This window comes from Suncus etruscus, chromosome 3, assembly GCF_024139225.1.
Source record: "Suncus etruscus isolate mSunEtr1 chromosome 3, mSunEtr1.pri.cur, whole genome shotgun sequence".
NCBI classification, from domain to species: domain Eukaryota; kingdom Metazoa; phylum Chordata; class Mammalia; order Eulipotyphla; family Soricidae; genus Suncus; species Suncus etruscus.
The window spans coordinates 21,232,200-21,520,557 of record NC_064850.1 but is presented as its reverse complement, the minus strand read 5'-3'; the positions used below and the strand labels follow the sequence as shown (position 1 = coordinate 21,520,557).

At 42.9% G+C, this 288,358-nt stretch overlaps 5 protein-coding genes, 3 non-coding genes and 1 pseudogene across 9 annotated transcripts; 6 read left to right on the top strand and 3 right to left on the bottom strand.

The window, feature by feature from the left end:
- The first annotated feature begins 81,645 nt into the window (after window positions 1-81,645).
- LOC126005142 (small nucleolar RNA SNORA51) lies at window positions 81,646-81,783 on the top strand. The gene has a single exon (XR_007494316.1). It is a non-coding gene; the product is annotated as a small nucleolar RNA SNORA51 (small nucleolar RNA).
- Window positions 81,784-149,505: 67,722 nt separating this feature from the next.
- AHSA1 (activator of HSP90 ATPase activity 1) lies at window positions 149,506-159,262 on the bottom strand. The gene is made up of 9 exons (XM_049770549.1): window positions 159,052-159,262; window positions 156,790-156,980; window positions 154,907-154,989; window positions 154,388-154,505; window positions 152,931-153,019; window positions 151,640-151,771; window positions 151,167-151,268; window positions 150,009-150,060; window positions 149,506-149,906 (listed from the first exon to the last, which is right to left on the bottom strand). Exons 1-9 carry the CDS (start codon window positions 159,129-159,131, stop codon window positions 149,734-149,736), a joined length of 1,020 nt encoding a protein of 339 aa, XP_049626506.1. The 5' UTR covers window positions 159,132-159,262; the 3' UTR covers window positions 149,506-149,733.
- Window positions 159,263-159,784: 522 nt separating this feature from the next.
- VIPAS39 (VPS33B interacting protein, apical-basolateral polarity regulator, spe-39 homolog) lies at window positions 159,785-198,552 on the top strand. Of its 2 annotated transcripts, XR_007493836.1 has the most exons (22): window positions 159,785-159,905; window positions 161,219-161,273; window positions 170,670-170,762; window positions 171,730-171,832; window positions 174,914-175,060; window positions 176,545-176,583; window positions 176,904-176,968; window positions 178,245-178,301; window positions 182,226-182,318; window positions 182,768-182,801; window positions 183,710-183,812; window positions 186,445-186,472; window positions 190,669-190,742; window positions 191,274-191,349; window positions 191,766-191,900; window positions 193,012-193,053; window positions 193,379-193,468; window positions 194,456-194,542; window positions 195,479-195,568; window positions 195,984-196,088; window positions 197,562-197,644; window positions 197,807-197,821. XR_007493836.1 is itself a non-coding variant. In XM_049770401.1 (21 exons), the coding sequence occupies exons 3-21, from the start codon at window positions 170,670-170,672 to the stop codon at window positions 197,580-197,582; spliced, it is 1,482 nt and encodes a 493-aa protein (XP_049626358.1). In that variant the 5' UTR covers window positions 159,785-159,905; window positions 161,219-161,273; the 3' UTR covers window positions 197,583-198,552. The 2 variants fall into 2 exon arrangements, 1 of the variants encoding a protein (XP_049626358.1); XM_049770401.1 differs by having other exon boundaries at window positions 197,562-198,552.
- Window positions 188,138-188,244, top strand: LOC126004752 (U6 spliceosomal RNA). Its single transcript, XR_007494011.1, has one exon. It is a non-coding gene; the product is annotated as a U6 spliceosomal RNA (small nuclear RNA).
- An 8,203-nt stretch (window positions 198,553-206,755) lies between the features above and the next one.
- NOXRED1 (NADP dependent oxidoreductase domain containing 1) lies at window positions 206,756-221,741 on the top strand. Its single transcript, XM_049770712.1, has 6 exons — window positions 206,756-206,910; window positions 210,234-210,439; window positions 216,408-216,588; window positions 217,362-217,513; window positions 218,076-218,298; window positions 221,567-221,741. Exons 1-6 carry the CDS (start codon window positions 206,756-206,758, stop codon window positions 221,739-221,741), a joined length of 1,092 nt encoding a protein of 363 aa, XP_049626669.1.
- On the bottom strand, window positions 212,270-212,402 carry LOC126005200 (small nucleolar RNA SNORA51). The gene has a single exon (XR_007494371.1). It is a non-coding gene; the product is annotated as a small nucleolar RNA SNORA51 (small nucleolar RNA).
- Window positions 221,742-242,141: 20,400 nt separating the features above from the next.
- On the bottom strand, window positions 242,142-261,427 carry SAMD15 (sterile alpha motif domain containing 15). Its single transcript, XM_049770710.1, has 4 exons — window positions 261,418-261,427; window positions 247,804-247,994; window positions 244,670-247,687; window positions 242,142-242,324 (listed from the first exon to the last, which is right to left on the bottom strand). Exons 1-4 carry the CDS (start codon window positions 261,425-261,427, stop codon window positions 242,142-242,144), a joined length of 3,402 nt encoding a protein of 1,133 aa, XP_049626667.1.
- Window positions 261,428-262,148: 721 nt separating this feature from the next.
- On the top strand, window positions 262,149-272,711 carry LOC126004247 (selenide, water dikinase 2-like; annotated as a pseudogene).
- Window positions 272,712-273,532: 821 nt separating this feature from the next.
- On the top strand, window positions 273,533-285,696 carry TMED8 (transmembrane p24 trafficking protein family member 8). Its single transcript, XM_049770527.1, has 5 exons — window positions 273,533-273,610; window positions 278,716-278,845; window positions 281,984-282,110; window positions 282,302-282,604; window positions 284,329-285,696. Exons 2-5 carry the CDS (start codon window positions 278,723-278,725, stop codon window positions 284,544-284,546), a joined length of 771 nt encoding a protein of 256 aa, XP_049626484.1. The 5' UTR covers window positions 273,533-273,610; window positions 278,716-278,722; the 3' UTR covers window positions 284,547-285,696.
- Window positions 285,697-288,358: the final 2,662 nt, after the last annotated feature.

The window sequence follows — 288,358 nt, the reverse complement described above, 5'->3', positions numbered from 1 at the left end:
TGTGGTGTGAATGTTCCCCTAGTGCCTGACTCAGGCTACCATGTGAATCCAAATCTGCTCAGAGCTGTGCTGAGTGGATTCACATGGGACCCAGATGTGCCTTGGGCTAGAACACAGCTTTGCCTACAGGAGGCCTCAGGTTCCATCCTAGCACCAAGAACAGATATCTCAAAGCACATTCCCAATTCTCACAGAACCTCCCTGCCTCATCTCTGTAGCCTCCTACAACTGTACTCCTGCCAGCTTAGGGGTTATGTAGTTCTGGGACCATATGGGATGCTGAGGATCAGGTCACATGTCTCCATTCTCAGACCCCAATGAATCAGATGTCAATCCTATACTCTTTCTGTGCTGAAGCTCAGGATCCTCCAATAAAAAGCATTCCTTCACTTTTTGTCTGATCTTGTCTTTGAAGAATTGGATTAGGTAAGGCGTTTGGCTTGCATGCTGAAGGATAGTGGTCTGAATCCCAACATCGCATATGGTGCCCTGAGCCTGCCAGGAGCTACTTCTGGGTGTAGAGCCAGGAGTAACCCCTGAGCACTGCCGGATGTGACCCCAAAACAAAAAAAATTGGATTGGGATTGCATAGAATCTTTAGGATAATTTAAGTAGGATGATCATTTTGACATTGATTCTTCAAATCTATGAACATGGAATATTTTTCCATTTCCTAAGATCTTCTATGTTTTAAGTTATTTGTCATTTTCATGATAAAATTATTTCACCTCTTTTGTTAAGTGGATTCTTAGTACTCAATATCTTTATACTATTTTGAATTGAAACTAATCATTTTCTTTCCTAGAAAGAACAATCATTATTTGCATATAAAAATATGATGGCTTGTTGTTTGTTGATTTGTAGCTGAATATTTTCAGGTTTTTAGTGGAATCTTTAGTGTCTTCTATGTATATTGTAATGTCATTTATAAATAGTGATCAGTTGTCTTATTATCTAACTTGGGTTTATTCTTTTGTTCATTCATTTCTTTCTTTCTTTCTTTCTTTCTTTCTTTCTTTCTTTCTTTCTTTCTTTCTTTCTTTCTTTCTTTCTTTCTTACTATCTTCTTTCTAATATTTTAGGTCAAAGATTTAGGAAATTAAAGAAAGCACAAATCCTGGGATTTAGCTAAATGGACTGGAGCATGAGCTCTGTATTCTAAAGTTTATGTTGGCTTCCCCACCATATGGGCTCATGCACCTGATGAGGGAATGCATGAGCACCACCTGTTTTGTGCTCATCCCCCATCCTGACCATGAACATAAATAGAAAGAAAATGGATTTTGGGTCTGAAGTGATAACCAATTGTAGGGTACATTCCTAGCTTATTTGACACTCTGAGTTTGATTCAGGTACTCAGTAGCCCTGGAACAGTATTGGGTGTACCTCAGGTGGTACCTATCAATAAAATAGTAAAACAAAAGAAATGACTCTAGATCGATGTGAGATAGGAAATGGTATTTGAAATAACAGGTCAGGTGTGTAGGCTCATGGCCCCTGTGTAGGAGGTCTCTGAACTTGCTTGCTTATGGTGAAGGGGGAACAGGACTAGGAAAGTCCATTAAACCAGCCAGCATTGCATCCATCTAGTCCATGTGGATCACTGCATTGGTGTCACTAAAGATCCATTTGATCCCCCAAAACAGGAACCATATATAGCCCTGCATCCAGCACCACCACCTGTGTCCTCTGAACCCTACAATGGCCAGGATGCTCATTTCAACCTTCAAATAACCCCAGATTTATTTTTTTACTGTTAGGGTTCAGGGTCAAATAACAACACCAAACAATTAAAATAAAACAAAAGAAAAAAAAGGGCTGGCAGGATAATGCAGCGGTAGGGCCTTTGCCTTGCATAAGGAAGATCCAGGACGAACCTAGATCAATCCCCAGTGTCCCATATGGTCCCCTGAGCCAGGAGCAATTTCTGAGCTCATATCCAGGAGTAGCCCTGAGTGTCACCGGGTATGGCTCCAAAACCTAATAAATAAATAAATAAATAAATCTTTATTCTGTCTACAAATTGACTAATTAGGGCTGCCTCGCACAGGAGGAGACCACCCAGGGCAGTAACCAACTAGGTTATATAAGGCTAGAAGCAGAAAGTCTTGACCTTTAAGTTGATTGGCTGTTGTATAGGGTGTTTCATCATGTCCTTTTATGGGTAGATGTCTAGCCATATTATGGTTTATATGGTTTACAGCAACTTAGAAATTTGTGTCATTATTGTTGGTATAGAAACTTAGCTCTTAAATGCAAACTTAGCCTTGCTAGCCTTAAATGGAAACTTAATATTGGTTCGACAAAATTAAGGCACTCTACTTTAGGTTTCACATTTCCTCCTCTTCTCTTGGACTAGAATCAAATCTTTGACTCTCCTTGAGCTCTTCTGTCTCCATCCCTACCTATTGGCACATACTGGGACCTTAGCACAATCATCTTAACTGCACGTATGTGAGCCTGAATAAAACTGTGGAGCATAATCAGAAACCCCAAATAAATTGTGTATATCAACATTTTGGAGATGGATCCCCAAGGAGACAGTTTGACCTGCAAACTCTAAGAGTTTCTAAGAGTCCAAGTACTGTATTTTCCGGCATATAAAACGACTTTTGACACAAAAAAAAAAGTCAACAGAAAATCGGGGTCGTCTTATACACCGAATATATCCCGAAAAATGTTTCAATATGCTGCTAAATGAAAATTGTTTGAGTATTGCCACAAAACGAATTTTCCAATTCGATCCTGCACCAATCACTGCAAGGCTGCTCGGTCCTCCTCTCTAACTCAGCCAATCCACGCAGGCTTTTTATGCATACAAATTAGACAATGTTCTGGACCCGAATCTACACTGTCAAAAGTCTGCTCAGATTGGCCAGAGTCAGAGAGGAAGTCTATTCCAGTATAACCTCTGAACCTTTGCTTGTTGTGATTGGCTCACTGTGGTACATACAGTTGCAGCACAGAAATGTTCTGTCTTATACAGTGAATATAGGCCTAAATTTATGTTTTAACTGTAAAATTAGGGGGTCGTCTTATACGCCAGGAAATACAGTATAGTCCACAAGCCAAGGGGTGGTGTTTATTCTAGCCAGTCATCCTTTGGTCATCACCATCAACAGGAGCTTCTAGGTAATCTGCATTCTGCCCTGGTTCTGAGAGCTAAGTCTGCAGGCATTCCTCCTTGGTGTCTTTCTTGTCTGAAAATGAAGACTGTATGCCATATGAAGCCCTACTCAGATGTATTGCTGGAAGAATCAGAGCCTCAGATTTTGCTTGTGAAACTAGGTGAGATGCATGACAGTTCAAAATCTTCTGGACATGCCTTCTGACTACTGTTCTTCTAAAACTTGATGGTCCCTGGTCTTGGGGGTGTTCTGCTAGCCCCCTGAGACACAGAGTAAAGAGGATAGAAATTGGGTTGGAATATGAGTTGGAAGTGCCCCATCTCAGGGAGCTGCGCAGGGTTCAAACAACTCTGGATCCCTGAGAGCCCTACTTAGAAGGATTGGGGGCAACCTGATGCTGATTATATCTGGACAGGGTAAACCCCAGGACAGATCAGGGCCCTGTAGATGGTAAATTGGGAGACTCTGCCACATGTTCCCTCTTCAGGTTAGAGAAGGTCCAGCACAGACCCAGGCAGGACACTGAAGCACTGGACAGGTGCTGAGCCCATATGAGCAGTAACTGAGACTGAGATGAGGCTCCCACTTGCCTCACAAGTACAGTTCCTCCCAGGCCTGCTGCTGCTCATGCTGATACTGGTAGCTGTCTGCAGGGTCCCTTCAGAGGCCCTAGAGTGCCAGGATCCAGCCCAAGAGCACCTCGAAGCAGGCAGAAGTTGTAGAACATGGGGCTGGAGATTGGGATACACTTGGATGGCAGAAATGAAGAAGCTTTCTCAGGGTTGGTAAATCTGCATTAACAACCTGAGGGACTGTGCCTGTGATTTGTGGCCATCAACGCTGCCTCACTGGAATAAACACATCCTAGAGTCCATATGGCAGGTGCACACTCTGGCATCAGTCAGGGACAAGGAGAAATGCTTCTTTGCTGAATGACATCAAGACTTACATGGGTTCACCCAATGACATTCTGATGTTTCCTCTTTTAAAATTTTTTTTATTTTTGATCACACCCGGTGATGTTGTGTGGTAACTTCTGTCTCTGCACTCAGGAATTGTAGTAATAATCAAATTAATATGAGTCCTTGATGATGCTGGATGATGGTGAGATGAAGGGTGAGTCTTTTCTCTGCCTGGCCGGCACCTGCACCTTCTTTGGCCTGGAGGGTCTCAGCGTTCAGAGTAGTGGCGAGGAAATGATCCACAGCCGTCAGATTTCAGGAGATGTGAAGCTTTATTATTATAAGCCCTAACCACCATGTGTATATCTTACATGGCTTCTAAGCTAACCTTTTAAGCAGCCTCCCAAGTGGCCTGCATTTAATCCTGACTCTGCTCTCTCCATGCTGCCTACTTATTCTGAGGCTTCTTCCTAACTCCCTTGCTGAATCTCTTCCTCCTTTTTACACCCCTCAGGCAACCCCTCTGTTACCTTTCACAGACCCCTTCCAGACATGGGCTGGTCTGACCAACTTTTAGCTTTGGGTAGGAGTAACAAGGAATCACTTCTGGTGGTGCTTACGGTATTATGGAAGCCTCATGCTCCAAGAGACACAGGTTTGAAAGCAAATGCTGACACAGGAAATAATCCACACATGCATAAGGGAGTAAAACAGGTTTAAGAATTCCCAAGGAGTAACAGGATTGGTGGCGCAAGTGGTAGGGCTTTTGTCTTGCACGCACTCGCCTAGGATAGAGCATGGTTTGATCTCCTGCATCCCATATGGTTCGCCAAGCCAGGAGCGATTTCTGAGTGTATATCCAGGAGTAACCCCTGAGCGTCACTGGGTGTGGCCCAAAAACAAACAAGCAAACAAAAGAATTCCCCAGGAAAGGTTATTGTCATCAGGGTTCTCACTGTCAGGAGATGTTGTTTTAGCACACACCCTATGTTGAAGTCAGGATGACATGAGGTGTCTCCTGATTTTATCTCACCATTATGTGGCAAAGTAGAGAAATCTGCCTTCAAGCACATCATGGCTGATTTACAATCTGTAGTCAGGTTAGCATGTTAGCCCACCCCAGGGCAACTATGTGTCAAGGAAATTCCAGGGTCCATCCTAGTAGAAGCCAGTAGCCAGGAGCAGCCTTATAGTTCCAGAAAGATCTGGGTTATAAGTTACCAGGGCACAGCCCAGTGCAACGTCCAGCCACTTTCTTCGCCACCATGAGGGAATAGGTTCTGAGCATCTCCTGCTGTAAACTCTCTGAAAGCCCTGGGAGGTCCTTCTTGCCAAGGTTGGATCCCAGACTCCCATTCTCCCCTCCATGAGGAGGATCTTAGCAGTCTCCTTCACTCAAGCTGGGTAATCCTGGTGTATGGCCGAGTCCTGGTTTAGGTGAAGAAAATCATCCTGGATTTAAAGATGAAACTCAAGGTTCAGGGGCAATCAGTTGATGCCCAAGTGACTAAAATCTAAGTCAAGTCACTATGGAAAATGTTCAGGGTAGAAGGCTCCCTATAACAAGAAATTTATGAGTTTTCAGGCCAGAGAGATAGCACAGTGGTAGGGCATTTGCCTTGCACACAGCCGATCCAGGACAGATGATAGTTCAAATCCCGGCACCCCATATAATCCACTGAGCCTGCCAGTGCAAAGCCATTAGAAACCCAGGAGCACCGCCTGGTGTGACCCTAAAACAAAACAAAAAGTTAAATAAAAATGTCCTAATGAATGATAACTCCTCCTTTAATGTGCCCATGCAAAAAGAATGGTGGACAGGATACTATTGGAGCCTAAGGGGAAAATCCTAACAACCTAACAATTCCTATAACCTAGTTCTATCAAAAGCACAATGAGCCAGAGATAGTAAATCTGTAGGGCATTTGCCTTGAATTCCACCAAACCAGGACTAACTGAGGTTGAATTCCTGGCATCCCATTGGTTCCCCAAGTCTGCCAAAAGTGATTTCTGAGTGCAGAGCCAGGAGTAAACCCTGAGCGTTGCCAGGTGTGACCCAAACAACAAAACAAAACATACAAACAAAAGAAGCACAAAACTCTAAAGATATTATCTAAACTATCTTCATTTTTGTTTGTTTTGTTTTTGTTTGTTTGTTTGGGGCCACACCCATGAACACTCCGGGGTTACTCTTGGCTATGAGCTCAGAAGTTGCTCCTGGCTTGTGGGGGCCATATGGGATGTCGGGTAATTGAACCACGGCCTGTCCTAGGCTAACGCTTGTAAGGCAGATGCCTTACCTCTAGCGCCACCTCTCTGGCCCCAATCTAAACTATCTTCTAAGATTTCTTACTAGCAAATCTAAAGAAAAGAAGGAAAGTTATTTTTAAAAAAGCACAAACTACAAGGTTATTATCCATACTATCTTCTAAGAATTTCTTCTAGAGAATCTAAAAAAGGGGGGGGGGAGTTATAACTACATAATGAAAAATACTATAAAGAATATACAGATTGAAGAAATAAAATTAATTATTCCTTTTACTCTAGGCTTCACAGTACCAGGTCATAGGCTAGATAAGATCATCTATATTAATTTTTTCCTAGAGTGTAAAACATGTAATAGTGATCCCCACTGCCAAATCCTGTTATTGCCCTGTTCCAGATGACAGTTGCTGGTTAGAGTAAGGGCTCACAGGGTTGGGGTATGTAATATGCACATACAACTCTGGTTCCATTACTGGGAGAGGACAGAACCCCAACACATCTGAGAGCCACTGTAGCCTAATAGGTATAGATCTCTTAGCACATACTCTTGCATGACCAAAAATAAGAAAAGAAAAGAAAACCAGTGGCACTGAGGGAGAATGAGAATTAAAAACTGAAATAACTGACTTAATCTAGAGGTTATTATATCTCTCAAGGCCAGTGGGACAGCATCACAGCCTAGAGGTAGTGATTGAGTGGAGGACTAATGGATGGATGATGAATGAAAGTAGCGTTAAAGTTAGATACGGCGAAACATGTTAAAATTTGGCAAAGCCCAGAAAGTGACTCAGTGTTTTTTGTAGTGCCTACCTTGCCACTTCAGACCTTGAATCCAAACCCCAGGACCTTCCACATGAGCATAGCATGGCCCTAGTACTGGAGCTGTCTGGACCCCAGATGCTATAATAAAGTATTTGACTTTATAGGACCCCAGCAAGAATTACAGAAGAAGGTACAGGAGGATCAGAAAAGAACATGAGACTCTCTCAAGTACCTGCGGTCACCACAACCAGATGGACACTCCAATCATTTTAAGAGCAGCAGCAAAAAGAAAGGAAAATTGAGGCAAGTTGATGAAAAACAAAGTATTCGGTTGGATGTTGATGCTTTTCCTGCCTCCTCCCAAACAGTCCCAAAGAAAACTAAAAATCCCAACTGCTGGAGTGACCTAAGTTTAGTCCAGACAGAGCTGTAGGAGTAGCTCTAGCTGTAGGAATTTGTTTTAAATCAATTGAAGTTCCAATTTTTAACTGGGAGCCTACCAAGCTCTGCTTAGGAGACTTGGGGGCTCCCTGGTGATTCTCAGCCTGTCAGGACAGCAGTTCAGTTTGGGGGCTGAGGACATCGTGTGCCAGAGATACACAGGCCATCCCAGGGGTGCTGGGACATGCAGGGTTGAACCAGAGATGCTCAGGGTGGTGTAGGAAATGAAACACTGTACTCTCTTTGAACTACACACACACACACACACACACACACACACACACACACACACACACACCACATGTTTTTTATTTAGCTTTCTGGCTCTCTGCATGTTACTACTTGGACACTTTCACAATAAGTGTCAGTTTGTCAATAAGTATATCAAGGCTGATCCTGTCATGGACACACAGAACATTCAGGGAACCCCAGAGGCCCAGTTGACATGTGCTTTAATTTTTAGGCAGCCCTTTAAGAGCTTTATATGGATCTGAGAGCTCATACAGTAGGTCAGGTGCTTGCAGTGACTGAGACTTTATATTGTCTCCCAGCATGATTAAGCACTACCAGGGGTTACTTGGTCACTACTGAAGACAGAGCCAAGAGTAAGACCTGAGAACTGACAGGTGTGCCTCTTCGCCCTATTCCTCCACAGAAATAAAATGAAATTAAACAACATGACATTAAGTCTCTAAGGGAATACCTTGAAATCTTATTGACCAAACAGCACATACAGATTTTGGGGCATCCCAGCCTTTGGGGTACATAGGTCAACAGATTTACATGGAGAGTTAAGAGTACCTAGTTCTGTTAGGAGCTATAGGATAGAGCTATAAATAACCCTGCATATTCTGATGCTTCCACATTCTGTCCCCAAGAGCCAGACTGCAAGTTTTTAGGGGGATATTGAAAAGTTTCTTCTGGGCCAGCCTCTGATTAAGGTGACTCATGTATGTTTAATAGGAAGTCTTTTGAAGTGTTGGGGATAAAACCCAGGAACTCATGCATTCAAGACAATATTCATACCACTGACCCACAACTCCAGCCCCAAGAAGAGAACATTTTCAATAAAAACTGTTGACATAGGAAAGTTTACTAATTTAACTATTTTTGTTTGTTTGTTTGTTTGTTTTTGTGTTTGGGTCACACCCAGCTGTGCTCAGGGGTTACTCTTGGCTCCACGCTCAGAAATCGCTCCAGGCAGGTTCAGGTGACCATATGGGATGCCAGGATTTAAACTTTCTGCATGAAAGGCAAACATCTTACCTCCATGCTATCAATCTGGCCCCCACTAATTTAACTTTTTACTTATTACTCATCACATTGTGAGCAGAAGCAAATACTGACACACACAGAATTGTACATATTCACACACACACAAACACTAAAGATATTTTAGGAGATGGAGTGTAAGAACATTCCATGGTATCAGCTCCTCAGTGTGACACAGAGTCAGATGTACCATTGCAAAACCACACATCTGGACTGTCAGGGAAAGTGGCCTCTACTCTGTTTCCTCTTCCTTTGCCATGGAATGGAGCCTCAGACCTGATCCCCTATTCAGTCTGCTCTCTGAACCAAGTCCTCTATATCTCATGGTGACATTAGCTTATGTCCCAGCTAGGCTCCCAGCACTTCTGGGATCTGCAGTCTCTGTCCTGAAGCCTACTGGCTCTAGGAAACCCTGGATGGGCCAAGGTGGGTGCCATTCTAAAGCCCTCAACTCCCTGGCTGACTTTCCCAGGACCCCAACCCACCTGCCAGGTCACTGAATTCTATTTTTGACTTTATATAAGCCACTAAATTCTTATCTCAAATGAAGGTTGTAGGCAGTGACCTTCTGCCAGCCATGTACGACCCCACTCAAAAGCATTGGTGGAAGAATAAGAGACTCATATTTTGTTTGTGTAGGTAGGTGATACCAAGTGATACCAAGTGACAGTTCAAGATATCCTGGACATGCCTTCTGACTGCTTTTCTTCTAAAACTTGATACTCCCTAGTCTTGGGGTGTTCTGCTAACCCCCCTCAAGACATTGAGTAAAGAGAACTAAAATTGGATTATTATCTTTCCTGTCATCTCCACCAGTATCAGAGAAGTTTGGAGGTATGGGGGAGTTGCTCCTAGGCCATATTCCCTCAGATATCTTCCTGGAGATACAGGAAATATTGGCCAGGATCTGCAAGCCCTGGGAGTCCCTGTCCCAGGAGTGGTGTCAGGTCATGTGGGCGAGTGAGAGGAATCAGAGGAAAGGCCACTTTTTCTGACCAGTAATTCTCAGTGGGATGGACTGTGCCAGCTCTGGGGCAGGAGTTGGAAATCCCAATCTTAGGGATCTTCACAGGGTCCAGACAACTCCTGATCCCTCAGACCCCTACCTGGAAGAATTGGGGCAGCCTAATACTAATCATGTCTGGACAAGGCAAACCCTGGGACAGGGCAGGGCCCTATAGGTGGTGTGTTGGGAAATCCTACCAACATGACCCCTCTCCAGATTAGAGAAGGCCCAGCACAGACTCAGGCAGGACACTGAAGCACTGAAGTAATGCTGAGCCCCTATGAGCAGTGACTGAGACTGAGATGGGGCTCCCACTTGCCCCACAAATGCAGGTTGTCCAAGGCCTTCTGCTGGTCATGTTAATGGTGTTTGCTATTTGCAGGGTCCCTTCAATGAAGGTTTCAATGAAGCCTCAGAGCTCCAGGGTCCAATCCAAGAGCACCTAGAAGCTTGTAGAAGTTGCAGGGCATGGGGCTGAAGATTGGGATACACTTGGATGGCAGTGATGAAAAGCTTTCTCAGGTTTGGGAAATCTGCATGAACAACCAGAGGGATTGGGGCTGTGATTTGTGGCAGTCAATGCTGCCTCACTTGACTGAACACTTCCTACAGTTTATGTGCCAGGTTCACACTCTGCTGTCAGTCAGCGGCAAGGAGATACTGCCTCTTTGCTGAATGACATACTTACATGGGCTCACCCAGTAACAGCCTGGTGTTTTCTCTTTTTAAATTTTTTTTTATCACACCCAGTGATGTTGAGTGATCACTCATGTCTCTGCACTCAGAAATCACTTCTAGTATTGCTCAGGGTATTATGGAAACCTCATGCTCCAAGACCAGGACATTGGAGAGACACGGATTTGAAAGCAAAGACTGACACCGGAAACAAACCACACATGACGTACACACACTTTTAATAATCCACACACTTTTCCCCAGGAAAGTTTTACCTCAATCATAGTTTTCACTGTCAGGTATCAGTAACTGGAAATGTTGGTGTTATTACATATACTATGTGTAACTCGGGATGACATGAGGTGTCTCCTGATTTTATCTCACCATTATGTGGCAAAGTAGAGAAATCTGCCTTCAAACACGTTATGGCTGATTTTCATTCTGTAGTCATGTTAGTATGTTAGTCCACCCTAGGGCAAGTATGTGTCAAGGAAATTCCAGGGTTCATCCTAGTAGAAGCCAATAGCCAGGAGCATCCTTATAGTTCCAGAAAGCTCTGGGTTATGAGTCACCAGGGCACAGCCCAGTGAAGCATCCAGCCATCTCCTTCACCACTATGTGGAGCATGTTCTGAACATCTCCTGCTGTAAACTCTCTGAAAGCCATGGGAAATCATTCTTGCCAAGGCTGGGTTCCTGACTCCCATCTTACCCTCCCTGGGGAGGATCTAAGCAGTTACTTTTCATTCAAACTGGGTAATCCTGGTAGATGGCAGATTCCTGGTTTAGGTGTAGAAGACAGTGCCATATCCAAAGATGAAAAACAAGGTTCAGGGGTGATCAGCGATGTACAAGTGACTAAAACTTAAGTCAAGTCACTATGAAAAATGTTCAGGATAGAAGGCTTCACCGAGCTGAAGGGGAAAAACCTCATCCTCCATCCCTCCATCAGTCAACCTCTTCAGGGGCTGACTTGCAACATCCTGTAACCAAAAATTTCCGAGTTTTCATTTCTAACGAATGATAACTACTCTTAGTATCTAATATTTTTCAATTTTAATGTGCCCATGCTAAAAGAATAGTGCCACAGAATACTATTGAAGCCTAAAGGGAAAATAATAATAACCAAACAATTCCTATAACCTAGTTCTGTCAAAAGGACAAGGGGCTAGAGATTGCATAGCGGTAGGGCATTTACCTTGCACGTGGATGACCCAGGACTGACTGACGATGTTCAACTCCTTGCATCCCATATGGTCCCCTGAGCCTATCAGGAGTGATTTCTGAGTACAGTGCCAGGAGCAACCACTGAGCGCTGCCCAAAAATCACCCAACAAACAAACAAACAATAAATGGAAAACAATCCTAGGGTATTAGCTATATTATCTTCTAAGAATTCCTACTAGAAAATCTAAAAAAAGGGGAAAGTAATAACAAAAGCACAAAACCCCAAGGTTATTATCCATATTGTCTTCTAATAATTCCTACTAGAAAATCTAAAAGAATGGGAGAACTTTATAACTACATAATTAAATATACTCTAAAGAATAAACAGATTGAAAAATAAAACTAAGAACTATACAAAGGAGATATACACATCCTCTATAAATCTTTTTGAAGTAGTCAGAGGAAAGGATAAATTTTGACTTACATTTTCAGATGGCAATGTAGTCTTGTGAAGGGCGGAAAAATAGCTCACAGCAGTTACAGGTGAGGAAATGTCCTAGAGCCGAGAATCTCTCAAAAGTCAAAACCATTTGCAAGCAACGGTCTATGGTGAAGGGAAGTGGTAAAAAAAAAAAAAGTGATCTCTGAGACCATATCAGCAATAGAGGTATGCCTGCCTTCTTCTCTGAGGATGACTTGCAGTCAATGATTCAAGTGACTCCAATAGCAACAACAACCAGATTGATGACCCAGAGCAGGAGGCCTTCATGCAGGAAGAAACAGTGGAGAAGATCAAGAGCAACTCCACACCAATGGTGCTGCTCAAGCTCCATGCTCTATGCAGAGGGCAGTACACAGCATGTCTAATGAGACTAAATTTATTGATACTTCAAACTTATGCTGGCATTGCTCCATAAGCATCGAAGTAGCTACTGCAGCAGTGGTGGTGTCATCTTCTTCCAGAACCAGACCACACCACCCTAGGATGGAGAACAAATACCAAGTAAGATATAACTCAATAATTCAACACCAAATCACACACTGGGGTAGAAAATGAGTACTGATTAGGGTAAGGCCCTAATCAGTTATTCCAAGAGGTCCCTACTTCTCTAAACCCACCCAAGTTGCTACTTTGCCCCCAGAGGACCTGGTTCTTTTCTGCACACAGTCTCCTCTTAGATGCCTTGCTGACTTTGTGCCCACCTCCTCCAGATGCAGACAGATGTAACAAGTGACTGAGCTGTGACTCCTCCATCACCCAGTGTGTGAATGAGAAGTGACATGGCCTGCCCAGCTGCTCCTGCATGTATCCCAATGAGGCCCTGAGAAGTGTTGTGAGCTTATTTGACAAGCACCTGAGTGGAATATCTGGCTGGAAGGATGCCCGTGGCAAAAAGAAAGTCCTGAACATGTACCACCCCTTTGCACACTGGTGTGTCTATGCATTATGTTGTTTGAAGATACAAAGTTGGGTGCCCATCTCTGCTACTATGATTCCTACAAGCACCTGCAGACCTGGGGTAAGGGTGCCACGTCCCCCTAAATTGTCAACCCTGAGTTATTCTCTTATCTGCACTTTACACTAGATCTATTTCCCTGTATCTTCTGTATAGGGGACTGGGCTGGATTTGCTACCAGAGGGTGCTGTTCCCCCACTCCCTAAAATGGCCTGTCCTGTCCTCAATGTCCCTCCTAGGAGAGGTACCTGGCATAATTGCAGTGAATACTAATGTGAAGAGTTCTTCGTTCAACTCCCATGTCCCTCTTGGTCTGGATGGACTTTGACTAATCTCCCTGCTTTCTGCCTGTGAACTTCACATTGTCTTGCACCCACAGTGTCCATGTGGAATTGAATAGAGGGGTAAGCAGGCACAAAGTGCGGAAGAACAAATGCTCAGTCTCCTGGCAATATGTTGGTTCTCAGTTCTCCTACTTGATGAAATGTTCTGTGTCTTTCCAAACCCATGTCCCTCCCTCACTGTCCCCTTTCTCAGACCCCCACCTCAGATCTATGAAGTGTCATGTTCTCTAGAAGATTGGTTGAGGTTTGATTCCCACCAATCTCCCAGACTGAAAAGGCAGTTCCCATTCCCCTGTCCGATTAGGATAGGGGGAAGAGTTCCAGTTGTAGAGATCCCCAGGAAATAATTCACACAGTGAAAAGGTACAAGAATAGGTTTAGAAAATCCAGTGCTCAAGCAAAGAATTCAAACCACAAAAGCTTTCTGCTCCTAAGATGGAGTTCAGCTCAGTGGAAGAAGACAGAAGAATGAGCCCCTGCCTTCCTCAGACCCCTTCTTTTATTTAAAAGAATCAGGTCTTACACTAGGGTGTAGCAGAATACCAAGTAAGGAATAATCCAATATATTATCACCAGGTCACACCCTAGGGTAGAGTACAATTATTGATTAGGGTAGGATCAGTAACCCAACACCTAAGACCCCAATGGGTTGCTCTGAAGTTCAGTATCTTCCTTATAAAATTCATTTCTTCACATTCTGTCTAATACGTCTCCAGACTAGGAGCAGAGGCTGCGAGAGCTCTGCTTGGTGTGCAAACCCTAGTCCTAGTGCTGTGCTGTCTCAGTCAGCTGGGCAAGAGAGTTCAGAAGAACTCAACAGTCACAAATAACTGGGGTGGAGGTGGGGGTACAGTTGGGCCAGAGAAGGGACTCCTATGATAATGATATTTGGAAATGATCACTCTGGAAAAGAATTGGGTGATTAAAGGAGATAAAGTGATAAGCATGATACCTCTCCAGTAAAATTATTGCAAACCACATGTCTATAAGGAAGAGAGAAATAGAAGCAAAATGTCTGCCACTTAGGCAAGTGGGATAGGAGTTCAGGAGAGAAACTGGGAACATTGGGAACAGGAAATGTGCACAAGTGAAGGAATTGTACTCTATCTGACTGAGATGCAATAATGAACAATGTTGTAATTGAGAAGAGAACCTGCATTTTGAACAACCTTGTAAACTACAGTGTTGAAATTAAGAACTTTTAAGAATTAAAAAAAGCAGACTCATTAGGGGGCTTTGGGGTGGGGGAATAGAAGGAAGCAATGCTGCCAGAGGCTCCCATCAGCTCTTTGGACTCTAGGAAGCAGCGTTTGCCCCCTGGAAGCAGTGATGCCCAGTTTTGAGACTCCTAGAAGTTATCAGAGGAGCAGCCACAGACTACATGGTGGACCAGGGTGGGCATCAACCTAATGCCATTTACTGCCTCCCTGACTTTGCCAGGGCCACCACCCACCTGCTGGATCACTGAATTCTATTTTCAACAGCTTAAACCAGGTCACTGGGATACTACCGTTGTAGCCTCAGGGTCTCAATCCTTTTCTCAAATGAAGATTGTAGGCACTGACCTACTGCTGCTATGTGAAGACACATTCACATCTTGCTGGAGGTATTTGCTCATGAAACTAGGTGACAATCTGTGACAGCTCAAGATCTTCTGGATACACTTTCTTTTATCTTATTTGGGGGTGGCACACATGGCAGAACTCAGGGGTACTCCTGCCTCTGTGCTGAGAAATCACTCCTGATTTGGTGGACCAAATGGGATATCAGGTATTAAACCCAGGTTCATCCTGAATCAGCCACATACAAAGCAAATGCCTAGCACTGTGCCATCTCTCCAGCCCCTGGATATACACTTTTTGACTGTTGTGCTTCTAAAACTTGATGCTCCTTGGAATTGGGGTCTTCTTTAACCCCCTGAAACACTGAATAAAAAGAACAGATTGGGTTATTACCTCTCCTGTCATCTCCACAAGCATCAGGGAAGCTTGGAGATTTGGGAGAGTTGCTTCTAGGCCATATCCCTCAGAAATCTGCCTGGAAACACAGGAAAAATTGGCCAGGATTTGCAGACCCCGGAGAAGCCTCTTACCTGGAGTGGCTTAATGTCACTTGGAGAGGGAAGAGGAAACAGAGGAGAGGCCACTTTCTCTGACCAGATATTTGCACTGGGGTAGACTGTGCCAGCAATTGGCCTGAGGCAGAAGTTACCAATCTCCAGGAGTGAATAGGGTCCAGATAACTCCTGACCCCTGAAAGCATTACTTGGAACAATGGGGACAGCCTGATGCTAATCAGGCATGAGCAGGCCAGATTCTGAAACAGGGTTGGGCCCTGTGATTGTCAAGTTGGATGGCCCTGCCCACGTGCCCCTTCTTCAGGGAATAAAAGGCCCAGCACAGACCCAAGGAGGCCATGGAGCACTGAAGAGGATCCTAACATCTAAAATGAGGTTCCCATTTGTCCCACAAGCATGGCTCCACTCAGGCCTGCTGCTGCTCACACTGATGCTGGTCGCTGTCTGTGGGACCCAGATGGAGAAGAACCAGAGTTCTGAGGCTCATCCCAGAACTCCCACACAGGAGACGCAGGTAAGCTGTGGAGACGCAGGTAAACTGGGCACTGGATTGTCCTAGGAGCTATTGCTGAGTTGTTCACTGTGTCTGAGGCTTTTCTAGGGTTCAGAGTGGATGTTGAGAGTCTGTTACAGCTGCTGGAGGCCAGGAGAGGGAAGGAAATAGAATCGGGAAGGACAGAGGAAAAGTAAGATGTCTTTGGGTTTCACTTGAAGAATGTTGAGGTGATTGGAGTAGAAGGACACAGCCAGCCAGCTTCTGGCAGATAGAATCACCCCATCAGAGACAGGGACTGGGGCCACAGAGGCCAGGAGAGGGAACAAAATAGAATGGTGGAGGGCAGAGAGAGAGTGTGTATTTGGACATTTCAGGTATGTGTGTGGTATAGCTAACAACTCAATTTCGCAGATCCTGGGTTTGAACTTCAGCATTTGAATATACCCCAAATAGATAGAATCAATAGAATCAATAAAATGTTATCCAAAGATGTGGAATTTGACACCTTTAGTCTTTCTGTCCATCATCCTATTTCCACCAAATTATGTTCAATATATTTTAATGCTTGAAACAACTCAAAGTGGTATTGGATATTCACTTTGGGAGCATAGGCTACAGTTCAGAGAAGAATTACAATCTTGCATTTAGAGGCCTCTGGTTTGGTCCTATCACTGTAATGGGACCAAGTGTCCTTGCACAGCATTTCATGTTACTGTTTCTGTCCCCATGGAGACAGGGAGCCTCTAGGCTGGGCTGGTGACACACCAACATTTTTTCTCACTTCATAGCTATTAATGACCCAAAAGCAGAGGAGCTACTAATGACTCAAAAGCAGAGGAACTCCAGGGCTACTGAAAAATGGAAAACAAGCTTTTCTTAACTGAGTGGATCTTCCCCAAGACAAGTTGAAGCTGTTCTGAATCTCCCAGTCAAATGTAGATCCCCAATAGATGTCCAAATCTTCAGGAATTTTTGAGGCAGTCCCCCACCTCAACTAGTAATCTTATGTGTCTTGGGGAACTAAGATGAGTGTCAAAAGAATGATTTGGTTGGGAGAATAAGAGTGCCTCCTGCTACCTTCTGAGGTTCCACCTGAAGAGCCTGCTGTCAGTCTATTTCACTGTCCTTCTGTCATCTGTCTATGCAGGGAGACACAGAGGTTGGAAAGCAGCAAAGACCAAATCATGGAGACATATTCAACATTAAGAACTCTGGTGAGAACCTTCTTCATTAAACTCTAGGTTGACATACTTGAAATCCCTGAGGGGATTTTGAGTGGGACAAGGTTGATAGTCATAGGCAGCAAAGGGACAGGGGGGCTGGCTTGTTGATATGCCTTGATTCTTCAGTAAAATCACATGCAGAGTGCTCTCCCTCTGCATTGGAACCCATCACCAGCCTGATGGGTGAAGTCTGATGTGAGTGTGGAACACAGGGGCTATTAAAGCATCTGTTCCTGCCACAGTCTTGATGGAGTCTCAGAGTTCAGAGGGCATCATGAGGTCAGCTTCTCCCTTCCTAACTAATAGCCATTGTGTCCATGTCCCTTGGTCTTGCTGTATCCCAGGAGTTGCTGACCATTTCTCAGTATAACCTACTCACCTCCAGATGATGTGACAGATTCACACCTCAGGAATCAGTGGTCTGGGCATGGAACCTCTTCAGCAGTTCATTTCTTATGGGGGATACACAGGAGCAATGAATCTAGTCCCACTCAGGGCCCCAATGGTCAGGGCAAAAGTGAAGCAGTCTATGTTCTCTGGGGGAATCAAAGCACATTTTTTAGGGGATAACAAATAGTCCCAGGGCCCTGAGAGACAGACTGAGGCAGAGAGAGGTCTAGTTCGAAGTCAGAATGGCCAGCGTAGACAATAATACAGCCAGATTCCTGACCCTAATATCCATGCCACTACCTAAGGCTCCCAGATACCCCATGTAGCCCCTAGATGAGCCACATCGCACATAAGGGCCATGAGGGCCTGCTCAGCCCTGGACAAGCTTTATCCACTCCAGGGCTATGGTTGAAGGGATCTAGGATATGGTTTATTCTTATCTGCAAACTGCTCCTCTCTTGGTGGATTTCTCCCCCTCTAAACTTTGTCACATCAGAGCCTTGACCTTCCTTGTACATGCTGTTCTCCTGACCACTGCTCCCACCTCTTACAGAGATGGACCTTTGTAACATGTGGCTGAACTACAACTATAACTTCTACACAGAGTATTCAAAATTGCTGCAGAACGAACTGCCCAGCTGCCCCTGTAATATAATTATTAATCCCCTGTACAAGGTTGTGGGCCTGTTCGACCATCACCTGGGCCGCAATTTCTACTGGCGGGAAATTAAGAATACTGAAGAAGATAAGAAAGTCTACTACCCTTCTGCTGGCTGGTGCATGCATTCCCTGAAAGAAAAGACCGATTACTACGTGGCTTCCCAGCTCTGCTGCTATGATTCTCATGGGCGCCTGATCACCCGGGGCAAGAGAGCTGGGTTCCCCCAAATCATCAGTCCTGACATCTCTCCTGAGCTGCACTTGTTAGTGGACTATGTCCCCTGGAACTTTTGTAAGGGAAATTGGAGCATCTTCCACTCTCTTCTGCCCCCCAACAATGGCCTATCCTGCCCTCAGCGTCCCTCCAAAAACAAATATGAAGCCCAGTTGTTGGAGCTCTCAACAAACTAGTATGGGCACTTTGAGGGTCTGATTTGTTAGGGAATCTCCTGGCTCAATCCTCATAACCCGTCCTGGTCTGAATGAGTTCTGATGGTTTCCTGTGCTCTCTGCCTTGAACCTCACACAATCCTGCCATAGGTTTTCTTTTAATATCTGGGAGATGTCTGGAGGATGTGCAGGGTGAGGCCCCAGGTTCCACCTAGCAGCAAGAACAGCTATCTCAAAGCACATTCCCAGTTCTCCTAGAACCTCTCTGCCTCATCTCTTTATATTCCTATAACTGTTTTCCTGCCTCTTTAGGGGCTGTGGAGTTTGGGAACCATATGGGATATTGGGGATTGGGTTACCATATCTCCATTCTCAGACCCTGTTGAGTCAGATGTCAACCCTCTACAGCTTGCTGTGCTAAAGCTCAGGATCCTCCAATAAAAAGCATTTCTTCACCTTTTGTCTGATGGAGTCTTTGAATAATATCCCTAGAACTGTATTAGAATTGCATAGAATCTTTGGGATACTTTAGGTATGATGATCATTTTGACATTGGTTCTTCACACCTATAAATATGGAATATTTTTCCATTTCCTAAGGTCCTCTGTGTAATTTGTATGTTTTTAAGTAATTTGTATGTTTCATGGTAAAGTTATTTCACCTCTTTTGTTAAGTGGATTCTTAGTGCTCACTGTTTTTCATACTATTTGAAATAGAAGCTAATCTTTTTCTTTCCTAGAAAGAACAATCATTTGCATATAGGATTATGACAGATTTGTTTGCTGATTTTGTAGCTGGATACTTTTAGTTTTTTAGTGGAATCTTTAGTGCCTTCTATGTATATTGTAATGTCATTTATAAATAATGATCAATTGGCTTCTTTCTAATTTGGGCTTATTTGTTTATTTGATTTCTTTCTTTCTGTCTGTCTTCTTTCTAGTATTTTAGGTCAAAGATTTGAGAAATTAAAGAAAGCACAAATCCTGAAATTTAGATACATAGGCTGGAGCCTGAGCTCTTTATTCTGGAGTTCATGTTGGCTTTCCCACCATATGGGCTCATGTACTTGATGAGTGGATCCCTGAGTACCACCTGTTTTATGCTCATCCCCATTCTGGCCATAAACATAAATAGAAAGAAAAAAATTTTGGATCTGAAGTGATAACCAATTGTAGGGTACATGTCTAGCTTATTTGACACTCTGAGGTTCATTCGGGCTCTCAGTAGCCTTGGAACGGTGTTGGGTGTAGCTTAGGTTGTGCCTATCAATAAAATAGTGAGAGAAAAAAGAAATGATTCTAGAGAGAGGAGAGATAGGAAATGGTATTTGGAGCAACTGGGCAAGTGTGTAGGCTCATGGCGCCTGTGTAAGAGGAAGTCACCAAACTTTTTTGTGGAGAACGGGGAATCAGGACTAAAAAAGTCCAGACAGCCCTACATCCATCTGGTCTATGTGGGTCACGGCATTGGTGTCACTAAAGATTCGTTGATCGCCCAAACCAGGAACCAAATATAGCCCTGCATCCAGCACCAATACCACCTGTGTCCTCTGAACTCTACAATGGCCAGGATGTTCAACCCTACACATCACCCCAGATTTATCTTGTACTGTTAGGGTCTAAAGTAGAATAACAACACCAAGCAATTGAAATAAAACAAAGAAAACCTTTATTTTGTCTACCAATAAGCTCAAACAGACTGATTAGGGCAGCCTCCCACAGGAGATGACCACCCAGGGCGATCACAAATGAGGTTATATAAGGCTAGTAGCAGAAAGTTTTGACATTTAAGTTGATTGGCTGTTGTATAGGGTGTTTCATCATGTCCTTTTATGGCTAGATGTCTAGGGTCGTATATTGTGGTTTACAGCAGCCTAGAGGTCTGTATTATTATTGTTGAGATAGAATCAGCCTTAAATGGAAACTTGCCTTGTTAGCCTTAAATGGAAATTTAACATAGGTTTGACAAAATAAAGTCCCTCTTTTCTAAGCTTTACATTACCTCCTCTTCTCTTGGAATTGAGTCAAATCTTTGACTCTCTTTGAAGTCCTCTCTCCATCCCAACACATTGGCACATACTGGGTCCTTAGCACAATCATCTTAACTGCACATATGTGAGCCTGAATAAAACTGGTGAGGAGATCTTGTGGAGCATAATCAGAAACCCCAATAAATTGAGTACAACAAAATTTTGGAGATGGTGGCAAGTTTGACCCACAAACTCTCCATCCACAGTTTTGCTAAGAGTCCCACTACAGTCAGTCCACAAGCAAAGGGTCTTACCCTAATCAGTAATTCAATACCAAATCACACCCTGAGATAGAAAATGAATACTGATTAGGGTAAGATCTAGTTAATCCAATAGGTCCCTTGCTGCAAGCTGCTTCTGTCCTACAGCACCAGTGGGATCCACTTCAGTGAGAGGGGTTGCACAGGTGGCAAATATGAAATAATGAAACTACACACAGAGTATATGGGTTCAACACATCTGGTAGGAGTGCGACAAGTTTGATCTCTAAACAGGGGGCTTTATATGGGGCAAAGCCAGTCATAGGTATAGAGAAGAACGTTTACAATCACAAAGCAAAGTTTAACAGTAAAATACTTAAGCTCTGGGCATGAGCCATAAGGATTCTGAGTTACAAAGGAGAAGGTTATAACTCAAGGCAGCATTTGCAAGCTTACTTCAAATGCAAAATCAGGGATTATTAGGAAGTAGAGAACATCTAGGAACATGGTCTTTGCTGAGCTGGGCTCTATTGTTCTAAGTAAAGGAAGGAGCCAAATCCCCTAAGGTCTGACTCCCTTTTTCTGAGAAGAATCAATAGCCCAGGATCTGTATTCTGGCTAGGTCCTTGATTACCAGAAATTGAAGTTGCAAGGACATATTTGAAAAAGAGAAAAAATTTTGTCTTTGCTTTTAGGTGCTAACTACTATCCAGAAAAAGGATTCTCTTAGTAATACTTGGTGCTGGAATTTCTGAGCCAAATTATTTGATTGAGGCCATAATTTTGCCTGTGATTTTACAAAGGAGAGATATCCAAATAATGACAGAAAATGTAATACCAAGCATGGATTTATCTCTTAGAGAATTCTTCAACTATCCACACAGGGGATCCTCAACTATCCACGAAGGGGACAAGACATCCACAGTGGGCCTTTTGAGGAACCCTGTGGGGGATTATATATATCACTTCTCCACACCAGGAAAATCTGGGAATACATCTGGTGTGTCTCCTGAGCTCCCCTAAGTTTATGTATGCTGTGGCAGTCCCTATTTCTCTAAGCCCACACAAGCTGCTGCTTTGCCCCAGGGGCCTGGTTCTTCTCTGCACACAGTCTCCTCTTACATGCCTTCCTGATTGATGCCCCCACCTCCTGCAGATGCAGACAGATGTAACAGGTGGCTGAGCTGTGACTTCTCCATCACTCAGTATGTAAATGAGAAGTTACATGTCCTGCCCAGCTGCTACTGCAAATATCCCAGTGAGGCCAAGAGCACTGCCATTACTCTGCTTGACAAGCACCTGGGTGGAACATTTAGGTGGAAAGATGCCAGTGGCAAGGAGGAACTCCTGAACATGTACAACCCCTCTGCACACTGGTGCTTGTGCACTGCGTTGCTTGAAGATAAAAAGGTGGGTGCCCAGTTCTGCTGCTATAATTCCCACAAGCACCTTCTGGCTTGGGTCAAGGGGAGCTGGTCACCCACAATCGTCGATTCTGTGTTCTCCCCTGACCTGTCTTTACATTGGATCTGTTTCCCCGAATGTTCTGTAGAGGGTACTTGATCCACTACCAGAGGGTGCCCCCCCCAACAGTGGCCTGTCCTGCTCTCAGTGTCCCTCCAGGGATAGGTACCTGGATAACTACAGTAAAAAATAATACGAAGAGTTCTTTGTACAGCTCCAATACCCTTTCTGGTCTGGGTAGACTCTGGCTAACCCCTCTGCTTTCTGCCTATGAACCAAACATAGCTCTACACCCACAGGGTGAGGAAGAACAAATGCTCAGTGAACTGGAATATATCTGTGAGTTCTCCTATCTGATGGAATGTTCTGTGTCTTCCCAAACCTGTGTCCATCCCTCACTGTCCCTTCTCTCAGATGCCTGCGCCCCACCCCGCCCAGCCCTAGACCCCAGTGGGCTGCTCTGAAGCTCAAGATCTTTCTTATAAAGTTCATTCCTTCACCTTCTGTCTGACAGAAAATGTCTTCGAACTGGGAGCAGAGGCTGCAGGAGCTCTGTTTGGTGTGCAAACCCCAGTCCTAGAGCTGTGCTGGTAACTGTCTCAGTCAGTTGGGCAGAGGAGTTCAGAAGAACTCAACAGCCACAAATAGCGGGGGGGGGGGTCAGTTGGGGCAGAGAAAGGACCCCTATGACAATGATAGTTGGAAGTGATCACTTTGGACAAGAACTGGGTGATGCAGCTGCCATAGAAGTGCCCAAATCTTAGGGAGTGCTTGAGGTCCAGATAACTCCTGAACCCTCAGCGCCCTACTTGGATGAATGGGGACAGCCTGATGCTAATCGGGCTTGGACATATTCAGGTATGTGTGTGGTATAGCTCACAACTTCCTTTTGCAGGTTCTGGGTTTGAGCTCCAGCATTGAGCATACCCAGATCAAGAAAGTATTCCATTGTTCTTATAACATAACTTATTCTTTTATTTATTTATTTATTTATTTTTGGTTTTGGGGTAACACCCTACGGCACTCAGTGGTTACTCCTGGCACTGTGCTCAGAAATTGCCCCTGGCAAGCACAGGGTACCATGTGGGATGCCAGAATTCAAACCATCGTCCATCCTGCATCGGTTGTGTGCAAGGCAAATACCCTACAGATGTGCTATCTCTCTGGCCCCTAAATACCATAACTTCTTTATCCATTCATCTCTCATTAGACTTTTGGGTTGTTTTTATATGCTGGGTATTATACTCATGCTACAATGAACATGATTATGTACCATCAGTTTGAATCAATGTTTTTCTGTTTGGGGACCAGATGCCTAGAAGTTGAAACACCATTACTTTTTGGATATTTCCATACTGCTTTACTCTTTTAGCACCTGAATAAGACAGCAATCCAACCAAGAGTGAATGTGTATTCCTTTTCTTTTCTTTTTTTTTTTTTTTTTTTTTTTTTGGTTTTTCGGGCCACACCCGTTTGATGCTCAGGGGTTATTCCTGGCTAAGCGCTCAGAAATTGCCCCTGGCTTGAGGGGGACCATATGGGACGCCGGGGGATCGAACCGTGGTCCTTTCCTTGGCTAGCGCTTGCAAGGCAGACACCTTGCCTCTAGCGCCACCTCGCCGACCCCTGAATGTGTATTCCTTTTCACCATATCATCACCAACTGTTTGTTTCTTCTCTTTTTTTTTTTTTTTTTTTTTTTTTGGTTTTTGGGCCACCCCGGCATTGCTCAGGGGTTACTCCTGGCTGTCTGCTCAGAAATAGCTCCTGGCAGGCACGGGAGACCATATGGGACACTGGGATTCGAACCAACCACCTTTGGTCCTGGATCGGCTGCTTGCAAGGCAAACGCCACTATTTCTTCTCATTTTGATGTATGACATCCCCACCAGTGAGTAGCGTGAAAAGATTTACCATTGTCATTAGGGCTTGTAGTTCCCTGAGAATTATGAGGAATACTTCTCTTATTCTTATATTTTTACTGGCTAGTATGTCCTTTTAGTGTTAGCCTATTTTGTTCTTCTCTTCCCAATTTTTAAATTTTATTTATTTATTTATTTTTATATTTATTTAAACACATAATTGAAAAGGTTTTATAATGCATTTGGGTTATTTGATTGCACAGTTGTGAAGTTGTTCAAGGTTGAGTTTCAGTCAGATAGTGTACAACAGCTTTCTCCATGCACATTTTCTGCGAACAATGTTCCCAGTTTTCCTTTCATCCTCCCTCTTGCTGTCTCTCATTCCTACCTTTTGCAGACATTTTCTCTCTTTCTCCCCCACCCTCTCTCCTTCTTTTCCCTTTTTTTCCTCCTAGGCACTGTGGTTTGCAATACAGTGTATTGTTATTGAAGAAGTATCACACATACACTTTATACCCTGTCAATTCCAGTTCTTGTTTAGAGCGGTCATTTCCAACTATCATTGGCATAGTGTTCCATATCTGTCCTAACTATAATCCCCCACTATTTGTGGTAAGACACTATTTGAAAAGGGGTTATCAGTTTTTATCACTTTCTTTTCTAGCTTGTTATTTGAGTACAAAACTGAAGCAATTTTTTGCAATATTTTTGCAGATATTTATTTAAGACCTGCAACTTTGTTAAAGTGATTATTCCCCTCTAGAGGTTTACAATGGGATCTTTAGTGTCTTGTCTGCAAATAGCTTTGCCATCTACAAATAGTGGTAAGTAAGCCTTTTTCTTATTTCAATTTGGATAATTTTTAATGTTTATTAAAACACTGATTTACAATGTTATTTACAGTCTAGTGTTTCAGGAAGTTAATGTTTCAACATCAATCCCCCCACCAGTATGGACTTTCTCTCCACCAATATACTAGTATCCCTAGTATCTCTACCTGCCCCCTTTGTAGGCACAATACAGATTATTTCATATTATTACTTGGTCCAAAAAACCTAGAGTAATGGCAAATGCAATGACCAGAAAAATGAATCAATAAACATGGTTTGTGATTATTTATTGCTTTATAACATTAGCCTATATACATTTAAAAATTAAAATCATTTAATACAATGGCTACTCTCATTTACATAATTTTTCAGGTCTGATATCTAAAATATATATTGCATTATCTTTTATATTATAATTCATTCCCATTTAAAATAATTTTGTCCTCTTGGTTATTTAATTAAACTATTTTTAAAATTCTATAAGACTGTATTTTAGAAAATTTTGAAAAATGTATATAGGTCTTTAAAAAATACATGTTTTGTCTTAAGATAGAATATATTTTGGGCTAGAGTGATAACACAGCATATACAGTGTATGCCTTGCATGTAGTCAGCCTAGGGTCGATCTCTGGCATCCCATATTCCATATTCCAATTGTCCATGAGGAGTGATGCCTGAATGCAGAGCCAGAAGTAATCCCTTAGCAGCACAGGTGTGGCTCAAAATTAAAAGTAAAAGAAAAGAAATGCTGAAAAGACTAATAAGGCCTAACACATTCAATAAATTGAGATGTTAATTCATAATTGAAAATATATAAAATCACTTAGTGATCTAGGTGTAAAATACCTTCCTTAATTGAGTAGAGGGGCAACCATAAACAGCATGAGTAAATACCATACTCAGTTTCAAGTGCTCAGATGTTTGTCTTGTCTTTAAAGAAACACTTCTAACAATTCTTGTAAAACAAATTTCAAGGTTATGAATGCCTTAATCTTGTACCTATCCCTAAAAAGTTGTATCATTTCTTCAAATATGAATGAAATCTAATTAGATGAGTGTTCTTGGTGAGGTATAGAGTATTCTTCGAATTATTTTATGTTATTAGTTCTGTGCTTGTCATCCCACCTAGATCTTCCAGGTGGGGGCGATTGAGTGAGAAATAAAAGAGCTTATGGGGGAGGCTATTGAGGCTTTTTTTTTGCCAGAGCTGATGGCTGGGTCGGATGACTGATTGAGCTGTCGTCAGACTGTCAAACCTTTGCCAAACCTTTTGTCCCCTAACTTCTTTGTCTGGAGTGAATTATTTGTGGCGGATTTGTTGCCGGGGTCTCCTCCAGGAGGAGGATGGAAGAATGAGGTTTAATCTTTCTCTCTAGGAGTTACTTTTGGACTTGCAGACCACCAGCAAGGGGTTCGGCCTCCCCCCACAGTGAGGTATTCATTTTATTAGAATTTGGTTCTATATTTGTCCATTTTCTTCTGGCTCATATAGATCTGCTTTAAGATTTGTACCTATTAAGGAAATACATCTAAAGAAATAAACAAAGGAAATATACATATTTCCTTTAAGTCATTTGAAATAGTCTGGAGGGGAGGATAAAATTCAGAGCAGTTTCAATCTGCAACGTGGTCTTGTGTAGTCTGAAAGACAGCAGAAGTCGGATCAGGTAAGTCCTCTGGCTGAGGGTCTCTCAAAAGCTGAATTCAGTAGCAAGCAACAGTCCACAGGAAGGGAGGTGAGAAAAATGAGGCCTCAGAGTGAAGCAGCAGCAGCTGTTGTGGCAGCTTCTTCCCGGGCCAAGGCTGGGTGTGCTGGGAGGTTGGGGAGCTTGGCTGGCAGCTGGTAGGGGCAGAGATTCCGGTTCCTGAAGAGTTAAGAACTGAGGGTGAAGGTTAAATAGGAAGAAACAACAGATCAGTAGTGAGAGGGTTAGAGGATAAAAAAGGAATTAGAAAGTGGCAAGTTGGGGAAGGGCAAAAGAATGGGTTATATATAACATGGACTACATAGAACAAAAACAGGCATTATGTATAATGCAGATTAGAAAGACATAGAGGTGTCCAACACACACACACACACACACACACACACACACACACACACACACACACACACACACACTCTGAAGATCGATCCATAGGTTGCAGTTGAAGAAGTGACCCAGGTGAAATGGGTCAGACGAATGTTGCACTAGTAAAGAGGGGTGTTATTTACATGATTAAAAACCCAACTACAATCACATTTGTAATCAAGGTGTTTAAATAAAGATATTATTTTTAAAAAAGTATGAGGCCAGCAAATCAGGGGAAAGGCTTTCTACTTTCTAAGTTTTTCAGTTTCATCACCATCATTGGTGAAGAAAGGTTTCTGGAGTTATATTGTGCATGGAACATTTTTAAAACAACCATAATGTTCAAGTCTAGAATACTAAACAATATGGTAATGAGTACCATAAGAGCAGTCTACCCCATGAAGTATCATCAACCTGGTCTTAAGCATCCAGGTTCCTTTCCCAAAATCAAATGAAAAAATATGGCCATTGTAATATAATAGTAAAAGGCTTAAGTTGAAAAAATATTGCAAAAATATAATCAATGAATGAGCACAGTAGCAAGAATCTATGGCATTCAGTTGCCTATTCCAATGGCAGAATATCTATGGATATAAACATTAGATCACATTAGCAAGAATAATATTGGGTCTGGTTTCTCTGGGACACTTCAGATTTCTTGAATTCTGGTGCCTGTATTCCTCAAATCTAGAAAGTTGCTCTCTATAGTGTCTTCAATGTTGTTTTTTCATCAAATTTGCTTTCCTGATCTTCAGAAACTTTTCTATTGCTCCTCTTAAGTTCATTCCATAGTTCTCTGATACGCTGTTCATTTATTTTCAGATTATTTTTCACTTTCTATTGTTTTCTAGATACCTATTTTATCTCATTTTGGAGTGACATGACTTTTTTTCTCAGGTACTGTTAGTTTGTTGTTAAAAGCTTCTGTCATGTGTTTCATAACACCTAACATGATCTTTATGTCAGCTTATGACCTCATATCCATTAGCATCAGAGAGTTGTGGTCATGCCATGCTTCTCTAAAACCTTCCTGCTGCCACAAGATATATTGCAGGCCTTGGAGGTTCCCAGGAGTGAACTCAGTCTCCTGGAGAAAGAATAGGAACCAGGACAACCAGGCATAACCATTGATCAGAAATTCTCTTGGGGCTGGATTTGACAGCTCTGGGACTGAAGCAATGTAGCCATGGACTAGGGCTTTGCTCCTAGGCCAGACTGTTCCTGAATGCTGAAAGCCCCTGGGGAAAGCGGGACTATCCTCATGCTACTTAGGCCTGGGCAATGCAATAATGGTGCAATAATTAGTGTTGGGATGGGAATCTACTATAGGCAGCAAACTGGGTGACACCACCCACACTCCCTCTCCCCAGAGTAGAAAAGGCCCAGCAGAGACCCACACAGGCCAGTGACACTAGAGGTGCCAAGGCCCTGAAAGCAGTGACTGAGATGGGGCTCCCACTTGTCCCACGAGTACAGCTTCTCCTAGGCCTGTTGTTTATGCTGATGCTGGTTGCTCTCTGGGGGATCACTATGACAATGTAAAAGAGTCCTAAAGAACTGGCCAAGGAATCTACAACAAATGTAGAGGTGAGCTGTGGTGCATGAATAGAGACTGAGTTATACCCTACCTTGAGTTGAGGGCAGTGGGTTATGACTTTCTAGATTGAGATTAAGGGCATAAACCCTGGCATATTTTCTTTTTCATTGTGGACAGCCTCCCTCTCTTATACTATGTCAGACACTAAATGAACGTTTCTGGGAAGCCTATGTGCTTAGTAGAGACATTCACTACTTTCCTGACTGGCATCCTGCTCTGGATGGGTTGAGCTTAGAGAAATCTTGGTGCAGCCTCTGAAATCAAATGAAAGAAAAGACCCTGTGGGGATCCATGGAGACAGGGTCAGGTGGGAGCCAGTAGGTGCTCCAGTTGGATGGGGGAAAATTTATCAGAGAATTTTATATGATCTCATAATTAGAAATGTTAGAGGGTCACTGGTGTATATGAAAATATTTCCATAAGATTATTCTTTGCCTGTTGTCCCACCTTGACCTTCCAGGTGGGGTCCTGTGGAGAGCAGAATAAATAGTTTGGGAGCAAGGTGTTCAGGGTCTTTTGCCAGAGTTGGCTGGCTGGCTCTAGATGTGTTCTGGAGCTAGCAGCAGGCTGACAAAGGACTCTCTTTGCCCAACCTTTTACCCCTTAACCCTCCTGTCTGTGTGGATTATTTGCTGCGGATAAATATTACCAAGATCTCCCCCCAAAAGGGGACAAGAGGATGGGAATCAATTTCTCATTCTGGGAGCTTTTTGCGAAACTCAATCAACAAAGGAGTAAACGGGACCCAACATATGGGGTAGCAGGTCACTAACTGCTGGTAACTCTGGTGGTTACCTGTGAACTACTTAGAGGAGCAGGGGAGCATGAAGTATGGGGAGGGGCATGGGAAAGGAGGAAGTTCATGGCTCCTGGGCCCTGTGAACATCTTCCCCAGGGAGATAACTGCCTTATTGGGTGTTTCTGAAGGAGAAGAGCCCTCAGGAGAGAACAAAAGAAATGGATTGTACCAGAGGAAGGAAGGGCATAGAGCCTAGCACTAGCAGGGTGGGTAGAAATGGACACAGTGTAGAGTCTACCTGACCATTTTCTACTCTCCAAATGTAGGATCTCTTCCCAGACTCATCACCCCTGCTGTGAGCCTTCCCAGTTGAAGGGACAGTTGCTGGCAAAGGGCCTCACCACCTCAGGGGAAGCTTAATGGAAAGTTATACCCTGACCCCCAGGAAGCATGTCCAGGAGAATCCTGTTCTCTATTATTTCTGCACTTGAGCTTCATTTCAATTATGCTGAGATTTGGCCATTTCCCAATGTGGGTCTGTATCCTGGGGGCCTGAGTGATCCCCTCTTCCAATGCAGCATCAGCTTCTCATGCCTGAAGTATGGCGACACTCACCTTGTCACTCCAGGGGACATATACCCCACTATGCTGCAGAATGTATAGGACCCTTGTAGGTGGGATCTTGGCTTCTCTGGAGGAGGAACCAGAGGTTCCACCAGGAGGGACTAGAACTGTTCTCCTCCCTTTCTGGTTGCAGATACAGAGAGGCTGTGAGTGAGGCTGGACTTGAGCATGCAACTCTTAAGCTCTTGGCTACTATGTCTGGAGAATCCAAACAGCAGAACTGCCCAAAGCAATCTCAACTCATGTGAACAGAGCTGGGATTCATCGCAAGGTGTCATGTGCAAGGCAGGAGCTCTGCCATGCGTCTCACCTCCTCTGACCTATACCCTAGGCTCTGTAGAATGAGTGTTTGAGGTGAAGCTTTATTTTTTGCTTCTGCTTGGTCCTGAGTTGCCTGGTGTTACCTCAAGCTTAAAAATGACCAGTCCCAAACATCACACAGTATGGTACTAGCAAGAAAAAAAAATGAACAAAAGACTTTGCATCATTCTTTATACAAGTAAATGTATAAGCGAATGTGTATGTATGTGTAACCATACATGACTGTGTATAAAATAGTAGTGATAGAGCTCACACCTTGCATGGCAGGGGATTGAAATTTAGGGCCTAGAACCTAACATAAATCTTAGAATTTTTTATTTAATCAACACTGTATCTGTGTATATGACATTTGAAACTTTCATTTTCTTCTTGTATTATGCTCTCTTCACCCAAATTAGGGGTGTTCCCTTTGTCAGTTTATAATAGCTGACATTGATAGTTGCATTGATGTTTAATATTGGTGTGTGGACTTTTACTCAGAAAAAAAGGCTTGCTTGCATTCTAATGCCAAGGCTTTGTCGCTTCACTGCAAGCATTCAAATCCTGTGCACAGCAATTCATGTTCCGATTTCTGTCCCCATGTGGACAGGAAATCTTTGGACTTTACTGGTGACACACTGGGGCTTTTGCTTCTCACTTTTGACCTACATTGAGGAAACTGGGAAGCCACAGCTACTATTAACCCCCAAGGCTGAGTAACCCCAGGCCAGGAGACCCAGATGCAATAAACTTATATTCACCTGGCTGATGTCCTAGAGCCAAGTTGAATCTGTCTTGTCTCCTCAAGTCTGACTGAAGCTCTGTGTTTTGGTTGATACATAAGAGCGTCAAGATAATGAGATAGAAAAGGAGATTCAGGCTCTCTAAACTCATGGGCCCTGACCTCTACACAGAGCCTGCTGTCAGTCTATGTCACTCTCCATCTACCATCTGTCCTGAGCAGGGGAACGTGGAAACTAAAGATGACAAGCCGGAGGGAAATGCCACTCATGACTCAACCCCAGTCAGTCCTAGAAGCCTGGATAGCGGCATTGAAAGTACGTGCCACAAGCAAGGTGAAGACTGTGCCGAGACGACTGGGATGAGCAGCAGAGAGCAGCAATTTCCCATCACCTATAAAAAATCTGGTAAGCCCCATCTGTTATACCCCCTGTATGTTATGTGCTAGAGTATCCTGATGGAAATGGGTGTGGGACATGGCAGAGAGCCAAGGACAGCAGGCAGCCAGGAGCATGAGCATGAACACACAGATTTATCATGGAGTTACCTGCAAAATGCTCTCCCTGCACCCCATTTTAGATCCTGTCAATGGCCCGGATGAGTGGTGACATGTGTTTGAACCACTTAACACCCTGGCTTCATAGCTTGATACTTCCCAAAGAAGGTCTTGATAAGATAGAGCCATAATGGGGTCCCCTTGTCTGAACCTATACTGCACACTCTGTTTTCATGTCACTTGATCTCTCTTGGCCCCAGGAAGGTTCTGGGAGTGTCCAACAATGGGTCAGACACACATGGCAGGAATCAGACACCCAGGCAGGAGATACTTAGAGCAAGCCTGACATTCCCTCCTGCAACTCAACTCTTAAAGGAGAAACACATAGGCACAGTGTGGCCAGTCACCCAAGACCCCAAAAATCTGGGAGAAAGCTAAGGAGCCTGTGTGCTATGGAGTACATTTTGCATGAGCCCCATGGACCAGAGAGACACTGTGAGACATAGAGAGGCTGAGTTCAGAGCCAGAGTGGCCAGTGTGGACAATACTGAAGCACTTCTCAGACATCAACTCAGAGTCCTGACTCTGCACGTCACATCACTACCCAGATCTTTAGGATCCCCCTATGAAGCCCTTAAAGGACCTGCTCTGTACATAGGGGCCTTCAGGGTCTGCTCAGCCCTGGGCCAGCTGCATCCTCCCCAGGGCTCTTGTTCAGGGCTCCTGGAGGTGATGTTCACCCTAATCTGTCAACTGATTCTTCTAGGTGGATTCCCACCAATGAATGCCAGCCAAGCTGCAGCTTGAACCTTGTAGGTCCTGAGCCTTCCCTGCACACATTATTCTACTGCCCACCAGCCTGACCTCTGCCTCGATCTGTCTCCCTTGCAGATCCCTACAGATGTGAAAGGTGGTTAGATTCCAGCCAGCATTTATTCATCCGGTACCTGAAAGTGACTTTGCATAAACTTCCTAGCTGCCCGTGCTCATATCCTGAGGAGGCCCTGAGTGGAGTTGCCACCTTGTTTGACCAGCGCTTGAACAATACGTTCAATTGGGCAAATGCCATCGATGTGGATAAGTACGTACTCGCCTACCACCCCTCTGCCAGTGTGTGCCTGCGCTCCCTGAATGGAAAGAACATAAACATCCTGGGTGCCCAGCTTTGCTGCTATGACTGCTGCCACCGCCTGCTGACCTGGGGCAAGGGAGCCGGGTCCCCCAAATTCATCAGCCCCTATGTGTCCCCTAATCTGCATTTCTCATTGAGTCATTACCCCTGGGCCATCTGTAAGGGGAACTGGAGCCGCTTCCATAGTATGCTGCCCCCTGACAATGGACTTTCCTGCACTGAGCGTCCCTCCAAAAATACTTACGAAGCTCAGTTGCTGGAGCTCTCTGGGAACTAAAGTGGGGTTCTCAGGCTGTTGTATTGGGGAATCTCTTACTTGAAGCTACTTCCCACCTTGTTCTGGTGGAACCGTCTGGCCTCTATGCTCTTTTACTTTGAACCCACCATGCAAACTAGCACTCAATACCATGTGAGGTTGAAGAGAGAGGAGAATATAAGGTGGGGGACATGGTAAAGGGTGAGGAAAAAAAATCTTAGTCATCATGGCCTGGAGAACTAGGGAGATGTTTTGGGATCCTTCCTGTGTCCTTATTGGAGGTACTGTTCTAGTTCTGGGTGTACCCAGAAACCAAAGGAAAAGAAAAGAAAAAAGAAAAGAAAAGAAAGGAAAGGAAAGGGGAAGGGGAAGGGGAAGGGGAAGGGGAAGGGGAAGGGGAAGGGGAAGGGGAAGGGGAAGGGGAAAGGGAAGGGAAGGGAAGGGAAGGGAAGGGAAGGGAAGGGAAGGGAAGGGAAGGGAAGGGAAGGGAAGGGAAGGGAAGGGAAGGGAAGGGAAGGGAAGGGAAGGGAAGGGAAGGGAAGGGAAGGGAAGGGAAGGGAAGGGAAGGGAAGGAAAGGAAAGGAAAGGAAAGGAAAGGAAAGGAAAGGAAAGGAAAGGAAAGGAAAGAAACATGATGGAACAAAGAGAAAAGGTCTTCGCTAAGTTGAGCTTCTGGATTGAGATCTTGAGTTATCTGAAGCCTGTCTCTATCCCTCCATGTTGCCAACTGCCATGGCATACATAAACCTTTAGGGGAGTTCAGTCCACCAGATGTATCCGCAGATTTTCCTGGAGGAGCGAACTGAAATAACCCCTACAGGGTTCCTCAAAAGGCCCGAGGTGGACGCCCTTTTTCCCCCTGCGTGAATGGTTGAGGAATTTCCGAAGAGATGCTTGGCATTACATTTTCAGTCATTTGGCTATCTCTTTTTTTGTAAATCTCAGGCAAAATTTTGGCCTCTATCAAATAATTTGACTTAGAAATTCCAGCACCAAAGATTACAAGAGAACCCCTTTCTTGGATAATATTTAGAACTTATAAGTTAAAACAATGTTTTTTCTCTTTTATGTTCTTGCAGATGAAGTTTCTGGTAATCAAGGGCCATTTGACGTTGATTGTTAAAAACTACCCTGAGTGTTACCTTTCCTTTTGCAATTAACTTTGCCTTGTTGTGGTAATTATCATCCTTTACACCTGTGACTGGCTAACCCCTATAAAAACCTCTGTTTGGAAAATAAACTCCTTGCACTCCTGCCAGAAGATGTGTTGACCCCACATACTCTGTGTGTGTTTGGTTATTATATTTTCGACATTATCCCGTTTGGCCGTCGTGCTCCCACTTTCTTTTCATGAAGGACTCCATCCCTCTAGAATTGCTGAGATGCAGGACGCCTGCAGCAGCAAACCTCCTCTGCTCCTTCTTGCTGAATCCTCTCTGAAACCCCCTCTCAATCCTTGAATTCCCTTTACACTCCTGGGGCAATCCTTTTGTTACCTACCAAAGACCCCTCCCCAAATAGTCATGTCTCACCATCAGGTAAGGTTAGGCAGGAAGATGGGGGTGGGATGACATCTCCCCTTTTTGAAAAATTAACGAGAAAAGGTAATAAGCTTTTCTTGACTTCTACCAGCCAAAGGTGGAAAGCTTAATATTCCCATAGCAACAAAGTTTAAAGTGTAAAATTAACATAGCAATCTTTTTCATAAAAATAACTTTCTGCAAAATATACCTGTAATTTAAAATTTTCTTAATACTTATTTACCAAGCACTTTCCTGGAACATCCTTGTTCTTATTCTTCTTAATGCTATTTAACCAAGCATTTTTTCCTGGAACTTTCTTGTTCCTATTAACCTTTCCCTAAACAAAATTACAAGAACATTTATACAAAAAATACATTTTGAAAACAGGCTACTACATTAAAATACACAGTAAAACATTATGCAATTGGAAACATTAATTTTGGAAAACTGTAAAGCACATTTAAATCAGTAAGAAAATGACTTAGTTCAAGGGATACACCTAAAACAAAGTAGATGCAGGTGGTTTTAAATCAAATTTATCAGTTGGGCTTCGCTGTTTTCTATCTCCTTTTTAAATTTTCATGCCACTATAAATTATCCAAATGTGACTACACTGTGGACTTTCCCAATTTATCCCATCACCTAACACCAATTCTCCAGACTCTGGGCTTCTCCCAGGGTGCTCACCACGTGGCTTTACTTCCATGGAATCCCAGGTTCCCCTGCAGGCGGGTCTGGGCTGGGAGCCAAGAGCACTGTTCTACTCGCCTGGTCCAGAGGGCGGTCCCAGTAGGAGCTGCACAAGCCCACCGCCCTGGCCTGCTTTCAAGTTTCTTCCACTACTTGCCTGCTGGGGTGCTCAGACACACATCTCAGCCGCTGCTTGTTGCCTGCTGACTCCGCCTCTCACCTCTCTGGTCCTCCTCAGGAGGGAGGAAGCAGTCTGGTTTTTCTCACTGAGAAAGTGATTCGCTGCCTGCTGCTGCTTCTCTGTCCCTCTGGGCAGTATTTGGAAGCGTAACTTTGTGCTAAGGCAGCCTTGCGTCTAGGTGTTCAAAGCAATTAAGGTCATCTGAGCTGAAAGTCCAAAATTCCCAAAGTCAAAATTCAAATCTAGGCTGAAGGTGATTATCAGAAATCAGTTCGCCCTCATTAAAGTCCTTTTCTCATCCTTTTCCAATCAGGGCTCTCCATCAATTTCTGAGGAGGCTGAGGTTCTTGGAAAAAGGCTTTTTTGCAGAAAAATCGCAGTCCTTGGCCTCGAATGGGGATGGTCCAAGTTTTCACCTTTCTTCCTTCACAGGCTTATCTTCCTCTGGAAGGGGTCTTTGCCATGTTTAGAAAGGCTGCTATGCGGCCTGAAGTTTTGGGCTCACTCCAGCCAAATAGAGCCAAAATTAAACACAAGAACAAGAATCTCACCATCATTGAAGTCATCTCGGTCCAGGGTTCAAATTCATATTGGGCACCAGTTGTAGAATGAGATTAATTATGGAGTCCTGGATGGGGCTGGATGATGGTGTGATGGATGGATGGCCTTTCTCTGCCAGCCTGGGCAACACGCCCTCAATCCCTTCCTTCCAGTCTTAGGGTGGCAGTGAGGAAAAGACTCACACCAATCAGGTTTCAGGAGACATCAACTTTATTAAGGCCCTGGCCAACATGTGTGGCCTATGATCTTAAACCTCTTTAAACATGCTCTCTTCAGCTGCCCAGCATCTCATCTTGTCTCTATCCCTCCATGTTGCCAACTTCTTGCTGAATCCTCTCTGAATCCCCCTCCCAATTCTAGAATCTTCTTTACACCCCTGGGGCAATCCTTTTGTTACCTACAAAAGATCCCTCCCAGAAATGGGCAGGTCTTATCATCAGGTAAGGTTATGCAGGAAGATTAGGGTGGGGTGACACTTACCTTGCCTGCCACTATCTCATGGTTTGAGTGAAAACAGGTTAAGCACATGAAGATCCACTAGAATGTGATTTCAGAGGCACAGTTAGTGTGAGATTTAGGGACAGGTTGGGAGACTTGTCAACTTGAATGAATGAATATCACATTAGATTTCAAATGACATCACATGAAAGATGCAGAAATAAGACAAAGATCTCCAAAGTGGCAAAACACAGCTTGTAACTCCACACATGTCCTGATAAGTACTAAGACAGAGTTGTACCCCTGATCACCACAACAACTGCATAAGCAAGAAGTGGAGGATTCACATGAAGTGACAGGATGTTAAAAAAAAAAAGAGAGAGTGAGAGACAAGGTATTAACTTGGACAAAAATACTTGTATGAGGATCTCTGCAATCAATCAGCAATAACATAAACTGCTGCACTGATTTGGCCTTAGTCTAGTCTAGTCTAGTCAGGTAATCAACTCCAGGTTCTTATACAAGAGTTTGAGGTTTTAGGGGCCCGGTGGTGGCACTAGAGGTAAGGTGCCTGCCTTGCCTGCGCTAGCCTTGGATGGATTGCCGTTCGATCCCCCGGCGTCCCATATGGTCCCCCAAGCCAGGAGCGACTTCTGAGCGCATAGGCAGGAGTAACCCCTGAGCATCACCGAGTGTGGCCCAAAAATCAAAATAATAATAATAATAATAATAATAATAATAATAAAAGAGTTTGAGGTTTTACCAGGCATCAAACACCTTAATAGGCACAGTTATATAAATATGCTGTGAATTGACACCTCCACATCTTTTGAGGTGGTAGTCTCTGAAACCCAGATTCACACAAAGGCAAGTGTTCTCCAGCTGAACCCCAGTTTGTGACACTTTTTAAAAAATGAAATCAAACTTATAGATATCAACCTAACAGAATCCAAAAAAGATGGATCGTCAGTGGGGATGTGAGGATATGGACATACCCCTTTAGTGCTCAGGGATGATTCCTGGTTTTTCACTCAGTTGTCACTCAGTTGATACTCTGGGGAACATAGAGAGAGAGCTGGAGATTGAACCTGAGTTGGCCAGGTACAAGGCAAGAGCCTAAATAGGGTACTATCCCTCCAGCCTCTGAGATATATGCATTCCCTTTCTAAAAATTAAGAAAATAGTTCCTTACAGATAAGAGTGATATATCTGGGTCCCTCCACAATTTCCAGTATGATGATATCACTCTTCTCTCTGGTCTTAATCCTACTTACTAATGATCAACTCTTTTCCCTATCCTGTTCTGTTTGCCCCAACTATACAATTACCTGGTCTGACATCTTGTATTCGGCCTCTCTCTGACTATACCCCAGCACTTGCCTCATCCCAGCTATCCACAGTCTCTGGCATGGCCACCTCCATGAGACTCCTATTCTCAGTATATTGGGACTTCCAGCAATGCCTGACTCTGACAGCTGTTTGGGCAAACAAGCCCTAACTGATCCTGCATTTCTTCTGAGATATGGTGAGAAAAGGAGAGTGGGTGAGAAAAAGAGAGGAGGAATAGAGGGAGGAGTAAGAGAATATAGGGAAGTCATTTTCATCCCCCCTCCTTTTTAAGATTGACCAAAATTTTATATAGATTTCAGGTGTACAAATTTATAAACCACTAACAGTATATACGTAATGTTCAAACCCTAAGTACTGTTCTCATCTCCTACCATAAGATTGACATTTGACTATCTATGTACACATCCCTGTCTCTTATTAGCCATTTGTTAATTTTGTAGTCAAAGTGGGTTTTTTTCTTTTATTCAATTCCTTTCTACTCTCTTTATAACTCTTTTTCTCTCTTTTTCAATTTCTCGTTTCCTTCCTTTATTTCATCCTTCCTCTCTTGTGTCCTTCTTTCCTTGTTTCCTTTCTTTTTTCTTTCTTCCTTTATTTTTTACTCCCTAAGTATTTTAATTCACATGCTTTTAATAATGTTAAGTTACATTTTGAGGTATACTATTACCATTCCTCACCACAACTAACGTGTCCAAGTCACCCACAATTGTCTTGTTACTTGAGGTCCACCTCATCATTACACCTATACACTCTCCCCTTACCTGGCATTTTTTAATTCTAAACTCATGGCCAAGAATGTATTGTCACTTGGTGCTGAATATTCCCTAGATTAATTTCTCTATTCACCACAGATGACTAGGAGACTCTAGTATTTGTCCTTTGCTTGACTGATCTCACATTACATGATCCCCTTAACAGCTAACATGTTTTCATCTGCTCTTGGAGCTGAGATTAATTCCATTCTGTAATTTCTTTATCTACTCAACTATAGTTTGGATCATTTCCATGTTCTATTGATGTAATGGCTGTTGGACTTAGACAAACCCCTTGGATACCCCCAGTTGGCAGTTTGACTTGGACATGCCCCTTGGATATCCCCACTATAATGATAGTTGAACTTGGACATGCCCCCTGAAATGCCCATTGGACACCCTCCCTTGTTATGCTGAATATAAAAGAAAAAATTTGGACCATTGGGGTGGGGATAGTGAACTCCTGTGAAGATAGTGATCTGAGCAGTGCCTGCTGGTTCATGAGGGGGCTGGAGATAAAGCATCGGTGAGATGCTGCCAGCTTTGTATCTAACCCTCTATCTCTCTGTACTGAACCTGGGACTATGTGCCTCCCCTGGACACCTATGGACAATGTATTTCCATCTCTCTCAGTCTCTCTGTCTCTTTCTCTCTCTGTGTGTCTCTCTGTCTTCTTTCTGTATCTGTTTCTCTGTCTCTGTCTCTGTCTCTCTGTCTCTGTCTCTCTCTGTCTCTGTCTCTCTCTGTCTCTGTCTCTCTCTGTCTCTCTGTCTCTCTCTGTCTCTCTCTCTCTGAAACCCACAGGCAGTGGCAGCAGGCTTCAAGCTCCCTCTCTCTCTCTATTGCCTCATTCTCTCTCAGTCCCAGGTGGGAGACTACAAATTGGCATCCCTGGGTTGGCATGAGGCTCCACCCAGCATCTGGGCTCCAAGGGCCCCTGCAAGGCTTATAGCACCTGGCCCTTGCAGCCCAAGGGCCCTTGCAGATGAGCAAGGCAAGCAAGCAGGCAGACTTGAAGTTTATTGAAGTAACTTGCAGAAGCCTGGCAACCTCTTAGATAGCTGTAGGTAATCTGAGGAATACTGCAATAATTCTACACTATGTCCCATCAGTTTTTAGCACTGGGATTGAACGCAGGTTTGCATATATTTGTCAATGAAAAACTTTGTGTTTGGATGTAGCTGTAAGTGGAATTGCTTGGTCATATGAGTCCACTATTCAGTTCTTTGATTTCAAGCAATTTCTACACCATTTTCTATAGAAACTGAACCTGATAGTTCCCACCACATATCTACAAACATGGATTGTTTTTATTCTCTTTAGTATAGTCCACTCAAAATAGTATAAGATGATATTGCATTGGTCATTTCAATTTACTTGATTAAACAAAATGGAACCCAAAGTATATTTCCCCACAAAACTGCTAATTCTCCTTTTTTCCATATAGCTTTTCTTGTATGGAAATACTCTAAATGTCATCGATACCAAATGGTTGATTCTTAAAAGAGGGACTTTTGCCAATCTCCCTCCCTTCCTCCCTCCCTTCGTTCCTCCCTCCCTTCCTCCCTTCCTTCCTTCCATCCTTCCTTCCTTCCTTCCATCCATCCTTCCTTCTTTCCTTCCTTCCTTCCTTCCTTCCTTCCTTCCTTCCTTCCTTCCTTCCTTCCTTCCTTCCTTCCTTCCTTCCTTCCTTCCTTCCTTCCTTCCTTCCTTCCTTCCTTCCTTTCTTCTTTCCTTCCTACATACTTTAAATGGTGTAATTATTTGAAAACATCATTTTGATTTATATAGTGACCACACCTCATCCCCACCCAAGTGCCTTAGACCCTTCACCAATATCCTTATTTTACTTCCAATCCAACTCATTATTCCCTCACCACATTAATGCTCATGCCCCATATAATCTGTTTTGAAATTCATAGCTAAGCATTTGGTATGATTTGATGCTGACTAATCCTTCTTTTCTTTCCCTATAATTTGAGATAAGTGATCTTATCTGCTATTTGTCCTCATCTGAATTATCTTATTTAACATCAGACCCTCCATCTCCTTACAAATTGCAGAAAGTTTTCTGGCTTGATTATATCTTTCAGCTGCCTGGTATTCTGTTTTCCATGGTTTGTATAGCATAACTTCTTTATCCATTCATCTGTCATTTGACTTTTGGGTTGTTTTCATATACTGGGTATTTTACTCATGCTACAATGAACATGATTATGTACCATCAGTTTGAATCTATATTTTTCTGTTGGAGACCAGATGCCTAGAAGTTGAAACTATGGGTCATATGGAAAATACACCATTACTTTTTGGATATTTCCATACTACTTTACTCTTATAGTACCTGTATAAGACAGCAATCCAACCAAAAGTGAATGTGTATTCCTTTTCACCACATCATCATCAACTGGTTGTTTCTTCTCATTTTGATATACAACATCTTTACCAGTGAGTAGTGTGAGAAGATTTCCCAGGCTTGTAGTTCCCTGAGAATTCTGAGGAACATTTCTCTTATTCTTATATTCTTAGTGGCTAATATGTCATTTTGGAGTTAGTCTATTTTGTTTTTTCTTCCCAATTTTTTAATTTAATTTATTTATTTTTATATTTATTTAGACACTATAATTTACAAGGTTTTATAATACAGTTGGTTTTTTCATTGCACAATTCCAACGTTGTTCATGATTGAGTTTCAGTCATATAGGATATCAACAGCCTTTACCAGTGCACATTTCCTGCTACTTATGTCCTCAGTTTCCTTCTTGCCCTCCCTCTTCCTGACCTTCATTCCTGCCGCTTGCAGACATTTTTGTCTCTCTCTCTCTCTATTTCTCTCTCTCTTCCATTTTTTAGTATTAAGCACTGTGGTTTGCAATATTGTTACTGAAGGAGTATATGCATATCACTTTATACTCTTACAATGCCAGTTCTTGTCCAGAGTGGTCATTTCCAACTAGCATTGGCATAGTGTTCCGTATCTGTCCTAACTATAATCCCCCACTATTTGTGGTAAGGCACTATTTGAAAAGGGGTTATTGGTTTTTATCACTTTCTTTTCTAGCTTGTTATTTGAGTAAAAACTGAAGTTATTTTTTGTAATAGCTTCTCAGATTTTTATTTAAGACCTGCAACTTTGCTAGTGATTATTCCCCCCAAAAGGTTTACAATGGAATCTTTTGTGTCTTGTCTGCAAATAGCTTTGCCATCTACAAATATGGTAAGTTAGCCTTTTCCTTTTCAATATGAATAATTTTTAATGTTTATTAAAACACTATGATTTACAATGTTATTTATAGTCTAGTGTTTCAGGATATTAATTAATATTAATATTTAATTAATGATTAATATTAATATTTCAACATCAATCCTGCCAACAGTGTGGACTTTCCCTTCACCAATATACTAGTGTCTCTAGTATCTCTCCCACTTTTACCTGCCCCCTTTGTAGGCACAATACAAATTATTTTATATTACTTGGTCCAAAAGCCTGGAGTAATGGCAAATGAAATTAGCATAAAAAATGAATCAATAAACAATAATTTGTGATCATTTGTTGCTTTGTAATATTAAACTATGTGAATTTAGGAATTAAAATCATTTAATATAATGGCTACTCTCATTTACATAATTTTCCAAATCTGATATCTAAATTATTGTATTACCTTTTTATTTTTTTTTTTGTTTGTTTTCTTTTGGGCCACACCCGTTTGATGCTCAGGGGTTACTCCTGGCTAAGGGCTCAAAAATTGCTCCTGGCTTGGGGGACCATATGGGACACCAGGGGATCGAACCGCGGTCCTTCCTTGACTAGCGCTTGCAAGGCAGACACCTTACCTCTAGCGCCACCTCACTGGCCCCTGTATTACCTTTTATATTATAGTTGGTTCCCATTCAAAAATAATCTTGTGCTCTTGGTTATTAATTAAACTATTTTTAAAATTCTTTAAGACTATGTTTTAGAAATGTTTAATAAAAAAACTTAGATAGGTCTTTAAAAAATACATTTGTCTTAAGATAGAACATATTTGGGCTAGAGTGATAACACAGCTGGTACAGTGCATGCCTTCTATGTGGCCAGCCTAGGTTCGATTGCTGGCATCCCATATCCCATATCCCAGTTGCTCACAAGGATTAATGCCTGAATGCAGAGCAAGAAGTAACCCCTGAGCACCACAGGTGTGGCCCAAAACAAAACAAAACAAAAAAGAAAAAAAGAAAGAAATACTGAGGAAACAAATGGGGCCTAGCACATTCAATAATTGAGATGTTAATTTATGATAGAAAATGTATAAAATCGCTTAGCAAGCAAGTACTGAGATATTTGTCTTGTCTTTTAAAGAAGCACTTTAAAAAATTCTTGTAAAACAAGTTTCAAGGTTATGAATGCCTTAATCTTGTGCCTGTCATTGAAGAGTTGTATCATTTCTTCAAATATGAATGAAAATCTAGATAGATGAGTGTTCTTGGTGAGGTGTTCATTTCATTGGAATTTGGTTTTATATTTGTCCATTTTCTTTTGGTTCATATAGATCAGCTTTAAGACTTATGAGACTTTCTTTATATATAAGTTGATTTATGAATCTTGCTGCTTTCAAAATTCTGTTTCTAGCTTCGAAATTTTTAACTTTGAGTATGACTTGTTTTGGAATTTTCCTAATTGGGTCTATTTTCATTTTAATTTAAAAAACATTGTTATGGGGCTAGAGAGATAGCATGGAGGTAAGGCATTTGCCTTGCATGCAGAAGGACAGTGATTCAAATCCCGGCATCCCATATGGTCCCTTGAGCCTGCCAGGAGCAATTTCTGAGTGTAGAACCAGGAGTAATCCCTAAACACTGCCGGTGTTTTGGGTGTGACCCAAAAACAAAAACAAACAAACAAACAAAAAAGTCATTGTTACAAGGGTTTTCATAATAGAGCTAGGGTTATTTTCCATAGATAAAGTTGTTCATGATTGAGTTACAGTCATACAATGTATAGCAAAGTTCACAAGTGCATATTGCCCACCACCAAACGTCAACAGTTTTTCTCTCACACTTCCTGATGCACTCTTCCCTGTCTCCCTCTACAGCATACAATTTTCTTCTCTTTCTCTTTATTTATCTTGGGTCTATTTTCCTTTTTTATTTTATTAAAACCATTGTGATATACAAAGTCCTTCACAGTTATATTTCAGGCATACAGTGATCTTGAATTATGGCTATTCCCACCACCAGTGTTGACCTCTCTCCACCAAAGTTTCCAGCATGCATTCTATTCCAACACCCTTAGCCCACTGGCCTGCCATGTAACAGGCCCATTTTAAGTTAAAATTGTTACAGTTTGGGTCTATTGATTCTATTATTGTTGACTTTAGCTTGGGTATTTGGTCTGTTCTTTATTATCTCCACCAATGCATCTGAGACCATTTGGCCTCTGGTACTCATCCTCCTCTTCTTTATTTTCGATTATATAAAAAAAAATGCAGGAATATGAGATAAAACAAAATAATTCATGTTGTTTGTTTGTATAGGTATAGCAAAGATTGGGAAAATTAGAAAGGAATAAACCTTGGCTTGAAAAATTGGGCGTCCCTACCCATTAAGCATCCTTTAATAAAACCAACTACAGGCTCCAGGCATACTAATAGTCTAAGCCCAAGGTCTTCCTTTATGGTCCCAGGTAAAGTTCTCAATCACAGTTGTTGTAGTCAGGCTTCTGTAGTTATTTTTTTTGTTGGGGGCAGCCACATTGGTGGCACTTGGGGGTTACTCCTGGCTCTGCATTCAGAAATCACTTCTGGCAGGCCAGCATTAGGGAATAAGCATTTACAGGTAGAAGTTTGATTCCTGATGCTGGTGCAAAAAACCATGCTGGTTCCAAGGATAGAATCCAAGGTTCAAGGTTAGACAGTTAATGTCCTATCAACTGAGGCTTAAGTCAAGTCACTATGATAAATGTTCATTGTGAAAGGCACCCCTGCACTATAAAATTTATAAATTCCTATCCCTGTTTGGTAAAAACTTCTTTCTATATGTAAGATTTACTCCATTTTTTTTGGTCTGTTTGTTGGGGCCCACACCTGGTGATGCTAAGAGGTTATTCCTGGCTATGTGCTCAGAATAGTGCATTTCCTCATTTTGAAATTTTTTTAAGTTCTTAATTACAAAGCTATTTGTGATTGAGTTTCAGGAACACAATGTTTCAGAACCAATCATTTTATCAATTTCCACTTCCCTCCACCAGTGCTCACTGTTTCACTCCCACCCAATCATCCGCCTCCGAGAGGGACATTTTTATTTTATAGCTTTTTAAAAATCATCTATTTGGTTAAGCGCAATGATTACAAGCATGTTTGTAGTTGGGTTTCAGTCATAAACATTAATACCCCCCTTCACTAGTACAACATTCCTGCCACCTAAATACCTCCCACCTCTCTCCTCCCCTACCCCCTACCTATATTCAAGACAGACATTCTATTTCTCTCATTCATTACTATTTTCATGATAGCTTTTAGTGTACTTACTTCTCTAACTGCACTCACCTCTCTTTGTGGTAAGCTTCATATAGTGAGCCAGTCTTTCCATCCCTCATCTCTATTATCTCTGAGTATTATTACAAAACTTTATTATTTTTCTTAATTTTTAATTTTTCTTAAATCCCATAGATGCATGAGACTATTCTGTGTTTATCTCTTTCCCTCTGACTTATTTAACTCAGCATAATTATTTCCATGTCCATCCATGTATAGGAAAATTTCATGATTTCATTTTCCTGATGGCTGCATAGTATTCCATTGTGTATATGTACCACAGAAGCTTTTCAGTTTAATATAGTTCCATTTGTTTGTTTCTGCTTCCACTTGTTTGGATAGTGATATTTTCTCTGTTAAGATGCCTTTAGTCATGGAGTGTTTTACCTACATGTTCTTTTATATGCCTTATGGTTGTGGGGCTGATATCAAGGTCTTTAATCCATTTGAATTTTACCTTTGTGCATGGTCTTAGATATAAGTCCAAATTTGTTTTTTGCATGTGGCTAATCAGTTGTCCCAACACCACATTTTCTTTCAACACCACATTTTAATAAGCCTATGCAAAAAGAAATAATGCCACATAATACTACTGGTGCATATGGGGTAAAAAAAAACTAAACAATCCCTATAGCCTGGGTCTAACCTGTACTTAGACCTCAAGAGAAACTTATCTACTAGAATTTCCTACTAAGCAAATCCAAATAAAATGTAGGATAGCTACATCTACATAAGGAAATACACACTAAAATTATACCTGTTAATAAAATACATCTGGGGCCAGAGAGATAGCATGGATGGAAGGCATTTGTCTTGCATGCAGAAGGATGGTGGTTCGAATCCTGGCATCCCATATGGTCCCCCGAGCCTGCCAAGAGCAATTCCTGAGCATGAAGCTAAGAGTAACCCCTGAGCACTGCCGGGTGTGACCCAAAAACCAAAAAAAGAATAAATACATCTAACAAAAATAAACAAAGAAAATATATATATCCCCTTAAGTCATTTGAAATAGTCTGGAGTGAGGCAGTGGTGGTGCAAGCAGTAGGGCGTTTGTCTTGCATGTTCTGACCTAGGCATTCTCCCTAGCTTGGGGGGGGGTGCTGGGAGGCTTGGCAGGCCTCCAGCCACACCCCTATTTTCCCCTGGACTCTAGACCTGGCCAGAATGCTACCTAGGGTGGCCTGCTGTGGGTTTCAGGTGGACTCTATTTGGGGTTCTCAGGCTTCCCCCCTCCCTACTTTAGGGGAGAGGAGCAGAGGGAGGGGCTGGGCAGATAGCTGTCTTCCAGTGCCTTGATCCTGGAGGCCAGCTCTTCCCAGGTATGGGGTTAGGGGACACCCTATGCCGGAGGCATTCTCCCTAGCTTGGAGGGTGCTGGGAGGCTTGGCAGGCCTCCAGCCATTCCCCTATCCCCCCCCCCTACTCCAGGCCTTCCCTGGTTGCTGGCCCAGGTGGACTCTATGTGGTCCTCAGGCTTTGCCCCTTTCTCTCCCGATACTAAGGTGGGGACACATGAGTGGATAGCGGGCCAGTGCAGCACTGGTGTATGTCGGGACATTACATCATGACATTCACTGCTATTTTTTTTCTCATTGGTCTCCATTTCAAAAACTGTGCGGGGGCTATCGCCCCCATGCATACCATATATATTTAAAATAAAAATGGGAGGATGGACTCTCAGGTTGGGAAGAGACCAGTTTGGGTGGGGGGACCATATATTTTCAAAATAAAAATGAGAGGATGGACTCTCAGGCTGGGAAGAGGCCAGTATTCTTTACCTACTTGTTTACTCTCAGCGGCCTCTTGGCCTCTTCCTTCTTTCATTGTGTAACTGTGGTTGCTACCATACTAGGTTTCTGATTAGTTCCCATAAATGGTGACAATTGAGTCCACTGTCTTAAGTTAGATTGTTTATTTTCCCCACTTTTTATCTTTTCTCCTCTTTGTGAACTGTTCAATAAGATATTTTGGTGAAAGAGTCCCTCTCTATCTTTCCTTCCCTTTGTTATTTGTTAAATAAGGAAGTTTGTAGAAGTGTCCCTCCATTTAATGTTTATATAAGAACCAAGTCAATTGGATTGTTGGACTTGTTCTAGCATCCCCATAGGCACCAATCTCATCATGTGATACTGTTCTTCCTTTGCATAGGCACATTAAAATGGGAAATTATATATAAACACATTCTTATCTTATAGAGATGGGAACACACAAATTTTCTTAAACGGTGACAATTGTGTCCACTGTCTTAAGTTAGATTGTTTATTTTCCGCACTTTTTATATTTTTTTCACATTGTGAGCTGTTCAATAAAGAATTTTGGTGAAAGAGTCCCTCAGTTTAATGCTTATGTTTGAACCAGGTCACGGGGATTGTTGGACTTGTTCTTGTGGCCCCCTTATGCGCTGATAATGCCAGGTGGTATTATTCCTTGTTTGCATGGGCACATTAAAATGGAAAATACTATACATACAAATAAGTTCTTATCTAATAGAAATAGGAACACACAAATCTTGTGGTGCAATGGAACCTTACACCCTGAACATTGACATGATGACCTGGCACAGGCCTCAGAGGTTTGGGCATTTTCCAGTCACCCCTGAACCAGGGAAGTCATCTATGAAACATCCAAAGTTGTCTATGACATCACCTGGAAGCAATCCTCTACCAGGGAAGACCCTACTGCTGCTCTGACATTGATTTACTCAAAAGCGTCTTCCCTTAACACTGAGAAGATTTAAACAACAACAATGACCTGCATACTGGACAGGGCTTTCTGCATTGCCCTTTAATTGTGAGTTGAAATTAGATGCCACTCCGCACCATCCTGACTTCAATGTAGAATATACAGATTCCAGGACCTTCAATACAGAAACATGATACCAACAACAGAGACTGTGAAAAATATAACTGTATGGCACTACAGACACTGACCTGGAATTGACAAACTAGTTTGCCTGGAGCCTAGAAATGGTCTTATGTCAGGAAACTTCAGGGGTAGGGTCTCCTTGTACTTAGGCCAAAGTTTTTCCTTTCCATGACCCCCATTGCTGCGGACTGTTTTATCCTGATGGGATAAAAGTGCCTAAGCATTTGGCGCCTCACATTGGGCGCCAAATGCTGCGGACCCTTTATCCTAATGGAATAAAAAGTCCCTAAGCATGACCTTAGTGAGTTCATTTTCCCACTGAGAGTCAAGCGGGAGCACGAAGAGGCAAATATGAAATATGAATTTATGAAATATGAAATGAATGAGACCACACAGAATGCATGGGGACTTGCGTCTAGAAAGACGAAGACAAATTTATTTTTTGAGCTGGGTAAATTTTAAGGGTTGAGCTCTGGAATGTGGTGTGTAATTTTGGAGATCAAAGAAGGTGGGAGATGGTCAGGGAAACAGACTGAAAGACCATGGCAAAAATCTGCATATTAAAGAACCAATACTGAAGTTGAAAGGGCAGTTTCTGTTGTGGGTTAGCTTTGTTTTGGGTAAGCAGGAGAAAACAGGTAATTTTCAGGGAAGTGGGAAGAGAGAGAAATGTTTTAGAGTTTTGGGGAAAACTGAAAATTGCTTTACTATGAGCTAAGTTTTGGAAAAAAAACATGATCTTGGCACCAAGGTAGCAGAGATCACAGAGAGCTGGTCAGTGGGAGATTTTTGGCGGGATTTGTACTGTTTTAGATTTGTACTTTGTTAGAATTACTGAGGCTTGATTTCTAATAATGGTCAAAAATAAAGAGAGAGATAGTTACAGCCACGTTTTAGAATTATAGTCAAACAATCCACGCAAAGAGTCAACTGATTTGACTGCTCTAAGCGGGCCTTTTTGGCAAATAATTCTTTTTCAGGAGTGCAACACTTTTCTGATGTGTGCCCTTCCTGAGTGGGGTGTAACACCCCATACTTTGGTGGACCCATGCAAACAATAATTTCCACTCTAACATTGTTTTTACAGTGCTCTAAACCTTTAAGAAACCACTAGTAAAAATATCTGGAACTGCAAAATAAAAATGGTTTGCATTACTGTTAACATATATGCTTTTTAGTTACACTAGCATTCTGGGGGATAAAGGAGGGAGATAAGGGATATGTGCTTGGGAACAGGGATGAAGGGAGGACAACACTGGTGGTGGAAAGGCCCTCATTTATTGTCACTGTGTACCTTAAATATCACTGTGTAAGATTTGTAATTCACTTTGGCCACAATAAAAAATAAATAAAGAAAGAACTTAAAGAACCTAAAAAATCAAGTAGTGAAGCATATATTCTAATAGATATTACTAATAATGTATAGAAAAATCATTTCCATAAAGTGTTAACATAAGCAAGGCAGATTAATTGTCATAAAACATGTCTGTGTAATTATTATTAATTGCTCATTACCACTGTAAAATTCACTTGAACTTAGATGTAAATATTGACATATTCTTCTGTGAATTGGTGCACATTTGAAAATCTCATTGGCAGCTTCCTGTTATGAAAATAAACAAGTTTTCACAAAAAAAAAGAAAGAAAAGAAAGCAATCATAATGTTCATGTCTAGAATACTAAACAATGAGCAACACAAGAGGAGTCTACCCCATGAAGTATCATCAACCTGGTCTTGAATATCTAAGTTCCTTTCCTAAAATCAAAATGAAAATATGGCCATTGTAACATAATAGTAAACAAGCTTGAATTGAAAAAATACTGTAAAAACATAATCAATGAATGAGCACTGTAGCAGGAGTCTATGGTATGCAGTTGCCTATTCTAATGGCATGTTATCTATGAGTATAAACATTAGATCACATTAGCAATAATAATATTAGGTCTGTTTTTTCTGGGACACTTCAGATCTCTTGAATTCTTGTGCCTTTATTTCTCAAGTTTAGAAAGTTACTTTCTATGCAGGGGTCTCAAACTCAATTTACCTGGGGGCCGCAGGAGGCAAAGTCGGGGTGATCCTTGAGTGCAAAGTCAGTAGTAAGCCTTGAACATTGGGAGGTGTGACCAAACAACTAAAACAAAACAAAACAAAACAAAATTCCTCTAGGGAAGGGCCACAAAATATTGTATGGAGGGCCATTTGCGGCCCGTGGGCCAAGAGTTTGAGACCCTGCTCTATAGTGTCTTCAATGTTGTTTTTCCATCAAATTTGCTTTCCTGCTCCTCAGGAACTCAGTGACTCTTCTATTTCTCCTCTTGAGTTCATTCCATAGCTTTCTGGTATGCTGTTCATTTATTTTCAGACTATTTTCCACCTTCTATTATTTTTTAGATACTCCTTGATTTTTTTCTCAGCTACTGTTAGTCTGTTGTTCAGAGCTTCTGTCATGTGTTTCATATCACCTAACATAATCTTTATGTCTGTCATTCCATAGCTTTCTGGTATGCTGTTCATTTATTTTCAGACTATTTTCCACCTTCTATTATTTTATAGATACTCCTTGATTTTTTCTCAGCTACTGTTAGTCTGTTGTTCAGAGCTTCTGTCATGTGTTTCATAACACCTAACATAATCTTTTTGTCTGTGTATGACCTCATATCAACTAGCATCAAGGAGCTGTGGTCATGTGATGCTCCTCTGAAACCTTCCTGGTGCCTCAAGATATATTGCAGGCCTTGGAGGTCCATGTCCCAAGAGTGACCTCAGGTCCCCTGGAGAGGGAATAGGATCTAGGACAAAGGCATATCCCTTGATCAGGAATTCTCTTGGGGCTGGATGTGATAGCTCTGGGTCTGAAGCAATGTAACCAGGGACTAGGGTCCAGGGCTTTGCACCTAGGCCAGACTACTCTTGAATGCTGAGAGCCCATGGAAAATGTGGGACTATCCTCCTGCTACTTAGGCCTGGGCAGTGCAATTATTGGTGTTGGGATGAAGACCAACTATAGGCAACAAACTGGGTGGCACCACACACACTCTCTCCCCAGTGTAGAATAGGTCCAGCAGAGACCCACATAGGCCAGTGAGCACTAGAGGTGCCAAGACCCTGAGAAGAGTAACCAAGATGTGTCTCCCACTTATCCCACTTATCCCACGAATGCTGCTTCCTCTGGGCCCGCTACTGCTCATACTGATGCCAGTCACTGTCCACGGGATCCCTATGGAGATGCACCAGGGTCCTGGACACCTAAGAAATCACCAATGAATGTAGAGGTGAGCCATGGGACATAAATAGAGAATGAGTTGCATGAATATCTGTCCTGAGTTGGCAATGGCAATGGCAGGTGTACAACTTCTTTTTTTTTTTTTTTTTTTTTTTTTGGTTTTTGGGCCACACCCAGTAACGCTCGGGGGTTACTCCTGGCTATGTGCTCAGAAGTTGCTCCTGGCTTGGGGGACCATATGGGACACCGGGGGATCGAACCGCGGTCCGTCCAAGGTTAGCGCAGGCAAGGCAGGCACCTTACCTTTAGCGCCACCGCCCGGCCCCAGGTGTACAACTTCTTAGATTGAGGTTAAGGGCAGTGATGCCCTGACATATCTTCATATTCATTATGGACAGCCTGTTGCTCCTATGATATGCTGTACTGGACCATGAATTTTGACAGGGTGCAGGGCAGCCTTGGGACATGGTGTAGAGTCTACCTGACCATTTTCTCTTCTCCTAATGTTGGGGTCTCTTCATTGTCCTGTGCTGTGTGCCATCCCAGTTGGAGGAACTGGCACAGGGTCTCACCCCTCAGGTGGACAATTTCTTAGGCAGTGGTATCTTAACCCTCGAAACATATCCAGGAAAATCCTGCTCTCTGCCATTCTTACACATGAGCTCTACCCTCCAGGGTGCAGTGATCAGGGCTTATTCCTACTTAGGTCTGTATTCCAGGAGAATTGTGTAATCACCTTAGGGGTGACACTGCTATGCTGCAAACTATATGGAAATCCTGTTTATGGGGTTCAGATTCCTCTGGAGGAGAAACCAGAGATTCCTTCAGGAGGGACCATTGCTGTGATCCTCCTTTCATGATGACATGGAGGATCTGTGAATGAGAATGGACTTCAACATGCAGCTCTAAAGCTTTTGGCTGCTATGCCCAGGGATCTCAAACTGCAGAGCTGCCAGAACCAAGAGCTGGGATTCAATTTAAGGTCTCATGTGCAAGGCAGGAGCTCTTCCTTAAACCATATCTCTCCCAAGTCCTCACTCTGAGATGTGCTCAGTAGCAGAACTATAGCCTACTTGTGCCTGATCTTGAGTGTTGCCTGGTATGACCTCAAGCTCATGACCAGCCCCAAAGCACCACCCACTGTGACCCTAACTAACAAAGTGGACAAAAGACTTTGCCTCGTGTTTTATACTGGTGTGTATATGAATGTTTGTAGTTATGACTTTTAATGACTGTATAAAATCTGTGACAGAGCTCACATCTAATACTTGGTATTTGAAGTTTGGAGCCTAGAACCTAATCTAGCCTCCTAGAATCTCTTATTTAATCTCAATATAATCTGAGGGTGTTGCATTTGTAACTTTCATTTACTTTTTCTATTATGCTTTTTCCCACATATTGAGAGTGTTAGTTTATTAGTTCATAGTACCTTGGGGTTGCATTGGTAATGAATATTGGGATATGTTTTTTAGCTTAGAGAGTAAGACTTCCTTACATTTGAGGACCAAGAGTATGTCCCTAGAGCAGACTGGATATAACTCTGGTATCATATATGCTTTAAACAACAACAAAAATAAATAACTTACAGGGAAAAAGAAACACGAAAGAGTGTGGTATTAAGGTAAGCTATGAAATAGTGTCTGCTCCAAAATACTTGGTTCAGAGCCAGCAGACAGGCTCAGAGCTCCTGTGCAGGGGTAGGTTCACTGAACCTGCTTAGAGATTATGAGAAAGGCCTGACATCAGGGTAGGGAGTTCATGTCCACTTCTGGTCAATAGATCTGTCAGTGCTCTAGTTTCAGAGCATCTTTCTTGTGCCCAACCATGACCCCACATCAACACCACCTGTCAGTAACTTAGTCCCACAATCATGAAGTTGCTTTGGTCCTTCCCCACCCCATCTACTCATCATCTTTCTACCTAATAATTTAAGGTACAGGTAAGGTATGGGGAGGCAAGATATGTCACCTTGACTTTTTTCTAAAGTAAAATATTCAACAGTGCTCCCCTTCCAGATCCTGGGACTGCCATGCTGAGGGATTGGGGAGTGATCGATCAGAAGACTGGAATGTGGGAATGCTAGGTTCTATCACTGGTAGAGAAAAGTTTCCAAACACATCCAGAGCATTGAGCCCTTAGGTACAGATCCCTGAAAACATGTCTTTATATGGTTCCAAAACAGAGAATATAGAAAAGGCATTGGGGAAGAGTAAGAACAAGAGAGGATAGTACTATCCAGGTAAGGACTGAACAGGCTGGACTGTATTCAACTCAGTGCTCCAACACAGCCTTGCCTGGGAGAGGTCCCAGCACCAAGAATGATGATCTCAAAGCATGTTCCCAGCTCTCCCAGAATATTTTTGCCTCCTTCCACTCCTGTGTCCCTGCCTGCTAAGGGGCTACAGGATTCTGGTCCCCATAGTCTCTTTTCTCAGACCTCTATAAGTTGGGCATCAGCCTTAGTTCCCAGCAGGTTGTACTGAAGCTCAGGATCTTCCCAGTAAAGCCCATTCCTTAACTTTCTATCTGATGGAGTCTCTGGGTTCAGGACAGAGAGTTCAGGAGCTCAACTTGGTGCACAAACCAAGTTCCCAGGGCTATACTGATGGCCACCCCAATCTGCTGGGCATAAGACTCAAAGTGGGCTCAGTAACAGCCCTGAAACTCATTAGTGTTCTGAGGAGCAGAAGGAGCCACTGTTGTCCAGATATCCTCATACTAGCTCTGGGTGTAGCTCTGCACATTCATATGTATTAAATTACAACAAAAATAGAAAGATAAAAGGTTTGGGAACTGCTTTTTCCCTCAGGAAGCAGACCTGTTTGTTGTCCTAGTAGAATCTGGCTTAAGGAATAGGATAGAGAGATTCCAGTGTTTATTTTCCCAGCAAATGGCTAATTCCTGCTTTTTCTTTTCTTTTTTAATAAAAAAATTTTAGTCACACTTGGCAATGCTCAGGACTTACTTCTAGACCTGCACTCAGGTATTACTCCTGGCAGTGCTTGAGGAAACATATGAGATGCCAGTCATATGAAAACCCAGGTCAGCTGCATATAAGGCAAGTGCCCTATCTGCTATGCAACTCTCTAGCCCTAATTCCTCTTTGTTCTAATGGGATATTATTTGACATGAAAACAAGTTAAACTTAATGTTTATCAAATGGTTATATTTCAACCAAACTTTCTTTAACAAATTTCATATTTAAACTTTAACCTAAGTTACATTTTTTTATCATTTTATGTCACAGGTTATAAGAAACTAAAAAATATGGGTAGATCCTATTGAGAAGGCTCGGAGGTCTGGAATGCTAGAGGCCTGGGTCAAACACTGCATAAGACTCAAATACTACTGGGAATGACCCCTGAGAATTGGACTACTATTCACCCCCTGAATCCCATCAGGTCAAGCTCCAAAATTAAAAAAGATTATAAAAGAAAAGATTACAGGGGCAAGGGAAATAGGTCAAGTGGTATAGGTCATGGCTGTAATGCTCAGGACTGTGAGGAATCCCTGTAACATGAGGGCACTTCTAGCATAACCCTAAAGATCCCTATCATTTTAAAAAATGTTCTGAATGAGATCAGCTATGAACTCATGTTTGTTCAAAATATACAAGGTTTAGGGGCTGGAGAGATAGCATGCCTTGCATGCAGAAGAATGATGAATCAAATCCCGGCATCCCAGATGGTCTCCTGAGCCTGCCAGGAGTGATTTCTGAGCATAGAGCCAGGAGTAACCCCTGAGTGCTCCGGATGTGACCCAAAACAAAACAAAAATAAAAACAAACAAAAATATAAATGAGGTTTAGAAACCAGAGAGAAGTTTAGAGATAACACATTCCCTGACTTTAAATTTTATTCAAAACTTATAATAACCTATACTGTGTGGTGCTGAAATAAAGGCAGATTCTTAGACCAACGAGACAAAATTAAGATCTGGAGATAAACAGGTTCTAAAAACAGTTTATCTGTGACAAAGGAGACAAGTGCATGAAGTGGATCAAGAATGCTTCTTTAAATGGTTCTGAGAAAACCCAATAGTCACCTGCAACAGAGTGAAACTGGATCTATATTTCACACCCTATACAAAAGTTAATTCAAAGTGGATTAAAGATAGAGACATCAGACAAGGATCCATCATGAATATTGAGGAATACAATCAGAAATTTTCAGGTACTAGACCTCAGAAAGGTCTTCAATGATTTGGCTCTATTAGCAAAGATAACAAAAACAAAAATAAACCAATGATATATCATCAAATTACAAAGTTTTTACCCAGCTAAAGTAACTTACTTGTAAAAGACACCCTACAGTATGGAAGAAACTATTTGCACAAATGCATCAGAAAAAAGGCTCATAGCTATCCAATAGTATAGAGCCAGGAGTAAGCCCAGAACACAGCAAGGTGTAGCCCCAAACAAACATAAACAATTAAAAAATAAAACACCCTGATGTTTTCACTATTGTAGTTATGTTACCTAAAATGGAACTAAAAGGAAAGTAAATCAACAGTTTTGAGGTATCAGGAAGAGAATTAAAAGAGGATGGAGTATAAATATGCATATGGGTACCCTGGATTTGATCCCATTGGTACATGGTCTCTTCCATTGGGAGAAATTCCTGAACACAGCCTGAAACAGGTCCTTAAGCAGGAAAAGGGGCAAGAAAACAATGAAAAATTTTAAAAGCAATAGAAAAAAACAGACTTCCAGTGAGTTTGGGGCAGGCTGAGAACACAATAGGACCTGGCAGGCTCCACCATCAGCAGGTTATTTCAGCAGCCCAGGTAAGGGAGAAGGTCAGAGTAGAGATTGGGACAGACTGGGAGACTGGTAGACATGAATGAGTAAATTAATGTAATGTAACTCAGACTGTCAGTTACATCTGGTAAAATATGCTAAATTTGACTTTTCAGTGTGTCTTGCAAGGAAAAGGCTGAGAATTTATTTACTGTTGTCCTCATGCTTCCATACTCAAGGTCTCACCCACAAAAGACAAATACTCCATAGCTGGGCCCCATTTCCAGACCCAGTAATTGACACTTTCCTCAACATAAAGTTAATATGACATAGTTCAGCCTAATATTTCTGAAGAAAAATAGTGTACTGCCAACAAGCAACACCAAAATAGTGTACTGCCAACACCAGAGAACAGAAGGGCCAATAATGACATAACCATAGAATGTCCTGGGGATATGCTAGTCTTGCTTTGTAAGCTTGATTACCTGGGTCTGTACTTCACATATGTTCATGTCTTTGAAGTGGTCTCTTCCTTGCTTTGCAGATGATATGCCAGAATGTGTACTGTACTTTTCTGCCACCTGCCTCCATGTGCCCCCTCTCCCATATGATAGTTTTTAAAACAGAGCTCTTATTTGTTTTTTGTTTTTTTGTTCTTTCTGGGCCCAGTATTTCCAGCACAAGCTCTTCTGGGTCCACCTGCATGATTGAAACTGATTTCTTCTGTTTTTCAGTGCATGCAGCTTGGTTTTTCATTTATTCACAGTGAGAATCTCCGTAACAATATGGGCCTTCAACATAGACTTTTGTGAATGGGAAAACACACATAATTGTACATGTACTTCTACAGATGTCAAACACAGTCTAAAATATGCTCCATCCTGTAGGTTTCCTAATGGTTTGCAAAGGCAAACCCATCCCAGAGGCCATTCCAGTTGGCACCATTACGCAGTATCCCATCTATGCCAATAAAGGTCATAGGAGTGGACTTTCAGAACTGTCCAGTCTATGAACCTTTCACTCTGACCAACTCTCTACAAATCTCAAGATTACTCCCTGATCATTTCCTGACATATTCCCAGTGTTAAGAGGAAATGAGCAGGAAGAGGAGGGACTAAACTCCATAGACTCTAGAAGACTTTCTGACTTTATTTGCGTATGTATTAACATATGCATTCTACATACCTTATTTGCATAGTTCTATGAAGTAATCTTTCAAACCTTCCTTTAGTAGGCTGTGTGAAATCTGATTGGTCCTTATACAAAACCCCCCTATAGGATATAACCAATCAGATAGCGGAAACAACTAAGGGTGAAAGATACATAACAAATACAAAGCAAGGAGACTGAATAGAAAGAGCTGATCCTGGAATTGGGACGAAAAGAGAGCAGTGTGGTGTGGGGAAGAGAGCAGCAGCTGTGACCAGGGAGTTGAACACAGAGAGCAGAACACTGAGGAAAAGAAGGATAGCAATCAGAACTGCTGTCTAGGATATAGAATTGTCTATTTTTGTAGTTGCTGCAGTTTTACAGATGCAACTACACCATTTGTTAACTGAAGAGCTGTTAAATAAACTGCAACCCAGAAGACCTGTGGCAATAAGTGTACTAACTGTGGCCATGTCTGAAGGGTCAGCCCCATCCCACCCCATCCCCCTTCCCTTAGTCAGGTTTAGCCCAAGGCCTTCTAGCCTACCTCAAAAAACCTCACTGCTCCAATGGGCTCTATGGCAATACCTGCAAGGGGAAAGTGCCTATGTGCATATACTGAGCCATGGAACAGGGGACTGACCTTTAGTGCACTCCTTGTTATGTCCCACCCTGAGCCAAACAACCCCAGAATCGTTCACACTACATTCTGACCATTTTTGGGAACTCATGAGAGTATGCTCCAAAACATTACTCAAAAACACAGTGTTCCAGTACACTGACTAAGAAGAATAAAACAGCACCAGGCTGTCTTGTGACCCAACCCTTCTCCCTCCCCTGCTCTTTCACATGAGAGGGCTTTTTGGACACAGAATCATATAAATGAACAGGCTTTCTGTAATAAAGCTGAGCTTTAATGTTGAACTGCTCCTGGAGATTGCTCATGTCTCCGTGCCCCATGCTCCACTCTTCACCCCACATGGCCATTCACCTACCACTGCTGGATGACTATATTAATCTTTCATGTCATTCACAGGATCTCAGAGCTGGTCACTATCTGCATCTCCTACCCTTGGTCACTGAGTTTATATTTACAGATGCCTCACCACAAGCCACTGAGATGGTGTCAGTCAAATGAGGAACCCTGGAAGAATTATATGCTGGATGGATGTTGTTTTTTCTATCTGAAACTGGATGACACCCATGACAGGACACGTAGGGCGCATCTTTATTGTGCTTCCTATTGTCCTGCTGTCCTGCTAGAATTGGATGTTCACATCTAAGTACAAACTCACTCCTGGTTTGGGTATGCTCTGGAGCCTCCAAGACACTTAGGGCAGAGAACAAATTGGGTCAGTCTGTGTCCTCTTGTGTCTGCCAGCACTGGGAAAGCTGGGGGAGTTTGGGGGGAGTCCTGTCCACCCAGAAATCTTCCTGGAGCCACAGGAAACATTGGCCATGATCTGCAGGCCCTGGGATCCCATGTCCTAGGAGAGGTCTCGAGTTGCCTTGGGAAGAAAAAGGAACCAGGACAAAGGCTACATCCTGACCAGACCCTGAGGGGGGCTGGACTGTGGCAGCTCTGGGGCTCAAGGCAAAGCTGACCACTAGGCCCTGGTTGGACCTGAGGACTGAGAGCCTCTGAGAAGGGGAAGGCTGTCCTAGAGCTGCTTAGGCCTAGGCAGGGCAGTCCCTGGCTGCAAGCTGTGTGGACCCACCCACAAGCCCCTTCTCCAGGGAAGAGAAGGCCCACCATAGACCCAGGTAGGCCATTAAACACAGATAGACACTGAGCCCCTGCAAACAGTGACTGAGATGAGGGTCCCACAAGTGTAGCTCCTTCTGGGCCTGCTGATGCAGGTCGATATCTTCAGGGCCCCTGAGGAGATGGTACAAAATCCTGAGGCCCAGCCCAGGACCACCTGATAGGAGGCACAGATGAGCTGTGAGTGCTGAGTGAACACTGGTTTGTGCTAGGACCTACTGCTGAGTTGAGTGCTGTAACAGGGAGAAGGTTTCCTGGTGCTCAGAGGGGAATGCTGAGTTTGTGGGAGCTGCTAAGATGTACCTTTGATCTGAATGGATGGAGCCTGGAGTGGGAGTCACGCCCTCGTTCCCTGAGATGCCTCTGGGTTGCACATAAGCTGAAAAGAATGCTGGGGCGACTGGAAAGGAAAAGCAGATCCAGCCTCTACTAGTAGCTAGAATCATCCTGGATTGAGTCACCCGACAGGACAGCTCCAAAGACTCAAAGGGAGATTCATCTGGTTAGGAGAAGCTAATTTTCATCATGGCTCCCCAAGTCTTGGGGTTCCTCAGTCAGGGACCACTAGTATATGTACTCGCCTCCGCTTCTGCCCTTTAATGGGAGAGATCTCCGGCCAGCAGCTTTCTCTCAACCAGAACAGAAGGTAGAAGGCGAATACAAATAATTCGCAAGTGTTAAGCTCTTTTGTGAACACCTAGAAAATTAAGCCGTAGAAGTTAATAAAAAGCTCAAGCTGAATTCCTGTCAAGAGATTTATTGAGGGAGCAAGCAGAGTTTTTATGCCCTGCTTCAGTGGGAGGAGCAAAAACATAGGATTGAAACTTAAACCAATCAGATTTGTACAGGTACAACGATTTTAACCAATGGGAGCAGACACATTTTGATGGCGGGAAGGATAAGGAGAAACCTGGCAGGATGGGGGGAGGGGAAGCAAATCCTTAACAGATCTTACAGTTTAAACCTTACAAAAACCTATCTATAATTGCGTGTATGAGAGCAGTTACAAAAATAGGTTCCATGGAAAGATTTAAGGAATCTAGTTAAGCCAGATTCTCTGTGGTGAGCTAAATTTATTTGCAGGGTTCTTTTGGCTCAGGGCTATGCAAACTTATGGCTTGAATCAGGCAGCGGTGAAAAATCCATTGAATATGTGGGTGTACGGTCGCCCACATCTCCCCCTGTTTAGTATACAATATGGAAGGGACAGACGTGCCTCGGTGGACTGGCCACACTGGGTGAAGAGGTGTGGGGCTTCCAGTCACCGCATCTGCTACCCTTGAGTCAGTCGTTTCCAAAGCTTGGCAAGGCGCGAGCGCACAGATTGAGGTCTATGCGCCAGCTCCTCGATAACTTCAAACTTAAGTGGCGGAGAGTTGGCAGGAGGGGAGATGTCAGGCGTCAGCTGGTCTTCTGAGGTGCATAGTTGTTGGTATAAAACTTTTGAGTTCTTTCTGGTTGCTTCATCCACTTGATTCTTCACGAAGGTGGTGAGTTTGCGAAAAGCCCAAGGACCAAAAGAAACTAGCAACATGAAGCCAATGAAGGGTCCCAAAAAAGCTGGGAGCACTGTTGTTATCCATGGAGTGGTAGAAAACCAATTTTTGTACCAGCTCTCACTCTGCTCTAAATCTTTTTGTCTATTTACTAAATCATCCTCTATACGTTGAATGCTATTTCTAACTAAACCTGTTTCATCCTTAAAAACACAACATTCTTCTTTAAGGGCTGCACAGACTCCCCCTTTCTTCAAAAAAAAGAAACCAAATTAAAACACGGTGGTTTTGCTGCACTATTTTTGCTAGGGATTTAACAGTGTGCTCTAAGTATTGTAAACTTAGTTTAAGTTTGTAAACATTTTTAACAACAGTTATACTTAAGGCATTAACAGATTTTAGAGTAGGAATTAATGAATAAATTATTGTGCCAGCACCAATAATACCCAGGCCCATTAATAAGGCAAGGGTAAGAGCAGTAACTGGTTTTTTACTGCAGAGGGAGAGAGACACAGAGTTATATTTAAGGGGTAATAAATTAGTTTTAGGTTTAACAGTTAATTTAGGCATTAAAACAACTAAAACACAGTAGTTCTTGGACTGAAAAAACAAATGTGAAACAATGTGGGGAGATAAACCAGTGAAGAAAAAACATTGAATTGGGGGCAATTATGAACTGAAAGGAGAAATCAACGACAAGAATTTGATTACAATTTTCAATAGGGGGAATCATATTGGGTACCAAGGGGCAAGGTTCAAGTTTCACCACTAGTTTTAAAGTTAAGCCATGTTGAAGCTTCATACCGCATCGCAGAAGTTTGTTGTCGTTGGTGAAGTAAGGCAGTTCAAGGCAGCAATTTAGGCTGGTGAGGTGGGTGAATAGCAGGTACCGAAGGCGTTTGGGCAGAGGCGTTGATCATGACAAGGATGAGCTGAGAAGAGCAGGGGGGTCCGGAAGGCCGCGTGGGCTGGAAGGGTGGGGAAGCAGGCAGAGTTCTGAAGAGCTCAGGGCATGGGAGAGGTTGAGCTGACATAGCCAGTGTGTTCTGGGGAATGGGTGAATGGGCCAGGTTGTGGCAAAAATTGATTGGGGGTGGCTTACTTTTCCTCAGCACCCATGGCGAGGGCACAAAGGGCTACTTCCAGGATGGGTCAGGGGATGAGTGGGAGGGGGTTGGCTATGTATCCAGCACCATAAAAGGGGAAGGGAAGGAACCAGAGGTGTTGTCATCGTCTTGCAAGGGAGAGTCAAGTAGAGCAAACAAATTAATGAAGCCTTGGTGTGAAGGGGGTGGTTGGAGGCAGCCAGGCAGAGTACCAAATTCAGCATTGTCATAGGTGGAGTCAGTTAGAAACAGGTTCGCAGGAATGGCAGCTAGCAAGAGCGGTGGCAGGCTCTTTTGAAGTGAATGAGGGCAGGACTGCGGGAAGCTGCAGGAAGTATGTCTATAAGAAAACAGCTTGGCAGGAGGCAAAATGGTTACTTGGGGGCATTTTTTTGTCAATAAAATTTTTATGAATTTAATTTTTTCATATAAAAATGACATTACACAAATTATTTAGAATACCATGGGAATGTTATTTGACCTTTGTTAGACTTCAGCATTCAAAAAAGTGTTATAATTAACAATAGCCAATTTTTCAAAAACTTTAAACTGAACCTAAATGATTTTTCTTAAACTTATTAGTTATCATTTTAAAGCTAGATGCTTCTTTTTCTAGCCACATTTGGCCTTATTCTATTGGCCTTAACTATACATAGCAGAAAGTTGGGTGATTGTAAAGTCCAAAAATTCTCCAGGAAAAAATTATTCCTGATGGCCATTTGAGAAATTTGGGATTTACCATTTCCTACTTTTTCTGCCATGCTGATAGGACAAAGCTAGCTTAGCACAGGATTTTTAGCAGGATTTCACAGTTAGTTAGATGACTAGACTAAGCCAGGTTAAAAAAAAATTAATTGAAATTTTAAAAATGGATAAGGCTTTAAAAATTGTATTTATCATGAAATGCAAAAATAACAAATAAACAGACAGAACAAACAACACGAAACACAACATTGTGGCCACTTTCATTCATAACACACACATGAACAGACAAGAGGATTCATTCAAAACTTGCATTAGAAAAATTAACAAGCGCTTTTAAATATTTAGCCGGCATGTTTGTAAAAAAAAATGTTAACGTAGCTGGAGTGGAACTGCTGAAAATAAATTTTAAGGTTTAGCTTTAACACAAAACATTTTTAAAACAATTTTAATTTGAAGTTGAAAACATGAAGGAAAATGTTAGCAGTTAAAAATTTTGTTAAGTGAAATGGTTAGGGGAGCACTGTAGAAGAAGTTTCCACTTTGAAGTATGATATTATTTGCTGAAAATGAACAGATTTGTTATAAATTGGTTTTACAGTAGAATAGTAAGACAGCTGTAATAAAGTGTTAAAATTTTTATGATTAAACACAAGAGTATGAACTATGATTATTAAAGGTATAAAAAACTGACTTTAAAAAACAACTGTTTTTACTTTGAAGACTTTAAGTGAATAATTTGTAAAAAATATTAGATACCAAATTAACAAAATGTTTAGACATTATAAAATATAGTTAAAGACATTTGATGCATTTACACACCTAGAGCTTAAGACCAAAATTATTTTTAATACTTGTTAATTTGCTTATAAAATTTAGTTACTTTTATGATACTAATTAACAATATTATTTTAAAAAGGGCTAACCACAACATGAACAGAGACAACTTAAGATTAAACTTGGAAAATGCAAAATTATTTGTACTTACCTTTGAGTTTAAAATTAAGTTTGAAATTAAGAAAAGGGACAAAGCTACTTAAGGTTTAAGTTTATGAACAATAATTTATGAACAAATTTATTTAACTAGTTATTATATTGTTTTTGTTATTGAAATGGCTTTTATGCCACTGTTTGAACTGCCTACCCACTTTCAAGGTTCAGATTATTTGGTTTAAGTTTTTCAAATGGCAATGCTATACTCCTATATTTATTATGCATTTAAAAGAGCTTAGGTTTAGCTCAGAGTGTTTTGGAATGTTTACACATATTGTTAAGGAAAGCTGACCAACTTCTTTTGCTTACTTGTATTATTTTAGTTTTTTTTTTTTTTTTTATGTTTTGCATTTTAGCTACACAGAAACTTACAGTTTTAAAAACAGGTACAAAGTATGCCACATATACGTCACCTTTGCGTAGGTTAAAGAACTTATTATGACATTTTGTAACACATTTAAGACTTTTTAATTTTACCAACTGTGGCCTTTATATTTAGAAAAACATTTCAACTTAGGCATCCCAACTCAGGAAAAAGGAACATTTGTAACAGAGAGACAACCATAAAAACCTGAGGGGAGGTATACTAAGGGTTGGGGGTTTTTCGCCCTGCTCGCTGAATTTTGCTGAAGCGGCCGCATGGCCAGGAGGGCAGGGGGGGTGGGGTAGCAAAAGTTTGTTGCCACGTGTGGAACCGGGTTTAAGCTGGGATTTGGAAAATGGGCGCTGTCCCTTTAAGGTGAAGCCAGCTATGAGCTCAGAGATTAGAATCTGTGCTTGCTTGCCGGAAGAAAGGATTTTACAGCGGAGAAAAAGTTAACTTTGCAAGAGACAAAGAGTTCAGCTTTAAGCGCTGTGTAGACAATATTGCGTGATTCAGCGGGGGAGACAGCGCCGCCCCCCAATAGATTTTAAGCAGGAGAGCATGTAAGGGGCTCAGGGTTATACGGCTTTAAACAGCTTTCTGAGGCTTTTTCAATTAAAGGCTTTGTTTTGTAGCAATTGCCGGCTAAGGAGGGGAGTAAAAACTTTGGCGGAGCAAGGACGGAGCTGAGGCAGGCTATGGCAGGGTACGAGAAACGCCAGGAAGATTTTTAAAGGCAGCTTTTTGTTTTGCAGCGACAGAAAAGCTGGAGGCAAGGTTAGGGAATTGGCTGACTGTTAGCGGCAGAAGTGAAGATGAAGGATCAGAGGAGGAAGGAAACAGAGATGAGAGGGAGCCCAGAACACTAGATTTTTGGCAAACATTATGATCAAAACATTAAGAAATTACAAATACGTTTTTTGGTAACTTCTATATGTCTGCGTTTCAATTATAGGTGACCCTGAAGTTCTGCATTAGAGGCCAGAAGTGAGAGGGGAAAGAAACAATGAATAGAAACAGGGATAGATTCATTGAAGTAGCACTGAATCCAAGGACTTTAAGGCATAGCCTCTGTCTATTTATAAACCTATGTGCCCTGAAAGAATAGAAAGAGCTGGAGTGGGGGGGGGCTGATGCTTCTCTCTGATTTTCTGGGCCCCACCCTCTGCACCCAACATGTTGCCAGCCTCTATCTGTCCATCTGCTATCTGTATGTGCAGGGAAATATCTCAGCTGAGAAGGACAAGCAGCCAGAGGTAAAGGGCAGGCATAACTCCACCCCAGTCACCCCTTGGAAGTCAGCCCACAGGAAACCCTCAGTTCCATTTTCCCTCATTTCCAGGTGGTGGTCCCTGTCACAGGGTACAAGAAGGAGGTTCTCTCAATAGCAGAGAACAGTGACCCTGATCAGGTGGAACACAAACAAGAGACAAAAAAGTCAAGGAGTAGCCTCAGATGAGTAGTAAGGAGTACCAGGAACCAGAATTCCATTTCCCGTTAATCAGGGATACCCATTCCTTTCATTTGGCTGCAGTGCTCAAGCCTGTCTCTGCACATAGATGAAAGAAACTGCCTCGCTTCCCAGTTTCCAGGAACTGCAGTGAATCATGCAGACCCCCAAATTGGTGACCAGGCCTGTCTCCCCAAGATACGGCTGTCCTGGACCAGACTGACCACAGCCTGGGGAGGACTCCTTTAATCCTGATGGCCACAGGTGGTCATTCTGACTTGGGGGTGGTGTCTTCTCTTCAAGACATTCCTCAGCTGTGCTGCCTTCTGATGGACACCACAGCTCAGCAGTCAGACAGACAGATGGACACACTGGCACATATAATAGCATCAGACAGTGAGACTAGGCAGGCTGCAGGCAGGGCAGGGCTAAGGGTTTCTGGCCCTTTTCTCATATTTCATGTCTCTGAGTGCCAGCTTGAGGCATTTGGCCCACTGGGAGGGGCATAGCCCAGTGGGTGGCAGGTTTCAGAGCAGCTGTTGGGCCCCGTTTACCCCTTGATTGGTTATCGGTGTATCCTCAAAGAGCTCCCAGAGTGAAAATTGATTCCCATTCCTCTATCCCCTTGTGGGAGGAGATCTTGGTAATATTTATCCGCAACAAATAATCCACACAGACAGGAGGGTAAAGGGCTATTAAGATCGGATGCAGAGTCCTTTATAAGCCTACTACCAGCTCCCCCCAAAACACCTGGAGCCAGCCAGTAAACTCTACCGAAAGATCCGGACGGAGCACCTCTCTCCCAAACTATTTATTAGGCTCTCAACAGCGCCCTCACCTGGAAGGTAAAGGTGGGACAAGTGGCAGAGATGATAATCTTATGGAAATGCTGTCATATATAACAATTCCCCCCTTTTTAGTAAAGAAACAATAATAATGTACAAAAGTAAATAATATTTTCTATAATTATAAAAGGAACGACTAAGCAATAAGAAAAGAGCGGCTGTTTGCATAAGCGCATCACAGGGAAAAGTAAAGAAAAATTTCTAACCTAAACACAGGGTGTCCAAAACCAGAAACGTATCAAGGAATCAACTAAGCTCCAGAGATGATAGATCTACGACCTACAAGATGAAGAATTCCAAATAGGTTCTTCCTTGGAAGATCAAGTGGAGTATTCGAAATTCAATGATCAAGGATCTAGTAGGCGATGGGGAGCTCCCGGGACAATGGAAAAGCCCAATTGTAATCGGAAGACAGAGATCCTTCGAAGAGATGCTAGAAAGGCTGTGTAGCAGGTTGGATGAAGCACATTTTCCATTCATATCCAGGTTGACCAGAAAGCCCATATTTGGGGCAGTGAATTAGGCCCCTACTTTGAAGGAGGGGGCACACTCACCCTGCTCTGTGGGGAGGGGGCAACTGATTATTAGGTATCTGAACTTAATCCAAGTTCTTAGTCCAGGCAGAATCCCATAGGGGATCTGAAATTGATGTACCAAGTGTGGCCGATTATTTATAGATGGGAGTTTAAGTCACAAACCAAAACAAAATGCTTAAGGCTGAGAACCTCCCAGTGCAAATAAACAACTGAGGTTCCCTCCAAAATAAATAGAACCTCCTTTCGAACCTACTATTTTTTTCTAAGATGCGCCCACGCAAAAAACCGTGAGAACAGACAAAAATATCATTTAGGAAATTATTGGCAACAATACCCAACCCACTAACCTAAAGTCAAGAAAGCAAAACCCTAATGTAACACAGCATCAATTCCTAAAATTAAAAATTAAAATGGGAAGAAGATTAATTGTGTGTGGCCTATAATCTTAAACCTACTTAAGCTTGCTCTCTTCAGTTTTTCCTACTTCCTCCTCCATCTTTCTTGCTGAATCTTCCTCCACCTCTCCTCCAAAATCCTCCAAATCTCTCCCCTGCCCCTGAGGCAAAACCTTTTGTTACCCACCAAAGACACCTCCCAGAAATGGGCAGGTCTTATTAGCAGATTAGGTTACAGAAAGAATGGGGGATGGGAGTAAGCAAGCATCTACACTTGGGGTGACACGTAATGGCTCTCTTAGGTGTCCTGTGCCTGTGGTGAGGGGTTGGCAATTCTCTGGGGAAATCCTGATTATTGTGGGAATCCTGCTATGATCCCCACTTCCCACTCCCCACTCTCCCTCTCCCCCCACCCCCCAGGTTTAACTCATGCTGCCAGGTGAATCCAGGTCTGCTCAGGGTTGGGCTGTGTGAACTCTCATGGAGTCCAGATGTGCCCAGGACTAGAGCATAGCCTTGCCTGCAGAAAGCCCAGGTTCCATCTAGTCACCAAGAATAAATGATCTCAAAGAACATTGCTGGCTCTCCTAGAAACTTCTTGCCTCATCTCTGTGTTCTCCCACACCTGTGTCCCTCCCTGCTAAGAAGCTACATTGAACAGATCCATCCCACTGTTCCTGTTTTCGGACTCCACCCCCCCCCACACACACACACAAATTGTAAATCAGCCCTAACTCTCAGCAGGCTGCATGAAGCTTAAGATCCTCCCAATAAAGCTCATTCCTTCATCTTCTGTCTGATGATGAAGTCACTCTGGGCCCAGGGCAGATGGTGTGGAAGCTCTGCTTGGTGCCTAAATCCCATTCCCAGGGTTATGCCTCAATCAGCTGAGCAAGAGTGATCAGACAGACTCAGTAGTTGCACTAACAGATGCAGGAAGTGATGTCTGAACACTTTGCCAGGTATATCCCTTGAGAACAGCAGGTGTGAATAAAAAAAATGTATAGATACATTTTTTTTTTTTTTTAGTTTTTGGGCCACATCCGTTTGACACTCAGGGGTTACTCCTGGCTATGCTCTCAGAAATCGCTCCTGGCTTGGGGGGACCATATGGGACGCCGGGGGATCGAACCACTGTCCATCCTACGCTAGTGCTTGCAGGGCAGACACCTTACCTCTAGCACCACCTCTCCGGCCCCTAGATACATTTTTAAATGGCAGAATAATTGAGCAATGGCTGGGGAGATCACACAAGTATTAGATCACTTGGCCAGTATGTTTGAGGTCTACTTAATTATACCTAGGCCACTGTGGCCCCTGAGCACTGCTGAGGGTATTGCTGTCAGCTGGGGAATAAAAGACGAAAGGGGAAAAGGTGAAGCTATGAACTGCTGTTTGCTCCCACTCTCCCCAGATTCCTAACCATCAGGCCGGTGTGCAGGCTCAGGGAACCTGGTGCAGGAGTCATTAAAATGTGTCAAGGAAGATGGTTATTAGCAGGAACAATAACACCAGCTGGCCCTGCCCTCTTCTGGTCCAAGCGGGTCATTGCACCACTTTACTACACATCCTTCCTGTCCCCAATCCAGGAGCCCCTTTTCTTCAAAAAGAAGAAGCAGAGAAGCATCCTTAAGATTTACAACCGATTTATCACAAGCAACCCTTCAGGTCCTAAGATAATGCTGGGATATAATAGAAAAAAAACTCAATTAAATGAACGCTTGCCACAAATACTTCATCTGGCCAGACACTTTCATTCAGGTTTGAAGATTTCACAGATAAACAACAGCTCAAGAACTTTAAGACTCAAAGCTAACATAAAAAGAGGAATTGAGGGCCAGAGATATAGCACGGCGGTAGGGCATTTGCCTTGCCTGCAGCTGATTTAGGACAAACAGTGGTTCGAATCCTGGCATCCCATATGGTCCCCTGAGCCTGCCAGGGGTGATTTCTGAGTGCAGAACTAGGAGTAACCCCTGAGCACCGCCAGGTGTGACCCAAAAAACAAAAAAAAAAAAAAAGAAGAAGAAGAATTGAAAGGTCTAGTTTAAGGTAAGGTAGATCCAACAAATACACCAAACTCCTACAGAAAGATGCACAAAATCTCATGACAATAATTTCTCTCAATGCCCATCTACTAAATGCACCAGTTAAGAAACAGAGTGACAAAATAGATCGAAAAATTGAATGCAACATTTTGCTGCCTGCAAGAAAACATTTGAATATTCTGAGATTCAAATTCAAAGATTGGAGGAGAGTTCTGCAAGCAAACAACTCTCTTAAAAAGGCTAAAGTGAGGGGGGCCGAAGCAGTGGCACAAGCAGTAAGACATTTTCCTTGCCAGCGCTAGCCTCAGACAGAGTGTGGTTCGATCCCCCGACGTCCCATATGGTCCCCCAAGCCAGGAGCGATTTCTGAGCCCATAGACAGGAGTAACCCCTGAGCATCAACAGGTGTGCCCTCCCCAAAAAAAAGGCCAGCTAAAGTGGCCATACTAATATCAGATGACATATACTTTAGGCTTAAAAAGGCTATAAGAGATAGCGAGGATCATTTCTTAATAATCAAGATATGTGCCCATCAAGAAACAATTATGCTCCTAAACATATATGTACCCAATGAGGGGCAAGAAAAAGTTCTTAAAATAACTGCTAAAAGACCTAAAAAAGGGGGGGGGGGGCAGAGAGATAGCATGAAGGTAAGACATTTGCCTTTCATGCAGAAGGTCATTGGTTCAAATCCAGACATCCCAAATGGTGCCTGCCAGGAGCGATTTCTGAGCATAGAGCCAGGAGTAACGCCTGAGCATTGCTGGGTGTGAACCAAAAACAAAACAAAACAAAACAAAACAAAACAAAAAAGAGACCTAAAAAAAGATATCAATAGCAACACAATAGTAGTGGGAGAATTCAACATGGTGTCTCTTGATAAATCAACAGGCTAAAACTCAACAAAGAAATAGTGTCCTTAAAGGAAGATATGAAAGAGAATGACTTAGTTGACATCTTCACAAAGCTGAATACAAATTCTTTTGGGGGGGAGGGGTCACACCCAGCAGCACTCAGGGGCTACTCCTAGCTCTGTGCTCAGAAATCACCCCTGGCAGGCACGGGGGACATATGGGAAGACAGGAATCAAACTACCATCTCCTGGGATGGCCACATGCAAGGCAAACACTCTACTACTATGCTATCTCTCTGGCCCCTGAATAAACATTTTTATCCAATGCACATGAGAATTCTCAAGATAGACCAGATGCTGGGCCATAAAACATGCTTCCATAAAATCAAGAGACTGAAAATTGTATGGACTATCCTCTCCAACCATGGCGCACTGGAAATAAAGTGAATTAGAAACAGAGAAATAAATGTATGCGTGCAGCTGACCCAGGACAGATGGTGATTTGAATCCTGGCACCTCCTATAGTCCCCCAAGCCTTCCAGGAGTGATTTCTGAACAAAGAGCCATGAGTAACCCCTGAACCCTGCTGGGCATGCCCCCCCAAAATGAAAATTAAAAATAAAATAAAATAAAATAGAGGTTAAAAGCTGAAAAATATTAAATATAGCAATAAAATTTAACAAAAAGAAAGAAAAAAGAAACTGCTATTTACACTCAGACATAGTCACAAGGAGCCAGCTGTTGCCTTCTTAATGGCTGAGCATGTGGAAAGACATGAAAAAGTTGAGCATAACTGACAGACTGGCAGAGAGATGTAGCTCTTCAGGAAAATAAGGATGCAGTGCAAAAGGAGCTGATGTTGACTAAGAAAACAGATTCCTTCTGTGGTAGAAGAAATACAGGTGAATCTAAACTTTCTAAGTGTGACTGACTACACTGGTGTTGGGGAAAGGGTTCGAAAGTTGCTGTATCAACTTCTTTCATGAACTGAATGTTGGACTAATCACATGGTTCGAGATTTTTGAAAATGTATTTTATAAGAAGTAACTGAAATAGAAATGTAAACAATTTCTAAGACACATAACCCTAGTTTATATTTTATTAATAATAATCAAGGCAATTAATTAGCAATGAAAGAAATGTTAAAACTCAATAAAAAGAAAGCTTTTTCCGGTTTATAAATAATAAAAGAATATATCAAAGAACAGACTATTTTTTAAAACCTATTTAGATAAAATGGAAACTATGCATTATTAGCATAAATTTTAGATTCATTTCTAAAATTATTCTAAACATATAATTATATTATGGAAACCAGCAGAATAAGGGCCAGATAGGAAAAGAGTTCAGGCATTTGCTTTACATCTTGCGATCTGGGTCCAATTCCCTAAGTGTGGTAGTTGGTCTCCTTTGCTTCACCAGAGGGCACTCCTGAGTACAAAGCTAGGAATAGTCCCTTCACAATGCAGTGTGGCCCAACACCTTCCTCCAAGAACACCACTACATTAAAAGAGAAGCAAGTATAATAAATACTATCTAAATGAAGATAACATGCATCTCCATAATCCTAGTCTCATCATTTGACCCCCAACTCCTCTATGGGCTAATTAAACACTACATATTGCACTATTAATAAATATTAATATTTCCTAGAATTTTTTTTAGAAGCTTATCAATGGTATTCTGAGACACACTCTTCCTTGATTCTCTTCTTTGCTTCAGTGTAATGCTTTTGTAATTTGTCCATGTTATATCTCTCAGTATATTTGCCTTTTTATAGCTGAGTTGAATTTCATTATAGGAATATGCTCATGGGTCCCCTGGAGGAACTCAAGGAAATATACAATGCAAGGTTTGAACCCAGGACTCTGAATATTCCAAGCATGCACTCAGCCATTTCAGCTCTTTCCCTGGCCCCAATATATGCTTTTTTTTTTTTTGTCTCTATTTAATTTGGTTTTAATTTATTTTGTACTTCTGGCTCTTATGTTGACTGAAAGTTGATTTAACTTGATTGCAAAGTTAAGATGATTGACTTTTGTGCATGTCTATTTGTATGTATATATGTGTTTGTGTGTGTGAGTGAGTGAGTTTAACTCTTTTTACAATCTGCTCTAGATTGTTCTTCAAAATTTTACAGAATTTGAGGGGGTGGAAAAAATTTTACAGAATTTTTATTTTACAAATTTGCCTTAATTTTAATTTTATAAAATTTTACTAATAACAAAATTTATTCTGTTTTAGTCATTTAAAAATATTTTCTAGGGACCAGAGAGGTGACGCTAGAGGTAAGGTGTCTGTCTTGCAAGCACTAGCCAAGGAAGGACCAGGGTTCGATTCCCCGGCGTCCTATATGGTCCCTCCAAATAAGGGGCAATTTCTGAGCGCTTAGCCAGGAATAACCCCTGAGCAGCAAACGGGTATGAATATGTTTTTTAATTGTGAGTAATTTGAAAGTGAAAGTATGGGGCCGGAGAGATAGTATGGAGGTAAGGCATTTGCCTTTCAATGCAAAAGGTCATCGGTTCGAATCTCAGCGTCCCATATGATCCTCCGAGCCTGCCAGGAGCGATTTCTGAGTGCAGAGCCAGGAGTAAACCCTGAGCAATGCCAGATGTGGCCCAAAAACCAAAAAAAAAAAAAAAAAGTATGAAAAAATAGTGCCAGACAGAGTTGTGCTATAAAATAGTGATTATCCAGGATTCAGGCTTGGAGATCCCTGTGCAAGGGGAGATCATTGAATCTGCTCAGGGATGATGAGGGAACACTGGTCTCAGAACAAGGAAGGATTATGACACTAGATAACCCTATTCCGTTGCATTCATATAGATCAGTGCCTTAGCTTCACTAGTTTCCTTTCTCCCAAGGCTACAAGTCATCCATGTTTATGTACCACTGTCCTTAATGTAGCCCAAGATTCAAGTAGACTTGCTCATCTCTCCCAAAAAACCCTCCAGTTTATTTCAGAAGGTATCCCTGGTCCCCTCTATGCAAGTTTGCCTGATTACACTGCTTCTTCCTAAGATGTAAGGCAGTCAACAGTGCACATTCCTGGCAGATCTTGTGACCTTCCTATCTTAGATGACATAACTGACAAGACATGGACATTGCTGTGCAGGCGGAAACTGCGGGTTCTATCACTGGTAGAGTACAGACCCCAAATTGTCAGTGAGAAAACCTAGAGCAATCATCTGGGAGGACTATAGCCAGAATGAGCAAGAGGAAAAGAAAGAGAAACAACTCCTGGCAACTAGCTTGTGAGCACCAGACCCAGAGTTGAACCCCTGAGAATTTCAGCAACAGCACAGAGGGGAAGAAGGAGAACTGTTGAAAAGTGAAGTATTAGGTTGTATGAAACATGTTTGTAGACCCTCCCTCCTAACCACCTAAGTAAAACAACAACCAAACCAAATGACAGGGTGGCCTTGCATTTAGTCTAGGTAAAGTAGGGACTAGAGTCCTAAAAACCTGTTTTTGCTTTTGTTTTTTGTTTTTTGAGGGGAAAGTGAGTTTTATTTTAATTCATAAAATCTTCACTTTTTCCTTTACATTCCCACCATCAAAGCCGCCCCTTCCCAACTCTTGCCTGTATTTTTTGTTTGTTAGTTTGTTTTGTTTTTGGGTCACACCCAACAGCGCTCAGGGGTTACTCCTGGCCCTAAACCCCTGGCAGGCACGGGGACTTGAACCACTGTCCTTCTGCCTGGAAGGCAGATGCCTTACCTCCAAGCCATCTCTCTGGCCCTGCTTTTGCCTGTATTTGAGACAGCCATTCTACTTCTCTCACTCATTAAGATTGTCATGATAGTTGTTAGTGCAGTTATTTCCCTAACTGCACCATTACTCTTTGTGGTGAGCTTCATATTGTAAGCCATCTTTGCGGCCCTCATCTCTATATTCTCTGGGGATTATTACAATAATGTCCTTAATTTTTCTTAAAACCTATAGATGAGTGTCTATCTCTGTAAGTGTCTGTGTCTATCTCTCTCCCTCTGACTTATTTCATTCAGCATAATAGATTCCATGTACATCCACATATAGGAAAATTTTATTACTTCATCTCTCCTTTTGGTTGAATAATATTCCACTGTGTATATGTACCACAGTGTCTTTAGCCATTCATCTGTTGAAGGGCATCTTGGTTGTTTCCAGTTTCTGGCTATTGTAAATAGTGCTGCAATGAATATAGGTGCAAGGAAGCAAATTTTGTATTGTATTTTAGTGTCCGCCTAGGGTATATCCCTAGGAGTGGGGTATATCCCTAGGAGTGGTATAGCTGGATCCTATAAGAGCTCAATTTCCAGTTTTCTGAGGAATCTCCATATTGTTTTCCATAAAGACTGGATGAAACAGCATTCCCACCAGCAGTGAATGAGATTTCCTTTCTCACCACATCCCTGCCAGCACTGATTGTTTTTGTTCTTTGTGATGTGTACCAATCTCCAGGGTGCGAGATAGTATCTCATTGTTGTTTTAAAATCTTCACTTTTATAATTTCTCTTTCTAACTCTCTACCTTGAAGTCTTTAACAATGGGTTTCTACTGCTCAATAAGAAAAGCAAGGCTGATCCATTAGCACACATGAAGCACATGGGAAACCTACAGGCCACATATGCTTTCAGGATAAGTAGCCACTTCACAACTTTAGGTCTCACAGCAGGAATGCCTCAAAGTTGGCCCAACCACACAACACAGACACATTTGGACACCTCCCTGGTCTTTTGTGTACACAGGTCAATAGCTCTACATGCAGGGTTCAGGGTGCCTAGTGCTGTTAGGGAATGTATGGTAGGAGAGCCAACAATGTTATGAACAACCTTGCACAACCTACTGCCTCCAGAGTCTGTCTCCAAGAGCCAGACCCCAGGTCTTTAGGAGAATGTTGGAGGATTTTTCATGGGCTACCTTCTGAAATGGGTTGACCCATGGCAGGTATTGACACCCCTTTCTTCTTTTGTAGTGCCGGGGATGAAGCCATGGAATGACCCCAGGTGAACAGTGTTAGTATTTAGAGGCTTTCATAATATTTCTCTTTGGTATATGTTTTCCTGCCTGCTTTCCCACCTATGACCTTTCAGGTAGAGGGCACTGTTTAGATCAGAATATACAGGAGTTAAACTGGGGGGGATGGGATTCTTTTATATCTGGCTAGCAAGCTCTTGAGTTTTGGAGCAGCTATGACTGGAAAAAGAATTTGTAAAAGGATTACCTTCTTGCTTCCTTTTACCCTCCTGTCTGTATGAATTAATTACCTTGGATCTATACAGCCAGAACAGCTTTCCCTGTCCTGGGTGGACAGGGAATGGGGAAGTGCCTCCCCTTCCTGGGAGCTCTGTGCGAATCAAACCTCAACCAATCTACAAACAGAACTGACACGAGGTCTCTGTATAGGATTAAGGATTAAGAAGTAAACGGAGAGAAAGCATGAATTAAGGGGGCTCAAGTCTCCACAATACTCCATGTTTATTGGCTTTAACCAATCATCATCAGCAAAACAAGGGCAGACATTTACAGACTATCTGAAGTAATCTAATCAGGTTAAACTTTTGCATAACAAAGGATCTCTGAAAAACTCATGGGGCAAAAGTCTCTAAATTAGGTTTATATCTAAGGATATTTCCTCTGGGAAAAGAAGCAGAGATGAAGCCATTACAGGTCCCATGAAGACAGCTTTCTCCCATCCCTGACTGAGTTAGATTTCCAGATTTAAAGGTCCCATGAGCCACTTCACCAGTCCCTCTCCTTAGACTATGGGAACTCTTTGTTCCCAATTGAATCTCTCTCAACCAAAGCAAAAATCATACCACTGACCCACAATCTCAACCATAATAATAGAACCTTATCGATTCGTATCACTCATCATATCTCTGAACAAGAACACAACATACACACACACATGACTCCAGATGACCAGCCCAGGGTCCAAGAATTCTCCATGCTGTCAGCTCCTCAGTACATCACAGAGACCGAAGCCATACCCAGAGGCCACTGCCGGCAGCAACACTGCAACCCATGTCCAGGTTGTGCTGCTGGCCTTTGGGTGGGGCTCAGACCTGTATCCCCCGAAATTGTTCCCTCTTCTCTGTCCTTCACATCTCAAATTGGCCTTTGTCCATATCCTGGCCAGAATCCCAGCCCATCCGGAATCTGCAGCCCTTGCCCTGAATTCCAGTGGCCCTGGGGCTCCTTTATGGCCCAGTAGTGGGCACCATGCTAACACCTTCCACTGCCCATACTGTCCTTTCCAGGACCCCCACCCCCTGCCAAGTCACTGAGCTCTAACAATCTCTGACCCTTAGAGAGTTAATGCACTTACAGGAGCCCTCAAACTTTTAAAATAGGGCTGGTTCACTGTCCCTAAGACTATAAGAAGTCCAGACTATAGTTTAAAAAAAAAATCAATGGAGCCGAAGTGATAGTACAGCAGTAGGGTGTTTGCCTTGCAAATGGCCAACCCTGGACGAACCGAGGTTTGATTCCTGGCATCCCATATGGTCCCTGAGCCTGAGAGGAGCAATTTCAAAGTGCAGAGCCAGGAGTAACCCCTGAGCACCTCTGGGTGTGATCCAAAAACCAAATAAAATAAAATAAAACAAAACTGAACAAGTATCTATGAACATATCTTATTTTGAAGTTAAAAAATGGGGGGGGGGGAACAAATGCAATATTTAAAATGAAGAACAAGTAAATGATAACTATGGGCCAGCTTTTAGCAGGCTGTAGTTTGAGGACTGAGAGAAGGACTAAGAGAAGACTAAGAGAGAGAAGTTTAGAGACAGAGTGAAGGAGGGCAGTCGGTGAGTGCTGCACACATCCCACACAGGTGCACTGTGGACTTGGGATGAGTCAGTTGCTTAACAGGACAACAGGAGCAAAAGCACCTCATGGGCTGGATAAATGTCCTTGGCAAGCCACATATGGCCTGTGAGCCATAGTTTGAGGACCTCTGCCTTAGAGTCTGAATCTTTACCCCACACTAAAAGTCATGTGGTGTTGACCAGTACACACTATGAAAAACCCTGATCAAGATTTTGCTGAAGGAGGCCCCATTATTCCCCACTAAATGGGTGACACATCTGTCCTTCTGGGGACAGTCTCCAACAAATGTCCTGCTGTCCTGCTGAAGTTGAATGCTCACATCTAAGTAAAAACTCATTCCAGGTTTAGAGGTGCTTTGAAGCCCCTGAGAAGTTGAGTGCAGAAAATAAATTGAGTCAGTCTGTATCCTCTCTCTCCTCCCCAGCATCTGGGAAGATGGAAGAGTGTTGGGGAGTCGCCCCATAGGCCATTTTTAGAAACCTTCCTGGAGACAGAGGAACATTGGCCACAATCTGTAGGCCCTGGGGGTCCCGTTCCTAGGAGTGGCTTTTGATCACCTGGATAGGGAAAAGGAACCTGGGTAGAGGCCACCTTCCTTGACCAGGAATTTCCTCAGGGGTGGACTGTGACAGCTCTGGTGCCTGTGGTAGATACTGCAGGCCCCAGGACTACCCAGAATGGTCTTGAGTGAGAGCCTCCAGGGAGACTGGGGGGTCTTTCTGATGCTGGTCAGGCCTGAACAGAGCAGTCCTTGGGCAGAGTGGGGAGGAGCAAGTGAGCAGAAAGCTGAGTAGTTCCACCCACATGCCTTACTTCCAAGGAATAAAAGGCCCAGCACAGATTCAGGCAGGCCAGTGAGCACTGGAGAAGTGCCGAGCAGTAACTGAGATGAGGTTCCCATTTGCCTCAAGAGTATGGCTCCTCCTGGGACTGCTACTCCTCACGCTGATGCAGGTTGCTGTCTACGGGATCATCCCTATGGAGATGCACCAGAGTCCTGGAGACCAGTCCAGGACTTCCCAACAGAAGGCCCAGGTGAGCTTGGAGTGCCAGCTGGGCACTGGATTGTGTTACACGCTACTGCTGAGTTGAGCTCTGTGGCAGGGAGAGGTTTTCCTAGGGTTCCAATTGGGTTGCTAAGTCTGTGGGTACTGCCAGACTGTGCCCAGGTTTGAGTGGATGGGGCTTGGAAGGAAAGTCGAAGCACCCCAAAATGCCTTTGGGTTGGCCCCCCAAGTCCTGCCAGGAGTTATTCCTGAGTGCAGAAAGCCCTGTGCACCACCAGGTATGTCCCACAAACAAACAAACAAAAAAATAAAGAATGAGGTGGTTAGTATAGAAAGAGGGGACTCTGCACTTTCTGGGTGCCCTCTACTCTATAAAAAGCCTGCGTCAACCTAGATAGATCATTGTCCTTTTGCCATCTGTCCCATGCAGGAGAATGTGCAGGCAGGAGAGGACCAGCAGCTGGAAAGGATGATCAGGTATGGCTCAACCCCAGTTACCCCCAGCAGTCTGTCTGCTGAGCAGACCTTCAAGCCCTTCTTCCTTATGTTTCCCACTATAAGCGATGAAGAGTCCATAGATGACGTCATTGACAGTAGTCCCTGGAACAACACGCACAAGGAAGAGGGTGCAGAGGAGAAGTCTCGAGTATATCGTGCGATAGAAGAGAAAATATTATACCCTGGAGTCAAAACTTACACACCTGGTAAGCACCCTGTTCTCAGCATCCAAGACATGACTGAGGTCATAGTGGAAATGTGGGTGACCCAAAGGGAAAGAGTCAGGGACAGGTCCTCACACCTTTACACAGAAGATACTTGCAAAGTGTTGTCCTCTCCACATCTCCACATTGGACCCTGGCAGTGGTTTTGCTGAGGACTGTACCTGAGTCCCAAATCCAGTGACTTTTCCTAGAGGAGATTTCCTTTAAGGCCTTGAGGGGTCTCTACACTTGGAGATCCTAAAGGGCATGCTTCCTTCCCTATTCAACATCTTCTAGTTCTGTCACTTGCTTTTGTCTCTCACTCCCTCCACCCCCAATGATCTTGCAGGTCTCACCTGCAGTTGACGAGACAGATACACCTCTTGAATCAGCCAGCTAGGCAGAGGATCCCCAAGTCAGGCCCAACATCAGCCCTCTAGTTACTCATTTCTTAGGAGGGGGTATACATGAGCAACAAACCCAGCCACAACCAGGGCCCCAAAAGTCAAGGAGAAAATGATGGAGCCCATGTGCTGTAGGGAAGTCATATCACACTTTCCAATAGGTTGGGAGAAGCCCTGGAAGCCCAGAGAAAAGGGTGAGACTGAGAGAGGCTCCAAGTCCCTTTCCCCACAGTTCCTAAAGGACCCAATTCAGTACATAGGGGCCTCCAGGACCAGCTCAGCCCTGGGCCAGCTCTATCTTCTCCAAAGTTGTGGTTCAGCTGTCCCTGGGTGTGGTTAACCCTTATCTGTCAGCTGCTCTTTGCTAGATGGGTCCCTCCCACTCTAAACCAAGCTGCAGCTTTGCCCCATGCAGGCCTTCCCTGCCAACACTGTCCTCCTGCCCGCTGGGCTGACCATTGTCTCTACCTCCTGCAGTGATGAACCTATGTCAAAAATGGTTTAGCTGCAACTATCAAGGCTTCACCAAGATCGTGAAATCGCTGCAGGAGAACCTGCCCAGCTGCCCCTGCACTTACATATCTGTGGCCCGGGTAAGGGCTGTGAGCGTGTTCGACCAGGGCCTGGGCCGCACATTCTACTGGAAGAGCAACAAGAATAGAAAAGAAGACACGAGCGACTACCATCCCTCTGCTGGCCGGTGCCTGCGTTCCTTGCGGGAGGAGAACAGCACCTCCGTGGCCTCCCAGCTCTGCTGCTATAGTTCCAATGGGCGCCTGTTCACCCGGGGCAAGTGGGCTGGGTTCCCCCAACTCATCAGTCCTGACTTCTCTCCTCAGCTGCACTTCAAAGTGGACCGTGAGGCCTGGAACTTTTGTGAGAAAGACTGGAGCCTCTTTCACTTTATTTTTCCCCCCAACAATGGCCTGTCCTGCCCTCAACATCCCTCCGATGCCAGATACGAAGCCCAGTTGCGGGAGGTCTCAAAGAACTAATGTGAAAAGCTGGAAGAGGAGTCTGGAAAACGTTTGTCTAGGTCCTTCCCAACCCCACCTGATCTGGATGGCGCCCATCTAGCCCCCTGGGCTCTCTGCATGTAAACCCACACACAGCCCTGCATTTTTGGTGTCCGTTTGAAGTTGGGAGAGGGGTGGGAGGGTTGCAAGGTGAGGAAATTAGCTGTGTCCCCAAGGCTTGGGAAACTTGGGAGATGTCTGCAGTTTCTCCCTCTCCTGGCTGTGAGGGGAATTGTCCCAACTCTGGCCCTGAAAATGGGGTGCTCAAGCACATGGCCAGAACAGGCTATCCCTTACTTTGTAGTTCTTAAGAGCTGCAGTGAATCATACAGACTCCTAACTTCAGGCAGTGAGACCATGCAGGCTGGAGGGAGGGCAAGGCTCGGGGTTTCCAGTCCCTTCCTTATCCCCCACATCCCTGAGCTCCAACTTGAGGCATATGGTCAACTGAAAGGGGCACTGCCTATTGTGGGTATAAAATAAAAATAAATAAAACAAAAAGTCTAAGAGTGGTTTTTCTTTTTTTTTTTTTTTTTTTGGTTTTTGGTTTTTGGGCCACACCCGGCGGTACTCAGGGGTTGCTCCTGGCTGTCTTCTCAGAAATAGCTCCTGGCAGGCACGGGGGGACCATATGGGACACCGGGATTCGAACCAACCACCTTTGGTCCTGGATCGGCTGCTTGCAAGGCAAACGCCGCTGAGCTATCTCTCCGGGCCCAAGAGTGGTTTTTCTAACCCGTTTTTCTAACCCCTTAGATGGAAGGGTCTCTCATGAAGCAAGGTAGCAGCAGAGAAATAATATACCAAGCAATCTGCTTTTTACTTCAAGGTCTCTCTCTGCCATGTGTTATTTCTCACAAAGCCAGATCTGCTCTCTTTATAATCCAGAACCAAATCCACCAAATTCAGCAGGCAGGTGAAGCTTGAGAGAAAACAAAAGTACTCTCCAGGGACTTATACATATCAAAGGAAGAGGTTTCTGGGAAGAGGAAGTTAGGGGAACACCTTTGTTTGGGGGTTGGTATCTGGGGATTATTTTATAGTGGGGACTCTGCTGTAATGTAAATGCTCCCTCAGGATCTGATTCATGATGCCTCAGGTCTAGATCTTCTCAGGGCTGGACAGTGTGGACTCACTTGGGCCTGGATGTACCTAGCGCTAGAGCACAGCCTTGCTTGTAGGAGACCCCAGGTTCTACCCTGGCACCAAAGCCAAAAAAATCTCTTGGAGTCACAGAGATAGTAAGGGAAGGTCAACCTAGATTCCATCCCAGCTCTGGGTATTATCCCTGATCAAAGAGCTAAGAATAAGTCATGAGCACTGCCAGTGTGGCAAAAAAAAAAAAAAAAAAAAAGCACATGATTCCTAAATGCTTGTTGTTCCAAACCCTCCATGCACCATTCCTATTTGCTCCCACACTCATGTCCCTGCCTGCTAAGGGACTGAAGAATTCAATTCCTTACTGTCCCATTCACATAAGTTGGGCATCAGCCATAGCCCTCAAGGGCTGCACTGAAGCTCATGATCCTACCAATAAAGCTTATTCCTCTACCTTCTGTGTGATGGAGGCTCTGGACTCAGGGTAGAATGTTTGGGAGCTCCAGAGGTGCCTAAACCTAGGGATGTGCTGATGACCACCCCAGTCAGCTAGACTGGAGGGATTAGATGGGGCCTGGTAACTGCACTGACACTGTCAACAGCTCCCTACATATCAGGGAGAGACCTCTGAGCACCTTGCCATATGCAGCCCCTGGGCACTGCAAGTGTGATGACATCCATGGGGATCGCTCAAGTCACAGAACACATGTCTAGCATGTTCAATGCTCTGGATTTGATCCTGCACTACTGGTTGTAGCTCAATTAACTCTTATTATTATGTGAACAAATAAATAGTTCTAGAGAGAGTCAGCTATGAAATGAGGTTTGTTCCAAATCGACATGAATTCAGAGCCACCAATCATAGGCTCAAACTGACGGGATCCATTGTGGGAGATCACTGAGCCTGATAAAGAGGATGGGAAAGTAGAAAGCCTGTCTAGAGTATAGGCCTGTGTGGGGTGGGGAGGAAAGAAACTTGGGATATTGGTCATAGGAATGTTGCACTGGTGAAGGTTTTTTTAGTATATATAAAAACATCAAAAAAAAAAAAAAAAAAAAGAAAAGATAAGGCCTCCCAATGCTTACCACAGGCTGTGTTCTTTACACTGACTGTATAGAAAGAGGAGGTACAGTAAATACACCTCACATAAACCTCAACCCAGGCCCGGCCCTTTGCCTGGTCTGTGTTGTGAATTGGGGGACAAAAAAAGAGGATGGGGAAAAACTGGTACTTAGACCACCCTGCCCCCTTCTGGTTTGTATGGGTCACTGCATTGTATTAGGGGATTCTCCAGGAACCAACCAGCCTCATCTATTTTCAGCTTAGTATCCTAGATGCAGGATTCTTTTGCTCAATTTCTGTCCAATCTACTTAATGTCATACAGAGCCCTGGACTAATCAATACAGGTCTTCTTCCTGGTGTCTAATAAAACAAAGATACCACCCTTATAGACTCTGTTTCCTCTTTGAGTCAGATTACAGGATGAGGGTCATAGAGAAAGCTCAAAAGTTTGTTGACTTGGTTTGCTTGAGGGAACTCCTGAATCTATTCCTGGCACTGCATATTTCCCTAAACATTGCAGTGATTAGCCCTGGAGCTAAGAGCAGCTCTCAAGGCCCCTAAGCACCTAGACTGGTGTAGCCCAAAGCAAGAGAACAAATCACCAAATGACACAAAGCAACAGGAACAAAGAGCTGGAATGTGTTTATTTGTGTGACTTGTGCATCCATGAAATTGATTTGAAAAAGAAAAGAAAAATAGCACCAGGGCATCAGGGAGGATGAGGAAAGGGGAAGCACAAGAAGATCTACCAGGATGCTACTACAGATGTCCTGTGCAGGGTACAGAGGAGACGGGTAGGGATAGACTGGGGGGACAGGCAGTCATGGATTAAAGAACATAGCTTCAGGGCCCGGAGAGATAGCACAGCGGCTATTGCCTTGCAAGTAGCCGATCCAGGACCAAAGGTGGTTGGTTCGAATCCCGGTGTCCCATATGGTCCCCCGTGCTTGCCAGGAGCTATTTCTGAGCAGACAGCCAGGAGTAACCCCTGAACACCGCCGGGTGTGGCCCAAAAACCAAAAAAACAAAAACCAAAAAAAAAAAAAAAAGAACATAGCTTCAGATTCCACAAGATCTAGTAAAATGCGCGGAAGTATAACAGCTCCCTGGAAATGGCAAGAGCATCTGAAAAAAATAGAAAACTTCTCACAAGTCCCTATAAGCACCCATGATTATTTCAACTACATCTATAGCCTCTTCTAAATAAACACCAACAGTGTCAGGCATGAGATGACTTTGTTTTTTTTTAGCCTTGTCAAAGCCTTAAGTGGTAGGAGGTACTCAATCCAGGTTCTTTTTTTTTAATTAAATTTTTATTTTGATCATAGTGGCTTACATATTATTGACAATAATATTTTAGGTACATATTTACATAAAATCAGGGGGGATTTCCATCACCAATTTGTCCTCCCTACACCTCCGTTTTTGTCCTACCTCCCATATGCTCTTCCCTCACCCCCAGGGCTGCCAGAATATGTTGTCCCCTCTGTATCTAGCCTACTACTTAGTAGTCTTGCACCTGTTTGGTCCTGGTGCCTCCCTTATTTCCCCCTCTAACTGGGGGGCAGGACTAGCTAGTTCAAGTTACGTGGTTTTGTTTGAAGAAGAGAAAAGTAGTAAACTGGGGTAAAAGTCTAATACGCAGAAAATAAGCGGAATTCTTCTAGAGGCTCTCATCATCAGTTTGAGAGACGAAGGAGAAAAAGGTGAAACACTCCACCAGTACAAAAAGAAGTGTCAAATATCCAGTGAGGACTCCAACAGTAACGCTAAGCACCACCACCACCACAACAACAACAAAAAACAAAAAACAAAACAAAAAAAAAGCCACGGTCTTGAGATAAGGAACATAGCAGAGCACATAAAGAAAGATAGGAAAAGAAAAGTAAAGAAAAAAAGTGTAAATGGGGGCAACAGCTTCAATAACCACACCAAAACAAAGAAATCAACCAAAAATAGATAGGTAAATAAAAATAATAATGATAATAAATGAAGATAAAAAATAATATATAAAAAGATAAACAATATTTTGTGTTTTGTTTTGTTCCCTCCTGTCCTGGCACAGTAAATATTGGGGTCATTCGAAAAGGAATTCACTTGGCCTAAGAGATATGGAGTTTCTCTGCCCTTGGAGTATATTGTCACAGGATCAACTATAGACTCTGTTCAGGATCCTTTACTCTCCCGGTTCTTAATGAGAATTTGAAGATTACCTGGAATCAGGCATCTGGATATATGAGCTCATATAAAGATGTCAAGAATTAAGCCCAAAATATACCTTTTTTATTTTGGTGATTAGAGGATGAAATTCAGGGCCACATACAAGCAAAGCAAGTGCTCTCTAGCTGAACCACCTTCCCACTTATAATAATTGATAGTTTTGACCAAAATAAAGTCAATTTAAGATAGCTCATTCTAATACAAATCCTCAAGATTAATTCATTTTTAAATTTTTAATAGAAGTAATATTGATTATAATTTTTTCATCATTATGCAAGATATGATTTATTTTCCAACTTATTTAGACACATTAATACTGAAACATCTTTACAATATCATATTTGTTATGTATAATAATATTCAATGTTCATAGATATTACATAAACACAATTTTATATTCTGGTTTTATTATAATATCCACAGATTTAGGACTATCCACAATTTAGGAATTAGAAATTGAATATTAGTTTTATACTGTCTATCTGCTTCTTTAGTAGAATCTACAATGTTGGTTATATAATCTCTTTTGCAATTATGTTATTTTGTTTGGAACCAAAATCCTGTATTTAATTTCATAGATTAGTTTTTTATAGATATATTTTTATTTTTATTGTGGCCAAAGTGAATTACAAATCTTACACAGTGATATTTAAGGTACACAGTGACAATAAATGAGGGCCTTTCCACCACCGGTGTTGTCCTCCCTTCAACCCTATTCCCAAGCATATATCCCCCAGAATGCTAGTATTAAAAGCATATATGTTAACAGTAATGTAAACTATTTTTTTTGCAGTTCCAGATATTTTTACTAGTGGTTTCTTAAAGGTTTAGAGTCAAAAGAGCACTGTAAAAACAATGTTAGAGTGGCAATTATCGCTTGCATGGGCCCACCAAAGTATGGGGTCATGGAAAGGAAAAACTTTGGCCTAAGTACAAGGAGACCCTACCCCTGAAGTTTCCTGACATAAAACCATTTCTAGGCTCCAGGCAAACTAGCTTGTCCAATCCAGGTCATTGTCTGTAGTGCCCACACAGTTATATTTTTCACAGTCTCTGTTGTTGGTCTCATGTTTCTGTATTGAAGGTCCTGGAATCTGTATATCCTGCATTGAAGTCAGGATGGTGCGGAGTGGCGTTTAATTTCAACTCATAATTAAAGGGCAATGCAGAAAGCCCTGACCAGTATGCAGGTCGTTGTTGTTGTTTAAATCTTCTCAGTGTTAAGGGAAGACTCTTTTGAGTAAATCGATGTCAGAGCAGCAGTAGGATCTTCCCTGGTAGAGAATTGCTTCCAGGTGATGTCATAGACAACTTTGGATGTTTCATAGATGGCTTCCCTGGTTCAGGGGTGACTGGAAAATGCCCAAACCTCTGAGGCCTGTGCCAAGTCATCATGTCAATGTTCAGGGTATAAGGTTCCATTGCACCACAAGATTTTGTGTTCCTATCTCTTAGATAAGAACTTATTTGTATGTATAGTATTTTTCATTTTAATGTGCCCATGCAAACAAGGAATAATGCCACCTGGCGTTATCAGTGCATAAGGGGGCCACAAGAACAAGTCCAACAATCCCTGTGACCTGGTTCAAACATAAGCATTAAACTGAGGGACTCTTTCACCAAAATTCCTTATTGAACAGTTCACAAAGAGAAAAAAAGATAAAAAGTGGGGAAAATAAACAATCTAACTTAAGACAGTGGACACAATTGTCACCGTTTAAGAAAATTTGTGTGTTCCCATCTCTATAAGATAAGAACGTGTTTATATATAATTTCCCACTTTAATGTGCCTATGCAAAGGAAGAACAGTATCACATGGCGAGATTGGTGCCTATGGGGATGCTAGAACAAGTCCAACAATCCAATTGACTTGGTTCTTATATAAATATTAAATTGAGGGACACTTCTACAAACTTCCTTATTTAACAAATAACAAAGGGAAGGAAATCTAGAGAGGGACTCTTTTACCAAAATACCTTATTGAACAGTTCACAAAGAGGAGAAAAGATAAAAAGTGGGGAAAATAAACAATCTAATTTAAGACAGTGTACTCAATTGTCACTGTTTATGGGAACTAATCAGAAACCTAGTATGGTAGCAACCACAGTTACACAATGAAAGAAGGAAGAGGCCAAGAGGCCGCTGAGAGTAAACAAGTAGGTAAAGAGTACTGGCCTCTTCCCAACCTGAGAGTCCATCCTCCCATTTCTATTTTAAATATATATGGTATGCGTGGGGGTGATAGCCCCGCACGGTTTTTGAAATGGAGACCAATGAGAAAAAAAATACCAGTGAATGTCACGACGTAATGTCCCTACATACACCAGTGCTGCATCGACTCGCTATCCACCCCATGTGCCCCCCCCTCCTTAGTGTCGGGAGAGAAAGGGGGAAAGCCTGAGGACCACAATAGAGTACACCTGGGCCGGCAACCAGGGAAGGCCTGGAGTAGGGGAGGAAATAGGGGAACGGCTTTAGGCCTGCCAAGCCTCCCAGCACCCCCCAAGCTAGGGAGAATACCTCCGACATGGGATGTCCCCTTACCCCATACCTGGGAAGAGCTGGCCTCCAAAATCAAGGCACCGGAAGCCAACTATCTGCCCAGCCCCTCCCACTGCTCTCCCCCCTAGAGTAGGGAGGGAAAAGCCTGGGGACCCCTAATAGAGTGCATGCCACCCTAGGTGGCACTCAGGCAAGGCCTAGAGTCCAGGGGAAAATAGGGGAACGGCTGGAGACCTGCCAAGCCTCCCAGCACCCCCCAGCTAGGGATAATGCCTTCAGCATGGGGTGTCCCCTAACCCCATACCTGGAAAGAGCTGGACTCAGGATCCTGGATTATAAATTTTATAGAGAGGAGAACAATCTCAGTCTAATCTCTCAGTACCTTCCAAGGGGTATAAGTACAAAGGCTCATCTACAGAATATCAAGAACACTAAGAAACCAATGGGGGAAAGTTGTAAAAGCCCACTAAGCTCAATGAGTGAAAATAATATCACCTAAGATTATACTGAAAATCCTCAGACAATATCTTTAATAACATTATGATAATGTTCAACAAGTTCAAAGATACTAGAGCACAGCAAAATGCAAAAAATAAAATGAGTCAAAATGAAAAAACTACTATAATCAGAAATGACAGAAATGAACATGATGGGTATTATTAAAAAATCAATAGAAAGAGGGGAAATCAATAGAAGCTCCAAATAGCAGAATAACAGAAACTGAGCAAAATATCTGGGTGCTCCAAGATGAAGAGGAAATCATTAGAAATTAGGAGAAAGGGAGCCAAAATAATAGCACAGTGGTAAAGCATTTGCCTTGCATGCAATTGAACCTAGATGGACCTGGGTTCGATCCCTGGTGTTCCATATGGTCCCCCAAATCAGGAGTGATTTCTGAGTGCATAGCCAGGAGTAACCCCTGAGTTTCATAGGATGTGGTCCAAAAAACAAATACAAGAGCCACCCACCATGTGGGTGGGAGAAACTATTCACCTAATACCCATCAGATAAAGGGCTAATCTCCAAAATATACAAGGCACTGACAGAACTTTACAAAAAAAAATCTAATCCCATCAAAAAATGGGGAGAAGAAATGAACACTTTGATAAATTAGAAATACAATTGGCCAGGAACAGAGAGATAGCATGGAGGTAAGGCATTTGCCTTTCATGCAGAAGGTCGATGGTTCAAATCCCAGCATCCCATATGGCCCCCCGAGCCTGCCAGGAGCAATTTCTGAGCGTAGAGCCAGGAATAACCCCTGAGCGCTGCTTGGTGTGACCCCCCCCCAAAAAAAAAGAAAAAAAATACAAATGGCCAAAAGGCACATGAAAAAATGCTCCACATTACTAACCATTAAGGAGATACAAATCAAAACAACTATGAAGTACCACCTCAAACCACAGAGATTGGCACACATCACAGAGAATAAGAACAAGCAGTGTTGGTGGGGATGCAGAGAAAAAGGAACTCTTATTCACTGCTGGTGGGAATGCAGTCTAGTTCAACCTTTATGGAAAGCGATATGGAGATTCCTCCAAAAAATGGAAACTGAGCTCCCATACGATCCAGCTATACCACTCCTAGGAATATACCTTAGGAACACAAAATTACAATACAAAAATCTCTTCCTTACACCCATATTTATTGTAGCACTACTTACCATAGCAAGACTCTGGAAACAACCAAGATGCCCTTCAACAGATGAATGGCTAAAGAAACTGTAGTACATATACAGAATGGAATATTATGCAGCCATCAGGAGAGATGAAATCATGAAATTTTTCTATACATGGATGTACATGGAATCAATTATGCTGAGTGAAATAAGTCAGAGAAAGAAAGAAAGATGCAGAATGGTCTCACTGATTTTTGGATTTTAAGAAAAATGAAAGACATTCTTGCAATAATTTTCAGAGACAAAAGAGAGGAGGAGGGTTGGAAGTTACAGCCCACTTCATGAACCTCACCACAAAGAGTAATGAGTTTAGTTAGAGAAATAACTACATTGCGAACTATCCTAACAATGAGAATGTATGAGGGAAATGGAAAGCCTGTCTAGAGTACAGGTGGGGGTGGGGTGGGGAGGAGGAATATTTGGGACATTGGTGGTGGGAATGTTGCACTGGTGATGGGGGGTGTCCTCCTATATGACTGAAACACAACTGCAATCATGTTTGTAACCAAGGTGTTTAAATAAAAAATATTAGTTGAAAAAATAAATAAAAAACCTGAAGTATTATCTATTATTATATAGATCCATGTTTTGGCTAATTTAACTATTCAATAATCACAAAAAAGATAAAAACAAGCAAACAAGCAAAACACATAAGGTGGAAAATAGTCTAAAAAGAAATGAACAGCATAGCAGTGAACTATGTGCTGAGTTCAAGAGGAACAACATAAGAATAAATGAAGTCCCTGAAGATCAGAAAGGCAAATATTCGCCATTGGCAAAGGAAAAAGCATTTAAAAAAATCATCAATAAGAATTACCCCAGAGTTGAGATACAAGAGACCTGAATACAGATTCAACTAGGAAAATTCTAAGACATGTTGTGCTCAAAAAGGCAAAATCTATAGATAGAGACAGAATGCTGAAAGCATCAGGATCATAAAAGAAATGACATACAAAGGAAAAGTCATAAAATCTAGCAAATGAAACTCTGCATGCAAGCCAGAAAAATATATGAGAGTCTATAGTACAAAAACTCAATGAAGTGAACACCTAAGGGCCAGAGTAATAGTACAGTGGATAGGGTTGTTGCCTTACATATGTCCAACTCAGATTTGATCACTGGCATTCTGTGTGGTCCCCTGAGTCTTCCAGGAGCGAAGAGCCAGGAGTAACCCCTGAGCACTGCTGAATGTGGCCCGAAACAAAACAAGAAGAAGAAGAAGAAAGAAGAAGAAGAAGAAGAGAAGAAGAAGAAGAAGAAGAAGAAGAAGAAGAAGAAGAAGAAGAAGAAGAAGAAGAAGAAGAAGAAGAAGAAGAAGAAGAAGAAGAAGAAGAAGAAGAAAGTAGAAGGAGGAGGAGGAGAAGAAGAAGAAGAAGAAGAAGAAGAAGAAGAAGAAGAAGAAGAAGAAGAAGAAGAAGAAGAAGAAGAAGAAGAAGAAAAAGAAGAAGAAGAAAAGAAAAAGAAGGAGAAGAAGAAGAAAAAGAAGAAGAAGAAGATGAAGAAGAAGAAGAAAAGAAAAGAAAAGAAAAGAAAAGAAGAGAAAGAAAAGAAAAGAAAAGAAATGAACTCTTAACCAAGAATGTTCTATTTAGATAACCATAGAGATGTGAAGGAATTACGTAAAGTTTCGTGAGTAGGTTACAACTTAGAGAATTCAGAGCCTTGAAACTAGTTTTGCAAGATGCATTGCAAAACTTAAAGGACAAAACAAACTTCCCAACATTTAACATTAAGTATGGCATTAAACAATAGTGCATATGGTGGCCATCAACTAGATTAGAAAGATATATTTACTCCTAGTTTTTATGCACTTTCATACACTATTAGATTTTATACACTTTCAATAATAAACTAATGTCTCATTTATATTAGTTAAATCACTTAGCAATCAATCATCACAAATTGACTTTTATTGATTCATTTTCTGTTCATTGCGTTTGCCTTTACTTCAAGTTTGTTGGAGCACATAATATGAAATAAATTTGTTATATGCCTGCCAAGGGGGAAAGCTGGAGGGAAGAAGGAACATGAAGGTTTTGAGGACAGCAGTGGTAGAATTGGCATTAGAACATTGTATGCCTAAAATAACTATTTTATGTACAACTTTATAAAATCACAGTGGCTTTATAAAATTAAATTAAAGCTTTATATAAATTTCAAGTGTACAACATGGAAAATTAACAACTATAAACCCATTATATTCACCACAAACATCGAGTTTCTATTAGTTGTCATCAATTGAAAACTTTTGATTTTAAATTGATTTAGCAAACTTTTTCTCCCTTCCATTCAGGTAATCTCTGTTTTACTCTTGTAGTTCAGAGTTAGTTCTGCTTTTGTTTTGTTTATTCATTGTTGCCTGCCTTTCTGTCATTCTTTTGTTTTGTTTTGTTTTTGTTTTGTTTTTTGGGCCACACCCGTTTGATGCTCAGGGGTTACTCCTGGCTACGCCCTCAGAAATTGCCCCTGACTTGAGGAGACCATATGGGACGCCAGGGGATGGAACCATGGTCCTTTCCTTGGCTAGTGCTTGCACGGCAGACACCTTACCTCTAGCGCCACCTCGCTGGCCCCCTTTCTGTCATTCTTTCTCTCTTTCATTATTATAATTTAGGTCACATCTTTTCTTTTTTTTTTTTTACTTTTTACTTTTTTCTTTATTTAAGCCCCATGATTACATACATGATTGTAGTTGGGTTTCAGTCATAAAAAGAACACTCCCCCCTTCACCAGAGCAACCTTCCCACCATCATTCCCACCATCCCACATTTCCCTCCTTCCCCAACCCCTGCCTGTATTCCAGGCAAGCATTCTACTTCTCTCACTCATTAACATTGTCATGATAGTGTGGTCATCTATCTAACTAAACTTACCATTCTATGTGGTGAGCTTCACATCGAGAACCAGTCCTTCCAGCCCTCATCTTTGTTATCTCTGGGCATGATTGCAATAATGTCTTTTGTTTTTCTTAAGACCCATAGATGAGTGAAAACTATTCTGTGTCTGACTTTTTTCACTCAGCATAATAGATTCCATGTGCATCCATGTATAGGAAAATTTCATGACTTCAACTCTCCTGATGGCTGTAAAATATTCCACTGTGTATATGTACCACAATTTCTTTAGCCATTCATCTGCTGAAGAGCATCTTGGTTGTTTCCAGAGTCTGACAATTGTAAATAGTGCTACAATGAATATTGGTGTGAGGAAGGCATTTTTGTACGTGTTTTTGTGTTCCTAAGGTATATTCCTAGGAGTGGTATAATGAATCATATGGAAGCTCTATTTCCAGTCTTTTGAGGACTCTCCATTTAGTTTTCCATGAAGCTGGATGAGATGGCATTCCCACCAGCAATGAATGAGAATTCTTTTCTCTCCACACCCCCGCCAACACTTACTCTTCTTATTCTTTGTGATGTGTGCCAGTCTCTAAGGTGTGAGACGGTACCACATTGTTGTTTTGGTTTGCATCTCCCTGATGATTAGTGATGAGGACCATTTTTTCATGTGCCTTTGGCCATTTCTATTTCTTTTTTGAGGAAGTGTTTGTTCATTTCTTCTCTTCATTGTTTTGATGGGGTTAGATTTTTTCTTGTAAAGTTCTGTCAGCACCTTGTATATCTTCAGTATTAGCCCCTTATCTGATAGATATTGGGTGAATAGTTTCTCCTATTCTGTGGGTAGGTTTTGTATACTAGGCACTATTTCCTTTGAGGTGCAGAAGCTTCTCAGCTTAATATATAATCCCGGGGCTGGAGAGATAGCATGGAGGTAAGGCGTTTGCCTTTCATGCAAGAGGTCATCGGTTCGAATCCCAGCGTCCCATATGGTCCCCCGTGCCTGCCAGGAGCAATTTCTGAGCATGGAGCCAGGAGTAACCCCTGAGCACTGCCGGGTGTCACCCAAAAACCACAAAAAAAAAAAAATATATATATATATATATAATCCCATCTGTTTATCTCTGCTTCCACTTGTTTGGAGAGTTCTGTTTCCTCCTTGAAGATTCTTTTAGTCTCAATGTCATGGAATGTTTTATTTCCGTAGGTCACATATTTTCAATAAATTAATGCTTATGGTTTTGATATGTACAGTGACTACTGTAGTCACCACTGTCTAAGTTCCAAAGGCCATTCTCAAATGTCCAATAAAATTTTCACCGCATCTAATCATTCTCCCAATCTACTTCCTGTCTTATCTGTTATGGTAAATTCTAAAATCTAGAGCCAAATGTTTGTTGTCATTTGATACTATCTATTTCTTTGTTTTCTCTGTGTAATCTCACATATGAGTGAGTCAGTCCATACTCTGACTTAACACCCTCCAGTGTATTACTGCTTGCAATAAACTGCTGTGATGTATTCCATCATATATCATAAATACTTTCTCCATTTGTTTTACATTGGACATTTGAATTGTTTCTATATTCTGGCTATTGTACTAAATACTTCAGTGAATATAAGTGTGTACATATCTTTTTTAATTAATAGTTTTGACTTGGGAGTACATGTCAATAAATAAATTTCTGGGTCATTCAGAATCTTTATGCATATTACTTTTGAAAAATCTTCATATTGTTTTCCATAGAGACTTAACCAGACAATATTTCCTCCTATAATGAATAAACATTCATTTATCACCAAATTCTCACTAACACTGGTTATAGGAAGTATTTAAATTTTTTATTAAAATTTATTTTATTTTTCTCTTTAGTTATCATAGTTAACAACTGTATCAAACTCCTTACTCTATAGCTGCAGAGTACTACAGTCATTATATTACCAACATTTCAAGGTTCCTACCTTGAAATCAAGGTCACTATTTTTTTATAATTTATTTAAGCACAATGGCTACAAACATGTTCATAATTGGGTTTCAGCCATAAAATGCACACCACACCCCCCTTCACCAGTGCAACTTCCCCATCACCATTGTTTATATCATCATGGTGACTGTTAGTGTAGTTATTTCTCTATCTGCACTTTCCGTTCTTTGTAATAAGCTTGTTATCATGGGCTGGTCCTTCCAGGTCTCATCTCTATTGTCTCTAGGAGTTGTTATTATTACATGTTCTTTTATTCTTCTTAAATCCAACATATGAGTAAGACTATTCTGTGCTTATCTCTCTCCCTTTGACTTATTTTACTCAACATAATAGTCTCTAAATCCATTCATAAATAAGCAAATTTCATGATTTCATTTCTTCTAACAGCTGTATAAAATATCATTGTATAGATATACTACAGTTTCTTTAGCCACTCATCTGTTATTAGGTATCTGGGTTGTTTTCAGATTCTGGTTATCGTAAATAGTACTGCTGTGAACATAGGAGTGCAGAGGGCATTATTGTATTGTGTTTTTGTGGTCCTAGGATATATCCCTAAGAGAAGAGTACTACTGATGGATCATATGGAAGTACGATGTCTAGTTTTTTTTAAAGAATATCCATATTGTTTTTCTTTTTTTTCTTTTTTTCTTTTTGTTTGTTTTTTTGGAGGTGGGGTCACTCCCGGCAGTGCTCAGGGGTCATTCCTGGCTCTATGCCCAGAAATCGCTCCTGGCAGGCACGGGAGACTACATGGGATGCTGGGATTCGAACCAATGACCTTCTGCATGAAAGGCAAATGCCTTACCTCCATGCTATCTCTCCAGCCCCATGAATATCCACATTGTTTTTAAAAAAGGCTGTCAAGTAGCTACAAGAAACAAATCCCAGCCAGGACAGCCTTAATACGGCAGGGTCACCAACAAGTCCCAGCTCCAATATGATATCCTGACAACGAGGAAAATGGGAACAACTTGACCTAAGAGCAGGTTACCCTACCTTACCAGCTAACAATAAGACAAAATCAGAAGACTTGTCACTCTTTGGTAGATCCAAAAGCCAAGATCGCGATTTACAGATGACTGGCTGCTAGAACCATGACCAGACAGTATACACCGTGAGACCAATAAAAAAGCCCTAGTCTAGGGTTTGAACTACGACCTGCACAACAACCATGAACCCCACTTCCAAAGATCTAGCAGAGACAATTGTAATGGAATCTGGCTTCTGGAAGCACAAAGAAAGATGCTATCCTAAGTGCCATCCTAGGTACAGTGCAAAGACCAAGACCACCAACCACAGAAGATGGATTAAAATGACACTGAGGGAACAGAACTCCTGAACCACAAAGACTGACGTCATCAAAAGTCCCAACCCTGAATCTGTGCAGATACTGAGATCTCTAGACACAGAGGTCTGATTGTACCACCCAGAACAGAACAGAAGTCTCCCAAACACGACAAAAGACCACCGGGAGAGTAAATGATCCTGAACAGAGTCTATAGTTGATCCCATGACAATATACTCCAAGGACGGAGAAACCCATAACTCTTAGGCCAAGTGAATTCCTTTTCGAATGACCCCAATATTTACTGTGCCAGGGCAGGAGGGGAAAAAAAAAGCACAAAACATTGTTTACTTTTTATATATTATTTTTTACCTTCATTTATTATTATTATTATTATTATTTTTACTTACCTAACTATTTTTGGTCGATTTCTCTGTTTGGGTGTGGTTATTGAAGCTGTTGTCCCCAGATGTACCTATTTTTTTCTTTTTTTTTCTTTTCTTTTCTTTTCTTTTCTTTATGGGCTATGTCATGTTTCTTATCTCAAGACCATGGCGGTTTTTTGTTTGTTTGTTTTTGTTTTTTGTTTTTTGTTTTTTTGTGCTTGTGTGGTGCTTACCATTATTGTTGGAGTCCTCACTGGATATTGGACACTTTTTTTTTTGTACTGATGGAATGTTTCATTTTCTTTTTTCTCCTTCATCCCTCAAATCGACGATAAGAGCCTCTAGAAGGACTCTGCCCACTTTCGGAGTATTAGACTTTTACCCCAGTTTACTACTTTTCTCTTCTTCAAACCAAAACAAGCAAATTTAACTAGCTAGGCCTGCCTCCCAGTTAGAGGGGGAAATTAGGGAGGCACCTAGACCAATCAGATGCAAGACTACTATGTAGTAGGATAGGTACATAGGGGACCACATATTCTAGCAGCCCTGGGGGTGAGGGAAGAGGATACGGGAGATAGGACAAAAACGGAGGTATAGGGAGGACAATTTGGTGATGGGAATCCCCTCTGATGTTATGTAAATATTTAACTAAAATATTATTGTCCACAACATGTAAACCACTATGATCAAAATAAAAATTATATTTAAAAAAAAAGCTAAATATAACATTTTCTCAAAGGCACTTCTGCATTTATAAAATATAATTTAGAGTAATTAGGAAGTTTATATTTTTTTCATTTAACTAATAACATTTTTCTTCTGAAGTCTATTTGTTTGTATGTGATAATTAAGCAAATGGTGAGAATTGGTAAAAACTGAAGGCAACTAATACATGGGAAAACTGAAATGGTTGAGTTATTAAGAAGTTAAACTTACAAAGAAAAATTTCAAGAAGACAATATAGCCAAAAATTAGAGAAGATAGTAGAATGATATAAGCATGCCTTTGGATTATATAGAAAATAGAACTAAATATCAAGTCTTTGGCTTAGCTAGGCAAAGAAAAGCAACTAGTGAAAAATCTAGATATGATTATTGTTAATACATAATATAATTTTCATTAGTAAACAGTGTATAGATGGGGCTTCAAGTTTAAACGATTATATTCCAACAATACTGAGAGAGCACTTGCTTAGTTGTGGGAAAAGAGAAGTCTTCATTTAGAGATGGCATTTCCAAAGTCAAAATGGGCTTATCAATAAAACCAGAGCAGTTTTCTTCTTAGAAGCCTGCGTGGAAATCATTTGATTTAAGTTTTTGAAGAGTTGTCTTGGTCAGGTAGCTTATAAATAAATCTACTTCCTAAATCTTAAATCTTATAAATAAACCAGTGAACTAATACATATCGCTTGTTTACAAAGAAATTTAATTTTTAGTTTCTTATTTCCAAAATTTCTTAAAAGTTCTTCTGAGATGTTCCTTATGAAACGTGTCCAGCAAAAGTCTTTTGTAATAATGAGTTGAGCATGTTGTATTTCCCCCATCTTACACAGCTGTGTTTTGCAAAACTAATATTCTTAATTAAATTTGTATATCCTTGTACATTTTCCTGCTTTATCAGTAAGATTACTTGTGAAGGGGTGATCTCTGTGTGTTCTATCTTATTTCCTCCTCCTTTTTTCATATCCAGTTGTCTTCATATCTTAATATACTTGATCTGAAGAACATGTCTTTTGGTCAATTGTACTTGACACACATGCCAGCAGAGATGCTTGGCCATACTGATACAAAGTCAGTTTAATAAACTTCCTGATAGAAAAAAAAAAAAGGCTGTCAAGGTTACTTTTTCTTTCTTTTTTTTTTTTTTTTTTTTTTTTTTTGGTTTTTGGGCCACACCCGTTTGATGCTCAGGGGTTACTCCTGGCTATGTGCTCAGAAATCGCCCCTGGCTTGGGGGGACCATATGGGACGCCGGGGGATCGAACCGCGGTCCTTCCTTGGCTAGCGCTTGCAAGGCAGACACCTTACCTCCAGCGCCACCTACCCAGCCCCCAAGGTTACTTTTTCTATACCAATACCTTCATTCCCAGTTCCATCTATCATATCTCACAATATGTTTTCATTGGGTTTGTTTAATTACTTTCTTTCTTTCTTTCTTTCTTTCTTTCTTTCTTTCTTTCTTTCTTTCTTTCTTTCTTTCTCTTTCTTCCTTCTTTCTTTCTTTCTTTCTTTCTCTTTCTTCCTTCTTTCTTTCTTTCTTTCTTTCTTCCTTCTTTCTTTCTTTCTTCTTTCTTTCATCTTTCTTTCATTTTTCCTTCTTTCTTTTGTTTTTCTTTCTTTTCTTCCTTTCTTCCTTCTTTCCGACCTGCATTTTTTTCCTTTATTCTTTACCTCTCCTCCCTCATTTTTCTTTCTTACAAATAAGTTAGATATCTGGTAACTGTCTTTCTTCTTTCTGACTCATTTCACTCAATATGTTACCTTCCATTTTCATCTGGTTTGCAGAAAACTAAAAATTTTCTTCTTTTCTTACAGCTGAACAGTATTCCAATTTTTTTATTTCAATTTGTTGTGAGCCTTTGAATTGTTTTCATATTTTAGCTACTACACATAGATATGCGTATGTGATTTTGATTAATGTTTTGTTGTTGTTGATAGATTTCTAGAAATGAAATTACAGATTATATGAAAGTTCCTATTCATTATGTGTTGAGGAGTCTCCCAAGTGTTTTCCAGAAGCTTGCTACAGTGGAGAGAGAGGGGTTAGGATAGGGAAGAGACCACTATGTCAATGATAGTAGATTATGGCCAATCTTAACAAGAACTGAAAACTGAACAGAGGTAAAGTGATATGTGTAATATCCCTCCAGTAACAATATTACAAATCACAGTTAGCTAAAAACAGGATTGCAAACCATAGAAGGAAAAAAGAAAAAGTGCTTGTCCTAGAGACAAGGTGGGGGACATGAGGAAAACTGAGGCCATTGGTGGAGAGAAGGGATCACTATTAAAGGGATTGGTGCTCAAACATTGTATGCCTGAAATTCAATCATAAATAACTTTTTTATTCACTATGGTTAAAAATATAAAACTTTAAGAATAAATTTAAAAAACTTTTCCTGAGAGGCTGAACCATGTGACCAACATGTTGACCACAATCTCACTAACAGTGACTGTTTTTTGTTTTGTTTTTTCACCACATCACTTCTGGAACTAAATGTTTCTGATCTTTGTCATATAGACCATTCCCATTGGTGTGAGATGATATCTTCTTACAGTTTCAATTTACAACCCTCCTATACTTGGTGATAACTAACTTTTTTTTCCTGTACCTGTTGGCTATCCTTTTGTCCTCTTTGAGGAAGTGTCTGTTCGTTCAACTCTTCCCATGTTTGAGTTTTTTCTTTTTCAGTTAATTTTGTTGAGCTTTGATAGTACTTTACATATCTTGGATATTAGTCCTTTGTCTGATGTGTGGTGTGCAAATATTTTCTTCCAATCAGGAAAATTGTAAGCTCTTTATATTGAATTGGTCTAGATTTCTTAGCTTCTTTTTTTCTTTTTAAATGAGATTGAGCCATTGAAAAATCCTCTAGGTCAAGTTTTTGGAGGGCCCTCCTTCTATTTTCCTTGTTGTACTTTATGGAAGCAAGTTTTATGTACAAGGTTGTTAATCTACTTTGCATTGATCTTTGTATTTGGCAATATTATGTATATGACATAACTAATTTTCATGTATCAGTTACCAATTTTTCCAACACCAGGTGTTCCAAGAAAAAAAATCTCCTTTCTTGAATTTCTTTGTCTATTACGGGGGCTTTATGATTCAAGCAGAAATTTGGAAGTGTATATTTATGTCCTAAAATAACATCTTGGGAGTTTTCATGGAGATAGCATTTCATCTGTAAATTACTTTGGATAATAAGGTCATTTAAATGATATCGTTCCTTCTTATCTATGAATAAGGACTATGTTTTCTGTTTCTTTGTACCTTCTTTTATTTCTTTTTGTTGTTATTTTTTGTTTTTGGGGCCACACCCAGTGACACTCAGGGGTTACTCCTGACTTTGTTCTCAGAAATTGCTCCGGGTTTGGGGGACCATATGGGACTCTGGGGATCAGATCGAATCCACATTCATCCTGGGTCAGCTGCATGAAAGGCAAATGCCCCACTGCTGTGCTATTGCTCTAGCCCCTCCTTCTTTTATTTCTTTCAGAACTGAATTATAAAGTTCACTGTCTTGTTTACTGTTGTCTTGTTTGTCATATTGCCACATACAGTGATGTACAGAGGTTACTCATGATTCTGCATTCAGGAATTACTCCTGGTGGTGCTCTATCCACTGTACTTTTGTGCCAGCCCTTAATAAGTAAATATATTTAATGTATATTTATATATGTCATATATAAGTATATAAATATATTTAATACATATTTACTTAATAAGTAAATATATTTAATGAGTTTATATTTCGCCTCTGTCAAATTTATTCCTTTTTTTTTGTTTTTTGTTTTTTGTTTTTTTGGGCCACACTCATTTGATGCTCAGGGGTTACTCCTGGCTAAGCGCTCAGAAATTGCCCCTGGCTTGGTGGGACCATATGGGACGCCAGAGGATCGAACCGAGGTCCTTCCTTGGCTAGCGCTGGCAAGGCAGACACCTTACCTCTAGTGCCACCTCGCCAGCCCCAACCTTTTTGACACAATTGTAAATGGATTATTTTTATTTCTTTATCATCTACATCATTGTAAGCATCACAAACAACAGATCTCTGTGCCTTGACTCTAAATACCTTATAATGTATTATATAGTTTTATAATTTATAGGAGACTTAGGAAGTAGTATTTCAGAATTTTAATGGATGATATTAAATCATCTTAAATAGCAATAATTTAAATTCTTCTTTACCAAATTGTATTCCTTAATTTCTTTTTCTTGTCTAACTGCTATGCTAATTTCAGTACAGTGTTGAATAACAGTGGCAAAAGTAGACATTCTTGATCTGTGCCTAATCTTCGAGGAAAGGGTGTCTGTTTTTCCCTCATAATAATAATAGTTGTTGTGGATTTATAGTAAATGACATTTAAAGTATTGAGATGAGTTTTTTCAAGTCCTATTTTGTTGAGGATTTTTATCACGAATGAGTGTTGAATCTTGTTGAACACTTTCTATGCATCTACAGAGATGATCATCTGGTTTTTGTCCTTCCTTGTATTAATGTTATGTGTCATGTTAGCTGTTTTGTAACTATTGGACCATCTTTGCATCCCTACAATTAATCTCACTTGAATATCAAGCATGGTGTATTTAATGTATTATTGCACTTTATTCACCAGATTATCTTTATTTACTTTATCTAAAGAACATGCATCACATGCTTGATGTAGTTGACCATAATACATTTATTTCCAGCTAAGTGAGAGCAAAATTATTTTTAGAAGAAAAGAAAAAGAGAAGAAAGAAATTTTTAAAATAGCTAAAGAGAAGAATACAGTGACAAGCACATTCTTGAAAATTATTGTATCTTTAATGAGGTCATTAAGACATCAGCAGAGGGCTAGAGAGATAGCATGGAGGTAAGGCATTTTTGCCTTGCATGCAGAAGGATGGTGATTTGAATCCTGGCATCCCATATGGTTCCCTGAGCCTGCAAGGAGTGACTTCTGAAAGTAGAGCCAGGAGTAACCCCTGAGCACTGCCTGGTATGACACCCCCCCCCAAAAAAAAGGAAAAAAAAAGACATCAGCAGAAGGTTTAGAAGCTTTTGTGGTTAGCTGGCTATTTTGTTATTTCATTTGTTTCAAAATATTAAGTGACCTCAGCTACACATCTAAATTGATGTGTTCCTATGAGGATGACAACACCAAACAAATAAACTTGTTATGCAGCCAAGAATGAGAACCATGCAGTCTAGGAATTCAAAACAATATTACTGATACTGTGGCTTTTGTTGGACATTTCTCAGTTACTAGGTCTCCAGAAAGTAGGAGAATGTGTGCATGGGGAAAGGGTGCCCACATTCACTCCCAAAAAGTCCTGGCAATATTAGCCCAAATGTCAGCATACCTTGAGTTTGGTCATATTCTCTGCAGGTCTGTCTGCAGAGAACTGTAGCAAAGTGGTGACATAGGGCCATAGGTAAAGCAGCAATTTTGCATGATGGATGTAGTATCTGTTGTGACATTCCCCCTCCCCTTTAATTTCTGAAGAAAGGCTATATAGTTGAATGATATTGGTTGCATCTTCATAGCTACCATCTTTCCCCACAAAACATGGTAAGATTCTGTGCAGCATTTCCATTTTAACCTTTGTAGTCAGCAGGTTCCTACTATGCATAGCAGAGAAGTGTAGTGAAGCAGCTGTGCTCTTCTTGGGGTGCACTGATCTGGGTATAAAAATGGTGCATCTGAGTCACAAAGAAAAATCCTACTGCTGTTTTCTTTTTTATTATTATTACAATAATGTCTTTTCATTTTTATAGTATATTTAAGCACCTTGATTACAGATATTTGGGTTTCAGCCATATAAAGAACACACACCCCTTCACCAGTGCAATATTCCCATGAACAATACCCCCTATCTCCTTCCCCCAGCCTGTATTTGATTGTTTGTTTTGTTGTTTTTGTTTTGGGTGGGTCATACCCGCCAGAGCTCAGGGGTTGCTCCTGGCTCTATGCTCAAAAATCACTCCTGGCAGGCCCAAGGGACCAGATGGAATGCCGGGATTCAAAACACCGTCCTTCTGCATGCAAGGCAAACGCCCTATCCCCATGCTATCTCTCTGCCCACCTACCCCCACCTGTATTTGAGATAGGCATACTACTTCTCTAGCTCGTTGACCTTGTCCCATAGTTGTCAGTGTAGTTAGTTCTCTAACTGTATTCACCACTCTTTGTGGTGAGCTTCATATCATGAGCCATTCCTTCCAGCCCTCATCTCTGTTGTCTCTAGGCACTCTTACAATGATATCTTTTACTTTTCTTAAAACCCATAGATGGATGAGACTATTCTGCATCTATCTCCCTCCTTATGACTTATTTCACTCAGCATAACAGATTCCATGTACATCCATGTATAGGAAAATTTCATGACTTCATCTCTCCTGATGGCTGCATAATATTCCATTGTGTATATGTACTACAGTTTCTTTACCCACTAGTCAGTTGTCGGGCATCTTGATTGTTTCTAGAGTCTGACTATTGTAAATAGCACTCCAATAAATATAGGTGTGACAAAGGGCTTTTTGTATTGTATTTTTGTGTTCCTAGGGTATATCCATAGGAGTGATATAGCTGGATCATATGAGAGCTCAATTCCCAGGTTGTTTTTTCTTTTTTAGGAATCTCCATATTGTTTTCCATAAAGGTTGGACTAGATGGTATTCCCACCAGCAATGAATGAAAGTTCCTTTCTCGGGCCCAGAGAGATAGCACAGCGGTGTTTGCCTTGCAAGCAGCCGATCCAGGACCAAAGGTAGTTGGTTCGAATCCCTGTGTCCCATATGTTCCCCCGTGCCTGCCAGGAGCTATTTCTGAGCAGACAGCCAGGAGTAACCCCTGAGCACCGCCGGGTGTGGCCCAAAAACTAAAAAAAAAAAAAAAAAAAAAAAAGAAAGTTCCTTTCTCTCCACATCCCTACCAGCACCGGTTGTTCTTATTCTTTGTGATTTGTGCCAGTCTCTGTGGTACTGCTGTTTTCTTAAGTCAATATTTCAAATTGGGCTTACTTTTTTAATCTTTTTCTTTTAGTTTATTATTTGCATATAGAAGAATCAAACTTGACATATTAGTTTATAGCCCACTTCTTTATTGTAATGTCTTATTGTTTCCAAGAGTTTTCAATAGAGTCCTTAGGGTTTCTATGTCTAATATTGTGTCATCTGAAAATAGTGAAAATTAAGCTTCTTCTTTACCATTGTATCCTTTTGATTTCTTCTTCTGTCTAATTGCAGTGAAAAAGGAATTCTAAGGTCCTATTTAGTAATATTGGAAAAAGTAGATATCATTGCCTTGTACCTGATCTCAGAGAAAAGTACTTGAGTTTTGGCCACTTATTATGAGAATGGCTATAGGTTTTCTTGTATATATCATTACTCTCGAGGAACTTTCTTTCTAGGCCAATTTGATTAAGGACTTAATTTTATATATAAGGATGTTAAATCTTTTTAAAAACTCACTTTCTCCATTAATTGATATGATAGTAAAATTTTTTTTTTGGGCCACACCCTGTGACGCTCAGGGGTTACTCCTGGCTATGCGCTCAGAAGTTGCTCCTGGCTTCTTGGGGGACCATATGGGATGCCGGGGGATCGAACCGCGGTCCGTCCTAGGCTAGCGCAGGCAAGGCAGGCACCTTACCTCCAGCGCCACCGCCCGGCCCCATGATAGTAAAATTTTATCTTTATTTTGTTTGAAATGGTTTATTACTTTAATTGATTTTAGTATATTAACCCATTCATAAATGGATTAATTTAAGATGAATACCACTTATACCACTTATGGTATATGATCTCTTTGCTATACTGTGGAATATTTTTTTTTTTTTTTTGGTTTTTGGGCCACACCTGGCGGTGCTCAGGGGTTACTCCTGGATATCTGCTCAGAAATAGCTCCTGGCAGGCACGGGGGACCATTTGGGACACCAGGGATTCGAACCAACCACCTTTGGTCCTGGATCAGCTGCTTGCAAGGCAAACACCGCTGTGCTATCTCTCCGGGCCCATATATACTGTGGAATTTTGTTTACTAAAAATGTTTAAAGATTTTTATGTTAGAGACTGGAGAGATAGTACAGAAGGTGCATTTTGTCTTGCACATGATTAACTCCCATTCGATCTTTGGCATCCCATATGATCTCCCAAGTACTGTCTGGAGTAATCCTGATTGGAGAGCCAGAAGCAAAACCCTGAGAGTTTCAGGGTGGGGTCTAAAAATAAACAAGCGATAATATTGTTGTATCAAACTTAATCAAGTTATAATTTTTATTTTAGTAATATTTGTCTGCTTTCAATTTAGGGTAGCATATTTGATATTGCAGAGATGTTATTTAAAAGGATTCCTGAACCACTTACACTAGCAGCCCGGGGAGCAAAGAAAGAATATGGGATGCATGCTGAGAACAGTTGGGGAGAGGGAGGACAATATTGGTGGTGGGAATGCCCCTGATTCAATGTCACTATATACCTAAAATTTTACTGTGAATGATTTGTAATCCACTTTGGTCAAAATAAAAATATTTATTAAAATATTTTTAAAAATAAAAAAGATTTCTGAGTATAGTGCAGCAGGTTGAGTACTTGGAGTTTGATCCTCAGCACTCCAGGTGATTTCCTGAGCCATACCAGGATTTATCTGAGCACAAAGCCAGGAGTAACACCACTAAGTGTGGGCTTCTGGCCCCCCTCCAAAAAAAAAGATTTCAGAATTTTTTACATTTTGGACAAGCATAAGAAAAATAGAGTATACCTTCGAGTCTTCTTTTTTTTTTCCTGATATAAACATATCTCCCTTTGAACTCCCACCTTATTATAATCTATTTTTTGGTTTGTTTTAGTTTTGGGGCCACACTCAGTGATGCTCAGGGGTTACTCCTGGCTATTTGCCAAGAAATCTCTCCTGGCTCCCATATGGGGGACTATATGGGACACTGGGTGATAGGAAGGTCTGTCCTAGACTAGTGAGGGAAGGCAGACGCCTTACTTCTTGCTCTACTGCCTGAACTTCCACCTTATTATAGCATTTATTGTGTGCCAAAAGCTCTAATAGTTTGTGTGTTCATTCCTATTTGTTTTGAGTCATGTTTGTTTTTTCCTTTGGTTTAGCCTTTGATCCAATAGTTAGTTATATAAGAGAGTATAGCTCAATTTCAAAATGCTGAAAATTTCCAGATCTCTATTCTTTACATTTATTTCTATCTTCATGGCATTGGGGGCTGAGAAGCTGCTGCATATGATTTTAGATTATGTGCTGCCCTGTGAACACTGGATATGAGTCAATTTTTTGTGATGTTATGGCTATAAGCCCATTTTATATTGAGTCCATTTCATAGTAGTTCAAGCATGTGATTCATGCTAGAGAATATCCTGTGTGCTCTGGAAAAAGTGGATGTTGAACTTTTCCAAGGTGGAGGTGAGGTGGGGTCTTATACATGTCTATTAATCCTTGTTCCTCATTTAGGTCACACATGCACATAAGACATACACTCAATTTTACTAATGTTCCTCCAGATGACAAACATGGAGTCCGAGAACTCTCCATACTATCAGTTCCTCCATGTGGCACAGAAGCTAGTCCCAGAAGCCACTACAAATCTATACATCTAGGCTGTGCCACTGGCCATGGCATGAGGCTCAGACTTGTATCCCTTCTTGAACTACTCCCTCTTCCCAGTCCCCCACATCTCAAGGTGGGCCCTGCCCATGTACCAGTCAGGTATACAGCACCTCCAGGATCTGGAGTCCCTGTCCTGAAACCTACTGGTCCTGAGTTCCTTGTTGAGTCAGGGTGGGCACCATCTTGCTGCCTTTTTTTTTTTTTTTTTTTGGTTTTTGGTTTTTGGGTCATACCTGAGAGCAATCAGGGGTTACTCCTGGCTCTACACTCAAAAATTGCTCCTGACAGGCTCAGGAGACCATATGGGAGGCCGGGATTTGAACCACCGTCCTTCTGCATGCAAGGCAAGTGCCCTGCCTCCATGCCATCTCTCCGGCCCCACCATCCTGCTGCCTTCTACTGCCCACACCAATCCTCCCCACGGCTCCCCCATACTGCCTGTCCACCTGTCCAGTCACTGAGCTCTTACCACCCCCAGGCCAATGTGATGTCTTGTATCCTCAGACTCTACCAGGGGTCCTCAAACTTTTTAAACAGGGGCCAGTTCACTGTCCCTCAGGCCATTGGAGGGTCTGACTATAGTGAAAACAAAACTTATGAATGAATTCTTATGCACACTGCATATATCTTATTTTGCAATGAAGAAACAAAACAGATACAAATACAATATGTGACCCGCGGGCCATAGTTTGAGGACACGAGTCTAGATCAAATCTCAGTGAGATTTGAGTGGTGACCATGTGCATAACACATGAGTATCTGCTCAAGTGTCTGGCAGGAGGCATGGGCATCTCCAATTTATTTTGGTCTTGGGGCTACCCCAGCAGCACTCAGGGGTTACTCCAGGTCTGTGCTCAGAAACCACTCCTGGCTTGGGGGAACCCTATGGGATGCCGCGATTCTAACCCAGGCCCGTCCTGGGTTGACCGCATGCAAGGCAAACACCCTACCCCTGTGCTATCTCTCCGGCCCGCATCTCCCATTTTTATACTGTAACTTGGTGACGCACAGAAACTCATCAAGTGCCTCTAGGCATAAGATCGAATATATCCATTGCTTTTCTGCAATTTGATGCTCTTGTTTAATCGCAGCTTTGAGGGATTCTCTGGAATCCCCAGAAACACTAAGCACAGGGAACAGAAATATCTTCCCATCTTCACCTTCCTAGGGAATTCTGGTAAGAGGAAACAGAGCTGAGGCTACTTTCCCTAACCAGGAATTTGTTCTGAGCTAGACTGTGACATCTCTGTGGACTGAGGTAGAAGTGCCCAATTCCAGAGAGATACACTGGGCCCAGACATGTTTGAGCCCTGAGAGCCCACCTGAAGGGTGGGGACCATCCTGATGCTGATCAGGCAGGCCTGGACAGGGTAGATCCCAGAACAGGGCAGGGCCCAGTGGGCGGCAAGATGAATGAGCCCACCCACATGCCCTATCCCCAGAGTAGAAAAGGCCCAGCACAGACCCAAGCAGGCCAATGAGCTCTGGAGAGGCACCAAGAGAGCAGTGATAGAAATGAGACTCCCACTCGCCCCAAGAGAGCGGCTCCGCCAGGGCCTGCTGCTGCTCACACTGATGCTGGTCGCTGTCTGTGGAGTCCCGATGGAGACACATCAGAGTCCCGGGACCCAGCCTGGAAGTCCCCGACAGAAGGTACGGGTGAGCTGTGGGGTGTGGACTCCGCATTGAATTGTGTTAGGAGCTACTGCTCAGTTCAGATCTGTGGCAAAGAGAGGCTTTCCCAAGGTTCAGAGTGGGGTGCTAAGTCAGTGGGTGCTGCTGAGCTGTGCCCTAGGTCTGAGTGAATGGAGTCTGGAGTGGGAGCCTAGGCCCCCCCGAGATACCTTCGGGTTGCGGTTGTACCTGAGCTGATGAAGAAAGCTGGGGTAACAGGACGGGAAGGGCAGAGCTGGCCCCTTACTAACAGCTAGGACTGGGAGCAGAGATGCCAGGAGGGCAACATCCTCAAAGACAGGTGCAGGGTGGGCCAGAAGATGTGATGGAAAATGTTACCAAAGCCTGAAACAGGACATCATAAAAATGGATTACAGAAAGAAGAGAGACAGAGAATATGTACCCATATGCTTGGTGTGTGTGTGTGTGTGTGTGTGTGTGTGTGTGTGTGTGTAAGAGAGAGAGAGAGACAGAGAGAGACAGAGAGACAGAGACAGAGAGACAGAGAGAGATCAGAGAGAGAGACAGAGAGAGACAGAGAAATAGAGAGATCCTGGCTCTTGACAAATCTCAAGCATCCTAGGAAGGAGGGCCTGGTTTAGCTCCAATATGCAACACACACCCACATACCCACAACATACCAGGAGGTTAATGTTCACTTTATTATCTGACGGGTGGAATTGTGCTACTTCAAATTATACTATTTTTCAGCAAATTCAGCACCTTCTCCAACTTAATCTATTACCTCCCCTATTAATCATCAGCACAGAGATGCTTTTGGGTTTTTTGGTGTTTTTGGTTTTTGTTTTTTGTTTTTTTGGGTTTTTTTTTTTTTTTTTTTTTTTTTTTTTTTTTTTTTTTTGGTTTTTGGGCCATACCCGGTGGTGCTCAGGGGTTACTCCTGGCTGTCTGCTCAGAAATAGCTCCTGGCAGGCACGGGGGACCATATGGGACACCGGGATTTGAACCAACCACCTTTGGTCCTGGATCGGCTGCTTGCAAGGCAAACGCCACTGTGCTATCTCTCCGGGCCCACAGAGATGCTTTTAAATTCACTTTGGAGTGAAGGCTGAGCTCAGAGGAGGAGCCCTTGCTGGCAGGTTTGTTCCCTCACTACCAGGAGACCAAGTCCTGGTGCCCAGCACTTCATGTCAATATGTTATCCCTGTGGGGAATAGGGAGCCTCCAGCTGGGCTGGTAACACTCTGTTGTTCCTCACTTCCAACCTCCAGTAAGTAGCTGAGGGGTGGGGTCACATCTACTCTGGAACCCCAAAGCAGAGGAACCACAGAGCTGTGGGAACCAGAATGTAAAACACATTCCCTAAGTAGGTGAGACAAATTGGAGCTGTGCTGTTACCTCCATATTAGAGCTTCATGCATGGAGTTGGGTAAGAAAGCTCCGATTTCCAAGGAATTCTGAGGCACAGCCCATCCCAAGTGGTAATTCCATATGCCCTGGCGGACATCATTGAGGTTGAAGAGAATGACCTGTTAGAGAAAAAGCAGGACCCCTTACTAGCCCGGGCTCCGCCTCTGCACAGAGCCTGCTGTCTATCTCTCTGTCACTGTCCATTTGCCATCTGTCCCGTGCAGAGGAATGTCAAGACAAGTGAGGACCAGCAGTTGGATGGTTCAACCCTGTTCACCGCCAGCAGTCTCTCTGCCAACTTTCAGAATGATCAAGACGTAGACCATGTTCCAGGAGATCAGATGCCGGCCATCTGCAAAGCATGGATCAATGCTACTGAACACAAGGACGACAAGCAAGGGAAAGATGGTGCCCAAGAGAAGCCGGGGTTGCGCAATAAGGAAGAGCAAAGATCCAGTATTATCAAGTCACTGGCCTCTGTCATCGAAGGTAATCTGTAGCCCCCATTTGTCATCATTGGCTCTCTTGAGGTCCTGATGCAAAAAAGGGGGCAAGAAATATGGAGAGAGGGGCTAGAGAGATAGCATGGAGGTAAGGCAATTGCCTTTCATGCAGGAGGTCATTGGTTCGAATCCCAGCATCCCATATGGTCCCCCGAGCCTGCCAGGAGCGATTTCTGAGCATGGAGCCAGGAGTAACCCCTGAGTGCTGCCGGGTGTGAGAAAGAAAGAAAGAAAGAAAGAAAGAAAGAAAGAAAGAAAGAAAGAAAGAAAGAAAGAAAGAAAGAAAGAAAGAAAGAAAGAAAGAAAGAAAGAAAGAAAGAAAGAAAGAAAGAAAGAAAGAAAGAAAGAAAGAAAGAAAGAAAGAAAGAAAGAAAGAAAGAAAGAAAGAAAGAAAGAAAGAAAGAAAGAAAGAAAGAAAGAAAGAAAGAAAGAAAGAAAAGAAATATGGAGAGAGAACCAAAGAAATGGCATGGAGGTAGGGCATTTGCCTTGCATGCAGAAGGCTGGTTTTTCGAATCCTGGAATCCCATATGGTCCCCTGAACCTGTAGGAGTGATATCTGAGCATAGAGCCAGAAGTAACCCCTGATTGCTCTTGGGTGTGACCCCAAAAAAAGAAAACAAATTAAAAAAAAATATGGAGAGCCAGGGGTAGTAGGAAGGCAGGACAGAGGTGAGAGCTTGTTCACACTGCATCAGAGATATTTGCAGTGTGTTCTGGCCACCACACCACTGTCTAACAGCAGCCCTGGTGGGAGGAGCCAGGGAGAGTTGATATTTCTGCAGGAAATTCTGCAGGTCTTGATGCCTTCTCTGGTTTTGAGAAAAATTGGGGGGATCTTATATATGCCATCATACCGTGGTATTCTCTGCACCCACTCACCTTGAATACATGACAGAAATCAGTAGATCATGCAGGAGACCCCCAAGTCAGGCTGTACCTGCCCTCCAGCAGCTCAGCTCTTATGGGGAGACACACAGGAGCCATGAGAGCAAATGTCCTCCAAAATCCCAAAGTCAGTTGAAAAGCCAAGGAGTCTATGTGCTGTGGGGGAGTCAGGGCATGTTTTCCAGGGAGTGGGGCACAGTGTAGGCCCTGGGGCCCTGAGAGACAGTGAGGTTGAGGAGAGCCAAGCTCAGAGCCAGCCTGACCGGTGTGGACAATATCGCAGCACTTCTCAGCCACCAGCTCAGAGTCCTGATCCTCAGAGTCCCTCTCCCCAAGACTCCATGTAGCCCCTAAAGGAGCCACCCTGTATATACAAAGGGCTCTCCAGGGCCTGCTAAGCACTAATTCATCTGCTAAGCCAGATTCATCCTCTCCAGAGCTCTGGTTCAGGTGTCCTGTGGGTGTGTTTGACCTTTATCTCTGAGTTGCTCCCCACTCGGTGGGTTCCTCCCCCTCTAAGCTTTGCTCCAGCGGGACATGCATTACCAAGCTGAGCTGACCACTGTCCTCACTTGCCTACCTTGTAGAACACTTTGGATGTGAGCCGTCAGTATCCTGCAAGAGCATGCTCCTCATCGCCTATGTGAACTTCATGATGCAGGACCTACCCAGCTGCCCCTGCACTTACTTGTCTGTGATCATGAAAGATAACATGAGACTGTATGACGAGAACCTGAAGAAAAATGTCACATGGAAGGACGACACCGTCCCATGGAAGAAACCACCCAATTCCTCTGTATATTCCTGTTTGCGCTCTGAGCTGTCAGACGAGAGTGACATTCTGGCCTCCCAACAATGCTGCTATGACTACAAGGGTCATCTGCTGACCCATGGCGATGGAGCTGGTACTCCAGACTTCATCAGCTTCGACTTCTCACCTACCCTGTATCCCAAGCTGGGTCAGACACTGTGGGTCCAATGTAAGGAAGAATGGAGCCGTTACCATGCTGTGTTTCCCCCCAACAATGGCCTCTCTTGCCCTGAGAATCCCATCAAGGATTAGGACCTCAGCCAGGAAGATACAGAGTCATAGGGGGATGGAGGACCCTTCACTCAGCTCCCACCCCATCCCTTATCATTTGGATGGGGCCAGCAGGTCCTCTATATTCTTTGCCAATGAACCCCATGCAGACTTGCACCCTAAGTATCTGTGTAAAATTGAAGAAATAAAGGATAAGAGTTAAAAAAAATTCTGGAATAACGGTGTGAGAGTGGCAATTGTTGTTTGCATAGGCCAAAATAAGGGGAAAATGGAAAAAAAAAAAAAAGCCTTGGCCTAAATACAAGGAGACCTTACCCCTGAAGTTCCCTAGCGTAAGACCAACTCTGGGCTCCAGGCATACTAGGTTTTCCAACTCCTGAGTCATTTTCTGTGGTTGCGGTGAAATATTTTCACACATTAGCTGTTGGTGTCAGGTGTCTGTAGTTAAAGATTCTGGTTTCTGGGGCCAGAGATAGCATGGAGATAGGGCATTTGCCTTGCATGCAGAAGGACGGTGGTTCAAATCCCGGCATCCCATATGGTCCCCCCGAGCCTGCCAGGAGCGATCTCTGAGCATAAAGCCGGGAGTAACCCCTAAACATTGCCGGTATTAACCAAAAATAAACAAACAAAAAAAGATTCTGATTTCTGTGCATTTCCTTAGTCGAAGTCAGCCTGATGTGGAGTGTCCTCTAGTTTCACCTTTAAAAAAAAATAAAAAGAAGAGCTTACTAAATTTTCTGCTGTGCTTTAATGAGTTCCTTGGTGATTCAATAATTTTCAAAAATATACTTGCTACTGAACTTTTTCTTCTTTCCTTTCTCTTCCATCTCTTTAGTTTTCCTTTCAATTTTCTATTCTTTTAAATTAGGTAGCTTTCTGTCTCTCTAAAACAAATGTATTATGATCAGTTATGTCAACTATGTGATGCATTTTCTTTAAATAAATTTTTAAAAAATTGAAAAAATGAGTGAAGGGTGTGCAGAGTGCGGGTGAGGAAGGAAGTTCATATCCCAAGTCTGGGTTACTAGGGAAATGTATGTATGTTGTGCCCTTCCTGTGCAACTGGGAGATTCTATCCAAAACCTGTCCCTGGAAATATGGGTGCTCAAACCTAACTCTGCAAAGAGGTCAGAGAGGAATTTCTCTCACTGCTCAGCTCCAGGACCTGCAGTGAATCACACAGATCCCTAGTTCAGGCACCCATCTGTGCTTATCTCATTGCTGCCTTCTGTGGCTCACCAGAGCCTGGGGAGGGTTTTACCTCAATTTTGTGGTCCTCTACATGTGGTCCTTTGATCTCTAGATGCTTCTGTGCAGGAGGGGGGGGGTCTCTCCATTCTGAGATACTCTCACATAGACACCATTTTAGTCTTAAATATCAGGATGGCAGAGAGACCAGAAGATTAGAAGGACAGTTAGGACTGTCAGACATAAGACCAGACAGGCTCCCCAATTGCAGGCCCTGTCATCATCCAGGAGTTTTACCAGTGCTCTACAATAGGGAAGAAGCCTGAGTAACACTGCCTTGTAATACTGTATGGAGTGCACTCACACAAGCCCACACTGTGATGAGGAGGTTTCTAGGAAAAGCTAATTGTGGTGGGTTTGTGCCTATTGCTGTGATATAAATAAAATTCTGTGTCGACCAGGTGAATCCAATCTGCTCAGGGCTGGGATGTGTGTTCACACATGAGCCCCAGATTTTCTCAGGGCTAGAGCACAAGCTTGCATGGGGGAGGTCTTGGGTTCCACCATCCCAGCACCAGAAACAAATAATCTCCAAGCACATTCGGGCTCTTCCAGAATCTCCTAGCCTCATGCCTGTGTCCTAACACCCACATCCTGCATGCTAAGAGGTTGCAGTTTTCAAGTCTCCAGTGTTCCCAGTTATAGAGACTCATGCAACAGACATTCAGGCCTAGCTTCACTCTATCCTCACAATAAAACAAGTGCTATCATCTTCTGTCTGCTGAGGTTTATTTCTTTTTTTGAAAATGCTAACTAAATCCCTGCATTGTGACTGGGGATATTATCTGATTTCTCTTAAAGGATTCACTGAGTTGAGGATACCTCTTATCGTTAGCTGAGAAATTTGAGAAATATATGTAACATCTCATTAGTCCTCAATGTACCATTGAGCATATTTGGCATTAGCTGTGCCCTTGAGAAACTGAAAGATCTCTGAGTGTCTCCAAATGAGACCTTGGAAATCATTGACGCTATCCTTATCTCTGCCTGAGAAGGAGATTTATAATATGAGTGCACTAGTTTTTCAAATGGTAGGTGGTGGAGCTTTATAAATATGATTGAAGATAGATTCTCTTCTGACAACTGGCAACTGGCAAAAGAACCTGAGAATTTCTCTTTTATTCCCCCCCCCCCCCCCCCCCCCCCCCCACCACTGAAGTCAAGGGAATGTACCTCCAATTGCTCTGGCTACATCCTCCTGAGATGAGATGAAAAATGGGCCCTATGCAGTCAATCTCAGAGGAGAGTTTATAGCGAGCTCCTTTACACTAGGTCACTGTTATCTGCATCCATAGTTCTTTATTTACCATCATATGTATGCTATGGCCTCAAGTCTAGAGGAATCAAATCTGACAAGGAATTTTAGAGACATGTGACTAAAAACAGCATTGCAAGAAAGATGGTAAGTGGGCCCAGAGGATAGGAGGCCAAGAAGAAACCCAAGCTGGGGCTGAGCCCAGAGGACCTTGTTTGGAATGAGAAATGGCATCTTGTGAGTCAGTGATCATAGTGCAGCGCTGCACTAGAGACATGCAAAGCAGTGTGAGTCAGTATGTGTAGGTGAGCATATTCTGCTTCATAGGAAAAAGAATCCTATTCCCTATAAGATAATCTTCTACATTAACTCCAATCCTATTTCCTATTAAATATTCTGGGAACTAAATCCTTTCTAAAAGCAACAGGAATAGCAAAACTACAGGTTTTACATTTAACTGAAGCCCCCTCAAATGGCAGTTTTCCTTACTCAGCTGTGTCTCTGAAGTCCTCTGGCATTTAGGAAAATTATATTGTCTCTGGTAATCTCTGTCTTTCATATCAAGTTCTACATCTCCAGTGTATGTGGTGTTTAGGACGGTGTATATATTACTAATTATTACAAGTCAACTACAAAACCTGTAAGCACATTTTTCAAGGCTTACTTTAAAGATCAGGAAGAACAAAACATGATTTCCACACACCGCCAAAAAGGCATATTATTAAAACACCTTTTTCTCTCAACCTTTACTGATTTTTCTAATAATTGCAGTAAAACAGTTTGAATTTACTTCTGATAAATGTAGCCAGTCATTTTTCATAACCACAGTAAGAAGTCCTTTTCTTTGCAACTCTATGTTGAGCTTAAATGGCCTTTTGGGCTCAGGAGTCAAAAGTTAGAGCAGGGTGCCTGTTCCGCAGTAGCATCGCATCATATTCTCCAAATTTCAGGGGTCAGGCCAGTCTGTTTTAGATGAACAACTGTTGCAGCTGTTTTTCTGTTTCCTGAGACAAAGCATGCCCTATGACCACCTATAACTGGATTATTTATACACCCTTAAGCAAGCCCTCCCCGTCCACATTGGGGTATTATGGTGATTGCCCCAGATCTACCCAGGTTCTTGGTGACCAACATTTGGGTTGTTAGGAATTAAAGTCAAACTTAGTACAATGAACTTGTTAAGTTAATTTAATAAATATTCAAACGTTTTCATAAGAAAAGTTTATTTCCTATTGGGACCCACTTGAAACATTAAAGGCAGCTAGGAAAGCAAAAAAGGAAATAAACGTTTTACATATAGGATGCAATCTACCTAATTTCTATAGGTCATAGCTGAAAGAGGATGTTGTCTTAATTAAATAAATGAGTCCTGTTGTTGGTAGGGAAATGGTGAGTCCTCTCTGAGCTTGACCCAGTTCCAGCAGCCCGTATATCTGGCAGGTCTGAAGGTTGTAGGGTGAGGATAAAGAAATTCACAAAGCAGTCAGTTGAAGTTCCAGGAGTCAGCCAGCTTTATTTCATGGTCTTAACAACTATGTACACCTCCTCACATGGCCTCTATACTAAGCCTTTTCCTAGCAGCTACTTCTCTACTTCTGGCTGTCTCGGCCTTTGTCTCCCTTTCAGCTGCTTTTTCCAGGCTTCCTAACTGGCTTCCAGGCTGACTAACTCCCTTTGGTGATGCTACTGCTGCTGCTTCTTTGATGATGCTGAATTTGATGCTGAATCTCTGATGATACCTCTCGTACACTTTTCTCATTAACTCTCCTTCTTGTCCCCTCTCTGCCCCCTGCAGACTCCTCTACGCGCCCATTCCATGTGTGGGCAGTTCTGATCATTTAGGTGAGATAAATGAGAAGTTGGGGGAGGGGATACCCACAAGAGGAAGTTTTTTAATTTTCTAAAAATGAATAATATGGATCCAAACCAAATTATTTAGAAATCATCAGGGCCAAAGAGTTAGCACAGAGGGTAGAACGTTTGCCTTGCAACCAGCCAACTTGAGTTTGTACCCCAGCATCCTCTAATGGGCCCTGAGTACCCATCAGGAGTGCTTCTTTTTTTTTGTTTTGTTTTGTTTTTTGTTTGTTTGTTTGTTTTGTTTTGTTTTTGGGTCACACTCGGCAGTGCTCAGGGGTTACAGAAATAGCTCCTGGCAGAGTAACCCCTGAGCATGCTGTGTGTGGCCCCAAGACAACCAAAAAAATCCTACTCATCTTTGACAGTTCATATCATGTAAAAATTTCAATTATTTCTTTTTTCTTTCTAACTTCTATTGTAACACTGTGATTAACCAAGTCATTCATAATACAGTCGACATTTAATGTATGTTAAATGTTCAAACATCAATCCCATCACCAGTGTGACCATCTCTTCATCACTATTCCTTGTCACCCATCCACCACTATAGCCTGCTCCCAGGCAGGCACAAATTTTCTTCATATTGCTTTGATACAACACAAAAGCAAATAGAATTAACAAAAACTTGATCAACACAGGTCAATTTGAAATTATTGATATATCTCTCTGTGGTGTTACTAAAATCATTGTCTAAGGATTTACTGGGCCAGAGAGAAAACCCAACAATCTGAGCACATTGAGGAACTTGGACTCCATCCCCAGCAGTAAACAATCCTTCAAGCTCTGCCAGGAGTAATCCCCAACCACACAGTCAAGAATAGTCTGTATCACCACCAGATATAGCCTAAATAGTTTTTAGTCCATTTTTTAAATCAGAGTGAAGTACAAAGCTTAAGATGTTTGCCTTTCATGCAACCAACCGTGAAAGGTTCCCAGCACCACATGGTTTTCTGAGTACCACTGGGTGTGAGCATGGGCACTGCTGAGTGTGGCTCCAAAAGCAAAAAAATAGAAATGCCAAATAAAATAAAAAATATAAAAATGCCATGCCACCATACAGAAACAAAGTGGATAGAGTGGGGCCGGGCAGTGGCGCAAAGGTAAGGTGCCTGCCCTGCCTGCGCTAGCCTTGGACGGTTAGCCCAAACCCAGAGTTGAACCCCTGAGAATATAATAAAGATTCAAAATAAGTGGAGGGTTAGCACAGTGGTTAGGGCATTTGCTTTGCACATGGTGGACCCAGGCTTGATCCCCAGCATCCCATGTGCCAGCCATCCCCAACCAAGGAGAGATTTCTGAGCACAAAGTCAGGACTAACCCCTGAGTGTCACTGGGTATAGTCCAAAACCAAGAAAAATAATTTTTTTTTCAAAATAAAAGAAAGCTTTTGAATGTTTTAGATTCTCTAAGTTTAATTGGAAGGGCAAGCATTCATTTAATTGCCATCTTTATTTTTTTGTTTGTTTGTTTTTGGATCACACCCAGCAGTGGTCAGGGGTTACTCCTGGCTCTATGCTCAGAACTCACTCCTGGCAGGCTTGGGGACCATATGGGATGCTGGGATTCAAATCACTGATCTTCTGCATGTAAGGCAAACGCCCTACCTCCATGCTATCTCTCAGGCCCCAATTGCCATCTTTAACTTTCAGTCTTAATTTTTTTCTCCCCTATTTAAGAAATGACTGATTTAATTTTGAGACAGACTCTTCTAACAAAATGTTTTTATGTCTCTTCTCACTATAATTGTATATTATTCTCCTGACTCAATTATTTCCTTTTTAAAAGAACTGAACTTTGATTTCACAAGCCTTTTCAGAGCTTTAGACCTTATTTGGATTCCTTACTCTGAAATTGTGAATAGTTCACAATAGCGAGAATCTGGAAACAACCCAAATGCTCAAGACTAGATGAATGGATAAAGAAACTATGGTGCATATTCACATTGGCTTTATGAAAATATAAAACCATGCAACTTGCTGTGATATAGGTGGAGCTGGAGAGTATCATCTGAGTGAAGTTAGAAGGAGAGGCATACACAGAATAATCTCTCATAAATGGAATAGAAAGAAACTTCATAGATGGGGCTGAAGAGATAATACAGAGGACAGGGCATCTGCCTTACATGCAGCCAACGCAGTTTCAATCCCCAAGCATCCCATATATTCTGTCAAACCTTCCTGGAGTGATCCCTGAGCACAGAGCCATCAGTTAGCCTGTAATATTGCCAGGTATGACCCTGGAGCAATGTTCCCAATTTCCCACCCCACCCTACCCACCCCTTGCAGGTACAAACAAATTTACTTCCTATTTCTTGTTACAACACAAAGGCAAATGGAATTATCAAAACTTAGATCAACGGGGTTAATTTGAAATAATCTCTCCATGGTGTTACTAATGGCAGCGCCTAAGGAGCTAGTGGGCTGTGGTTGGTGCTAGTGAAGCCTTCTTGCTTACTCAGCTTCTCTATTTCTACATAACTTTCCCATCAGATATTTTCTTCTTTTAATTATTTTTATAAATAAATTATTTAATTGAATCACTGTGATCTAAACAATTATAAGCTCTGTCCAATCTTTTTCTTCTTGGACTGCTCCTAAGGCCTGCTTACAGCCTTTAGCTCAGAGATCTTTCCTCTCACAACCCAGCCTCCTACTCCACAGCTCACCTCTGCCTGCTTTGGGGGAGTGCCTGGATTGCACTCTGAAGATCCTTAACACCTTTCTGGGGATCCCCAGCAAATAGCGACCAACATCAGTGTGAGAAGCAGCAGGCCTGTGCTCACTGAGCAATACTATCCCCCTGACCTTCTCATTGCCCCTTTTCAAGGTTCTGGAATATACTAACTCTTGGTGAATAACCAGAACATAGGCATCCTTGAAACTTTCTTCATTAGACTTCTAACTTGTAGGAAGAGTATTACCTGTGAGTTCCCTCCAGGCTCCCAGGATCTGCAGTCCCTAACTATAAAACCCAGTAGTCCTAGGAATCTGCATTCTACCTAAGGCCTTCTACTGTCCTTCCAAAGCCCCCTCCCAACTCACCTGCTAGGTCACTGGGCAGTAAATTCACAAATGAATTCACTCTCTGAAGCTAGGATATTTCCTCAGCTCAGAGTCTGGATTTTTATCTCCCCAAAAATTAGATCTACACCCTTATCTGCATCAGGTGAAGAATCTGTGGAAATGACAATCTGGGGTTTTTTTTTTTTTTTTTTTTTTACCTAAAACAGAATGATACCCAGTGATATTTCAGGGTCCTAAGGGCATGCCCTCAAAGTGTTCATTGCTGTCCTGCTGGAATAGGATGCTCATGTGTGAATACCAACTCATTCCTGATTTGTGGGTACTCTGGAAACCCCTTGAGACACTGACAGAAGGGAATAGAAATTGGGTTAGTATATGTTCTGTGTCTCCACCAGCATTGAGAAGCTAGATTATGGGGAGTTGCCTCAAGGCCATTTCCCTCAGAAATCTTCCTCCAGCCACAGGAAATATTGGCCACAAACTGTAGGCCCTGGGACTCTGCCTCCTAGGATTGTCCTTGGGTCACCTGAAGAAGGAAGAGGAGCAGGGCAGAAGCCAGCTTCCCTGATCAGGAATTTGTTCAGGACTAGACATGACAGCTCTGGGGCCTGAAGTAGTTGCTGTAGGCCCCAGGACTACCCTCTGGGCCCAGATAGGTCTGAAGAGAGCCCTCCAGGGAGATTGGAGGCTTTTCTGGTGCTGATCAGGCCTGGACAGAGCAGTCCCTGGGACAGAGTATGGAGAAGCAAAGTGAACAGCAAGCTGAATAACTCCACCCACATGCCTTACCCCCAGGGAAGAGAAGGCCCAGCATAGACTCAGGAAGGCCCTGAGAGAGTGGCTGAGGCCCTGTGATCAGTGACTGAGATAGGTTCCCACTCCCTCCAGAAGCGGCAGGCTATATGCAGCGCCCCTACTAGTGGGGTCCTGGCTGGAGGGACCAGAACCAATCTCCCCTTTTTCCCCATGAGGACACAGAAGGCTGAGAGAAACTGTACTTGATGCAGTTGGTGCCAGCTCTAAGGCTCTTGGGAGAAGCATGCTGGGATCCTAAACAGCTGACCCAGTGGCAAGGAGAGGATCAGGTGGGAGCTGGGAACAGCTGAAGAGGGTTAGCAGCAACTTGTGGGGTACAATAAGAATGGAGGCTTCTGGGTACATGGTCAGCTGCCTGAAATAGTATGGTAATTGCAGGTAGGTGTGTGTGTGTGTGTGTGTGTGTGTGTGTGTGTGTGTGTGTGTGTGTGTGTGCGCGCGCGCGCGCGTGTATAAATGTGTATAGGAGAGAGAGGATCATGGTAGGGGGTTTGTTTCCCAATATCTCCTGTCACTTTGAGCTCTATGCCCTCCCCAGATCTAACTATGTGTGTCCATGTGTAGGACACCCCAGAATGGGGTGACCTAATGGATGACAAAAGGTGGAACAGTTTCAAATATATCTGAGAGCCTTGTTTATGCCTGGTACTCATGGTCCATGAGTGGCACCTGTGCAACCCCCAAACATGGAACAACCCCAAAGTATGTACCGCCTGCCCCAGTGAGTTTCAAGACTCATCAAGCACAGGTAGATGACACATTTGTGAAGAATCAAAGCCTGGGGCAGGAGAGATAGCAGAGCTATGTTTGCCTTGCAAGCAGCCGACCCAGGATCTAAGGTGGTTTGTTCAAATACTAGCATCCCATATGGTGTGTCCCCCCCCCCCCCCCCGCCGTGCTTGCCAGGAGCTATTTCTTTCTGAGCAGACAACCAGGAGTAACCCCTGAGCACCGCCGGGTGTGGCCCAAAAACCAGAAGAAAAAAAAAAAAAGAATCAAAAGCCTGAAAGTTCCAGGCATGGGATTTTCTAGAGCCTATGCCTCATAAGTGGGAGAACCTGGATTAGATTCCCAACACCCCATAGTCACCCAAATATTCATGTAGGGTTAATCACGAGAACATTATTTACTTGAAATAGAATAGGGATATTTTAATTTCTTTTTTCCCCCTAATTGGGATTGTGCCTGTGTTACTGCATAATAATTCAAGGGTTGTTTTGAAACTCAGTTTGGGGGTATCAGATAAAGCCCAGAAGAGAAGCATGCACTTGCATTTGAAGGTTATGGTTTAGTTCCCTCATAGCAAAGGAACCAAGTCCCAATGCCAAGAATGTCAAATCATTGTTTCTGTCCCCGGGAGGACAGGGAGCCTCTGCCCTAGCCCCAGCACTCAGGGAACCATAAACTGCAAAGAAACTTAGTCTAACCAGGTGGATCCATTCTAACATCACTGTGGAGCCATCCTGTCTCCCCATATGGGACTATTTAATCCATGTAGAGGAGCATGAGGGAGCCCCACTTTCTAAGGATCTATTAGCATGGCCATTGCAAACTATTAGCTTTGCACCCTAGGGAAACAAGATGGGAATCAAGGAATGAAGTAATTTGGAGGAAAAGTATGGCCACTCTCTTCCCAGGCCTGACCCTTTGCCCAGAAACTCATATCAACCTATATCACACCGTCCATCTGTCCTCTGTTCATGCAGGGGAATGTCCAGACAGGAGAGAACCAGCAGCCCAAAGGATGGCCAGATGTAGTTCAACATGTCTGTCTAACAAGAAAAACTTGACGCCCACGTGCTCAGGTGGTCACAAGATGGTTGGCAATGACACCCTCCTGTAGAATACAGATACTTTGAGGACAAAGATGACAATCAACACAGCAGTGTTGAGGGGAAGCCTGGGATGAGGAACTGAAACAACCAATGACTAAATCTTGGGGTCCCAGTTATCAATATCAAACCTGGTGAGGCTCCCTACTTGCATCCCAGCTATGCCTAAAGTCCAGGACAGGGCTGACACCCAGGGTAGGGCAGCAGAGGGTGTTGGCTGCAGCCTCCCCTTACTTCATGCACACAGACAAAACCTGCGAAGTTCTCTCCAAAATATGACCCTGCTAGCAGCAGGATGCACTGGAGACCTGATGTGAGCCCTCAGACCACACTAGATGTTCCTAGTGGACATTTCCAAGAAGATGGAGGAAATGGAGTCTCAGAACTCAGTCAGGGACATGTTGGGGAACGTTTGGACCATGAGCTCACAGCATATTCTGAGTCCCTGTCTCTTGATCTCATGTGCACCACTAGAGAAGTAGTTTCTGCCCTAACACACTCACATACCTCAAATAAGGCACAGACACCCACATGACAGGAACCAGCAGGCTGGAAAGGGATCTCCAAGACAAACCTGGCACCCACCCTCTAACTACTCAGTCCTTATAGAAAAGACACACAGGAGCAATAAGCCCGCCCCTTCCGGAGCCCTAAAAGCCACGGAAAAAGTGAAGAAGCCTGTGTACTATAATGGAGGCAGAGCACATTGAACAGGGGGTAGGGGACAACCCCAGAGCCCAGAGAGATGAGTGAGGCAGAGAAAGCTTGAGTTCAGAGCCAGAGAGGCTAATGAGGACATAATGCTGTGCTTCTCAGCCATCAGCTCAGAGTCCTAACTCTGCTCCCCATGCCGCTCCCCAAGACCCCAAATTCTCCTCATGAAACCACTAAAGGACCCACCCTGCACATAGGGACCTCCAGGACCTTCTCAGCCCTGGGCCAGCTCCATCCTCTCTAGGATCTGAAGTGCAGTAAACTGATTCAGGTTGCAGTTAATTCTGATCTATCAGCTGCTCCTGTTAGGTGAGTGAGTCCCTCCTTTATAGGCCCAGCCAAACTGCAGCTTTGCCCTGAGCCTTCCTTACTGGCACTGTCCACCTGCCCTCCAGGGTGACTGCGCCCCCAACCCCACACCTGCCTTGTAGATGGGGAAACTTGTGACAAGTGGATGAGCTGCAATAGTGACTTCTTCCTCCAGTACTTGGAAATTCATAGAGCAGCAGCTGCCCAGCTGCCCATCCATGTATTCCCCTGCAACCAGACGACTAGTTGTCACCATATTTGATTTGTACCTGGACTGCTTATTCCAGTGGAAGGAGGCCAGCAGTGCCCTGGACCACATGCACATGTACCATCCCTCTGCAAGCTTGTGCCAGTGCTCTCTGCTGCCAGAGAACAGCAGCAGTGTAGCCACCCAACACTGCTGCTATGACTTCCAGGGTCACCTGCTTACCGGAGGCAAAGGAGTTGGAACCCCCCAACTTATCAGCCCTGACTTCTTCCCTGGTCTGAACTTTATAGTGGAGCGTTTCCCCTGGATCATTTGTAAGGGAACTGGAGCCACAACCATAGAGTGCTGCTCCCCAACAGAGGCCTGCCCTGCCCTCAGTGTCCCTCCAAGAAGACATACCAGACCCAGTTGTAGGTTTGTGAGTCATTGCATGAAGGGAGTTCTTGGTTCAGCTAAAGAATGACTAGAAGATATATAGATATGAATGAATGACTGAAGCTTCAGATTTCCTGTTAGATCTGACGAAATATGCAGAGTATGGCAAAGAGCCCAATTTGTGAAAGCCCAGGATTAAAATCCCTGATGCAGGGGCCGGAAAGATAGTATAGAATGTAGGGCACTTGCCTTGTTTATAGTTGAACTGGATATGGCTGTATATCCTGCATATGATCTGCATATGGCTTCCCAGCATCTCTTATAGTCCCCCAAACATTTCCAGGAGTGGTTCCTGAGTATAGAACTAGGAGTAACACAAAACAAAAACAAACAAATAATAATAAACAAACAAACAACATTTAAAAATGGTGTATTTATATGTGTCCAGAATAGCCCAGCCACTTTGCTGTCCCTGGTACTTCTATAGAACATCTGACCCTACAGCAACCCCAGCAAAGACTACAGCAGATGGCAGAAGAGCACCAGAAAGATCAACCAGATGGACACTTGCTTTTTAAGTAAGTGTTTGAGTTTTCACTGAGGGCCAGCATCTTAACAGGCTGAACCATATAAGTATGTGAGAAAGTCCCACGAGTTGCCCTTTAATGTGAGTGGAATTCAGGAATGAACCCAGGACCTCACACAGGAAGGACAAGTGCTCTCTGTTTGAGCCAGGTCATTGATTCTGTGGACCAAAATAAAGTCAACCTATTGTGATAGAGTTCACTTAATCACATGGCATCCATCTTAAGGTGAGAAAGCATGGAGTATTTTACTCGTATCTAGATTCATACATTTTGTTTTAGGTTCCATATAGACAATTATTAATTGCTAATTGTTTTTGTAGCCCATCACTCTTCCTGCCTAGGTAATAGGTTGGTCTGGATTCTTCTGTTTTGTCCTGAATCATAACTTATGCTTTATGGCCCATTCATCACTGCCCAGTTCCCAGAATGGGTCACTCATAAGTCCTGACTCTTAGCTATCTGTTTAACAGTCTGTCAATGTGGAGCTGGAGAGATAGTACATCGGGAGGGTGTTTGCCTTCATGCAGCTGACCTGGAAGGGACCTGGTTCAACTCTTAGCATCCCATATGGTCCCCCAGTCTGAGTGCAAAACCAGGAGTGACCCCTGAGCACTGCTGGGTATGGCTCAAAAACCAAATCAATAAGTAAGTAAATAAATAAATAAAGTTTAAAAAAATCTGTTAATGCTTTGTCACTATTAAAATAATACTCCAAGATAACACTTTGGATTTTGTTATTGTTGTTGTTGTTGTTGTCATTTTTTGGAACTTGGAGGTTATGCACAACAATATTTAGAGATTATTCCTGGTTCTGCTCTCAGAAATCACTCCTGTCAGTGCTTGAAGGACTGTCAGGAACTGAACCCAATCAGAGCATACAAGGCAAGAACACAACCCATTTATTGTACTATCTCTCAGACCCAAAATAAAGAATTATTTCTTTTGTTTTTCTTGAATCACCCCGAGACACAGTTACAAAATTGTGGATGGTTGAGTTTCAGTCATACAATGTTCTAACACCTATCCCATCACTAAAATATGTAACTAGACACACAAAGCACACTCTGTTTTCTCCAAAACAGAACCTTTTCTCTTCCCTTACCCACCTCTTATTTTGTTTGTTTGTTTGTTTGTTTTTGTTCTTGTTTTTTTGGGCCACACCCAGTGACACTCAGGGGTTACTCCTGGCATTGTGCTCAGAAATAGCCCCTGGCTTTGGGGAACCATATGGGATGCCAGGGATTGAATCCAGGTTTGTCCTAGGTCAGTCATGTGCAAAGCAAACACCCTACTGCTGTGTTATTTCTCTGATCTGACCCCTACCCATCCCCTTTTGCTTAGATAGGTACTTTTGTCTGTCAATTATGTCTGCCCTCTCCCCCACCCCAGTTGGGTTGAGTTTGGTCAATAAAGACCTTACTGGGAGGACATCCAGGGCTAAGACCATAATGCTGGAAGCTCCCTGACCCCATGTTTTCTACTTTATGTCTATCCTGTTTTCTTTATTTTTGTTTATTTGTTGTTGTTGTTGTTGTTTTTAGGAGGGTCACACCCAGCTCTGTGTTCAGAAATCACTCCTGGCAGGTTCAGGTACCATATGGGATTCTGGGAATCAAACCCAGGTTCATATGGTCAGCTTCATGCAAGACAAATGCCCTAGCACTGTGCTATCACTCTGGCCCCTGTATCATTTTTTTTTATTTGGGCCACACCCAGTGACACTCAGGGGTTACTTACTCCTATCTATGCACTCAGATATTGCTCCTGACTTGGGGGACCCTATATAGGACTCCAGGGGATCGAACCTGGAGTCAGCCATATGCAAGGCAAATGCCCTACAGCTGCGCCATCAATCTGCCCCCGTATTGTTTTCTTTTTTTTTTCTTTTTTTTTTTTTTTTTGAGGGGGTCACACCCGGCAGTGCTCAGGAGTTACTCCTGGCTCTACACTCAGAAATCACTCCTGGGGCCCAGGAAGGTGGCGCTAAAGGTAAGGTGTCTGCCTTGCAAGCGCTAGCATAGGACGGACCGCGGTTCGATCCCCCGGTGTCCCATATGGTCCCCCCAAGCCAGGGGCGATTTCTGAGCGCATAGCCAGGAGTAATCCCTGAGCGTCAAACGGGTGTGGCCCAAAAACCAAAAAAAAAAAAAAAAAGAAATCACTCCTGGCAGGCTCAAGGGACCATATGGGAAGCCAGGATTCAAACCACTATCATTCTGCATGCAAGGCAAATGCCCTACCTCCATGCTCTCTCTCTGGCCCTGTATTGTTTTCTTAATCCTTGCAGTGCCCCTGCTTCAGACCCATTCATCTGGGGTTGGATTATGGCAAGTGGAGCCTCTACAGAAGTCCACTTCCTGCCACCAACATCTCTACCCATTTTCTGCCTCCCTCCCATCCAACCCTCTTCAGCAGGTCTTTTAATTTCTTTAATCTTTTCCATCTTTTATTCCTTCTAGACACTGTGATTTGTAATACTGCTTCTGAAAGTGTATCAAGCATATCTCTTTACCTCCTTTTAGCATCCAGTCTTGTCCAGAATGATGATTTCTAGCTATCATTGCCATAGTGGTCCTTTAGAGAAGGACTTAACTGTGCTTCCCTCCCCATTTGTGGCAAGCTTCCTACCATGGACTAATCCTCCTGACCCTCCTCTCTATTGTCTTTAGGTAATTCTCATAGTTTGTGTGATCATTATATGATTCTCTGTCTCTTTCTTTCCCTTTCCCTTTCTCTCTCTCTCTCTTTCTCTTTTTGGTCATTTCATGATACTCTCCAGATCTATTCATGTATAGGCAAATTTCATGAGTTCATTTTTCCTAATGGCTGTGCAGTGTTCCATTGCGTAGATGTATCATAGTTTTTTATGGCTCATCTGTTCTCAGGAATTTGGCTTGTTTCTAGATTCTGACTTGTTCTAGATCCTGATCTATTTTTAGTGCTATAATGAACATAGGAGTGTATCTGCCTTTTATGTGTTATGTTTTAGGGTCATTTTTCCAGGAGCTATATTGCTAGATCACATGGGAGTTCAACTTAAACTTTTCCTGACAAATGTCCATAATGTTTTCCAAAAAAGACTGGCCCAGTTGACATCTTCACCAGCCATGAAAGCCTCTTTCTCACTACATCTGTGCTAGCACTTGTTGGTCTTGTTCTTTTTGATGTGTGCCAGTTTCTGTGGTATGGGATGATATTTCCCTCTGATGATTGATGACATAGAGTATAGTCATGTTTGTTTTGGTCATTTGTATTTCTTTTATGAGAAAGTTTCTATCATCTCTTCTCCCCATTTTTTTTTGTTTTTTTTTTCTGGGGGGGGGTCACATCTGGCAGTGCTCAGGGGTTACTTCTGCCTCTATGCTCAGAAATTGCTCCTGGCAGGTTAAGGGGACCATATGGGATGCCAGGATTCGAACCATCATCCTTCTGCATGCAAGGCAAATGCCCTACCTTTATGCTACTCTCCTGCCCCACCCTTCTTTCCATTTTATATGGGGATCAAAATTTTGTTAAATTTTATCAGTCCCAATATATTTACCCTTTATCAATGGAAACTATATAAATAATTATTCTCATTTCATGAGCAGTCTTTTTACCCTGTTCACTATTTCCTATGGGATGCAAAAGCTTCTAATTTTAATGTGATAAGGCATTTTTTAAGTCAAAAGAGCAAAGCAACAATTTCATTTTTCATAACACATACCATACTAAAACAAACTCAGCATGGATTCTCATTGTGTCTCATGCAAGAAGATACCCCACACCAAGACAGATACAAACAGACACACAGAGAGACACACATCATCCTCCTGTTGACAAGCACAGAGTCCAGAAATTGTTCCATTCTGTCAACTCTTCAGTGCATTGCAGCTGTTGAAGCCCCCTTCTAGAGGATATCATCACCCAGCTAACACCACTTCATGCAGGCAGCGTCCTGAGTACACTTTTAGATGGGCCATTGTATAAAAAAAGGATTGATTCAGACTATAACAAAGAATGAAGAAAATATGGAAAGACAAGCGTGATGTGGAGAAAAAGAATTAGAAAAAGAGCCAGTGGTTAACATAGAGCAAAGTGGAGAAAAGGAGAAGTTGGAGGGCAATTGGGTTTACTGAAAAGATATGGAATTCCTATGTCTGTAGCTGCTGCACCTCATAACCATGGTGTTTAAATAAAAAATAAATAAATAAATAAACTTCACATTTTAATTAAAAAAATAAAATTGGGGCCGGGCGGTGGCGCTAAAGGTAAGGTGCCTGCCTTGCCTGCGCTAGCCTTGGACGGACCGCGGTTCGATCCCCCGGTGTCCCATATGGTCCCCCAAGCCAGGAGCAACTTCTGAGCACATAGCCAGGAGTAACCCCTGAGCATTACTGGGTGTGGCCCAAAAACCAAAAAAAAAAATAAAATAAAAATAAAATAAAATTATTCCCAAAAAAGAGCTGCTAAATAGACAATTTTATAAGTCATCTGTAACCAGTCACAGAAGACTGGTCAGTGTGTTAACCTAACAAGTCATTCACACACAGGATCTTATAGCTGGACACTCTCTGCTGAAATATCAGCACCTCCAGGGTCTGCAGTCTCTGCCCTGACTCTAGGCACCCTTGGTACTTCTTCCTTGAGCCAGTTGGTTTTCCTTCCATGGACCAGCAAGTGGGCACATCCTAATGTCTTCTGGCTACCCTCACTGATCTAGTAGCTTCTTCCCACAACCTACCAGCTTCCAGTCTCTGAGCTGCTATTTCCAGTGTTGATCCCCCACACCAGACCAATAATTACATGCTGCCATGCCATGTGAGGATCTCACAAAAATGTTTTGCTGGAGACCCACATTTATTCTACGTGAAACTTGATTACACACAATGACAGATGACACTATTCTGGACGCATTCTCCACCATGGATACTGCTGTCCTTAAGGAATATGATGCTCATGACTGATTTCTGACAACACATAATGTTTAGCAGTGTTCATAGACCCCCCATGAAGTATGGGCACAGAGAAGCAGAAATGGCATGGTTCCTGTCCTCTTTCACAGCCATAAGGGTTGGGATGTATTCACACTGGCTCACTCTGTGGTGAGGAAGTACCATAATTTCTAGAGAAAGCCCAAAGTGATTTACATCAATTTGATGTGCTTGTGTATAAATACATTTCAGGACTCAACTTGGCCTGACAGGTGAAATTTGCTTTGCTCAGGTTTGAGCTATTTGGACAAACATGTTATTCAGATGTGCTCGGTGCTAAAGCACAGATTTGTCTGCAGGAGACCCTGGATTCCATCCAGCATAATATCAAAGCATGTTACTGGCTCTAACAGAACTTCCCAGCATCATTTCTGTGTCCTTACTCAAGGTATTGGCTCAGCTGACCTAACCTAGTTCAGTTTCCTCACATTCTAATTCACAGAGCCCGGAAGTTGTGACACCTTAGCCTCCAAGGCTGCATTGAAGCTCAGTGTCTACAACAATAAAGCACTTTCCTGCACCCTCAGTCTGATGCAGCTTCAGTTTGGCCCCAGAGTAGAGGGATTCAGGAGCTCATTTTGGTGCCCAAGCCCCATTCCCAAGGGCTGTGTCTAGTCACTTACTTAGCTGTTCTGGACCCTGTTTGCTGCAATGACTTTGTTCAGGAGCCTTTAACTAACAGAATAACTCTTGGGTGCCTTTCAGGTACATGCAGTAAGCACTTCAAGTATAATCAAAAAATTTTAATCCTTATTTTTAAATGCATAATAGGGTGCATGAGCAGGCTTGTGGAAAAACTATTTGTGTTGTCATGGTAATGGGTTGTCCTAGATTCATCAGGCTGCTGAAAATGGATACTGGCCACAACATACATTTTGTTGTGGACATAACATACTTTTGTCCAATTTGAAATAGTGGATACAACATACATAGTTGCAAAGTAGTGAAAGTTTGTTGAGAGTAAACCTAAGAAGAACTCCCTAAATGGCAGGAGGAAGAAAGTGGACACTATAGGTTAGTTGTTATCTAGATGATTTTTAGAAGGATAGGGTCTGTTTCTTTTTACATTGACATTAATTGAACCACTATACTATGATTGGTGATATTAACTGATTTCTATTAAATAACACACTAAGTTGAGGTAAGCAGGAATCTTTAGAAAAGATTTGAAAAATATGTGTAACATCTCATTACATTCAGACTGTAACAAAGAATGAAGAAAATATGGAAAGACTATGCTATTGAGCATATTTGATATTAGCTGTGTCCTTGAGAAACTGAAAGATCTCTGAGATCAAATGAGAACTTGGAAATCATCGACACTATCATTATCTCTACCTGAGAAGAAGGTTTATAAAATGATAAATGAAATAGATTTTCAGATGGTAGGTGGTAGATCTTTATAAATATGATCTAAGATAGATTCCCTTCTGACAACTGGCAACCAACAGAAGACCTAAGAATTTCCCTTTTTTCTTCCACTGAAGTCAAGGGAATGCACCTTCAATTGCTCTGGTTACTTCTTCCTGAGATGAGATGAAAAATGGGCCCCATGCAGTCAGAAGATCTTAGAAAAGAGTCCTTTTAGAGGTCCTTTACGTTAGGTCACATTTATCTGCAGCCACGGTTCCACATTTACCATCATATGTATACTATGGCCTCAAGTATAAAGAAATCAAATCTGACAAGAAGTTTTAAGAGACATGGGACTTAAAAGCAGCATCGCAATAAGGATGGTAAGTGGGACCAGAGGATGAGAGGCCAAGAAGAAACCCAGCTTGGGCTGAGCCCAGAAGCCCTTGTTTGGAAAGAGAAATAGCAGCTTGTGAGTCAGTGACCACCGTGCAGCGCTGTACTAGAGACACTTAAAGCAAATGCATGAGTGTGAGTCAGTGTGTGTAAGTGAACATGTTCTGCTTCACAGGAAAAAGAATCCTATTCTCTGGCCTGTACATGGTGTTGCTCTAAAGAGTATTATATTGGATACATGAAGCCTGACTGCATTAAAAATAACTCAACCTCATTATTCTATGTGTTGTTGGTACACAAATACAGTTGGCTACTTAAAAAAGATCATAACCAAGGTTATTTTTTAACAGAAATGGAAAAATGCTTCAATAGATAGCATGGGTATTTTCCCTTTATGATATATTTTATTACTTCATGATGAATGTAAAATTAACCTATAAAACTAACCTGTGGTGGGGGTCTGTTATGTACACAGATAATATTCAGGGCTCTGGTATTTATCATGGACAAGGAACATATATTAATTTTTTGCCAATTTTTCTCATTTTTAGCTTTTGTATGAAAAATGGAAAGCCCATAACTAAAATGTATCAAAATGGAAGTATTGTGAATTATGTAGTTTCATTTCTTACTGTGGATTATGTTTCTCAATCTGTCCTCACTCATGAGGCAGATACAGGGTAAAAAGAAGGAAGTGAATATTCTTTTGTTGAGAACTCTTTCTGAAATGGTCTTTATTTTTCTGTGAACCTAAAATTAAATTAGTACTTGACTTTTGGCTTCAGTAGAACTCTAGCTCTCTGACATTTTATTTAAATATTCTTTTAAAAAATTTCATGAGTGAATTATCTTTCTATTTAATGTCTTCTTACTGTCACTGGACTTCACGTACAATAAAATATTTAACCTTTAAAAAAAAAAGAATCCTATTCTCTATAAGATAATCTTTTACAATGACTCCAATCCTATTTCCTATCAGATCGCCTGGGTACTAAATCCTTTCTAAAAGAAAAGGAATAGCAAAAACTAAAGGTTTTACATTTAGCTGAAGCCCCGTTGGATGGCAGTTTTTCTTGCTTAGCTGTGTCTCTGAAGTCTTCTGGCATTTAGGAGAACTGGTCATCTCTGTTGTATATATCAAATTCTACATCTCCAATGTATGTGGTGTTTAGAATGCTATATATATCATTAATTATTAGAAGTCAACTATAAAACCTGTAAGTGCATTTTTAGGGTGTATTTCAAAAGTCAGGAAGAATATAATATGATTTGCACCAAAAAATTATTGAAATAATTTTTCTCTCAACCTTTACTGATATTTTTTTGTTTTGTTTTGTTTTGTTTTTGGGTCATACCTGGCAGCGCTCAGGCGTTACTCCTGGCTTTATGCTCAGATATCGCTCCTGGCAGGCTCGGGGACCATATGGAATTCCAGGATTCGAACCAACGACCTTCTGCATGAAAGGCAAATGCGTTAACTCCATGCTATCTCTCCAGCCCCCCTTTACTGATTTTCTAATAATTGCAAATTTTGAATCAATTTGAAATTGATTCTAATAAATATAGCCAGTCATTTTTTTATAACCTCTGTAAGAATTATAAGAAATCCTATTTTTTTGTTTGTTTTGTTTTGGGTTTTTGGGGGGTCACACCTGGCAGTGCTCAGGGGTTACTCCTGGCTCTACGCTCAGAAATCGCCCCCTGGCTCGGGGGACCATAGGGGATGCTGGGATTCAAACCACCATCCTTCTGCATGAAAGGCAAACGCCCTACATCCATGCTATCTCTCCAGCCCAAGGAATCCTTTTAATTGCAACTCTATGTAGAGCTTAAATGGCCTCTTGGGTTCAGAAGTCATAAATAAGAGCAGGGTGTCTCTTCCCAAGGGCCTCTCATCATATTCTCCAAACTTCAGGGTTCAATCCAGTCTATTTTAGATGAACAACTGAAGGTCCTTCCCAGTTGTTTTTCCATGTAACAAACCATATTCCATTACCATCTATTACTGGATTGGTTATAGGCCCCACAATCAAAGCTGGGGTATCATGGTGCTTGTCAAGATTCTTGGTAAGACACATGTTTGGGTTGTTAGGAATTAAAGTCAAGTTTAGGACAATAGAAATTGTTAAGTTAATATGATAAATGCCCAAAGTTTTGATAAGGAAAGATTATCTGCCATAAAGACCTTCCTGCAGCATGCTAGCATTTGGCATTAATGATGCTTAATTTCTAGAATAATGTTGTCCCATACAAAATCTCAAAATGATACCCATTTTCAAATCATCTATTACAAAGCAAAGCATTGTCCGTTTTCCTGTGTTTATGCAAACAAAACATTGCCACAAAGCAAAAGGCTTTGTAAAAGCATCAACAGAAAGAAAAGAAAATGTTTTGCATACAACAAAGATGCAATCTATCACATAGCTATAGGCCATAGTTTTAAGAAGAAAAGTTTCTTGAATAAATATGAAACATGATCCTGGAGCCAGAGGAGCATGGCCACTTCATTTTCTTACATGGTCACGCACATCTTCTAGCCAATGAACCCCACCATATCATGTAGAAAACACCAAACTATAAAAGTGACAATGGGGAAACAACACAAGCCAACACCATGTATAGAGAATGAAGATAGCAGCTCTGATGACATGAAAAGTGCCAGCAACCACCTATTTAGTCTCTCAGATAAGGAGTTTAGAGAAGAAATAAAATAGAAATCAAATAAAGCATGGATCGAGCTGAAGGAACCACAAATAAAAATCAAGATAATATGAAGATAGAAATAAGAAAACTCCAAATTGAGCTGGAGTGGTGGCGCAAGCGGTAAGGCATCTGCCTTGCCCGCACTGGCCTAGGTAGGATGGACCATGGTTCGATCCCCTGGCTTTCCATATGATCCCCCAAGCTAGGGGTGACTTCTGAGTCCATAGCCAGGAGTAACCCCTAGCATCACTGGGTGAGCCCCCCCCCCAAAAAAATAAAAAAGAGAAGAAAACTCCAAACTGAAATAACAGGACTGAAAAACTCAGTAGATGAAATGAAAACCACAATTGAAAGCCTCTCCAACAAAGTAACAGCAGCTAAGGACAGCTAAGTGAGCTGGAAGATCAGATTCACAACTCCATACAACAGAGGAGATTGGAAAAGACCCTTAAAATCCTCAAAGAATGGGAACAGACAAAAACAGAAGTGTTTGATAAACTCAACAGAAACAACCTAAGAATCACTGGAGTTTCAGAGACCCAGGAAAAAAATCCCCAGGAAGAATCAGCAGTCAAGGACATTATTGCAGAAAAACTCCCAGTGCTAAAGACTACATGCAACTAAATCTTGCATGCCCAAAGAGTACCAGCTAAAAGAGACCCGAAGAAAAGCACCCCAAGACACCTCCTAGTCACAGTGACAAGTTTCAGATAGAGATAGAAAACTGAAAGCCGCAAGATTAAAAAGGGAAATTATGTACAAAGAAGCATCCTTAAGTTTTACAGCAGACCTGTCACAAGAAACCCTCAAGGCCAGAAGGCAGTGGTGGAATATAGTGACAAAATTCAATGAAATGAATGCTGCGCCCAGAATACTGCACCCAGCCGAACTCTCATTTAGGTTTGAAGGAAGTATGCCTAGCTTCATGGATAAACAACAGCTCATAAACATTACATATGGTCCTAAACCAAATTATTTAAAATATGCTCATCTTCAAAAAGATGTAGAAATTTAAATTATTTATTAATAATTGTAAAGCCCCTTTTTCCACTAGCTCTGCATTTTTTTTTCAAGTTTTTGTTTTGTTTTTTTTGTTTTCAGTCCACACCTGGCAGAGCTCAGGAGTTACTCCTGACTCTTCTATCAGAAATCTCTCTTGGCAGGCTCGGGAGACTATATGAGATGCCAGGAATTGAACTTGGGTCCGTCCTGGGTCAGCCACATGCAAAGCAAACACCTTACCCTGTGCTGTCTCTCTGGCCTCACTTTTTTCAAATTTTATTTAATATCATGGTATATAAAACTTCTAAACATGATATTATAAACAATATGATACCCATTTAATCAAAGTGACACATTAGTCAAAAGCACTATAACACTTGGGGCCGGAGCAATAGCAAGCAATAGGGCATTTGCCTTACACATAGCAAATCCAGGAAGGACCTTGGTCCAATCCCCAGCATCCCATATGGTCCCCCGAGCAGTCCAGATTTCTGAGCACATAGCCAGGAGTAACCCCTGAGAGTCACAGGGTGTGGTCCAAAAAGCAAGAAAAAATAAAATAAAAACAGCATTATAAAACTTATGATTGCTAACACAAGTGAGCTTATGTACAGTTATGTAAAGAATTTGGCTTCTGCCTGTTGTCACTCAGGAATGACTCCAGCCAGGAGTTTTAAATTTTAAGTTCTTTTTTCCTTTGGTTTTGGGACCACACCCAGAAATGCTCAGGGGACACACTCACATTTTCTTCTTATCTTTGCCCCATTCTTCCATTCTTGATTAATTCTACATACCAAAGAAAATTCTCTTTAGCTTGAATCTCTTAAATGACTCCACGGCTGGCATCCCTAGTCTACTATTCCACCATCATTTCCACTTGAGCTGTCATGACCAAGCAAATCACCCATTCCAGGTAAGGAAGGCTTTCTTTTGTTCAGCTACAAGTAGCTAGAATATTACTGTCAACAAACTTTGAAAGTGTTTTTAGAAGCTTTAGTGTATGAATTCCTAAATACAGCTCAAATGGTTAAACAATCTTTAAAGGGACAGAGAGAAAACCCGTCACAAATGCCAGCAAAAAACCTGGGACCCATCCATGACAATAAACAATGCTCCAAGCACTGCCAGCTGTTATCCCTAACACAAAGCCAGGAATACCCAGAGCACCACCAGATGTAGCCAAAGTACGTTTTAAGTTTATTTATTTAGAAAGGCTATCCCTCTGTGTCCCTCCGTGTGAGAAACTGGGGTCCCTATAGGCAGAGTGCAGTCAACAAGCAGGGCAGGGGTAAAACCTGGATCCTGGCATCCCAGGGTTCCTGTCAGGGCAGGGCCAGAGAATACAGGCCTGCTGGAGTGGGTGCAGTACAGGACTCAGGGCTCAGCCCCCAGCCCAGCCCTCTGCACTACAGGTCTGTTGCAGCCTGAGAAAGTCACTATACCTCTTGGGAAGGTTCCCAGGTCAGGAGGAAATTGACAGGAGATTGTGAGGCCTCAGCATTTGGGCTAATAGGGACCCAGAAGTCCTGGCTACACAGTTTTGGGGCACAGTAACCAGTAAGCCCACTCAGCACTTCCAGAGGGCACAACCAAGTCTGACACCAGATGGTGATGGGTACAAGGTCTTAGTCACCTGTCAAAGGCCAGAGAACATCTGCAGGGCTTTCTTAGTTCATACTGCTCTCATTCCAGTGAGGCGCTGAAGCCACCACACACACGCACTGAATGCCAGGGTCAGGACAGAATGGTACACACCCACCCAGGATGGCACATGACAAAGACATCTGACTGCAAGCTGAGCCCGTAGAGTTTGATGCCTTGTGTTGCCAGTATGGCTGAACACAGTATCCCCTGGGCTTCAGGCTCAAATGTAAAGGGCTAGCAATGCCAGCATCTACCATACCTCTTTACACTGATGCTTATGCTTCAGGTGGTAGGCAACAGCTATATTGGGGATGCCAAGCTCTGCTGCTATGACAGCCATAGTGTCCTGCTGTCGAGTGGCATGTGGGCCCTTGAACTCATCATCCCCTACATGTTTCTTGACCTGCATTTCATATTGAACCATGTCCCCTGGATCTTCTGTAAATAGAATTAGAGCCACTACCATAGGATGCTGCTCCCCAACAATAGCCTGTCCTTCCTGAAGCACTCCTCCAGGTTAGAAGTACCAGATCTACTTGCAGGATGTCAAGGAGCACTGATGGGGTGACACAGCAGGTTCATCTGGAGGCTATTGCTACTGTCCATTTAAGGGGGTGAGAAGAATAGAAGCTGTGGAGTGGCTGGAAGATAGATCGATGAAACAATGAGCATAACTTCAGACTCTGAGTTATACCTGCTGAGAAGTTATCAGTCTTATAAAGTCCTCATGGACAGGCTCTGTGTATAAAAGCATTCCCTTGCAGGTATGAGTCTGAGAATCCACCACAACCATGAAATGTGCCCATATTGGCACACTAATTGGCACCACTAATGCTGTCTGGACCTCTGGTACTGTGATAGAGTATTTGAACCCACAGTGACCCCAGGAAGGACTATAGCAGAAGGAATAGGAGCATCAGAAAGAAAATGACTCTAGGGGCCGGGCGGTGGCGCTCGAGGTAAGGTGCCTGCCTTACCTGCGCTAGCCTAGGAGACGGACCGCGGTTCGATCCCCCGGCGTCCCATATGGTCCCCCAAGCCAGGAGCGACTTCTGAGCGCATAGCCAGGAGTAACCCCTGAGCGTCACCGGGTGTGGCCCAAAAAAACCAAAAAAAAAAAAAAAGAAAATGACTCTAAGCAAATCTCTGTGAGCACCACAACCAGATAGATAGCCCAATTGTGGCAACAACAGCAACAGAAGGAAAGGAAGAGGAGGCAAATCTGATGAAAAGGCACAGTGCTAGGTTAGATGAGAAATATTTCTACACTCTGCCCCAATTAAATAAAACAAAACAACAAACCAAAGCACCAACTAGCCTTGCATTTATTCTAGACAGAGTTGTAAGTGGTTGGCTTATAAGCCTCTTTCCTAGAAGTTAAGTGAGCTTTTGAGGGCTGACCAGAAAGCAAGCACCATACCAGGTTCAAGTAGACCAGGACTGAATAGACAGCATTTCAGTTTGGGGAAGGAGGTAAAGTACTGCAATCATAAGGCTGAAACTCAGACAGACAAGTCAAAAGCTACCCAGCAAAACCCCATCCCTAGCCCAGTAACTGATACTTTGACCAAAAGCAAGTTAACTAAGAACTCATCCTAAATCTTCACTATGGATTCTTATTACTCTTCATACTATGAGCAGGAACACACACAAACACACATATACACACATACATGCACGCACATATCCCCACACACATGCACACACACACCAACACACATTATCACACAAACTCCTCCAAATGGTAAATATAGAAGTTCAAGAAGCCCCCATGCTTCTTGTGTGTCACAGAGGCCAAAGCCAAGTGGCACCATTACAAACCGGCACATCCAGGTCATGGAATAAAGCTCAGAACATGAGCCCCTACATGAGCTGCTCCTCCTGCCTAGTTCCCTACATCTCAAGGTGGCCCTTGCCCCTATCCCGACCAAGTTCCCAGCACTTCTGGTATCTGCAGTCCCTGCCCTGAGGCCCTTGTAGAGGTCAGGGTGGGCACCATCTTAATACCATCTACTGCCTGCATTGACCTCCTCAGGGCCTCCTCCCAGCCTGCAAGGTCACTGCGCTCCTATTTCCAACAGCTTCTACCAGGCCACCTAGAGGGTGTCTGCCCTTAGAGTCTCACTTTTACCCAACATTGAAATTTTAGATCGTGACCCCTGTATGTTAAGGCAGCTCAAATATCTTACTGGAGGGATGGGAAGCTCCTATTTTTCTACTGAAGTTAGGTGTTGGACATACCCTCCAACATGTCTACTGCTGCCCTGCAATTTGACACTCATGTCTAAGTACTAACATGCTAATATTTTGGAAGGTGGACCAAAACTCCCTAGAAAAACTTGGTGGAGACTACAGGGGCTCAATTGTTGCATTTCCTCAGGTCTCTACGTGGTACTAGTTGAAGTGTTGCGAGAGTAACTCACAGGCTGTGTTCCCCCAGAAACATGACTGGAAGCACAATAATCATTGGCTGGTGCCTGTCTCAGAAGTGGCCATGACTCCCTGGAGAAGGAAGAAGAGTCACTTGCACTGAGCAGGAATTGCCCAGGGACTTGACCATGAGAGCTCTGGAACCTGAGACAGATGTAACCAGAATGGAGGGAGCCACTGCTGGGTCCAGACTTGTCCCTCATGAGGGCTGAGCACCATCCAGAGTGGGCGGGCCATTCTGAGTTCTCCATTCAGTGGGCGGCCTTTGCATGTGCTGAGATTGTGCCAGGGGCCAAGGGGTATGTGACTCAAGGCTCTACCCACACCCTTTCCAAAGGTAGAAAAGGCCGAACACAGACCCAACAGGCCAGTGAACACTGGAGCTGAGCCCCTGCAGAGCAGCAACCAGTATGATGCTCCCACACACCTCACAAGTATGGTTCCTCCGGGGCCTGCTGCTACTCACTCTGATGCTGGCAGCTGTCTGTGGGATCCCCACGAAGACACTATCGAGCTCCAGTCCAAAGCAAGCAAAAGTAAGTTGCTGGACAGGGTACTGGGATTGGCTGAACTGAGCCCTGTGTTGGGGAAAGACTTTCCTGGGTGATGGCACCCAGGAACACCTTGATTTCCATTGACTTCTGTGCCCATACTATAGCTCACTCTGAACAACCCTTTCCTAAAGCCCATGTACCTAGGTATACTCCAAGGGTGGAAGAGACACTCACTAAACTTTTCTCAGTGGAATTCAGGCTTGCACAGGTAGTGTTCACTGACTATTTGATGCTACCTCTTAAATCAAATCTGATAGAGACTATGAAAGTGAATAGAGGCAAGGCCAGGTGGGAATCAGTGGTGCTCCAATTGGGAAGGGGGAGAAGTCATTAGAAACTTTTATATTATCTAGGACATGGGAACACTGGAGAATCACCAAATGCACTTAGTGAAGGAACTGGGAAGGAGAGAGGGCTGAGGGCTCAGGGTTACAGGGCTTGGAAACATGTTCCCCAGGTATAGGTTGCCTTACTGACTGAGTCCTAGTGTCCCCAAGAGAGACAGGGAATCTTTGACTTAACTGGAGACATATCTTCACTGCTACTAGTCATGTCTGGCCTCCAGTGAAGAACTGGGGGTCACAGCTGCTATTGACCCCTGAGTATGAGGAGCCCCAGCACTCATAAAATGCATAATAAAATAAAATAAAATGCACCATAAAATGCAAAGCAGTTTCAGCTAACCAGGTGGATCTATCCTAACATCACTTTGGGGTTGTCCTGTCTCCTCATGTTCAACTGTTCAACCTATGTATAGGAGCATGAGGGAACCTCACATTCCAAGGATAACTTAGCATGGCCCATTGCAAGCTATGAGCTGTGCACATGGGTATGGGAGTCAATTAATGAGGTAATTTGGAGGAAAAGTTGGGCCCCCTCCCTTCTAGGCCTGACCCTCTGTCCAAAATCTTATGTCAACCTATATCACCATTCATCTGTCATCTATCTGTCCATACAGGAGAATGTCCAACAGCCCAAGGAGATGGCCAGGACCTTGGAGCCCAAGTTCTTGGATGATCATGAGATGGTTGGTGATGACACAGTCCCTATAGAGTACAAAAGCCTTGGGGACAAGGATGACAATCAACATGGCAATGCTGAGGAAAATCCTGAGATGAAGAACTGGGACAACCAATGGCTAAATCTTGGGATTCCAGTAACCGATATCCAACCTGGTGAGGCCCGCTACTTGCTCCCAGCTGATGGCTGAGGTCCAGAACAGGGCAGAACAAGAGCAGCAGAGGGTGGGGGCTACAGCAGCCCCATACTTCATCCTCATAAACAAAATTGGAAAGGTTCTCCCCAGATCTGATCCTGCTAGGAACATGATCCACTGTAGACCTGAATGTGAGCCCTGAGACCCAACTAGATTTTCCTAGTGAACACTTTCAAGAAGATAGAGGAGATAGGGACCAGAACTCAGTCAGGGACATGTTGGGGAACATTTGGACAATGAAATCACAGCATACTCTGAGTTCCTATCTCTTGGTCTCACCTGCATCACTAGAGGTAGTTTCTATGCTAACACACTCACACACCTCAAATAAGTCACAGACACCCAGATGACAGGAATCAGCAGAACGAGCAGGGAATCCCCAAGTCAAACCTGGCACCTGCCTTCTAGCTGCTCAGCTCTTATAAGAAAGACACACAGGAGTAATGAGCCCAGCCCCATCCAAACCCCTAAAAGCCAGGGAGAAAGTGAAAGAGTTTCTTGGGGGGATTTAGAGCACATTTAGCCGGGTGGTTGGCAGTGTGGGCCCCAGGACCCAGAGAAATTGGTGATGCTTAGAGAAGCAAGTTCAGAGCCATAGTGGCCAGTGTGGACAATAACGCTGTGCTTCTCAGCATTCAGCTAAGAGTCCTAAACCTGCTGCCCACTCTACTTCCCTGCACTTTAGGATCCCCACTCCTGTAAACCCTAAAGGACCAGCCCTCCACCAGGGCCTGCTCAGCTCTGGAATATCTTCATCCTCTCTAGGGCTCTGGTTCAGGTATTTGGGGGTGCATTTAACTCTGATCTGTCAGCTATTCCCCACTAGGTGTGTCCCTCCCCCTCTATGGACCAGCAAAGCTTCAGTTTGCCCCAGCTGGGTCTGGGCCTTCCCACAGACTGTCCTGCCCATAAGGCTGAGCAATTGTGCACCTGCTTGCCTTGCAGATGAAGACATATGTGAGAAGTGGATGAGCTTCAGTGGTGACTTCTTCTCCCAGTACTTGAAATCCCTTGAGCAGGATCTGCCCAACTGCCCATGTGTGTATCCCCCCTTTGCCATACATCATGTTGTCAGCGTGTTTGATGAGTGCCTGGGCCGCTCCTTCCAGTGGAAGGATGCCAGCGACCCCGAGGACCTCATACACATCTACCATCCCTCTGCAAGCTTGTGCCTGCGCTCCCTGCTGCCAGAGAACAGCAGCAGTATTGCTTCCCAGCACTGCTGCTACGATGGCAGCCATCGTCTGATAACCCGGGGCAAAGGAGCCGCGACTCCCACATTCATCAGCTCTGACTTCTCCCCTCAACTGCACTTTATCGTGGAGCGTTTTCCCTGGGTCATCTGTAAAGGAAATTGGAGCCGCTACCATAAGGTGCTACCCCCGAACAATGGACTGTCCTGCCGTCAGCGTCCCTCCAAGAAGACATACCAGGCCCAGTTAAGGGAGGCCAATGAGTCATAACATGAAGATCTTGGCTTAAACCTCAAGGTCCCTTCCTGGTCTGGCTCTCTGTCATTTTTATGTGAGTGGGCTTAAAAAATAAACTCAGGAACTGTCCTAATATTGAGAATGTATGAGGGAAATGTAGAGCCTGTTTAGGGTACAGGCGGGGGTTGGGTGGGGAGGAGGGAGATTTGGGACTTGGGTGATGGGAATGTTGCACTGGTGATGGGTGGTGTTCCTTTTATGACTGAAACCCAAACACAATCATGTATGTAATCAAGGTGTTTAAATAAAAAAATAAATAAAACAAATCTCTACATATTGAACATTAAAAATCATATTAAATGCACATTTGGAGGAAAATAAAAATCAAAGTGATATAATTCATATTTCTCTACAAAAACACTGTAAATACTTCGTTTATACTTCAAAGAGACCTGCAGCATGAATACAGCTGTTTAAATTGAGCAGGTATTCAAATAACTGTCTTTATAGAGGTCTATAATAATGTTTGAATGCTTTTACCCACTGAAACAGGTGCAGAACGTGTTTGGAAGCCATTGTACTACCACTACAGTGCTCACTATAAGAATGTTTTAGTGCCTTAATTTTAATATGTCTATATGTCTATAATAACTCTTTAGTATTTTTGTTCACAGAGGTACTTGGAAATATAGATTAGTAGACCTAATTTTGTGGTACAGTGCTATATTATATTAGACTCCAAATACAAAAAAAAATAAAAATAAAAATAAACTCAGGGCCTAACACAGGAAAGACAATTTCTCTACATGAGTCAGGTCATTGGTTCTGTAAGCCAAAATAAAGTCAAGCTAACATAGTTCATCCTATGCATGGATTTTCATTACCCCTCACATCTCTAAATAAGAAGACTCTCAATATATACACACAGAGACACACACCTTCCTCAAGATGACAAATAAATCCAGGAATTGCTCCATCCTGCCAGCTTCTCAATGCATTTCAGAGGCTGAAGCTCCATCCCAGAAGACATCAGTCACCCAGCCGACACCGCTACTTATATCCAGGCAGCATCATGGATATCCTACTGGCCTTAGTATTGAACTCTCAGACCTATGTGCAATCCCAGAACAGCTCACTCTGACTAATTCTCCCCACCTCAAGGTTGCCTTTATCCAAGCCATACTCCCAGTGTTATGGAGGAAATGAGCAGAGAGGGGTCAGAAAGTGCAGGAAGGGCCAGATCTCTCAGGGATCATCTTTCATATCCCAATTTGTATGCATGATCTGGTTTGATTTACTACAAGCCTCATTTACATAATATCTTATGAGATCATCCTGCCAATACATAGAAGGATCTGTAATCTGATGATCTCCCTTTACCCAAACTGTCATTTACATATGTGATTTGATTGGTCATAGCAATATGATGCTCTCATGGGGTGTAACCAGATTGTAGAAATAACTAATGGGCCAGCATACCTAATATATATAAATCCAGGTCACTGATCAAAAGAGCTGATTCATAATGGGATGGAGAAGGAAGAGAAAGGGGAAGGGCCAGTAGAAAAAAAGAGGAAAAAAAGCATAAGAACTGCCAGTGGTTAACAGAGCAAAATGGAGAGGGAGGAATTTGGGTTGCTGAACAGATGTAGAGGCTCCTATTTCTGTCATTGTTGCAACTTGTAGTTATACCTCCGTGAACTATTCAATAAAAAGCTGTTAAATAGAAAATCGGTCACAGAAGACCTGTGCTGGTTAGTGTGTTAACCTAACAAGTCATCCTTACCATAAACAGGAACCCAGTGCTGGTCACTACCTGCTGGAATACCAGCACTTCCAGCCTTTAATCCCTGCCCTGACTCTAGGCAGCCTCGGTGTTCCTTCCATGAGCCAGCTGGTTTTCTTTCCATGGTCCAGAAAGTGTGCACATTTTAATGCTTTCTGACTGCTCTCACTAATCTAATCTAGCAACTCCTTCCCAAAATCTGCCTTCTCCCAGTCTCTGTTAGCTATTGCCAGCATCCATCTCCCACCCCAAACCAATAATTAAATGCTGCCATGTCATGTGAGGATCCCACAACAATGCTTTGTTGGAGGTACAACAACCCACATTTATATTCTAACTGACATCCAATGACAAATGACACTGTTCTAGGCACACCCTGCATTTGATGCTCATGACTGAGATCCAACACAAAATAGCTTAGAAGTGTTTCTAGAGTATCAGGAGGATATCAATGAAGGAAAATCAGTGACTCCAGTAGGCAGAGCAGAGACCCAGCCTTACTTACCTCCTGGAAAATTAAGAAACCACTGATCTATGCTATGGACCCTGAGAGTTCATATGCTAGGAGTGACCCTGTTCTTCCTGCAGGAATGAGAGGAGCCTGGCCAGCAGTGACTAATTTCCTTGATCAGGAATCCCTTAGGGCTGGGCTGGGACAACTCTGGAGACTGAGGCAGGTGAAGCCAGGTCCATGATTGTTGCCCAATGGGCTCTGACTGGTCCTGACCCTTGAGAGCCCCTAGGAAGGGTGGGGGGCCATCCTGGTGCTAATCATGCCTGGGTAGGGCAGTCCCTGGAGCAAGTGTAAGCACAGTGAGCAGCAAGCTGGGTAGCACTGCCCACCTGCCCCCTCTCCAAGGAATAAAAGGCTAAGCACAGACTCAAGAGGGTCAGGAAAGGCTTTGGAAAAGTCTTGGAAAAGTCAAGATGCATTTGGGTTTCACTTGAACTAAGGAAGAATGCTGGGGTGATTGGAGAGGAAGGAACAAGTCAGCTCTTTACTAGCAGCTAGAATCCACTCAAGGACTAGGCAGGGAATGTGGTCAGAGATACCAGGGGAGGGACACTCTCAGAGTAAGTCAGCCCAGGTAGGTTGGAATGTTGTCTGAAAGGCCACCAAAGCCTGAAACAAAGCATTGTATAAATGTTTAAAATTGCTTATAGGAAGGGCCAGAGTGATAGTACAGTGGGTAGAATGTTTGTCTTGCATGCAGCTGATTTAAGTTATTCCTAAAAAGCAGGGAGCCTCTCACTGGGCTGGTGACACACCTGTACTGTTGCTCCTCACTTTTGACCTCTAGTGAGGAAACTGTGGGTTGCTGAGTAACCTCTGGGCTGAAGAAACAGGAACACAGAGCAGTTTCCTTCTACCGGTGGGTCTCCATGAAACAAGTTGGAGCAACACTGCCATATCAAGTCATTCATCCATGTTGAGGTGGTCAGAAAGCCCTGAATCTCAGGGAACTCAGAGGCACAGAACCTCAAAATATAAGTTCCATATTCTCTGGCAACCAAGATGAGGGCCAGAGAATGAGGTGGTGAGGAGGAAAAATGGGTATTCCTCCATTTCTGAGCACTACTCTCTTCCCTAAAACTGCTGTCAGCCTATGTCACTATCCCTCTGCTTCTGTCCCAAGCAGGGGAACACCATGGCAAAAGAGAACAAGAAATCAGAGGGAATTTCCAGGCATGTCTTGCACCTAGGTACCACTGAAATGTTTGAGTCCATCTTCTGAAATGACCATGAGGTGATCTCTGACCGGGATGCCCCCATTCTACCAGAAGACAATGACACTAAGCACAGGAATGACAAGCAAGAGGAGATGGTGACTGGGACCTTGAGATGAGTAGCAAGGAGCAGCAAGGCCAGACCTAGGGATCTCAGTGGACAGCAATAAATCCAGTGAGCAACCCCTTTTTACCCATTGAAGCCTCTGAGATCCCGATGGAAATAGAAGTAAACGGAAGACACCCCAGGACAGTGGGAAGCAGGGATGTGTGCATGTGCACCACCTTCATCATGGAGCTACCGCAAAGTGATCTCCCCTGCACACCTGGCCACCCCAACATCTGACCTCACAACCCACTGGCTTTTCCTAGCAGATACTGCCTCAGGGAAAAATATCTCCAGGGTCCCAGAGCTCAAAGAGCATGGAAGGGCATTTGTCTAAAGTTGCACAGCACACTCTGCTTCCCTGTCTGTCTTCCCTCCCCTCCAGAAGGAGACCTCAGTGTCTCAGAGCACCCTCACGCCAAGATAATGAGACATCCAAAGCAGGAAATCAGCAGGTCAGAAAGAGGATCCTGAATCAGGCCAGCACCATCAGATACTTCGTTCTTATGGAAAAGACACAAATGAGCAATGGGACCAGATCCACCCAGGGTAAGAAAAATGGAAGGAGCCTGTGTGCTAAGGGGGATTCAGAGCATATTTTCTAAGGGGTGGGGGCTGCCTCAGGCCCCAAAAATGAGTGAGGCTGAGAGAAGCCCAGTTCAGAGCCAGAGTGACCAGTGAGGACAATATTTCAGTGCTTCTCAGCCACCTGCTCAGAGTCCTGAGTTTATGCCCCATTCCACTCCCCAGGACTTCAGGATCCTCTCCATACAGCCCCTGAAGAAGCCACTCTGCATTAGGGGCCTCCACGGCGTTCTCAGTCCTGGGCCATCTCCATGTTCTCTAAGGCTTTGCTTCAGGTGTCCTGGGGTGTGGTTAACCCTGATCTGTCAGCTGCTCCCCACTAGGTCAGTCCATCCCCCTCTAAGCCTATTCAAGTTGCAGCTTTGCTCCCAGCAGAGCCTGAGCACACATTGTCTTCCTGCTTTTCCAGCTGACTGCTGCCCCTACCTGCCTCTCCTAAAGATATGAACAGATGTGAGATGCCAGTGTCCTAGGAACCTCTTCCTCCTAGTTCTCAACATGAATTTCATGCAGCAGGAACTTGCCAGCTGCCCCTGCACTTACCTGGCCAAGACCCCAAGAATATGTCATCAGCCTGTTTGATGAGCATCAAGGTACCTTGTTTGATTGGAGCAATGCCAGCAGCCCCTGGGAGCTCCGACACAATTCCTCTGCACACTACTGCCTGCACTCCAAACTGTCAGATGAAAGCAGCATCCTGGCCTTACAGCACTACCCTATGCCTAAATCACCTGCTGACCTGGGATGATGGAGCAGGGACCCGAGAACTCATCGATCCAAACATAATTACTGACCCGCTCAGAACATCTTCCCTGAAGCCAATGCAAAGAGCAGTAGACACACCACCATGCTATGCTGTGCCCCAATAATGGCCAGTCCTGCCTTGAGAATTCCCCCCAAAGAACCAGGAGCTGGACCCATTGCAAGAGGTGGTCATTGAGTTATAATATGGGGTGCTGCCGTGCTGAGGAACCGACTGACTTGGTCCTATATCCTACTCCTGATCTAAGTGGGTATAACAGGTTCCCCAATTGCTCTCTGTGCATGAACCCCATCCAGCCCTGTACCCTCTTTGTGGGTTGGGAGAGGGATGAAGGGATGCAGGGTAAGGAAAAGAGCTGAAACCCCAAGTCCTGGCATACTGAGATGTCTGCAGGGTTCTCCCTCTCCTGTTTGTGGGAGACGTTGTTCCAGCCCTGTCCCTGAAACTGGGGTGCTCAAACCTGTCTCTGCACATGGCCAAAACGGGGGTTGCCCCCATTTCCCAGATCCCAGGAGCTGCACTAAATCATGAAGACCCCAGGCTAGGACCTCCCCCATATACACAAACACAGCTACCCTAGGACAGACTGACCCCAACAGAGCCCCCTAAACCTTCATGATAACATGACATTCTGCTTGGGTACCTTGGATATCTCCGTGCAGGTCACTGAACCTTCTCAGGGATGTTGACGGGGATGTTGACGATCAGGCTCCGGCCAGGTCTTGACACCAGACTGCCCTGCCCCCTCCTGGTCCATGTGGGTCACTGCACTGTACTAGGAAGCAAAAAAATCCTTCCTGTGCCCAGTCCCATGCATGGCCAGTCAGGGACCAACCCCACCTGCATCCCTTTAGCACTGCAGACATAGGACACTTGTCGCATCGCCCTGACTCTTAGTTTGTCTCCTGCAGAGAAGATTGATCATCCTCCTAGGGTGGAAGGCAACCAGCAGAACTGAAATGGTGCTCAGCGGATAGTGCACAGGCTATTAATGCAGATGCGGGCTCAATTTCAGCATCACCTAGTTCCCTGAGCATGGCCAGAAACAAGATCAACGCAGAGCTGGGAGCTGCCCCTGAGCACCATTATATGTGTGTCCCCCCAAAATATATGGTAATAAAAATTAAAAATAATACAAGGAACTGATAATGGATGCTTTACAGGCTCCTGTTAGCTCCATTTCAACAACTGTTTAGACTGTACTAGTACTCTGTAAGGATACAGCCAGTAGTGCTGGGGGTGACTTCCGGAAGTGTTTGGGGTCTATGCGGAGTCAGTGTGGCAAAGGCTGTCTTCCTGTCTCAGCCTTCGATGTGTTTCTTCTGTTCCTCTGTTAAAATTAGATTTTCTTCACAAGTTTTATGTGTGTCTGGAAACACACCTATGGTATGAAAGTCACCTGGAATCGTTACTGAAATGAGGTTCCTGGGCCCCACTGAGGAAGCATTTCTATCATGGAGCCCTTTCCTGATTTGAACAGGTTTCTCAAGAGGAATATAGATAAGGTGAACCTTTGACCTATGGATTTGCAATTTTTATCAATTACCCTGCTTTTCAAAATCTTTGTTTTCTCTGGTTGTTGGGTCACACCTGGTAGTGCTCAGGGCTTACTCTTGGCTCTGTACAAAGAATTATTCCTGGTGTTGCACAGAGGACTGGAGGGAATGGCCACGATCGAGGATCAAGCCTGGGTCAGTCGATGCAGCCAAACAAACACCCTACCTGTTGTCTTTTGCACATCACAGACAGATGAAGATTTAACTAAATTTGCAAACTCTACCTTCAAGTTTTTTGGGGGGAAGGCCAATCCTGACAATAGTTGAAAGCTACTCCCAGCAGTGTTCAAGGGCCCATGTAATGCCAGGGGTTGAACCTGGTGCTCTCATGTGTAAAGTGTATACTCCAGTCTTTTGAGCAATCTTCTCAATCTTACCTTATTTTTTCCCTAAGTATTCAATAGCAGCACCTCTCACTCAGTCAGCCCAGTGTGAAAGTCAACTTTTGCACCTGGTTTCTGTTAAATTTCGTACAAGGTGACTAATGAATTAAGTCTAGTCTAAGTTCTGAATCCAATGGCATCTTTTTTGAATCTGGGGTGCAAATAATGCTGAATTTTAAGTAAATTAGCACTCCTTTGAGTAATTCAAGAGAAAGGTGTTTGGGGGGTGGGTGGGTATCTAAATAAGCAGCTGAGTAGATTTTCTGGTTCATTTAACTATGCTTTGGTCAAGTCATGCTGGTGGGATTAGGCCTTCAGGCCTCCCAGTCATGAGTGAACAGAAAACTACATCGTGAAGGAACTAGCTGGAGCTGAAGGAGGTAGGATCCGAATTAGTGGTGCTCATGCCAGGGACAGGCAGACAGGCGAGACCTGTTGAGAATAATTCTTACTTTCCAGAACATACAATGTGGCAGTCTAGCTTACACTGGACATAGATCCCAGCATTTGGTCAGTGCCCAAATGTGAGATTGGTTCATGGAATTAAGCATTTAAAAGCTACTGTAATAAGGACATTAGTTTCTTCCTCTTTCTGGAGAAGAAAGGCCTGAGATTTTCAGCTACAGGAAAAATGTCACACTAGAAATACAGCTTTTCTTCATGAAGATGAATCCAATCATGATAGTGGTTTAGACTTGAACATAGCATTTCATTTGGACTTGCTCCAATGCCTAGCCTGCTAAATCTGTTGGGTCTGGGATACTTTATTTAATAAATGTAAAGTGTCAGTTGCTTTAAGCCTGAAATGAAAGTTATCTACCTAATTGGGGCAATTGGTGGGGAAGAGAGTGGTGAACAGTCAGGTGTTAAGTGAATAAATTCCAAGTGTCTTCACAGGTAGCGGTTTCTGGAACATATGGGTTCATAGTTGCCCTCTGCATCACCTCTCCTTGCAAGAGGACAAGTGGTCATGGAGTTCACGTGTCCAAAGTCCAAAATGGCATCTCTACCAACAAATGTCCACTAACACAATGAAAAGGAACATGAGGAAGGGGCCATCTTATATACCCCAATTTGCATACATCATCCATCTGGTCACCCTACAGACCTCATTTGCATTAGAGCCTATGAGTTCACCTTATCAATCTAGGTATGGGCACTGGGGAATCTGATTGGTCACTACCCATTCACCCCGCAACCTCACCTTCGTTCAGGAAAATAGAAATGTCCTTTAAACCAATTAGTAGAAACTCAGGTGAGGGAATATATAATGGAACATAAATCCAGGTCACAATAAAGTGGGAGTTAGCAATGGTGAAGAAAAAAATAAAAAGATTTGAGCGGTATGGATAAGACAAAGCTTCGAGTAGCAAGTGGATCTGAATGGAAAGCAGTGGCAGGGAAGAAAGAGATGACTCCTATATCTGGACTGCTACAGTCTATAGGAATATGCCTACATGAGTTGTTAAGAATAGCTAAAATAGGGGGCCAGAGAGATAGCACAAGCAGCGTTTGCCTTGCAAGCACCGATCCAGGACCTAAGATGGTTGGTTCAAATCCCGGCATCCCATATGATCCCCCGTGCCTGCCAGGAGCTATTTCTGAGCAGATAGCCAGGAATAACCCCTGAGCACCACCGGGTGTGGCCCAAAAACAAAAACAATCAAAAACAAAAATCCAAGAATAGCTAAAATAGGGGGCCAGAGAGATAGCATGGAGGTAAGGTGTTTGCCTTTCATGCAGAAGGTCATTCGTTCGAATCCCGGCATCCCATATGGTCCCCCGAGCCTCCCAGGAGCAATTTCTGAGCATGGAGCCAGGGGTAGCCCCTGAGCGCTGCCGGGTATGACCCAAAAACCAAAAAAAATAGCTAAAGTAGCATATTTATCTGGGCCAGAGCAACAGTCCAGCAAGTAGGACATTTGCTTCCACATGACTAACCTGGGTTCAATTTCCAGCACCCGCTATGGGTCTCTGAGCAGTATACCCTGAGTACTGCTGGGTGTGACCCCAAAACAAACAAAAAAGCAGTCATATGTAACACAGAAGACCATGGTGTTTGGCATACTCATCTAACACACTGATCCCAAGAACCCAGAGTTAGTGTTAATCTGCTGTATCAAATCCCCCTAATGAAACTTCAGGACATAGGAAAGCTCAGGGATGCTTAAAGCAGGAGGTCAGCTCCCACATGCCTACACTCACCCAGAATGGAGAGAAGGCCAATTTGCAACATCTCAATCCTCTGTATTTTATAACTTTAAATTATTTAAAACTCCAAGGACTCAATAGGCAACCCAATCAATGCAGACTTCAGACCTGTGCATTTTAAAAATTACTTTTATTTAGCGTTATGTACACATAAAAGAGAAATCATCCTTTGATCCCACCCTGCAGAATACATGCACAAACCCATGGTATATGTGGAGGGAACGAGCCTGGGGCTCAAATTATTGGTTGGGATGGTGCAATCCTTTGAGTCCCAAAGCCCTGGTCAGGAGAAGGGCTGGACTGATGCATTGGGCAGGTGGTAGCACCCTGCTGCAAGCCCTAAAACAAGCGTGCGCCATAGCCAAAGGTCTGTTTGATGCCTTCGAAGTAGTACCGTTGCCAGCCCTGCCGCGTCCTCTCTTCCTCTGGGGCAGGGATGCCTCGGCCTTCCATGCACAGCTCAGTCTCTCCATTCTTGTCAACGAAAGTCAAGGTGATGGTGGCAAAGTGCCCTGGAAAGGCAGAGGGAAGGGAAGTTTCAGAACCACTGGTGTCCACCTGTGTTTAACACTACGTCCTGATGGTGAGAGCAATAAGCAGTTAAGCTCACTTACCTTCTGGCCATGTTTTAAACCTCCACTTCATTGCAATATGTTTCTCGGGTACCTAAAATAACCAAACACATCAGTTGCCTAAAGTGGACTTCAACATTTTATAGTTGAAAACATGCTAGTCTGTATTATAGACTCCTCTGTGTCCAATCTTAGCTACTAACAGCCACCTGCCTTTTTGGGCAGTGCATGATCTGTGCAATTATAAACTCGCTAGGACAAAGTAGACCACAGAAGTGATAGTTCAGCAAAGTTATTCACGATAAATTCTTCTCTTATTCCTAAATCCCTAAATCGGGTCTGGTTAACTGTGCCTAGCACAGATCTCAAGGACAAGAATACAAAGTCTTAAGCCACTGATATGTGAGAGCTCTTACCCATGTTTGATTTTTTCCAAAAATATGTGAGGCTTTGGCCCAAGGATAAAGGAAGCACAGCTGGCAGTGCTCAGGGAATCATGCAGTTCTGAGAATCAAACCTGAGACTTCCACAAGCAAAGCATATATTCTAGTTCTCTGAGCTATCTCCTTGGTCTAGAAAGAGCTAATATTCTTTTTTTCTTTTTTTGCAGGGTCTGAACCTAGCGGTGCTCAGGGCTTTCTCCTCATGATCATATAAGGTCACAGAGATTGCAACCAGGTCTGCCACATGAAGGCAAACACCCCACTATTGTGTGCCCTTTCCGAGTCCCCAGAAAGAACTAATTTTAACTCTACTAAAGAGGGGGAAAAAATCTAGGAAAGCAGAATAATCAAAATCATAGCTCCTGAGCATCTATGTGGCCAAAAACAAAAAGATTTTTTTTTTTTTTTTTTTTTTTTTTTTTGTGGTTTTTGGGTCACACCCGGCAGTGCTCAGGGGTTATTCCTGGCTCCAGGCTCAGAAATTGCTCCTGGCAGGCACGGGAGGACCATATATGGGACGCCGGGATTCGAACCGATGACCTCCTGCATGAGAGGCAAACGCCTTACCTCCATGCTATCTCTCCGGCCCCTCAAAAAGATTTTTAAAGCAAACAAACAAGGATCTTGTGACCAAAGAGATTTAAAGCCCTACAGTTTTACCCAAAGCTGGGGAAAAAAAAAAAAAAAAAAAAGACTATTATCTATCCTGATCAGATAGAAAGGCCATCCACACTGGGACTAACTGGTTGCTACTCACCAGATCGGTGAACTCCCCAGAGACGTTGCCATCTACTAGATGAAACTTCCCACCTTTGTCTGCTTCAAGCACTGCAGGAGCATGGGTGAAGGCCTGGACCAGCTGTAGAGTAAAAGGCAAGAAGATTTTGAACAAAAGGTCTTCAACAGAACCCATAACCACACACAGACAGTCAAATGCCTCAACTCTCATTTCCAAAACAACATGCTATCCCACGAACATGCTATTCTTCCACAGACCACTAAGCTTTTCACTTGGTTTTACATTGTTTTTCTGACAAGAATGTTTCCCCCTGGGCCCTGATAATGACCCAAATCTAATACTAAAGGAAGAAAACTCTGAGTTTTTTTTCCTTTGACTCTGTTTATTAGAAGAAAGCATGTCTACACATCTCCCATGCCTCATACTAGCTCTGGAAAGCCCAAGTGACTTGGAACAGCAAGGCACTATGCTGAGGGGAAGATTATACTTGCCTCTTGGGTGGTAAGCACTCGATAGAGCTCCTCAGGTGATGTCAGAAAGGTTTCTTTAAGGGAGATCTTACAAGTAGGGATTTTTACACCAACAGGTCTAGATTGGGATTTTGAAGGAGCAGAAGACTTAACCTGTGGAAGAGGGAGCAGAAGGTCAGTTTGGAAAAAATACAAGTCTCAATAATGGCTTCAAGGACCAGAATCATTCTCACAAACTTTTTTTTACCTCCAAAGGGCTCGTGGCAATTTTTATTTTATGTCATAGGGAGAACCTTTACAAAAAAGCTTCAATTCTCACTTAAAATAATGAAGGAGGACTATATTCATTTGAAAGCCCATCAGTCAAGATACATTTCAAATCATCAGATATTGTGAAGAGCTGACTGTGACTTGCAAACCACATTTCTAGGCTTACATTGATGAAGACAGTAGCACCATTGCCTGCCTTTCCTCACAAACATCCTTCCCAGTACTGACAAAAGGACAGTAAGGTATCACATGCCAGGCTTCTCTTAAATTCAGGACAAGGAGGGGCGCCATTTTGTAAAGACCACATGTTGTATGCCACATGGCTTTTTCCATGAACACCACCCAAGCTACCAGGCTATACCTGATAGCCTATCTGGAAAGGACACAAGGGAGCAGCAAGAAGGTACCCTAGACAAAAGCCAATCATTTTAAAAATCAGCAGCAGCTAGAACCTCCCTATGTAATATCATTCATGACCTTGGGCCTGATCTTCTTCTTTGGGAGAGGGCCCCGTGCCAATCAGAATGGGGCAATGGGGCTTGTGGACAACAGAATAAAGTTTTGTTAAGCCTTTTTTTTTTTTTAAAGGACAGTAAGGTTTAAAAACAAGGCCTGGCAATGACTGAACACATTCCAGCTCCAGAAAAATTTGTATTTTGTCTGCCAATGAAACAAAATCAACTAATCATCTTCTAGTCAAGGAAGTCTGGGCTGAGCATTCCAGTTAATGTATAAAATTCTCCACACCCCCGTTATGAAAAAGGACTGAAGATGTATACAGGCAAATGTATCTTGTATCTTGTGCTCACAGTCTCCTAATTGGTGTGAAATACACCCTAAAGTATTCAAGGCTTCTATCGGCTATGAGAACTCAAGTGTAATGATAATGATAACCAGGATCAAAAGTGAGGAGATAGACAACTACAGATAGACACTTGCCAAATCACCAGCTACTCTAGCTTAGTGGTCAGAGCTAGGAAGAGCTGCTGTGTGGAACTGTCTCCAGCCACAGCGTCCCAACCACCGCAGGGCGAGCACTTACCTTGCGCTCCTCATTTTTCAGTGCTTGCTGCCCAGCTGCGTCTACGGACTCTCCATTCATTGTAGGCAAGATCATGCCTTGTGTGAACTCTAAAAAGAAAAAAGTCCCAGCTCTTGCCAGTTACTTCTGTAGTAGCTTAGATTTGGGGGTTTCATTATGATTGATGAATATGATCACTGCAACTCACTTCGCTGTAATGACCAAAAAATCAAAAGGCTGGCTACTTTACACCTACACCTTTGGTCTGTAACAGACAGGTACAGGAGATAAAACCACAGATAAAGACTGGGAACTCCATAAACCCAACTCAGTGGATTACAGCTTGGTGAATGTGTGTGAGGCCCTGCAGATGGCAGCCGACAAACATGATGGCACTTCAATCACTGCAAAAGTGGAAATGGTATGTAGGCATAACTATTTCTCTTTCTCTACACTGCCTTAATGTCCTCGGCATAGCCAGAACTAGGGAGAGCCTGAGTACTAGTCCCCTACAAAAGGGCATTACTCCCTATACTGGTCTTTATTAATGGTCATTCTCTGTACTCCAACACCAAGCAGAACACAAGGGAAAAACTGGAATTCTAGGGGAGAACTGAGTGGACTACTATTCTACTATATCTCCAAATGGTCTTAAAAAGAACTACAGTCTGGCAGTCTGTGAGCTCAGGGATGCCAAATATTTAGATTAGCACTATCCATACCCAAGATCAGATCAAGGCTAGGGAAATAGCCCCAATGGCCAGAAGGGCAGGCTTGGTTGAAAGAGACCTAAGTTCTATTCCTGAAACCACATGGTCCCTCCTGCTTCCCCAGGAGCAATCCCCAAGACCACACATCAAAATGGAGCCTTGCCCAATGTGGCCCTAAAATGGAGACAATGCCAGCTTCAAACATAATTGTTTTGGGCACACATTAAACAATGCTGGGGTGGGAGGGAGCCAAGGGGAGCCACTCTAGGCAGTGCTAGGGATTGAACCTGAGCCTCCAGCATGCAAAACTTGTGTTCCAGTCCTTTGAGTTATGTCCCTGATTCTTTCAAATGTATTTTTTAAGTTTTTAGTAGCCACAGTAAAAAGTGAAAGGGGCACAAGATTAAATTTACTAATATATTTATATAAAACAATACAGCCAATCATTTAGACATGTTATTAATACATGAAAATTACTAAATAATCTTACCACTTTAGGGGGAAAATCAAATCTTCAAATTCCACTCTATGTATTGTGCGTCATAGCACATCTCAATTCGGGCTTACAAGAGCTCAGGAGCCAGTGCGTGAAACATCTCTAGGACGTCCACCTTTCTTAGATTTTACAGGCTCACTTTCAGATAAGATATGCCCCCTCCCCCGAGACCTTTACCCATTTGCTAAAGAAAGGCATGTCAAGCCCCTTGGTCAGAGTCTGGCAGGTGGAAATCTACCTCCTTAAGGCATACACAACTACTCAAGGGATACCTGTTTTGAGGGTGCTGATGTAAATTCCCATGGCTTCTCTTAGAAGTTTCACCCCTTCTTCCTTCATTAAGGCCACGAGATTTGTGTCAGGCTCATCTTTGGCAAGGCTCACACTAATCTGAGTGAAAGACCAGAAGTAGGCAGTAAATAACGGGAGGGGCATCCACATTTTGGAACGTGGGTACTAAGCAATTAGAGAACTGCTGACCTCTCCAAAGGAAATGCATGAGGGCTGGGCTATCTGGCTCAATCCCCACGAGTGTTCCTTCTCAAGTTCTCTACACCAAGGAAACGGGAGCCAACATCCAAACTTAGGTGACCAGCTAAAGCAAAATACTTAAATAAGCAAAGCTGCCCAAAAAGCTCCCAATGGCACCACAGATGGAGAAATCACCCAAGAATTCAGATTTTAATACTTGGGCCAAGCCTGGGCTTTCAACTTGACCGTCGGGTCAATTTGCTCATTTGACAAAGAAGAGTGGAAGATTCAGTCAGGCAAGGAGGTAAAAAAGCACAAACCTCTATTTCATCGACGCTGTTTTCATCAGACAAATTAGGAATCTCCACATGCCCTTTGTACTGTACTCCAGACTTCGAGGTACCTGTTAAAAGCAATGCATGATGTTAATCATCTCTCCTCTGCAGCAAAAAAAATGTATGCTCCTCAGGAATATTAAACTACTGCTCTGTTTATACTTCTTTTGGGCAACTCAAGTGGCCCATGTTATTTCGTAAATGCCACATGCCACAGGCAACACACTCTCCTCCACCCTCCATCTCCTCCTCCTCCTCCTCCTCCTCCTCCTCAAAAAAGTGTCTTTCCTCATCTGTTACAATCCAGGCCAAGAACTACCAAGATTCGAGATCAGGTACTAGTATGAACTCTGCCAGTGAGGACTTTGGCCAACAGCCAATAGTCAGCTCTACTGCATTTGTGTCAGAAACATGAACAGTGACTGCGAGACTTTGATTTGATATCATAAATGAGAAGTATCAGGTGAACACACAAAAAGCCCAGGACTGAGTTATACAAGACACAAAATGCACACACACACACACACACACACACACACACACACCTCAAGTATTTACCTGCTAGCAAGCACTCACTTCAAGTAAGCAAGTTAGGAGTTATACCACACACAACAGAGTGAGCCACTCCTCCTCAACTTCATATACCAATTCTTCCACCACTTCACAATGATACACAAGCTACAATCCTTCTGACACTTGCTTTCCCTATAAAAATTCAGATCTTTTTCAAGAGAAAAATGCTCTATTTTTTGTATGACTTATGAGTTTCTTACCATTCAACATGCATACAATTGCACTACCAATTCTCACGTGCCTAAATGTTAACCTCATGTCACTGATGGCCTGTTCCTACCCCATACTTTCTGTAAATCCTGTGCCTTGGGGAGTGATTGTGCATAATATGAAGATCTTTAAAACCCCTTATTCCAATGTAGAACTGAAATGTTTTGCCCCATACACATATTATCTTAGTGTCTTTGTTTGGGGGGTCACACTCAGCAGTGCTCAGGAGTCACTCCTGCCCTCATTCTTATGAGCCAGAGATTGAACCAGGTTGCAGGCACATAGGCAAGTGCCTTACCCCTTGCATTCTCTCTCCATGAAAGTCCAGATCCCGTGCCTTTTTACATTCAGCTTTCCAACCATCAGAAGTATTCACATGATGAGAATAGCCTGAGAGATAGTAGGGTATTTGCCTTGCACATGGCCAACCTGGGTTTGATCCCCAGCACCACTGACAAATGGTCCCCAAAGCTTGCCAGGAGTGATTCCTGAGCAGAGCCAGGAGTAAGCCCCAACCACTACTTAGTATGGTCCAAAAACAAAGAAAAAAAGTATTCACATGAAGCCAATTATTTACCAGGTTTCACTTCTGTGGCCCCATCTTTCCTAACAGCATAAAAGAAAAATTGCTCCCAAACTTCACAATCTTTATTTGTATAATGCTCCAAATGTTAGAATCATACTGGAGAGAATAAAAAGAGATAGGAACAAAAAAGAAAACCAATAATGAAATAAATAAATAAATAAATAAATAAATTAAATAAATAAATAAATAAAATAAAACCCTCCCTATTTTTAGATGATCCAAGAGACAGAAATAACTTAACTGGAAGTGTCATCAAATGTGTCCCAAAGTCAGTGGCCCAATCACTTGGTTGGTGGGGACTAGTGAGACCCAGTAGAAGCCTGTTTAGTAGGAGAAAGTTCACCAGCCAATGCTGCTCTACAGGACTCTTGAGGGTTTGGCACTGTCTCCCTTGAAAAGGCCACAGTTTCTCCCAGTCTGTTCGCCACATGTCCCAACCAGGCCATCCACATTACACATTTCCTCTGCACAATCCTCTTTCCCAACCTGGCACACTCACCTGTCCAGTTAAGTTTGACACTCCACTCATAAAAGAAGATCAGTTTGCCTTTGCGATTGTTAATTGATGCCTCTCCATCGAGCTTATTCACTTCTGTCACCTCACACTTGCCTTCCTCATTCTGCACCTGCACTGCCAGGAATAGGGTTTTCAGCTTATCTGTTGACCAATTTGAAGCATCCCTCTCTGTCCTGCAAACACAGAAAACAGGCCATCAAGCAGATCTGTAACAGAACTTGATGCTGAGGGTGGGGGACAGGAGGGAGAGAAAAGGAATACAAGTTGCATGATACATTACATTACACACTGCAAGCAAGACAACTACAGTAGAGAAAGGACGCGAATTAAATGGAAACCATCGGTCCTCACTCAGCAAGATGGTGCTAGGTTGTTCAGTATCTAACAGTATCATATGCTGCCTGTTTGGCCATGTGGAAAACTGAAAACAAGCTGCTGAAGTCTGGAGGAGAGGGAGCCATCAAATGCAAAGGCAATGTTTGCTATAAAGCCCTTTAAGAAACAACCCAATTGGGCTGGAGCAATAGAATACAGCAAGGAGGATGTTTGCCTTGCACATGGCTTGCTTGATCCTGGGTATCCCAAATGGTCCTGATCCTGCCAGGAATAATTCCTTAGTACATAGTCATGAGTAACCTCTGAGCACCTACCTGGTGTGCCTCCCCCAAAAGAAACAAAATTGGGGAATGACCTAATCATTTTGAGTTAGAATTAGCACAGTATACTGACCCATCCCATTCAGGATGTGCTGTAAATGCTCTGTACAGACCTAGCCTCAAACTAGAAAAAAACCGGGGCCAGAGAGATGATAGCACAGGGGTATGGCATTTTGCCTTGCATGCGGCCGACCTGGGAGGGATTGGTTCTATTCCCGACATCCCATATGATCCCCTAGCCTGCCAGGAGTGATTTCTGAGTGCAGAGCCAAGAGTGACCCCTGAGCACTGCTGCTGGCTGTAGTTCAAAAACAAACCAACCAATCAACCAATAAAATTAAAAATAAATAAATGCAAAAGAAAAAAAAAAAGTAAAGAAAAGTCAAAGGGCTTAGCCAACAACAATCAGGGCAGGTATTCAGTATAAGACCCAGGAGTGACCCCTGAGCACCGCTGCTGGGTGTAGCCCAAAAACCAACCAACCAACCAACCAATAAAAATTAAAAATAGCAAAAAAAAAAAAAAAAAAAGGTAAAGAAAAGCCAAAGGGCTTGGCCAACAACAATCAGGGCAGGTACTCGGTTATCAGAGGAAGACAGCCAGGGCAGAAGAAAAAGTGACTTTGGCTACCAACATTCAAAGTCGCTCCAATAAGTAGCAAAAAGAGAAGGAAAAATGTTGAGATTTGCAACCAAGTCGAAACACGAAACAAAGTAATAATAATAATAAAAGAAAAACAGCCAGAAAGAACTTTCCAGCAACGGAAAAAAAAAAAAAGATAAGGCAGTTATGACTTGCAAAGAGGCGGGGAAGAGAAGCAGGCTTAGCCAGCGTGATTTTTTTTTTATTTTATTTCATTTTATCTTATTTTTATTTGGGGAGGTTAGATGGGCAAAACACCCAGCCACCACTGACAGGCAGTTAAGTTAGTTCCTGGCGTTCCCAACAAACCCAGAGCTCCCAGAGTTCTGGGCGAGAGAGATCCGAGAGAGCTCGCGCCTCCTTTCTGCATGCACCGCCAGCTATGGGGTATTAGCAGAAAACGCCCCAAAAAAAGCTGTGCTCGCCCGACAGCCCGGTGCATGCATGCATGAGGCCAAGGTGTGTGTCTGTGCTGCGCGCTCCTTCCTCGCACCCGGGAGCCGCCGATGCAGCCCCGCGCTGGGCACGGGAGCCAACGGACTTCCCTTTGGCCACGTGTGTGGAAAAGCATCTCCCCGGGGTCCGGGGCGCCCCCACAGCAGCCGAGGCCACCAAGGTGAGGGAGGTGAAGTTGTCTGGGCTCAGGCATCCTTGCTCCAGGGCCCAGCAGCCTCCTGCAAGATGATGGTTGGTCCCCGACCCCCCAACATTGCAAAGGAAGCCGGGGAAGGGAGAGCAATGGGGCTGGGGGGACAGGCAGGCCCAGGAATCCAGAGCACCCCTAAATCCTCCCAGCTGGGATGCTCAGAGCCTGGCTTTTGTCTCTCCGGGTTGGCAGAGACAGAGACCCCTTTGCAAAGGCCCAGCTCCAGGTCCAGGCTCAGGCCCAGGCCCAGGCGGGCAGGAAGGTCTCTCTGTCTCTGTCTCCCCGCGGCCTGGCCCTCACCAGTGCCAGTTGTTGACGTTCGTGGCGTCGGCCCGCTCCTCCACGATCCAGCGCGGGTCGCCTTCACCCCACTTGGCCATCGGCTTCTCCTTAGCACGCCGCCACCAGCTCCGAGCCAGCCACAGCAACCACCGCGCCGCAGGACCTTGTCTAGCTCGCTGGTCCCTCCCGCTAGCTCGCAGCGCCTAGAAACTACTAGAAGCGGTCCCGGAAGTAACCTCCCGGCGAGCCCTCGCTTCCCTCCGCGCCCCGCCCCCTTCCTTGGGTCACTTCCGGTCACGCCTTCTTCCTGCCCACCCGTTGACTACTACTTCCGGTTATGCGCTTTGCCCTTTTTTAAAGCTCTACCGCATTTACTCAGGTTTTCTCCAAAGGCACTTGAAATGAAACAGATTTCTCGAGCATATTCTCCCAATTTTAGGGGATATAAAAAGCACGTTTTATTATTATTCCCCCTGAACCTCAACTCTTTTGCCGCTAAGCCTCATGGGAGTTGTAGTCCTGGATCCTGGCCCTCTTTGGAAACCACCGCGGAAGGTCGCGAGGAAAGGCCTAAGCGCTGTCGCAAAGGATGCTGGATGTTGTAGTTCCAAAGCGCCGTGGTTCCCGGCAGGAAGTAATTGAGAGACGAGGGAGAGAAACTACACGTTCCAGAATTCCTTGCGACTGTGCTTTGGCAACTCTTTCTGACCTTTCGCCCTGTCTTCCTGATTACTCTCATTTCCGCCCTCTTTTTTTTTTTTTTTTTGATGCCGCAGAGCCTGTCTAGAAAGGCTGGTTGGTTGGTGGTCCAGCGGCGCGGTGGAGGTTGTCGTGGTCCCCAGAGGAGGGAGGAGGGCTCGGTGTGGATAGAGGTGAGGGTGTTCCGACAAGACCTCCTGGGCTGGATCCTCAGCTCTTTCCGCATCTTGAGCTTTTTCTATTTTTCTGGGTCCCTGAAACACCCCCCATTCCACCCCAGCCCAGCCCAGTTTTGACTTCTAAAGGAAGCAACTGCTAAGCTGGCAGTCAGTATTACTTGGTTTTGGGCTTTTGTCATTTGATTTTGGACAATCATTTTGATGACCAGAGTACCTGACACACCCGGGGACTGCAGTAGATCGTAGCTGCTTTGTATTTGTCCTTAGAGTTTGGCTTTAGCCACCTTCCCTGGCCTAGGGTCACACAGATTTATCTGCAAAGGCCTGTTTGGGCAGAGGATAAATGAGCCTTATTCTAGCTGCTCACTGGCTGGGTTCTGGGGTGTGCCATGAAGGCAGGAGACTTGTGTTGGTTGTAATTTACCCACTCCATCACCCCATCTTTCTTTTTTCTTACGTCCCGTACCTGTTCTCTCGGGTCTGCTCAACTTCATTCTCTGGTGATCTCCCTATCTTAAATAGCAGAATAGTTGAGAATCTTTTGAATTCCTTTGATGTTCTTTCTCAGTCACTGCTGAAATTGTAACCAGGTTGCTTTTTCACTCCTCGAACCCTTGTTTTCCTCACTTGTCCTGAAAAATTAGATTCTGACTGGACAATACAAGTTACATGCTGATACCAAGAGTGCACTTTGGTTTAACAGGATTCCCGCTGTTGTCCGGTGGGTTCTTGAGTTAGACAGATGCACACCATGCCAGTCTAGATATTTACAGATACTGGCCGTCCAGAGTGGATAGAACCAGGAGACAGAAAACCTGCACTGCAGGAGAAATTAAGGCTACACTGTTGATCAATCCTTTGTGCCTCTTTTTCCCATCAGTGAAAAGGAAATAGGAAATGATACCAGTCTGCCTTAGAGAGTTGTACTGAAGATGACAATGGGTCCTATAAAATTGCACAGCTCTCAGAGTCAGTTCTGTGCTCAGTGCCTTCCTCTGTGTTGGTGAGGATCCTCTCCAGAGAGTTTGGAATCCATTTTCTTAACTTTTAGAATTATATAAACGTGTTTTCTTTCTAGTTCTTCCCTAATAAGTCATCAGGATGACTTATTGATAATAAAAGATAATGTGAGATTTTGTTTTGTGTCTTGCTCTAAGTGTTTTGCATGTATTAACATACGTAATAAACCTCACTTGTAGACTCTTGTTGATTGTTGTACCCATTTTACAGATGAGAAAAAGTCGGAAGGTGAAAGTAAGGTAATCTATTCTAAAAGGAACTAACATTTACAATTTACTTTTTGCTAGGCACTGGGCTAGGTGCTTCCTGAGTTGCCTTTACTCTTCACTGAAACCCTGTGAGGTAAGATACAGCTTTTTCCAAGGTATTAGAATTAAAAGTATTTCAGAATTGTAGAAAACAAGATTTGAACTGAATGACGATAAGTTTCAAAAGTTACGCTTGTCATACTGTAAGGAAAGATTTCATTATTACTGCCAGCCTTTTTATTTGGCTTTGATTCCTTGCAATTTAATATACAAAAGTATGATTTTAATTATATATAGATTTAATAGAGACCAGTTAGTGATATCTGCCTTGGAAAGGGAACAAATAGTACAAAAAAAAAAAATGCCCACCATTACTATGCCATTTCTACAACCCTTGAAATCATGAAGCTAGAATAGAATGTTAAGAAACATCAAAAGCTTCAAAGGTGTTTCCCTAAACTATTCAGGCTTCTATTAGAAAGATGCTTCTGAAGTATAATGAAAAGCAAATTTATTGTTTAGAATTTGACATCTATAGTCTTGGGAGTTACTGGTTTAGACCAGTTGTCGTTCTAATTGTTAGCAGTCCCTGTTTATCATTGTAAAGCAACACTTTATTTTCAGAGTAAATTATGGTTTTGTTTTATTTTTTCTGGTGGAATGGTGCCTCCTGTGCAGTGATCAGAGTGTCTTGGACCTGTGTTGGTGACACTCAGCCTGCAGCAAAGGTACAGTGGCTGAGGTGCTCTGTTCCCAGGGGTGCTGGAGACCACTAGGACCACATCCTATGGTAGTAGGGAGCTGACATTTGGTACTGAGATTCACTCAGGGCTTAGGGCATTCAATGATGTATTCCAGCTCTTTGAGCAATCACCCCAAAGGGGGTTTAGATATACCAGATTAACTTTATATTTAAATTAACTTATACTTATTTTAATTAAAATGAAAATGTTATTTCAGGAGCCAAAGCTTTAGATTCAATAGTAGGTAAGGTATCTTGCCTTGCATACACAGTCAACCTGGGTTCTATGTCTGGCCCCACATCTGATCCCCCAATCACTACTAGCAGTGATCCCACAGCAGAGAATCAAGAGTAAGCCCTAGCACAGCTGGGTGTGATCCCAAGCCCTTTAACAAATAAATGTTATTTTCATTTTCATTAATTACCAGAGGGATTTTAGACACTAAATGTAAGGACATTTTAATTACTCTTTTGTATTTTTTTAACCAGTTTTGCATTTTCCAAATTTATATCTTTAGTCAAATTAGTCATGGTTTGAAGTTATAGGTAGAATAATTTGGATGCATGTACTTGTATTGCTTTCATTGTTTTCCATCTTTTGACCAGCTTACACAAAAGCAAGATATATGCTAGTTTCATTTAATGTAGTATTTCCAGAACTTAAATGGTAAAGCTTTTAAATAGTCAACTATGTATACAGCTCTCCGTTTAGCACCTGAAAACTCTATAAATGCTACCCTTGGGCACCTTATATTAAATATCATATATAACATTTAACACAATTGTATTAGGTTTGTGTTGTTGTTGGGGTTTTTTCAGTTGCATGCTGTGTTAAAGATTGAACTTAGGGTTTTACACATGACAAGTATACACTCCAACCCTTAGAGCTAACACAAAAAAACAAAAACTCAGTCTGATCAAACTGCTGTGTCTTTTCATTTATTATAGGGAATGCCCTCTGAGCCTTTTTGCTCAGCAGAATGAAGCAGTGGGAGACTGGAAAACAGTGGGATTCACCTTGGTTTTACGGATCGTAGAATGAGAAACTTTGGTTAGATCATGTTAAGCATATATACCTGATTTGAATTCATTTCTAACATTTGGCACTTGTTTAATGCAATTTTGAAAACCAGGAATATGGTTCAGAGGTAAAGCATTTGCCTTGGATATGTGAGGCTTTGGGTTTAATACCTAGAACCACATATACACATATGCAAGTAATTTTTTTTTTTTCATTTTTGCTTGTAGGTGGTTTAATAAGGATTTTCTTGGGGTTTTTGTTTTGTTGTTATATGTTAAAGCATAGCAGGGAAATTTTTTGTAAATAGGTTTTAATATATCTAGAATTGTTATATTGGTTTTGCTGAACTAGAATTTCACCTTGAGATAATATTTATGTGTAGATTTCAATAAGATTTTATTTTTATTTGTTTGTTTGTTTGTTTTGGGGCCACATCCAGCGGTGCTCAGGGATTACTACTGGCTTTGTGCTCAGAAATCACTCCTGGCAGGCTCAGGGGACCATATGGGATGCCAGGTATTGAACCTGGGTCCGTCCCAGGTCAGCCACATGTAAGGCAAATGCCCTACCGCTGTGCTTCTCTCAAACCTCTAATAAGGATTCTTTTTTTATTATTATTATTATCTTTATTTAAACATCTTGATTACAAATATGATTATAGTTGGGTTTCAGTCATGTAAAGAACACCACCCTTCACCAATCTCCCAAATCTCCCTCCTCCCCACCCCACCCCTGCCTGTACTCTAGACAGGCTTTCTGCTCCCCTCATTCATTCACATTGTTATGATAGTTCTCAATGTAGTTATTTCTCTAACTGCACTCATCACTCTTTGTAGTGAGCTTCATGTTGTGAGCTGGACCTTCCAGCCTTCCTCTCCTTTGTCTCTGAGAATTATTGCAAAAATGTCTTTTATTTTTTTAAATCCATAGATGCATGAGATTAATAAAGATTCTTGAAATAGTTTTTTTTTTATTTAAACACCCTGATTACATACATGATTGTGTTTGGGTTTCAGTCATGTAAAGAACACCACCCATCACCAGTGCAACATTCCCATCACCAATGTCCCAAGTCTCCCTCCACCCCACACGACCCCCGCCTATACTCTAGACAGGCTTTCCATTTCCCTCATACATTCTCATTATTAGGATAGTCAAAATGTAGTTATTTCTCTAACTAAACTCATCACTCTTTGTGGTGAGCTTCCTGAGGTGAGCTGGAACTTCCAGCTCTTTTCTCTTTTGTGTCTGAAAATTATTATTGCAAGAATGTCTTTCATTTTTCTTAAAACCCATAGATGAGTGAGACCATTCTGCATTTCTCTCTCTCTCTGACTTATTTCACTCAACATGATAGATTCCATGTACATACATGTATAGGAAAATTTCATGACTTCATCTCTCCTGACAGCTGCATAATATTCCATTGTGTATATGTGCCACAGTTTCTTTAGCCACTCGTCTGTTGAAGGGGATCTTGGTTGTTTCCAGAGTCTTGCTATGGTAAATAGTGCTGCAATGAATATAGGTGTAAGGAAGGGGTTTTGTATTGTATTATTGTGTTCCTAGGGTATATTCCTAGGAGTGGTATAGCTGGATCGTATGGGAGCTCGATTTCCATAAAGGTTGAACTAGACGGCATTCCCACCAGCAGTGGATAAGAGTTCCTTTCTCTCCACATCCCCGCCAACACTGTTTATTCTCATTCTTTGTGATGTGTGCCATTCTCTGGGGTGTGAGGTGGTATCTCATCGTTGTTTTGATTTGCATCTCCCTGATGATTAGTGATGTGGAGCATTTTTTCATGTGTCTTTTGGCCATTTGTATTTCTTCTTTGTCAAAGTGTCTGTCCATTTCTTCTCCCCATTTTTTGATGGGATTAGATGTTTTTTTCTTGTAAAGTTCTGTCAGTGCCTTGTATATTTTGGAGATTAGCCCCTTATCTGATGGGTATTGGGTGAATAGTTTCTCCCACTCAGTGGGTGGCTCTTGTATCCTGGGCGCTATTTCCTTTGAGGTGCAGAAGCTTCTCAGCTTAATATATTCCCATCTGTTAATCTCTGCTTTCACTTGCTTGGAGAGTGCAGTTTTCTCCTTGTAGTCTCAATGTCCTGGAGTGTTTTGCCTATGTGTTGTTCTATATATCTTATGGTTTTGGGTCTGATATCGAGGTCTTTAATCCATTTGGATTTTACCTTCGTACATGATGTTAGCTGGGGGTCTAAGTTCAATTTTTTGCAAGTGGCTAGCCAGTTGTGCTAACACCACTTGTTGAAGAGGTTTTCTTTGCTCCATTTAGGATATCTTGCTCCTTTATCAAAAATTAGGTGATTGTGTGTCTGGGGAACATTTTCTGAGTATTCAAGCCTATTCCACTGATCTGAGGGCCTGTTCTTATTCCAATATCATGCTGTTTTGATAACTATTGCTTTGTAGTAAAGTTTGAAGTTGGGGAAAGTAATTCCTCCCATATTCTTTTTCCCAATGATTGCTTTAGCTATTCTAGGGTGTTTATTGTTCCAAACAAATTTCAAAAGTGCCTGATCTACTTCTTTGAAGAATGTCATGGGTATCTTTAGAGGGATCGCATTAAATCTGTATAATGCCTTGGGGAGTATTTCCATTTTGATTATGTTAATCCTGCCAATCCATGAGCAGGGTATGTGTTTCCATTTCCGCGTGTTCTCTCTTATTTCTTGGAGCAGACTTTTATAGTTTTCTTTGTATAGGTCCTTCACAAATTTTAGTCAAGTTGATTCCAAGATATTTCAGTTTGTGTGGCACTATTGTGAATAGGGTTGTTTTCTTAATGTCCATTTCTTCCTTATTACTATTGGTGTATAGAAAGGCCATTGATTTTTGTGTGTTAATTTTGTAGCCTGCCACCTTGCTATATGAGTCTATTGTTTCTAGAAGCTTTTTGGTAGTCTTTAGGGTTTTCTTTTTTTTCTTTTATAATTTTAATTTTTTTATTGTTTTAATTATCTTTATTTAAACACCGTGATTACAAATATAATTGTACTTGTATGATTACAGTCATGTAAAGAACACCCCCTTCACCAGTGCAGGATTCCCACCACCAATGTCTTTAGGGTTTTCTAAGTAGAGTATCATGTCATCTGCAGACAGTGAGAGCTTGACTTCTTCCTTTCCTATCTGGATTCCCTTGATATCATTTTCTTGCCTAATCGCTATAGCAAGTACTTCCAGTGCTATGTTGAATAGGAGTGGTGAGAGAGGACAGCCTTGTCTTGTGCCAGAATTTAGGGGGAAGGCTTTTAGTTTTTCTCCATTGAGGATAATATTTGCCACTGGCTTGTGGTAGATGGCCTTAACTATATTGAGAAAGGTTCCTTCCATTCCCATCTTGCTGAGAGTTTTGATCAAGAATGGGTGTTGGACCTTATCAAATGCTTTCTCTGCATCTATTGATATGATCATGTGGTTTTTATTTTTCTTGTTGTTGATGTTGTGTATGATGTTGGTAGATTTACGGATGTTAAACCATCCTTGCATTCCTGGGATGAAACCTACTTGATTGTAGTGGATAATCTTCTTAATGAGGCATTGAATCTTATTTGCCAGGATTTTGTTGAGGATCTTTGCATCTCCATTCATCAGCGATATTGGTCTGTAATTTTCTTTTTTCATAGCATCTCTGTTTGGTTTAGGTATCAAGATGATGTTGGCTTCATAAAAGCTATTTGGAAGTGTTTCCGTTTGTTCAATTTCATGAAAGAGTCTTGCCAGGTTTGGTAGTAGTTCCTCTTGGAAAGTTTGAAAGAATTCATTAGTGAATCCATCTGGGCCTGGGCTTTTGTTTTTGGGGAGACATTTGATTACCGTTTTAATTTCATCAATAGTGATGGGGGTGTTTAGATATGCTACATCCTCTTCCTTCAACCGTGGAAGATTATAAGAGTCCAAGAATTTATCCATTTCTTCCAGGTTCTCATTTTTAGTGGTGTAGAGTTTCTCAAAGTAGTTTCTGATTACCCTTTGAATCTCTGCCATATCAGTAGTGATCTCTCCTTTTTCATTCCTAATACGAGTTATCAAGTTTCTGTCTCTCTCTTTCTTTGTTAGTTTTGCCAGTGGTCTATCAATCTTGTTTATTTTTTCAAAGAACCAACTTCTGCTTTCATTGATCTTTCGGATTGTTTTTTGGGTTTCCACTTCGTTGATTTCTGCTCTCAGCTTTGTCATTTCCTTCCCTATTTTTGGGTCCTTTTGTTGAGCACTTTCTAGTTCTATTAGCTGTGTCATTAAGCTACTCAGGTAAGCCCCTTCTTCCTTCCTGACGTGTGCTTGCAAAGCTATAAATTTTCCTCTCAGTACTGCTTTTGCTGTGTCCCATAAGTTCTGATAGTTTGTGTCTTTATTGTCATTTGTTTCCAGGAACCTTTTGATTTCCTCCTTGATTTCATCTCGAACCCACTGGTTATTCAGTATGAGGCTGTTTAACTTCCAGGAGTTAAAGTTTTTCTTCTGTGTCCCTTTGGAATTCACAAATAATTTCAGATCCTTGTGGTCAGCGAAGGTAGTCTGCAAAATTTCTATCCTCTTGATATTATGGAGGTATGTTTTATGTGCCAGCATGTAGTCTATCCTGGAGAATGTCCCATGTACATTGGAGAAGAATGTGTATCCAGGTTTTTGGCGATGAAGTGTCCTATATATATCCTCTAGGCCTCTTTCTTCCATTTCTCTCCTCAGGTCTAGTATATTCTTGTTGGGTTTCAGTCTGGTTGACCTATCCAGTATTGACAAAGCTGTGTTGAGGTCCTCCACAATTATAGTGTTGTTATTGATATTACTTTTCAGATTTGTCAACAATTGTATTAATAATATTTTGCTGGCCCCTCATTCGGGGCATATATGTTTAGGAGAGTTATTTCTTCCTGCTCTACATACCCCTTGATTAATATAAAATGTCCATCTTTGTTCCTTACAACCTTCCTAAGTATAAAGTTTGCATTATCTGATATTAGTATGGCCACTCCAGCTTTTTTATGGGTGTTGTTTGCTTGGATAATTTTTCTCCAGCCTTTTATTTTGAGTCTGTTTGTTCTGACTATTCAGGTGTGTTTCTTGTAGGCAGCAGAAGGTTGGATTGAGTTTTTTGACCCATTTAGCCACTCTGTGTCTCTTAACTGGTGCATTTAGTCCATTGACGTTGAGAGAAAGAATTGTCCTGGGATTTAATGCCATCTTTATATCGAAATTTGGTGTGTCTTTTTTTTAGTCTTGTCTTAAATTAGGTCTTTCAGTTTTTCTCTTAAGACTGGTTTTGAGTCTGTAAAGTTTCCGAGCTGTTTTTTGTCTGTGAAACCATGTATTCTTCTGTCAAACCGGAAAGTAAGTTTTGCTGGGTACAGTATTCTAGGTGAAGCATTCATTTCATTCAGTCTTGTCACAATATCCCACCACTGCTTTCTGGCCTTGAGTGTTTCTGGTGACAGGTCTGCTGTAAATCTCAAGGATGCTCCCTTGAATGTAATTTCCCTTTTTGATCTTGCTGTTTTCAGAATTCTGTCTCTATCTGTGGGATTTGTCAGTGTGACTAGGATGTGTCTTGGGGTATTTTTTCTGGGGTCTCTTTTGGTTGGTACTCTTCGAGCATGCAGGATTTGATCACATATATTCTTTAGCTCTGGAAGTTTCTCTTTAATGATGTTCTTGAACGTTGATTCTTCCTGGAAATTTTCTTCCTGGGTCTCTGGCACTCCAATGATTCTTAAGTTGTTTCTGTTGACCTTATCATAGACTTCTATTTTCATATGTTCCCATTCTTTGACTAATTTTTCCATTATCTGTTCATTTGCTTTTCGGTTTTTTTTTTTCCAATCTCTCCCGCTGTGTGGAATTATTATTTATCTCATCTTCCACAGCACCAAGAGTATTCTCAGCTTCTGATATCCTGTCCCAGAGCTTATCCATTTTGTCATTCACTTCGTTTACAGAGTTTTTCAGGCCTGTTAGTTGACATGTTATTTCAGTTTGGAGTTTTGTGATTTCTGTCTTCATATTTTCTTGGTTCTTATTAGTGTTCTGTTCAACTCGATCCATGGTTTCTTTGAGTTCTTTGAGCATCTTCCATACTGCTTGTCTAAAGTCCTTATCTGAGAGGTTGATTAGTTGGTTGGTCATTATCTGGTCATCAGAATTGTCATCTTCATTCTCTATGTCTGATGCTGGCCTGCGTTGTTTTCCCATTGTCACACTTGTATTGTGGGTTTTTCTACGTGTTGTGGTGGTATTCATTGGCTAAATGATGTAGGCAGCCACACTCCTCTGGCTCCGCCCTTTCTGGATGGGTCGACTTGCCTCCAAGGGAGGGGAGTCCTCCATGGATGAAGCCTCACACAGGATCAAATCTTAGGCCCAAGCACGCAGCAGAGAAGACAGTTCGGAGAGAAATGCTGGGCTTCAGTGATCCAGCACAGTTCTTAGTGTGATTTTTTTCTTCTTGTTGCGATGGTGTTCTTTCCTTAGAAAGAGTGCATGGCCACATAGCGGCCGTGCTCTGCTGGAGCCTCTCTTTGGCCCACTCCCAAGAGGTTCACACGACAGTACAGTAGACAGACACACACAGGCAGCACTCACAATTTTTCACAGTTGGACCCCACTGGGCAGGCGTAGTTTCGTCTTGAAATAGTTTTTTAAAAATTCCCAGAGTCTAAAAGATGACACTACATACCATTATGTTGCATATATGAAATTATATTTTGTTCTTACTTTGGTTGATCACTTTGTTCTAGAAAATTTGTGCATTCTTTTGTTTTGAGTACGTCATAGCTAGTAGTTTTAAGGCTTACTTCTGGCTCTTTGCTCAGGGGTCATTTCTGGCAGAGCTTTGGTGTTGCCAAGGATTGAACCTTGGTCAACTGCATGCAAGGCAAACAAGAACCTTAGCTTCTTTTAATTTAAAACTAAAATGTTATTTTAGAAGCCCCTTGCATTGCATTCTTATAAGTGTGTTTGCCTTCTATCATGATCAACTTGATACATACCTGTGCTGAGTACTTTGTCTCTCTTGTTTTTCACAAGAGAAATCATATTTTACACTTTTTTTTTATTTTGGGCCACACCCGGTGACACTCAGAGGTTACTCCTGGCTATGCGCTCAGATATTATTCCTTGCTTGGGGGATCATATGGGACCCCAGGGGATCGAACCGTGGTCCATCTTCTGTGTGCAGAGCAAACACCCTACCACTGCACCATGACTCAGGCCCCATATTTTGCACTTTTAAAAATATCTTAAGTCTGGGCTGAGAGAGATAGTATAGAGGGGTAAGACACTTGCCTTGTATGTTGGCTGAAGAACCACTAGGAGTAACAACCGAAACCAAGCCAGGAATAGCCCCTTCCTGGCAAGGCCCCCAAACCCTAAATAAAAAATAAAATATCTTAAATCTGAAAACACAGTCTAATCTCTTAACACACAGAAGAGTGCTCAGAATGTAAGTGCTCTAGGAATGAGTCACTGCTTGTGTAATTAGAGGATTGTCAATGTGGTTTGAGTTGACCCAAGAGTCTAATTTCATTTTGTAGCTTCAGTATTTGCTTTATTTTACCTTTCCAGTGTTTTTTGTCTGTCTGTCTGTCTGTTTGTTTGTTTTTGGTCTATTCCTGATCATTTCTTAATGAATGAGTGTTAGTTAGGGAAGCTTTTTGTGGGAGATATCCAGTGAGGGACATCCATTTGCTTTCCTTTCTCTTTAGATGAACCGGACAAAGTGTGATGAGGAAGAGTACTGGAACAGTTCCAAGTTCAAGGCTTTCACCTTTGATGATGAAGATGATGAGCTCTCACAGGTGGGCTTCCTTGAGTTGAAGGTCAGACCCTCCCACAGGTTACCCTGGCATCTTTGGTAACCAGGTAGTTGACCGTGTCTCCATAGGCTCTGAAATGTTCTGATCTTGAAAAAAATCTCCTTAGAAAAACAACTCAGAAACAAGAGCATAGGGCTATAAAACAAGCTCTGCCCTTCTTTTTTTGTTTGTTTGTTTGTTTTGTTTTGTTTTTGGGTCACACCCAGCAGCGCTCAGGGGTTACTCCTGGCTCTATGCTCAGAAATCGCTCCTGGCAGGCTCGGGGGACCATATGGGATGCCGAATTTGAACCTCCGTCTTTCTGGATGCAAGGCAAATGCCTTATCGCCATGCTATCTCTCCAGCTCCAAGCTCTGCCCTTCTTACTTTGTATTTTGTTGGGGAGAGATTGGGGGGCTGGTTTGGGCCACACTGGGCAGTGCTCAAGGCTTACTCCTGACCCTGACAGTGCTGGGAGGATTCTATAGGGGTGCTAGGGATTGAGCTCAGGTCATCTGCATACAAGGCAAGTGCCCTACTTCTTTATGACCTCTTCAGTCCCATTACTTTACATTCTTAAGGTGATGCATTTTTTTTTGTAATTTTTGCCCAGGAACCCCCAAATCTTTTATTATGCATTATGACTTATTCTTCAGACACTGGATCAAAGGTTTTGTCTCTCTTTTACAAATGGAGAAGTAGTCATTTTGGAAGTAGGGGATAAACTCACTCAGTTTTGCCAGCAGATCATTGGACATGAACATGATTCAGATTCAAAAGTGGTTTTGATCCCTCCTAGTTCTTTGCCACTGGAGCGCAGTGTTGGCTAACACAGTTTGTTTTCTTGGCCAATGCCTAGCAGATCGGCTTTCTATTGCAAAGGGTGAAAGCATAGAGTCCCTGCCTTTGGCTTCATGATTGCTAGTCTGAGTGGGAAGTGTGACTGTTTGAGTTCCCTGTGTCTTTGCAGTTAAAGGAATCCAAGCGGGCAGTGAATAGCCTTCGAGACTTCGTGGATAATGATGATGATGATGATCTGGAGAAAGTCAGCTGGAGCGGGGAGCCCGTGGGAAGTAAGTCCTAGATGCCCTATGAGAGGTGGCTTGTCATATTTGTCTCCTCAGTACTTGGCAGGAAAAGGAAGAAAGGTTAGACTGTTTCCAGAGGAGCAAACTTCTGGAATAGTTTGCTTGTCTTTGGGCCATGCCTGCTGTGCTGCCCAAGGGGTGCTCCTGATTAATTTAGGGGCTTCCTTAGGCAAAGCTTGCACTCCTGCTCCTGAAGCTACCTCAGGAGATGTAATCCTGGGAGAAGGTACAAGGGAAGCAATAGACTTCCTTTATGGCTTTGTGAGTTAGCTGTTCTAGAGTGTACACTTAGCTCTTTCAGTTGTCCTTGGGGTATCTTTTAAAATTGGATCCCTAGGCTTTTTGCTCCTTTGATTGGGAGCCTATGTTTTGGGGGTATATAGGCGAGGGTCTCATTTGTAATGAATACTATAATAGTTGTTATATTTCTATTAGGTACTTCTAGTATGCAGTCACACTGGGAAAGGTCTAGCTCAGAACTGGCTAGTGAAACTAGCCTCCATATTTCTCTGCCAACTGCTAGATGTTACTACTGAACATCTTTGCAAAATCCACCTGATTTCTAGAATAGTTTTCAAGGGTCTGGTTTCTTTTTAAATGAGCAATACTGTTACACAATTTAAAGTTTAAAAAGTATTTAAGGCGGGGCCGGAGAGATAACACAGCGGTGTTTGCCTTGCAAGCAGCCGATCCAGGACCTAAGGTGGTTGGTTCGAATCCTGGTGTCCCATATGGTCCCCCGTGCCTGCCAGGAGCTATTTCTGAGCAGACAGCCAGGAGTAACCCCTGAGCACCACCAGGTGTTGCCCAAAAACCAAAACCAAAAAAAAAAAAAAAAAACAAAAACAAATTTAAGGTATACAGTGATAAGTTTGCTCAGTTCCCCAAACCCAGCAAGTAACCACAAACACTGTTCATCGCCTCCTGTGTATTTATTTTCTTATTTATTTTATTTATTTTATTTTCTTATTTATTTATTGGGTGCTACACCCAATGGTGCTTGGGAGCTGCTTTCAGCTCTGTGCTGAGGGATCACTCCTAGCTGTGTTTGAGGGATCAAGACCATCCTGGGCCTCCACATGTCAAGCAGCTGAACTCCAGCCCTTTTTGTATTCTCTGTCCCCCTTCTGTTTGTTCATTGAGGTTTTCTTCACATGTGGAAATACACAGAGGAATACACTGTCTTACTCACATTTTCTATACAAGTTTAGTCCTATGCTTTTTTTTTTCATTTAGTAATATAGCTTAGAAATGTTCCCATTTGATTACCCTTCATCAAAACTTCTTTTTTTGGGAGGGAGGTTTTGGGGCCACATCTGTCCGTGCTCAGGGATTACTCCTAGTTTTCCACTCAGGAATCACTCTTGGTGGGCTCAGGAACATACAGAATGCAAGGGCTCGAACCCAGGTTGACCGGCCTATTCGAGACAAGCGCCCTACCTGGTGTACTATCTCTCTGGCCCATCTTCATCAAAGCTTTCTCATTTTCTCTCTAAAATAGCAGCATAGAGGCTAGACTCATAGAGTGATAGAGTAATGTGGGTGACACTTGCCTTATACGTGGCTGGCCTGAGTCTGATCCCCCTGCCAAGAGTGGTCCCTGAGCATCAAGCAGGGGTAGACACTAAACACAGCTGGTGAGGCCCAAAAACCTTTTTTTAAATAGCTGCATTGCCGGAGAGATAGCATGGAGATAGCATGCAGAAGGATGGTGGTTCGAATCCCGGAATCCCATATGGTCCTGAGTCTGGCAGGAGTGATTTCTGAGCATAGAGCCAGGAGTAACCCCTGAGCGCTGCCGGGTGTGACCCAAAAACCAAAAAAAAAAAAAAAAATCTAAATAGCAGCATGGGGCCGAAGAGATAATACAGAACTTGCCTTGCAAGTGGCTATTTTCAGCCATCTCTAATCCTCAGTACCACATACGATTCTCTGAGTACCACCACCAGGAGTAACTCCTGAGCACAGAGCCAGGAATAAGCCCAAGCTCCAACACACCAAAAACTAAATAAAAGTAATAGCACAACATGAAATAGCACAGTGCTACATTGTATAAATTTATCATGATTTATTTAACTAGTCCACTGTTGATTAACTTTAGGTTATTTCCAGCCCTTCACTGTTTATATTACTATCAAGAACTATATATTTTGCCTGGTAGGGGAGAGACCATAATCACAAAAATGATTTTCCTAGGGTGAGGCTTATTTGTTGCACTTTGGAGATCTTGACCCCTGCGTTCTCCCCGGGTTATGGTGTCCTGGAATGAAACCACCATGTGTTCTGCCCATGTGGGAGCATATGAAATAGCAGTTTGTAGAGTGGCATTACAGGCAGAGGATACCTGCCTCTCCTGACTCAGTACTGCCCACTGGCTCCTGCAGGCTCCAGGACTGATTGTGCTCCACCAGCAGTGGTAGAGATGCTGTTTCCTCCAGAGTCGTGACATGAGCAAACATTAGTTTTGGTTCTTAGCAAATATTCCAGTCTTTGCCCTTCTTTATGGGACCAGCAGTACCTTTTTATTTGTATAATTCTTTCATGAAAGGTGAAGTTGGAAATTTATTTGGAGGTTCTAGCAGAGGACTGACTCTACTCATATATCCTTTTCAGGAGGTCCACACCTGGAGTGGTGGGGGAGGAAGTGGTCCTATCTAGCCATGTTGGGGCTGGGGAGCTAACACAGCATAAGGTCACAGGATAAGGTCATTGCTTTGTATCCAACTGACCTTTATTCACTCCTGGCATGACTGTGGTCCCCTGAACACTGCCAGGGGTCACTCCTGAACACAGCGCCAGGGATAGACCCTAAAGAACCCAGGTTTGGTCCCAAAACAAAGGAAGAACGAGCTTGAATACATCTAATTATGTTAGATAGTCATTTACTAGCCCTTTTTTCCCTCTGTTCTGTTGATTTCAATGATTTGATTGTATTCTTTCTCCTGTGCCAGTTTTTGGAGTCCATGTTGGTCAAGCATCAGGGCCTGTGGTAAAATGCCTTGCAGAAGGCTTGTTTCAGGTTTTATTGGGGAGGGAAATGACTTATTGGTTCATCCTGGCCTACAGGTATCTCATGGTCTATCAAAGAGACTGCTGGGAGCAGTGGGTTCAACCATGACGTGCGCGATCAGCAGAAGAGCAGAAACAGCTTCTCCTCCTATTCACAGCTACCCAAACCTTCTTCAACCTACTCCCTGAGCAGCTTTTTTAAAGGTAAAGAGTAATGATTAAGAAGCAATAGAACCATCTTTATGTTTTTTTTTTTCTCCAGAAAAACACTTAGACTAAAATTGTCGTTTACTCTGGGGAAAAAGATCATTGAAGAATACTCTGGAGCTAGCTTTGGGGATTAGAAGTGAGAGAAGTCCATAGGGTGTAGACTGGGTTTCTAGAACATGATCAGCAAAACTGACATTAACCCTGTTACTGAAGTCACTTGCCTTGTGAGAATTCCTCGCTGCCTCTGTCCTTAGGCACTGCTGGGTGGAATGGAAAACAGTGTAAAGACAGTTAGTTACACAACTAATCCAGCCACTTCTTTTGTGGTATCTATTGAAAATATCAAAGGAGGAATGTATATAATAGCATTTCTTTTTGGTTTTGGGGCCATACCTGTTGGTGCTCAAGGGTTGCTCCTGGTCTGGCTCTGCACTCAGGAATTACTCTTGGTGGGCTAAGGGGATCAAACCCGCAGCTATCGCATGTAAGGCAAGGGCCCTACCCACTGTGCTCACTCTGGCCCCCTAAAACCAGCATATCTAACAGCTTTCCTACTATAACTGAAAGGTAGAAACAGCTGACACATCATTCACTGATGAATGGGTAAGATGTACAAGCAGTGGGAATTGATTCACCAAAAGGGAAAGAATTGTGATAAAATGCTACAATATGAACAAAGACTATCAAAATCAAATAAGCAACACACAATTCCCAGTATTTTTGATATGTGCTATCCTTACTGGTGTAAGATGATATCTCATTGTTGTTTTGATTTGGATTTCCCTAATGATAAGTGATGATGAACATTTTTTCATATGTCTGTTGGCCATCTGTTGGTCTTTCTCAGAGAAGTGTCTGTTCATCTTTCTCTCCCCATTTTTGATGAGGTTTTTAGGTTTTGTCGAGTTAACCTTTACGAGTGCACCTTAAATTTCTCATGTTAACTAAAGGTCTTTTACTTATTTTACTAAGTAAAATCTGTTAAGTATATTAGTTGATTTGGGCCATACTGACATTGCTGGAGTGGCAATTACTGGAGCCCCTCCTGGCACTTCTCTATCCTGGAAGTGCTGGAGTTACCTGGACCACATCTGGTACTGGAAGAACATCAAACTCACAGTCTCCTTATCCATGCTAGCTAAGATGTATGCTACCATTTTGAGCCACATCCTTGGCCCCTATAGCTTTTTTGTTTGTTTGTTTTATTGGAAGGGGAAGTATGACCACCCTCAGTGGTGCTCAGGACTTAGTCCAGGGATCACTCCTGGCAGTGCTGCTCCTGGCTATATGTGCTGCTAAGGATTAGAAACAGGGTCAGCTGTGTGCCAGACAAGTACCTTAACCACTATACTATATCTCCACCCTCCCAAATGTTTTTGAAGACTTATATTCCCATATAGCATAAATGAGTTCTAGACCTTGCACCCTTCTCCATATCTGAATGCTGACCTCTTCCCTCCTGTGTTCTTTATCTATAGGGAGAACTAGACTTGGAAGTTTCCAGTCTCTCTCTGATGGTAAGCATTATCCTTCCTGATGGCTGTAGGAGGTACAGTCTTGGAGGGTTCCGGGAACAGATGTAATCAGCCAATAAGATCATTTCCATTGTTAGAGAAATGTTCTGCTACTGAGTCAAGTATAGAGGTTTTTCTGGCTCAGGCCAAAGGGTATGTTCTAGGGATGCTGTCCTTGGGAAGGGAGAAAGGGCTACTTGGGTCCATGAAGATACCTTATGAGTCCATAGGTCACAGACATAGATATGTGAGAAAGAAGTGGCAGAGAAAAGGACCGACAAGAATGTGGTGTCCTTGTAAACTAGCAGCATATTGTTTTTCAGCACTCTCAGACACTACTGCCAAAAGCTATGCTCCAGAGCTGGGCCGACCCAAGGGGGAATTCAGGGTGAGTTCAATCTTATACTTCCTGACCCCATACACCATCTAAAGTGCTTTGACATTTTTTTCTGGTTTGAACTTCCCAAGAAAAATATTTTCAATTCTCTTTATAGACATATAGACAAGCAAACTAGATTTTTTTAAAACATCAGGGCTGCCTCATCTCACAGCTAGGAAGTGGTAGGATTGGGCTGGAGCAGGAAGATAATACAGTGGTTATGGTGCATGCATACCCCAGGTTCGGTTCCCAGCAGCAGTAGGTCCCCTGACTCACTGAGCACTACCTTTGAGGCCCCAAAACCACCAGGATGGTCCAGTATCCTGAGGCCTGCAGGGCCTAAGCAGCATGGCTTCCTCAGTCCTCATTCATCGAGAATTGCCAGGATCTCCTACCAACCCTCCTGAGTTCTGCTTGGGAGGTACCCCAATTTTATTTTAGTTTTTAATTTTGCTTTTTGGATCACAACTCGGGACAATATGGGATGCCAGGGTTCAAACCCAGGTCAGCTGCATGCAAGGCAAACACTCTACCTATAGTGTTGTTGCTCTAGTTCCATTTTTTTTTTTTTTTTTTTTTTTTTTTTGGTTTTTGGGTCACACCCAGCAGCGCTCAGGGGTTACTCCTGGTCCTATGCTCAGAAATCGCTCCTGGCAGGCTCAGGGAACCATATGGGATGCCAGGATTTGAACCACTGTCCTTCTGCATGCAAGGCAAATGCCTTACCTCCATGCTATCTCTCCAGCTCCCAGTTCCAATTTTTTTACTTTTTTAAAATGCTCTTTTCTGATTCAATCCTGACCCACTTTTCTTTCTCATTATGCTGCCTTTTGAAGGCTGTGTTTGGAGACCTTTGTCTGCAAATCTAGTGGAGCTCGTATTTCCATTAAGTACATAAAAGAAACGAGTTGATTCCCCAGGAAGAAGCTGTCCCCTGAGTGCCAATAAGGGAACAGGGTCCCTCCCCCCTGCTTGCATTGGCCTTTAGGAGTGTCCCTCATGTTAAGGGTTGCGCTCAAGGCTGAAGACCCCATCACTGAGTTGCTGTTTTTGCTAATTGGTTCACTCTTTCTTGGCTTTTATCCCCTCCTGCCCAAATTGTCCCTGTTCCATTTCCTTCAGAGCTATTCTAGTTCTTTATTTTCAGTTCCAGTTCTTTTTCAGCCATGACTTTCCATAAAATAGTTCCCCTTTAGAAGCTAAGGCTGAGTTCTAGGTGAGGAGCAGATATATTGATGGTTCTGATCCTTCAGCTTCTTGGGACTCATGTGTGTTCATTTTCCAGGATTACAGCAATGACTGGAGCATCACTGACACTATACGACGCCTCCGGAAGGGCAAGGTAAGTCCCCTGGCAAGAACTCTTGTGAGGGTCTGAAGAAATTCGCTCAAAAGGGCACAACCCTGACCTGATATGACCTTCTGAGAACTACTTAGTGTAGCCTTGGTGTTTCTCAGTAAGTTGGGGAAACCCTCCCCCACCAAACAAGAAAAAATATTCTTAGGGTATTTTATTGGGGGCGGGGGTACACCTGGATTTACTCTTGCCCTGTTTACTCTTTACATCAGGATTTACTCTTGCCTGTACTCAGGAATCACTCTTGGCAATACTAGAAGGACCACCTTGGATGCTGGGGATTAAAATCAAGTTAGCATGCAAGGCAGACACACTAACCCCTGTACTATCTCTCTGACCCCCACCATTTTCTGGTTCCCCTGCCTTTGCCAACACCTGATGGTGCTCAAGGGTCACTTCCAACAGCACTTAGGAAACAGTGCAGTGGACCTCCCCTGCACTCAGTCTGTTGTTGAGCTTTCTCCAACCCTTTTTCCTTCCTATAGTTTCCCCTCTTCTCACTGGTGATGATACTGGAGCACTGACTAGGATCCGAACTCCCTTAGGATGCTCATACATTGCCAGCGGTACTCAGAGCAGTGGGGGTGGTGGGAGCAATCATGCAGCAGAGCAATGCTTGGGGTCACCTTCCATGGCTGTGCCTGAGCCTTCTATCACAGTGCTTGCCAGGATGTTGTTCAGTGCTTACACCAGTGTGCTATTATCCTCTCCAGCCGTATCTGATTTTAGTTGCTGTGCTCATACACACAACTGGCTGTGGTACAACCAGAACTCACTTGTATACATGGGGATCTTTGGCTTCAGGGGCTGCCAGGCACAGACAGCAGAGCTGCCACCATCATGCTTGTGAAACCAGGGATTGAGCTGACAGCATCATGCCTGCGTAGAGGCAGTACAGCACTAAGCATTCTGGGAGGACTTCTTTTCTTCCCTTTGTCTGTTTTTTGTTGTTCTGTTGTTGTTTTGGGCTACACCATGCAGTGTTCAGGTCTTACTCCTAGAATCACTGAGTCACTCTTGGTAGTACTTGGTGGACTATATGTGGTACCAGAGATGGAAGCTAGATCAGGCATGTGCAAGCCAAACACCTTACGCACTGCACTATCTTTCTGGCCCCTCTCTCTTGGTATTTGGTCTTTTGGACTACACCTAGTAGTTCTCATGGCTTACTCCTGGCTCTGTGCTTAGTGATCACTCCTGGCAGGATTCAGAGGACCAGTGGGTGCTAGGGATAGTACCTATCTCTCCAACCTTTTCTTCCTTTCTTTTTAATTATAGTCTGCATATTTACAACAGTGTTAACATTTTAACATTTATGGTTTTGATGTTCACCCTCACCTCACCTCACCACCAGCCAAAGTGCCCAAGACCCTGCACCCTGTTACTTCTGATCTACTTTGTCATCTTCCTACACATTCCCACCCTTACTTGGCATCTCAGTTCTGTGGTTCAGATCCAAGGGTTTCTCATACTATCTTTTCCCTGTGTACCACAGATGAATAAGATCATCTGGTACTTGTTCTTCTGAGTTGCTTAACCCAAGGAGGATTTCTTGATCTCTTTCTTCAGCTATACTTGTTGAATGAAGTCATTTTTAAGAGGAAAACAAAATTCTTTAAGGTGGAACATCAGCGCACCAGTTTGTTTTTTTTTTTATCTCCTCCTTTGTGGAGGAAGAATAATAGAGGAGAGGAGAAAAATAACTAAGAATGGTGGCTATGCAGCTGGAGCAATAGTACAGCATGTATAGTGCTTGCATGCAGCTAACCCACAATCCCATATAGTCCCCGGAGCCAGGAGTGATTCTTGAGTGCAGTCAGGATTACCTCCTGAGCATCATCTGCTGTAGCATCCCCAGTCCCTACCACACTCACCCCGACAATTCCCCAAAAAATGAATGTTGGCCAAGACAGAGCTCAGTAGGATTTTCATTTGGGAGCCTGAGGTTCAGTCCTGATACTGCATTGTCCCCTGAGCATCACCAGGAGTGACCTTGAACAGAGAGCCAGGAGTAACCCCTAAGCACCTCCAAATGTGGCCCCAAAACAAATCTTTGGGCCCTGGAGCATTGGAATTTTGAACACAGAAAACTATCATTAATAGTATTATAAATCACAGAACCTCAATTATAAAAAAATAAATTTTAAGAGTTTCGTGCAGGGGCCAAAGAGATAGCATAGTAGTAGGACATTTGCCTTGCATGTGATCAATCCCAGTTTGATTCCTAGTATCCCATATGATCCCCCAGCCTGCCAGGGGCAATTTTTGAGTGCAGATCCAGGAATGACCCCTGAGCACTGCTGGGTATGGCCCAAAAACCAGTCAGTCAATCAAAATTTAAAAACAAAAAAGAGTTTGGTGTAGTGCAAGCCCACCTGCTGAGTAGGGTGCAACAGCATTGTCATTTATGATCCCTGGCATCACAGCTAGTATTTGCAGTCAGTACAACCACAGCCAAGTTTTGCAAGTACATCAGTTGGAGCATACATCATTACCCATTCCCACCCCCAGAAGCACCGCAGCTAAGTGAGTGAGCACTGCAACCAAGGTCAGTGACTTCTGTTCATAACAACAATAGCTCAGAAAAAGTAGCGTCAGAGGCCAAAAAGGAAGGAGGGAAGTAAATAAAACTATGAATAAAATAAAAATAATGATAGTGGTTGGTCATTTTTTTTTTTTTTTTTTTTGGTTTTTGGGCCACACCCGGCGATGCTCAGGGGTTACTCCTGGCTGTCTGCTCAGAAATAGCTCCTGGCAGGCACGGGGGACCATATGGGACACCGGGATTCGAACCAACCACCTTTGTTCCTGGATCGGCTGCTTGCAAGGCAAACACCACTGTGCTATCTCTCCGGGCCCAGTGGTTGGTCTTTGATGTGGATGCCAATAATCCTTTGTAAATTACCATCTGGTTATGCTCAAGGACAGGCTTCTTCCTTTTTGTAATTCTCCATTTGTCCAGTACACTGTTGGAATGTTGAATTACTTCAGTGCTTTTGTTGAAAATTCCTGTTGACCGTATAAAAATCAATGGACTGTTTCCAGACTCTGTTCCAGTTGTTCAGTTTATCTACCTTTATGCCATGAGAACTCTACAGACAACCTTGCAAGCCATTCATTTAGGTTTATCAGCTCTTTTTTTTCTTCAACAGTTGTTCTGGTTAGTCTAGATTCTTTGTTTTTACATAAATTTTGGCATTAGCTTGTTAATATCTACCCAAAAAGTTGCTGGTATTTTTATTGGAATTGCATCAACTCTGTAGGTGAGTTTGGGAGAAGTGACATATAAAGCAAAAAATGAATCTGGGGCTGGAAATACAGTACAGCAAAGTAGGGTGCTTGCCTTGTATGCAGCTGACCTGGGTTTAATCCCAGATATTCCATATGGTTTCCTGAGAACCACTAAGAGTGTGATTCCTGAGTGTAGAGCTAGAAATAAGCTTGACTTGCACATGTTTGACATTGCTGAGTGTCACCCCAAAACAAACAAAGCAAAACAAAATTGAATCTAAGGGCTGGAAAGATAGTACAGTAAAGAGCACAGAACTGTATTTGAACATGAGGTCTTGTATGCTTCTGACCCCAAATTGCTACCCAATACTACATATAGACTTCTGAACACTGCCAGGAGTGATCCCAGAGTACAGAGCTAATAGTAGACCCTGGGTATTGCCAGGGGTGACCAAACACCTTTTTCAAATAAATACAAGATTATTTTAAAATAATGAATTTGAATGGATCAGAGGCCATTTGAATGGATCAGAATGGATCAGAAAATCCTTGAATTGGGGTATGTGTAAGAATGAAAAGGCTGTGTTTGGGAACATTCCATTCACTGATCCATTCTTCAGTGTCTGCTCACAAGAAGAGAGTCTTCCTGGCTCACTCATTTTGCTTTTACTCCTCCAGATCTGCTCACTGGAAAGATTCCGCTCATTACAGGACAAGTTACAACTGCTTGAAGAAGCAGTCAACATGCATGATGGAAATGTCATTACTGCGGTGAGTTTGTAGCTTATTGTTCGTTGCATTCATTTCTGAATGTCTGATCAGAATAGGCTGGAACACATGTGGGTAAATGTCAAGTGAAGATCCCAAACTTGCCTTCCAAGGGTAGGATTCTCCATCATCTGTGCAGTGTAGCTCAGTTGGCATATGGCATGCATTGTATCCAGCTCTTGGCTAAGACCAGAAAGAAGTAACTCACCTACTCAGAAATAATCTGTGGAAAGAGGGATATGAGGGAAAGTCTTAGAGTGAGGCATCTCGCCTATTAATAAGGGCATGATTGTGGCCTTCAAAGGCAAAGGTCAATTCTGGCCCGTCCATTTCCTGACCCTTCATCAGAAGGGGACATATCATATATCGTGACTCCTCCATGATATGGCTTGAGCTGCCAGCCTGACTCCCGTTATACTTGGTGCACAGGGCATTTTATTTTTTTCTTCTAGGTTCTCATCTTCATGAAGAGGACACTAAGCAAAGGTGAGTATGGTCTGAGAGAAATTTTCAGCCAACAAGATGTCATTTATAGTGTGTGTGTGTGTGTGTGTGTGTGTTTTGTGTGTATGTGTGTTTTGGTTTTGGGGTCGCACCCAGCTGTGCTCAGAGTTTACTCTTGGCTCTACACTCACAAATCGCTCCTGGTAGTGCTCATGGAACTGTATATGGTGCTGTAGATCAAACCCGGGTCAATTGCTTATAAGGCAAATGCATTACCCACTGTACTATTGCTCTAGCTCTAATGTCATCTACATTGGCAGAGATTCCCTTCCATGATTCACCAGTCTCAAGTCTTCTTTAGAAAGTTTGGTGGTCTGAGATTTCCAAGTACTCAACCATCACGTATCTTTGGGCAGTCAGTCATCCTGGAGGGGAGGCAGATTATGTCAGTTCTAAATAAAGTCCCTATTAGTCACAGACACAAGATGATTGTGTTCCATTGGACGATAGGTTTCATGAGCTTATGTTTTCCAAACACAAGTTTCTTTTAAAAAAAAATCAAGGGAACTGGAATGATAATACAGTGGGTAAGTCATTTGCCTTGTACATGGCTGACCCGGGTTCAATCTTCAGTATCCCATATGTTCCCCCAACCTGCAGGAGTGATTCCTGAGCACAGGGCCAAGACTAACCCCTGAGCACCACCAGGAGTGGCCCCAAAAAATAAAATAAAGTTCAAGTCCACATTAAGTGCCTATTGTTTGGGTTGGTGAGTTGGCTCAGTCATTAAGAGCTACCCTAGACTGGATCATAGATCCAAGGACCTTCAAGGTCCTTTTCTAGCAGTAATTAGTTTTGAGATAATGTTTGGAATAGTCAGTAGGCAAACGAAGTCCCCAGAGTAATAGGCCTTCACCTTTCCTCCCTAAACACCTCTTTCCTGCCTGCAGAGATTCTCTTCCGGGAACTGGAGGTCCGGCAGGTGGCCCTGAGACATCTCATTCACTTCCTGAAGGAAATAGGGGATCAAAAGCTACTCTTAGATCTCTTTAGGTAAGAACTGATTATCTCTAATGTTTGAGAAGTGTCTTGTGTCTTCATGTTGGAAATACAGAGAAGTTCCTGTCTTTTATGTGGAAATGCTTTTTGTTAGGCAATCACTAAAACATGATGAGGTAATACCCACAGCCTGTAAGGAGGAAGTCATGTGCAGGGTAGGTCTAGGTCCAGCTCACCTGAGTTCATTCCTGCCTCTCTCCATGACCTAGAACAAGTTTCTCAACCTCTTTAAGCATCAGTTTTCAGGTCTCTTAAGATGGAGAGGATGATGCCTATTCCATGGATCATCCTAAAGAATAATAGATTTAATGTGCCTCATCAGTAGTAGTAGTAGTAGTTTTTGTTTGATTTGTCCTATCAGGGGGCTACACCTGGTGGTCCTCAGAGGCTGTTTTTGTCTCTGTACTCGGGTCACTCCTGGCAGTATTTGGGGGACCATATGTGATACCAGAGATCCAACTGGGGTCAGCTGTATGCAAGGCAAGAACCTTAACCCCTGTTTTATTGCTCTGCCTTTATAGTGTATTTAGTAAAAAATTTAAAGTATAAGATTTAGAATAAAGTATCTTGGGTGGGGGCACACCTGAGAATGCTCAGGGCTTACTCCTGGATCTATGCTCCAAGGTCACTCCTTGGAGTGCAAGGGGATGTTATGGGATGTCAGGGGTCGAGCTTTTGTTGGCTTTGTGCAAGCCAAGTGCCTTACCTGCTGTACTATCACTCCAGCCCAAATAAAAGTATCTATTATTCCTTGATTCTAGTAAGAAGTACCATAAAAGCAGAAAAAATAAATAGAATTTTCAGTTAGGGTATCTGAAGAAAAACTCCTAGAAGCATCTGGGAATTGAGTTGGGCCTAATGAGATTAGGTAGGATTCTGGCAGGTGGAAAGGAAGAAGTGGACATATCTGTGGGGTTGATGTTGGGAGTGGTGGTCCTTGTTTTTATCTAATGTTTTTCTCCCTATTTCAGTTCAGTCATTCCCACTGTTAGATGAACAAAGTGTATATTACAATCTTCTTTCAGTGTCAGGCAAGTGAGTAGGTTCTTTTAGACTGGCATGTGGTCCAGAGACCCAATAACTCGAGCACCAGACTGCAACCACCCCAAGATTTGAATGGGGAAAGCAGATCTCTTGATCAAGGTCAAGACCTTAGCTGGTCAGCCAGGAAATGCAGAGAGACCTGTTCATCAGAGGGCTGGTGCCGCTCTGCCCTACTCTGCTTTTTCTTCCTGCCTTCATTTCTTTTTTCTTCTCTCCTTCCATCACCTCTTCTGTCTCCCTCCTTTTCTCCCTCCGTTCTTTCCTCTCCCTCTCTACTTCCCTCCCTTCCTCCCCTCCCTCTCTCCCTCCCTCCCTACTTCCCTCCCTTCCTCCCTCCCTCCCTTTCTTCCTCCTCCCTTCCCCCCACAAGTTTCTATGAAGCATCACTCCCCTTATGTGAAAGCAGTGATGCTATTCATAGTACTCCAGAGTGAGAAAGACTCTAAAAACAGGCTGGAAAAATAGTGCAGGAGGGAAGGTCCTTGTGCTTGTCTTGGTTGCAGCCAACCCAAGCTCCATCTTCAGCACCACCAGGTGTCACTCTTGAGCACAAAGCCAGATATGGCCCCTGAGCATTGGAATGTGTATCTGCCAGTCCCACTCCACCCCACTCCCCCACCTGCAAATAAGAAAGCAGTCCTCCACTGTGGGGAAACATAAATCATATACTGTATATGAAAACAGAAAACAGTATAGAAAAATATTTTTATTTTTTTTAAATAATATCATTATTTAAACACCAGGATTACAAACATGATTGTAATTGGATTTCAGTCATAAAAAGAACACCCCCTTTACCAGTACAATATTCCTACTGCCAATGCCCCCCATCTCCCTCCTCCCCAACCCCTGCCTTTCTTCAAGACAGACATTCTACTTCTCTCACTCATTAATATTGCCATGGTAGTTGTTAGTGTAGTTATTTCTCTAACTGCACTCATCACTCTCTGTGGTGAGCTTCATCATATTGTGAGCAGGTCCTTCTGGCCTTCATCTCTGGGCATTATTACAAAATGTCTTTTATTTTTCTTAAAACCCATAGGTAAGTGAGACTATTATATGTGTGTCTCTCCTCTCCCTCTGGCTTATTTCACTCAGCATTAACAGTTTCCATGTCCATCCATGTATAGAAAAATTTCATAACTTCATCTCTCCTGAAGGTTACATAATACTCCATTGTGTATATGTGCCACAGTATAGAAAAAAAATCTATTCCAACGATTATATCTACAGATAAATTAATCATTTTTTTAAAAATCCCTCAGATTACTATAGGCTTTTTAGAAGCTCTGAGCCATCTTATCAGACCTGTTAACATTATAGTTATTCATGCCCTGGAATGCCTTCTTGTCCTTGCTTTTGACTCAACTAGAAAAATCAGAGAACCAATGACATTTGATCCACCCTGTACTTTTAAGGGATTACTGCTAGTAATCTTGGCAAGCAAAGAGATGAGCTTTCCTGTGTCATTGAAAGAAATTAGTGTGAATTGTGTTTCCCCTAGGACAGCGATCCTGTTTTGTGCAGTTGTATTGCCACAATCAGTAGATTAAAATGCCCTGCTCCCTCTGCTTCTCCCCAGGTTCCTAGATAGAACGGAAGAGCTGGCGGTAAGTGTGCCCTTTACTTTAGTTGGGGCCCTATTTAATGTAAATCAAAGCCTAAACCGAGTCTCCAAAGCAAACTGATTTGTCTGTATCATTCCCTGTGGCACTAATTAAATCCAGAAGAGAGTATCTGGGAAACCTGGAAAACGTAATCCAAATGATGTACTGTTTGGTTTCTTATATGCTCTTTGGTGTTTTGTAAGTAAATTATTTTTAAAACAAATTGAATAAAAACTGACCTGATCATGAACTGGTTTGATAGTACAATAGGTAGGGTATTTGCTTTGCACAAACTGACTCAGGCTCAATCCTCAGCACCACTCTGGGCCCTGCCAGGAGTGATACCTGAATGCTGAGCCTGGAGTAAATTCTAAGTATTGCTGGGTGTGACCCCAAAACAGAAACAAAACAAAAATTGTCCTGATCAGTTAATACTTTTTTATGTCAGTTGCTAACTATAACTCCTGATCTATAGGAGTTTCAGGGTTTGGCTTCACATACTAAAGAGAATGTTGAACGCTGACAGGGTTAAGAAACCAAATAATATGTCAAGAAGGAAGATAGATTAAGCTAGGGATGTAACACATTTCACATTTGGTTGAAGCTGAATGACTTATTGCAAGATTATAGAATGAACTGGATTAGAAAAATTAATTTTTCCCAAATATTTAATTGCAATATTAGAACTTAAATTTCTCCATGTCCTCGATGACAGGGTCATTTCTGTAGTCTTGTAGTATACCTCTGTGGCAGTGCAGATGCTCACATTCATTAGGCATGTTTAGCACTGTTGGTGATCTATTTTTGCACAGCAAAATATAAACTCTTCAGAAATCAGAAAAGGGCTTTTCAGTTATATGGTGTAAAAAGATTCTGTACTTAATATTTTAGACCAGGGAAAGTTACAAACATACTTCAGCTATTGACTGAAATGATTGCCATCTCTAGCAATTATTTTTAAAAAAGGTTTTTGTTCATATTTTTATTTCTGTGTTTTGAATCTGTAAATAACTTTCTTCGTGCCACTCTATCATAATTATTTATTTTGAGGTTCTGGGCTGTGTGCATACAAGTCAAGTGCTTTTCCACTGAGCTAGTTCTCTGGCACCCATTCGATGTTCTTTGAAAGTTTATTATTTTGCAGTTTGATCAGTGAACTTAAGTTTTGGGCAACTAATTATCACCTTAAAATCCTTATTTGGGCTGGAGAGATAGTACAACGGATAAAGTGTTTGCCTTGAACACGTCAGACCTGGGTTTGATCCCCAGCACCTTATATGGTCCCCTGGGCTTGCCTACAGTGATCTCAGAGCATAGGGCCAAAATTTGACCCCGAACACAGCTTGGTGTGACTCAAAAGTATTAAAAAAGAACAGAGAAATTTTTAATTTTCTTTGTTCTCATGTTTAAATTGAAACTGGTGCATGTTTTGGTACGCACATTTGGAGCTCTTCTGCTTTGTAATCTTTGAGCGTAATAAAGCTACTAAATTGTGGTTAGTTTACAAAATCTATGCAGGTTTTATTGGTTTTGGTTTTGTGAAGCAAGATACTTTCTAACTGAAACTTATTTAGAAAGATGTGAGAAGAGGGAAAGTGAGACATACACGCTGAATAAAAAACACAGGCTTCTCCAGAGTGGACATAGGCAAGCAAAGAAATACAGAGACTGCTCACTTAGGTAACACACATACTAAAATTGGAACAATACAGAGAAGATTAGCATGGCCCCTGTGCAAGATTGACATGCATATTCGTGAATTATTTCATATATTTAATAAAACATTTGTTCAGAAAAAGAAAGACAACGACAAGTAAGGGAGATATGTATTCAAGAGAGAACATGGGCTTAAAGAACAAGCCAAGAATTATGTAGGCTTATGTCGTAAGATATTTTCTTGAGAAATGTAGGCCAAATTAAATAATAGAAAACTGATCATAACTATTAAAGAGTGTGTTCTATAATACTGAAGAATGATCATGTGCTAGATCATTAAGATTAATCAGCAAGGGACCGGAGAGATAGCATGGAGGTAAGGCGTTTGCCTTTCATGCAGAAGGTCATTGGTTCAAATCCCGGCATTCCATATGGTCCCCCGTGCCTGCCAGGAGCGATTTCTGAGTGTGGAGCCAGGAGTAACCCCTGAGCATTGCCGAGTGTGACCCAAGACAAAAAAAAAATTAATCAGCAAGATTAGATCATCTCATAATCTCATTTTTGATATTATTTTGATTATACACACTACCAATTTTATTCTCTTGATATTTATATTCTCCGTCTGTTTTATTTCTTTTGAGAAGGACTGAGGACACACTTGATAGTGCTCAGGGGCTGCCTCGAGCAGTTCCCAGGGGGCCATAAGTGCTGGGGGTCCAACTTGGAGCTCCCACGTGCACTGCATGTGCTTCAGCCATCTGAATTATTTCACCAGTTCTAATCTATTGATTCCTTATCTCTTGAATTGTTGGAGCTTTGTTTGGTTTGGTTTTGGCTTTTGGGCCAAGCCCAATAGTACTCAGGGCTTACTTCTGGCTCAGTACTCAGGGATCACTTCCTGTGAGGCTCGGGGAACAATACGAAGTGCTGGGTGGGGGGCTGTGAACCTTGGTGGGCTGCATGCAAAGCAAGAGCCCCTCTCCTATGTGCTCTCTCTCTCCCCAGCCCTCTTAAAATGTTTTAATAATTGTATATAAAATTTTAGCTTTCCTAATCAGCATTAATTACTGCAGCAGTACAGCCTTATTAATAAAAGGTAGACTTTTAATTGCCAAATATAAAATAATAATATGAAAAAAATCAAAAGGTTGGGAGCCAGAACAATTGTACAGTGGTTAGGGCATTTGCCTTGCATGTGGCCAACTTGGGTCTGATCCCCAGCATCCCATATAGTCTCCTGAGCCTGACAGGAATGATTCTTGATTCTTGAGCTCAGAGCCAGAAGTAAATACCTGATTACTGCTGGGAGTGTCCCAAAAAATAAAAATAAAATAAAAATAAATACAATTAAGAAGTTAGGCATTTGTACTAAGGTTCCTAATGTAAAACATAAATATTTAAGTTATATATAAATCCCTTGATTGATTGATCGCTTGAACATGAACCATTTTAATAATGAACCAGAGTAACTTGCCCTATTCATATTTCTGACATTGGCCATATAGAAGGTCAAGGATGCCAAAAAATAACAGGTAGTTAGGTCTCAAGTTCTGAGGTTATGACTGAAGTAAAAGTTAGTTTTAGATAAACACTGAAGCTGAAGCTAATTTAGAATAAAGCTAATTGATCTGACCTTCAGTGAAGGTCAGTCAGCACTGTCCAGTAGAATGTTTACGGTAATGGAAATGTTCTACTGTGTTCTTAAGGTGGCAGCCACTCTCACAATTACATTGAGCACTTAAAAAGTGACTGGTGTAGGACCAGAGTGATAACACAATGGGTAGAGGGCATTTTGCCTTGCACTTGGTCAACCCTGATTGGATCCCCGACATCCCGTACAGATCCCCCTGAGCCTGCAAGGAGTAATTTCTGAGTGTAGAACCAAGAATGGCCCTTGAGTGTCACTGGTGTGGCCCATTACCAATAACAACAACAAAAAAAGTGACTGATGAGAGGCTGCGGTAATGGTTCAAAGGGCTAGAACACTTGCTTTGCAGTTGGGAGCCCCAGGTTAATGGCTGGTGCTGCACGGTACCTTGAGAACCGTTGGTTGTACGCTCCCTCCCAAACAAAAGTGATTCATGAACCAAAGGCCTGTATTTTAGATGTAATTAATTTAAGTGTAAATGTAAACAACAGTGCATTTTTAGTGACTGCCATGTTGAAGAACCATTTTGAGGTTATATGGCAGGGGTGGCGAACAAGTTTGACACAAAGAGCCAAAATTTTAAACTGTGAGAGTCAGAGAGCCACACCACACAGTGACCTGCCAAAACAGACAAACACTCACACAGAAGCATATAATTTTAATAATATATTAAACACATATTCATTTTGCCAAAGGGAAAAAATCCTTTTCACCACCCCTGTTATATGGTTTTGAATGCTGTCCCTGTTGTCTCTTCTACCCACACCTAGAAGGAATGCTGATAATGAGGAATTTCAGTAATAAGGAGAGCAAGTCTTCTTATAGATCTACCTGACCCTAAATTTATAAGGATACAGGACAGCTCACTGCCTTCCTCTTTTTTTTTTTTTCGTAGCTATCTCATTATCGAGAACATTTGAATATTCAGGACCCTGAGAAACGAAAAGAATTTCTTAAATCCTGCATTAGGTATGTATGAAGGAGAAGTGATTTTGAGTATAAATAAAGAGTGAAGAGTATAAAAGAAAATGGAATGGCTGAATAATTGAAAGGCTAACCACAGATCCTGTAAGATCTTAAAGGCTTAATAAAATCTCTCAATCTCTATGCTATTCCCTTGTATAGTTTTTTGTGTTTAAGAGAAAATTGAGAAGAATTAAGATAGCATAGAGCATTTTCTGGATTTTTTTTATTGAATTGGGTTGGGTTGAATTTTAGTTTGGGAGCCATATCTGATGGTGATCTGGGTACTAGGTGGTATTAGGGATTGATCCTATGCCTCTGGCATTCAGTTTGTGTACTTGCCCTGTGCGCGCTCTCTCTCTCTCTCTTTTCTCTCTCTCTATAAAAAGTTTTTATTTTCTGTTTCCTAAAGCCAAATTTGTGGTATTTCTTTAACTGAAGCACCTTGAGCTTCTCAGGCTTACAGTGGCAGTTGGGTTTTATTGGGTGTTTCCTGTTTAAAGAGAGAAAAGACACTAACCTCTGACCCTCTCCCAGTTTGCCATTTTCAGCAGAAGATTCTGCGCACATTGAAGACCATTACACACTCCTGGAACGCCAGATCATTATTGAGGTTGGTCTCCTCATTACTCAGTGTCCTGCTTCTGTGCCAGGGCTTGACACTGTTCATCCTCCATGCTCTGCTCCTGGCTATAACATCCTGCTTGTCCCTGGAGCCTGCCCATCCCTTCCATACATGCTGGCTCCTTCCCACCACTCCCTGCAGATACGCCTTGCCTTATGCAGCCACTGCTCCCCTGGAACTTTTTCCTCTTCACCCCCAAGTCCCATATTTCTCCAGTTGTCCTCCTCCAATTTAAACAAGCCCCATTATAGATTTCAGGCTTCCCTGTGCTGTTATGCTCAGCATCCTGCCTCCCTCCCCTTTGGCTTCATTTATCTGATTGTAAATTCTAGGGCTATTGAGTCTCCCTCTGCTCACCTGCAGACATTGATCTTTTTCTCTCTCCTGGATTCACTCCAACATAGGCGAATGATCGACATCTTGAAGCTGCAGGACAAACTGAGATCTTCAGAAAGCACCCTCGAAAGGCTTCAATCCTCTACATGCCCCTCGTGACGACACTCTTCTACTCCTGCTTTTACCATTACACAGAGGCCGAGGTACAGCCACAATGTGAAATAAAGACCCCATACTCACACTCACACTGCACTAAAGGAACATAGCTAGAAGCCAGTATTTTGCAGTATTTTGATATGTTCTGTTAACAATAAGTGCATTTAGTTCTTGGCAACCTACCTGGCAGCTCTCCAGGCCCACAGCAGGGGTAAGCCAAGGTGTGTAGGATAGGGAGTACATTCTTCCTCACCAGTGCTGGTGCCATTGAATTTAAAGGGTCTTCATTACTATTGGATTGGCACACTGTAGAGAAGAGTGTGGCAGGATATTAAATAACTGCAAGTAATATCATTTTATTTTATTTTATTTTTAAACTTTATTGATTGATTATTTGGTTTTTGGACCATACCCAGCAGTGCTCAGGGGTCACTCCTGGCTCTGCACTCAGAAATCGCCCCTGGCAAGACAGGGACCTATGGGATGCCGGGAATCTAACCCGGTCCTTCCTGGATTGGCTACATCTAAGACAAACATCCTACTGCTGTGCTATCTCTCCAGCCCCCATTTTATTTTATTTTTGTTTAGGGCCCCCACTCAGTGATTTTCAGGTCTTCTGGTTCTGTGCTTAGGGGCCATTCCTTTGGAATCTGGGGACCATATGTAATTCTAGGGATCAAACCTGGGCCAGTTGATACAAGGCCAAACTTGCCTGCTAAACTAGCAGTCTGGCCCCTGTAAAGATATTTGAGTTTTTGGGCTGGAATAATAGCACAGTGGTAAGGAGTTTGCCTTGCACACTGCCGACCCAGAATGGTCTGGGTTCAATCCCTGACATCCCATAAAGTGCCCATATCCAGGAGTGATTTCTGAGCAGAGAGCCAGGAGTAACCCCTGAGCACTACTGGGTGTGGCCAAAAAAAAAATGTTTGAGTTTTATGATCATAAGGATCAAAAGTCTGTGATAAAGTGGAAACCATATATTTTTAATTCAGTTTCATTGATCTGGATTGTGATTATCCCATTAGACTCACTGGAGTTTTGTTTGTTTTTGTTCATTATATTATGGCAGAGTGGAACATATCTTGGTAGTGGGAAAGAAAATGGGAGGTAGAGAATGATAATAACTCTGAAATTACTTCTTCACTTTCCGTGTAGGGGACTTTTAGCAGTCCAATCAGTCTGAAGAAGACTTTTAAGGTACGTACAAACTGGTCCTTGCTCTGATAAAAGTGTCAGCGGGACTTCTCCTTGGGGCAGGGGTAGCTGTATAGTCCTGCACACTGAGCCCCTTGACAGTCCAGGTTAGTGGTAGAGGAATAGGTTGGCAGGAAGGCAAAGGGTTTACCCAAATGGCCTGCAAAGTGCTGGGGAGGTAAGGGGATATGAAAGGTGGGAGAAATTTCTGGATTGTAAGGGAAAGAATTGGCAGCACAATATATGTCACCTGTCTTTCACAGAATTCTCATTACCTCTCCTAATGGAATTCTGCCCCTACTTAATTTCCCCTCTTTCTGCTTTCTAGATCCCAGACAAACAGTATGTGCTGACCGCCCTGGCTGCTCGCGCCAAGCTGCGAGCCTGGCACGATGTGGATGCCCTCTTTACCACAAAGGTGGGTGCCCTGGAACTGATTCATGCTGCCAGTGCCTGAAAATAGACCTTATTATCTGGTGCTCATGACAATCTCAGTCTCAAGTGTTTTGGTGTTGGTAGGTTATTTTTTTTTCAGTCTATTTTTTTTGGGGGGGGGGGAGTGTAATACCCTCCCTAATGAGCTAACTCATGGTACATGGCCAAGGATCATGCTTGATGGGGCTCTGGGGACCATACAGTGTCATGGGATCAAATCCAGGTCAGCTATGTGCCAGGCAAGTACTCTACACACTGTACTATCTCTCCAGCCATTCTCAGTCTCAAGTTCTACAGTTTCTTTTTTGTTGTTGTTGTTTTTGTTTTGGAGCTATACCTGGTGGGATTCAGGGGTTTCTTCTGGCTCTATGCTCAAAAATTGCTCCTAGCAGGCTCAGGGAACCATATGGGGTGGTTCGTCCCAGATCAGCTGCATGCAAGGCAAACACCCTATCGCTGTGCTATCTACTCTGGCCCCTTTTCTCCCTTTTTTTGGTTTTTGGGCACACATTGCCTTGTGATGCTCAAGGCTTACCTGGCTCTGTGCTCAGGGATCACTCCTGATGAGGCTCAGGGACCACATATGGTGCTGGAGAGTGAACCCAGTTGTTTGCATGCAAGGCAAGTACCTCATTATACTCTCTCTAGTCCCTGCTCAGATGAATTCATGATACGGATTGTTAAGTCCTGGTTATTTTGTTTAGCTATATTTAGATGTTATTTTTTGTATTATTGTCTATTGATCTAATAACTTCTTTTATGCCTCTGACCTCCATACACACTCTCCATTCCTTGACTTGTGACTCTTATAAGCTCTCAGATTCCTTGGCTTTTCTGAAAAACTCCTCTCTCTTCACTTCTTTCACCATATCCTATCCACATCCTTGTCTCCTTGCACCTGACTCTGAAGTCAGACCCAAGTGTACTAAGTGTTACTTAGCAGCTGCTGATGCCCATTTTTTCTTTCCAGAACTGGCTGGGCCACACCAAGAAGAGAGCACCCATTGGCTTCCACAGGGTGGTGGAAATCTTGCACAAGAACAGTGCCCCGATCCAGGTAATGATTCTTGGTTTTTGTTTTGTTTTGTTTTGTTTTGGAGTCACACCCGGCAACGCTCAGGAGTTACTCCTGGCTCTATGCTCAGAAATCGCTCCTGGCACGCTCAGGGGACCATATGGGATGCCGAGATTCGAACCACCATCCTCTGCATGCAAGGCAAACGCTTTACCTCCATGCTCTCTCTCCAGCCCCAGGTAATGATTATTAAAAAGAAGTGGCTACAGGACCTTAGAGCAACCTGATTACTCAGTGATTGGAGACCTGGCCTGTTCTAGTCTCAGCCAAAGGCACTCTCATACCTGTATTAGACTGGAGGTAGAGAAGATCCCGTAGAGAAGTTGTCTGCTGCCCTTTAGGACCAACAATTTAGCCCTATTATCACTGAGGTTTAGCTCATGGAAGGCCCTGACACATTCATCAGGTAATACCAAAGGAAACCTCACTAGAGAGGGCCCCAAGGAACAGCAAGCATAACACTGAGTCAGATTTAGAGTTAGAGTAAGCCTGCTATTGGCATGAGTTGCTCACTGTAGGATACACAAGATTGTGCACTTCCATTCTCTACTGGGAGCTTAGAGGTAGGCAGAGTCCTATTCACCCTGGGGTGATGATGGAAATTGTTGATAACATGCACAGTATACAAACCCTGCATACTTCAGGATTTTCTCCATTTTATTACTTGTTTGTTTTGGAGCCACACCTGGCAGTGTACTCCTGGCACTGCACTTAGAGATCAGTCCTTGCAGGAATTTTTCAGAAACTCAGGGGGGGGGGGGGGGAACCATATGGGGAGCTGGGGATTAAACCTAGGTTGACCTCATGCAAGGTGAGCACCCTCCCTGCTATGCTTGTTCTCCAACCCCATCGCCCATCTTTTAGATCACTTATTATAGGAGTTTGAGAAGCATTAATCAAAAGTAACTCTTCCCACAGATCTTACAGGAGTATGTCAATCTGGTAGAAGATGTGGACACAAAGTTGAACTTAGCTACCAAGTTCAAATGCCATGATGTCGTCATTGAAGTGAGTTCCCAAGAAATATGAATCAAAAGTTAGACCTGTAGAGGAGTATTGGAAACCCAGAATCAGACCAACAGTGTAAAATGGGGCCTGATTCTTTCCCCTGCATCCTGAGATTCCTGTCAGTTTTGAATGACAGGACAAAATGGTCTGGCAAGAATTCATTTGGACCAGCATTCCTGTATTATTTTCCTTCCCTTCTGGCTGGTTTCATTGGGTTATTATGTATTTGCTGCATAAAACTCAGACCTGACTCAAGACAGCCAAGCTGTGTTGACTTCTCTCCCACACGGAGTGACAGTCACACTATGGCCTCCCAGTCTCTCCCTGAACCTTGACTCAATGTGGGAATGGCAATGAAGGAAAAAGCCTGTGATTGGGCTAAAGTGGTCGTATCGTTTGTTTCTTTGGTGCCCAGACCTACCGGGACCTGAAGGATCGACAGCAGTTACTAGCGTACAGGACTAAGGTGGACAAAGGTTCTGCCGAGGAGGAGAAGATCGATGCCATTCTCAGCAGCTCAGTGAGTAGCCTCAGACTTCACTGAACATCAGCCATTGTCTGTCCCCCAGACCAGAGCCCAATTGCAGTCAGCTGAACACAGTGGAACAAAAGTGGCCTGTAGGCCTAAAGGCCAAAGCTCTGCTTTGAACAAAATCACTCCAAGATGTGATGACATAAGGATAGTCTAGCAGTGATGGCTAACCTTTTTGAGCCCGAGTGCCCAAACTGCCGCACAAAACCAAAGAATTTCCTCAAAAGTACCAGCACACCAATTAAACTTTAATAACAAGATTGTAGTATCTAGGGGCTGGCGAGGTGGCGCTAGAGGTAAGGTGTCTGCCTTATAAGCGCTAGCCAAGGAAGGACCACGGTTCAATCTCCCAGTGTCCCATATGGTCCCCCCAAGCCAGGGGCAGTTTCTGAGCGCTTAGCCAGGAGTAACCCCTGAGCATCAAACGGGTGTGGCCCGAAAAACTAAAAAAAAAAAAAAAAAAAAAAAAGATTGTAGTATCTAAAAACTATGCGGCATGCACCGCATGTCTTAATTGCAGACCTTCCCGCGTACCAGCTACAAGGCCTTCACGTGCCACCGCTGACATTTGTGCCATAGGTTTGCCATAGTGGGTCTAGGCTCGAGGCTCAGATTTAGACATTATTGTTGTTGCTGTTATAGTTATTTCTGCTGCTACTGCTGTCATCAGACCTAGCAGTGCTTTGATAATCACTCCTGGCCATTGCAGGGGACCAAGCCTGGGCTTCACATATGAAGCCTGTAGTTCAGACTTTTTGTTTTGGTTTTTGGGTCACACCCGGCAGCGCTCAGGGGTCACTCCTGGCTCCATGCTCAGAAAGTGCTCCTGGCACCATATGAGATGCCGGGATTCGAACCACCGTCCTTCTGCATACAAGGCAAGCGCCTTACCTCCATGCTATCTCTCCGGTCCCTGTACTCCAGTCCTTTAAGCTGACTTCCTGGCCCTTGGGTTGAGCCTTAACTATAAAGTTCAGTTAAGGCAAATAACTGTTAAACTGAACACGCAGAAAGGACTAACATGTGGAAGTAGGTAAATAATATTACTGATTCAGAGCATCTAGATGGAGTATTTGCTCAGGAGTGAATATTACGACCTGTTAGGGTATAAGTGAGCAGAATAGGTTTTAGCAAGTTGTGGGGCTGGTGGGGAGGGTTTATTCATCCTTCTTAGCATGGAACTTAGGGGTCTTTTTGCTAATATGAGCTTTAGTTCCTGATATTTTGGAGTTCGACCCTGGGATCATCTAAAGCTGCTGAATCTTAGTCTGACAAAGCAGAATCTATGGCCCTAATTCAGCCTTGTGGGGTACAGGATAGAGGGTCAGTTTATCTCCAAATAAATGGGCTCACCCAACCAGCCACTTCATTCTTCTTCACTTTGTGAGTCATATTCTACCCCCACCCCACACATACCTCTTGATGGGGATCAGTAAAATTCATTCATTGTGCTTTCCACAGCAAATTCGATGGAAGAACTAAGTGGCATTAGCTACCCTGAACCTGCCTCGTCTCTTGCTTTCCTGCCTGTGAAAGAAAGTGGAGTGAATTCTGTGGGAGAACACATCACATCTCTGGGGACCGTCATCTAGGCAGTGGCTGCTATGTTCAGTGCACAGACAGCTTCAGACCGATCTTCACTTCCACTTTCAAGGCCATCTCCAAAGATGGAAAGTTTTGACTCATGAGAAACTTCTCTCCACCAGGTGCTCACATGAAGGTGGGAGTGATTTCTAGATTGGGCCCATATTGGGCAAGAGCTTTCTTGGTCTGAGTTGAGAGGCCGACTCCTGGAAGTCTCCTGGACTCAGAAGGGCCAGCGTCTAAGGTCGACCACTCCATTCCTCTCAGTTAATGATGACCCTGGACCATGTGTTGGCAGCTGGCAGTTCTGCTCTAAAGGAACTCGAAACAGAACAAACATGTTACCTCAGGAAAGGTGGCAGTGTTGCCAGGACCTGCAGGAGGTGCCCTTACACCAGACTACACGGAACCCTCCATGATAGAGAGTGCCCAGATGTTGCTTTTCTTCTGCCAGTGCCCCTCTGTTGCCCTAGTCTAGCCCTATCCCAAAATTTCTGGTTCCTGTTTCCTCCACACTGCCGTCGCCTGTGAGAGAGGATAAAACACTACCACCCCATCCCTGTCCTCTGCTTCTCCCATCTCAGAGCTATAACCTTACATGGAGCTCAGATTCAGCAGTGCTAGAGAATTCACCCTGTATGCCCAAACCCCCATTTCAGAAAAAAGCTTCCAGAAGTTTCACCAGGGCTAAACATAGCAGCATTTCTGAGTATTAAGATCTTAAGATGCTGACATTAGTTTCACATTTGTTTTCAAGAAGCTGCTCTGTAATGCTAGGTCTCTGCCCCATGCCAGTATTAGCCTCTCTTCTCTGTGGCTGGGTTTCTCTAATATGCCTAGACTACTAATAAAGCTTTTTCTTCCTTGGTGCCTTCTCTTTTCCTGTTGGTGACCCTGTGTAGAATAGTGAAATAACTGGCCTGAGTTTGGGGACCACTGTTGCCTATTAACATTTGCCAGGTTACAGGGCAAGAGTGCACAGCGCTCTTCCACTGACACAGTGCCATGCAAGGTGAGACTTTTTTTCATCTGGACTCATCATCATCTGAATCTGTTCTAGAAAGCGCTGAAGCTCTGGGAGCTGGAGGGCCTCTAGGCTCCTATGAGTGTAGAATGGTAAATGGTGGGCAGACACCTGTTGCTGGTCTCAGGCAGTACAGTTAGTTCTCAAGGGGAGCTTATTTTGCTCTCACTACCACCCCTAGGACATGTACCAGTGACTAGAGATGATGGGCAGCAGTGGATGATGCTCCTGCATCTTGTGGACAAGTGGAGACTGCAACTCTACAACCTCCCACAACAAAGAAAGTGCCAGCCCCCCAATGTCAGGAATGCCAACACTGAACCAACCTGCTGTAAGGGCATGTGACTCCTGGATTTCCCTCCCACTTGGTAACCCCCCTTTGCTCTTTCAAGTAACCCCATCTGGTTCCTTTCCTGACCCTTTTTGCTGTTAAAGGTAAAATTTTACTTTGCTGATGGGACCGGAACGGTGGCACAAGTGGTAAGGTGTCTGCCTTGCATGCACTAGCATAGGATGGTCCGCAGTTCGATCCCCCAGCATCCCATATGGTCCCCAAGCCAGGAGTGATTTCGGAGCGCATAGCCAGGAGTAACCCCTGAGCATCACCGAGTGTGGCCCAAAATCAAAACAAAACAAAAAAATTTACTTTGCTGAATCATATTAAGGTATTGACTGATCTTTGTCAGAGCTCATTGAGAGAAGCAAATTGTGGGATTCAGGCACTTGACTTTACTTAAGGATGGCAGTTGGTTAAACATCTCTAGAAGTTTCTCATTGTGTCTGGTGGAAGATTTGCCTGTGTGGTGCAAACAGTAGGGAATAGGAGATGGGCATAAAGTGAAGCAGCACAAGGACCAGTGAGAGCAGCCTGGAACCCACATCAATTCTGTCTCAACCTCTGATATTCGTGTCCTGTGGGGAGTACCTAGGAAGAGGTGTATCTACTATTCAATCAACTGCTGCTCATATTAAGGGTTGCCAGCAGCCAGCTTTGTAAGCATGAACTTTAGCTGCTGTTCCATTTCCACCTTCCAGATGTTCCTCTGTGATCCTTCCTTAGCACAATCACACAGAAAGGAATTGGGGAAAATGTTTAACCTAGCCAACTTGACCTATTATAAAGCCACAAACACCAGATCCATATTTCTGAGAATATACATAAAGGACAGGCCTAGAATCCTTAGTCAGATTTGTTAACCTGTGTTGGTTTGTTTTGTTTTGTTTTGTTTTTTTAGTATTCAGATATTTTTTATTAGTAATTTTTATTTTGACCAAAGTGGATTACAAATCATTCACAGTAGTATTTTAGGTACATAGTAACATTGAATCAGGGGCATTCCCACCACCAATGTTGTCCTCCCTCCACCCCTGTTCCCAGCATATGTTTTAATCATGCTGCTGAGGTGTGGGTTTGAGTTCCTCTCTTCAGGGCAGGAAATACCACTTGCAACATTGGATGGCCTGCCCACCACCTTTCTCCAAGCTTCCACTTTCTCCTATCCCTCCCCCACCATCTATTAAACCCCTTCTACCCTTGCTTCTACCTTCACCCCTCTTTCTGCCAACAAAACCTGTCTCATTGTCAGTGGTCATTGCCTTTTCTTATTTGGATCAATTCTTCTACTTTAATTTCTTTTTTGTTGTTGTTTTTTGTTTGTTTGTTTTTTGGGCCACACCCGGCAGTGCTCAGGGATTACTCCTGGCTATCTGCACAGAAATAGCCCCTGGCAGGCACGGGGGACCATATGGGACACCGGGATTTGAACCAACCACCTTAGGTCCTGGGTCGGCTGCTTGCAAGGCAAACGCCGCTGTGCTATCTCTCTGGCCCCTTTATTTCTTTTTATTGAACATGTCCAATGGTTTTGCCTTTTCTTCATAAAATCCCCTCAAGTTCTATATTGTTACAGAAAGGCACATTTTCTTTTTAATTGCTAAATAGTATTCCACTGTGTATATGACCATTTTTTCTGTATCCATTCATCTGTGATGGGAACTTTTTTTTGTTTGTTCTTGAGCCACACTGAGAAGTACTCACGGCATCTGTCTGTGCTCAAAGATCACTCTTGGTGGATTTCTGGGGACTATGTACGGTGTGAGGAATTGAACCCAAGTTAGCCATGTGCAAGACAAATGCCCTTTGTCCAAATTTTCAGCCTTAAATTGTGCAGAAACTTTTTAATTTGATGAATTGTTTGCTTTTTCTTACCATCTATGTTCTATGTATTTTATGGCTTGTACATATTTCAAGTCTTTAATCCAGTTCAAATTTATTCTTATGTATGGAGTTAAAGCGTGTGATTAGTTTGCTTGTAGCTGTTCAGTTTTCCCAAATCAGTTTGATGAGATTTATCGTTTTCCATTGTCTGATCAGGACTCCGTCATGGAATAATGTCAGTATAAATGTGGGTTTATTTCTGGACTCTCAGTTCTATTCCATTGATTTGCATCTATTATTTTTTCTTTTGGGGCCACACCTTGTGATGCTCAGGGGTTACTACTGGCTATGCACTCAGAAATTGCTTCTGGCTCGGGGGACCCTATGGATGCCAGGGATTGAACCAAGGTCCGTCCTGAATCAGCTGCATGCAAGGCAAACACCCTAATGCTGTTCTATCACTCCAGCCCCATGCATTTATTTTTATTTTATTGCAGACTGTTTTATTGAAAATGCACAATTTTTTTCAAAATAATTTGAAATTAGGTAACATGATATTTCAATTTTTCCTCCTTTTCCTTTGTTCTAAACCCCAAGATGTCTTCACATATTAGAAGTCCTTTGTGATTCCGTGTAAGTCTTAGTATCTTTTTGCTCATCTCCTCCAAAAATATCATTAGGAATGAGGAGATGGACTGTATGGACAAGAACATCAATTTCCATCCAGGGTCTTTGAAGCACAGCCAAGACCAACATCAAACACCTAGTTAAAAGTGGCCCTTGGGGACCAGAGTTATAGCATAGCAGTAAGGCATTTGCCTTGTATACACTAATCCAGGATGGACCTTGATTTGATCCCTAGCGTCCTATATGGTCCCTTGAGCCAGGAGCAATTTCTGAGCACAAAAAGCTGGGAGTAACCCTGAGCGTCACTGAGTGTGACCCAAAAACCAAAAAAAGAAAAATATAAAAAGATTAGCTCTTGAACCCTGTTTTGTGTGACCCAAAACCAAAACCAGAATCACTGGAATTTTTATAAGGATTGCATTGAATATATATTTAAGCCTTTCGTTAAGTGAATAGTTGAATACATTAATTCTTCCTTTCCATAAATGCAAAATCCATCTCGTCTTGTTCTATGTCTTACAGTTTTTATAATATAGTTATTTCTCCTCTTAGGCATTTAATTCATTTTTGTTGAATTGAAAATGAAATTTTAATTTTATTTTAAGCACCCTGTTATTGGTAATATTTCATACATAAAAGTTCTAGCACCTTAGGGCCAGAGCGATAGCACAGTAGTAGGGTGTTTGCCTTGCACAATGCCAATCCGTTTTTTGTTTGTTTGGGTTTTTTTTTTTTTTTTTGCTTTTGGGCCATACCCTGTGACATTCAGGGGTTACTCCTGGCGATGCTCTCAGAAATTGCTTCTGGCTTGGGGACCATATGGGACGCCGGCAGATTGAACAGAAATCTGTCCTAGGTCAACTGCATGCACGGCAAACATCCTACTGCTGCGCCACCACTCCGGCCCCCCAGGAGTGATTTCAGAGTACATAACCAGTAATAACCTTGAGCGTCACAGGGTGTGGCCCAAAAAGCAAAAAAAAAAGTTCTAGCACCCTACCCTCCACCCCAAAATGTCTTTCTGCCACTGTTTTCTCAGTGTCCTCCTCAACTCCCATCCTCCCCTGTGGTAAGCTTCCTACTAGAAACCAGTTCTGTTTCTGATTTATTTATACATCTATTATTCACCTTCCATATTTTTTGGGGGGGGAGGAGACAAGGCATTGGAGTCACACCCAGCAGTACTCAAGGCTAACTCTGGCTTTACAGTCATTGATCACTGCTGTCAGTGATATGGGGTGCCAGATGAAACCTCTGGGTTAGTTGCATGCCAGACAAAAGCACTACCCACTGTTCTATCATTCTGCCCCCATGCCATGTTTTTTTATATAAATCCCCCACATGAAAGAATGTTCTGTGTCTATACCTCTCCTTTTGGCTAGCTTCACTCGGCATGATTACTCTCCAGGTCTATCTGTGTAGTGGCAAATTGCATGATTTCATTTTGTCTTATAGCCAAATATTCTTCCATTTTGTATATATACCTTTGTTCCTTTATCCAGTTACCTGTCCTTGGACACTTGGGTTGTTTCCATATTTGCCATATTTTTTGGTGAATAGCATATAGGGGTGCAAATGTCTTTTTTTTTTTTTTTTTTGACATTCCCTCACATCAATGCCAACACTGGTTGTTTTTGTCTTTGTGATATATTCCAGGTATCACTGCTATAAGATGATATTTCATTGTTGTTTTGATTTGAATTTTCCTGATAAGTGATCAAAGCATTTTTTCCAAATATCTTTTGGCCATCTATATGTCTTCTTTTTTTTAATAACATTTCTTTTTCTTATTTTTCCTCTTGATTTTATATATATATATAAACCTTCACCACTGCAACATTTCCATCACCAATATCCCAAGTGTCCCTTTTTTGAATGTCTTTTTTGAATGAAATTTTGAGCCCTTTGAGTAGACTCCCAAAAATGGAATTGCTATTTAGAGGGACAATTCAGTATTCCTTACAAAACTGGTTTAGGGAAAAGCTGAGTAACAGCAGAATAAGAGGATTTGGGATTGGAGGTTCTTTTTATTCAGTACTTCAAATATTTCCATTCTTGCTCATAGAGTTTCATTCACAAAATCCAATGTGACTCATACATGAGTCTTTGCTTCTCTCTCTCTCTCTCTCTCTCTCTCTCTCTCTCTCTCTCTCTCTCTCTCTCTCTCTCTCTGTATGTGTGTGTATCTCTCATTCTTACTCTTTTACTATTGTTGTTGTTGTTTTAATTTTTTGTGGGGGTTCCCAAACAATACTCCAGAGGTCTGTGGTGGCCCCCTCAGGAATTCTCAGTCAACCTGCCAGTAATTCGGTGCAAGACCCCAAGTATGTGGGTTTTATTGGGCCCAGGGGACTGGAGATAACTGGACCATTTCAGGGGTGCTTTGGGGCCAGACTCAACAGTGCTCAGAGTCTTTAGGAATGCACCCTGCAGTGTTTGGGGGAACCAAATCAGGGTCAGCTGCATGCAAGGCATGTGCCTTTTCTTTCTTGTCCCTGGTTCTTGCCCATCTGAATTCATTGTGTCTTGGTGTTTTGTTTGGGTTCATTTTGTTTGGATCTCTTGGGCTTCCTGGATCAGGGCACCAGGCATCACACATGGCAGTGCCACAAGGTTACAACTGGCACATAGGGAAATGTTGGGGATAGAATTTATAGTAGGCACATGCAAAACAGGCACTTTATCACTGAGCCACACCTCAGGCCCTGATATCTTCCTTTGATGTTGTTTGAATTGTCTTTTCAATATCTCAGACATTTCTTCTATGGACTTTTCTTTTATCCACCCATCCCTCACTCTGTATGTTTTTGGTGTCTTACTGCTCTTAGACCAAAATCCTTTCATTCTGTAATTCTTGTAATATTTACAAGGCCAGTTTGGTGGTGAGAAATTGCTTTGATTTTCATATGTCTGAAAGGCTCTTTATTTTGATGTCATCTTTATTTCCCTACTTTCCATCTATGGATGTGCTATTGCAGTGACAGGGAGTGAGATGACCAACTTGACTGTGATGCCAGCTGCTTTAGTTGTGTTCTCCGGGGGTCACACACCAGATTATATACACTTGCATATTCATCTGTGATGTTCCCGGGGGCCTCACACTACTTTAGCCGCAGTGTTCACACTCATCCTTGCCAGGAGACATGCTCCTGTCATAATGCTCAGACATGTGTATTTTTCATTGCAGAGTTGTCTGGGGGTTGTACTTTGGTTGCAACACTCAAACTTGACTGCAGTATAGTTAGATTAGTTTGTGGGCCCAGGGATCACAAACAGCAGAGTTTTAAGGCCCAAAAGTTGCTATGATTCTGCCCAGTACCTGCAGTGGCACCAGGGATCAAATATAAGGCCTTGGGGTGGAGTAATAGGACAGTGGTAGTGCTCTTGCCTTACATACAGCTGACCTGAGTTCAATCCCCAGCATCCCAGATGGCCTCTGGATCATTGCACACTGACCCCAATTGTAATAATCCGGCTAGATTAGTTGACAAACACCTGGTGGGGAGAGGAAGCTGTTCCAACAGTGCGTCAGTATTATGCAGTGCTGAGGGTTGAGTTTAGGGTTTTCAGATACTAACCAACCCTTTGAGCCACCTTTTAAGCCCCAAACCCTTCTTTCCGCACTTCAAATATATCATGCTATAAAGTAATTTTCTGAGAGGTTTACAGATAATCTTCTTGTTGTTCTGGGGTCACACTCCACTTAGCAGTACTCAGGAAACCATATAATGTTCCAGGGATTAAACCCTATTCAGCAAGGTAAGCTTTCTACCTGCTATACTACCAGTCCGTTGGCCCCTACAGATAGTCTTATAGGGGTTCCCTTGTATTTTCTCGGGATGTTTTCATGTATCTCACTTGAAGTCCTGGAGACTTTGCTCTGATAGAAGAGTAGAGGTATAACACAACAGCCCTCCTATAAATATAGGATGCCAAGGACTAAGGTCATATACTATAGAGTCCTATCTATGTGAATTATCCAGAAAAGGTCAGTTCATTGAGACTATAAGCTAGTTGGTGGACCAAAAAATGAAAGGGGAGGGAAACAGGTAGTAACTACTTAGTGGATGAAAAGTTTTACGATTTAAGAGTAGTGGTTATACAGTATTGAAAAGTTATTAAACTATTCACTTTCATTTTGGGGCTGGTGAGTCCTCATTTTGCAGGTAGAAAAAACCCCTATGGGCTGGCCCTTTAAGGCTGAGAGACTGAAGTAATGTGGTAGCTAAGTCATAATGGCAACTTACCTTGGGTAACACTCTTTGAAAATGTAGTTCAAATCTCCCAGAATCAGATCAGAGGAGCAAAGTCATAGTCTGCTCCATATGGCTGATGGCACATGTATGTATCCATAGGTTGATAATCATGTCTGACTTCTTTTCCTGAACTCTAGGTCCCTACTCGATATAATTCTTTTTTTTTTTTTTTTTGGGCCACACCCGGTAATGCTCAGGGGTTACTCCTGGCTATGTGCTCAGAAGTTGCTCCTGGCTTGGGGGACCATATGGGACACCGGGGGATCGAACCGCGGTCCGTCCAAGGCTAGCGCGGGCAAGGCAGGCACCTTACCTTTAGCGCCACCACCCGGCCCCTCGATATAATTCTTATAGTATTTGTTTGGGGCTGTTTTCATCCCGTTGGGTGTTTCTGTTTAGTGAAAGACAAGAGCTGTTTTAAAATATGCTCTGTGTTGAGTCTTAGTTCTAAAACCTAAAAAGGCATGACAGAAGGGTCATAGACCCAGAGCACTGTTGCTAATAAAAGTGTATTTGCTGAAAGAAGTGTATGAGGCCAGAGTAGATAGTACAGCAAGTAAGGCTCTTGCCCTCTACACAGCTGACCTTGGTTTGATCCCAGGCGCTGCATATGGTCTCCTGAGCACCACCAGGAGTGATCCTTGAGCATAGAATCATGAGTAAGCCCTAAAACATTGGTGAGTGTTCCCCTAAAAAAAAGTGCTTTTAGTTTTAGGGAAGAAACATTAGTGGGGAGGGGTTTTTTTGTTTGTTTGGGTTTTTTAATGAATACAGTGCTTCTCATTTATGGTCAGTCAGTGTTCAAGAGTCTTCCAAGACTCATTCTCATACAGAAGTGGGTAAGATCTACAAGCTCAGAAGCTGGGAAGGTAGCAGTGTTGAGAGACCCACCCATATGTGAACTGTAACTTGGCACAGAGACTGTTCTGTTGAGGTGAGGCCTCTCTCCCAGGACAGGGAGACAAACAAATCGGTGTCTGCCTTTGCAGGAGATGGGGACGTAGAAATGGAACTACTGGGGAACCTCAAGTCCCTGGAATTTGATTATGGCATTCCTGAGGAAGACCGTGGCTTTCTGTGTTTGCGGAATCACAGCCGGGGACTGACCATCTGCGCTTGTGCCCATGCAGTTTTCTTCTGCAAGCTGCTCTACAACCTGAGGTGAACTGGCTCTCTCAGACAGCGTAGGTGGAGATGCAGAGAACCCAGTGACGTCAGCTTCTTACTTGGGGGGAATAGTTTGGTAGTGGGAAAGGATGTTCTACCTTTCTCAACCGGTAGTCAATCACTTCAGTGAAAGTGCCAGGAAAACGCCTCCTGTGGCCCTTGGTTGTGTATGCAATAAGGTGTGGATTGAGTTATGGTTTATTTCTAGTAAGAAAATTTATGTGATGATCCTTCTCACTGATTCACTTACTCATTCACTTATGGATATTACCAATGTGTCTTCCACCATTAAAGACTAATGGCTAAAAATGGGATTAACTTTTTTGGGGCAGGAGTTGGAATACAGTGAGTGGTGCTTTGGAGACCATGTTTGTCAGGGCTCAAACCCAGATGTTCCCATATGCAAATATGTGCTCCAGACCCCAGGCTCTATCTTTGTGATCTGAGCTCCTAACATAACTCTACTTCAAAGGAAAGCCATCTGAGGGGATAAGAGATAGGACAGTGGGTAGGGTGCTTGCCTTGCACATGGCCATCCTGGGTTTGATCCCCAGCATCTTATCTGGTGCCCAATTCCTAACTGCAAAGCCAAGAATAAGCCCTAGTATTGGCAGAGGTGGCTCAAAAACAAAAATAGAAAAGCCATCTGAGACTTCAGGGTCCCTAGAACAAGAGAACTTTCTTGAAACCAGGAATACTGATTTACAGAAAATTTCTGATTCCAGTGCTGCTTTTCGATATCTTATCACACTGTGATTTTAGAGACTTAAGTAGGAGGTGCGAGAATCAGTTCTTGGGAATAAGCTTCTGGATCCCACTGTCTACATCTCACTCTCCCCTGACCCTGCCCAGACTTATTCTCTTTATTACTCCTGACTCTGAGCTCCTGGTAGTATGCGGAAGAATATACCTGGTGCCAGAGATTGAACTGGAGTCAATCATACGTAAGGCAAGCACCTTGACTCTTGGACTGTCTCTGACCCCTTCTCTATTGTCTTTTCTCTGAAACTAGATAAATACTTAGACAATGGTACAAAAGTTCAAACAAGCATGCTAAATACATAACCTATGCAGGATGTTTGGTAAGTCTGATGACTGGCTGGCTCGTGAAGGTGTATAAACCTAGTAGTTGCTTCTGAGATGAGTTGTGAGAAACTAACAGATAAAACTCCCAGAAACTATTTTATACTTGGATGGGTTTAGCACTTAAAAGAAAACACTTTTCAGTTGACAGAGCAAAGCTTGGGAATTTGTAGCTTGGGACCAAGGAGTTAGTTCAAAGTGCTGGAGTTTATTCATACCTGGCACGCAAAGTGGCCCTATAGTCAAGCCCCAGCACCATATGGGTCAGCTGAGCACTTCCAGGTACAGCTCTAGTCGTCCCAGCATAGCTGGAAAGCCTGGAATAAAAACAAAAATGATGGGCCAAAGAGTTAGCAAGAGCATATGCTTTTCACGTGGCTGACCCTGGTTGATCCCTGGTACAGCATGAGCAGTCCCCTGAGCACTCCAAGTACAATCTTGGTGTCCTCTGAGCATTGTCCAGGTTAATCAGGGTCCCTAGCACCAATACAGTGAAACAGGCCACATATGCTGGCTGAAAATTGCTGGGAGAAATCCCAGGCCTCCTCAGTATCATTTGAGAAACACCTCGCCCCGCTCCAAAAAAAAAATTGGTGTGAGAACCTCAGGGTTTAGTTTGTGTTTCGGTTTTGGAGCTACACCTGGTGGTGGTCAGGAATTACTTCTGGCTCTGCAGCCAGGGTTCACTCCTGGTGGGCCCAGAGGACCTTATGAGGTGCCAGAGATCTAACCCAGGTCAGCAAAATGCCAAGCAAGCACTCTGTCCACTCTACTATCTCTATTTTCCTCAAGCCACAGAATTTTAAGACCCCAATTTTATTGATTTTGTTTTGTTTGGGGGCTACACTTGGTGATACTTAGATCTTACTCCTGGCTCTGTATTCACATATTGTTCCTGGCATGGCTCAGGGTACCATATAGGATGCTGAAGATTGAACCGGGGTTGACCATGTATAAGGCAAGCACCCTCCACTGCTCTATAGCTCCAGTCTAAGACCTTAATTTTATAACAAAAAAGAAACAATATAAATGTTTTATATATAATATATATCATACATAATTATATATTATATAATTGTATATACTTTTTATATATAACATTTAAAAATGCTTTTTGTATCCAGAGGTCAGACTTTATCCATAAAGGACCCTTCTATAACTCTTCTATAATCCCTTTCAGAATCAACAATTAGAGACCCTCAGGCCTTTTCTTGGTTTGTTTTAAGAGTTCTTTTAGGGCCCGGAGAGATAGCACAGCGGCGTTTGCCTTGCAAGCAGCCAATCCAGGACCAAAGGTGGTTGGTTCGAATCCTGGTGTCCCATATGGTCCCCCGTGCCTGCCAGGAGCTATTTCTGAGCAGACAGCCAGTAGTAACCCCTGAGCACCGCCGGGTGTGACCCAAAAACAAAAAAACAAAACAAAAAAAAAGAGTTCTTTTAGTGATCCTCAGGTGGCCTGATGGTGGTGGGGATCAACGGAGGGGCCCTGTGCACCCCAGGCAATTACACTATCATCTTAGCCCTTGGAGTCATCTCCCTGGGCTGAACTCAATTTAGATTTTTGATCTTCAGATTTCAGGGCCTCTTCTCTGTTACCATCTACTTTAATCAGCTGTCATTGGGGACCAAGTCTATGTAGCACTGAAAGAGCTACGGTAGATGCTCACCCCAGAGGCACAGTAAACAGAGGGTGAAAAAGCCCTGTGCCCATAGTGCTCCACTGTGCTGTGGGATGTGACTGCACAGTGGCACCAAACTAAAGACACAGTCTTTCACGCACACCTGGGTTGGAGAAAGCAGAGAAACGTAGGCACCATTCAGGTTACAGAAACAAAAGTGCATCTGAAAACATTTCAAACATGGTTTGGTTCCTTGAAGGTGCTGTGCTACACTGTCCGGAGCATTCACTCGGGGGTTATATTTTGTTCCCCAGTGATGCTGCCTAAGTGGTCTGTAATGGGGGTGCCTTCTCTCAAGCAGACAGCCTACTCTGCTGAGGAGGTGAGAGAGAGGGGGGGAGAGAGAGAGAGGAGAGGAGAGAGAGAGAGAGAGAGAGAGAGAGAGAGAGAGAGAGACAGAGAGAGAGAGAGAGAGAGAGAGAGAGAGAGAGAGAGAGAGAGAGAGAGAGAGAGAGAGAGAGAGAGAGAGAGGAGAGAACAGAGAATGCCAGAGGTGGACCATCAGGATGAGCTCCAGGGTGCGCGCTGATGTGTGTCTATGTGCTCCTCCTCCAGAGAGCTGCTATACGAGATGCACATCTCCAGGACTCCTGTCCCCTCCAACAAGCTAGCTAACACTGTGCCAGAAGATAGCAAGGGGCTAAAAGTGGGCATCATCGGAGGTGGCTGCCTAGGGAGGCAGCTGGCTCACGTGCTGCTTCAGCTGGTCCCCATCTCTGCTGAGAGCCTGAGGATCTCCACTCGCCGGCCTGAGGCCCTGGGTGAGGAGCAGGGAATCATAGAAAGGGGATGAGGGTAATTTTCCAGGTTAATGTGGCCATTTGGAAGTAATTCCTTGAAAGAAAAGTTCTGGCATGCATTGTGCTGAACAAAGCTAGAAAGGTGAGACTTTAACTTGTTCCCTAAAGCAACTTTCCTCTCCCCATCAATGTTCTGATTTTTCATCTCTTCTCTCTATGCCTTGGGTGAGATTCTCTCTGGACCTCTGAAATTATGAACCTTCCCAGAGATTGTTGACCAATTCCAAACATGGGGCTTTGTGTTTTCTTGCATTCCTCAGCTGGCAGGGCAATACCTGATAGTGTTAAGAGACTATTCCAGGGGCCGGAGAGATAGCATGGAAGTAAGGCATTTGCCTTGCATGCAGAAGGACGGTGGTTCGAATCCCAGCATCCCATATGGTCACCTGAGCCTGCCAAGAGCAATTTCTGAGCATAGAGCCAGGAGTAACCCCTGAGCGCTGCCGGGTGTGACCCGAAAACCAAAAAAAGAGAGAGACTATTTTAGGTTTGGTGGTCAAATGTCACTCCTAACTAGTGGTTAGGGAGCAACTCAGGGTGCCTATAAACAAAAGATGTTCTCCAGCCTTTTGTGCTATTTTCACAGCTCTGGTCTTGTAATTTGCAAAAGAACATATGCCAATTTTACTAATGATTCTATTTACTAATCTTGGTGGATAGAATTCAGAACAGTGGCATTTTGAGGGAACATTAAGAAGAGGATTGAAGGGACTTTCTGGGGAGATGGAAATGTTCATTATCTTCTTTTTTCCTTTGAAAAATGTTCAGTATCTTGAGCAAGGTATGAGTTACATGGGTGTAGGCCATTGTCACAAAATGATAAAACTGGAGACAGAGCGATAGTACAGCAGTAGGGCATTTGCTTTGCACAGGGCCAACCCGGGATAGACTCAAATTTGATTCCCAGCATATGGTCCCCATATGATTCCCATATGGTCCCCTGAGCCTGCCAGGAATGATTTCTGAGTGCAGAACCAGGAATAACTCCTGAACACATGTGTGTGGGGCCCATAAACCAAAAAAGCACACATGAAAAAATAAATTGGATCTGAGATATGACTCAAAGCTTGGAGCACATGTTTTGCATGTCCAAGGCCCCAAGGTGGACCCCAGAGACTATGGAAACCCTCTTGAGCAAGATGGGAAGGAATCCCTGGTGGCCTCCAAGCATCACTAGGTCATAGCACTGCACCTGAGCATATATATCTGTTATGAGCTCTACAAGACAACAAAGGACAAAGTATATCTACTTCAGATCTGTGTTGTATTTTATTTAAATTGTACTTCATGTAAATTGTACTTCAGTCATAAAATATTTAACACCATCTATGCATATTTTAGGAAATTACTCTATTGGGAAGAAATTCAAAACTGTTGAAATGCTTTTCCTCTCCTCATTTCCTCTATGTTTTCCCTCTGCTTATATCAGCAGCTAATACTGGCAAGAGTTATTTGATGCTGCTTTTTTCAGTTAATGTGCCATGAACATATTCACTTATTTTATCTTCTCCTAAAGTTGTATAATATGCTGGAACCTGGGGCTGGAGTGATAGCACAGTGGTAGGTTATTTGCCTTGCACGTGGATGAACCAGGATGGACCCAAATTTGATCCCTGGGGTCCCTTATGGTCCCCTGAGCCTGCCAGGAGTGATTTCTGAGAACAGGGCCAGGAATAACCCCTGAGGTGGCAAGGGAGGGTGTGGCCAAAAAAAAAAAAAGCTGGAATTTAGTTTTATCGTCATTTTTATAACTGTGCCTTATTTAGTTGGGCTTCCTTGGACATATATATATTTTGTCCCCCAATTCACAATACAGACCAGGAAAGGGCCTGGGTTGAGGTGTATATGGGGGTGCATTTACTGTACCTCCTCTTTCTATACAGTCAGTGTAAAGAATACAGCCTGTGGTAAGAATTGGGAGGCCTTATCTTTTTTTTCTTTTCTTTTTTTTATTTTTTAATATATATATATATATATATATATATCCTTCACCAGTGCAACATTCTCATGACCAATATCCCAAGTGTCTCTCCTCCCCACCCCACATAGGCCTGTACTCTAGACAGGCTTTCTACTTCCCTCATTCAGTCACATTTTGTTATGATAGTTCTCAGTGTAATTATTTCTGTGACTGCACTAAACGATCTCTGTGGTGAGCTTCATGTCAGGAGCTGGACCCTCCAGTCCTCCTCTATTTTGTCTCTGAGAATCATTACACAAATGTTTTTAATTTTTCTCAAAACCCATAAATGAGTGAGACCATTCTGTGTTTATCTCTCTCCCTCTGACTTATTTCACTCAGCATAATAGATTCCATATACATCTATGTATAGGAAAATTTCATGACTTCATCTCTTCTGATGGCTGCATAATATTCCATTGTGTATATGTACCATAGTTTCTTTAACCATTCATCTATTGAGGGGCATCTAGGCTATTTCCAGAGTCTGGCTATTGTAAACAATGCTGCAATGAATATAGGTGTGAGAAAGGGATTTTTGTATTATATTTTTGTGTTCCTAGGATATATCCCTAGGAGTGGCATAGCTGGATCATATGGGACCTCAACTTCCAGCTTTTGGAGAAATCTCCATATCGCTTTCCACAAAGGTTGGACCAGATGGCATTCCCACCAGCAGTGAATAAGAGTTCCTTTCTCTCCACATCCCCGCCAGCACTGCTTGTTCTCATTCTTTCTGATGTGTGCCAATCTCTGTGGCGTGAGATGGTACCTCATCATTGTTCTGATTTGCACCTCCCTGATGATTAGTGATGTGGAGCATTTTTTCATGTGCCTTTTAGCCATTTGTATTTCTTTTTTGTCAAAGTGTCTGTTCATTTCGTCTCCCCATTTTTTGATGGGGTTAAATGGGTTTGTGTGTGTGTGTGTGTGTGTGTGTGTGTGTGTGTGTGTGTAAAGTTCTGTCAGTGCCTTGTATATTTTGAATATTAACCCCTTATCTGATGAGTATTGAGTGAATAGTTTCTCCCACTCAGTAGGTGGCTCTTGAAGTGCAGAAGCTTCTCAACTTAATATAGTCCCATCTATTTATTTCTGCTTTTACTTGTTTGGAGAGTACTGTTTCCTCTTTAAAGATACCTTTAGTCTCAATGACATGGAGTGTTTGACCTACATGTTGTTCTATATACTTTATGGTTTCAGGTCTGATATCTAGGTCTTTAATCCATTTGGATTTATATTTTTTTAAACTTTATTGATTGAGTTGGTTGGTTGGTTTTTGGGTTGCATCCAGCAGCGCTCAGGGGTTACTTCTGGCTCTGCATTCATAAATCGCCCCTGGCAGGCTGGGGGACTATATGGGAAGCCGGGAATCAAACCTGTTTCCTCCCGGGTTGGCACATGCAAGGCAACTGCCCTACCACTGTGTTATCTCTCCAGCCCCACCTTGGACATATTTTTAAAATAAATTACCAGGTCAGGGTTGTAGAATAGTATAAGGGTTAAGGCACTTACCTTGCATGTAGCCAACCCTGGTATAATCCCCCAGCACCATGTATGTCCCTGAGATCCAGCAGAGAGCTGACCCCTGAACACCCAGCTAGGTGCTTAGTAGCCCTGAGCATCACTGGGTGTGACCAAAAGCAAACAAATAAGGGAAAAAGAAGAAAAGAAAGGAGAGATATAATTTATATATAATTAGTTATACATTTTAATCTTTAAGTTTGAGGGTGGGTGCTCCCAAGCAGTGCTCAATGTTCCAGGAGTCACTCTTAGTAGTTCAATGTTTCACCCAGGCCATAAAAGCTGGGCACAGGACCATATCAGCACAGTTGAGGTAAGAAGCAGCCCTGGGCTAAAATGATAGCACAGAGGTAGGGTATTTGCCTTGCATGTTGCCAACCCAGGACGGACCCAGGTTGGATCCACAGTATTTCATATGGTTTCCTGAGCCTGCCAGGAGTGATTTCTGAGTGCAGAGCCAGGAATAACCCCTGAGTACTGCTTGAGCTCTACTTTGTTTTGGGATTTTGGCCACACCCAGTAGTGCTCAGGGGTTATTTCTAGCTCTGCACTCAGGACTCACTCCTGTCTGTGCTCAGTGGGCCATACAGGGTGCTGGGATCAAACCTGGGTCAGTCACATGGAAGACAAATACCCTACCCATTATAATATTTCTCTGCTCCCCTGATTTTATCTTTTATTTTTTAGTTTTCAGTTTATTGGTTAAAATATCTATGTTTTTCTTATTGTTTTTTTTTGGGGGGGTCCACACCGGCAGAGCTCAGGGGTTACTTCTGGCTCTATGCTCAGAAAATCGCTCCTGGCAGGCTCGGGGGACCATATGGGATGCTGGGATTTGAACCACCGACCTTCTGCATGCAAGGCAATCACCTTACCTCCATGCTATCTCTCCTGCCCCTCTTATTGGTCTTTAATGTATTTTCTACAGTAAAAAAACAGTCATCACTCTAGGAAAATTTAACAAATCTTACTAGGAATACTATGTTTTTATTTAATTGGGGGCCACATCTGGTGTTGCTCAGGGCTTATTTCTGACTGCATTCACCGATCACTCCTAACAGTATTTAGGAAGCAGATGGGGTGCCAAATTGACCCAAGTTGGCCATGTGCAAAGCAAGTGTTCTGCTGGCTGTACTCTCTCTCCAACCCCAGGAAGTGTCAATTAAAATACTTAACCTCTATTTCTATGGCCCATGAGAGCCACATATGAAAGAGATGCTTTCTCTCCTCTCGATGTTTTCATCTGTAGTGCTCACAGCTAATCTCAGCATCACAATTATCATCTCACTCTGACTGAGAAAAACTTAACTCAATGTCTGTAATATTGTCTTCTGTTAGTTTTTAAAGCATTTTACCATTTTTACTTTTAAACATTACTATCACATGGATATGGAGAGTATTATGCTGAGGGAAATGAGTCAGAGGGTGAGGGATAGATATAGAATGATCAAACTCATTTGTGGGATATATAAAAAAAGATATTATGGTAATAATATCTAGAGACAAAATGTGATCTGGTCAGGAGGACCAGTTCATGGTAGGAAGTTTGCCACAAATAGTGGGGGTGTAATTATGACAGAGAAGGGACCACAATGACAATAATAGTTGGAAAGGATCATTCTGGACAAGAACTGGATACTGAAAGGAAAAAAAGTGATATGCCTGATACCCCTTCAGTAACAATATTGCAAACCACAGTATCTAAAAGAATAGAAGAAAGAGAGAGTAAGAGGAGAAGTAGCAAAGTGTCTATCATAGAGGTAGACAGTGAGAAGGGCAGGAGGAAGAAGTAAAGAGAAACTGGGGAACACCGATGGCAGGAAATGTACATTGGTGAAGGGATGGATGTTGGCCATTGCATGACTGAAATTCAATCATGAACAACTTTGTCACTGTGTATCTCACAGTGATTCAATTAAAATTTTATTTCAAAGAAAGAACATTTAAAAATTGCCATCACAAGATCAGATGTAACCGTACAGTGGGTAGAGTGTTTGCCTTACATAGCTGACTCAAGTTCAATACTTAATATCCTATATGGTTCCCTGAACATCACCAAGACCTTCCAAATCAACCATCTCATAACTGACCCAAGAATGGGAAAGTTTCCTTTAGTATATAGATTTTTATCTGTTATCTGGCCCTTGACAGGCCTCTAATTGAGGCAGAAGATTTCTTCTATATGTTTTTCTTCCCCCGCCAAAAGAACTCTAGAACATTCTAGCATCTGGTCTAAAAGTAAAAAGGAATATTTCTCTTGTCATGGCCACCAGCATAGCAGCAGAGGCCCTCATGCCTTTAGCCACATGGCTCTGAGCATGACAAAATGGCTTTAGAAGCCACAAGGGTGCCAACAATACTTGAGCAAAAATCACTGCCACCCTCTACCTATAGTTGATGCCAAGGTCCAACACCTTTGTTCTGTGTCTTTTTCTTTCTTCCTAGATGAACTCCAGAAACTGGGTGTCCAGTGCTTTTACCAGAACTCAAACCTTGTGCACTGGGCCAACTTGATATTCCTGTGCTGCCTGCCGTCCCAGCTGCCTAATATCTGCGTGGAGATCAGCAATAGCCTTGAGAAAGCCTGCATCATCTACAGCTTTGTCGCAGCTGTTCCCATCACCAGGTATGGGCAGTCACTCTGATTCCTCTTTGCTGATACTGGCTCCCTCCCACCAGCCAGCCTGGCCCCACCTCTTGGAGTGGGGTGTTCCTGTGATCAGGTAGATGGATGCTTCTTCCTCAAGTATAGTGGGACAGTTGGAATTTTTTTTTTTTTTTTTGGTTTTGAGTCATATCCAGTGGTGCTCAGGGCTTACTCCTGGGTCTGTGTTCAGGGATCATTCTTGGGGGATCATTATGGGGTGCTAAAAATCAAATCCAGGTTGGCTGCATGCCCTACCCATTGTTCTATGGCTCTGGCTTTGGGACAGTTTCATTGTGGAACTTTGAACATGGCTTTGCTTTACACTCTGTTGACTTGGGACACTGGTTGTCACATTTCACTTATTTTTGTTGTTTTTTGGGCCATACCTGGTGATCAGCTCGGGGTTACTCCTGGCTATGTGCTCAGAAATTGCTCCTGGCTTAGTACCAGGACCATATGGGACGCCGAGGGATAGAACCACGGTCTATCTTAGGTCAGCCGCATGCAAGGCAAATGCCCTACTGCTGCACCACTGCTCCAGCCTCCACATTTCACTTTTACCCAGGGAGTCTGGCTCAGTGTCTGGCACAGGTTGACCTACCATCTATGTGTGAGGTGGCTGGTTGAACCTCCAAGCAGTCTGGAGTGGCCCCTGTATAGACTTGGGGGACTGTGGTGTGAAATCAAAGTGAGGGTGGTTGCTGTGCCCCTAACACTGAATTCCCTGCATGTCCTGGTGGCTTTTCTTGCAGATTGAAACTCCTACTGAACCACACCAATGTCTTGCGGCCTCAGTATCAGTGTTCGTCAGATGTGACTGATTTCTGGGGTTCTAATAAGGACATCCCAACTGCTCTCCAAGACCCCATGATCCTTCAAGCCACCTGCCCCTATTGTCCTGCTGGTAATGGCTCATCATTTTTCTGGCACTCATTTCAAAAATGACCTTACTTGTGTGTGTGTGTGTGTGTGTGTGTGTGTGTGTGTGTGTGTGTGTGTGTGTGTGTTGCAGATAAGGGAGGATGTATTAATAGAGACTAGATAGATTTTTAACTATTTAGAAGAACAGTTATTCTGCCAATGAGCAGTTGATACTAGGGAAACAGAAGGGTCCCATTCCTTGGACCCTTTAAGGATGACATTAAAAGCAGAAAGAAATATTTGTTTAAACTGGAGACTGCCATGTCTGGGTAATGTGACTTGTTCCATTAGTGTAGTTTTCCCCAAACTTCTCTTGGTTAATTAGGATTGTTCTAGAAATGGTTTTGTCATGTATCTGCAGTGCCCCTTGTGGTCTGGTCCTCTGGGGGCAGACCTTCCCACTCTGTGATGTATTAGAAAGGCACCGGGCTGAGAAAGGAAAGTGCTGGCTTAGCCTGAAATTCCTGGCAAGCCTGCCTGGATTTGTTTTAGGTTCCAGCCAGCCTCACTGGAGGTGCTCACTGGGATTTCCTTGTTGGCTGTAGGGGGCATAACCCTCAATCTCAAGTGGCTGGAGGGGGTGATGTACGCACTTATCAACAGCTGCCGAGGGGAAAACATCTTCTACCGCCAAGTGCTACTGCTGCTGAAGAAAGTGCTCCTGTCTGCGCACGGCAAGACTTGTGAGCAAGACCAGGAAACCTGCCCCACGTTTCAGCTTCACGATTTTGTCAACAAGGTGTTTGCCGAGAACCTGTCTCAGAAGAGGTAAGGGGGGTGGTTTGCGGAGTGACAGTACAACAGGCAGGGCACTTGCCGAGCATGCAGCAGACTTCTGGAACCTCATATGGTTCTCTAAGCCTGTCCGGAGCCTGAGCACAGAGCCAGGAGTAAGCCCTAATAATCATTAGTTGTGGCCTATACACCTCAATTCCCAAGGACTCTAAGTCAAACTAGAAGCTGAATAGTACCAGGATTCAGGCGCCTGCCTTGCTTGCAGCCAATCCTGTTTCCATTTCTGGCACCACACGGTCCCCTGAGCACTGCTAAGTGTGACCCTGGAGGCTCCTGAGAACTGTTGGGGTGGCCCTGGTGGTCCCTAATACCACAAGACTTAAGTAGCACCACATTCTCAGGTCCTCAGGTTCAAAAGTGGGTCCAGTTGACTATGAATTGCTGGGAGGGGCCCTGGATACTCTGAGTACCACTAGGGAGGCCCTAAGAAAAACAATGAAAACAAAAATCCAAGTAACAAACTGGAGGGCTTCCTCTAACCTACAAATTGCATGCCCAAATTTTCCCTCTCAACTTAGTAGTTTGCTAAACTACTACACATTAAAACCCAACAGGGCATCTTACATGCAAAGTATGTGCTGGCCCTATGAACCACATCTCTGCCCTAAAGGATGTTCTTTTTATGTTTTTTTGTTTTAATTTGGTTTTTTTTTTTTTTTTTTGGAGAGGCCTCAGGGGTTACTCCTGGCTCTGCATTCAAAAATAACTCCTGCTTGGCTCAGGGGACCGTATGGAATGCTAGAGACTGAACTTGAGTCAGCTGGTGCAAGGCAAACACATAATCCCTGAAGGGTGTTTTCTATTTGGAGACAGCTCAAGTGGTAGACCAAGTGTATGTATATGTAGTTCAGAAAGTATCACAACCAGGATATTGTGACAATATAGTCAAGATACAGAGCGGTCTGTATTCCATTCTCCCAAGGGATTCTTTAGGAAAGGTCCTTTACAGCCATTAATGTAGTTTCTGTTTCTATGATTTTTGTCATTTAAGCTTATATGGATGCATTTGAAGCCAGAGTGCAGGAAGTAGGGCATTTGTCTTGCATGTGGCTGGGTTCTACCCCCAGCACCCTGTATAGTCCTTTGAGCCTTTCAAGAGTGATCCTTGAACACAGAATCAGGAGTAAGATCTGAACACCACTAGGTGTGCTGCCTCTCCAGAAAGAGAATGCTATCTAGGGACTGGAGCAACAGTACAGCAGGTAGGGTGTTTACCTTGCATGTGGCCCATATAGGTTCCCTCCCCAGCACCCTATATGATCCCTTGAGTCCTGCCAAGAGTGATGCCTAAGTGCAGGGCCAAGAATGAAACTGAAACACTCCCAAGTATGCCCCTCCCCCCAAAATGAACAAAAAGAATCATGTATTATGTCACTTTTGGAATTGGCCTTTTTTTTTTTTTTTTTTTGGTTTGCTTGTTTGTTTTTTTGGGAGGGATCATACCTGGCAGCGCTCAGGGGTTACTCCTGGCTCTACAGTCAGAAATCACTCCTGGCAGACTCAGGGGACCATATGGGATGCTGGAATTTGAACCACGGACCATCTGCATGCAAAGCAAACGCCTTACCTCCATGCTACCTCTCCAGCCCCGGAATTGGCTTTTTTCAATGAGCGTAATTTTCTGGAGATTGGTCAAATTTCTGTATCAGTTGTTTATTTGCTGAGGACAAGTATTCACAGAATGCATATAGCCATCATTTGTTTAGCCACTTGCTTTGCTTTGAGGTTTTTGTTATTTGTTATCAAGTTATTTGTTCTAAATTTAATTTCTGTGAATACTCAAGTCCAAGTAATATTGTGCAAACATAAATTTTCATTTCGTTGGGAGAAATAGTCAGGAAAGCATGTGGTAATTAAATGTTATTTTTTGTTTGTTTTTACTTTTTTTTTTTTTTTTCAGTTTTTGGGTCACACCCGGCAGTGTTCAGGGGTTCCTCCTGGCTCTATGCTCAGAAATCACTCCTGGCAATCTCGGAGGATCATATGGGATGTCGGGATTCCAACCACTTCCTTCGGTGTCTAAGGCAAATGCCTTACCACTGTGCAATCTCTCTGGCCCTGGTTTTTTGTTTTTTTAGTTTTTTTTTGTTTTTTTTTTTTTTTTGGTTTTGGGCCACACACAGTGATGCTCAGGGGTTACTCCTGGCTATGCGTTCAGAAATCACTCCTGGCTTGGAGGACCATGTGGACACCAGGGGAATCAAACCGCGGTTTGTCCTAGGTTAGCATTTTGCAAGGTAAACACCCTACCGCTTGTGCCACCGCTCCGGCTCCCAAATCCATTTTTTATTTTAATTTTGGGGGGGGGGGTGGACAGCACCCAGGAGTCATTCCTGGCTCTGACCTCAAGGCACAGTCCTTGACAGTGCTCAGGGGGGCAGTATATGGTGCTGGAGATAGGAATCAATAAATCCATTTTTTAGCTTTTTCACTTGAATTCTGCTACAATGAATGCTTAACATAGCCTTATTTTTATTTGCATGTTAATTTCCAACTCTTTCCCTGTACAGTTGTAGAGTAAATGCTTTTTGAAAAGGGCTATTGTAAAAGAAATGAGATGTTTAGTCTATAATCTTCAAAGCTATTCTCTTTCTAAGTTCAAGAAAACTAAGAGGGGCCAAAGAGATAGCATGGAGGTAGGGTTTTGTCTTGCATGCAGAAGGATGGTGGTTCAAATCCCAGCATCCCATATGGCCCCCTGAGCTTGCCAGAAGCAATTTCTGAGCATAGAGTCAGGAGTAACCCGAGTGCAGCCAGGTGGAACCCAAAAAAAATAAACAAAAAAATGAAGAAAACTAAGAAAAATGGTCAATGTCACTATTATAATCATTCTATGAATTCTTTCCCAAAAGCACCAAGTAAAATGCACATAGGTTTGAACTGGGTAAGAGAAATAGCACAGGGAGTAAGATGCTTTACCTTGCACACAGCTGGCCCTGGTTCAATCCCCAGTTCCACATGGCCCTCCCTCCAGTACTGAGAGCAACCCCTGAGCACAGAACTGGGAGTAGCCCTAGGACTGTGTTGTATTGGCTAAAAACCCAACCCTCTCCTAAGAAGTCAGAAAATTCCCAAGTACAATTAAATTCACAAGTTGCAGGTGAATTCTTTAAATTAACTATATATTTTAATTAGTTTTATATAAAAATATGAATCTTTTTTCCAAGAGGAGAAAAACTTTCTTGAAAGCCAAATGTTTTGAACACACACACACAAACCCTTATTTTTTTTCCCTGCCCAGCTCTTTCCCTTGGTTTGATCTGACTGCAGTACAGCTTAAGGAGACGCCCCTGACCCACGTTCTCTCCACCAGCAATGTTCTCCGGGACCATCTGACCTACACCTACTGCCACTTATTTGGCATCACCTTAATCAGAGCACAACAGCCAGTGGATTCCAAGGGTGCTTCATCCTAGTAAAAGAAGAATCCTCCGGAGTCAGGACTGGTTCTTCTTCTTCATCGATCAGCTTGATGGTGGTTGTGCTCTGATAATTTATCGTAATTGACAATGGCAGTCATTGTATTTGCCTTGTGTTAGGTATTAAAGAATGAGAAATTTTCTATTGGTTGCTCTTTAGAATGTGGAGTAAAACAAGAATTTCTTTAATCTTGGTATTTTTGAGTACTGCCTGGATTTGGGAAACCACCAAATGAAACTACATGATCTGATACATTTAAATAATCTACTTCCTGGGTAAGCATAGTCAGTGCAAACTATTTCTCTGCATGGGAAAAAAGAGATAGTACAGCAGTTAGGACACTTGCCTCGCACATGGATGACACGTGTTCAATCCCAGGTATCCCATATTGGCCACCCAAGCACCACCAGGAGTAATTCCTGAAAGCAGAGCCAGGAAGAAGCCCTGAGCACCACCAGGCGTGAACCCAAATAAAATAAAATATATAATTTCAAATGAATCAATGCAAAGCTTATTCCAGTGATATCTGATATTATTCTTACTTAAAGCTGTTCCTATTTAGACAATTTTGACTGATAGAACCATTTAAAAATCATTTATACCGGGGACAGAGAGAGAGCATGGAGGTAAGGCTTTTGCCTTTCATGCAGAAGGACAGTGGTTCGAATCCCGGCATCCCATGTGGTCCCCTGTGCCTGCCAGGGGCGATTTCTGAGCATAAGCCAGGAGTAACCCCTGAGTGCTGCCGGGTGTGACCCAAAAACAAAAAAAAAAAAAATCATTTATACCAAAAATCTTGGGACTGGAGAAATAGCACAGCAGGTAGGGTATTTGCCTTGCATGGAGCCAACCAGGGTTTGATCTCTGGCATCCCATACGGGGGTGATTTCTGAGCGCCGTATCAGGAGCAATCCCGAAGCACTGCCAAGTCTGCCCCCCCCCCAAAAAAAAAACAAAAAAGATCAATTTTACTAAAAAGCTAAGAATTATTGTGAAAAATAGACATCTTGTCCCTGTGAAGCAAATATACTTCCTCTATGCTTTGCAAATACTTTGCCAATTATGATAGTGTAGAAACTAATAGTAACCTCATCAAATTGAGAAAGGATGTCACTATAGCCATTGTTGATTCATTGCTAAAATAGGTTTTCTCTTTCTTTAGTTTTCTAGGCCAGTGCTAGGAGTGGAGGGATGGAAGAAGGAGGTGGCACCGGGGTTACATCTTGTGTTTGGACCTCCAGGCAGTGCCAGCGACTGAACCCCGAGTCTTATGAGAATGTGCTTTACCACTTGAGTCCCTGTTCCCTAAAGTGTTTGTGAACTGGTTCATTCTACATGTAAATCCCCCTCATTTTAGGTTACTCTTTTACATTTTTCCTTTTGCATATTTGTGAGTCAGACTGATTTGAAGGTATGTTGCTAAGTAGTTTGGATTAAGATTTTGTTAGTCAAATTTGGGAAGAAAATTAAGTTTACCATTAAATATTAACACAGCATGAATGCTAACGTGAGGCTCTTGTTCCTTCTCTCAGCAGAAAAAGCAAGTAAAGTAAAGGTTTCCTTTGGCTACTTACTCAGGTGCAGGGACTGAAGTAGAGTCATTCCTATCCTCCTGGATTACAGCAGCCCTATAGTGGATTCTGGGCTAACTAGGAACTAAAATCATTCAAGCAACACCGGGTGTGGCCCAAGAACCCCCCAAAAATATTTTTTTTATCATTTCTTTTGTTAGATTTTTTTGTTTTTTTGTTTTGGGGCCACACCTGATGCTACTCAGAGGTTACTCCTTCCTCCGTATTCAGAAGTCACTCCTGACAGGCTCAGGGAACCATATGGGATGCCAAAGATTGAACCCGGGTTGGCTGCGTGCAAGGCAAACACCCTACCCACTGTGCTATCACTCCAGCCCATGTTCATTCCTTTTGAAAAGCTACGCATGGTAGACTCTGGCCTGAAATTTTTTTTTTATTCTTATTTTGGGGTCACATTCAGTAGCACTCAAAAGGTCTTCCTGGTTGGGAAATCACTCCTGACAATCTTGAAGGAACCCTTTGGTGCCAGGAGTGAAACCCAGGTTTCAGGTATGTAAATCATGTGTTTCAGTCCATTGAGCTGTGTCTTTGTCCCTTGGGTTAAGTCTTATTTGGTAAAGGTTTAGAAGATGCCACATAAAAGTGCCTTATAAGCAAATTCAGACTACTCATAATAGTATTCCTTGAAACTAGGCTTCTTGTAAAAATAAATATAAACCTGATTATTTTAAAACATCTCTGGTACTAAAAGGGAAAGAGAACTTTCCCATCTTCTTTTTAAATATCCTGGTATTTTTGTTTAGTTTCTTTGTTGTTTTTTGGGGGGAGGCATGGAGGGTTTCATATGTAGAGGTGTTCAGAGACATGCAGTATCAGGGTCAAACTCAGCACATATGCAAAGTACAGCTGGTTCTTCACATCTGAGACATTTTCTTTTCTTTTTGTGGGGAGGCCACACCATCAGTGCTAGGAGAAGTTCATCCTGGCTCATTGCGAAGTTGCCCCCACTGTTATTGGGAACTATTTATAATGCTGGGATTGGCTCCAGTGTGCAAAACCCAGCTCCAGCCCTCAGCTACTGAATTATCTACCCTCCCCACCATGCAGTACACCATTTTGGTCTGGTTTTTGTTTGTTTTTTGTTTTGTTTTAGGGCCACACCCAGAGGTGCTCAGGAGTTAAATCTTTTTTAGGTTTTTGGGTTCACACCCAGTGCGCTGGCTCTACTTTCAGAAATCACCCCTGGCAGGCTCAGGGGACCTTATGTGATGTGGGGAATTGAACCACCTGGGATGGTTCATCCTGGAATGGCTGTCTGCAAGGCAAACACCCTACTGCTGTGCTATCTCTCCAGCCCCTCAGGAATTAATCTTGACTTTAGGAAGTTTGGCTCATAAATCACTCCTGGAAAGGCTCAGGGGACAGTCAACTACATATAAAGCAAGTCCCCTACTTGCTGTATTCTCTCTCCGTCCCTCCATTTTAAGCTTTATTTTTTTTAAAGAATATTTTTATTTAAACACTGTGATTACAAACATGATTGTAGTTGGATTTCAGTCATAAAAAGCACAGCCCCCTTCACCAGCTCAACTTTCCCATCACCAATGTCCCCATTTCCTCCCCCACCCACCCACCCCTGCCTGGTTTCGAGACAGGTTTTCTACATCACTCACTCACTGACATTGTTATGACATTGTTATACAGTTCTCAGCATAGTTATTTCTCTAACTGCACTCATCACTCTTTGTGGTGAGCTTCATATCTTGAGCGGGTCCTTCTGGCCCTAATCTCTGGGAATTATTTTAATGTCTTTAATTTTTGTTTTGTTTTTTTTTTTTTGTTTGTTTGCTTTTGGGCCACACCCAGTGACACTCAGGGGTTACTCCTGGCTATGTGCTCAGAAATCGCTTCTGGCTTGAGATATCATATGGGATGCCAGGGGATTAAATCGAGGTCCGTCCTAGGCTAGCACAGGCAAGGCAGACGCCTTACCCCTTGCGTCACTGCTCCAGCCCCATTGTCTTTAATTTTTCTTAAAACCCATAGATGAGTGAGACTATTCAGTGTCTATCTCTATTTCCCCCTACTTTTTTTTTTTTTAGAAAATGTAACTGCCAATCTCTTTTTCTCTGTCTTTTAGCTATAAACTATTAATTAGAATAAAAATGTGAATAAAGCTCAGGTCAACCTCACATCTGACAATGTCTTTCTGGGGAAGCCCTCTTTGGAATGTATAGAGCATAGAGTAAGGATGACACCTCATTTCCCTGGTTTTTTGGGAGTTGAGCTGAAATACATGGGTCCAATAACATAATATTTGTCCCTGTGATATGAGTTCTGTTCTTCCCTGGATACAGATAATTAACAGGGATGCAGCAGAATGAAGACTGAAGACTGTGTGGTACGGTGAGAGTTCCTGTCTCTGCAATCTTGTTAGCAGTCTGCCTGTGGCATGCACCGAATACTGATTTAATGCTGATTCAATAATAAAACATGACCAACCCCCTCAACCCCCAAGCCTCCCATCTCCTGCATTTGTGGAAGGGATTATCTGTGTTGGCAGGAGATTTACTTTTAATTCGTTTTATTCCCTCAATGTCCTCATTCCCAGATGATGCATTAGTAGAATTTATCAGGAATTCTTACAATAGGCCAGAGAGAGAAGCACCATGCTCTTTGTTTTAATAAGGAACTAAAGCAGAACACAAAGAATGGTAATGTGGTTCAGGGCAAGATGCCCTGTTTAGACATGGGGGACATTTTTATCTCAAATCAGCTAAGGCCACAAAGACTTGGGAAGAACATTCTGACCTTCCCTTTAACTGCCTAAAATAATTTAAATAGAGACCTTGTTCAGAAAGAGAACCAGCTCCAAGAAAACCACAGTGGAGTATGAGCTAGGTGTGGGAGAGTGAATCAAACGTAACATAATTAGTTTTCTCCTATTAACTTGCCTGATAGAATGACCTGATCAACAGAAAGATGGAAAGATGCTGTGAATTAGTGAGCGAACAAGGCAATTCTAATTCATCCTTAATGGAAAAGAGAAAAAAAATTTCCTTTAAATAACTTAAACAAATCCTTTTTGAACAGAACCTCTTCCTTCTTTCACAGGGTTAGTTATTTGAACAGCATAATCTTGTAATCCTGCTTTTTCCACAAATTTAGATAAGGTTAAGGAATCAGAATATACCCCGCTGTGAGCTCTTCGCTCTAAAAATAAGCCCTTATTGTCCCTGTAGGGAAGTGTGATGCTGCGGCTGAATAATGGTTCTTCAATCCCCAGAAGCTCCCGTGTGTGCCGAGAAATTACCTGAAATGCAAGGATTATGTTTAAATAAAATTAATCTGAAAATACATCTAAATCAAAGATGTTATACCCAATATCCTAGGTCCTAGAAATGCTAACTTTTTGAATTATGTCAGAAAGGTGAGGGAATAAGTCGGATACTTCATTTGGTTTTACCAAAATGTAGTTCATTCTGAAACATCACATGATTTATTACCATTTTTATTTATTTTTTAATTTAAATACCATAGTCGCAATGTTGTTCATTTTACAGGTTTTTATCCCACAAATAAAGTTGTTCATGATTGAAAAGTCATACAACATATAACAACCTTCACCAGTACACATTTCCTGCCAACCAAAGTCAACAGTTTCCCTCTCACTCTCCCTGATGCCCTCTTCCCTCCTCTTGATGCCACTCTCTCCCTGATGCCACTCTCCCCCTCTTGCCTCTGGAGCAGGCATTTTACTTCTCTCTTTCTCTTTCGCTTTCTGTTTGTTTTTTTTTTTTGTTTTTTTTTTTGGTTTTTGGGCCACACCCAGTGACGCTCAGGGGTTACTCCTGGCTATGCACTCAGAAGTAGCTCCTGGCTTGGGGGACCATATGGGACACCGGGGGATCGAACCGCGGTCCGTCCTAGGCTAGCGCAGGCAAGGCAGGCACCTTACCTCTAGCGCCACCGCCCGGCCCCGCTTTCTGTTCTTTTTTTTTTTTGGTTTTTGGGTCACACCCGGCGGTGCTCAGGGGTTACTCCTGGCTGTCTGCTCAGAAATAGCTCCTGGCAGGCACGGGGGACCATATGGGACACCGGGATTTGAACCAACCACCTTTGGTCCTGGATCGGCTGCTTGCAAGGCAAACACCACTGTGCTATCTCTCTGGGCCCACTTTCTGTTCTTTTAAGACATGTGGTTTGCACTACTGTTAAAGGGAGGCCATGAATGTCTCTTTCCTATTGGATCCTTCTCTACTATAAATGCACTCTCCTTTCTTTGTAGTAAGCTTCCTATCATGGACTGGTTCTCCTAATCCTCATCTCTGCAAATCATCCCCACAGTCTTTTATTTTCCTTATAATCCCACAAATGAGTGAGATTATTCTCTGTTTATCCCTCTCCCTCTGACTCATTTCATTCACCATAATAATCTCCATGTCCTTCCATGTATTAGCAAAATTCATGACTTCATTTTTTCTAACAATTGCATAGTATTTCATTGTGTAGATGTACCAGAGATAAACAAATGTTACTATATTAAACTGAGAAACTTTGCACTTCAAAGGAAACAGTGACTAAGATATGAAGACTACACATCAGATAAAGGGCTATATAAGATATATATATGTATACATATATATATTAATTTAACAAGAAAAAATCTAACCCCATTCAAAAATGGGTAGAAGAAATGAACAGACATTTCCTCAAAGAAGAAATACAAATGTGCCAAGAGGCACATGAAAAATGTTCTACATTACTAATCCTTAGGGAGATCAAATCATAACAACAATAAGGTATGATTTCAGGCCACAGAGACCGACACATATCACAAAGAACAAGAACAACCAGTGCTGGTGTGAATGTAGGGAGAAAGGGACTCTCATTAACTGTTGGTGGGAGTGACATCAGCTTTTCTGAAAAACAATGAATATTCCTTCAGAAAAACTCTAAATAGAACTTCCTTATGATCCAGCAATACCACTCCTAGGGATATACTCTAGGACCACAAAAACACAATACAAAAAAAATGCCCTCTGTCCTCCTATGTTTATCACAGCACTATTTACAAGAGCCAGAATCTGGAAGCAACTCAGGTGCCTGACAACAAATGAGTGGCTAAGAAACTGGTAAATTACTTATTTTTAAAGTAGGGAACATTAGTGCTACATCTGGTGGTGTTTAGGGGTCCATGTGGTACCAGGGATTGAACTCAGTCTTGCATAGGTAGGCATGAATTTTATCATTTGAGCCATATTCCTTACTCTTATGGCCTTTTCCAAAGTACCATTTAAAGATATTTATGTTTCAGGCAGGAATCAGGGTGGGGGTGGGAAAGCTAACCATATGGGATCTAGAACAGGAGCTGGAGGGAGTACAGCAGGTGGAACACTTGCCTTGCACACAGCTGACCTAGGTTCAATCCTTAGTATCCTGTATGGTTCCCTAAGCCCCCCACCAGGAGTGATCTCTGAACACAGAATCAAAAATAAGCCCTAATGGGACCAGAACAATAAAAAAGGAGGTAGGGCTTGCATGCAGCCAACCCTTGGCATCGCATATGGTCCCCCCGCCACCCATGCACCACAAGAGTAATTCCTGAGTGCAGAGCCAAGAGTAACCTCTGAGCACTACAGGGTATTGCCTCAAAAGGAGGGAGGGAAAAAAGCCCCAAAACAAAAACCTGCTCCAGCATCAGCCTAAAGTTCAGAAGCCCAGAAGTCCAAATGAGATATAGAAACAAAGGCCCCAGAGAAGACTGGATCGCCTCAGGGAAAAACTCCAGATAAATTAGAGAGTGATAGAATGTGAAAAGACACCTTGACAACACCCTAGCAACAGATTCTTATTTACATAGAAAGTACCAAACAGGGCAGTATGGAAAAACCTATAAAACTCTGCAAGGCCAAAGGCACACTCCCTTCTACATACTCATCTCTGTGTCCTCTAGAGATACCCCATTCTCTCTTTCTCGACCTTCATATTTATTGGATAAAGATATTTTGCATCACTATTCATCTCCTCCTGGAAACTTTTCTGTGCAGACATCGATCTGGAAACCTTATTGGAGATCAAAACTGACTTTCCTACAACAGGGGCCAATTCTAGCTCCAGCCATAGAGTCTGGAGATTTGGGTTGATAGGTCACCCACATTAGGTAAGACAGCCAGGAGTCAGGTGTCTTACACTATTTCACAATCCACCCTTGGTGGTTATGTACCTTCTTCTTTTGAAGAATCACTCTGCCCATCTGAAACTTTTTTTGAGGGGGGAAAGGGGCAAACAGGGGGAACACCTGGCAGTGCTGAGGGCTTACTCGTGGCTCTGAGTCAGGGATCACTGGTGGGCTTGGAGACCACGGGATTCTGAGGGATTGAGCCCAGGTTGGCCATATGAAAGGCAAATACTGTACCATTGCTCTAGCACTCTACCAACAACATTTCTAAAAGCATCAGGAGATGGCTGAGAGATAGTCTGGGTTCAAAGATCCCCAAGATCACATGGTTCTCTGAGCACAGACGGTGGGGGGGTACTTCTCCAAAAAGAACTCAAGGTGAAAAATAACCCACACTAAAAGTGTCACTAGTCACCTGCACAGATGGCCATGGAGCGCCTCACTTCATTTCTTCTGGCTAAGAAATCTGACCTACATTTGAGCAGAGAATATCTGAAGCCTACTTTCAGATTTGCAGCCTCCTCTATATATTTATAGATGCATAATTTGTCTATAAAGATCTCAGTTCATTTGTAACAAAGAAAATCCATTAAATGGTTAAGCTGTCTGACTAAAAATAAATCTCAAACACTAAACCACAGAAAACTTAAAAACCATTAAAATTCCAGCTATTTTGTTTAGCACCTATATTTATATATCCTTCTAAACTATCTTGGAAAAAAAATCCTAAAATTGCTTAAGTGATGAATGATGTGGTGCAGTAACATTGTATGCCAAAACCAGTAATATTTATACCATTGCAAATCACGATACCTCAATAAAACTTCTTGAATCTTTAAATTGCTATAAACTTCACTCTAAAACATAAGATAGGGGCTGGAGAAATAGCATGAAGGTAAGGCATTTGCCTCTCATGCAAAAGGTCGGTGGTTCAAATTCCAGCATCCCATATGGTCCCCTGTGCCTGCCAGGGGCAATTTCTGAGCATAGAACCAGGAGTAATGCCTGAGCGCTGCCAGGTGTGACCCAAAAACAAAACAAAAAAAAAACAAAAAAAAAAACAAAAACAAAAACAAACAAAACAAAAAAAAAAACAAAACCATAAGATAGGACCCAAGATGTAGTATAGTGATTTACTCCCCTGTCATCTCATTATGGTCATAAGCATGGCCAGGAATGATTTCTGAGTGCAGAGCCAAGAATAACTCCTGAGAATCATATAGGTCTGGCCTCAAAACTATTCCCTCCAAAAGCATAAGATATATTTGCTTGGGGGCAGAGATATAGCATAGAGGTAAGGCATTTGCTTTGCATGCAGAAGGACAGTGGTTCAAATCCTGGCATCCCATATAGTCCCCTGAACCTGTCAGGAATGAGTGTAGAGTGTAAAGCCAGGAATAACCCCTGAGCGCTGCCGGGTGTGACTCAAAAACCAAAAACCAAAAAAAAAAAAAAAAAAAAAAAAAGATATATTTGCTGAACACCATGATACTTGGTTCCCTGATTAAATAATCAAATTTCAAAGTCAAATTTTAACCATAGGTCAATTAAAATACTACTTTTAAAAAATTTAACCATGGGGCCGGGAAGGTGGCGCTAGAGGTAAGGTGTCTGCCTTGTGAGCGCTAGCGTAGGACGGACCGCGGTTCGATCCCCCGGCGTCGCATATGGTCCCCCAAGCCAGGAGCGACTTCTGAGCGCATAGCCAGGAGTAGCCCCTGAGCATCAAACGGGTGTGGCCCAAAAACTAAAAAAAAAAAAAAATTTAACCATAAATTAAAAATTTTAACCATAATTTCAATCATAGGTCAATTAAAATACTACTCTTTTAATTCATATTTTGTATCTAGAAAAGAAGTTTCTTAATGAAACCATTGAATATATGGAATGGAATTTTTGAAATTTGAAACCAAAGATTAGAGAGATAGCACAGGGGTTAGGGCACTTTTCTTGCATGTGGTTGATCCTGGTTCAAATCCTCTGAACCACTTATGAACTCTGAGTCCAACCAGGAATGATCCCTGAGCAAAGAGCCAGGAGTAAAGACTCAGCACAGCAAGGTATTGGACCAGAGTGATAGTATAATGTGTAGCGTGCTTACCTTGCATATGCCCAACCCGGGTCTGATCCCGTGTAGCATCTTATATGGTCCCCCAAGCCCACAGGAGTAATTCCAGAGTGCAGAGCCAGAAGTAAATCCTAGGCATGGTTGGGTATGGCCCCAACAAACAAAAAAGCACACACACACACACACACACACACACACACACACACACACACACGTGCGCGCGCACGTGCGCTCACACAAAGCTAAGACACTTAGTATTCAAGGGCCAGAAGATAATACAGCAGTTAGGGCACATGCCTTGCATGCATCAGGAGTACCACATGGTAGAGATTGCCAGGGGCAGGTTCAGAGGCCCCCAAGCACCATCAGGTGGTCTCAGTAATCTCCAGTATAGTGGGCTCCAAGCAGTACTGGTCTTCAATACACATACTGAACTGCCCTTCTTGTTGGCTGAGAACAGCCAGTGGGCCTCCCTAGGTCTTCTGAGCATTATATAGAAGGCCCCAAAATGAATGATTGATTCATTAATCATAGTTACATACAGACTGATGTCACAATGGATTCTAGATTGGATTAAGCCTGGACATTAGCAAAGCTTTTATCAGACAGGCAATTCTTCTCAACTTCTACTTGCATTGGTTTTGTTCACACTCTATAAATGAGTGTGTGGATAAAAGACAAGAATCTACATGGGGGGGGCAGAGAGATAGCATGAAGGTAAAGCACCTGCCTTGCATGCAGAAGGATGGTGGTTTGAATCTCAGCATCCCATATGGTCCCCCGAGCCTGCCAGGAGTGATTTCTGAGCATAGTCAGGAGTGACACCTGGGCACCGCCAGGTGTGACCCCCCAAAATAAAGAATCTACACAGGGGCCAGAGTGATAGCGCAGTGGTAGGGCATTAGTGGTAGGGCATTTGCTTTGCATGTGGCTGACCCAGGATGGACCTGGGTTTGATCCCTGGCATCCCATATGGTCCCCCAAGCCAGGAGCAATTTCTGAGTGCATATCCAGGAGCAACCCCTGAGTGTCACTGGACATGGCCCAAAAATCCAAAAAAAAAAAAATGCAGTTGCCTGTCACAATAGAATATGAATGGAGGTCTGCAACCTTCAGTGTTTCTAAGATGAAAAATGTTCATTTGTAATTGATATTGCTAAAATCATTGACTTGTTTGGTCACTGAGTGCCTAAGCCAGACCCTCCTTTGCCTAAACTTACTTATAACTTATTTGAGCCAACGAAGTTATTAAAGCTATTCCTGGCCAGAAGAATATGTGAGTTGGATACCAGCATTCCTGGTCCCTCAAACAGCTGAGCACTAAGTAGTCGTCCACAAACCTGCTACCTCCAGTTCCATTTCTACTCATACTCTGGGCCAGCACCACCACGTCTGGTCCCAAAACATTAACAACAACAACAAACCCCCCCCAAAACCCTCAATTCCACATTCTAGGATGATGGCTCTCACATAGGCCAGAAGAATAGGACAGTGGGAAAGTCGCTTGCCTTGTCCTGAGCCATCTAGGAGTGAGCCCTGAGTAAGTCTGAGCACATCTGGGTGTGGTCCAAACACACAAACAAAACCATCAGAGAATTGTACATGCCAGGCATGTACTTTATCACTTAAGCAACATCTCTGGTCCAATGAATATTAATCGCAATTGTATTATGCTAAGGGAAAGAAGCCAGGCACAAAGGCTTCATATTAGTTCATTCCATTTATCTGACATTCTAGAGAATAACACAGGGACAAAAAATTCCATGTTGGTTGCCAGTGATTGGGAATGAGAGAGGGGCTGATTGTAAAGGGAACACAGGACATTTTCGAATGACTGAACTGTCTAATATTGCTTCTAAGGTGGTGTGTACAAGACCCTGTGCATTTGACAAAACCAGAATACACTACAAAGACTGTGATATTCAAAACAAAAAAGTTTTTTTCATCATGCCATGGATTGAACCTAAGTCTTAGTGCATCGCTTTATCACAGGGCCATCTTCCTGGGCAACACATTTTAAACCCAGGATGTTGTAGGATCCCATAACAAAACATAAATCATTCACAAATAAATCTAAGTGTATTACCAAGTAAGAAATGTTCTCACTAAGGGGGGTACAGAAGAAATGAGAGGATCTAAATAAATTCTTTACCCCTGAAAACCAGTACTGGGACTGAAAAGAGAGTTCAAAGGGTAGAGTTCATACCTGGTATGTACAAGGACCACGATCAATCCCCAGCACCACAGACCTGCTGCCCCAAGTAACTTAGGTGTGGTCCTGGTGTCTCTCAGCATTTAACAATCAGGCCAGTATAGCCAGGCTGAGTATTAAATATCTCAGGGAGTAACCCCTGGGCCTCTGAACATTACTGATGACCTTCTTCCCTTCACCCCCAAATAGGAAGAAAAACAGTGCTTTCTTTACCTAGGAAGTGTAGATCTAAACACCAAAAGAACGGCACTCAAGTACTGGAATGATCTGGTACATACATTTCTTAATACAAAGTTAGAGAAAAAATGAGCAAGAAGCAAAGAGAGGCAGGGAGTAGAGCTCATGGAACTTTACAGAGAAGCCCCAGTGCTGGCAATCAGAGAGCAGTCTGAAGCCCTGTTTACAGGAGGCAGACACATCTGTGAATGCTGGGGTTGGTGTTTCGACCTTTCCCAGACCATTCTGCCGAGAGTACCCAGAGCAGTGACTCAGGTTAATAAGGCACAATAGAGGTCAGATCTTAGTGTCTCCGTACTATCTGATCAAAGCAACCAGGTCTTGGAAACACGGCTGATTCTAGAGATGCAGTGAGGAGAAAACCGATTTGAGCCTGAAGTAGCAGGAAGTGTCAGAAATGAAAGAGGTGCTAAAAATAGAAAGGGGCATATTAAAACAAACACACAATGAAACCGCCCTAAAATTTCTCCCAAATGGAAGAGAAATGATAAAGCAAAAAGGACCTTAAGAAGAGTTCCAATTAAACATCAAAGGAACTAGGCAAGATAGGGAACCTTTTGAACTAAACAGCATTAACAGTTGTAGGCAGGAGCCACAGAGGAATGTTTAAAACTGATGGACAGAACTTTAAGAGAGGAGCCAGAAATATAATGCGGTGGTGGTGGTAAAACTCTTTACCTTGGACAGAGGTGACCCCAGCAATATATATGGTCCCCCAACAACTGCCAGGAATGACTGCTGAGCACAGAGTCAGGAGTAAGCCCTGGACACCGCAAGGTATGTCCCTTCCCCACAAACACAATCACTCTAAGAGAAACAAAGTATTTGCATACCCTCAAATTTCCTCTCCAAATATTTTATTACTGTTTGACTACGTTTGATCCTCATTCCCCTTTTCCGGATTATGAACTGGCCACAGAAACCCACTTCTAATGAATAAAATACATAAAAGGAAATACAATAACTTTACAGGGAAGAAATCTACCACCTTTCCTAACAGATCAAGGTAATTTCTCCAGTCACATTCCTATCAGATTCTCTCTGATATGATGTGATTAGATGAATCACCACCTGTTATACTTTCCTCTTAAAAGTCTAATTATAAAATTAAAAGAAAAACTAAAACATGGCACTCTGCAAAGTATGTGATTAGCACTTTTCAACTCCCTTTCACTTCCATAATTGTGTAGTCATTCATACTTCTCTTTGCAGAAATTACTCTCCTTTTGTCCTTTGAGGGCCAGTAGTTCAGCAATAGAGCATTTGCTTTGCATGTATAAAGTGTCAAGGTCATGGAAGACAAAGATCAAGATACTGTTGCATTGCCGGAAAGACAATATAGGAGTTCAGACATCTGCCTTACACACATAACCCACGGCAGCACAGAGCTGCAAGTAACCCCTAAGCACCCTCCCCCCGATTCCCATAAAAAAAAATCATTGCATATTGAAGATCAAAAAATAAGTTGAAACAGATAAATGTGGGGTGATAACCTGGATTGAATCTTGAACAGAAAGCGGATATCAAGGAGTTCAGAGATATGATTCAGTGGTAGAATACTTGTCTCACATCCATGAGACATGAGTTTGATCCTTGGCATTGCCCCACATTGCTGAATGCAACCCATCAAACTGCTGGTGTGACCTCTAGTGACCCTGTTTGCACCACAAATGGGATACTGAAGCACCACTACTGCTGGATACAACAGTGACAACCCCAACAAGAGAAAGAATTGGGAACATCAGTGAGAAAACTGTAGAAATCTGAATAAAATTTGTAGATTTTTTTCAAAATATTACACCAAAGTTAATTTCTTACTTTTTTTTTGGCCACACCTGGCAATGCTCAGGGGTTACTCCTGGCTCTGTGCTAAGAAATAGCCCTTGGCGGGGCTGGAGAGATAGCATGAGGTTGGGGGCATTTGCCTTGCATACAGAAGGACGGTGGTTCAAGTCCCAGCATCCCATATGGTCCCCCAAGCCTGCCAGGAGTGATTTCTGAGTCAGGAATAACCTGAATGCTGCCAGGTGTGATCCAAAAACCAAAAAAGAAAGGAAAGAAAGAAAAGAAAGAAAGGAAAGAAAACAAGAAGAAAAAAGAAAAAAAAGAAAAAGAAAGAAAGAAAGAAAGAAAGAGAAAGCAAGAAAGAAGAAAGAAAGAAAAAAAGATAGAAGAAAGAAAGAAGAAAAGAAAGAAAGAAAGAAAGAAAAGAAAGAAAGAAAGAAAAGAAAGAAAAGAAAAAAAAAGAAAAGAAAGAAAAAAGAAAGAAAGAAAGAAAGAAAGAAAGAAAGAAAGAAAGAAAGAAAAAGAAAGAAAGAAAGAAAAGAAAGAAAGAAAGAAAGAAAGAAGAAAGAAAGAAAGAAAGAAGAAAGAAAGAAAGAGAAAGAAAAAGAAAAAGAAAGAAAAGAAAGAAAGAAAGAAAAAGAAAGAAAGAAGGAAGGAAGGAAAAGGGAGGAAGGAAGGAAGGAAGGAAGGAAGGAAGGAAGGAAGGAAGGAAGGAAGGAAGGAAGGAAGGAAGGAAGGAAAGAAGGAAGGAGAACTAGCCCCTGGCAGGCTCGGGGGACCATATGGGATGCTGGGAATCAATCGGGGGTCTTGGTCAGCTGCATGCAAGGCAAATGCCCTACCACTGTGCTATCTCTCCAGCCCTAATTTCATACTTTTAATAAAAGTAACATGGTTAGAGATCTCAAAGAACTGAGCATATTCTCTGCATACAGGAGGCCCAGGTTCAATTCCTGGCCTATCATCCTTGTCATCACCAGGGCATCTTTTCGAGTGACCCTCTACCCTAGGCACAAAACTGGGTTTCATCCTGAGCATTGGCAAGTTCCAAAACCCTCTACTCAACATACTATGGTGGCATGTTCATAGTTGGGGGAGATGATACAAGTACAGAAAACTTTCTGTACTACCTTTGCAAAGCTTCTAATTAAGTAAAATTATTCCAAAATTGCAAGTTTTAAGGTGAAAATACATGTTTCCTCTAGTGCTGACATGCTTACAAGTTTAGGGGGAAATTCCTTTTTCCTCCAACGGTAGTGCTATATTTTTGCTATTTAGTTTGAAGCAAGGCAATTTTTAAAATGGCTGACATTGTAAAGCTAGTAAGGTTTACTTTGTAATAGAAAACATATCTATAAAAGGAATAAGTAATACATCTATGCTCCTCAAATATTTTTTAGAGTTTTCTTTGGTTTACTTGATGGAATACTTAAAAGTTTGAAAAAATTTTTTATCCTAAAAGAGAAAAGTTGAAATGAGTGTAATGCCCCTCAACTAGCTTTTTACTAAAATAAATAAGAGACTTTCTATCCTCTTTTTTTTTTTTTTTAATCAAACTAGTTCATCATTATAAGTGGAAAACCAGAAATCGCGAAAGGAGTTATTTCTGCAAGGGAAGTATAAGTAACTGCAGAATTAAGGAAGTAAAAGAAAGTTGAACAGATCTGGCCAGGCTTATAAATGAAATACACATATAATTCAATTTCATAGCAGTGTGTTCAAAACAATGCATTCTCAAGCAACTTCCATACTTCCCACTCTCCTAAAGCACAGGAATGTTGCTATCAGAGAGCTTTCAGGAAAAACATCACTTCCTAGTAAGAAGGAAAGAAATTGAGTGGAGGAGGAGAAACACAAATATGAAAGGATAGGGCCAGGGGCCAAGTGGCCTCAGGTGCATTGATGGTGTTAAACAAGGACAGAACTAAATAGCCAAGCCAAAGTCAACAACAATGAAATCAAGAGATCCAAACTAATTTTTGATTGTTAAAAAACTCAAATGGTGGGGCCGGGTGATGGCGCTAGAGGTAAGGTAGAGTCTGCCTTGCCAATGCTAGCCTACGATGGACCATGGTTGGATCCCCCAGTGTCCCATATGGTCCCCCAAGCTAGGAGTGACTTCTGAGTGCATAGCCAGGAGTAACCCCTGAGCGTCACAGGGTGTGACCCAAAAACAAAAACAAAAACAAAAACAAAAACAAAAAAAAAAAAACCTCAAATGGTGGGCCCGGAGAGATAGCACAGCAGTGTTTGCCTTGCAAGCAGCCAATCCAGGACCAAAGGTGGTTGGTTCGAATCCCGGTGTCCCATATGGTCCCCCGTGCCTGCCAGGAGCTATTTCTGAGCAGACAGCCAGGAGTAACCCCTGAGCACCGCCGGGTGTGACCCAAAAACCAAAAAAAAAAAAAAAAAAAAAAAAACTCAAATGGAGGGGCTGGAGAGATAGCATGGAGGTAAGGCGTTTGCCTTTCATGCAGGAGGTCATCGGTTCGAATCCTGGCGTCCCATATGGTCCCCCGTGCCTGCCAGGAGCAATTTCTGAGCCTGGAGCCAGGAATAACCCCTGAGCACTGCCGGATGTGACCCCAAAACCACAAAAAAACAAACAAACAAACAAAAAACTCAAATGGACCTGCTATACTGGCAGGTGGGAGGGCAAATGGTGGTGGCATGAGATACACTCTGGGGACGTAGGTGGAGGGCGGTTGACTCTGGTAGTGAGATTGGCTGATACATTGTATGTATGAAAAACAACTATGAAGAATTTTTTAAATCACAATGGTTTCAATAAAATATTATAAAAAAGAAAAAGACATGTACATGCTGGTATGGGACATAAAATTTGGAATAAATACTAGGCAACATTCTTAAAATAGTGGTCCTAAAAATACTCAGTGTATCAGTAAACAAGATATATGTTTAAATATAAATTTAAATATATACTGAGATATATATTTAAGTATTATTTAATATGCTTAAATTTATATTTGAGTCATAAAGTAAAATTTGCATTGTCATATACCTATGGGCTAGGTATGGCTTAGCTAGCATACCTATGAACATCTTATGCTAGTAAATTCAAGAAAAGACTGCTTTTGTCTTTGACTTTGGTATTTCAAAATTTGCTTACTTAAATTTCTCAGGATATAGAAATATGCCGCTGGTTTCATCATGTACTCCAGATCAGAATATCAGAATATCAGAAGATATTTAAGACTCCAATAAATATTACAATAAAGGCATAGTTTATTATTGCATATTGATATCATGCTTTTGAAATTAGTATTTTAAGGAAGCAAAAGGAATTGACAGACTCCTGAAGATGCTGGAAGGAATACAGGAATTAAGACACATGCATGCCTGCAGATGATCCCTGGTCCTCAATCCTTGACACTGCACACCAGATTGTCTGAAAATCACTGGGAGGGGACTTGGACATCCTGGGCACTGCTTGAGGGACACCTCCTCCCTGGTTCACTGCACACCCAAAACAAAGGTGAAATTCTTGGAATTTAAATGCTTCAGAAATCTGGGTGACAAATTACAATTTTGTTAATCCTATGTTTTTATTTAAAAAATTAGGGCTACTAGGGGACCGAAGTGATAGCACAGTAGTAGGGCATTTGCCTTGCATGCAGCTGACCTGGGTTTGATCCCCAGCATCCTATATGGTCCCCTGAGACTGCCAGGAACAGTTTCTGAGCACAGAGCCAGGAGTAATCTCTGAGCACCACTGGGTGTGACCCAAAAACAACAAAAAAAATTTAAGGTTACTATACATTAAAATTCATAATGGTCATGTCTTCTTTGAAAAAAAAAAAAAGAATATGATATTTAGGGGCCAGAGAGATAGCACAATGGTGTTTGCCTTGCAAGCAGCCGACACAGGACCTAAGGTGGTTGGGTTTTTTTTTGTTGTTGTTTTTTTTTTTTTTTTTTTGGTTTTTGGGCCACACCCGGCAGTGCTCTGGAGTTACTCCTGGCTGTCTGCTCAGAAATAGCTCCTGGCAGGCACGGGGGACCATATGAGACACCGGGATTTGAACCAACCATCTTAGGTCCTGGATCGGCTACTTGCAAGGCAAACACCACTGTGCTATCTCTCCAGGACCTAGGAGAGCTATTTCTGAGCAGATAGCCTGAGTAACCCCTAAGCACCACCGAGAGTGGCCCAAAAACCAAAATAATAATAATAATAATAATAATAATAATATGATATTTATGAGGGAGTACTTATTAGCTAGGTGAGGGCATGGTTGGAAATGCCAATATGTAGTAAGTGATCCTTTCCACATCATGTACACTTCTGCTTTAATTCTGTTTTGTGTTTTCTCCTAAACCCATAATTTGGCTTTTGGCGATAAAAAAGAGTTCAGTTAGAACTGTATTTCCGGGGCCGGGCGGTGGCGCTAGAGGTAAGGTGCCTGCCTTGCCTGCGCTAGCCTTGGACGGACCTCGGTTCGATCCCCCGGTGTCCCATATGGTCCCCCAAGCCAGGAGACTTCTGAGCACATAGCCAGGAGTAACCCCTGAGCGTTACTGGGTGTGGCTCAAAAACAAAAAAAAAAAAAAAAGAACTGTATTTCCTTTTTTCCCCCCCCTTTTTGGGTCACATCCGGTGGTGCTCAGGGATTGCTCCTGGCAGGCTCGGGGGACCATATGGGATGTGGGATTCGAACCAATGACCTTATACATGAAAGGCAAACGCCTTACCTCCATGCTATCTCTCCAGCCCCAGAACCTTGTTGTAAAAATGCACCTGATCCGGGGTCAGAGAGATAGCATAAAGGTAAGGCAATTGTCTTGCATACAGAAGGACAGTGGTTCGAATCCCGGCATCCCATTTGGTCCCCTGAGCCTGCCAGGAGCGATTTCTGAGTGTGGAGCCAGGAGTAACCCCTGAGCGCTGCCGGTTCTGACCCAAAAACCAAACAAAAATCAAAACGAAAAGGGCCCAGAGAGATAGCACAGCGGCGTTTGCCTTGCAAGCAGCCGATCCAGGACCAAAGGTGGTTGGTTCGAATCCTGGTGTCCCATATGGTCCCCCGTGCCTGCCAGGAGCTATTTCTGAGCAGACAGCCAGGAGTAACCCGAGCACTGCCGGGTGTGGCCCAAAAACCAAAAAAAGAAAAAAAAATCAAAACAAAAAAAGCACCTGATTCAGGGGCTGAAGTGATAGTACAGCAGGTAGGGCATTTGTTTTGCACGTAGCTGACCCAGGTTCAATCCTAACATTCCATATGGTCCTCTGAGCCAACCAGGAATGATTTCTGAACACAAAGCCAGGAAGTAACTGCTGAGCACTGCTGGGTATGCCCCCCCCCAAAAGAAAACCCAAAAAATAATAAACTCATCAGATTCAGAAACCTATCTAAGTTTGAGAAGCACTGAATTAGTTTTCTGGGAATGAGTATACAAAATAAAATCATAGGTATGTGGTATGAAGTTTGAAAGGAAAGGTTAATGCTACTATTCATGTAGAATTTTGTAAACTGCATAGCACTATAAACATAGTGTGGCCAAATAAACAAACAAAACCTTCCTAAATTCTTGATATCATTGGTTATAAACTTTACTTTTAAGAAAATTAAAAAAAAACTTTTAAATGCTAAGCAGGGAACAGAGCCATACTACAGTAAGTGCTTGCGCTTCATGTTGGCTGATAAGATCCTCCCAGATGTAGCACAAGACTATAAGAGCCAGCTGGTAGGAAAGTGTCTGTGGGGGCATGTTCAGTGGAAGGAGACAAGCTGGAAAGGGTTCAAGTTCAGGAAAAAAATAATTTGAGAAACCCTGGTTTAGAGGAGTGGTAAGAAGAAAATGGCCATCTTGAATCCTAAAGTCAGGACAAATCCTGACTCAAAAGACCATCTTGTCAGTAGAGGAGAATCCAATGAGTTTCTGGTCAAGATGTAAATCACTGAAGGTGGGAGGATAAAAGAAGAGCTATTAGGGGCCAGAGTGATAGCACAGCAGTAGCACATTTGTCTTGCACAAGGCCAACCTGGGACGGACCCAGTTTTGATTCCTGGCAACCCATATGGTCACTAGAGCCTGCCAGGAGTGTGAGCACTCCTGAGCACAGAACCAGGAATAACCCCTGAGCGCTGCCAGGCGTGTGACCTAAAAACAAAACAAAACAAAACATAAAAAAAGAAGAGCTATTGACTCCAAAGGAACAATAAAGCGAGCCGAGAAGCAAAAAGCTATTGGGAGGTTCAAAGCCTGAGCTGATAAAGGCTTAAACCGGATGGACAAAAGATTTAAACCAGAAATTGTAAGGAGGATCTGACAGTTCTTGGATCTTTGTGGGTGAGATATTGGAGGAAGCAACTACCTGCAAGCCTAGAAGATTTGGGAGTATAATACCATGGAAACAGGTCAGTACTGGAAGAAGGAAGTTGTTTTGAGATAAACAGCAACAACATCGTAGAGTTCTACAGTGAAACATAAAACACAACTCACCTTCATGTCCTCAAAATTTGTTATTCCAATCTGAGGCAGGTTTGAGCAGTTTACATGGATTAGTTTTTGGCCACCGATGAAATTTGAGATAAAACAGTCCTGTTAGTACAATAAGAACATCACTCAAAAGATGAACTGCACAGAGAAGGGGTGGGGGGAATCACATTTATCTTTGGTTCTAGGGGAAACATTTTTTTAATTAAAGTTTAACAGCGCTGGGCCTGGGGCAATAGCACAGTGGGTAGGGTGTTTGCCTTGCATGCAGCCAATCCAGGTTCGATCCCTGGCATCTCATATGGTCCCCTGAGCTTGCCAGGAGTAATTTCTGAGTGCAGAGCCTGGAATAACCCCTGAGTGTCACCAGGTGTGGCCTAAGAACTAAAACAAAAAAAATTTTTAAACTTTGTTAATAATGCCAGGAAATATTTTTTCATCTAAGATCTTGCTCTTTCATACTAGGTCCTTAACTTTTTTGGCCTTTTATAACCAGTGCATCTTTTGTGCCTCAAATTAGTTTCAAGTATGGGGATATAGAGCTGGAGAGATAGTATAATGGTTAAGGCACCTGCCTTGCATACAGCTATCTCAAGTTTGATCCCCATCACTATCTGTGGTCCCCTCAGTACCACCAAGAGTGATCCTCCCTGAGTACAGAGCCACGAGTAAGCCCTGAACTCTGGTAGGTGTGGCCCCCAAACCAAAAAAATAATAAAACAGTAACATCAAAATAAAGTATAGGGGCCAGAGAGATAGCATGGAGATAAGGCATTTGCCTTGCATGCAGAAGGATGGTGGTTTGAATCCCGGCATCCCATATGGTCCCGAGCCTGCCAGGGGTGATTTCTGAGCATAGAGCCAGGAATAGACCCTGAGCACTGCCGGGTGACTCAAAAACAAAAACAAAAATATATATATATACAGAATAAAAACTAATTTATATTTTGTGGTTTGTCTAAAGCATAGTTGGCAGAAGTGAAAAAAGAGGGACCAGAGCGATAGCACAGGCATTTGCCTTGCACATGGTCAACCTGGACAGACTTGGGTTCAATCCCTGGCATCCCATATGGTCCCCCAAGCCTGCCAGTTGTAATTTTTGAGTGTAGAGCTAGGAATAACCCCTGAGTGACCCCCCCCCCAAAAAGGATTTAGATGTTTTAGTAACTCTTTATAACAAGCTAATTAAATTGGACTGTTTTTGTTTGTTTTTAAAGAAAAAGTTAAAAAAGAATATGGGGCCAGAGAAAATAGTATGTGGTTGACCCAGATTTAATCCTTGATACCCCGTATGGTCCCTCTAGCCAATCATGAGTAATTCCTGAGTACAGAATACAGAATAAGTATTGTTGAGTATTGCTGGGTATGTCAATGAAGTTAAGAAGGGGAAAAAATTAAAGAGAAAAAGCAGCTTTTTTGTTGTTTTTGTTGTTTCTTTTGTTGTTATTGGTTTGTTTGTGTATTTGGTCACCCATCAGCATCATGCAAGGCAAGTGCCCTACCTGCTCTCTCTCAGTCCTGAAAAAGAAGTTTAAAAAAGACAAATTAGTACTGTTGCTCATGACACATCCTAGTTAAAAGGGCTGACACTAAAACATCTTGACAAAGTACCAAAAAGACTAGCTTGAAAGAAAAATTTTATATTTAAAGTCTTATGTGGGGCTGGAGTTATAGAATAGGGTGGGTAGGCTGGATCGCACACCAAGTTCAATCCCTGGTGTCTCATATGGTCCCCTAAACCTGGCAGGAGGGGTTCTTGAGTGCAGAGCCAGGAGTAAACACTAAGCTGTGATCCCAAAAAAATTTAAAGGTCTTATGTAAACTTTTCTTTAAGAACAAGGAAGTCAATAATTGACTCAGGTCAGGGTTGATAAATAGCAGGTAAAAAGGATGAAAATTACCTCAAAAAAGTTATTTTTGAAATAAGGGCAACAGTAAATATATGGTCCCCCAAGCCTGCCAGGAGCTATTTCTGATAGCAGAACCAGAGTAACCCTTGAGTGCTGCTGGGTGTGGCCCAAAACAAACAAAAAAGAAAATTAAAAAAATTGTAAACAAATGGTTATTTATTGGGCATCAAAATGGACACATTCTTGGATCTTTCCAAGAGGTATTTTTTAAACCTCTCTATATAAAGATCTATAAATGTATAAACTTACCAACTTACATGTTTTTATGTATGTTTTAACAGTATGCCAGTTATAATCAAAATGTACTTAAAAGTTTTTAGTATTATTTCTTTTTTTTTTTTTTTTTGGTTTTTCGGGCCACACCCATTTGATGTTCAAGGGTTACTCCTGGCTAAGCGCTCAGAAATTGCCCCTGGCTTGGGGGGACCATATGGGACACCGGGGGATAGAACTGTGGTCCTTCCTTGGCTAGCGCTTGCAAGGCAGACACGTTACCTCTAGCGCCACCTCGCCAGCCCCTAGTATTATTTCTTAAGGTACCTTGTATTGAGGAAAGCCCAGCTGGCTAATCCACTCTGCAACTTGCTCTGGACTCCATTTCATAAATTCTAATGATGAGTCAATACTTGTTTCAGATTCTACTGCCTCCAATATTGCCGATATTTGATCTTCAGAAGATTTTCTTAAATTCTCCTCAGATTCTGAGGAAGGTTGTGAGCTATGGTGGGAATCAGTGGCCAAAGACAGGTTTTGAAACTCTGAAGAGATAGCTTGCTGTAGTGATGTTCTTGCTACATCAGAAGCCAGAGTGACGATAATATCAGAGGCTCTTGAAAATCTATGAGCCTCCTTGATGGATAATTTCCTTTGGCGAAGCTGCTCCAGCTTGACCCGTGCATAATGCTTAAATTTAATAGCATCTGGATGATTCTCTTTGTGGTCTACAGTCTTCTCTTTTTTCGATCGTGATGTAACTTTAGTTACTAACTCTGTCTCTTTCTGAATTGGCTCTGTTTGTATCTCTTCTTGGTCTTCCAACTTGGTCTTTGATTTCTTGAGACCTGTTTCCTCAATTGATTTTACTTTTTTCTCAGCAGACGATATGGCCTTTTCTAATAGAGATGGAACTTTCCTATCCATTGACTTTTTTTGTGTAACCTTTGTTTTCTGCTCTTGAAACTCTGATTTAGTCTGCTCAGACAGTTGTATCCCTGACTTCTTACTTGATTTTCTTTTACTCCCCTCTGGAAAGGGAACTAACTCCTTAGCTGATTTTCTCTGTATCTCCTCTGGGGTTTCTGCTTTACGCTCTTCCAGAGGTTTTTGAGCTGCCTCCTCAGTAGACTTTCTTGGTTCCTCTTCTGGAAATTCTGGTTTGACTTGCTTAGATGGTTCTGTCCATGTGTCCTCAGGTGATTTTCTCTGTGCCTCCTCAGAAAATTCTGCTTCAGTCTGCTCAGACAATTCTGTTCCCAGCTCCTTGGCTGATTTTCTCTGTGTTACCTCTGGGGTCTCTGCTATAGTTTCCTCCAAAGGTTCTTGAGCTGCCTCCTCGGTAGACTTTCTTAGTTCCTCTTCAGGAAACTCTGGATTGACATGGGGAGATGGTTCTGTCCTTTCATCCTCAGGTAATTTTCTCTGTTGCTCCTCTGGAAGCTCTGCTTGAGTCTGCTCAGATGGTTCTGTCCCTGACTTCTCAGGTGATCTTTCTTTCTTCCCCTCTGGAAGCTCAGGTTTGATCTGCTCAGATGGTCCTATCCATAACTCACTGGCTGATTTTCTCTGTGCCTCCTCAGAAAATTCTGCTTCAGTTTGCTCAGATGATTCTGCCCCTACCTCCTCAGCTGATTTTCTTTGTATCTCCTTTGGAAACTCTGGTTTAGTCTGCTCAGAAGATTCTGCCTGCAACTTCTTAGCTGATTTTCTCTGTGTTTCCTCCTCTGGGGTCTCTGCTTTAGTCTCTTCTAGAGGTTCTTGAGCTGTTACCTCAGTAGACTTTCTTAGTTCCTCTTCAGGAAACTCTAGTTTCCTCTGCTTAGATAGTTCTGTCTTTTCATCCTCAGGTGATATTCTTTGTTGCTCCTCTGGAAGCTCTGCTTGAGTCTGCTCAGATGGTTCTGTCCCTGACTTCTCAGGTGATATTTCTTTCTTCCCCTCTGGAAGCTCTGGTTTGATCTGCTCAGATGGTCCTATCCATAACTCACTGCCTGATTTTCTCTGTGCCTCCTCGGAAAATTCCGCTTCAATCTGCTCAGATGATTCTGTCTCTACCTCCTTAGCTGATTTTCTTTGTATCTCCTCTGGAAACTCTGCTTTAGTCTGCTCAGATGATTCTGCCTGCAACTTCTTAGCTGATTTTCTCTGTGTTTCCTCCTCTGGGGTCTCTGCTTTAGGCTCTTCTAGAGGTTCTTGATCTGCTTCTTCAATAGACTTACTTGGTTCCTCTTCTGGAAACTTTGATTTGACTTGCTGAGGTGGTTCAGTCCTTTCATCCTCAGATGATTTTCTCTGTGCCTCCTCAGGAAATTCTGCTTCAATTTGCTCAGAGAATTCCGTTCCTAACTCCTCGGCTGATTTTCTTTGTATCTCCTCTGAAAACTCTAGTTTAGTCTGCTCAGATGATTCTGCCTGCAACTCCTCAGCTGATTTTCTCTGTGTTTCCTCTGAGGTCTCTGCTTCAATCTCTTCAGGAGGTTCTTGAACTGCCTCCTTAATAGATTTTCTTAGTTTTTCTTCTGGGAACTCTGGCTTGACCTGCTTAGATGGTTCCGTCCCTTTGTCCTCAGGTGATTTTCTTTGCGTCTCCCCTAAAATCTCAGGTACACTCATCTCTGGTGGCTGCAGATCTGTGTCTTCCATGGACTCACTGGGTTTCTCTCTCGGGAATTCTGATTGGATCTGTTCTACAGATTCTGGCTCGGTCCTATCCTGCTGTTTGCTAGGTGGTGCATCTAAAACCTCCTCTAGAAACCCTAAACTTACCTCACTGGCTTTGGGCCCCGGAACCTCCGTTTCTTTTGGTAACGATTGATCTAATTTCGTAAGTACTTCCATAATGATGCCCTCCGCTTCATGCACGCTGGCCTCCTTGGGCAAGTCTAGTTCTAAGTGTTCATATTTCTCAGCCCCTGAGACTGCCATATCCTCGAACCCGTCTCGTCCCACGTCTCTGAAAGTCTCCCCCTCGCTCTCTTCAGGACTTTGGGAGGAGGCATGGGCGGAATAACCTTCCCCGGAGTCCTCCACCATCTCTTCCTCCGAAGGCCTAGCTGGTTTGGAGTGCGGGAGCCCACTGTCTGCGGACCCATCTTTGAAATCCTCATCCGTCTCCACCACAGGTCGCTCGGGGTCAGCTTCGGCCCGCGTGCCCAAGTTGGCATCGGCAGGAACTGGCGTCCAGGACTCCTGGCCTTGCTCTTCCCCGGAGGCCATCCTTGCTGGGAGCTTCTGCGGGGCCAGGGATGACGCACTGGACGGGCCCGGCCTCTTAGCAACCACGACTTCCGATAGCGTCGCTATGGCTACGGCGGCTTCCGGCCGGGGCTTCTTGACTCTTCTCTGGGATTTGTGTGAGATTGGTGACGAGCCGGGCGCTTATAAAAGCCAGCCCGCGCCGGCCGAGCCCAGCTCCGGGCGGGCAGCGCCGGCGCCATCCGCCCTCCTCCGGCCGCCACCGGCGCGCACTGGCTCAGCGGGCGGCACTTCCGGTCCCGGCGGCGCGGCGCGGCGCTGAGCTGCGCTCGGCTCTTCCCGGCCGCGCTCCCTCGGCCTCGGCTGTTTCCGGCGCGGCCTCGGCGGCTCCAGATGTCAGACGCGGCCGGCGTCGGGGACGGGGGCCCGGGAGCGGAGGGGAGCCAGGCGGTCCCTGCAGGTATGCAAGCAAGCAAGGCCCGGGTTTTCATCAGCGAGGGGAGCACTAGTGGGGTGCACAGCAAACCCCCTTTTTTGCAACCTGGCGGGGGGGTTCCCCCTCTTCCAAAGCCGCTGGAGGCCTCACTGCCTCCAACTATGTACCCCGAAACTCTGGGGTTCCCCCCCCCCCACTCCCAGAGTTTGCATCCTGAGAGTGTCCTCGCGCATCTCTTTGCCAAATGTCGGCCAGCTTCCCCTGTGGGGGATCAGCTTTTATGGGGGTGATGGGGTCCCCCAGAGCTGGGGCTCCTTCACCCCTCTTGCAACCCCTTTTTTTTTGTTTCTGGCTCCCACTCTTTCTTCCCCTTCCTCCCCCAGGCTTTTCTCCCACTCACCCCCCCCACCTGCGTCTTTCTGCCCCCCAAATCCAGGCAGGCAGCCTCAACATCCTCTCTAGGCTTCTGTATGCTCCGAAGCCCCCCCTGAGTCTCCATCCAAATTGCAACTTGGAGGGGGAGACATGAGTGTTTCTATGCAGAGAGGGGAGGAATGGGGACTGAACCCCTTTTTGACAGTACCCTTCTCAAGCCCCCTCTCCCTCAATGCCACCAGGTTTGGGGGGATTTCTTGCCCGAAGGTGGAGGTGCCCCTCTGCAGCACCTTGACTTTTCTTTCCAGCCTTGCACGCATCATACCTCTCAACTCAAAGGATGCTCTCTTCAGGACAGGGGACCGGTTTTACTCTGTGCCAAGGGAGGGAGCCTGGATGTGGCAGGGGATGGAATTAAGGGAGCTATTTCCATCACCACCCCTCAACACACACCTTCCTGAATGAGGAACTGCTAAGGACCCGTAGATTCTAGGTGGGAATCTTGGATCTAGGGGTTCCTGGATGTGGGGTTTGTCACTCGCCGTGTGCTGACTTGCTTTGCGCTTCTTTCACTGGTGGTATCTGTTTTGTGTGTCTGCTGCTGGGACTGACTAAGCTGGGCCTCCGATCTACACCATCCTGGTGTTCCCCATTAATGTGAAAGTAGGGTTCCTGCTTTTGCCCACCCCACCCCAACTCCCTGTTCTCAGAGGAGCTGTGTCTGGAATTGTATTTCCCAACACCCCGGGCTTTGCCTATTCCCTTTCACCTCACATTGATTGCTGCTTCATGCACACACCTTTGAATTACTATCCACTTTCTTACACACATATATTTATGCACACACCTCCGAATTATCCACTTTCCCCACTAATTCATGCTCCCCATCCCTCCCACTAACCATCCCTCCGACCCTCCCTTTACCCCTTCCTCCCTCCCTCCTTCCTTCCTACCTTCCTTCCTTCCTTCCTTCCTTCCTTCCTTCCTTCCTTCCTTTCTTTCTTTCTTTCTTTCTTTCTTTCTTTCTTTCTTTCTTTCTTTCTTTCTTTCTTTCTTTCTTTCTTCCTTTCCTTCCTTCCTTCCTTTCCTTCCTTCCTTCCTTCCTTCCTTCCTCTTTCTTTCTTTCTTTCTTTCTTTCTTTCTTTCTTTCTTTCTTTCTTTCTTTCTTTCTTTCTTTCTTTCTTTCTTTCTTTCTTTCTTTCTTTCTTTCTTTCTTTCTTTTTTTCTTTCTTTCCTTCCTTCCTTCCTTCCTTCCTTCCTTCCTTCCTTCCTTCCTTTCTTTCTTTCTTTCTTTTCTTTCCTTCCTCTGTATTTCTCTTTCTCCCTTTGATCTCTGTCTCTTTGATCCACATCTGTTTGTGCTCAGGACTTACTCCTGGCTCTGTGCTCAGGGATCCACTGGTGGAGCTTGGGGGACCATGTCGGATGCCAGGGATCTAATCCTAGCTAGGTGTGCAAGGCAAGGCCCCCTGCCCACTATACTATCCCCCACAGCACCTATGGTTCATTTTAAAGCATTCTAACAATTTTTGGTCTTTTCCTTTTTGTAAACTTATGCTTTGTATTAAATTCAGAATTGGTGATTAGTATTTAATACGATTGCAGTAGAAATTCCAAGTACAATTCATTAAATATTAAGCAAATAATATTTCTAAGCATTTATCCCTGTGCATAGATTTCTGAATTGAGAATTTTACCACCTTCCCCTTTCGATCCTAGTGTGCTGTTGGAACAGATTATATGGAAAGATTCTATGAATGGCCCTAGAACAGACATGAGGCTAGAGTGCAGTGCCTTTCTTCTGGTTTCTCATGTTTTCCTGCATTCTTTTTTCCCTCTCAGGACTCTGGTAGAAATTACTTATGATTATTTTCTTTTTCTTCTGATCTGAAGCAGTTTGATTGTTTGTGTTCTTATTGCAGCCCAGAGCAATCTTTCCCCTTGATGTGGAATTTGTGGCTAATAAAATAGCTAGTTAAATAATCGGAATATTGCTTAAGTTAATTGAATGCTTTGTGCCAAGTGGAGGAAAGTACTTACTTGTATTACCTAACTTAATCCTGTCATCCATCCATTGTTTTTTTCACCCCGTAACTTATTTGTCCAAGTTAACCGAATAAGCATTTTTCACTATCTAGTTGAAATTGTTAACTTGTCCTGAAGTTTTCAGTAGTTTATTTTTATTGACAACAATTAAGCATTGGTATTTCAGGGCAGGTTATGGCCTTTTGCTGTAAGGTATTTTTATAGAACAAGAAAGAGAGAACAGCAGGGCCACAAAAACACACCCAAAAACAATGAGAGAGAGAGAGAGAGAGAGAGAGAGAGAGAGAGAGAGAGAGAGAGAGAGAGAGAGAGAGAACAACAGCAGAGCTACAAAAAAAAAACCCCAATTCAAAACAGCATTTAATTGAGTTTTCTCATTTTTATTTTTTATTACCTTCAGGAAAATAAGCAGAGTATAGGACAGAATTTGTCCCTAAGAGCCTCAAGGTTGTGTCTTAGAAGTTCTGTAAATGTTTGCCCAACTGTGAGGGTAAGTCTCATGGACTGTAAGAGAAACTCCCAGCAGGGAAATTGGGGCGCGTTAATGAATAGGAGGAATGTGGGTTGAGATAAGCAAGAAGGTTATTTGAGCCAGGACTGTGGTTCTCAAACAAAGGTGATTTTGTTTGGGTTGTGGTCCCTGAGGGAGAAGGGGCCCATTACTGACCTGTGGTGGGGAGAGGCTAGGGTTGCTCACAACTTCCTGCCTGCTTAGGGCAAAAACTCAGGGGAGCGCGATGTGGACTAAGTGTCAGTGGTGCTGCTGTTGAGTAATTTCCACTTCCAGTTAAGTGGGTTTCCAAAGCTCATGCGTTTCACTTGGCTCCTCTATATAGGTTTTGGAAGTTAACTGAAAAACTACTTCACATTGGAATGGAGCTATAGAGCAGCAATAGGGCGTTTACCTTGCACATTGCTGATCCAGGATGGACCTTGGTTTGATCCCTTGTGTCCCATATGGTCCCCCAAGTGAGGGACGATTTCTGAGTGCATAGCCAGGAGTAACCCCTGAGCGTCACTGGGGGTGGCCCAAAAATTAAAAAACAAAAACAAACAAACAAAATCCTGCCTCACATTGAGTTTGGTTGGCTGGTGCCTTTTTGTCACCTACCTTTGGGAAATTATCCATGTATTAGAAGTACAGAGCTAGGTTTTGTAGGGGAGATGACCCAAAGGGTTAGTGTGCAATCCTTGCATGCAAGAACCCCAGATTCATTCCCAAGCACAACATAGTTCCTAGAGCACTGCCAGATTTGTAGCCCTAATCCTCCATTCTCTCTTCCAGAAAGAAAATAGAACTGAAAAATAAATGAAACAGAAATGTTTCTGTCTTTTGCTTTATTTTTGTTTTGGGAGTCACACCTTGCAGTCCCCGTGACTTACTCATAGCTTTGTGCTTGAGGAAGACCATATATGATGCTAGGAATCAAACCCGCCAGCCACTTGCATGGCTAGTGCCCTACCTGCAGTACTATCTCTCTTGCCCCTCTGTCTTCCTTTCTAAAGAGGAATGACAGCAGTTGGAGACAAGGTTACAGATTTTTCTTTTTCTTTTTCCTTTTTGGGCCACACCCGGCAGTGATCAGGGGTCACGCCTGGCTCTATGCTCAGAAATTGCTCCGGGCAGGCTCGGGGACCATATGAGATACTGAGATTCGAACCACTATCCTATTGCATGCAAGGCAAATGCCCTGCCTCCAAGGCAAATGCCCTGCCTCCATGCTATCTCTCCGGCCCCAAGAGTTTTCAATGTAGCTTATTCCTTCAAAGCAAGCTGTAATTATCTAGAGTAGCCATATGTGTTTTTATAGGTATGCTCTACAGAGAATACCTTTCAAGGGTCTTCACGTTTGGCTGACAGAGCTTTGGATTAAAAAAAGGATCAATGCATTTCTGAACTAAGCTCTCCAGGGTTCAGTCTCCTGATTGTTTTGTGAACTGTAATTGTTTTTAATAGTACAGGGCACCTGGGTTCTTTGGTCCCCAAGGAAAGGGCTATTACTCTGCTTTTATTATAAAACTCTCCGAGGCATACACGTTACATCATTTAAGTTCAGGGTTTGTTTATTTATTTTGTTTGTTTAAGTATTGGAGCTTTGGTTTTGTAAATAAAGGGCCAAGTCTGTTCTGACCTTGAAGTCAGTCGTGAAACTTATTTTGATGGTAACACCATGTGCTTTTTATTTTATTTTATTTTATTTTATTTTGGTTTAGGGGCCACACATGGTGGTGCTCATGGGGTTACTCCTTCAGAACTCTGCACTCAGAAAACACTCCTGGCAGGTTCAGAGGACAAAATAGGATGTCAGGGATTGAACGTGGTGGGCTGCATACAAGACAAACACCCTACCTTCTGTGCTATCACTCCGGTCCTAACACTGTGCTTTTAGAAGCAAGTGAATGAATTTGTTCATTATTCTTTTATTTTATTTTACTGGTGGTGCCAGGACTTGGGTTCAGGGTCTCACATATGTAAGGATGCAGAAAGTACATCTCTGCTCTTGTTTGTGAATTCTATGTAGGATTTAGAGCCATGGAGATTATCTTCCTGCAGTGATGGAAATGGTACAGCTCTTTGGCCTTTTCCGTTTCAATGAAAATTTAATCATCAGTGGCTGTCATGTGGATGGAGTGAAGGAGCAAAAATGGGCTCTATCCCAAAGAGCCTTTATGTGGTTTGGTTTTCTGTTGCGGTTTTTATGTCAAAGTGGTCTACATTAGTTCTGTAATCATGCTTTTATGGTGCTGAGAGAGCTGATTAGTCTGGCCATAATTCTGCCCATAACAGTGTGTCCTGGGGTTGTAATCTGAACGGTCACTTAGGAACAAGGCCACGGGAAAGGGCTGAGGGAAAAGCAGGATCACATGGTGTCTAGGTTTGGTTGGCTCATAAACTCAGCCAGTTTCTTTGAGTTTTAGCCTCTTGAGACTGTACCCACACAACCTGCTTTTGGCTCCTCTACCCTTGAGTCTAAAAGGCCAGGCTAATTATTTCTTTGCAGCCTGTATAGTGAAGGGAAAGTCCTATGAGACCTGTTTGAAAAAAAAAAAAAACTCTGGCCTGGATATACAAATGCTTTATGAAAAACTTGCTTTTTGATTCTCTTTGTAGAGGAAATAGAATGAACACCATACATTTAAATCTGTAGCGTGATCAGAATGTTTGAAAAGTCATATTCTGGTAACACAGAAAGTGATGAAATGGGGCCAACTAGCATAGTCCCCACATGGGAGATCTTGCATTCAGCCCCAGGCACTTTGAGTAAAAATGTTGCCTACTGAATATTAAAATAACCATATATGCATTAAAAATACATATTCTACCTTGTACAAGAATGCATATTTCTATACAAATTCAGATCATCTAAATTTGTAAAACTTATTCCGATTTCTCTGCTTTCTTCTAGGAATACTTGTAAAATAAGTCTGTAATTGACATAGTAAATGCTATGCTATAGATGGATTGACTTTTTTATGTCAGTCTAAATTTCACTAAAATAGGAAATTTGAAAAATGATTCATAACTGTTTTTCACTTTTATACAGGACTGTATCTTCCACATGTTATACTTATGGAAATAAATCGTTCTTCTTTGACTAGATGTTACATAACTTATCATATCTCTTTGATATTAAAAAAACAAAATTTCTTTTCTTTTTTGTATTCATTAAGTTGGTAAGATGCATCCCAGCTGCACTGGATAGTTCCCTTTCTCACTGTGTGGGTGAGGGTTGTAGAACTGTCACTTTCATGCATTGCTGAAGTGAGTGGAGACTGTAGAAATGCCTCGGAGGACAATCTGGCAGTAATCATACAAATTACACTATAGGCTCTCATTGATTCGTCCCTTCCATGATTTGCCATTGACCGATTTAATGACTTAGACCCAAGGTTATTCCTGTATTGTTTGTAATGGTAAATGATTAGAAAGAACACACTTATCCAGTAGGGAAATAACTAAATGGTGAAGTATCCATCCAATGAAATATTAAAAAAAAAATTAACTGTCTGGGGCAGGAGAGATGGCACAGTGGTGGGGCATTTGCCTTGCACGCAGTCAAACAGGATGGATGGTGGTTCGATTCCTGGCATCCCATATGGGCCCCCAGCTTGCCAGGGGCAATTTCTGAGTACAGAGTCAGAAGTAACCCCAGAGGGCCACCAGTGTGGCCCCCAAACCAATCAATTAATCAAGTTTAAAAAATAAAAAAAATATTGACTATTTGTTGGAAGAATGAGGCTTTTCAAATGTAGTTATAAAGAAATGTCTCAGACAATTAGGAAAAAAACTACATACCATATATATCTAATACAGTCATTGTGTCATACATTTGTATGTATACATGTTTGTATGTGTGTACATATACAACCTTCTTTTATTTAGTGCTAGGGATCAAATCCAGGTCCTCACACATGTGAGGCATGAGGTTTACCACTTAGCTACATTTCAAGTCCACTTTTGTCTTGGGCCACATCTGGTAGTACTCAGGGTTTACTCCTGGCTCTGTGCTCAGGGATCACTTTTGGCAGGACTTTGGAGACCTTTTAGGGTGCTGGGAATCAAATTTGGGTTGGATGCATTCAAGACAAGCACCTTATCTGTTATACTCTCTCTTCAACCCCTCTTGTACAATTTTTTCTTGTTTGTTTTTTGGGCCACACCCGGTAATACTCAAGGGTTACTCCTGGCTATGCGCTCAGAAATTGCTCCTGGCTTGGGGGACCACATGGGACTCTGGGGGATCAAACTACAGTCCGCCCTAGGTCAGCACGTGCAAGGCAAAAGCCCTACCACTGCACCACTGCTCTGGCTCCTTCTTTGACATTTTTATTACACACACACACACACACATGATCCTTCTTTTATATTTTTATTACACACACACACACACACATGACCTGTGTACCATAAAGGAAGTTCAGCTCAGATTATAATTAGATCATAAAATCTACAAATGATTTTTATGTAGGAGCTTATAATACATTACTGAAAGAAATTAAAGAACTTTACTTCTAAATCAACAGAAGGATGTACCATATTCTTAGGTTGAAAACCCAATATTGTGAAACTGTCAATTCTCCGCAACTCAATTTATGCACAAAAGTAATCCAAATAAAAATCTCAGCAAGCTTTGATGGGTTTTTTGGAGTGCAGTTTGACAAGTTTGTTCTAAAATATACATAAAAATAAAATGTCATAAATAGCTAGGACACTCTGAGTAAGAACAAAATGAGAGATTTGCTGCATTAGATATCAAGATTTATTTTAAAGCTTTTGGAGACTAGACCCCACAAATAGATACAACCTAAAAACAGCCATATTTATTTATATAGCTGCTTTATTTGCCAAAGATTGAAGTCTAGAGTGATAGAAAAATGAGTGTTGCTAAGACAATTGAATTCCTAAGAGAAAAGAAGGAAAAGAAAACATCCAAACTTCAACCCCCTCCCCCCACACACTTAACTCTTGGGTTATAAATCAAACTCTGAAAGCAACACAGTAAGTCGGGTTTTGTTGTTGTTGTTATTCATTTGTTTGTTTTGGGCCACACCAATGTTCAGGTGTCACCGATATACTGAAAGACATGCTCAAGGATAGTCATACCAGCTTGTTTACAGTAGCTTAAACATAGGAAACCCAAATATCAATAGCATATTGATCAAATGTGAAAGAACCCAGATATCAACAGTAACTTGGTTTGCAGCTCTGTATTGCTTAATGTTCTAGATAACGGTGAATGATATATCCAGCTGGACTCCCAATAGCTCGTGTATCCTTAGGGGTGGAGTAGACTATACCATCTAGATTTAGTCCATCACACTCAATAATACTCACACAATAATGAAATTGCTAGGGCACATTTCTTAGACTACATTCCTATTGTTAAGCTGCATTGAAATTTAGGATGCTAATATCGCCTTTGAAATCCTGATTACAGTTCTTTAGGGGTACATATCTAGACATGAGAGTGGTAAATTACACGATAGTCCTTTAATGTTTTTTGGTGCCACACCCAGCTGTGCTCAGGGCTAACTCCTGGCTCTGCATTCAGGAATCACTCCTGGTCAGCTCAAGGGACATATGAAGTGCCCAGGATCGAATCTGGTCAGCTGTATGCAAGGCAAGCACCCTACACCCTGTCAAAAAAGCATTTTACTCTGTGTGTGTGTGTGTGTGTGTGTGTGTGTGTGTGTGTGTGTGTGTGTGTATGAATTAATTTTTGGACTTTTAGTCTAATTCATATGTCTGTCTTTATGCCACTACCATGCTGTATTAATTATTCTGCTTATGCAATATATTTTGAAATCAGCAAATTATTTCTCCAGTTTTTTCAAGGTTGCTTTTATATTCGGGGTATTTTGAAATGTCAGATGAATTTCAGTTGGTTTTTTTTTTTTTTTTTTTTTTTGGTGAGATATGCTATTGGGAGTTAAACAGGGACTGATTCCTTAGTTGCATGGTGTGCAAATGTTAACAGTACCGAGTTCTAGCCCCGAAGGTACGATGTCTTGCCTTTCATTCCTGTCCTCATTCATGTCTTTCATCAGTATCCAGTAGTTTACGCCATGGTTATTTTTATTTTATTTATTTATTTATTTATTTATTTATTTATTTATTTATTTATTTATTTATTTATTTATTTATTTATTTATTTATTGGTAACCCCATCAGCGCTCAGGGGTTACTTCTGGCTCTATGCTCAGAAATTGCCCCTGGCAGGCACAGGGGACCATATGGGATGCCGGGATCCGAACCACCGACCTTCAGCATGAAAGGCAAATGCCTTACCTCCATGCTATCTCTCCGGCCCCCATATTTTTGTATGCGTCTTATCCACACACCTAGTAGTGCTCCAGAGATACAGTTCTGTAGTAGTGCTGGAGTTTCGATACTGCAGAGCTCTGGGATGATGCTTGGTATAAGTGGGGTGGTACCAGAGATTGAACTCAAGGTCTTAAACTTTCCAAACAGGTACTTTTTGCCACTGAGCTATTCCCAGGCCCCTTATTTTTGCTTTTGCTTCTTCTGTTACTTCAGCGTGTAATGCCCTTATACATTTGGCTTGGTTAGTCCTTTTTGGGGGAGGGGCCACATCTGGTAGTGCTCAGGGTTACTCCTGGCTCTGTACTCAGGAATTACTCCTGGCAGTGCTTGGGGAACAACTATATAGTCAGGTCGAACCCAGGCTGACTGTGTGCAAGGCAAATGCCCTACCTGCCTTGTACTATTATTGCTGTGGTTCCAAGTCCTTTTTTTGTTTTTTGTTTTTTCGTGTCAACATCCAGCAATGCTCAGAGGTCACTCTCGGCTCTGCACTCAGAAATTACTTCCTGTCGGTGCTTATGGAACCATATGGGATGCAGGAGATTGAACCCAATTTGGCCCTGTGCAAGGCAAGCAAGCTCCCTGCTGGTAGTCACTCCAGCCCCTTGACAAGTCCTTCTTATTAAGACAGCTTAATTGTCATTTCTTTCACTAAACTCCTTTGACATCTTTCTTCACTAAATTAGGAATGTGCCCCTATGATATCTAGGACGTAAATGTATTCTGAATTCATTATGTGTATGTTTGTTTACTTCTTTTTAAAAAATTACTTTATTTAAACATTGTAGTTTAAAAACTGTTCATAATACAAAGCTGTTCTTAGTACAGTTGTTTCTGGCCTTCAGTATTCCAACCCAATTCTGCCACCAATGTAACAACATTCCCTCCACTATTGTCTCCAGTTTTCCACCCATTCCCAAGCCTTCAGTAAAAGAATATTTGTGAAAATTGTTATATCTCACAAGGGGGAAGGGGGTCATTAAATCATCGTCCGAAGGTGTACTAAGCTATTGTTGTCAGTTGTGCATGCAGTATTGTATTTGCTTGTTGAGCTGTGGCCTCTATGCAATTTTTACATTTAATTTGGTCTGTTCTTACTGGGATTTCAATATTGAGGAACTTGGAGGTGTTGTGCAGCTGCATATGTGCACATCAGGAATTCCAGGGTGTATGGAGCTGGGCTGATGTATTTACATGGCTATGGCTGTGGCTGCCAGGGCTTCCAGAAGAATGGAGGAACAGGGGGAGGCTGCCTACCCCACTCTGAGGAACACTGTGATGAAGCAGTGAACTTGGGTCATTGATGCAGCAGTGATTGTGGGGTGTAGGTGCAACTACTGAGGGTTCAGCAGCGCAAGGAACTCAGCCTGCTCCCCTCCTGAAGGTGCCCTAGAGTTTTCAGCCAAGAGTCTGGTGTACCCATCAATTTTTGCGGTTTGGCTTGCTTCTCTTCTGAGAGTAGTGTGAGTCTATGGAGTTGGCATGGTGCCGATGGACTGACGTGGCAGAAGCTGTAGGATCTATGTTTTTCTACTCTGAGTTTCTTTTCCTCAGTAAACTGAGTTCTTTGAGGGAACAAATCATGTTTAATATATTTCTTTTTTTTTTTTTAATCTAACAGATGGCAATGGCCCTTAAATGAATTAGGCAAAACCATTAACTTGCACTTCCTCTTGCTGCAGTTGCTATGTAATAGTGTATTTTGATTGGTAAAAGTATTTAGTAAAGTGTTATGAAGGACCAGTCCCTGGTCTGCTTTCAGTGGATGAATATTGTGGCATGCAAAAGGTAGATTAAACAGTTTACATGTTAAAGAGCTATTAGTTTGTTCCCCTTTCAAGAAAAAGAAACAGACTTTGTATGTTTATAAAAGAGTTTGTTTCAAGTTATTATCAAAGATCACAAAAATAATGGGGCTGTTTACCTTGCAAGCAGCTGATCCAGGATAGACGGTGGTTTGAATCCTGGCATCTCATATGGTCTCCCGAGCCTGCCAGGAGTGATTTCTGAACACAGAGCCAGGAGTAACCCCTGAGCGCTGCTGGATGTGATCCAAAAACAAATAACAACAACAACAAAAAGATTACAAAATAAAAAAGTATTGCTTTTATAAAATTTTTTCTATCAATTGAACAAAAATGATAAAAAAAATAATGGTGAGGAGGTGAGGGAATGAACCATGCTCAATACTGCTAGGATAATTGACATTGGAAGAGAACAGGAAGTTGACTATAAAATTTGTTAAATTGTGGGGCCAGAGCAATACAGTGGGTAAGGCTCTTACTTGCCTTGCTGCTGACCTGCATTTGATCCCTAGCACCCTATATGGTCCCTTGAATCCTGCCAGAGTGCTCCCTGCACACAGAGTCAGTAGGAAGCCCTGAGCACCACCACCATGTGTAGCTCAAAACCAAAACAGAAAGTCTTTGAAGTATATAAAAGGGGTCATACATGTGTCCCAAGTGGTAGAGTGTGTCTGGTTTGTTCCAGGACCCAGGTTTGATTTCCAGCATTGTGTGCCTCTGCTTGCCAGCGGGATCACATGTGGTCAGCCCCTGATCACTGCTGGGTGTGGCCTTTTAAGAAAATGGAATTGAGGCATTTCAATTCTGATGTGTCCCCAGAAGGAAAATTGAGAAATTATGTGGGGTAACAAAACGCTCTAACATGTTAAAGAAAAATGAGAAGTGCACATTAAAACCAAGGTGCCCGCCTTCACAATGAAAATTCTACAAATTTGAGAATACTTTCTAGAAACTCTGGAGGAATAGGCATCCATATTGCTGATGGAGACTCGACTGAGCATAACTAAGCCTACAATCACCACCACTACAGATTTATCCCAGAGACATCCTGGCATCAAGTGAAATTCTCAGCATTGTTGCACAATTTAGAGCAAACTGGAGATGATCCAAATGTCTGTCAGCAGGGATGCCTGTCATTAGCTTCTGCATGGTTAAACAACAAGCATTAGAGGGGGGTGGGGGGGGGGAAGGAGGGAGAGGGAGAGGGAGAAGAGAGAGAGAGAGAGAGAGAGAGAGAGAGAGAGAGAGAGAGAGAGAGAGAGAGAGCGCTGGGGTGGACTTGAACAGCTCTTTAAGTTGTCTTATTACATGGTAGACATAAGGATGCAGAATGTTATTTTCCTCCAAGAACAAAATATATTTATTATGTATCTATTTTTTTTCTGGATTTTTTTCTTAAAAGGCCTCAGGGCCTCTTCTGGTCATTCTCAGCCAACCAGCTCAGCAGTTCAATTTAAGAGCCTAACGAAGCTATTGTGCTCAGGCCCTGCAGTGCTGGGGGCCTCTGGGACTGCACACTGTGATATCTGGGGCACCCTGGGTGCTAGACATTAAAGCAGAGCTAACCATATCAAGACATGTACCTTGCTTGATTCCTAAAATGTATCTCTGGCCCTTGTATTTATTATTTATCTATATTCTTCACCTAAAGGATGAAATATAAATGGATATATGTATATGTATTTGGTTCTACTTTTTAAAAGAAAGTGAAATTTAAAGGCTTGTAAAAGTCATAAAAAAAGACACCTTGCTGAGTGGGAGAAAATATTTGTACATAATATATCAAATAAAGGGTTGATGTCCAAGATTTATAATGCAGTCACAAAGTTTCATAACAAAAGAATCCAAGTACCCCATTCAAAATCAGGAAGTGATGAACATACAAATGGCCAGTAATATATAAAAATATGCTCATTGTCACTTGTTGTTAGGGAAATTCAAAGCAACACAGTGAAATTGCACATTAGTGAGAATGGCATAAATCAAAAAGTCTAGAAATAAACATTGCTGGCAGGGATGTGGTGAGAAAAGAATCCTCATTTAGTGTTGGTAAGAATGTCATCTAGTTCAACTTTTATGGAAAGAAATATGGAGATGTAACACATATACACACACAGTAAGGATAGGACTCCATATGTCCCAGCAATTTCACTTATCATCTATCCCAACACATAAAAACATTAATTTTAAGAATTTATGTTGGGACCGAAGAGATAGTATGGAGGCAGGGTATTTGCCTTGCATGCAGAAAGATGGTGGTTTGAATCCCGACATCCCATATGGTCCCCCGAGCCTGCCAGGAGCAATTTCTGTGCGTAGAGCCAAGAGTAACTCCTGAGCGCTGCCGGGTGTGACCCAAAAACCAAAAAAAAAAAAAAAAAATGCGTACCTGTGTTCATTGTAGCACACTAGTAGCATACTAGCCAAGATTTGGAAACAATCCAAATGTCCAATTAAAAATGAATATGCACAAAAAGGGGGGGCCTGGAAGGTGGCACTAGAGATAAGGTGTCTGCCTTGCAAGCTCTAGCATAGGACAGACCGAGGTTCAATCCCCCGGTGTCCCATATGGTCCCCCCAAGCCAGGAGATATTTCTGAGCGCATAGCCAGGAGTAACCCGAGTGTCAAATGGGTGTGGCCCAAAAAGAAACAAAAACAAAAAAATGAATATGCATTTTTGAGAAGCTGAGTTATACAGTGGAATACTATACAGCTATTAGAAAGGACTAAATTATGCAATTTAATACCACATGGATTTAAGTATAGGGTTTCATACTAGATAAAGTCAGTCAGGAGAGAGGTAGGTACAGAACGATCTCTCGTATATTGGTATATAAAGATACAGAGGAAAGGAACAACATGTGGTCAGAGAAAACAGCTGAAAGTGGGTCCACTGAACTGAGTTTGCCAGGGAAGGTGGGAGCTGGATGGGAAGGGCCTTTGGGATTAGTGGTGGGGGGAACCAGGCACTCTGTTAGTGAGTTTAGAGTGTTGGAACAAACTATGTATGAAATGATCATTGACAGTATTATAAGCCATAGCACTTCAGTAAAGGAAGTAAAGGAAAAGAAGTAAAGAAAATAAATTAGGGGCTGGAGTGATAGCACAGTGGATAGGGCATGTATGCCTTGTATGCGTCCAACGTGGGACTGATAGGGGTTCGATCCCCAGCATCCCATATGTTCTTAGTGTGTGTTAGGAGCGATTTCTGAGCTGAGTAACCTGAGCGTCGCTGGACATGGCCAAAAAACAAAAAAATAATCACAAAAGTATTAAGATGGCCAGATGTAAATGAAGGGAGGTTAGACTTCTCTGAATATTCTTTTAATGTATTTATGTCACTATAAATAAAGAATCGGGCCCGGAGAGATAGCACAGCGGCGTTTGCCTTGCAAGCAGCCGATCCAGGACCAAAGGTGGTTGGTTCGAATCCCGGTGTCCCATATGGTCCCCCGTGCCTGCCAGGAGCTATTTCTGAGCAGACAGCTAGGAGTAACCCCTGAGCACCGCCGGGTGTGACCCAAAAACCAAAAAAAAAAAAAAAAAAAAAATCAATCTGGGGCAGATGGATAAATCAGGCAAATGTGGTAACTTGTAGGGTGAAGGAAAGAATTGGATTTAACGATGAACATATTATATGTAAATGTTGAAATATAATGATGCACACCTACAATATAGTATAAACCATGTTATTTGCATAACGGTTTATTTTTAGAGAAAATCTAAAGGGATCTCTAAAAAATGTGCTCATTGTCAGTTGTTATTAGGGAAATACAAAGCAAAACAGTGAGATTGCACATCAGTGAGAATGTTTCACTAAAAAGTGAAACAAAGGCAAACTTCTAGCATAATCAGAAAATTATTGGCAAGATCATTAACAGAATTGTTATTGCAAGTGACTTCATGACATTTGTGTTTGGTTGAGATTTTTGTGTAATGTTTCTTGAGATTGTGATCTCTAAATATCGTTTCTCATGAAAGAGAATGAGAATTCCTCTGAAAAATGGTCTGTTCAAGCTGGAGGACAGTGGAGTTATAGTAGGAACTCAGAACTGTGCTGTATACGTAAGGGGTATTTTAAAAGGAGAAACACGGAGGGCTGGGGGTAGAGAACTTGCTCCCTGTGTATGAGGCTCTAAATTAGATCCCCAATCCCATACGTATACACATAGAGGCACTGGAATCAACTTCAGGAGTGCCTGCTGACCAATCTACATCAGAATGCTGGTGACCACTGTTCACTGTGTGCTTATGAAGCACCATGCTGGAGTTTTCTTAGAAGAACAAAATTGAGCCTGAATTTTGACAAGCCTGTAGGTCAACGTAGTCTGGCAGAATATCTTTGCTGATGAATGCCTTTCTGTGCTGTCTATGATGGGGGGAGGGGGAGAGAAAAGAGAGAGAGAGAGAGAGAGAGAGAGAGAGAGAGAGAGAGAGAGAGAGAGAGGGAGAGGGAGAGGGAGAGGGAGAGAGAGGGAGAAAGAGTTGAAAAGAAAGAGTTGAAATGCAGTGGCATGCCTGTAGGATTGGCTTGATTTTTCTTGGGCCATATCTAGAAGTGCTTGGGGGCCTCTTCCTGCTCTGTGCGTAGAGACCATCTGGTGACATGGTTTGAACTGAAGACAGCTGCATTCATACCTTTACTATCTCCCCAGCTCCCGAAGGCTGACTTTTAAATATTACTTAATTTACTCAAGTGTTAGCAGCTGCTACTTTAGACAGCATAGCTCTGCATCTGAGAACAGTTTCTAGAGGAGGGGAGAGAAGAATCTGTTCAAGTGACAACATCAAAATGTCAGATTTAGGGTGTAGAAAAAAAATCAGCCAGATTCAGGGTATAGAAAATTTGCATGTTACATGAAGTCTTGTTTCAACAAATATATTGTACATATGCAAGCTCACTGAAGCAGTGAGCTGTGCCATGTTCATAGCATTTAACTACTGCAAGGCTCTGGGCAGGAAAAGCTCGGAAGAAAGTGCTATGACATTGCTAATTCTTGTTAGTAATGGTAGAAGATTTAAAACAATATATATATATATATATATATATATATATATATATATACATATAAAGTTTTTAGGCTGCATCCAATGGTGCTTAGAGGTTACTCCAGGCTCTGTCATTCCTGGTGGTACTTGAGGCACCATATGGGATGCCGGATATCAAGCCCGGGTCAACTGCATACAAGTTAAATGCCCTACCTGTTTTACTATCACTCTAGCCCACTATTTGATATAAAACTATCCTTAGGGGACCATAACAATAGCACAGTGAGTAGGAATTTGCCTTGCATGTAGCATACTCAGGTTCAGTCCCTGGCATCCCATATGATTCCCCTGAGCCTGCCAGGAGTGATTTCTGAATGCAGAGCCAGGAGTTAACCTCAGAGCACCTCTCTCTCCCTCTCCCTCTCCCTCCGCCCCTCTCCCTCCCTCTCTCTCTCTCTCTCTCTCTCTCTCTCTCTCTCTCTCTCTCTCTGTCTCTCTGTCTCTGTCTCTGTCTGTCTCTGTCTCTGTCTCTCTGTCTCTCTCTTTCTCTCTCTTTCTCTCTCTCTGTCTCTGTCTCTCTCTGTCTCTCTGTCTCTCTGTCTGTCTCTCTGTCTCTCTGTCTGTCTCTCTGTCTCTGTCTCTGTCTCTGTCTCTGTCTCTGTCTCTCTCTCTCTCTCTCTCTCTCTCTCTGTCTCTCTCCCCTCTCCTTTCTCCCTGAGCCTGCCAGGAGTGATTTCTGAATGCAGAGCCAGGAGTTAACCTCAGAACACCTCTCTCTCCCTCTCCCTCTCCCTCCCCCCTTTCCCTCCCTCCCTCTCCCTCTCCCTCCCCCCTCCCTCCGTCCCTCTCTCTCTCTCCCTCTCTCTCTCTCTCTCCCTCTCTCTCTCTCTCTATCCCCTCTCTCCCCTTCTCCCTCTCCCTCATCCTCTCCCTCTCCCTCTTCTCTCTCTTCCTCCCCGGTAGGCTGGTTTCTAGGCCGGGGCTTCATGAACTACCAGCCCTTTGAAGCCCAAGCATTGAGCCTCTCTGGAATGAAGGGGTGAGGCTGCAAGGTCCCCCAGGAGACACTGCTCAAACTCCTGCTCGGAGGCCAGGAGGAGACGCCACAGGAAGATGGCCTGGCCCTCCTGGGGCAGAAGCTAGTCCAACCTGCCCAGCCCAGGGCATCAGCCTGGACTGTGTCATCCCCCTGAGGCATGGGGGCCTGTCCCTGGTGCAAACCCCAGACTTCTTTTACCTCCTGGTGGAAGATCCCTCCCTACATAATGGGTCGCATAGTCTGTGCCAACATCTTGAGTGACCTCTATGCCTTGGATATCACTGAATGTGACAACATGTTGATGCTACTGTCAGTTGAGAGTATGAACGAGGAAGAGCAAGAAAAGCTAACACTACTTTGGATCAAAGGATTCCGGGACACCCACGGAAGAAGGAGGGATGGCAGTGACTGTTGGATAGATGGTGGTGAACTCTTGGATTATTGTTGGTGGTGGGGTTGCCACCGTGGTACGTCAGCCCAGTGAATTCATAGTGCCCGACAGTGCGGTTGTTGGCAATATGCTCATGTTTACCAAATCCTTACTGTTGCTATCAATTCCCACCAATGGCTGGATAACCCAGAAGGATGGAACAAGATAAAGATGGTGGTCTCCAAAGAAGATGTAGAACTGGCCTATCAAGAAGCCATGTTCAATATGGCTGCCCTCAGTAGACCTGCTACTGGCTTAATGCTTATGTTTAACGCCCATGCAGCCACAGACATCACCGGCTTTGGCATTCTAGGACACTCAGAACCTTGCAAAGCAACAAAGAAATGAAGTGTCCTTTGTTATTCATAATCAAATCAATCATTGCTAAAATGACTGCCATCAGTAAGGCTAGTGGGCAACTTGGCCTCCTTTAAAGTACCTCAGCTGAAACTTCTGGTGGATTACTCATTTGCTTACCAAGAGAACAGGTAGCTCGCTTTTGTTCTGAAATCAAATCTTCCAAGTATGGAGAAGGCCACCAAACATGGATTGTTGGCATTGTGGAAAAGGAAAACCGGACTGCCAGAATCATTGATAAACCTCAAGTTATTGAAGTCCTACCTTATCGGTCCACTGCAGCTACTCTAGCTCTTGACAATCCTAATACCTCCACTGAGGCTAGTTCCCGAATTGGACTAGCACAGGGGTGGCGAACAAGCGGCTGGGGGTGGGAGGGGACGGACCCGTGTGTCACATGTTGTGTCACATCTTACCGTTAGTTCTTAGTGCGGAGGACGCAGCACACCCTCACCATCACTGCAGGATTTTTACCCTCACTCCAAATGGCAAAATGCAATATGTGTTTAATATATTATTGTTAAAATTATATGCTTTTGTGTGAGTGTTTGTCTGTTTTGGCAGGTCACTGCATGGTGTGGCTCTCTGACTCTCACAGTTTAAAATTTTGGCTCTTTGTGTTGAACTTGTTTGCCACCCCTGGACTAGCAGAAGTGATTTGGACTTCAGAGGCATTGTGTAGCAATCCTCCGGAGTTGATTTTTCAGAAGAAATTTCCAAAGAAAGCTACCCTTTCCACATGATTTGACTCAGCCCATTAAAAGCTGCACATTCCAAGGCCAGAAGTAACAGTTTGAACTTGGGGGGATGGGAAGAGAGTTTTGTTCATTGACTCCTTGCAAAGAAGAACAGGAAAATCTATTTCCTCTTCTAAGGGTAAAATGATGCTATTCAGATTTGAGAGGTTTTCTAGATACAAAATTGATTGCTTTGTGCACAGAGAATAAGATGATTTCAATTGTATACATAAAAAAAAAACAGAGAATAAGATGATTTAAATTGCATACATCAAAAAAAAAACTGTTGAAAAGTTGAGAGAGCATGGGGGCCGGAGAGATAGCATGAAGGTAGGGTGTTTGCCTTGCATACAGGAGGATGATGGTTTGAATCCCGGCATCTCCTATGGTCCCCGGAGCCTGCCGGGAGCAATTTCTGAGTGTAGAACCAGGAGTAACCCCTGAGCTCTGCTGAGTGTGACCCAAAAACAAAACAAAAAATTGAGAGATCTTATAATGAATGTAATGTCAAATTCTTTACTCGATTTTTTTTTTCTAATATACTGGCTCTTTCCTGCTTGGACAAGAATTAAGCAGCTTGTCCAATGCTTGGGAAGGAAGACCTGTAGCCATCTGACTTGGTCTCTGTTAATGATGTCTCTCCCTCTAAACCCTAAACCCCATTATAGATTGGGAGAGTCAGAACAAACCCTAGAATTCAGGCCTTAATGGTTTTTAAGATGTATATCTTGTGCTAAGAGATTCTGATAATTTAATCAATTTTTGGTGGAATAAAAGGGACTTTGTTGCAAAAATAAATAAAATAAATAAAAATAAAACAATCTTTAGCTAAGCTTTTAGTTTTCTGGTTTGGGAGATTGCTAAATTATGCTATATAGCCTGTGAGATTATATTAGTTCTTTTATATGTTTATATAACTTTTTTTGTGTGTGGTTTTTGGGTCACACCCGGCAGTGTTCAGGGGTTACTCCTGGCTCTATGCTCAGAAATTGCTCCTGGCAGGCACGGGGGACCATATGGGATGCCGGGATTCGAATGATGACCTTCTGCATGAAAGGCAAACGCCTTACCTCCATGCTATCTCTCCAGTCCCTATATAACTTTATTTTAATGAACTGCGAGAAATGATCATGACTAATGTTCAGTAACATTTGGTCTAGCTCCTTTCAGAAATATAGACTATATACCTTGCTCTGGAGTGGGTGGAAGTAAAAAAAAAATTAATGGAATGATAATGGAGAATTGTATTTTACTCTGAGTGTAAATGGGTATATTCTAGTCCAAGTGGTCATCTCCTACTGCAGTATTGTCCAGCAGAACTTGTGGTCTCCCTATCCCACACAAAGATTATGGCTGGGGCTAGGGTGAGATATATTAGTACATACACGTTTATACATACAAAAATAAATTTTGAAAGTGTGTGTACAAAAATGAAATGTCTTTGACTAATGCAATTGTAGTTATTTTTAAAAATATTTACTTTTCTTCACCTCAGCGCTTCCCTTGTGAATGTGGAGGTGATGTCTGCGTATCTGGCTGATACATTTGTACAGTTGTTAGCTCTGGTGATTGCTAGGAGTTGCACATCGCAGTGCCCGCACACTTGGCAGAGGTGCTCCTTTAGTTGTGCTTGAGTATGTGTTAGCTAGGGCACATCAATTACACTGTGCTCACCAGGGATTAAGTTTATAATTATAAAGATTATAATGGGGTTTATACATGTGCTCACCAGGGATTATGGTTCTCGGCAGTGGCACATCTTTTTAGTGGTAGTACTTGCTGGAGGGGGTTCATATCTTGTGATGCTTTGCACACACTTGGTTGCAAGTGTGACTAGAAATTGCTTGCAGTGCTGACAATCATGGACCAACCAGCTGCCAGACTACAATGGCAGAGCTGCAAGGCTGCAGATTGGACCCCAAGTATTCCATTCCTGATCATATATTTATAGGGCAGGTACTCTAAGCCACTATACTGTTCCCCTGGCTTCTTTTATTTGCTTGTTTTGCTTTTCAGTATTTCCTGCTTCTTATGGTTATTTGTTGTTTGCAGTTTTTTATTTTGGTTTTGGTTTTATGAGTCACACCTGGCTGTACTCAGGCATATTCTTGGTTCTGTGCTTAGAGGTTCTGTGCACAGTGCTTGGGGGATCAAACAGAGGTCAGCCACATGCAAGGCAAGCACCTTAACCCATGTACTAACTCTCTAGCCTATTAAGGGATCACTCAGAGATCACTCCTGCTCAGGGGACCATATGGTAAGGATCAAATCCAGGTCAATTGTCTGCAAAGCAAACACCCCACCCACTGTACTCTTGCTTCAGCCCTAGAAATTTATTTTTAAATTAATTCTCTCTTCCCAAGAGATCTTGATTGACTTATTTAGGCTGAAGGTAAATTTATAGTTTAAAACAACTAGTGCCTGGTTAGAGTATTATTCATGCCAAGAAATAGTGTCCTTGTTAATAGATGGTTGTCTCTGTGTATTCTATGTGGATTAGAACACATCTGCAAAGACCATCCTTTTAAGCTCCTTCCTGTAATGGGGCAGCATGGAACAATTAAACAAGGCCAGCATAGTCAGGAGAGGAGAGCTGGGAAGAAATTGACAGGAAGAGTGATGACAAGCTGTGACTATTGGAAAGGATGCTGGAGCAGGAGCAGAATTGACAAGGAGTAGGTTTGCTTAGCTCTGCACAATAACCTTTCCCTATTCTTCACTTTTCTTTTTTTTTTTTTTTTTTTTTTTGGTTTTTGGGCCACACCCGGTGACGCTCAGGGGTTACTCCTGGCTATGCGCTCAGAAGTCGCTCCTGGCTTGGGGGACCATATGGGCCACCGGGGGATCGAACCGAGGTCCATCCTAGGCTAGCGCAGGCAAGGCAGGCACCTTACCTCTTGCGCCACCGCCCGGCCCCTATTCTTCACTTTTCTGTGCAAGAAACTTATTCATAGTATGCCAGAAGAATGTCTGATGATGGGCCCGGAGAGATAGCACAGTGGCGTTTGCCTTGCAAGCAGCCGATCCAGGACCAAAGGTGGTTGGTTCGAATCCCGGTGTCCCATATGGTCCCCCGTGCCTGCCAGGAGCTATTTCTGAGCAGACAGCCAGGAGTAACCCCTGAGCACTGCCGGGTGTGATCCAAAAACCAAAAAAAAAAAAAAAAAAAAAAAGAATGTCTGATGATGGTCTTAAACTTGGTTGAGAACTGAAGAAATAGACAGTACAGTGGATAGGGAGTTTACCTTGATAGCTGGCCCACCGAGATTTGACTGCAACACCACAGATGATTTTTAGAACCCTGATAGGAAAGAAGCCCTGGGCGTAGCTGGGTGTGGCCCCCAAACCCAAACCAAACTGAACCCAAAAAATCTTGATTGAAAGGTGTGAAGCAAATCTTAGTTGTCCTTCTGTGTTTCTTCTTTGCTTTTTTTGTTCTTTCCTTCCTCCTGTTGTTTCTGTTAACATACTTTCTCATATCCTTACCACCACACCCCACCCCCACCCCCACCTCTCTGGGCTGTTAGAATAACTGGGAGCCTCACACACTTGTTTGCACTGTTTGCAGGGCCACCTACATTTTAGTTGTGACACTCGCACATGTTGGTGGTGTTCCTCGAAAGTCTCCTTGGCTGTGTTCTTGAATGATATGTGTTGTAAGACCTGCAGGGATCACATCCTTGGTTGTAGTGCTCGCACACACCAGGTAATGGGAACTGACCGTCACACACTTTACAATAAAGTAATGTCTCTGGAGATCCCAAACATCAGGATCTCTTGACCTGTGGGATGGTGCCAGGGAGGGATTCCCAGGCTCATGCCTCTGCAAGGCTATTGTCCTCCAGCCTCCCCAGAGTCACCCACATGCTTTATCACACCACTTTTTTTTTTTTTTTTTTGGTTTGGGTCACACCCGGCAGCACTCAGGGTTACTCCTGGCTCTAGGCTCAGAAATCGCTCCTGGCATGCTCAGGGGACCATATGGGATGCCAGGATTTGAACCACCGATGTTCTGCATGCAAGGCAAACACCTTACCTCCATGCTATCTCTCCGGCCCCACACCACTTTTGTAGTTTCCCCCCACCTCAGCTCAGCTGGGGGCCCGCAGTCACCTGAATTCTGATGGCAATGGCTGAAGATAGCTCTTTGACTACCCAGATGTTGACTGGACCCTCCCTCTGCTGGAGCTGCCCAGGCCTATGGGGGCCTCAGACTCTACTTAACTGCTGTCCACAGGGCTGCAGATGGGACCTTCTCCAGGAAATAACTGCTTCCACTTAGTAGCTTATTTTAGAATAAATTAAATTAAATTTTTTTTTGTTTTGGTTTCTGGGTCACACACGGCAGCACTCAGGAGTTACTCCTGGCTCTACTAGAGTTTAGAAATCTCTCCTGGAAGGCTCAGGGAGCCATATGGGGTGCTGGGATTCGAACCATCATCCTTCTGCATGTAAGGCAAATGCCCTACCTCCATGCTATCTCTCTGGTCCCTAAATTAAATTATTTTAGAATAAATGAACAAATAGGTCACAAGGTGAGGTGCAGGAGGGTGGTATCTCCAGGGTTGTGAATGTTTTCACCAATCTAGAAGTTCTTTCAACCTAATTTTTGAGATTTGTATAGACTATCAAATCCAATGGCTCATTATCTCCCATTCAAGCCTTTGATTCTCTCTCCTCTCTGGAAAGTGAGAGGTAGGGCTGAGAATCCCCAGTGTTTATTTATGACTTGGCCTTTCTGGTGATTAGCCCTTTCCAGGAGTCCACTAAGTTACCTAATTAGAATAAAAGGTACGATTGTCACCCAGGAAGTCCCTTTTTTGAAGCTGGATTCAAGACCAGACAGCAGAATAGAAGATCTCATGCTAATCTCATTCATTCATTCTGTAACCCAGTTTGGCTGCCAGGATCAAACCCAGGATTCACTTAAATGAAACCCAGGCTCTAATGCTAAGCATCCCCCAGTCAATGCTTTTAGCACTTAGGAACAGATGAGAGACGTGGGAGTCTCTGCTTCTTATTGTTTGGGGACCCATCCAGCAGTGCTCTAGATACTCCCAGTGCAATATTGGAGATTTCTCCCAGGGATGCTGGGGGACTGACCATGCAATGAGGGAGTTTGGCCTGACCTCTTCCACTAACAGTGCATGCAGTCCTACTCTTTGAGCCATTTCCCTGGCCCAGATAGAGACATACTTGTCTGGTACACACCTAATTATATGACTTAAGAAAATTGTCTCAACAGAAAGCACATGCTTACATGTATGAGGCATTGGATTTGGTTCTCAGCATTGAAAAAAAAAAAACAGAAGAAAAATTTGGTGGCTTAAGCTCTAAGGTCTTTCTTTTTTTCTTGTTTATTTGTTTTGTTTTTTGTTTTTGGATCATACCTGGTGATGTTCAGGGTGGGTTTACTTGTCTTGATTCTGCTCTCTAGAATTAATTCCTGGCAGTGTTCAGGAGTAATGAGATGCTGAGACTCAAACCCAGGTCAGCCACAAGCAAGGCAAGTGCTTTACCGGCTGTATGATCACTCTAGCCTGCTCTAAGGTCTGAGATTGAAATAACAATGAGAAAAAATAGATTTTATTTACATACCCCAAAAAGAAACCATTAATTTTAGATTGCAAGTACTTGTTTGCAATTTTTACATATTTCTTGCTACTAAGCCGAAGCTTTCAGTGTTGGAGGTTTGTGGCATTAAATTGCATTTTGTAGTAAGATATGGGTTGTGGGCTTTTAGTTTCTTGCTGTCTTCACCAGAAGAGGTCAAAGTTGGAGCTATCTAAATACTCAAACCATTTGCTTTCCCAAGTGCTCAAGAAAAGGCTAAAGGAGGACCAGGGATGTAGTTCAGCAGTAGAACCCTGCCCTGTAGTGTGAAGCCCTGGATTCCATCTTTGACTCCGCAAAAAAAGAGAAGCTAAACAAATGAGCCACAAAACTTGGTTTCACCTGCCAGCCATGTTTTTATTTTGTTGTTTTTCTGTTTGGAGAACGCACCTGGCTGTGTTCAGGGATCACTCTTGGCAGGAATCAAACTCAGGTTGGCCACATGTAAGGCAAGTGTCCTAGCTGCTCTACTAATACTCTGGCCCCCTTTGTAGGCTTTATCAAATTTGATGGGTGATGGGTGCTTCGTGAGCACTGTCCTTATGCCTTGGTGTTCTTACTTACAAAATATTGGTGGTAATGTCAGTGCTTATTATTGCTTGTGGGCTTGCTTTGTTCTGTTTATCACCCTCTGTCTGCCTTGAGGACTCAATAAATCATTGGAAAATGAGTGAGGGAGCAAGCAAATGAAGGGGAAATCCTTGGGCAGGGAGACAGAACAGGGGCTACACCTGACCTTGGGTCTATCTCCAGTACTACATGGTCCCTAAATATCACTGGATGTCCTTGTGGCCATCAAGCACTGCCTGGCATGGCCCTGGTAGTCCTTGACACTGCAAGGCCTGCCCAGTACAATATCCTCACATTCTCACATTGTACTACCAGCCAGTTGACCCTAGAAGCCCTAAGTACTGCCTGGGAGGCAACCCCTTCTCCCCGAAGGAAAGAAAAAAAAAATCCTGCCTTTGACCACAGATACAATATGAGTTGAATGTTCTGGATTCCCATTCGTTTCACCCTACTCCATTCTCCCCTCTCTGTTGTTGAAATAAGATTTATCAATTAGAATGAAGTCTGTGTAGGCTTATTTTTGAAGCTGACTTTTCTCAACAAATGAATTTTTTTGTTTGTTTTTCTTTGACTGTCTGAGAAGATTGGATATGAAAGCTGAAATAATTTATGACTGGACCTCCCGGAGCACAGTTTATGCCCAGATTATTTTTGGAAAGAGAACGCTGGTTGTAATTGCCAGATTTTTCCAAGAGATACAAGAATATTGGGATTAGTTTTCATTTCAGTTATTGATATTTTTTTTTCTTTCCATGATTTTCTAGGGAATGGAGATCTAGAGAACCCCAAACTGGCCTCTTTGGTATCTGGAGCCTCTGATTCTGAGCCTGATTCCGCAATCTACAGGTAGGGTCAGCAACTCCTTTGGATGAAATTCTTCTAGAGACTCTGTCTGCTGATGGGAGTTGGGGAAAAAAGTAGCGCCATGGAGACTTGAAAGCATAAGTTCATGTGAAGCCTGTGGATTTACCAACCATTCGGTGTTTAAAGTCAATGTCAGATCAATCTCTGACAGGTTATAAAATTTCCTCTCATGCGTTGTGGATATAACTTAGCAGTAAAGCAATTGCTTTGCAGGTATGAGGCCCTGAGTTCAAGCAATGAAAAATACTTTTCTGTCACTCTTGGAACATAAAACAGTAACAGATAGTGTTCTCATTCATCTTCTCTTGAAGACCAGGATCAAATGTTAAGTAAGATGTTTAAACTGAGTCCAGGTCAAGAGAATGTATGGTTTCTTTTTACCCATACAACATGTTCCTGCCTTAACATATCCTCACATATGTACATGAATACTCTATCAGAGGTTTTTTTTTCTAGTTATGTGATTTTTTTCAGATTAAACTATTTTTATGACCTCCAGGTTGTCATTCTTAATTTGATAGCAGTGTGTATAGCAGAAGGGGAAGAATTAGCCTAGAGTCAGTAGAAAATAGTAACTATTCGTGGTATAGCTCGTTGGTATTATAGTCCAGCTGATTAATGCACAGTGCAGTCATTTCCAGAACCTGAGTGTTTATAAAACCCTCACAAAGTTAATAGTTGTGCCTGGGAGGAAATATAAAGATTTAAAAAGCATCTAGGGGGCAAGGGTGATAGTACAGCAGGTAAGGTGTTTGCCTTGTACATGACCAACCTAAGTTCAGTCCCCAGCATCCCATATGGTACTTGAAGCCTTGCCAGAAGTAACTCCTGAGTACAAAGCCAAGAGTTACCCCTAAGCCACACCAACCTAATAAACGAAACAAACATCTAGGGACAAGAGAAATAGTGCAGCAGCATGAGAACATGCTTTTAAGGCTGGTGTCCTAGAGCAGCATGGTCCCTAAGCACTGCTGGAGTGACTGCCAAGCACAAAGCTGGGTGTAGCAGCCTTCAGCACATTGAGTGTGACTCAAAAATCAACAAAAACAACGATAAAAATAAACCACCAAAAGTTTAAATCTATTATTATTATTATTATTATTATTTTGGTTTTTGGGCCACACCCAGTGATGCTCAGGGGTTACTCCTGGCTGTCTGCTCAGATATAGCTACTGGCAGGCACGGGGGACCATATGGGACACCAGGATTTGAACCAACCACCTTAGGTCCTGGATTGGGTGCTTGCAAGGCAAACACCGCTGTGCTATCTCTCCGGGCCCAAATCTATTATTTCTTAAGTAGAAGTTCTTCCTTTATACCCTTGCATGTTAAAGAAAGCACTCCCCTCCTGAATGACGATGAAAATAATATAGTTGCTTATAATAATGTAATAGGACTTTGTGTTTCCCTGTAACAATAAAATAGTTACTTATATCAAATATCCCTATTTGCTGAATGCTAAGTGTTCTAATCTATTATTTTATTAAATTCTCCTAAAATTGTAAAGAAACAGTATACCTGTTTTTTTTTAATTAATTTTATTTTAGACACTATGGTTTAGAGTTGTTCTTAATACAGGTATTTCTGGCATTCAGTATTCCAACACTAGTCCCTACACCAAAATAACATTCTCTCCAACTGTATCACTAGTTTCCCAACATCCCTGAAGCCTGCCCTTTGGCAGGTACAATTAATTTATTTAATATTGCTTGGCACAACTAAACACTAATGGAATTATTGAAAAGAAACTGCATTAAAAGAAAATTTGTAGGGGCCGGGCCAGACTGGTGGCGCATCTGCCTTGCCCACGCTAGCCTAGGACAGACTGTGGTTCCATCACCTGGCATCCCATATGACCCCCAAGCCAGGAGTAACCCCTGAGCGTCAGTTACCGGGTGTGGCCCCCTCAAAAAATAAAAAAGAGTCTGTAGGGCCGGAGCGGTGGTGCAGGCGGTAGGGCATTTGCCTTGGCACGCGCTAACCTAGGATGGACTGTAGTTCGACACCCCCCCCCCCCCCCGTGTCCCATATGATCCCCCAAGCCAGGAGCGATTTCTGAGCGCATAGCCAGGAGTAACCCCTGAGCATCACTGGGTATAGCCCAAAAACAAAAAGAAAAAATAGAAAATTTGTGAAACTTGTCACATCTCGAAATGGGGTCATTATTGTCATTGTTTGAAAGTAAACTAAGCAGTATGTTGTTTGTTGAGTGTTCTGTTATTGATGTTGTTTGTTGAGCTTATGTGACATTTATATCATATCTAATTTGCTGTATTCCTACTGGGAAGTCAGTATTAAAATTATGTGTGGGACTATAGGATCTGTGGAACTGGGTTGATGAGTTCATATGGTGACAGCGATGGTTCATGGGGGTGGCTGCTGAAAATACAGAGGCGTGTGGTGGGGTTGGCAGGGTAGAGGAGGGGGTGGTTCCAAACTATCCTTGAGATGTCAGCCACAAAATTAGCATCCCTGGAGTTTTTTTTTTTTTTTTTTTTTTTTGGTTTTTTTTTGGCAGCTAGGAGTCTCTGCAGAGATTCATGGCCAAAAAAGTGAAGCTGGGCCATTGGCATGGCAGCAGTGGTGTCTGTGTGCAGCTTTCAGGGCTTCAGTAGGGTGAGGGACTTGCCCTGCCTGCTATTGTTTTTGTTTTTGTTTTTTTTTAAGATGAAGAAAATAAACCAATGAATCAAATTGTGTGAATGCAGTTTTAGATGTATTAGACTAAAGCTTATTCTTAGACCATATTAGAGGGCTTTGAACCATGTTACCCTCCTGAGTAAATACCTATCTTAAAGCAAGGCACATTCTTGGACCAAAGGGGGATTTATTTTTAAGTTTCATTTCTAGAATCTAGTACACGCAAGAAAGAAACACAGTGATGATAGCCTGCAGAATGTTGCCATTTTGTTTTGCATACTGTATATTGATATGAAATGGCACAGCCCTGGTTCCCAGGCCAGCCGGCTGTGCACCCGTTCCCCTGGGTAACCCCCCTCCCTCAGGGTGGCTTGAACCAGAATGCTTATAGTGGTGTTTTTCCTTTCCGTGGTTTATCTTCAGCATCAAGTGACTTGCAATTGATCCTTCCCAAAATACTCTGCACCAATTCTTCAGAGCATAAAATGCTAATGGGAATATTAAATTTATGTGCCTGCTGTTTATCCTGTTTAAAAACTAGTTTCATAATCAGAAACCCTCTCTGTGCAAAGTAGCATGTCCAGAGCAGAGTTGGGACTAAATTGTCAATCCCTTAGTCAGAGAGGTTGGGTGAATAATCAGACTGTCAAATCTCATGTTCCAAATTGTGTAATAGACCCCAAATCTCCCTCTTGTTCCAAAACAAAACTAACATACTCATGTATTCCCTTGCCGTGTGTTCTTTGGGTCCCTAACATCATTCCCTCAGCAGCTATCAGTTGAGAAATCAATGCTAGATAGTGAAACCTTCACAGAGAAATGAACAATCCAAGGCCCTGGCCTCCTATGCCTTATATTCTGTGAGGTTTATTAGAGGCAGACAGAAACCAGTGACCATCATATGGCATGGTTGCCGAGGTGCCATTGAGTGTAAGACAGACTTCCCTTTACCAGTAAGAAAGCAGAAATGCCTATTTAATCATAGACCTCTCTGCACATTCAGTGAAGAGGTTAACAAGAGAGTATCCCTTCGACAGAAAAGGAAACTTGAATGCCTCAGACTTAGGTCTCTGTAAGGACCAGAGAGAAACCTCCCCTGAGAACATGAGCCATGAATTATACTTACCTGTTTGTGGTCCCAATTCTATGCCAGTGAAGACTAAAAATATCCTCAAACAGGGCTCAAACAGTGCTGGAGCACATCTAGCAGTGCATAGAGCTGGCTCTTACGACACTGCTTGGGAGACTCTGCATACTGGACATTCCACCCAACCTGGCTATGCTCCAGCTCTTTGAGCTCAGCAGAGCTTCATTCCCATCATCTTACTTTGTCATGTGCCCAAGGATGGGGGGAGGGTGATGTGGAGGACCCATGCACAGGGAGAGAATACGTGCCTTGAATGTTCAGTTCCTTCCATTGCAAAGACAGATTACAGCTCCCAGGGACTGACTAAAGCAAAGGCATTCTTTTATGGATGGGCCTGATGGCTAGGCTGGTTTCAGTTTTAGGAATCCCATATTGCCATTGAACCAACAACGGAAAGCACGGACCTTGCAGTCACAGTGTGGAATGTACTGTTACAGGCAGTACTAAGGGTAGTACAGCCAACGAAGCCAGATGAAGGGTACAGAGTGGTAGGACAGAGAAGAATTTAAGAAGGGATTTATCTTTTCCTCTTTCCATGGCAAGACCCTCTGTGGCAGGTATGGAATGGAAATGCTGGAATGTTAGCTGAGAGGGATTTTGCTTTGCTCTGCAATTTGCACTTTGGGTTGGATTTCTGGTAAGGCCTCCCCCCTTTACTTCTAATGTGTGGCTTTTTTGTTAAATAGAATTGGGATTCTAACATTTTGGGAAGGGGTTTGCATAAACTAGCAATGCATAAACTAGCAGTGTTCAGGGCTTACTTCTGGCTCTGTATGTGATGGCTGCTCCCAGCGGTGTTCAGGGTACCACATAGTAACAAACCAGGTACTCTTTGGTATGCCAGCAGCTGTCTTGCACAGATGGAGCTATCTTGCATGGAGAGCTCCAGCCTAGCCTGCTCGTCCATCCTTTGATGAAGATCCCAGTGAAACAATGGTGTGGTCCCAGAGTGAGAAAGAGAACCAGGCTCACCAGCCACCTCCAATGGTCGATCTCTGGTTTTGGGACACTTGGGGCTCTCTTAGGTTTTGGGTCTCACCTGTGTTTCATTTGTTTCACGTGGGCCTATTCAGCTCGAGGCAAACACCAGCTAAGTTTCTTTGGGATCGTTTTGTCTTTGATAAAAGTCCCTGCAAATTATGAGCACTCTGGGCTGGCCCTGATAGGCCTGCATCACTGAGCCTGAGCATGGATTCTTTTGGCCCACATAACTGGTTTGATATTGTTGGGAGTAACGCCCAGACCCATCCCTGCCAACACAAAGAGTCCCTGCACTGATACTATTGTCTTCCTCTGAGAGGCCACAGATGGTGTCTCCAGTGGGCGAAGATGCCACAGAAGAATCGCAGAGTGCAGCCGGTATCTTGGAGGCTCAGGCCTTGGTGGAAGAGGAAGTGCCACCCGCAGACCAGGACCAGGTCCTCAACAAGGTACGGAGCAGATGCTCTCCCTAGCTTCTGGAGCGGGTCATCTACGGGCCCAGGACTTATCCATGTGTGTGGCTGGGAAGTGATTTGCAAAGTGCTACAAGTAAGGATTCTCTTTGCTCTCGCTAGGGTGTCTCATGGTGGATTATTTGGAGAGTGATGATTTGTATTTCCCACAGAGCCCTGTTGGGTCTCGCTTACTTCTTTATTGGTTGTTTGTGAATCCACAAAGAGCTCCCAGAATGAGAAATTGATTCCCATCCCCTTGTTCCCTTTTGGGGGGAAATCTTGGTAATATTTATCCACAGCAAATAATTCACACAGACAGGAGCGTTAAGGGGTAAAAGGTTGGGCAAAGAGACTCCTTTGTCAGCCTGCTGCTAGCTCCAAAACACACCTTGAGCCAGCCAGCTAACTCTGGCAAAAGACCCTGAACGCCTGGCACCCAAGCTATTTATTTGGCTCTCAACAGTGCCCCCATCTGGAAGGTCAAGGTGGGACAACAGGCAAAGGATAATCTTTTTTTTATTATTATTTTTTTTTATTTTGGTTTTTGGGCCACACCCGTTTGACGCTCAGGGGTTACTCCTGGCTATGCGCTCAGAAATCGCCCCTGGCTTGGGGGGACCATATGGGATGTCGGGGGATCGAACCGCGGTCCTTCCTACGCTAGTGCTTGCAAGGCAGACACCTTACCTCTAGTGCCACCTTCCCGGCCCCGGCAAAGGATAATCTTAAGGAAATATTTTCAAATACAACAGAGCCCTTCACTGTACCAGCCTTTAGTCAGTGCCTATGCAGAAGATAAGGGGTTGGAATGAATGTTCACATGTTCCCTGAGAGGCTCTGCATTTGAAGAGCTTTAAACCATGGGATAGTGTTTTAGGCTCATTTTGCTTGTGGTCCGTCTGCTCATCATCTGTGGTAATGTGGGATAGACGTGGTGCTGATGGCACAGGTCTTCATGAAGAGGAATGACTCATTTGTCTCATTATTGACTTATATTCTATATTATTGTAAATGTTATTCATTCCACTGAAGATGAAATCTGGCATTATAATTATATTCTTAAAGACTTGTAGTTTGCCAGAAATTTTTATTTATAACGTATCATTTACTCTTTTTTTTGTTTGTTTGTTTTGTTTTTGGGTCACACCTGGCAGTGCTCAAGGTTACTCTTGGCTCTATGCACAGAAATCGCTCCTGGCAGGCTTGGGGAACCATATGGGATGCAGGGATTTGAACCACTGTCTTTCTGCATGCAAGGCAAATGACGTACCTCCATGCTATCTCTCTGGCCCCCATTTACTTTTTTTTTTTTTTTAGTTTTTGGGTCACACCTGGCAGCACTCAGGGGTTACTCCTGGCTCTCTGTTCAGAAATCACTCCTGGCAGGCTCGGGGGACCATATGGGATGCCGGGATTCAAATCACCGATCTTCAGCATGCAAGGCAAATGCCTTTACCTCTTTGCTATCTCTCAGGCCCCCATATCATTTACTCTTAAAGATGTCTTTATTATAACACTATGATATAACAAGCTGTTCATAGTACTGTCATTTTAGGTACTAAACGTTCAAACACCAATTCCACCATCAGTATGACCTTGGCTTCACTCATATCCGTGATTTCCTATCATTCTGGCCTGCCCTCTTACAGGCACAAGCAAATTTGCTTCATATTGTTGGGTACAACACAAAGTCAAATGGAATTACCAAAACTTAGATCAACAAGGGTCAATTTGAAATAATTGTCATATCTCTGCATGGTGTTGCTAAAGCCAGTGTCTAAGGATTTACTGGGCAATAGTTGGTGCTAGTTGAGCCTTCCGTGTTATTGTTTAGGCTCGCTGAACTTGGTCATCTGTTTAACTTTCGCATCAGATTTCCTGTGATACTATGAGGCTGACACTACTAAAGATCTGAAACAAACTAGGTGCCTTGGCAGTTTGATATGGTTAAGTTGTGGAGCTGGGCCACTTCTGTTGTAGGATGGAGGATGTGGCACTGGGCTGCTATAATCCATGCAGTAAGAGAAATCTGGGGCCAAATGATAGAATAGCAGGTAGGGCATTTGTCTTGCACACGACCAACCTGGTTCAATCCCTGGCATCCCATACGGTCCTCAAGCCTGCCAGGACTGATTTCTGAGTGCAGAATAAGGAGCAAACCCTGAGTGCAGCTTTGGGTGGCTCAAAGACAAAAACAAAAAGAAAAACTTGGGGAATCTGCCCCACCTGTTCTGAGAATGCCACAGAGGTTCAGCCAGACCTGGGAAGTATCTACAGCCATTAGCTTCTTTTGAGGTTCATTTACTCTTGAGAACAACCCAATGAGGTTCATTCCTCCTCTGGCAAAGAAAGAAGTCTTAAAAGCAAGTTCGCCAAAGTTTGATTTGCCTGATTTAACTAAGAATTTAGAGGCAAAAAAAAGAATTTAGAGGCTACTTAGAAAGATAGTAGAAGATAAGGTACTAGCCTCATTCAAAGTCAGCCCTAGTTTGATCCCTGGCACCATCTATGGATCCCTCAGTTCGACCAGGAATGATCTCTGAGCTAAGAACCAAGAATAAATGCCCGAGTACCACCAGGTGTGGCACCAAAAACAAAACAAAAAACCTGGCGGCACTTGGGGGTTACTCCTGACTCTCACTCAGAAATCGCTCCTCATAGGCTCAGGGGACCACATGGGATGCTGGGGATCGAACCCGGGTCTGTCCTGGGTCGGCCGCATGCAAGGCAAATGCCCTACCACCATACTAGCTCTCTGACTCCTACAATTTCTTAAGTGGACAGCTGTCTTTTTCCATGAGGGCATTGGGGGTGCGCTTCTTTTTGAGTTGCCTACTGTTTGGAAAGAAGAAGAAAATAAAGGCAGCATAACATGAAAGAGGAGCAGTAATATGAGTGACTTGGAATGATTTCAGGGACAGATTTCAGGCTTCTGCCATGGGTGAGCAAGGACTTGAAGAATTAAGGGGCATGTTATACTTCCCAGCTGGTTGGCAACCTGCTCCTGGAGCAGAAAGGTGTGTTGAGTTAGTTTTGAGGTTGGAGAATGGTGGCCTGCCAGTCATTATGCAAAAAAGCCAGTGAGCCTCTATACTCTGTGCCCTCCTTTAACCCAAACTCATTAAATTGCAGATGGCCCAGTATCACGTAATCCAGAGAGCCGGGGACATCGTTATGATCCAGTCTGAGCACACGGGAACCATCGACATTCTCACCACTGATTTGGAATCTGCAAATCTTCTGGGTGACCACAGGAAAAGTGAGACCTTTGGGGAAGTGGAAAATGGGACATTCAGTTTTTATTCCCAGGGAGGAGTTAAAAGAAATGATTGATGGAGGAAAGAAAGAAGGGGAAGGGAAAGAAGCTGGAGGACAGGCTTTAGGGTGGCCTCTCTGCCCAGTGGTGGCCTTCCTCTCAGCTTCTCAGGAGTCCCCTTCCTGTCCTTCCAGTGGCTCCACCTCTGATGGTACCTCCGTGCATCTGGACCTTTGCCAAGATGAAGGAATTCAAAAACAAGCTGACCAGGGAGAAAGGCAACCGCCTGGTGGTGAAACGGGGTGAGGTGGTGACCATCCGGGTGCCCACCCATCCAGACGGGAAGCGTGTCTGCTGGGAATTTGCCACCGATGACTATGACATCGGCTTCGGAGTCTATTTTGACTGGACCCCTGTGACAACCACTGACATAACTGTACAGGTCAGTGATTCCAGTGAGGAGGAGGATGAAGATGAAGAGGAGGCAGAGCTTGAAGGTAATTGTCATTTTCACTTCACCTTTCTTTTCTGGCTGAATCTACTTCTGAGTGGTTAGTTCCTCAATCGTATCAGACCTTAGAATGCAACTGAAGGGGACAATGAGAGATAGAACAGCATATAGGGCACTTTGCTTACATGGAATTGACCTGGGTTCAGTCTTGGGCTTCCTATATGATATAGTCCCCTGAGTCCTCTAGGTTTGATTCCTGGATGCTGAGCTAGGAGCAATCTCTGAGCACTGCTGATGTGGCTCCAGAAAACCCCCTCCAAAAAATGCAGCTGAGGACCCTCTTCTGACACTGTGAGCCAAAGGGGCTAATGCCAGCCAGAGCTGGATGTTTAGAGAGCAGTTTGCATGGCTTCCTATTGACACTTGCATGGAAGGCTTTTGTTCTTTTTTGTTTGTTTGCTTGTGGGCTATCCCCATCAACACTCAGGAGTTACCTTGGCTCTGAACTCAGGAATTACTACTCGTAGTACTCAGGGGACCATAGCAGATACCGGGCATCAAACCTGGGTTGGCCACACATGCAAGGCAAGCACCTTATCCACTGTACTATCTCTCCAGCCCCATCTATTCTTTTTCATTGGGACCCTGGAGTCTCTATGGGGTCAAGGCTGGGCTACTGAGGAGAAAGAAGGAGGGGCTGAGTGCTGCATGACAGAGGCCAGTATTATTCAGATCACAGAGCAACCTGAGCTACTTAATGTTTCCTCTTGGCCTGGAACCAAACAGAGTGTTCCCAGTTTATTCCCTGTACACATTCTCTTCCTTACTCTACTACACTTTCTCAGCTGGCTGACAGCGATTTGCTACTGTATCGCACACCCAAGTCAGTTTTAAAATGGTTCCTGCATCTCAGCCAGTTGTATTGTTGTGCTTACTCAGGAAATGCTGAGACTTGGCAGGGGAAAGCTAATACAACCTTGAGTCTTAGCATTAGTCATCTTTCTGCATTTTTCCTATATGCTCTTAAAACAACCCCTTCGCTGGCTCTGCAAGGAAAAGCTTGTCTGCCAGGAAACCTTAGGAACCACCATCTTGGTTGCTGCTCTCTGAGAGGCTCAATGGCAGGATAAAGTCCTTTGGTCTAGCACCAGCTTCTCTTCATCTTCTGCCTCCACCTGCCCTCTCACTTGGTGAGTGAAGGCTTTTAGAATCTGCTCTCTTGGGGCCGGTGAGGTGGCGCTAGAGGTAAGGTGTCTGCCTTGCAAACGCTAGCCAAGGAAGGACTGAGGTTCGATCCCCCGGCGTCCCACATGGTCCCCCAAGCCAGGGGCAATTTCTGAGCGCTTAGCCAGGAGTAACCCCTAAGCATCAAATGGGTGTGGCCAAAAAAAAAAAAAGAAAAGAAAAAAAGAATCTACTCTCTTTTATCCCCCCCAGCCCTGTCCAAACACTTCTCCCACTAGGAAGACTCGAAGGCTACCAGTGCTTCTCAGTGGGCACAGTTAGTATTTGGAATGGCCATTTCTTTGTTGAGCAAGTACTATCCTGAAAATTGACAAAACTGTCCTCCTTCTCCACACACTGAGTGCCAGCATCACCCAGTAGTCAGTCAGATAGCCCAGAAACCAACGGGTATTTCCCAGGACCCAGAGGAGAGAGAGCACATTCCCACAGGGACAGACAGCCATGGGCCCATTTTCTCATTTCCACATAGGCCTGATGCATTCTCTGAGTTCACGTTCCCTGCACTCTTCCGTTTTGTTCATGCAGACACTGTCCCGGTTGGTGACGTGGAGAGAGGCTCCCGGAGTTCCCTGCGGAGCCGCTATGGGGAGGTGATGCCCGTGTACCGGCGCGACAGCCACCGAAATGTGCAGGCTGGCAGCCACGACTACCCTGGCGAGGGCATCTACCTGCTGAAGTTTGATAATTCCTACTCTCTGCTGCGTAACAAGACGCTCTACTTTCATATCTACTTCACAAGCTGAGGCACGGCTCTTTGCTGGCCAGAGCAGGCTGCCAGCTGGTGTCTCTTGCTTTGAATCAGCAGGAGCTAAGAAGGAAGCGTGAGGCCCTCAAGCCCTGCCTGGCATGCCTGACTGTTGACCCCATGTAGCTTTTCCCCCTTCTTGGCTTCTGCAGGTGGTGGTATAGTGCCCGTCTTTTGTGGTTCCCTGACTCATGCTCTTCTCGCTTCAGATTCCATCCAAATATTTCTGCAAAGGAACCCATCAGGCAAAAGCCTCCCCAGAGGTGGGGTGCCATCGCTTTGACATAAGTTTGTTTTGGCACAAGGTATATTATTCCGATCACCGCTCTCTCTTCTCCCAGAGCCTTTTATTGCAGATGCGTGTAGTAGCACCCGCTCCTTTCACTCTCTGAAAGTGCCAGAAGAGGGAAAAGCACATTGTCCGTGAAGGAACCACGTTTCCTGGGCAGAGACAGCTCTGCCCAGCCTCTCACCACTGCCATGTTCCTGCCTGCTGGTTCTTCATGGTGTCCAGCACAGGCTGGGAGCCCTCACTGCCTTCAAAGGGGTGTGCTTTAGCCCTCATGGTTGGACTCATCCTCTTCCTGCTTTATCCCCTCCCCAGTTCTGTGTCTGCCATTACAGCAAGAACACCCATTGCTGTCTCGAGTGGTGACCAGTGTGTGTGAAGACCCTCTCAGAAGAAAACTGCCCCGTCACTTCCTCTTTCATTTTAGTTTTAGTGGGAGGCACACCCAGCGGTGCTTGGGGGCTACTCCCCACCCTGTGGTTGGGGGTTCCCAGCTGTGTGTGGAGTACCACGTGGTGTGGGGGACCAAACCCCACAGGCCACATGCAAGGCAAATGCCTTAAGCCCTGTACTATCTCTCCACCCCCTCACTTCCTCTTCTAAGAGGTATCTTTCCCTTAGGCATAGGCTAGATCTCAGAGCCACATCTTTGAAAGTCAGGTGTTACTAAGTTATTATTTTATTATTATTATTATTATTATTATCATTTTTGCAGCATTTAAGCGGGAGGTATATAATCTGGAAAAAAAGGTTTGAAAACTCAAATAAGCACTCCAGGGTCTCTACCATTAATTTTTTGTTAATTTTGCTTTAGAGCAGAGCCTTATTGAAACTGCTTTGGAGTCAATCTAATTTCCAACACTTCTGGATCTAAGGTTCTCACATTGAGGGCTACAAGCTTTTGGGGTTCCCAGTGTCTTGGGAAAGGAGATAACGAAGCATCACTGTTGCTGCTGGTTAGATTGTTCTTTTCCAGGCCAGAGTAGCATTTCTCTATGGTAGCAATGACCTTTTCCTCTGTTCCCTCCACCCCAGATCCTAACGGGCTGTCCATGGGCCCAGCAGTGGGGTCTTAGCAGAGAAGCGTGCAGAAGGTACCTTCACCACCATCTCGTTTTTTTCCGATTGTGTCCCATTCATTTGTTACTGTCTTAGAGAAATATTCAACTTATTTATATGTTATTTATATTTTTAAGCACATTTCATTTTGCCTCGGAAACAGTTTCCACCTGTTTCCCAGACGGCTTCATTTAGTCTGTCCTGAGCCACTGTAGTACCCTGTGCCATGGAAGCCAGGACAGTGACTGAGGAGAAAACATTCCCTGCTGTCCATTCCTCCATCCCATCCCCCCAGGCCACTTTGGGAGGCACTGCCTCTTCTCCCAGAGAAGGGGGCTGGATCCCAGCTGGGTCCCAGGCTGGCACCTACCTTGCTCTGAAGGGTCACACTCACCCTCTTTGCTTTGACTCATTTCTTTCCAGTGTGGGTTTCTAATGGAGCCAGGACCCATATAATAGGCCTGAGCAGCATCTTGTTGGAAATGAATGGCCTCTTAGCTCACATTTCTTTTCCCTAGGAAGCAGGATTTTGTGGAATAGGCTGCCTTAGCATGCCTCTCCCTGAGAGTGTCACACCTCTGTCCCCTTTCATATCCCTGTGCATTGTCAAGCCGTTCACGAACGCAAAGGGCAGCCATGTTTATCGCCTTTTTAAAAGGTTAGAGGCAATCAGTGGCTGTAAGCCATGACCACCAAATGTGGCCTCGTCATCCCATCAGACAACTGTGGGCCTGTCCTTTCCCCATCAAAGTTGAATCTTGCCTTAGCTTAATTGGATAGAATCCTGGGGAAAATGTTTTCTACCACATCGTCCTCCAGTCAGCTGATACCTGGTTTCTTTTTCCTGCTTATTAGTAACTTCTGGCTTTTTAATCTTAAAATGGAGCTCATAGACCATAGCCCAGTTCTCTGGATGACACTTACTAGGGATTCTGTTACTGCGAAGTCCTCTGTCTCTGTTCCTCTGGCTTCCTACTTCTGTCACAGCTCGGAAGCCTGTATGCCCTGTTCCCGTGTCTCTTACGCCTGCTCATTTTTTTTTCAGGGATAACTGCATTCTATTTTATTCTAATATTATTTCATATTAATTTAAAAAGACGTATTGATAGAGGTCATTTCTACTGCTTCCTCAAATAGTTCTACGTTAGTCTTTAAGCTGCAAGTCTATTTCCTCAACTTGGGAATCTTGTTAAAGTGCGGAACAATTCGGTTCAGAATTCAATTTGGGGGTGAGGCTAGGGATTCTGGATTTCTGACAGGCTTCTTGGTGGTTGTGGTGGTGGTGGTATGGTGATGATCTTTATTCCGTAAGTTGGTCATTGAGAAACAATGGTAATATTTCCATAGGGAGGAGCCATTTCCAGGGACCCCCTCATCTTGTTTCTGAAAGTTCTTGGTCAGGGCTTGGATGCTGCAAGTGCATGTAGATCCAGGCAAGGTGGACCCATAATCTCTGCAACTACGACAGGATGCATCTCAGGGAGACCCATTAGAGGCAATGGGATATGAAGCAATTCCGTTGTGACCCAAAACCAAATTCCACAGCTGGGCATCCAGTGTCCAGCTATCTCCCCCTGGAGCCTCACAAGTGTGCAGTCCTCATTTCTCGAGCAAGTGATTTGAATACAGCATTTTAAGGTGCGAGCCAAAGGTAAGCACTCCTGCTTACTTTTGAATTTTAGGACATTGTTCCTCTGGGTGGCCATTTCCTTCACCATCAGGGGCCCTTTGTCCATTGCTACCAAAAACCTAAAAGGACTTTTCACCGTCTAGTTCACTCGCCATTCTCATACTCAGTTTATGAAATTGTGAACTTTAGGGATAAAATCAGACTTGCTGAATGAAGCACAGGTGATTCCTGAGACTTTCAAAGCCCAGCAAAACAAAAAAAACCAAAAAATTCCTAAGAGGTTCCCTGGCCAAATTGGTAAACACAGTGTGAAATGAAAATCGCTCTCTTATACCCTCACCCATGTTCTTGAGATCACAAAACGGACAAAAAGAAAGGTACAGTCCACAAAAGAAAGTGCTATAGGGCCAGGGATATGACTCAGGTGGGAGAGCACATGTATAGCATGTTGGAGGTCTTGAGTTTAATCCCTGGTATTGCATGTGCCCCTCTCTGAACTCTGCCAGGTCTAGTGTTAATAACACACCACTGTGTGTGCCCTCTATTTAAAAAAATGGGGGGGGGCAGCCAAAGCTTTTTAGTAAGACAATAAAGTGGCTGGGTTCTAAAATGCTTTCAGTTAGACTAGTTTTGCTACTTTGTTGAGAGAGAGAGCACTTTTTAGAAATGCTTTAAGTATGCATTCTCCCACCCCGCTTTTTGGTTTATTTTTTTTTTCAGCATCCAGAAAACATATAGAAAACACCCATACCTATGCCCATTACATGGATTTTCAAATCGCGCACTTCATTTATAACCAAAGATGACCCGAGTGTGCAATTCCCTTGGTTCC

Bases quoted from the DNA above. Each gene is read 5' to 3' on its own strand.
- AHSA1 (XM_049770549.1), bottom strand. From the start codon at position 159,131: ATGGCCAAGTGGGGTGAAGGCGACCCGCGCTGGATCGTGGAGGAGCGG. The intron at 154,506-154,906 runs GTTTGTGCTTTT...TCTTTCACTCAG, and splicing joins ACAGCGTCGATGAAATAGAG to ATTAGTGTGAGCCTTGCCAA. The intron at 151,269-151,639 runs GCAAGTATAATC...TTTACTCTACAG, and splicing joins GAGTGCTTACCACCCAAGAG to CTGGTCCAGGCCTTCACCCA.
- VIPAS39 (XM_049770401.1), top strand. From the start codon at position 170,670: ATGAACCGGACAAAGTGTGATGAGGAAGAGTACTGGAACAGTTCCAAG. The intron at 176,584-176,903 runs GTAAGCATTATC...ATTGTTTTTCAG, and splicing joins TTTCCAGTCTCTCTCTGATG to CACTCTCAGACACTACTGCC. The intron at 195,569-195,983 runs GTGAGTTCCCAA...TTTGGTGCCCAG, and splicing joins GCCATGATGTCGTCATTGAA to ACCTACCGGGACCTGAAGGA.
- NOXRED1 (XM_049770712.1), top strand. From the start codon at position 206,756: ATGGAACTACTGGGGAACCTCAAGTCCCTGGAATTTGATTATGGCATT. The intron at 216,589-217,361 runs GTATGGGCAGTC...CTTTTCTTGCAG, and splicing joins GCAGCTGTTCCCATCACCAG to ATTGAAACTCCTACTGAACC. The intron at 217,514-218,075 runs GTAATGGCTCAT...TGTTGGCTGTAG, and splicing joins CTGCCCCTATTGTCCTGCTG to GGGGCATAACCCTCAATCTC.
- SAMD15 (XM_049770710.1), bottom strand. The intron at 247,688-247,803 runs GTGGCGGCCGGA...CACAAATCCCAG, and splicing joins CGCTGAGCCAGTGCGCGCCG to AGAAGAGTCAAGAAGCCCCG. The intron at 242,325-244,669 runs GTACCTTAAGAA...TTGTACTAACAG, and splicing joins TGGGCTTTCCTCAATACAAG to GACTGTTTTATCTCAAATTT.
- TMED8 (XM_049770527.1), top strand. From the start codon at position 278,723: ATGGTGTCTCCAGTGGGCGAAGATGCCACAGAAGAATCGCAGAGTGCA. The intron at 278,846-281,983 runs GTACGGAGCAGA...ATTAAATTGCAG, and splicing joins AGGACCAGGTCCTCAACAAG to ATGGCCCAGTATCACGTAAT. The intron at 282,111-282,301 runs GTGAGACCTTTG...CTGTCCTTCCAG, and splicing joins TCTGGGTGACCACAGGAAAA to TGGCTCCACCTCTGATGGTA.